Consider the following 261,835-nt stretch of genomic DNA (forward strand, 5'->3'; position numbering starts at 1 on the left):
AGTTCCACAGGGTTCAGTGCTAGGACCAATTCATGCTTCCCTTAAGCAGCATCATTAGAAAACATAGCATAAATTTTCACTGCTATGCAGATGACACCCAGCTCTATCTGTCCATGAAGCCAGATAACACACACCAATTAGTTAAACTGCAGGAATGTCTTAAAGACATAAAGACCTGGATGGCCGCTAACTTTCTGCTTCTTAATTCAGATAAAACTGAGGTTATTGTACTCGGCCCTGAAAATCTTAGAAATATGGTATCTAACCAGATTCTTACTCTGGATGGCATTACCTTGGCCTCCAGTAACGCTGTGAGGAACCTTGGAGTCATTTTTGACCAGGACATGCATGTCCTTCAATGCACATATTAAACAAATATGTATGACTGCTTTCTTCCATTTGCGCAACATCTCTAAAATTAGAAATATCCTGTCTCAGAGTGACGCTGAAAAACTAGTTCATGCATTTATTACTTCCAGGCTGGACTACTGTAATTCATTATTATCAGGATGTCCAAAAAACTCGCTGAAAAGCCTTCAGCTAATCCTAAATGCTGCAGCAAGAGTGCTGACAGGGACTAGAAAGAGAGAGCATATTTCTCCTGTTTTGGCTTCCCTTCATTGGCTTCCTGTTAAATCCAGAATTGAATTCAAAATCCTGCTCCTCACATACAAGGTCTTAAATAATCAGGCCCCATCTTATCTCAATGACCTTGTAGTACCATATCACCCTATCAGAGAACTTCGCTCTTGCTCTGCAGGCCTACTTGTTGTTCCTAGAGTATTTAAAAGTAGAATGGGAGGGAGAGCCTTCAGTTTTCAGGCCCCTCTTCTGTGGAACCAGCTTCCAGTTTGGATTCGGGAGACAGACACTATCTCTACTTTTAAGATTAGGCTTAAAACTTTCCTTTTTGCTAAAGCATATAGTTAGGGCTGGACCAGGTGACCCTGAATCCTCCCTTAGTTATGCTGCAATAGACGTAGGCTGCCGGGGGATTCCCATGATGCATTGAGTTTTTCCTTTCCAGTCACCTTTCTCACTCACTATGTGTTAATAGACCTCTCTGCATTGAATCATATCTGTTATTAACCTCTGTCTCTCTTCCACAGCATGTCTTTATCCTGTCTTCCTTCTCTCACCCCAACCGGTCGCAGCAGATGGCCGCCCCTCCCTGAGCCTGGTTCTGCCGGAGGTTTCTTCCTGTTAAAAGGGAGTTTTTCCTTCCCACTGTCGCCAAAGTGCTTGCTCATAGGGGGTCATATGATTGTTGGGTTTTTCTCTGTATCTATGAAGCACCTTGAGGCGACTTTTGTTGTGATTTGGCGCTATATAAATAAAATTGAATTGAATCGAATTGATAATCTCATCAAATCAGAATTTTTTTTTGTCAAACACAATTACCAAATCATATACTTAAAAAGGAAAGACTACACACACACACACACACACACACACACACACACACACACACACACACACACACACACACACACACACACACAATCTTGACAACTGTGACTGATGGCTCCATAAATGTGAACTGTAAGGCCACAGTGTCCCCTGGTACTGATACTGAGACCCAAACACAGTAACTTTGATTTTAAATTTATTTTTTAATTATTTTTTTCACTACAGTCTGGCAGTCTTAAGAAAAGTTAGTGAGCAAAAATGATTATAAAAAAGACATTTTATTATACAATAACTGTTGGTAATGCTTGATTCCGTGTTAAGTTTCTGCTATGCATCATTAACGGAGGCATTTAGTAAACTGAGGCACTGACATCGTCCTTTTACTCGTCTCTCGCTTTTCCTTCAGCCAAAGATTCCACTCTTCTTTGCTGTCAAAGACAAACAAACAAGTTATCACCAACACAGCATCCTCATTTTTATTTGCCTGAATTTTTCTGCTCAGACTGGTTCCTTACGTTTTTCAGTAACAGTGTACATGGCTTCCATGCCAGCTTTAATGTGGTCTGTGACGTGACAGTGGAGCAGCCAGGTACCAGGATACTGAGGACGCATCTTTACTGTCTGAAAAGAAAGTAGATAGAAAATCACATGACTCAATAGCTGCACAATTAGAGTTCAATTTCCTAATTCTGTTGGATGAATTGCTTAGAATTTGTGTTTTAAGGCGGTTGTCATGGTTCTGGGTGCTTTTGACCCAGCTTTTTGTGTCTCTTGTGTTTTTATGACTTGTTGTGTGATGGTTTATTATTCTCAGAATAACCTCAGGATTACCACCATGTTTACCGTTGTACATTTAGGCTCCCCTCATGTCTTTGCCCCCATTCTGTGTTTGTGCTTATGTGTGTTGTGTCTTGTTTCTCCTCCTTGTGGTTTATCCATGTTTCCCCGGTCCAACATGTCTCTCTCGTCTGCCTATTCTTCACTCCTGTGTCATGTTCCCCAGTTTCCTGTTTTATTGTGTAGGTCTTGTGTTTCCATGTTTCACATATCTGGTTTTGCTTCCCCGTTGCCTTGTCTAATTAGGTTCAGCTGTGTCTCCATCCTGTGTGCCATTTCCTTGTTACCTTATGTGTATATTTAGTGCATTTCAGCCGTGTCTCTCTAACTTTCACTCATCTCCGCCCACTCCTCCCTGCTTGCACTCTCTTCATAACCTCTCTTCTCTCTTCCTTTGGATGGTTGACCACATGCAATTAAAGTCATCCACCTTCATGCTAGTGTTAAAGTGAAACACACCAGACCTTAACGTCAAAGAGGAAAGACTCAGCTCTTAAAAGAAGCCATTCCTTTGAAATCTCACCTGAAAGGTGGCTGGAAACAGCTCATACACATCAACACGGTGAGCACCTCCACCCAGCTGCAGAGAAAAGAGCATTTGTGAACTGTGTTTATATACTGTGTGATTGTGTGAGAGGGTATTTTTGAATCATTTCTATATACCTTGTATTCCACACTATGGCCATGCCAGTGTGCTGTGTGTATGTCCACTTCATTGCCCATTCCCATTAGGTACCAGTACACCTTATCGCCCACCTCCATGTTCAGACCATTCAGGTTAGCATACACATATCCATTGATGGCTGCACACAAACATGCACACATTGTAAAGAAAAAATTTATTTATGTGTAGATGAAAAAACAAAAAGTTCAAAAATCCTTTTGTACGTGTCTGCTTGTCTCACCGTGCATTTTGTTGCTCTCTATAAAGTCTTCATCATCCTTTAAGTTTGAGCGAGGGTTCCTGATCTGCGCTCTGATGTTTTCATCCAGATACCTGTAGTTTAAGCAGCAGTCATAAATATACAGCCCTTCCTGTTTCAGGCGGCGCTGCAGGAAAATTCAGCTAAACATCATATCCTGCTGTCCTCGCCCTCAGAGTGGATCTCTGCTTCTGTTTTAGAATTCTGTTTGTGTATTTAGTGCTGGATCGCTGTTTTTATTTCCTCTTTTGTGACTGAGGCTCTGGTTTTTCTTTAATAATGGATTGCATTTATATGGGCACCCAAAGCGCTTTACAATTCCGCTATTCATTCACTCTCACATTCACACACTGGTGCAGGAAAACCACAGTTGTAGCCACAGCTGCCCTGGGGCAGACTGACAGAAGCGAGGCTGCCATATCGTGCCATCGGCCCCTCTGGCCATCACCAGTAGGCGGTAGGTGAAGTGTCTTGCCCAAGGACACAGCGACCAGGACAGAGAGAGCTGGGGGATTGAACCGGCAACCTTCCGGTTACAGATGAGCTTCCCAACCACACATGAACTACGGTCGCACCATCACCTTGTGATTTTCTAGGAGTGGGTTCCATTCTTTTTGTTTTTTGGGGTTTGGTTCATGAATTTGCAGTTGTAGTCACTGTCCTCCTGAGGACTTTCCTACAAAGTGAGATTAATGGCTTAGTGAGCTGTGTTGAGTTTAAAGTCAGAGTTTTCTGTTTCATAAAAAAGAAATAACTAATAATTACTTATCATACTGATATACTTCTTATGATTACTTATTAACAAACAAACAGAGGCACTTATCGGTGATAAAATAGTTAATTTGAACTAAAATGTTTATTTTACAGCTCTGTGCAGGTTAAAGTTGTTTTTTTTTTTTTCTTTAAATGTCGATGTTTTCTCTGCACAATCAATCTCCATAAATTTGTAATTTATTGTAATGTTATTTTTTTGTTCAGCATTTTATCACCTGATAACATCTCTAGTTATCAGGAGGAGACACTCATGGGAATCGTTTTGTGTGGACTCCTTTGAGAAGTCACATGACTTGTGAAACGCCCCTTTAAATGTGAGTGCATACAGAGCCTGAAGCGGAAATCACTGCTTAACAGGGTAAGCTGATGACCACCATCATAATACTGGTTATCTCTTACTGGAATTTTAGGTTTTGTCGAGCCAGCTAAGGCAAAGAAAATGGCTGTATTAACCTTTGTTCTGTTGATTCATGTGTCAGTCTTCACGTGTTTCAGTTATGGTGTTCATGTCCCACTCTACTTTTGTAGTTACCTTGCTTTGTGTTTTACTTTCAAGTGTCTTCTCCTGATTGATGTCACCTGTCTCTCATAACTCAGCTGTGTCCATTCCATCTGATTTACCCTCAGTGAGTTTGCAAGCATGTGAATTTAAGGAGGAAATCTTAAATTGGGTTGGATCCTTTTACTTCAAATTTGTGTCATTTTAGCATGTATTGCCCGCTGAATAGAGGAAGCAGAGGTTTCAAAGGGAATCTATCTGCTACTTACCAACTCTCATTCTCGTCAAAAACCAGGAAAAGCAGTGCAAACTCTTCCACTTCCTTCTTCAGTCCTAAAGTCCTGGAAGACGCAAATATTTTATCATACTTTATTATGTGGTACTGCATAAACAGAATGTGTGCTGTGCTGTACATCAAGCAGGTGAACATGTAGACACTCACCTGCCCCAACTACGGCGGCAGACGACTAATGGACCAATCAGTCCGCTGTAAAGGTCCTGGAGGGGCAGGGGGACAACATGTAAGTCTGTGAGTACTTGTTGTTGCCTGTGCTGTGTTTGATCTTGCCTACATCATCGTACCTTTGCAACATCAACAGTAGAGTAGTACGCTGACACAGAGCACTCCTCTTGCTCTGTTGTTGGTCCAGTGTTCTTGTTGACATACCAGTAGTAGGTGTGAATTTCACCTGAGAAACACATTGTAGTTTTCAATGTTTTGGACACCATTTATACATTAAGAACATGGCATGATCCATTAGAGAAAAGAAGAGTAGAGGGAATACTGTATGCCCTTTCTATGTTCTCAAAAAAACACATTTATTCTGCTGAAGTCATAAAAAAGTTCCACAGTGACTGAAATTGTTTATTGATTGTGTCCTTTTGTTCCATCCGCTTCTATTGTTTCTAGGCATTTCTGTACCTGGTTGGGTTTGGTGGACGCTGGGGTTTTCTGTTTTGACTCCATGTGCATGAATAGAATAAGGTCTGGTTGCCATGTTCTTGAAAACCACCTTAACTTTGTCTCCAACATTAACGTGAATCATTGAACCTAAAGAGAAGGCAAATGGTTTAAGTACCAACTGGAGCTTAAGACGTTACATCATGTGTTATTTACAATATGTAGCACAATCAGTGGCTTTTACTGCACCAACAATGTATTCTCGTCAGAGCTTCAAAAACTTTATGGAAAAATATGAATATGTACAGTATGTGTCAGTGGTCTCTTCGATATACTCACCCATAATGCCAAGATGCTCCATGTCAGCGGTTCTTTCGACCTGTTTGGTAAACTTGTCACTGGTGAACTGTCGGTAGACGACCTTCTTGTAACGAGAGCCTATGAATCCACCCTGCTTGTCCAGAAAGACGGGGGCAGGACTGCAGCGAGAGAGTCACCAACACGTTTTGATTTACTAAAACAGCTGCAGTTCCACTATAACAAGTTTTCACTGTTATATAAGAGGCAACCAAAGGCAACTCGATTTGCCAGCATTACTATTTAATTCTTTCTCAGCGCTCCTACCACAATCTACGACAGTTTCATATCCTAAAAATAGTATAGTGCTCTGCTATATACAGAATAAACTTTATAATATAATACTGACATCTGTTTGGTTGGTCACTGTTATTTTTGTGTTCCTATTGTAATGTCCAAAAGCAGTTTATTACCATAAAAGGCATTAAGATACTCAGAGTCTGCATGTTTAGGGTAATGAGCATTCTCATGTAACAATGGGACACTTTTTTTCCCTAAACTTTACTAAATTTGTTATTGTTTTCTGTGATGTTTCATAAGCTTCATAACGTAAACATGTAATACATAATGTATACTGTATAAAGGTATACGCACAAGAGTTACATATATGTGCTGCTGGTATACTGTATTTGTTTCTACGGCAGCTCTCAGGCTCGTGCCCTACTGCTGATACCTCTCCATGCCGCGGAACATCTCCACCTCCCAGGTGCGGTTTGGAGCGTAGTCCCAGTCTATTTCCATGGCAGCGATGTAGTAGGTTTTTGAATGTAACATCATCTCACTCTGACGATGAAGTATGCTGCACTTCTCTACCGTGTAGTTGGCCCTCATCCCATTACGGTAATGGTTCACTGTAGCAGACACCACCTCAAACTGACCTAAAACACATACACACACGCAGATACGATAACACACAATGTGACTGTTGGATTTACATAGAACACAAATGTGCTCTTTTGACTAAATTCTCTGGTTTTGTTGTTTTGTCCAAATGTTGTTGATTTTTTAACACTTAAACCACTTTTTTTTTACCTTCCTAGCTCAGTCTGCAATGCACCAAATCATGACACTTGTCCTTTTTTTGGAATTAGCTCTCAAGTCTTCTCACTCAACACTTCTTGAAGATTTAATGGCCAAGGTCATAGTAAGGGTAATTGTATTTCATGTTTACTGAAATCATTCCCATTTACTGAACTATCCAACAAAACAAATGATGAACAGTCTGTGATGCCTTAAAAATATGTAACATTTCAACAGTACCTTTTAGCTTTTGTGCACTGAGTCAGTCTACTAAGAACTGCAACCTACTGTCACAAATCAATGTGTGCATGTTTGTGTGCAGCCATCAATGGATATGTGTGTGCTAATCTGTCACAAATCAAAGAAATGCACCAGCATAGCTCCCTGACTTAAGCACATTTCCTCAGGGTAATGTCTTTGAGTAAGAAGGCTGTAAATGTAAATTCAGCAATGATTCAGACTTATGTATCAGAGTGACTCATGCTGATGGATGTTAAGATTCCTAATCATGCTTCGGTAGGAAACCTACTTATATTCATGGCATGATGCACACATAGTAATATGATATGTTGTAAACTGTTTGCATTTGCTTGGGAAAAGACAGAACCTCAGTAGAACTGGGGGTTAAATTGCATGAAGGTCATTCGACTGATTTTAGTTTTAGTCTTGTTTTCCACTGAATTATCAGTTCTGTCACTACTGTAGTTAGCTAATAAATTAATGTAAGACTATTAGCAACAGCCAACTAGACCAACCCAGTGATGTCACATTCTTTACTCAGACAAAACAGCGCTACACATGCTCTAGAAACTGTAACTTCAAGCACTTATTTATTAAACCCAGCTTCACAGACATGGCACTACTCCATGGGATAAATTAACCTTAATACATTTAGTGTTTCATGTCCACTTCAATGGTTCTTACAACTGCTATCATGGCAACTTCAATTCAATTCAGTTTTATTTATATAGCGCCAAATCAAAACAACCGCCCCCTCAAGGTGCTTTATATCATAAGGCAGACCCTACAATAATGCGTACAGAGAAAAACCCAACAATCAGATGACCACCTATGAGCAAGAACTTTGGCAACAGTGGGAAGGAAAAACTCCCTTTTAACAGGAAGAACACTCCAGCAGAACCAGGCTCACTGAGGGGCGGCCATCTGCCACAAGGATGAGAGAAGGAAGACAGACAAACAGTTCTTTAAGGTGACATTAAGGTAAAAGTACAAATTTATTCTGCACTGTTGTGGAGTTTCCACATCTTTCAAAAAGTATCCAGTGGACCTTTGATTAGACCAGTTCTGGCCCACAGGGTGCATCTTTGACATCACCCATCTAGGTAAATCCATGTGTCTGCTAGGTCAGACCAGCAGATAGTCGGACATTTTTAATTAAGTTTAATCTGTTTTGTTGTGATGCCATTCTGTTTAAAATAAAAGACAGAGTAGTGTCAATCATTTTCAAATGATTAATGTAAGTTTCCTATTGACAGCTGCTGTAGCTGCCAATAAATCAATTCAACCCATTTACCTCTATATTTCATTTGAACTTGAACTTTGGGCTTTTACTTTTTTGTATGCATGGGCCACACTTAAAGTGTAACTAAACAGAACAACATAAATAAGGGTTCAAAGCTCCATACCCATGCTGTCCGGCTCCATAGTGACAGTGTGTGAGATGTGAGGGAATACGCTGATGGTGTCCCGTCTGTTCTGCTCATAGATGAAACGGTTGCCCTGGAAGTAAAGACTGATGATGTCTGTCTCTGACCCCAGTCCTGACAGGTGCCATGATACTTTATCGCCCTTACACATGGTCAGCCCTGGGAGATTGTTATACACGAACCCATTGATGGCTAAAAAGAAATTCACAGAAATATTACACACAGAGATTAGGTACGTTATGGTGAATTGCTGAGCCAGTAAAGGGACATTAGTTGATAATAATAGCTGTCCCCAATTTAACTATTACATGGTGACTAAAATGAAACTTCACGCTGTACCCACCATGCATTTTGTTGCTCTCGATGAAGCCCTCGTCCTCCTTGTTGACAGTGTTGGGAGCAGTAGTGAAAGTCCTAATGTTGTCATCAAGATACCAGCTCAGGTTCTCATCAAATACAGTAGCCATGAGGTGAAACTCTTTATTATAGTTTTTCTGCATGAAAAGAGAGAGAGGTGAAGAGGTGATGCGTCAGATTTTGCTTCATTAATCCAGTAAGGCCACAAAACATTGTTTTTTTTTTCTTTTCTGTGATGTTAGAGTGGGACTGAACACTCAGGTTAGGAAGAGATTTTCCAGGCTGGAGACAGGAGCCGTGGATAGTCGATGACTAAAGCCAAAAGCACATTTTATTAATTTTAAGACGATCCGCCTCTTTGGATGCCACTGTCAGGAATATCAGGATGTCAGGAAGATTCATTCTTTTTGTTATGAGTAACTGCAACATTTTTTCAGTTTAACACAAGACACTTGTTTCAGGCCAGCAGAACGAGTCCTGTTTCATCAATATTTTCTGTGTAATTTACTGATAATTCTATTTGAATTTAAAAAAACATTTATATGTCCACTGCACAGCCTGGTGTGAATCGTTTTATTCCAAATATATCTACTTTCATAATACCAAATTCAGGAGGATGTAACTTGCTCTGTAACCTGAACCACACAATATGTTGACTTGCTGGGGGGGGTTTTGTCTTTCCTCTCACCTGTACTCCCTTCTTCAGTGATTTAGGTCGACAAATGAGAAGTGGCCCCACCAGTCCAGAGCTGGTATCTTTGACAGGGTCCACAGCAGAGTAGTACAGATAGGTCAGACAGTCAGCCTCCCCTTCTACGGGTCCAGCACCTATAGGCACCATCCACTCATAGATGTGCACCATCCCAGGTCTGACCAGAGCAGCAGGGGGAGGAGTCACCACCCCTACTCACGCATTTCCACAGAGAAATGGAGAATTCTCATTAGCAATAATAACAGCATCAACAAAATGCTAAATGGTACTCCAACTGCAGACTTCCACTTACTTGGCAGCCTCTTCAGCTCCCGCAGTTTCTTATCTGTATAAGACTCTGAAGAGAGGAAAAGAAGAGGAGTTCAGATGGATGAAACAGATATTAACACTGATAGCATTACTTATGAATGTACATGCATTAACCTTCCAACTCATTGTGATACAGTGTGCCATCCTGTTCCACGCTGTACTGTACTCCATGAGGTTGTATTGTGTAAGGCCGACTGGCTTTGTTCTTGAACACCACCCTGATAGTGTCTTTCTCTTCAGCCTTCAACACAGGACCTGGAAACATTAACGTGCAACATGCATAAGATGCTGTTAGGGTGCAATATAGTTTTTAATAATAACAGCTCATAAAATTAGAGGGATTATCAACATGGTTTAAGACACTAAACCAAATGAGTTTGTTCAAATATGAGTTAAGGCAGTTTTTGGAAATGTTCCACAACTCTGCTGTGCTTTTGAATTGCAATAACTGTATTTCTGACAAGCAATTCATTCAAAAAACCTGTAATTAACTGAGGCAGTTATGGTTTTGTTAGCGTTTGTGCGCTTGTGTCATTCTGTCTGCAAACGCAATAGCTCGAAAGGTATTGTAACGATGGTTAAATGTTATTTTACAGTGACAGGTTGACACTGTTGTTATTTCTTTAAGATACATGTTTGGTTGTGCTGCAGGAAAAAAGGGAGTTAATGTGTGCAGGAAGGGGAGGGGGGGTCCATGTTGTTGTGTGACTGTGCGGGGCAGAAGTGAGGTGTTGTACGAGAGCACTCTCCCCGGAGTTGCCTGTGTTACCGAATAAACGGACAAACTGAGATCAAAACGTCAGGTTCTTGAGAACATATGGGAACGTTACAGTATGAATGAACTCTGAAATTTGATGTAATCTTTGCTTAGAGCGAACTGTCAAACTGATTAAATAAAGCGAGGCCGTAACTTACTGATCAATGACAGAACCGAGCCACGGTAATTACTAATTAAGAAACAACTGGATTTTTTTGTGTTTTTATTTTTAACATTGGCACTTGGCTGCTCTAATTATTGTCTCACTTTAATAAAATCAAAAAATGATTTCATTACTTGTTCCAGAGAAGCTCTGTTGTGTGTGTGTGTGTGTGTGTGTGTGTGTGTGTGTGTGTGTGTGTGTGTGTGTGTGTGTGTGTGTGTGTGGGTTTCATTTCTGGGTTTTGGGTTTGGTTTTTTTGTTGTTGTTTTTTTCAGATTTTAGCAACATCAAACTTTCCAAAACCTCTCAAGCTTGAATTACCCAGAATTCCAAGGTGCTGGTCCTCTGGGCTGCGGAGCATCTTTGTCATGAAGGTGTTGTCAGTGTACTCCACATAGCGAACCTTCTTATAGCGGCTTCCAATGCGGTTTCGACCTCGGGTTACAAACGTTTCTGCCGCACTGCTCACACAAAAGCAAAGTTCAAATTAAGAAAGATCTCTACAGACCAGCAGTCCTCTACATTCCTGTCAGTTTGTACAGTAACTAACCCATCTGTAGGCACTGTAGGAGCATAGTCCCAAACTTCTTCTTCAGCGGCAATGAAGTACTGTCGCTGCTCTCCATAAGGCCGGGGCTTGTGGACATTGGGGAAGCACTTCTTTATCTCAAACAACGCTTGCATCCCAGCTAGACAAAAGCACAAAAAAACAATGTTGAATATATTATTAATCGGTGTGCAGAAATGTATCCTTCCCTGAATTGTAATTCATAATCTCACCCATCAGATGGTCATTGACACTACATGCCAGCAGCCAGTGTCCCAGGTTGTCAGCTACCATTTCAGCTGTGGTGCTCAAAGCAGGAAAAAGACTGATTGTGTCTGTATGATGGTTCATAGTGGTCAGGATCTGACCATGGAAATGAACTGAATGCATGTCCACCTGTAGATAAATAATATTTAAATAATGTTACACAAGGAGGTGAATGTACTAGAAATCCTTTTTGCAATTCTGAAACTAACAATAATAATAATGAAAGCAATCTGTACCACAGAAAGTAACACATGCTCACATTTTTATTAAACTTGAACCTTATCTGATTAAAGACTATCAGTAGAAAACTTCTGCAACAGTCTCAGCAACGCAAACTTAAATCCTTAAAAAAGCTGAACCTTTGAAAGCACTCGATTGGAACAACCACTGTGAGACTGACTGTATTTGCAGGTGTCTCATGGTTTAGTTAGCAACAATTAGGATAATGCCCACAGCCCCTTCTGTCTTTGAAAAACTGTCTCCTGAGAGTTGAAAGTAGGTGGAAGAGAGCCTGGAGAGGTGGAGAGAAGAGGAATGTCAGCAGAAACATGTGTGTTAATGAGAGTGAGGCAGGTGGAAAGGTGAACATGCAAGGAGTAGAGGGAGGGAAGATGGACAAGTTTAATTAAATACCTGAAGCCAACCATCCAAAACAACAGACAGCACACAAGAAAGGTGAAGAAGCGAGTGTAGACAGGGTGGAGTGTGCTTGGAGATGAGTGTCAGGGTGATTTGTGACAGAAGGATAGCAGCAAGAGTGAAAGGGAAGGTTTCCAAGATAGTAGTGAAACCTGCTGTGATGGATGGTTTGGAGACTGTGGCACTAATGAAAAGACAGGAGGCCAAGCTGGAGGTGTTGAGATTTTTGTGGGGAGTGGCCAGAATGGACCGTATTTGAAATGAGTTCATCAGAAGGACAGCTCAGGTTAAGCTGTTTGGAGGCAAAGTTCAAGAGACAAGATGGAGATATTATGGACATGTGCAGAGGAAGGAAAGGCAGGAGAGAAAGAGGAAGACAACAGAGAAGATTCATGTATACAGTGAAAGAGGAGGGTCAGTGTGAGCAGGGAACAGGGTGAGATAAAGGCAAATGATCCACTTTGGAACCCCCTAAAAGAACCAACCTGTTCTTCTAAATGTTTGTAAACATTATAAATTGAACTAAATGTTTAGATTAAATGCTCAGTTGAATATTTTGAAAATATTCTCTGTAACAGTAATATTAAGAATAGAGATGTGATAATATAACATAGATTACCTCATTGCCTAATGCAAACAAATGCCACTGGATCTTGTTGCCTTGGCACATGCTCAGTCCACGAAGATTACCATACAGCAAACCATTAATACCTGTAATACATAGCGAGGGTAAAATGGTGCAGGGATGCAAATGCAAGCTTGTAAGTGTGCATGCTGGTGATATGCTAATTGTTAGCATGATATGTTAATTGGGATAAATAAAGTCTTTCTGATTCTGATGCTTCCACTCACCATGCATCTTGTTGCTCTCAATGAAGTCTTCGTCCTCTTTCAGGTTTCTGGCAGGATTTGTGATGTATGTCCTGATGTTTTCATCCAGGTACCAGCTGAAGTTCTCATCTGACACCATGAACAGCAGAGCATACTGGTAGTCTGCTGACCTATCGCCATGTAAGTCCAGAGTTCCTGCAGAGGAGAGGACATTTAGAAAGACAGGCAGTGCTTTCCAAAACAAAAGAAAAGTTGGATGAAAAATAGATATAAATATAAAAATAAACACGTTTTTAAAAACTGTCTATTGTGTTCTATTATGAATCTATAATGTAAACATAGTTATATAATGTTAACAAGAGTAAAAGGTAGAATGTTTGGCTCTGAAAGACACTGGACTATAAATAAAATATATTAAAGTTGTACTTAAGTAAATTTAGTGGAGTAAATGTACCTCTCTTACAGACGATGAGGGGCCCTATCAGCCCTGAGTTGATGTCTTTTGGCGGGCTGACGTGGGAATGGTAGAATCTGGTCATGCAGTTGCTGTCATGTGATGTTGGGCCGTGGGATTCTGCGAGGGTCCACTCATAGGTCACTGTTTGACCAGGAGGTACCGAATCATCTCGCTTCAGCTCTGGACCCGTGCCATCTGGGTAGAGTGCTCCTGAGGAGTGAACCCACAAACACAGTCACAGTCACACGCAGGTGTTAACCTTTCCACTCCACTCTAGTAGTACATCCGTTTGTGCATTTCTCACCCTCATTTCCTTTAGTATAGTTCAGACCATGTGGGTGGGCGCTGTAAGGTCTGGACGCTGTGTTCTTCAGGTGGACAATCAGTGTGTCACCCTCCTCAGCCATCAACAGAGGTCCGAGGTAACCCAGCCATTCTGCTTTTGTCAACTCCGTCCTGTAGGTGGCGTCGCTGTACTGCTTATAAACAGCCTTCTTGTAGGTTGAGCCGATACGCTGCGGACCGCTCTTTAAAAAGACGGAGGCTTCTCTGTTGAGGGATTCAGGCAGAGATGCATGAGAGTGGTTTTGTGTATGTGTCCTTATGTAAGTTAAAACACGTAAAGCTTCTAGAGAGACTGAGTGTCTCTAACACTCTTTTTTCCACAAATGACATCATGGGTCAGATTTACTAAAAGGTTAAGGTCCCAATGGCAAAAATGCGCAGGATCTTTCTTCCTGAAATAGCACCGCAAATGAGATAAGAGAGGGGAAGCTGGAAAAGAATCTATATGTTTGATATATGCTTATGCTTTGATATATATGAATAAAATAAAATATATGATGTAAAAGGCAGGTTGAGACTGGAGCGCGATTTATCCAAGAGAAAGGCTGCAGTTTGGCGAACACTTCCCAAATACACCGAAATCTGTAATAAGATATATGATGTGTAGAAGAACATAAAACATAAAACACAGCTGAGTGCTAATGATGATACTGTTACTAAGTGCTCAACTGCGTGACTGTGCGCATCGAGTAACGAGACCGTTCTCACTCCCACAGCGTAACGTACCAACGCGTCGGGAATGACAACGTGTTGAGTAACACCGTTACGCGCGCTGTGTGAGGCTGTGCGTAGAGATGCATATGAAAAGCCTGCTATGTAGGCTATTGCAAGATGTAGACATTAATCCAACACACTCATACATTCCCCGACAGACATTTCAATATGTGATATAACAGCGGTGACATAGAGAAGTAAAGAAAGACAGAAAAAAATACAGAGTGACTGTCGAGGAAAGACATGCAGAGATGTTTTATTGGGTAAAAATGTCAGACTTCAAACTTATCAGCTCACTATAAAAAGTAACTTGGCTACCAGTAAAACAACGGGTACAATCTTTTGTATACGTGTGAAGTTCAGATCAGCTCGATTCTCATCATTTCGTAACAAGCCCAGTAGGTTTTCATAGAGGAGCACAACTGAGATTCTGCCACAGGAATAAGAAAGGGTTACAGGACAGAATAAAAATTTTCACACTGCTCTAACAGCTCCGAGCCTTCCTCTCGCTCCAAATGAATAACACTTAATGAATCAATTTTGCATGATTCGTTTAAATATTACATAAAGAAAAACTCCTACAAATACACGTGCAAAAGGCCAGCTGCAAAAGCACCGGGCAAAGTTTACGCTCCACCTCTATAATAAATAATAAGTAGTTTTTTATCACCAAAAACTGATTTTATGCTGATAAGTCTGGTCCTGTGACTACAAGATGAAGCACGTGTACCAACACTGTGATGGTACACGTGTAAATAACCAATAACCCATGACAGTGATTCAGCACCAGGATACCAAATTATCCAAGAAGTACATTTATAAATATATAGTTGCCATTTTTTCATCTCACCGTCTTCATATTAACTTATATATTGTCATATGCAGTGCAATGCGTTCAGTAGGCTATAACTGTGTTCTTATATTAGTATCTGCTGCCCATAAGTGATCATTCCTGTTTGTCAATTGCTGTTGAAGCAAATATTAACATGTCGTGTTGGGGGGGGGGGGGGGGGGGGGGTGTTAATTGTACCCATTTTGATTCTTTATTTCATATTGATTTATGACTCTGTGATAAAATGGAAAATGTATCGTGCGCACTTACTCATCGTCCTGGATTGAGCGGTTTTGGATGATGTTCATCCCAGTTGGAGCATAGTTCCACGATACCTCTTCTATCTTTAGAAAGTACTCTCGTCTCATCCCAGAAACACATGTTACCACACAAAACAACAGCAAAACAGCCCTTAAATCCAGCCTCAGCATTTTTGTCCAAAATAAAAGCTGACAGTGGTGATAATGATAATGATGACTCTTAGTTTTTTTTTAATTATTATTAATACTCTCGCAGAACTTGAAGATAAAGACCCACGGCGCAGAGAATTAAAAGTCTTGGATGTTTGTCAACCAGTGTGTCTCAGCGACGTTTAAAGCTCTGTGTCTTTATACTGCGTCAGATGACTCGCAGGCTGAGGTCAGCCAAGCAGGACCGAGGGGTCACTGACCATCAGACTGCCAGGTGTTCGATCAGCAGGCGAGACTTGCATAAGAACACAAACAGTTTTGTTCTCCTAAATCCAAACACCAAGAGATTAGTCTTAACCTTCATCATTTACTCCCTTGTAGATTTTCACTACAGCTCAAAATAAAGTTTTTAAAAATCAACATCGTTCGTTTAAGAATCCAAAGATTCTTATCTGTGTCAAATCGGAGTTTTTTTTCTGTTCAGCAAAAAAATCCAGTGACATTATATTTAGCCAATTACGTAAAAGTGGACTTTTGAGTAAATGTTTGATTTTAAATGCAAGGGGTTAAATGTTGAAAACGACCTTGTGTCACAACCAGATTCATTTCACTGAGCCAATAAAGATGTTTCTGTGTTTGGATTCATTACTTGTGCGTTTACTTTGCCAAAAGTCAGTTTATGATAATTAATTAATACTATTCCTAATTTATCTTTGTGTAAAGGTTCTCAGAACAAGGAGAAAACGGTCGCTGTGCACACAGTTTAGGGAGGGGACACTGCTAAAAAATGAGCACCAATTTGCATGGCTCTCAGGGTTAAAGGCAACAATTACTCAATCTCATAAATATCAGTATCAGTCAACTCTGGAAACTCTAGTACTCAGTACTCACTAGTATTGATTACAACACACCACAGGAGCTGCACACAAAAAAATCCACATTTTGACCTCAAAGGACATGATTGCATTTGCGTCTGGAATATTTCCCCTCTACAGAAGCAACAGTTTGATTTTTTGTTTTGTTTTTAAATAATAAAAAAACTCTGGATGCATACATATAAAACAGAAATTGTTCGTTTTTATTCAAGGCAGCACAAACAAACCATACATTATAAAAATATGCCACTAAAATATATATGTGTGTGTGTGTGTGTGTATAGATATATATATATAATGTTTGTTAACACTGGACTAGCATCTGAGAAACATTAAGACAACAATTTACAACAAAGTATACTGAAAATTAAAATAGATGTAAAAACATACACACACACACACACACACAAACACACACATGCACAAAAAGAAAATCGGCTTGTGTTGCATGTGTGATCCAACACACTGCAAGTCCTGGGACCATAAAAATAAAATTAGACATAAAGGGCACATCACTGTGCTTCATTTTAGCCTAGACGGCACATTCAAAGACTATAATCATGGCAACACGCACTGTTTCTTGCAAAAACACCATTAACCAGGGAAAGGAAATACCCAAAAGAAGGTAATGTTCACATTATCAAACAATATCAGGCAGTTGATTTGATACTGATTGCTCTGTTATTAACGTAGTTCTCTTCAGGCCTTAAAAATGTTAACACAGCTGTGTAGCATACAACATAAAATAACAGTGAAGAAACTGAGCAAGCCTGTGCACCACGTTTGACAGACTTTACTTCAGTAAACCTAATACTCCCATCCTCTCTTACTATCTGTACATGTTGGCTTGCTATGCCTGCTTTTAAAGTAAGTTACAATGTCCTACTTATGGAATAAAAAAAAGTCATACAGAGCTACATTGTTGCAGACACATATCCTGGCACCACTGGTGACTTTGACTGAACTTGAAAATAAACTGATTACAAATCTAACCTGGCTGACTGGAGATGTGGTGCTGTAATCAAACACACACACGCACACACGTTGCAGTGAGGTTATGTGTGGAGACTTCCTTTTGTGCTTGTGTCCATTACTGTAATGTACATGTACGATATGGTTGTATCTGTATGCATCTGTGGTATGTCTGTGCAGGTGAATCTAAGCATTAAGACTGTACTCCTGCTTGTAGCAGCAGGGCCGGCAGACAGCGTTGACTAGGCCATTTCCCAGCTGTAGGAGACAGATGATGAACTCCAGCACTGCCAGGCCCAGTAAGACACACAGCAGAGTGATGTTCCACTCTATGATGTTAACCGGCTGAAGGCACCGTGTCCACGTTTCTGGCTGCAGAAGATACCTGGGACAGAGAGTAAGTGTGATTATCAAAGAGCAAGTCACAAACTGGTGAAGGCATAACTCATAGGTGTCAAACTCTGGCCCGCAGCTTAATTACATTTGGCCCGTGAAGCCATACCAAATTACTATTAGAGCTGGCCTACTGGTATTATACAGCTACTATATATATATTGTTTAGTATTAAGCTTTGCTTGTTCCATATTCAGTTTTCCAGCAAAACTTATTTGAGTCCATAAGAAAAGATTCATTCTTATATCTGGAGAAAGATTTTTTTTTTCAATAAATATTAATGTTAGCCCACGACTTTGTTCCAGTTTTGAATTTTGGCCCACTGTGTTTTTGAGTTTGACACCCCTGGCATAACTGATCCAGAAAATTAGAGCAAGTGCTGTTGTGCTACATTCTCTCCAGAAAGGCAGCAAAGACTCAAATGCAGAAATCACCCCGACCTGGTCACGGCAGATGGCTGCCCCTCCCTGAACCTGGTTCTGCCTGACTTTTTCCTTCCTACTGTTGCATATTTTTCTTAGGTGCCGTATTTTCTGCACTATAAGGCACACTTAAAATCCTTTAATTTATTTCTAGTTTTCACCTAAACACAATATACCATGTTCTGACTGAAATTTAAACGACCAGTGGGCAGCAGGCTATAGTATGGAGTGACATATCAGTGTCCAATGTGGGGGTTTATGTGCAAGTAAACCATCAACACTGACACAAATACAAGAAAACTGCCTCTGAATAGCTGTCCATTATGGATGAAAGGGTTAAGCACTTTAAGGAGACTATTGTTGTGATTTGGTGCTACATAAATAAAACTGAAGCGAACTGATAAATGAAGCAGACAAAATGTGATGAGTTGATTCAAAGTGTTAAATTAAAAGCTTTCCTACTCTAATTTTAAAGATGAGGCCTTAAGGGAGGACAGTGCAAGTGAGGGAGGTCACGTGTAGACTGAAGAATCATAATAAACTATCAGAGACAGAGCAAAAGCTTTAGGAGTGGTCAAATCAACAATCTGGTGCTTTTTTAGAATAAATGAATGCACAAATCATTTCAGCCTGAAAGGCCACAGACAATAACCAAAGTGTATGATACAATTATTGACAACATTATTTATACTCCAGAAAAACATCAACTTTGCAACATCTAACCAAGTCTATAGTCAAGACCTTAATATATAGAAATATAGGGTTTACAGCCATGTACAAACCGCTGGTTATGGAGCAAAAATGCCAGACTATACCAGTAAATGGCTATACTCTCTGCTCAGCTTCAGCTAAATGCTGCAAAACTAATCGAACAGCACAAATGCACAGTGCAAATTTTCTCAAGATAACCAAACGGGATATTCTTCAACGGTCAAGTTAACCGATCTCATCCCAGCATGCTTTTCAGTTAATGGAGAAAAACGTGAAGGCAGAGACCCACAACTGAAGGTGACTGATCTTCTGTATTTTAATTACCTGATATAATACACAGTAATAATGCGTAAATAATAATGCATGTGATATAATCTCTTTTCACAGTTTCTGTGTAAAAGTGTGCTTTTAATAATCGTTCTTTTATTACTCAGTGTTGCAGCAATATAAGTTAGAGTTACAACTTTTTCATCTGTACTAGAAAGATCAGTAAAAATTACAGTTGGTTTTCTGTTTGTTTTGTTTTTATACAGGTATTTATATTAAAAAATTACCTTTATATTCAAAATACTGATAATCTTTCAGAAGACGTAAGAGAGCTGAAATAATAAACTGAATACGAAAGTGAAAAGCACGAAAGACTGCACAAGTCATTTCAAAATCTTACCTGAATACTTACTTTATGACATTTCATAGACAACATTAACTGATAACGAAACAATTTTTACACAACGCCGCACAAAACACGCACCTATGCAGGCATCTACATCTTCATACACAAAGCGCTAGGATGTATCCTTACCTGCCCTTTTGGTCTGCAAAGGGGTACGACCATCCATACGAGGTGAAGCATTGGGGGCCCTGCAGGAGTGCATACCCTGATACGATGAAACAGTAGGCAGACCCCACCAGACCGACCACAGCTGCCAACACTGACCCACACATCTACAGAGGAACAGCAGCACACAAAGGGATTTTTAAACACGTGCTTTCGTGTTTTTGTGCAGCTTTATTTCTGCCTGAATGAAAGCTGCTTCACTTATGCATTTCATAAATGAGATACGGAGGCAGCTGCTACACACACACACACACACACACACACACACACACACACACACACACACACACACACACACACACACACACACACACACACACACACACACGTGTATCTGCAGCTGTGCCTGTGGCCTGAAGGGTGTGAGCCAAGCTTACTTTGTTGAGTGTTACCTAACAATGGGGGCCTTGTTGAGTTATCATAGCTGGCTTAGAATTAGCATTCAGTTCATAAGGACACAGTGTTGGGCTGCTTAAAAACTTTACCCTTGTAATCAAGCAAGTAGTGAGAAAAAAAAAGGAAAACATTTATATGTAAGAAAATGAAAATGGCAGCCGGCAGTTTGGAAATAACAGCCTGCATGTTGTGAACACAATTTTCTGTGCAGCACAGCGTCTCCTTTGTAGATTTTTAAGCATTATTTACAGCTTAACACGTCTCTTACCATTAAACTCTCATTCCAGCAGCAACTACATTTCCCCAGCGTGGTGAAGGCAACAGCTGGAACCAGCATCTAAAAGTACAGAAAGTATTTGTTATTTGTTTTATTGACCATTAATAACACCCAATGACAGCAATCTTTGCATTTGGTTACTAGGAGCTTCCAGAGTAATTCAGTGCTCTATACCAGCATCTCTACTGCCACCTACTGTTGATCACCGCTTACAAATCAAATCCTGTGTTTCATTCATACAGCATATACCACAACGTTTTCTCAAAGAGCTTTGCAATCTAGCCAACATGTGGCACACTCTATCCTCAAATGTCATGTTGCCGCACTAAATACTGTACAAAAGTCACCTAACAACGAATCACATATATTCAACACAATCAGCGTGAAGCTGTAATGTTCATTCAGCTGTTAGTTTTTTAATGGGACTTAGTCTTAGAGCTATTCTTGGCTTCATGTAGGTGGTGAAAAATGTGACTATTCTCCCTGAGATCCAAATTCAAAGTGATTTTAATGATACATATCATACATTGTTTGACTTTGGTCCAAAACAAAATGGCCAACCTCCACATGAATAAGCCTGCTTTCTCTTCATTGCCCTAACAAAGAGAAACAGTTTGCTATAGCTGGAGTTAATTAATAGTGCACATTAAACATAACTTTATGACAGACCCTTCTGCGTCCCAATGGTACGAGTAATTTGAGATGGGCAAACATGAGCACAGGCCATATAAAGTGCAGTGTGAATTGCGGCAGCTGCCACATAGTGTACTTGTGTGTACAACTCAAGAACTAAAGGCAATCCAACATCTGTTTGTTTCAGGAATTGACTTTTTATCTTCTTCATCCCTTGTTTTCTGTCCTCCTCTTCCCTGTGTTGGTATCTTTTGCTCTCCTACTACATCGTAAAAGAGGAAAGGCGGTTCCCTTGGTTTAACACATTAACGTATGAACAGAAACAAAGAGAGGGATCAGAGTGTTGTTCCACATCCTGGACATCCCTCTTAAAGCCCCATCCTATAACAGAGGCAGCAGGGGAGGCTGATGACAAACAGCGGCGGGAGGTGCACAGTGAGAAAGGAAGAGAAGGAAAAAGGAAGCCAGAAGAGCAAAGGAGAGGAAGGGAGTAACCCAAAAATAGATTATGCCCTGATTGGTTCAGTTTGCTCTTTGACTCTCAGCATTTGGTCATTTCCACAGAGAAAGATAAAGCCCAGAGAGGGAAAGACTGACACAAACTCAGACTAAAAATCATTCCTTTCTCAGACAAAGAGGCCCAAGATGGATTTTAGTCAGACTGCCCTTTATAAGTATTTTATCAGGCTTGTTTAAAAGTAATTACACTGAGAACCTTTTAGCAGTTAAAGACGTGACATATTACAAAGAAAGAGCAGGAAAGTGAGAATATACAGTGTAAGTCAGTATGGTTTTCAGGCTTCTTTCCTTTATCCTATGCAGGCCTTCATACCAACAGCTATCAATGCCGCCGTACAGACTCATCACACTCAGAATTTTTCTTTAAAAAAAAGGTTCAAAACCTGCCATAAGTGGTGCCTGTTTTTGAAAGCTTGAACATTTCAATTAAGACCAAACTGAAAAACCAGAAACATAGGCAAGGGCGATAGTGGAATGCACAACATCCAGTCTTTATCGTGTTGTTCTTCACAAAGTCTTGATGCTACAACTTGTACAAACCCTGAGCACTTTCACAGACACTCTGAGCATATTTTTTTTACTCAAAATGTGCACGTGTTCTGCTGATTAACACACTTGGTCTTGTCTGGGGGGGGATTACAGTCTCTCCTCTGTTCCTCCACAAAACCAAATTAAAAGAACAGCTCCGTTCTGCTCAGTCCGAGCATAAACCCATCAGATCAGCGGCATGCAGAGCAGACGGATTAACTGTGGATGCACACAAAACTCCATTGTTCTCACTGAGCAACTGCAAACACTCTGTCCTAAAGGTGCTGATGGGAAAACGACCAGAATTTAACAAACTTTTGACGTAAAATCAAAACTCAACCAAAATCCTCTCAACTACAACTGAACTAATTTAATAGAAGTTAAAAGCAAGTTGGAAGCATAAATGAGTATTGACTAGTATCAACTTATCAACAAAAGCGAGGCTTTCTTACACACAGTGGCACTGCCATTGACTACATGTGCCAGCACCTGCTGCACTTACTGCTGAATGAGGGAGGCAGGAAGGTGACATAAGCATCCAGCAATTGTAATCACGCTTTTAAAGGATTTCATCTGCTAACTGGGTAGTGTTTCAGAGTCACATGGTCACGGGTGAGAGAATGCTTCTTGCACACGGCAGTGAAAATGACTCATGATAAACAATGGCTGGCTACAAATGAAAAGGAAATCTCACTACACTGAGAATCACTGAATTTCACCCTTTCACCTCATCTAAAGGAGATAGATACACCACTGGCATCTGTCCCAAATCACATTGCTGCCACATATTTTAAATTTTCCAGAGTACGAAAAAAAATGCTTATTATATAGCATCCAAGCTGAACTTTTAGTAAAAGGACATTGAACTCTATACCATGTGATGTCACGTTTTCAGTAACAGCTCATCAAATGGAACACAAATAAACCTTCAGACGCACAAGCTTCTAGTTTCTTCTTCTTCTCCACTACAGCTGCCAACCGTTCAAACAGCAAAAAATGAAAAAACAAACGCTATTACGATCAATTATTTTGGAGCATTTGGACAGGGTGTTGTCTAAAGCCTCAAACCTCAAAATGTCGTACATACAAAAAATATAGATAAATAACCAGCTAATTTTTCTATTATTGATTGGCAATTCTCCATGTAATACAAAGTATAAAATAAATGAATCTTTGAGCACAGTCACCATCATGACCGGAAGTTAAAAACAGATTCAACCTCCAGATAACTGATGATCCAATCAGACTTAAACCCTAAACTATAATGTTACAAATTAAAAATGACAGAAGATGATCAAAGAGGGTTTTTTTTTTTTTGTACTCACCAACAGCCCCCCACCTCCTAGGCCACCAAAGTACCAGATGTAGCTGGCCAGGCGGTCCTGCTTAATGTAGGTGATTTCTCCCATGGGAAACAGCAGCAGCAGGTTTGCCACAATACAGCAAAGGGCCAGAGGCAACAGAGCCAGGCCCAGAGACCTGGCAAAACCCACCGAACAACACATCGCTCACCCCCCAGAAAATCCACGCTCACAACCACAGGGTGGAGAGGAGAGAGCTCGAATGGGCTGAGGAAGGCAGAGACCGAGTGAAAGAGGGGAGGGAAGGGTCCGAGCAGCTGGGGAGGCAGGAAACGAAAATAAGTGACAAGACCCTGGTGTTTGTGTGTGTGTGTGTGTGCTTGTGTGTGTGTGTGTAACTGCTAGTGTGTTAGATTTTCCTTCCTTTGCTGAGAAGGTTCTGCCATGACACGCGTATGAGGTAGTACACACTCACAGAAAGCTGGAGGGTGACCCAATAGAACTCTGGCACAAATATAACGAAGAAACCCACAAATGTGTGTGTGCGTGTGTGTGTGTTTCCCACAGCCTCTTAGATAGCAGGGTCTTTTAGAGCACTCTTATACTCACACAGCAAGGAGCCACTTTCCCTCACAGTGACTTAATCATAAGAGCAGATCCATAATCTGGGATAGTCTATAATATTTAGTTTTAGTGTGAAGTGGGAAGTTTAAGTGGGAATCCAGATCGCTTTCTAAAAACCTGCAGGACTGCAAAGCACCAGCCTTAGCTGAGAATGGACTTTTTGAGTTTCCTACCACATCTATTTTGGTATTAGTTGGTATGTAAGGTGCTGCTCGAATTTTTTTATTTATTGGTTAAAACTGCACGGTGGTGTAGATTTTTAGTATATCAGGGGAGTGGAAATTCCAGTCTTCCCATAATGAGAAAAAAATCCAGTTGAAAGTCTAAAAGAGGTGAAAACATATTCAAATCTGTGAACAAGTAAACTAGTTTTGTCATCGGACAACAACAGCAGTGTTTGTGTGATCGGTGGATGCAAAATGTGTATTAAAGGTTTCCACGCTATAGAGTAGGCAGTCGTGGCTTTAAAGCGTTTGATACAATTTACCTGTTTGTTTCAGGTAATGATGCCGTAGGTCAGCAGGTGTAGGTCAATAAAGCATAATGTGACCTTTGTATGGATACATGTGTGTGTTTCAGATGCCCTCAACACTGTGAGCTGTTTTATAATCCAGCTGGAATTCAGCACATCCAGATCAACTGCAGGGTAAGCTGGTACTGACCGCTAACAACCTGGACTAAAGAGCTGCGTCGATTCAGGCAGATTTTGTAAGACCAGAGTGTATGTTTGAGAGCAAACGCGTGGTACCAGGGTGGCTCCAGGGGCTCTAAGGAGATCAACACTGAAACAAAGTCCAACATCGTTATTCTACAAAGAGAAATCTGTGCGGTGGATATGTGTGAACTGACAGCTAAGTGGTTCTCAAGCTGTTTACCAACTTGCTGAGAGTTTTTCACGGATTTGAAGCCACAGCATGCACTGTAATTTATTCTGTCACTGTGCCTCTGTCTTTATGTGTTCTGTTTGTGTGTTAGACTGGGAGGCAGCAGGGCGTTTCCCAGGGGCTAAAAATTCACTAAAAGATAAAGCTCATACACAAATGTAAATCACTTCACCCTTCCTGCTTGAAACCAGGCACTGAAAACATACAGAAATGGCTCACACTCTGAAATGCCTTTGAGATTCTGATAATTATGTTTATATATTTTGTTGCCTCGGACCAAAAAGGTCAGGCAATAAGCAAGTTCAGCTTCCAGGCAGGAAGAGATTTGTTGTGATTTTTGTCACAACGTCTTACAAGAACAATGATTAAGAATCACCCCGAGCATCTCTACATCCAAGCCCTTTTTGAAACGTTTTCTTCTAGTTTATTAGGCTCTGCAGCTTCATGTTTTTACTCTCACGCTCTACAAAAGTAGGTTTGAAAATAAGCTAATATATTGATTAAGCATAACATTATGACCACCTGACTAATAAATGAGTTGGTCCCTCTTTTCCTGCCAAAACAGCCCTAAACCATTGAGGCATGGACTCTACTAAACCCCTGAAGGTGTGCTGCGGTATCTGGCACCAAGATGTTAGCTGGAGATCTTTGCAGTCCTCTAAGTTGTGATGCGTGGCCTCCATGGATCTGAGTTGTTTGTCCAGCACATCCCACAGATGCTCGATTGGACTGAGATCTCGGGCACTGGGAATTTCAGCAATTTGAACTACAGCAGGTCGTCTTTTGGATCGGACCACACAGACCAGCCTTCGTACGTCACGTGCATCAATGAGCGTTGGCCACTGATGACTCTGCTGCCGATTCACCACTCATCCTTCCTTGGACCACTTTTGATAGATACTGACCACTGCAGACCAGGAACAGCCCACAAGTGCTGTAGTTTTGGAGATCACAGTTAGTCAAACTGGCTCAAATCCTTACACTTGCCCATTTTTCTGGTTCTAACACATTAATTTCAAGCACAAAATATTCACTTTCTTCCTAATATGTCCCACTCACTAACAGATGCCATGATGAAGAGATAATCAGTGTTATTTACGTCACCTCTCAGTGCTCATAATGTTATGCCTGATCGGTGTACTTCTACTCTAACAGTGTAAAAGCACAATTCATAAAATATGTTTTGTACTGCTGTTTGATTCTGACATCAGGGGCTAAAGCTGCAAGCAATTCAGAAACAACTATAAAATTAGAACCAAAGATTCAAACAGCAACATAAAATAAATGCACACCTATATGTATTTGGCAGATTTAAGTTAATGCGAACTGATGAAGCATATTTCACTGACAGAAAATCTGAAATACTGATGTTTTAATTGATGAGATGTTAACAATAACAGAAAATGATTCACAGAAAAAAAGGAACAGCAACATTATGCTAAATAGAATTTTTAACGATGACACTATAATACTGATGTACATAATTCAGAGCAGAGTAAAAATGGAATGATAACTTATTGTGGACGGAGGATTCTGTATGGAACAACACTGCATTTCTAGCAAACTTCAAATCAGCACCAGCTAATTAAAGAGACTGAAACAGATAATTATCTCTGCCAAAACACACAGTTGAGGAAGGACATCTTTGGCATCAATGCAGCAAAGATAAAGATCTTCCTGTTTGTCACTTTTCACATTATAAATAATCTGAGGTTGTGCTGATTTATACTAAACTCTACATTCAGCAAATGTGCTTTAACTCAACATCTAATGAACACAGGCATAAAAACATGATTCCACAAGGCACTTCTTGAAGGTACAATGGTTTTTGAAAGAGTTATAAAGCTCACTGTCAAATATCAGCTGACAAATAACAACCTGTGTACTGCACAACATTTGTAGGCATTTCTTTTCAAGTAGTTCTATGATGAAATCTTCTGATTACAACATTAACAAGGCAAGAGCATTTTCTAGTACCCCTGAGCACATCCATCTGCTCTGGGATCCGATCCTGCCCAAAGCACCCTGGAAGGACGATCCCCTTGGGTGACAGACGGATTCCACCAATCCCCCACTGCGATGATCTGCCCCCGCCCAAACTGAGACCTCTTGTGGCCTGTGTGTGTGAATGAAAAGGAAGATGCAAAAACCCGCTGAGCTGTATGGACTGTAGGTACAACAAATGAAAATACATTCTAAGTCTAATTAGCATGCTAGCATCATGAAATCAAGGTTTTTGGAGTGTTAGTCAGAGTCTGAAAATAGGTAGAACATGTAAACCAGAGGATATGAAGATGAGCAGTAGGAAGATGCGTGCACTGTTCTTTTCTTCACTGACATGTTTTGAACAGTTAGATATTTTAGATTTGTAAATCATTAATCACAAAAACTTAAAACAAAAAGTTCAAAGGTTAAAACCGGCTTCACTGGTTAGCATTTTGTAGAAAATACAGTCAAACACAAGGACAGTGGGGAGGATTGTTTTTATTTGACTTTTTATTCCTCTAGCTAAAACCTTTTATTATCAAATAATACTTCATTAAAATTATCCTGAACTGAGTCTTTTATGATAAATTTTGTTAATGGTTTTAAATTAACATTAAACCACAACATGGAATTTGATACAAAATTAACTTCAAAATGCAGAAATGTGAACTCTTCAGCATATTTTATATTCTGTGCTGCTAGTTGTACAAGAAGCTGATCGCACTATGATCCGACTATCACAGTGGGAAAATCTTGGATAGGCAAAAGTTGATGCACGCATCATATTCACACTCAGAAAAACCAGAGAGCCATCGTAAGCAGCACGTAAGAGGAACAAGTACAAACATCCTGTTAACAACAGGAAGCAAAAGGGTTTATGAGAACTGCGGTCTAATGCCGCTGGTTTGAACCTCATGGTTATTCTAAGAAATGGTCTCATTTGTTTACTGCCGTTAGTGTATTGCACATCAATATAATAATTAATGTCACACATTAACTTTTAATGACATAAGTCGTGACTAAAGAACTGAAACGTATTACCTTGACTTACGACTGAGAGCAAAGGCCTTCGAAAGTAACTGTTTTGGTGACATTTTGCACTACAAAGGTGTTTTTCCTGCTTTTCTTCAATCGCTTTCATTAATGAGCAAGAGAATGATCCCAAAAAGTTGATTCTGTTCATCGGGATGTAGCGTTTTCAAGAGAATGATCAGTTTTTTAGAAGTATGACATAAATTACACAGAAAAATTGAATGGAACTATTAATAGTGAGCAAACAGTTAATTATGTGCGTAAAGTACCTGACACTGGCCAGTTGACACGGTGTCCTCGTCTTTTCAGTTCCTCAGCTACCTTCTGGTCGATCCCCTCCTCCAGGTTAACCAACCACTGACCAGCTGGGAAAAATGTGACCACATACAACATAATTTAGAGGAGTTTTCTTCTCAAGTGTTTCCAAAAGTAAAAAACAAAAGAAAAAAATGAGAGATGACATCAGCATTTTTAAGGAAAGTCTCATCTACTTAACAAATGATGTTACATCACGCTGAACAGCTGATTTGACTACCAGCCAATGACTTAATAAAATGCATGGCAACATATTTTATGGCAAAGTTAGTTGCTATGTTTACATGTGTTTCAATGGCACATTAACTACCAAACAGCATATGACAAAAATAAAAAATACACAAGCACATGAGCCAATTATACACTTGAACACACTTGATTGTACAGCATACATCTTTAATGGCTAAAAGCAAGAATTGGGTCCACAAGTTTGAATTTATTTTGGATTTTCTCCACACATGATAAAAAGGTTCAAATATAAATGCAGTTAAATCTTGTGGTGCTGAAGAATCTTTTAGCATAACATGACAAAGAGCCATTTAATCATTTAACTTAATGATCATGATTGATTACAACTAGTGGTTTCTCTTTGCCACTATAAAAAGATTGGTCTGACCAATACTGGGAACAAAGAGAAAGGCCAAGAACTCAGTGAAGCTCTCAAAAGAAGAATTGTTGGAAAGGTCCAATTGAGCCATTTCCACACAAGTACAGTTCATCAGATCATCATTTCAAACGACTGTACGTAAGTGCAATTTATTCTGATGTGTCACCACTTTGCCAAATGTCACCCTCAGATCAGAAGAAATCAGTCAGCATGTTCAAGAACAACCCAGGAAGCACTAGGGCTCAACACCAGCATAACTGTCCACAATGAAGCGAGTTCCACATCGCCGTGTAGCAGGCAGCACTGATCCAAAGCGATAGTGCTTCACTTCATGCAAACAATCTGTTATAGTGGTATAAATGAATGTCCGAATGACTTATCTAATCAATATTTTGACTAAACACACAATGTTACTGATCATTAATCAAGACATAATGTTCTTCTGCTCTTTAAGCTTGTGAATGATTCTAACATTTGCTATAACGGCGCGTGTTTGTGTGTGTGTTTTTGTGCAGACCTACTTTTGTGGTCATACTCTACATAGACTCTAGGTGCATCCAGGGCTTGCTGAGGATTCATCCCAAACTCCATCATGTTTAACAGCACCTAACGCAAGAGCAGCATTGGTCACAAGATTGAACGACACATATCTGATGACACTGAAGTCAAGTTGGATATAAGTGTAGTGACATTAAATTAACACTAGCTCTGCCAATGACAAAATATTCGTGTTAAAAATCAAACCTTCTGCTCTGTCTTTTGATATATATGTATATATATATGTGTGTGTGTCTATTATTAGAATAAAAATATTCAGGGAAGTCTGGATGTGATTCTGGTTAGTTAAAGGCAATACTCTGGCAGAAAAAGTGTTAAGAAACAAATGTCTTCTGCACTTTATGCCCCACATTGTTGCTCTGTGACGCTTGCTGACTCTGTACCTGTACGTGTCCTTGTGGTTGCATAAAAGCTCCCATCACGCCGAGAGCAGCAAGGAGCCGGGGTTTTTGTGATGTGGTTGTTGAATCGGTGAGTAGTGCAGGTATAATGGTGTGATACACCCGCTTCCTCCCAGCGACGCAGTTTATGTGATTACGGCACAGGGAAAAGTTAGCGCCACGATTCTGCAGAGATAGAACAAAGAAATCAGAATTCAACCCTTTTAGTTTAAACGCTTATGTTTTATGCTTCAGTCTATGTGGTTCCAGTTTAGGAGGCTAAAATGTCTTCATGGCTTCATCAATACATTTACATGCACAACAAAAATGAGCTTGTAAGGTAATGTGAGCATGCAAATTAAGGTAATGAAATATGAAGATCTACAACTTTTTCCACCCAGGCTTCATTTTATATGTCTTTTTTCCCTTAGTTTCACACGGCAGCATTCAAGTTCATGTAAAATTCTCTTACATATGTGCTGCTGTGTTACTGGGAAGTTTATTGTAATTATAAAAACCTATAGAGCTTTATTAATGCAGTATATAAGAGGCAAGCTGAGAATTCAGCTGCAAGTGGTAATGCAGGATCTTGTTTTATGCTGATCATTTAAAAAATGACCCTAATTATTTGAAGCATAATCTCATATTACACTAAATTCTTAGCATTTTTCCATGATTTAGAAGAATTCCTAGTCTTTCAGTAAATCAAACAGATAAACGCCATTGCTACCTTACATGCGCACAAATAAAGACATTCTCTTTCTGACTCTTCAGACCTGTAGTGAGAATCCACAGTCTTTAGGGACCAGCCCCGTCCCAAAGCCCATATAGTTGCTGTTGACAAAGGAGCATGCATTCCTCTCACTGTCTATCACACAGAAATACACCGTGTCACTTCCTGTCATCAGGCCGGGCTCCACTCGCTCCATGGCCCTGCAGAGTCACACAAACATACAAGAACAATCATATTCATTAATAAGTTCACCTGACAGGTCTTTTTTTACTATTTATTTATTAAAATATTTGGAAAATTAAAGAAAAATTAAGACTCGAGTAGACTGAAAAGAAAACTTGTGTTGGTTTAAGAACAAAACCAAACTACCAAGTTTGCAAAGATAATTGAAAGGTTTCATACTTATGCAATAAATGTTGCCATAAACACAATATTACAGGTATGAACGAGGGTTGAGGAGTTTTCCTGCCTTAAAGTACCTTTATCTGTAGATTTCTATTTCTTTTACAATAACCAGATTATTGCAGTGCAGTAAAAAATATTTATAATTTCCTGTTTTTATATGACTTCCCATTATTGCCTAGTTTATTAGAAGCATCTAAACATTAAAAGTGTGAAGAGGTTGTGAGGATAACAAGACATCAGAATCAAATTGACGCCTCATTTGGACCTGGTTGACTCATTTAGGTTAAGTTGACAACCAATGGATTAGTGTGTGGATTTGTGTGTGTTGGATGGTGCAGTGACACTGAAATGAACTCGGCAATTTCAAAAAAGCAGGATTTAATACCCGGTATACATCAATATATGTTAATACAATTATTGTGTTGTTGTTAACTTTTATAGTCTGTTTGTCTTTCCCCTGATAAAGACCAGATCAAGTTCAAAGTCCTCAACAATATAACACATTGTTTCTAAAATATACACTCACACAACGACACACACCCTGGGTGAATGTGAGGGAAGAGACGTGAAGGGATGGGCGCTCAGGTCAGGGGAAGTATAAGTCTACAGACCTATCTAAAGTCAACAGAGGACGACTGGTGCACACTGGTACTAACAGATATACACACGCAGAAACACACACCTGTCCGTGCTGATGAGCTGTGCTCGCTGGTGACTGTAGCACTTGTCCAGCAAGGTTTCCAAAGGGATAATCACATGACTTGAGTCACCCAGGTAACGCAGAGCATCTGTTAGAGCCAATCGCACAGCCTCAACCAGTACATGGATATAGTCAGAGCTGTTATGGCCTTTAGCTACACACACACACATACGCATACACACAAACACAAACACATAGAAATGTATTATAGGGCCCAGGAAAAGCCAAGTATGCAGGTTCATGAACTCTGACTGCACAAAAACAAAAACAGTTACTTATTTTACAATTTACTTTCTGTCAGTGTAAAGAAGTAGTACATATTTAATCCATAAGATAACATAAGTTACGTGATAAAGAAGTGGTGCTGTAGTGAAAGAAATGAATTAATTAGGACTCTTTGGACTTAAATTAGAAGAAATTAATGTGTAAAACTATAGAAAAAAAGTTGCTATAGCTCATTGTCCAGTCTCTCCTGTAAATATAAAATGGTAATTCACAAAAAAAATCCCTTTTTATAAATGTGGAGCCCATGGGGGAAAAAATCTGTAGTAAATAGCGTAAAAAACAGAAACATTTCTAGCATTTCATTGTATATCTATCACATAATTACTTTGGTGCAGTATAAATGGTCACGGGGAAGGTCCTTATCAATTACAGTTACAGATAAAGCTTTCTTCATATTTTCCAAAGCGGTCCAGGGGGCCGGTTTAGAGTCTTTGCTGGACAGATTCTGGCCCCCGGGACCTCATGTTTGGCATCCCTGCTATTTGGAAAAAAATTAACCTCACGGAGGTTAGTTTTTGTGGACAAGCATATCCTTTTCCCTTTTTGGTCAAAGGTAGATCAGAACACACTGCGATGTGTTCCAGCGCAGGGACGGCAGGTCGGGCCAGTGAAATCCCCAGCGAGCTGACTTCCATAATGCAGGAAAATCCATTTTAATTTTCCTGTTTTATTAATGTTTTGAATGTCTCTTTAGTTTTTCTACTGAGCAGCTTTTTATTTCCCCCGTGCTGGGCTGGGACAAACAGGCAGAACACTGTAACTAACTGGGTTGGGTTATAAAATGTGATTTATGGAAATGTAGGAGATATATGGTTTTTATTTTTATGACTCAGCCACTTCTCCAGACTCATATTTACTGTATACTTAAGATTTTACAACAGGCAATAATGCACCTGGCAGGGACTTCTTCACTGTCCCTGTGGTTACCTTTGAGTTGAGGAAAGTTCTCCAGGATGTTGAGCATGAGCAGGGCAGCCAGTCCCTGACTGTTAGGAGGAAGCTCCCACAGACGTACACCCTAAACACACAGTGAAGTCAAGTTCATTCTGCTGACCGTGTTATTAAAATACACACATGACCGGCATCTTTGGTTTCTGACCTTGTACTCTGTGCTTATGGGGGTGATGACCTCGCTGTCATGGCTGCTCAGGTCACCCAAGGTCATGACTCCCCCATTTTGGTTGATGACGTCAACAATGGCCTGGGCCACTCTGCCCTGGTAGAAAGCTGGCTTGCCACGCTCACCGAGCTCCTGTCGATACATGAGCTCATGTACTGCTCACTCAGCCACAGTACAAAACGTTTTACAGATGGTGGTTAACATGATATCGAGGAACACTTGTCCAGCGTTTAAAAGTTCATTCCAGTCAATGTGTGTGTGTGTGTGTTTGTGTGCTTGTGACTTTGCCCCACAGTGAAGTCACGCACAACTATCGAAGAACAATCGAAGAATCTAATCATCAGTGAGGCTGAGGTCATCGCTGTTCTTTCCACTGCCTCATGGTCATGAGTGTAGGTGTGTGCGTGTGTCTGTGGGTGTTGAGATAGGGCACATTTGGCCATCTTCCTGCATTATGGTATTATAAACGCTTGATTGTTTGAATTGATTTCAATCAATGCATATTTTAGTGGTGACTCACAAGCAGGCAACCACACACTCAGATAAACGCACAATGACATAAGCCATGGTTTTCTTTAGTCTGACTGACTCCGGAATCTATGAAATGACAATAGTTGTATAAATGTGCCATTACATATACAAAATTAGACACAGAGTCATGGCTGGACATTCACATGAAGGTGGAGTACTTACAGTACTGACACATGGCACTAAAAAAAGCAGCATTCGCATTTCAGTAGCTGAATAAAGCTTAAGTTCAGCTTTATTGGCTTCAGGTCATAACAAATTACTCACAGTAACTTTTAAAACTACACTTAAAACATAATCACCATTTTATTTGTCAGAAGCAATACATCACACAAATCCTTTTTTCCCTCTACTGACTATCTTGTTACACACTGTACCCTGTCGAATTTTGCCAGGTCTTGCCAAGCTGTACAGCCAGAATGCTGACACCACATGAGCCATTTTGCTGCCCTTATATCCTCAGATGGGGCTTTTCTGCCCAAAGACAAGCTTTTAAAAGTATCACATACATCCATCCATTTCTATCTAATCCCCATTATCTATTGTTGTTCTGCTTTCACTACTTCCTCTCCACTGTTCCATTACTCTTCTCTTAGAGATTTAACTTCCTATGATACCTCTGGGTTTATCCAAGGCCTTGTAGTATAAAAGGCTAAGTTAAATTTAGAAAAATCCTATAATGACACAGAACAAACAGGGGTTTCTCACAGCTTCTACATTGTTGTGTTTCCTTCTTGTGTGAATAACACAAGTTATTAGAAATAAATGACCTTCTGCTCCTCAAGTGACCTGTGAATTTACCTTCAAAGTTCGAGCCAGGCCAGTGTTTCGGAATACTTGTCCACATTTGGGCGCATGACCGTCAATCATCAATTCTACACCCAGTTCCTTTCCAGCATCCCTCAAAGCAGACACCCATTTCGCCCAGTGGTGAGCTGTTAACTCAGCCACAGGAAACCCCACCTCTGCTAGTTCCACAGCCCCACTCAGGACCTCCTGTAAGGACAGCTAGCAAAGTAGGCAGAGGAAACACATGTATGTAACAGGAAACTGAACTGAACAGGAAGAGTGAGATACTGCTCCGTGACAAAATAAGCAAAGGATACAACTAATTTACAATTTTCTGAGGGAATTCCACTAATTTGAATGTTAGTCATCAAGCAATGTGTTTGATTTTCCTTCACCGCCATTATACTGTGATATTTACATTGCACGTCATTTAACCTACATATAAGGTGAGAAGTAATGAACAAGTCATATTGATCTCTGTTGCTTCCAATATAATGGGAGTCTTTGAATATAATGGGAGTCTCTTGATTCAAAGCTTTTTTGTTTGTTTTTTTAGATAGACTTTGTCTCCACTTTCAAGGACCTGCATCAATTTTAACCTTAGATGGACAAGTTATTGCAGCTGTGACCAAATAAAGGAAATCTCTACAGAGGCAATGATAAGCTTTTCCATTCTTTGTTGATGTCTCTTTGGTTCAAAGTCAAGTCCTATTTCCAGGCATGTTTGTGCATGCTGGTCACTTCTGCAGGGTTTATAGGTATTTACCTCAGTCAAATGATTTATCTCAGACGGGCTGCCAGAGTGTTCTATAAAACACTCCCATGTCACAGATATAGAAGACAAACATAAGTAAACCTTGTGACTTCCTAGCAGCTGCACAGTATCACACCAACATGCTGGTGCCCCAGGGACTGTAACATTCAGAGCATCAAACACTGAAGGAGGCCTCTCTGCGGTGTAACCTTGTCCTTCCAGGAAGTCCAGGGTCAGTGCCCGGGGAGAATGACCACTGAGGACACAGAGAGAGGTTCGGTTTATTTTTGCACACATAGGGAAAAACAAGGAAAGCACCAAAGGATTCTCAACCTGCCGTTAATCCCTCTGATCTCTCCAGTGTTTCCGTTGTAGAACAAGCAGAAGGCGTCTCCACCAGGGCCGGTGCTGCACGGCTCTGTTACTGCCAGGGCTGCTGCTATGGCAACTGCAGCATCTGCCGCATTGCCACCACGCTTCAGGACATCTGGACACAAATATGTACCCATGACTGATGGATGTGACTGGTTTGTGCAACACATTAGATCACAACAGCATTCCTAGCATGAAATTGTCATGGTCCGGGGTCTTGGACCCTGGGTTTTGCGTTTTCTTGGGCTTTTAATTCTTCACTATTTATTTTGGTGTTCTGAGGCCTGTACAACAAAGCTGGATTTGGTTTTGTCCACATAACCTAACCCAGGGCTTTCTATACTGTGATAGTGGTTCTTTTCTTACCAGGGTACATCACCATAGTAACTTATGCTGCAAACCAAACCTGGTCCAAAGCATGTTATGTTATGTAAACTCACCTCCTAATGATGAGTCAAGTCACAGTGTCACCATTCCTGGAACAACCCCTCTGACCTCTGTGCTCAGATAGTAGGGGGGTTTAAAATATTTTTAATAGCATCTAATGTCTTTGTTTATCCCCGATGAGCATCAGTAATAATGCTCATCTTTGGGGTTTTTGTATGTTTGGTTTTTTTTCTTCCTGTTGGCTGCATGCAATTTTACGACAATTTTGTTGTTCTAAAAGTATTCATATAGAAATCACTGCGCCTATTTGTACTTGTGGATCTCTCTTGTTAGTTTTGATTAGTTTCACCTGTTTCTTGTTACCGAGCTGTTTCCACTTTCCACTTTTTTATTACAACAGCTTACAAATAAACAGCTTTTGATATTTAACGCTCAGCGTCTTTGCATTTAGGTCCTTACCTCCATACACTCCAGCATAATTTGACAAAAAGAACACTCCCACATCATGTTTTAGCTGAATTCTTTTCTCACAGCCCAATTTAGCTTTTTAGATTTACAAATGAGCTTATATATTTATTGTAGATGTCACAAAACACCAACAAACCAGATTTATGCTCACTTCTATAAGCAAATGTGTAATTACTGTTTAGCCTTTTTTGGCCCACATTAATAACTGGTTATATAATCAATATACAATTAAGTGAATATGTGTGACTGAACACTTTTCTCTTATAAGTTAATTTGACACTCCTTTTTTAAAATGGTAATGCTGAAATGTGTTTAGAATTTTCTACTGTTCACAACTTTTTTTTAAATAAATTTAAATACCATCTCATTTATGTCATGCAAACCATTTTTGCTTTAGACTTCAACCACCAGCTCCCTTTCCCTGTTCTTGATTAAGTACTGCTAGAGCTTAATCATGCAGATATTATTCTCTGAATCTCCAAGCACGATATCCCAGTACACTTCAGACCCAGCCACACCCTCAGACAAAAACTGGTTACCCATTGGAGTGCTCAGACCTCTACACTGAAGAAACCAAACAGCCCCCACCTCGACAGGATAAGACATTTAAAGGATAAAGGTCACTCTTTTGAGGATTCACATTTTGGACAGAGAAGACAGATGGCTTAAAAGAGGAGTAAAAGAGGCCATCTATGTCCACTGTGAACGACCATCTTGGACAGATCAGAGGAGGTGGCTTACCTAAAATGCAGTTTTGAGATCCCCTCCTAGTCACCTTCACCTCAACCCCAAATCACATCTTGTGTCAGGTGTTGTCAATAGGTCACATGGCAGGGTGAGGCAAAGTTTTACAATGGTTTCACCCGAAACCTCTGCTGATAATGACCTACGCCTATTTTCATACCTTGGCTCATGTGATGAGGCACATGATCAATAGTGGCTCAAAAGATCCACGATCCATATCCAATGGCTGAGGACTCCACAGATATTGTCAGTTTCGGGGCTCTGCAAACTATATTCCACTTATATTTGTATCTCAGAAGCACCAGAATATATTAAACAGAAATGAAAGCATAGATAGCTCCGTGAGGGGATCATATACATGCAAATAGGAATACTACTCTAACTGGAATACTAATCAATATTGTGAGATGTATTGATTTTTTTTTAAACAAATCAGCCAATCACAATCAAGCTAGGTAAAACAAGACATTACGAGAAATGATCGACACAATAACAATTTTATACCTATAATCGGGATTCTGACCTATATGCTCTGTTGTATCTATTTTAACTAATGCATTGTCAAGTCCCACAAGGAAGCCTGACATAAGGTTCTGGTATCCAGCTGCAAGGGTTTACAAAGTGATCCATCGGTGAACTGAATATCTTTCAGTCTTAAATTGCTGGTTGGACCAAACCAGTATCTAAGACTTTCTAACATCTTATAGACAAAACATAAACACTGAGGTGGCTTCAAACATATAGCTTATAGGTGGAGAAGGATTTTGACTGGAATACAGGTGCATCCAATTTTAGTGGCCAATATAAATATATATACATTTTCACCTGTGTTTTCATCTAGCTTAAGGTCGAATTATTTTTCTTCTTTTAAGTATTCACAGCACATATATATACGATTAAGAAAAGTATCTTTATGACTCTTTATGACCAATACTATAATAAATCCAGTCCTTTTTGGCCGCCGCCCTCTTGGCCAGATCTCTTATTTGTGGCTCAAAATTACTTGATATCTTTCATGAGAGATACGTTTGACATATGTTTAACAGATTATTGGCAAGTAAGTCATTTATGACGGTTTAAATACGGGCAATGATGTTTTGGCACATACCGGAAATCCCTTTTTGGCTCAGCACAGTCTTCATAGCAGTTGCTGAGATTTGATGGTTTAATAGCATCAGATTAGCGCTTACGATACCAACTGAATCTTTACTGTCACCCTTTATTTTTTGTCTTTTGGGTTACAAACATGTTGGTAAATTTTGCGTCACGCAGTCAAATTCTTTGTGCTCATACTTCGAAATAAGAATATAAAAGTTTTTGGCCGTCTTTTCGTTTCAATTCTCCACGGCACTCCACCCACTTACCCAGTCCTATACTGGAAGCTAAAGGTTGGCTGGAGGCCACGCAGCCGTGTAAACACACAACAGGGGACCGACGAGAGGAAAAAGTCAAGTCGGTTCCCATTCTGGTTTCAAATATCAGCGACTGAGGCAGAAACTACGTGAAAATGACGGACGAGTAAAAGAGAGAACTGGACTTTACTCCTCTGATCGATTGCTCTGATGTCGACAAGGCAGACAAGATAAGCGTATCGCAGACAACATCGATCATGCCGTTGATCGGCGGGATAATCACTATTATTGTTGTTTTTGTTGTTACTGCTGCGTTTATGTGCCACTTTATGAATTGCTTTAAGGTTAAGTTTTCACTCGGAAAACTGAGAACTGGCACAATCTCAACACTAACAGAAAAAACTACAACGGAATCTCATAATGGAATATCTAATGGAAATTGTTTTTCCGTTAGATATGTGGGTTCTTTCAAAGGTGGAACAAAGGTTAAATCGGACTATTAAAACAATAAATAAATAACAAAATGCACTTTTGTACTTGAATGGGATTTTAATAATTCAATTTAATTTAATAATTCACTAAATACAAAATAACAGCCAGAAAATACAATTCACAATCCAAGTGTTTAAAGTTTTATAGTTATCTAACAGCTACTCACATTTGTTAGCCTTTTATTGGGAGTTCACTTAAAGCTTACAGTAATGGATAATTGTCTCTATCAATAGTAACAGGTATATTTAAAAATGTGTAAAGAGACTGACCAAATACTGTTGATCCACCTGAGGAAGCCAAATATAGTTTACTGTATTTGTTTACTTCTGCCAAACAAGGAATGCTTTTTATGTGATACTAAATGTCTTTTGTCAACATGTTTTCTTCTTATTCACTATATTAAAAGCCAGAATCATTCCAGAAGCAAGTCTGATTGCTCAGCAGCCATCTTGAAACATCTCCAGGAATTTAATTGAACAGTTACTGCGAAGTAGTCTTTAATTTCACTGGTTGTCTTGATATGAAAACTGGAAGTTATAGTGTGGTATCCACAATCATATGATGTTGTGGAAGGGTTTTCAGGCCAGCTTAAGATCCAATAGTTGATGCTTCTCTGTAATGTCTCTATCATAACTAAAATCACAGGGACAGGTTCACACAAAAATAGATATCAGAGACCAATGTCTAATCCAGATCCTTGTTGTTAAGTAGTTCACCCAGATTACCTTGAAAAGACCAAATTAAATTGAACCAATCAACATCAATAGATGCCTTCATTTACAATGAGAGTTGATTAAAGACAGAATTCACATGTTATTCACCCGACAAGTTTTCGTATTTAATCGATAGATAATTTATTACGAGAAAGGCTGTGGTCCACTGTACTTCTACTGGGTGTTTCTGACACTTCTACAGTGATTAATGATGAACATTGCTCATAATAATGTTCCACTCCAAGATTACTCACTGTGTCAGGTGACTAACAGCTAAGAGGGCCTCACTGTAGACCAACTGTCTGTCACTTCCTCTTCTGTCTCCATGTGAACTCAATGTAGAACATTAACTAGTGTGACCGCTGTGTCTTCACTGCTGTGTCTGTGTGCACACACAGGTATGTAATTCAGCATTAATGGCTCTCGGTGTGTTTGCATGCAGCCATGAGCATGTGCATGTATGTTTGCACATTGCGTGCACGACTGGGAGAGATCCTGCCATATTACAGCTGCCTAATGTAAAATTGAAGCAATGAGATCACACAGAGATAGGCGGGGATGGGGTGAAGGGAGGGTGAGGGGAAGGCGTGGGTGGGGGGTGGGGAGAGGGGAGAGGGGGATTCTATAAAGGCTCATTCAATTATTAACTATTCTCACATATCTGGGACAGGTGAAGCAGACGCATCATTCAAAAGGTCTGAGATTTGGTGAGAAACTTTTAGGGTGTGTTGGGGACACTGCGCTTAATACAGGTCGAATGTAATAGGTGCAGTGATATTCTTCAGTGCCACAATCTCAACATTTTATCGTTTGAGCCCCTTGAAGTGGATAAAGACTGGGCTTAATTTAAGTCTAAATCATTTCGCTGAGATAATTCAACGGAAACAGCATCCCAGGTGGAGTTTTAAAGTTCCCTTCTCTAACTTCAGGTGTTGTTGGTGTCGTCGGGAGCTGTCGAAACATCAGCGTCAGAATGTGTTCGGGTGGCTTTGCTAGATGTCTGGGGTTCACTCTGATACCCTTGTGCATTGTGTGTGTGCTCTGCAACATCCTGCTCTTCTTTCCCGGAGGAAAGTCGGTGGACAGTAAAAACATCACAGACCAGGTCTGGTACTTTGGAGGCATTCTGGGATCTGGAGTGCTGGTGAGTGCATTAGTGAACAATACAATGAAATTATGTTTTTAAAATATGAATTAAATATTCATCTTCAGCTCATGATGTCATGATTGTTAGCCATTAATGTTGTAATTATCAGTAATTATTGGTATAGCTAAACTTATTCTCAGTAAATAATCTAACAGTCAGTTTGGAATTAAATGGTTAATACCTGCAGAATATCAGAAAGTTGCAAAGTATGTGTTATACTGCATTTAACCAGTTAATTAGACCAGCGCGTTTATGTCACAACTCCCCTAAATTAACAGTATTAGTAACTACCAAAATAATTTTCATGCTTCTGTAATAGTGAATCCATCTGTACATGCAAACTCATTAATCAGTATTTTTTCATGTTAAAATATAATTATTGTTGTTATCCATGAATTCTCTAATTTATTGTTTTACAAAAAAGAGAGAAATTACAAAAGTATAGAATTACACCTAATTATGGTGAACCGAAAAATATGTTTTACTGATTGAATGTTATGCCAGTCCAAATTTAGGTATAACAGTTTAAGTCTTAAACAAGTTTTTGGCACATTTCTAAAATATTTGTGTTTTCTTGTTTTTTATACATTTGTTAAGCACTGCATGTCAAACGGTGTTGTGAATAAATTGTACGCTTCTTCTTTGTTATTGTTGTTATTATTATGTGTATATGAAAACTGTACAAAGGAAAGTGTATCATTAGATACACAGTCAGTTTCAGACTGTAAATCCCAAACGTAAATGACATGAAAAAAATGAATAAGAGGAATTAGTTGCACGTCTTAAAATATATATATATATATATATATATATATATATATATATATATATATATATATATATTTTTTTTTTTTTTTTTTTTTTTTTTTTTTTTTCTCTTTTAAATAATTAGTTTAGGGGGAAAAAATAAAGAATTTATGAGTCAACTTATGAATTCACAAAGATTAATATATTAATATTATATATGTAATTGTTGATATCAATATTTTATTAACAATTTTGTTACAGCTTTAATGAATGACCGGTTCATTAATGATCTGTGTGTGAACTGTGTGTGTTTTTGGGTGGCAGATGATCTTCCCTGCTCTGGTCTTCCTGGGTCTGAAGAACAATGACTGCTGCGGTTGCTGTGGCAATGAAAGCTGTGGTCGGAGATTCGCGGTGAGAAGATTTTTCACGTTCAATTTTGATCTGTTTTTCTGAAACAAGTCTCTCCTTTAAATGAGATGTTGAGTTTCAATTGGACTACACATAAACAGCAAGTGTAACTAGTGACATCAACAATGGCAGTAATCAACTGGCCCTTTAAACTACAAAAGTGCAAAAAGATGCTTAAAAGGAGGCAGCTACATATAATAAGGTGAATATGCGGTGCGTTTAAAAAAAGGTGTGACCATTAGGCCAAACCTGGCCTTTTTGCTTGGACAAGTAAACCTCAGTGATGTTCCGTGGAGGCAAAAACACACACACATTTAACAAGACTGAAAAGGCACTCAGATATATATACAGCATACAGCTGCATTAGATAATTGCTACCTAGAGCATGACCCAGTGCACAAATGTGATCAGAAATGTCTTCAAATATTACTGTAAGTTCATGCAATTAATTGGCATTAATCTAAATTAAAAGGAATGTGAAAATTAGATTTTTAAAAATTCCATCCTAGGCAGAAATGTTAGACCTCTGTTCTCTGAGGACAAGGGTCTTCAGGGAATCTTCAGAAAATCGAAGTTTTCTTTGTCATTTGGGTTTTTTTTCCTCCTAACAGTTTTAAAACTATTAAAAACAACATTTATATTAGAGGTATTATGCTTGAGGGTCTACCAGTCACCTGTTAACTTCAGCGTTGAGATACTCTGAGCGTGTAATGGAAAACAAACACAGATGAACTATGTACACACATCCCCTCATGATTTACACAGCAATAAATTGGGAAAACACACACCCTCCCATAAAGTACTACAAATTCGATCATGGTAACACACCCCGCACAGCTGTGTAGCACAGAGCCTGCGTTGTACAGTTAGGGTCACGCAATTGATCGATACTTCAGGAATGTGTGCAAGTGTTACTTTGTGCACCTGGCCTTGAGCACGGCCTCTGGATACTAACACAATAACTTCATTGATGTCTTATTTTAAGAAGCTTAAAGGGGCATTGTTAAATGTTTTGATTCTCAGTATGAGTAACTGACCATGCTTCTCCCCACTCTCTCTCTCTCTCTCTCTGCAGATGTTGAGTTCGATGCTGTTTGCAGGTATTGGTGTTGTTGGTGCCGGTTACTCAGTTATAGTCTCAGCGGTGGCCATCAACCGTGGACCTAAGTGTTCCTTTTTTTTAAACGGCACCACACTCGACTGGGGCTATCCCTTCTCCAATGGGTGAGACATAGAGAATAATCAAGTGTTAAAATGCGTTCAGTAGTTTGTTTTTTTATCACTCTGTCCATAGCAATGGAATGATCAGCATGTCCTTTCTTTCAGCTGGGTACACATGAAAGCATTTGGAATACATACAGGCTAAATTTGTAGCACCTCCAATTCTCAGTGCTCAGTGAAGGCTTGGTTTCAGATAGTGTGGGGCCTGTTTGGGGATTCTGTTTGCAGTACAGATGCATGACACAACCAGAGAGACATACAATTACTGTCTTGTAAAAAGGCTTCACGCTAAATCTGGCAACTGATTTGCTAAGAGCCAAACACCGAGAATTCTGTGCCAATGACAGTGTAGGGACTGCTGTTTATTTTAAGCACAACTAAATGTAAACTTAAATTGAACATTTAAGAGTTGAAGTGTATTAGTGCTACCTTTGCTGCACTTGTCTCTTGTATCTTAAGGTAAACTGTGGCTCACGACACATCTTACATATTTGCTCTTTTCTTTTTAACCCTTCCTCTACAGAGACTACCTAGGCAACGCAACTTTGAGGGATACTGTGTGTCAAGAGCCAGCGGGTGTGGTGCCCTGGCATCTGTCTCTCTTCTCTGTGCTGCTGGTCATGGGTCTGATCCAGGTGGCGCTGTGTGCTTTTCAGGTGATAAACGGCCTGCTGGGAGCTCTGTGCGGGGACTGCTGTGGAGGGGTCAGTATCTACTCTGCTATGAGTTTCTCCTTAGTTGAGCACAGTTTTCTATTTTCTTTTATGACAAGAATAAAGATCTTACATTAGCTTCATAGAGCTGGAGGATATCATGTAATTGCTTATAGGTTGAGGATAAGTGTTAATAAACAGAGATTTAAACACACACACACACACACAAAAATAATAATAATTTTTGTCTTTCAGGGTGATGAGCACTGAGCACTGCATGTGGCTGAAGGTTGCTGACTTTCCTGGTTCCAGATGATCCGACTCTTGCTTAAGACTAAGTAATATAGCAGTGATATTTTGTCAAAAAGCTCATTGATTCCAATGTGGGATTTATCAGAAAACACTGGAAATGACACGAGCTCTTTAAGAGTTTCCTATTTCTTTTTTAATGAACACAGATGAGTCTGTCTTCGTAATATGAAATCTGAATCTGCTATGCTGCAAATAATTTCCAAAACTAGCCACTGTAGTCCCTGATTTCCTGCTATGTAGGTTAGTTTTGTAGAATTAAACTTGCTTTAATTCAATAAGAAAATATATATTTAATGTAATATTTTATGTCATATTTTATTTTTTTCAATTTTCTTTCTTGTGTAGTCAAACAAATGTAACTCCTAAAAGTGGCTTCTTTTATAGAGAAGGAGTTTTATCTGTTGCTTGACTGTCTCCTGCTGGGAAAGATGTAAATTTACCCACACCATTAAAAAATAACGTCTTACAGAGAGTGGCCTTATTAAAAGACTGGTTCATTTCTTAAATCAATTAATTTTTTTATGTGTATTACATTTACTGCTTTCAACCCAAACTAATCACTGCGGATATTTTCCCCTTTCTCATAAAACTTTTAATTCTATGGCATGTTAATAAAGTTTATCTTTCACTGGTTCACTAGACAATAAGTGGTTTATATTGATATCATCCAGCATCAGTTTCAGTATCACACACTTAAAGTTACACATCTCCAGAAAAATGCTATTATAATTAACTAAAACTAGAATAAAATCTAAAGGTAGGTGTGGGGGGAAACATTTCAGTTAAATAAAATTTAAAAAAACAACAACAACTAGATTTTCAAAAATTAAAACAAAAACTACCTGAAATGATATTGTGAGCTTGGAGAACTAACTAAACTAAACATGTGGAGTAAATGTCCTTAGCTTTATTACAGATTACCTGATGAGGTATTGATCAATGTGCTTGTTGAGACATATGAAACTTGAAAAGGTTCTGTATTTTTATTTTATTTTTTTTATTTTTTTGTAATGCCAGTGCTGATTTTCCTAAATCTTGGCTCTGGTATTTTAATAATAATTAAAACTGTAATGCCAAGTGTATTGTATTTGATACACGAGTATTTGTGAGTGTTTAAAACCTTTACATCATCTTTTTTTTTTTTTACTGAAAAAACAGAATAAATTGCGCAAGAAATTTTAACCAATAAATTGTAGTAAAAGTTATTTTTTAATGATAACTTGAACTACTATATTCATCCTCCTATATTCACCCATCCATTCTCTTCCACTTATCCTGATCAAGGTTGTAGGAGGGCTCGGGCTTACCATAGGGTGAGATCTTTTATATGCCAATTCATTCTTATTTATTTATTCATATTTGTTTTTAATAGAATGTTCTCGCAATTATTTCATGGTTACAAATAAAAAGACTAAAACTAATGCAGAAACTAAAAAAACTAAACTAAACCTTTTTAAACAAGTCAAACTTTTTTTGAAAGAAGAAAATCCACTCTGGAAATTAACTGAAACGAAACTGAATTAAAAGCAAAAATGAGTCAAAATGAAATAAAAAATAAAGCCTAAGTAGAAAATACAAAACTATAATAACTACTACTGTCTGTCTTGATTGCTCACTGGAAATTATAAAATTCTAACAGCATTCATGTAAACATCAAAATAAGGACAAAATATAATTCTGACTGCATGTTTATCACTAATGTAACAAAATGGTAAATGCAATTTAAATGCTGTTTTCAGTCAACGTAAAGTTCGCTAAATAAAAACAACATAAAATTTACACAAACTGTACCTAAGCGCAATACTTTTTCTTTCTGAGTTTACTTTTTTTCCACTTTTTAATCACATTTATACCTAAAAGATATTCAGACAGATTCAGACACATTCATTGAGCTCTGCACAGTCATCCATAAGGAGGAAGCAAAAACTGGGACTTGAAGAAAATGCACGCTGGTAAGAGCTTTACTCGGTTCCATTTTATTTCAAATTCGGTTATTAATAAGTTGTTTGTTTGTTTTTGTTTTTTTAAAGTTGAATTATTAAAGAGTTTAAACACCACAAAATTACAGACTATGCCCAAATGAAATAAATTCAAACCACAAAATCTACCAATGATGGCTGGAAGTTCACAAAGGAATCCTGTGTATCTTCTAAACAGCCGAAGGACCAGTTTTCATGTTCACACTGAAGAATAATCACGTGCATATCAAGGACACGAAATCTGCTCTTTGAAAAGTCCACTGCCGTCCAGCTGCAGATCTTAATGACTGTATGCACAAGAATGCTGACTTAACTGTGTTGGAAATAAGACCAACATTCTTAGATTTAAATAAGATGCATGAGGATGGAAAGCACTGTATCAAGCACAAGAGCTGTGTTTCATCTTCATAGTATAGTTTAGACTGTTTTGCTTTGTAGTTTCTAGTTCATGTCAGGTGGCCAGGTTGGGTTTTTTTATGTGCTAAAGTTCCTACAAACTACAGTGCAGGACTGATCAGCTATTGCCACACAATGCAGTCACGCCAAATTCTTTTCACAAATGTGAAATAATTTCATATTAAGCAACCTCATTGTGTAAATAACCAAGTCTAATATTTTTTCCCGTTTGTTTAAGTTTACATTTAGTTTTCTTTATGTGTCCTAGTTATGTTTAGGCCTTCCGTTACGTCTAAGACGTATTGTTTTTACGTCAAATTGTTAAACAAAAAAAGAAAGAAAAAACGAACAAAACAGAATTTGCCGCTGTTTGTTGTACTATAAATCCTTACTTAAAGAACTGAAAATTGTTTTCCAAGTGTAAATGTTGATGACTTCAGAATAAAGCACAAAGTCATCAGTTAAACCTCATAACCACGGTTTTAAGGTTATTTAACCCGCTCCGTGGACAGTTTTGAAATACTTCTGTTTTATTTGAATGATACCTCATTGAATTTAAGAGACAAATGCAAATTGAACGACAACTCTTTTCTGTCAACGCCACTGTAGCGGAACTGAAATTGCAGAAGCCAAGGTTCAAACACGGAAGTAAATAGCTGTGTACCAGAGCTGGGTAGGCTGGGTGCTCGCTGACCCTGGGGAGAAACAGCTTTAAAAGTATGAAGTTTACCTGCTGAAATAAAGGTAATGTTGTCATCTCCCTGAACCGCAGATGTTGGCGCTTTAGCCGTGTAACGTTTGTTTGACGTATCAGCCGGTGTTATCAACAGAGACACACATGTAGGTCCTTCTAGGAGGACTCCGCTACAAAGCGACAGGGGTGCCAAATCCTCGAATTTACGTCTAATTATTCATTTATGTGATATAATGTATTATTATGTGTAACTGAACTGTATAATTGTCGTACCGGAGACACTTCACCTAGCAGCGTAAGCGAGAGGCAAAGGTAAAGACTGATTAGTTTGACACCACCACCTGTACCCTTGAACAGACGATTTTCTCTGTCCTCAGTCTGAAGTTATTGCTACAATTGATACATTTATTATTATCATTCCTTTATTTATTCTGATTCATATTCCTTTAAAAACGCTTGATAGACAAGGTTGAAATTTACAGATGTTTTAAAATCAGAAGATTTGTCAACATTAAAAATCCCTCCCTGTGTTTTTATGTGACCTTTATTGTGTGCTCATCTTAACCATTCCTTTGTCCCATTTTTCATTAGATGCTTTCTGTTATATTCAGAAAAGGCAGCTTTGCAGCCCAGAAGGTAACATACACATGATTTTACCTTTTCATTGCTTTTTGTAGTTTTATAACTTAAAAAATATATATATATATCGTGAATATCTTTCCAGGTATTACGCTGGGCAGGTCCTATGCAAAAATGCTGGCCGTCAGCTGGGACTGGGGCTTCTGTTTGTGGATCTGTATCTTCCAGCTGGGCTTCACCAGCTTGTCTCTGGTTTGCAGGGAGAGGAACAGGACAAGCAAAAGCTCTTGCTGTGTTTAGTTTTAATAAGACTGACCTCTTCCAGAGAAACCAGAATCATGATGCTTCTTTTTGGATGAGGAGCCAACACTTCCACACTTCTGTTGCGAGGTTGAAAAAGCGAGCACTGCCTGAACCTCCCCCTAGAGAACTCGATCTGTTGCGCTATGACATGAAGGACTTGTTGAAAAGTCCCAAACCTGCCCTCTACCTGGGGTTTGCGGGGCTTGTCCCCTTCGTCTCACCCACCTTGTTTATGGCTGTGACTGAGAGTTACTACCCAGAGTTGGCTTATGCCCAGCTAGCCTATGCTGCCTCCATCATTTCTTTCCTTGGTGGAGCGAGATGGGGATTCGCTCTTCCCGAGAGCAGCCCAGCAAAACCTGACTGGATAAACCTGGCCAACAGCGTCGTCCCCTCCCTCTTGGCCTGGGTGGCCATGCTGATGAGTGACAGCATTGTTCCTGCTGCCACCATGGTCATCATGGGACTCGGAATCTCACTCCATTACGATCTGTCTCTCCTTCCCACTTACCCCAGTTGGTTCAAAGCCCTGCGCGCCATCCTGACCACTGTTGCGTTTTTTTCTCTCTTAGGCACCCTTATAATGAACGGTTCATACCCAGAGAAGAGCATTTTCAGGGATTGATGACATTTGGCTGGACAAGGCATCCCTGGGTTGTGCTAAATTTTTATTTGGGTGATCTGACTTCAAAGTTTTTCTTGATATTGATGATCTCTGAACCTGTTGGGTTGATCTCTGTTTCTAGAAGTTGCCTTTGTTAAATATCATGTTACAAACTGAACTCTGTTAAAGCAAACCAGAGATAAAAAAAATAAAATAAAATTCAAGTCTGTCTGTCCAACTTTTAGTAACATGTGTTCCACTTGTTCATGGTAATGTGGACAAAATTTGTTCCATACTGTTTTGTCTTCCACATAAAGCCATTACATTAAACTTGAACCCAGTCTTTCATATTATAGAGAAGAAGCATGTGTCAGTGATTTTTAAAACCACTAGGAGATGCCAAAGTCAACGATGTTCATATTGTATGAAGCAAGAAGGAAAATAAAAGACACTGAAATTGTAATCTTCTTACTGAGTTAATATTTAACACACACTGGGGAAGATAATTGTTCTATCTCCTACAAAATTTGTAAGTTTGCTCACTTCGAAAATATTAAAAAAGAAACAAACAGTTGCTCTGAACCCCATAGCAGAAAAACATGCCTGACTTTTGTGATGCTGGTGTTTGGGTCATACTCAGCATTTCTCTTCTTCATTTGATGCCAAAGAGCTCCGATTATGGTTTCATTTGATCACAACACTTTCTCCCAATTCATCGCAGAATCATTTAGACTGGCCTGAACATGTGTTGCAAGATCTCAGCCTATTACAGCGTGTTGTGTTGAATGAATGATGTCCTTGATGCCTGTGGTCCTAACTGCCTTTAGGTCATTAACAGGCTCCTCCTGTGCGGTTTGAGCTGATCTACCTCTTATCTCATGATCATCCTCATCCAGTGAGGTAAGATCTTGCATGGATCTCCACACTGGGGACGATTGATGGTCATTTTATATTTCTTCCATTTCCAAATAATTGGATTCCTGCTGATGGTCTTATAGCCCATTTTTCTTACCTGATTCAAAGAATTTGCCCATATTACGTTTTGAGTTGTTAAATGAAAATTGCATATTTTTTAGGCAACATTTGCACTTCAAATTAGCAGCTCCACTGTTACACTGTAGTATTGACATCACCAGGGAAAGCGGTTATTACATAAGCCCTGAAGTGGACTAATCTCTACTTAAAGCCTCAGCGATCGAGTGTCACACGAGGCCAGAGACGTGAACACAGTGTAGAATAAAAACCTGGGCTCACTGTACACTAATTGTCTCAGCTGGACAACAAATAATTTTATTATTGTTTGAAAAGAAATGCACGCACATCTTTTAACATTTGTATCCAGATTTATTCACATAAACACCAGCGCCTAATAAAGACATATTTGAAAGAAAGGCAAGAGAAAACAGGGGTGTTGAAGTCCACAGATATCTGAGAATAAAAAAACATATAAGGCACAGTTCTACTTCTGTCCCGTATAAAAAGACCCTTTTAATGAACCAATGACCCTCAGATGAAATCCCTTATTAAAAAGTCAAACCTCTCTCAGATGTCACACAATGTGTAAATACAGTATTGCACTTGTTTGTTTTAGTTTCTTTGGATTTCTTTGTGAAACAGTTTTCCCACCACACGTGGGACTTGGTCAAATTATTTTTGATGATAAGAAGATAAACAAAAAACAGAAGATTGCAGCAGGTGACTTCTTGGACTTTTTGATTAAATATTAGAGTAACGTTTCTATTCAACAATTAAACCAAAAAGAAATTACCCTGATAAGTGTTCTTGGTTTTCAAAGCCAGAGATGAACTGATCTGAAGTAGATCATGAGGCTTGTTGGAGTACATAAAGCTAGGAGTGCACAATAGACACAACCAACATTTGGAAACTTTGTAGAGATCTTCCTACTCACTGTCAGCCCTGCGTTAGCGCTGCAGGTTTTCTTTGTATGAGCAAAGGCCTGCGGTCTCAGTGGACTGCAGGTAAACAAGGGCAAACAACATATGTAAAAAAGGAGGGAGTGTTTTGAAATTTTAAAAAAAAAGTTGGGTGCACCTTTTCTTGCACTCGTAAACACATGCGGTCACTGAGAACTCTGCTGCCTACTTCTGAATACCCAGACCAGACCGCATGTACTCGTACACCACGTAGCTAATGCTGACGGCTGGTATGACCTTCATGAAATTGGGCAGGATGCCGCGGTAAAGTCCAAAGAAGCCCTCCTTTTTCATAATCTTCTTCACCATCAGATTCATCGGCAGCTGCTCTGAGCCCTCAACAGAAGCTGAGAAAAGAAAGGTAAAGCCAGATGAGTGAAGAAAAAGATCTCCTCATGTTTAAAATCTCTAGATTTTAGAAGTATTGGCTGCTTATAAGCAGCATATGTTTGAAATTAGCTTAGATTAAAGAACTGAAAATTGTTTTCCAAAACGTAAATGTTGATGACTTCAGAATAAAGCACAAAGTCCTCAGTTAAACCTCATAACCACGGTTTTAAGGTTATTTAACCCCCTCTGTGGACAGTTTTGAAGTATTTCTTTTATTTGAATGATACCTCATTGAATTTAAGAGACGAATGCAAAATAAAACCTATTCCAGTATATTTATGTGGATACTTTTTGGTGGCCCACCATGTTTCAGGTGTTTTATATATCATCATTTGGAAGTCTTAAATTATTTAAACACAACTTCTAAAGAAACAATAATACTTGACATATTTTACAGTGCTACTTTTTTAAATTTTAAAATGCAGAACCAGTTGGTAAAAAACAAAGTAGCCGATACTGCTAATCAAATGCACTTGATTACTAATCATCATCCAGTACGAGCACCTGTATTAAAGCAGAAGTTTTGGCAGTTAACACAACGCCAAGGAGGAAAAACATCAGCAATGATCTTAGAGATGCAACTGTTGCTGCTCATCAGTCTGAGAAGGGTTATAATCATCCTGCAGTGAAAAAGATTATCCACAGAATGTATGATGCTCAGAGAAATTGCAAAAAAAAAAAAAGCAAAACCTTACGAGAGCTGTGCACAAATGCAGCAAAGCTTAATGACGAGAGACTAATGAAATCAAACGGAAAACCTCAAGCACTTAAGACCTGTTAAGAATCAGGTGATGTTTTTTAAATCAAGTTTTTAAATTATGTCCTATAAAAACTTGGGGCTTTTTTCACATTACTGCAAGTAAAATTTAGATAAAGGGCTTGTTTATGATATTTTGTACTCTTGTAGTTTTACTTTAAATGGTCTCAGCACTCATTCAGGTCCTTTACCTTTTCCTCTCTTGAATACTGAAGCACATGCATGGCTCAAATGTCTAATAAACAGAGTAGTTATAAAGAACTCACATAGATTTATTAATTTTCCATTTGAGCAGAGATTTCATGAAAAAATCTTGAATTTCCTCGTAAAACACTTTATAATCTCTGAACAACTCAGTGGCATTATGGTACTACAAGTTAAATGCAAGCATTAATAAAGGGGGCTATTTCTTTAATAAGGTTTGGTTCACCGTACCTTGTGCTTGCATGCGGGTTCGGATCAGAGCCAGGGGATAGCTGGCCAGCTGGCCGCAGGTGCTGGAAATGGTACCACAGCCCAGCAGCACCAGAACCCCTGGATTGGCTGTGTCTTTGGCATAGTGGGACAACCAGAAGTTCTTCAAGCTCTGGTATGGAATACACAGGAATGAATGACAGATGAGAGTGAGGGTTGATGCATAATATTTTGCAAAATCAGCACACAAGCGATGCTTAAACAGATTAAAATGGAGTTTTCTATGGAAGCATAGTGTTGTAGGTGATTCTGAACCTTCCAAACATTTTTCCAGACAGGAATGATTCATCAGGATTTACCTCATACACTGCCAGATCTATCCCAGCGTAGGGGATAATGCCCAGAATATTGGGAATGTAGCCCTTGTAAAACGCCTTCACTCCCTCATTCTTCAGGACTTTCTTGGCACAGTCAAACATTCCCGAGTACTGTCCGGTTTTCCTCAGGGTCATACGGGTTTTCATCACCTGAAGAGACAAAGATGATTAGTGTGGCTGTTTCACATCAGGCTGCACGTTTGACTTAACGTGTTACTGCATCTTTTATGCTACTGGATTGGTTAAGACATCTAAAATTTGTTTGGACACTAAGATATGATCAAACAAGACACATGAGGTAATTAACAAACCAGTAAAACTGCACCATGTATAATGTGGGTGTATGCGTTAGTCCCCGTAGAGAAATTACTCCTCTGCATTCACTCAGTGAAGAAGTGGGCAGCCACCAATGGAGCGCCCAGGGAGCAGTGCGTGGGGACGGTAAATTGCTCAGGGGTACCTCAGTGTAGCCGTTCAGTCGATTCAAACCCCCGACCTTCCGATCATGAGGCAACCACTTTACCTACTGAGCTATCCCTGCCCCCATGTGTCTCCATATTTGATATGGAAACTTGCTTGCCCCTCCTGTGGTGCCTCCTCCTGTTACTATCATCCACACGTGCACTCTTTATGCATCTGTGCTGTAAAGACTACACTTCCACTCACCTCCATGGGGTAGATGGCAGTTTGTGCGGTGGCTCCAGCCAACGATCCTGCCATGAACCTCTCGTGGGACTTCACCTTACCCGGTTCACTGGACAGCAGCTTCTTATACTGGTGACACGGGAACATGAAAACCGAACGGCTCAGCAGGATCACACATCAGTGACAAAAGTGAGTGCTAGTGTTAGTAGTTCTCAACATGTAACAATTAACGTGACCATAAGCTGCGATTTATACTGGAGTCTGTAAAGAGGAGGAGAACTTACCTGTTCATAAGCCATGAATTTAATAGCTGTCTCGGGGGCGATCTTCATGACATTGATACCATTTCCTCTCCACAAAGAAGCCACCCCTCCTTCTTTTAGCATTTGCTTAAAGCCGCTGACCAGGCTGATTTTGTTGGTTGTAGAAGCGTGCACCTGGGGGGAAAAGCACTTTTAAGTTATAACTAAGCAGCAAGGGCTCGGAATTCAATTGCTGAAATTCAAAGTGAGCATCAGAATGGAGAAGAAGGGTGATTTAAGTGAGTTTGAATATAGTACAGTGGTTAGCATATAAGCATGGATCCACCCTGCCATGAATCATTGGGTCAGGCTGGTGGTGATGGTGTAATGGTGTGGGGGATATTTACTTTGGTATACTTTGGACCCATTGCTACCAATAGAGCTTACCTGAGTGCTAATGGTGGCCATTTTCATCCCTTTATAACCACTGTGTACCCACCTTCTGATGGCTGCTTCCAGTAGCATAATGCATCATGTCACTAAGCTTAAATCAACTGGTTTCTTGAACATGATAGCAAGTTTACTGTACTGATCACAATCCATTAGAGAGCCTTTTGGGATGTGGTGGAATGGGAGATTTGTATCATGATGTGCAGCCGACAAATCTGCAGCAACTATGTGATGACGTCATGTCAATATGGAGCAAAATCTCTAAGGAATGTTTCCAACACCGTGCTGAATCTTTTCCATGAAGAATGAAAGCAGTTCTGAAGGGAAAAGTGAATCCAACCCAGTACTAGCAAGATGTACCTAATAAAGTGTCTGCTTAGTGTATTTATATGGTATTTTTAAAAAACAGGATAACCCAAACTAACACAAGACCAGCATTTTGAAGCACACTTATCACCACATGGACCAATGCACACATTTAGTAAAAATCCAATCCCTGGAGAAAAGGACCGATGAACAACCCAACAGGCATTTTATAAAATCTAAAAGAAATCTTGACCCACCTGCATGAAGACCTTCATTCTGTCCAGAGGGGCGGTTCCTGTACGGGACACAGCACCCGCCACTGCTCCTGCAGACAGCTGCTTCCACCACAGACCTGTGGTCTTCTCCTCCTCTGTGAACTCATCTGGGATGGTGAGGCTGTCACCAATGTCCAAAACCTACACCCAATACAGTACAATCAAGTCACAGTCAAAGAGACTGACGGCTGAGAATAGACTGTCTATAAAAGATGCACATAGCCTCTGGGACAGTCTTAATCCTGTAACCTCCGTAATTATTAGTAGAATTATTTATTATTTACAAAATAAATAAAATATTCACTCTTTAAAAAAATAGAATACATTTATCAAATAATAAATCCAACATATATTTATTAATAATAAAAAATTAAAAAAAAAATACCCCCATTGCAGTTCCACCTTTAAGGTCCAGTAAGACCATAAGTTGCTTCTGCACTTTTCTTTTCCCAAGCTAACTACTCAGTTATAAGGGTTTCTTTGTTTGTTTTTTCACAGTGAACAAGTACCAGTAATGCTCTTTGATAATTGGGTTCGCTTGCTAGCACTGGCTAATTAGCGCTACCCCCTTTTCCAAAATATACAGAAAAAAAAAATCACGGAAATGGCCAAAATGTAAAATAAATAAAGGCTTTAACACAATCTAATGACATGTTGGCTAGGTCAATCATTTGGATACTATGCTGTTACAGTAAGTTTGTCAAAGAAAGCTAAATAGTCCCTGAAAGCTGGTGAAAGCTGGTGAAATTGCAGATTTGCGTGTGATACTACTGTCAAAACATAAGAGCTTTATTCTATATTCTGATTTTGTCTCTTACACTACCATTTTGAATCCTTTTAAATGCAGTTTAAAAGGAAGGAAGAACCCTTAAAGGCCCTTTCTGAACTGAGCGGTTTCTGTCACACTTCAAGCCTTATTATAGAACAAAATGGTTTGCATCAGACGTTAGTGAGGGTGGTTTCTGCCTATGCAGCCACCCTTTGGAAAACCCAGGAACTATTTTAGCAATCATTAAACCACGTCTTTATTAATAAATGTAAAGGTGTCAAAACTCATCATTAAAAGTTAAAACCCACTAGACTGCTCTGCAGATGAACTTTTAGCTAAGCTGGGCAGCCTCATAACCACACATTCCCAGCTTCACCTTAAACGTAATGCCTAGAAGGATGGGACACATGCCATATCCTTATCCAAAACTTGCATAACTACAGGTCCATGCTGCGAGATCAGTTACATCACCGCACGTCACTGACGTAAAGTTGCCGTTTTGAGATCACAGATGCAGCAGGGGGGGTTGGTTTTTTTTTTTTTTACTTTTACCACTGCAGTAATGTATCAGCCTTTTTTTAAACAAACCACAAATAACAAATCTGCCCCCTTAAGACATTTTTAAGGCAGGAGTTGACGGCTAACATTAGTTTTAGTTTTATCTGCAAATAGAACACTGTGTTATAAAATTATAGGTGAGGATTTGGCTAGAAATTTGCCTTGGCACCCTTGAAGCTTATATTACCTGTGCATTACGTCAGGTATGATGTGTTTTTAAGGAATGCTAGTCAGCAGATGGGCCTCTTCATACCTGACATGATGTAAAGGTGAAAATATTAACTTGTGTTTTCCGGTGGACATAATTGCTACACTATTTCTAAACTACCTCAACCATGCCTCAGCTAAAGATAATAATACTTTTACCCATGACCACATGACAACCAAAACTCAACATCTGAATACAAGAACCTACCATGTCCACATCCACCTCATACAGCCAATCATCTTCCAAGTCGAGGAAAAACCAGCTTTCCTGACGTTGCTGTTGCTGCTGGTGAGGCTGCAGCAGAGCCAAGGCCATCTCAAGCCTTTGATAAGGCAGCTAGCTCTAGCAGTTCTAACAAAGGACAAAGTCCCTCCTATAAACACCAGTTCTCAGACCCGTCAGGATCCTTCACACGATTCTGATCAATGGCCCAGACAGAGGTCGACAGTCCGCAGAGCAACGCACTAAATCCAAAGAGCTTCGGCTTGAACGCTGGAAATAACGAGACCTTTTCATTGCCATAGATGCTCCCAACAAGTCATCAAGTCTCACAGACGCATCATCTCGGATTCTTCTCTCCTGTTCCTTTCTAGACTAAATAGTCTTCCTCTCACCTCCTCCAGTCCTCCTAAATGATACACTAATCCACCCACAGCTCAGGCTGAAATTAGCTCATCTCTGCCAAGCTTAGAAACCAAAGGTTAATTAGACTTCCGAGCTTATGGCAGTGAATGAACTCAGCGAACGCTAGAGATTAACCACTGACTGAAAGTGGACGCTCCTCTAGCACGCAACTGTACTTAAATATAGGCAGCAGCCCTTCAGGGTTTGATTATTCCCTGATAATCTAATAAAATGTCAGAGTTTCATGTTTGCTCCATTCAAGAAGATTTCTTTTACCATTCAGAGTTCATTTCATTCACAAGTGACAAATTCTTCAGACTCCTCCCCCCTTTCATCTGCTCTGGTCATGAACGAATCACACTACTCATCTGTTGCCAAAAGTCCCCCAAATCCGTTATTGTGTGTCACCTCTCTGTGGCAGAAGCCTGCACTGCAACTAAAATATTAACAGTATGCAGAGTTTAAACTTCAATATATATGTTGTGTTTTGTTTTTTATTTTATTTTTTACCTAAAACACACACCAACCCATGTCCAATAATAATAAGAAATACGGCATCTTCTGCAACAAAACCAGCCATTGAAGTAGTGCAAAACAACACCTGGAATTGCCTGCACCAGCCACTGCAACCACACCAACTACTCAAACATCAGCAACAACTGCAACCATCTGAAACTAATGCCAACTACTGCAAACAAAGCAAACGCTAAAACAACAGCGACACATACAGCATAATGTAGAGATAGTGAGTAGCACTCCTTACCGTGGTGTGCTTCCAGTAGCGGACGATCTCCTGCAGGTTGGTGGCTGGGTTAAACAGGAAGTGCTCTCGCCATTCATTCCAGTCCACAGTCATGGTGCCATCCACATCAATACTGTAGGTTAGATGCTTTTTTATTTATTTAAAAACGAAACCATTAAGGCTGTATACTTAATATGCCACTGCTCTACTTTCATGTTCTGCTACTGTCCTCACTGGCCCCTCCAGCCCCACTTCCCTCATCAGTTACTGCATTTTGTGTTTACTTTAGTTCCACTGTTATGTGTACTCCTGCACATGTGCAGCTTCAAGCTTTGCTTATGCAAATCCTGTGCATTACAGTTCAGTCCGTGCTGCAGCATGAACCACAACTGACAACTGACTGTATTTATATGTATTTACTGTTCTTTGTGTGTGTGTGTGTGTGTGTGTGTGTGTGTGTGTGTGTGTGTGTGTGTGTGTGTGTGTGTGTGTGTGTGTGTTGATATTTTGAATATAAAATAATGATAAGATAAATATAATTAATATTTTAAAAATAACATAATAAATTAACACACATGCTATAATACATGAGTGAAGTGAGCAAGCGTGCAGGCCTGGCCAAAACCACCAGTAACGTGGTTTATTTCCTAGTTTCTGTAAATAATGAAGGATTTATGGAACAAACTGTAATTCTGATAAACACACAGGAGTTTTCAGAGTTGTAATCAATACCAGTTCTCACTAAACTGCTACTGTGTGTTAAAACCATGTGTTACTCTTTCTTTACATCCAAATGTGTAGTGAGTTTGAGTATCAGCATGACATTAAACACACCAATAAACATATTCTGACTGACAAGACGTGGCTTGGTCCAAAGTCAGCAACCAGCTGTGCACTTGCAATTCGAAAATATTATTTTCTGGTGTCGACACGCCGCGTCAGGAGTGTAAAACATCTTGCCAGCTCTTTATCATGTGCACTCACTCCTCTTTTCAGCCAAACCACACACTGAGCCAGTTATCAGTCGCTCACACGGGTTCCCACCTTTAACTTGCGGCGCGTCAGGCTGCTTTCTTTCTCGTCTTGCTCGGGACATTGCTGTAAGTTCACAGTTTACTTGTGGAGTAACAGCTATAAAAAATAAATAAATAAGCTGAAATACCTTTGAAGGATTTTCTCTGCATGCTCTTTGCTGATTTCCAGCCCCAGATCAGCAAGTGACTGCCTTATCTCCGTAATGTCTATACGACCTGTAGAAAGTAAGCATTTATTTCTACTTTTTCTCTTTTTGTGCATTTTCAATATTAAAATGTGCTACATAATAAAATGGCACCGTACCATCTTTATTTTTGTCCAAGCTCTTGAAGGTCAGTTGTAATTTCTTCTCATGTTCTTTCAGGTACTTGGAGAACTCGCTGAAGTCGAGCCCCTCATCTTTGTTTCTGTCTCCAGAAGAAATGATTTTCTAAAGGGGGAAAAAAACACACCCACACACAGAATATTAGCAATCATTCTGCTTCGTGTTGCCGTACCTCATTTGTTTGCTGCAGCCGGGTGTTTGACCTCCTCATTAGGCGGAGGGAGAGGTCTGGGTTCTGCTGAGCCATAAGGGGAGTCTTCCATCTCCTGCTCAAACAGCAGCTGGCTGATTGTGGCGGTTGGTGGCAGAATAACGCAGCAAAATGCTCCTTTACTTTATCTCAACTCACTCTCTGTGTTTTTAGCCTTCTGTCTGCCCGAGTTACTGCCATTGCTTTCACAAGTGTTGACGATGTCCCAAGATCAAGACAAAAAAAATCCATTGTTCTCCAGGCTGAAGCGAATTAATGGAAACAAAAATAACGCCTGGTACCAAATCTGCTATGAGCATTGTATCTTTGTTAAGAAGTAAACCAGCAACTGAGAACTGTCAGTATGTTTGTATGAGAGCACAAAGGAGGAGAGCATTATAGTTTTGACAGATGTATTTTTGCTCTGAATGAGGGCACTGACCAAATTAGGTTATCTGTCTTACTACCCATTTATTACACAGTTATGTGCGGGGAATGTGCAGTTGTTTGATTAGTAAAGGTGGGACCTTCCACTTACAGTCTCAGCCCACAGTAAAAGTTCACCTTTGAGACAGCTTTAAAAATTCTAGAGCAGTTTTTTTTTCCAATCCCTTCAGCTCTTTACAGACGCCTGGGTGTCCTGAGTGCAATTCCAGAGAATTCAGAGTTTGTCTTCACTACTCAATCTTTTTTCAAGAAACTGAAGAAAAGACTTTTAAGCCATGACAACAAAGCATGCACGTGGGAATAACCTCTCACAGATACTGCACTTTCAGAGTAAGAGCATTTTCAGCAGCTACACAAAAGTGACTGTTTGTGACTGTGGAGGAGAGCTTTAGTGTTAGTTTAAGGACAAGACTGCTGTCAGATCTTTTGGAGCCTGTTGTGCAGGTATATGGACTTAATTGCCTTGCTCAAAGAAAGGAAGGGCATGCAACAATATTTAGAATCTAGATGGCTTAAGAAATGCTTTTAACCCTAACTAGGCATGGATAAACTTGAAAAACAAGTACTTAATAGTATGTCTGTGAAGGTTCTCAGTCATCCAGGTCATCGTATTCTAAGGAGAAGAAAAGCGTCTGGACTTTTTTAAGTTTCTTGAAGATGTTTCACCTCTCATCTGAGAAGATTCTTCAGTTCTAAGAGCAAGAGCAAGTCCTTAAAAGCTCCCAAAGCTTCCTGGGAATTTGAACTTCTGCTGATGAGGTGCCGTGAGAACTTTTACTTTTTCCAACTTGTGAAAATATTACTGAGGCAGCACTACACAGCTCTCGCTTTTTATCTCTGGCTGAACTGCAAATCTTAGGTGTCTAGAGGTCCAAAATAACCTGGGGTGTAACAATCAGCTGATGAGACGATTATGTTATAATTGCACTATTTTGTCAGTCAAAAAATTGGTACCACGTGCATCCTCTCAAAGACAGACCTTTGCCTGCGAAAATCGGACACTTGGTTAAAAGTCAGTGTAATGCGCACAAAAAATAAGAATCCAGTCATCATAAAGATCAGTAACGAAAACAAATAAATAACCTTCTAAGAGTCAATCTGACTGCACTTGGCTGCTCTGGCGGCTGTAATTTCACTTCTTTTAAGGTTAACGCTGCCGCTACCAGAAATATTTGTTGTGGTTTTCTCTCCGTATTTGGGATTTCTGCGCACTCCTGTTTGGATCCGTTACTCTACCTGAGCTGCCCCTTTCTCAGCCTTGATGCCCATAGCATCCAGGCCTGCCTTCAGCTCGGACACATCCACTTTTCCATCCTTGTTAGTGTCCAGCTTGGCGAACAGCTCTTCGTATGCTTTCGACGCATTGTCAGCGCATCGACAGTCCGTAAAAAAGAGCTTCCTCGCCACCTGATACATCTTAAAACTATAAATGAAAAACGTCGCAGGCCTGTAGAGCTCCACGCACACACACACACTAACAAAAACTGGGTAAGCAATCTGATGTGGCAACTGATTCCTGTGGCTTGCGCTTCTGGTTTCAGGACTTCCGCGGTGTAGCCTAGGGAAGTGATAGAAAAGTCCTTATGGGTCGGCGTCGGTGTAAAGTCCAGCGGGCACACGATAATGTGCAGATTTGGCCAACAGAGAGCTTTTTTGCGGATGAGGTAGGAGCGCTGTACAGATCGGTGGAGGGACTCGGTTGACTTCGCCTTGGGAGACCTCCTCTTTTTAGTGCCCACACGCACACGCTCACGGAGACACACCCTTCAACAACAACACACGCGCACTGCTCTGTTACTACTACTCATGGGCGGCATTTCAACATTTCCTCACAAGTCAACTATAGCTTTTTCTCATCCTCTCAAGTCTTGTCCACCTTTAGGCGTTTTTACTTGGTTTGCTGTGGTGGAAACGTCCCCACGCGAACGCACGCACGCGTTCAGACTGTACAGTAGCCTAGTGTGCAAGGATCATCATCCTGTACCCATCGGTCTGCAGTACAAAGTCGGTATAACTTATCTTTGTCTATCCGGTGAGTCATACTCAAAAGAATCCGGCAGCTGCTCTGGGCAAAACTAACCCCATAAGCTTGTAATTGCCTCAAAGCACGGGAGGGGTGCTCTTCAAGGCCACTTTGACATATTTTGTTTAAATCTTTCAGAGAAATTGTACATCTTCATGTTTAATTGGACCTTCCTTTTCTCTCATCCTGCTTGGGAACAGCTTTTTAACCGCTACTAGGGATGGGAAAAGTTTCTAGAATAACACATATGCTGTTAAATTGTGCAAGTTGTGCAACAGAGTTTATTGGCTGTACAGTTCCTACGATGTACCACCAGATGGAGACAAACGTCAAATAACTAAACAGCAGCTGGTTTTGCTTTCTTGTAGTAATCTGTCCAATCAGTGCTGCCGAGAGAGGAGGCGGGCTTCGGTTTGCAACAAACATAAAGCTGTTATCCTTTCACATCCGGTTAGTCATCAATCGCTTCAAAGTAAAATAACCAAGAAACAAAACGGCAACAGAGAAAAGGCTGACATATTAAAAAAAAAGGCAAATGTTTGTGTGCTCCTGGGAATGAGAAAAGAGGATTGCTTAAATAAAGTGTTAGCTCTTAAAAACAAAAACAGGTCTTGGAATTGAAGCAACACATTTATTTGAATTTTAAAATCCCAGCGGATCATCAGAATCGCAAACACACACACATCCACATATAAGCTACAAGATCTACAAAGCACTGTTTTACTGTTTTACTTATTATTGCTTTCTTTTAGTCGTGTGAAGGGAACCTGCAAAGTAAGAATGCCATTGCTCTACTTAACGATTTGTGTTTTGCGGTGTACATGACAATAAACTTCTTGAATCTTGAATCTTATTTATTTATATTTTTGTTTCCAAGGACCCAAACTTGTAATTTAAAAAAAAAATCTGATAAACAAATACGTTTTACAAAGCACTACCCATCATGGATTGGCCTCCTCAAAGCCCAGGCCTCAACATTATTGAATCAGCGTGGGATCATTTTTATCTGAGAACAAAACAAAAGGTAGCCAACATTCAAAGAAGACCTTTGAACTTTTTCACACCAATTCCTTCTTTCAGGACAAGCCATGCTGCACATGAAACGTGCGCTTTTATTTTGAAAGATCAAGATAGGATAGAGCTCTGCCAGTACTCTGAGCCGATGACGGACTTTTGTCACCAGTAGCTTCACCATCCTCCCACAAACACCAAGCTGGTTCTGTCTGTGCTTCACAACAATGGGGCAGTAATGTCAGCGACGGGCGACACCGGAGCATCTTTTCAAAGGCACTGAAGCGGTGTATGGATTTAATGATGATGAAAAAGAAGAAATTCAAGTTCAAGGTGGATTTTGACCTGGACGAGCTGTCGTCGGTCCCCTTTGTCAACGGTGTCCTCTTCTGTAAAGTCAGGCTGCTGGACGGCGGCTTCTCCGAGGAGTCTTCTCGGTGAGGGTGCTTGGTTTTGATTCAGCCACTCAAACGTTGACTGACGGCGTGCTGTTCAGTCCGCAGGGTGAACTAACTCATGCCTTTAGGAAATGTTAACAGCTAACTAAGCTAATGGGCTACAAGAACATAGTTAACGTCCATTAGTTGTGTGCCAATGTAACGTTAATGGTGTAGGGCTAATTAGTTTCTTCTGGTCGGTGCTAGTTTGCAGCATCGCGTTGCTTAGTTTTAGTAGCTTTGGGTGTTTGGTGGTAACGTTCATTTAAACAAGTGTCCATTTGGAATTCCCTGGTTAAATTTTAGGCCCACTTCCTCGCTTAGTTGTGGAATTAAGTACTGAGGGCAGCTCACTCGTCACATAGCTGTCACAAAGCTGAATATTACTCCTTAAGCTTTTCGGTGCTGACTCAATGGTGTCAGTTCCATATTTTGTCATGATGTATTCACTGTAGTGGGATGTGTTTCAGTGTGTTTAATCAGCCTCCCGTTAATCAACATATGAACCCGAGTCCTAATGCAAGGACTGTGTATATTGTCATATCCCCATTTCGTCAGAAAATTGTTTCACTTCTTGTGTATAGTTGTATGTATAGCTGACCAGTCTTCACCTACCAGGCCAGCAACTTAAACTTTAAGTGTGAAGTTTTCTTCCTAAAGTTTATAAGATCATGCCAATGTAGTTAACATCAGTGTTATCAAATTGAGACGAGCAAAGATAATCATCTCATCTGATTATCTTTATTTTCATTAACTCTCAGATTGAGTAATTAGACGATTACTGGCTTATACACTATTACATTTCAGTTTTTTTATACTCAGACTGTTAAATGCCTTTCCTGCAATACATACATACTAGAGCTGGGAGAAAAATTGAGGATAGTGTTGCGGTGTTGTATGGATACAGGGGTATCAAATCTCGATATTTTATTATCTCTGGAAATACTCTGAACAAGAGGGCTCATCTTATGGACCACCATCATGAGGTAATGTTATCCGAGCAAACTTACATTATATCCACTCAACCGAAAAACCATCCAACACTGGATACACTTAGCTTGGCAAGGCTGCTTGATGGTTGTATTGAATTTTTTGCAACTTGTGGTGACTAAATGGTTGTCCAGAGCACTCAGGACCACTTTTGATTGCAAGATGATTGCACAGGTCGCATGATAGGAATCAGCTTTTCTGCAAACAGTCGCAGCTTTGGTAATCTGTGAGCCGCACTAGGGCTTCATGCTGAGCGCTGTCAATATGTTTGTTCAGTGTTCATGGAGAAGTATAGAGAAGGTCACTGTGTCCTTTTGGGTTTAGAGACAGGATCTGATAGTGTGCCAAGAGAGAGGAACTGTGGTACTGCATGAGGAAGTCAGGAGTGCCAGAGAGGTATGTGAGGGTGGTATAGGAAAGTGAGACAGTGGTGAAGCGTGCGTTAGGACTGACTGGTGGAAGTGGGATTAGATCAGACATCAGCTCTGAGTCTTCTCTTGTGTGCAGTGGTGATGGACAGGCTGACAGATGTGGTCAGGCAGGAGTCTCTGTGGAATATGTTGTTTGTAGATGACATTGTGATCTGCAGCGAGAGACCTGGAGAGGGGGAGGTATGCACTGGAGAGAAGAGCAATGAAAGTTATAAAGAAACAAGAGAATACATGTGTTACTGAGAGGAGACAGGTATGGCTGTGAACATGCAAGGAGAAGGGACGGTGAAGGTAGATGAGTTTAAATACCTGGGGTCAACCATCCAAAGCAACAGACACTGCACAAGAGAGGTGAAGAAGTGAGTGCAGGCAGGGTGAGGAAGAGTGTCAGGGTAATTTGTGACAGAGGGATAGTAACACGAGTGAAACAGAGATGGTAGTGAGACCTGCTATGATGGATGGTTTGGACACTGTGACACTAACAGAAAGACAAAAGGCTAAGTTGAAGATGTTAAGATTTTCAATTGGAGTGACCAGAATGGACAAGATTAGAGTTGGGGTTAGATGGAGGCCAATGAGCCGCTCTGGTGACCCTAAAAGGGAAAGAAGTATCAATAAGAGCCTGAAATTTATATTTCACAGTTAGCTATGTCGCTGTTTGTTATTTCGCTGTCAGTAAGCAGTACCATTTAACTTAAGTATGTGTTTGGATTTTAGTTATAAAAACACACAGAGCTGCCCAGTGTTGCTCAGATATGTGAAGCTTCCCATAACATTAAGACAGTGATGGACAGCAGCGCTAAGGAGAAGAGACTCTGAGCCAAATGACTCATTTGCAGCTCTCGTGTCAATTCAGAGTGACAGGACAAGTTGTTCAAGTGATGGAGTAATACCTTTACTTTCTGCATTTTACAGCAGAGCTTCAGAATTGAAATATTAATTTTAAGCGTTATATTGTAGCATTGGGCTCAACGTAAGATGCACATTTTTCATTTTTTAAATGAAAAAAATCGAAGGCTCCTGCAACATAAACTCATTTGCAGCATCACTCTAAAAACCAAACCACGGGAAAATCAATTGAAAATTCAGAGTTCTAAGTATGCACATTAAAAGGCCCACCTACTCCTGAGCGTGTGTTGGCCACATTGATACATCCTTCCCATAAACAGAATTGACATGTGCAGTATCTCTGTTTGTACATCTACAATTAACATCCAGGAAATGACAACCCAGCTGCACAGGGTTTGTGTCTTTTTCTTATTGGCTAATAGGTGGTCTTGTGACACATGAGCTTTGCAGCTTACCTCAGCCAGTTGTAGTGGTTTGTGTGGAAACACAATTTGCAAGCCAAAAAAGTCATTTAAAACTAATAAATAACAGAGGCTGAGAAAAAGCTGCTTGGACAGCTTAAAAGGGGTTGCTTAAATCTCAGACTTGAATAAACCTAAACATGCACATCTCTGAGAGAAATGTTTCATACTCAAACAGCACCCTGTGACAGCTCCACTTGTCTAAAATAAATTCAGGTTGCCACATTTCAAACAGAAGAAAGAATGTAAAGGAGGAGTTACTCGACTTTTAGCTTATAAGGTGGCAGAGGTGTGACATATATAAACTGGTAAACTCTGCAAACCAAAAGTGTCAAAATATTTGACCACATACACATTAAAATAGTTGTTATAAGGAACTGCATCATGAAGTACCAGCTTTTGGCCATGACAAGAAGTGACCTTTTGCAGAGTTGTCCCCCTAAGTATGTTAACTGTGTCAACCTAACGCTGTTCCTACAGACATGCCCATTAATGCCTTTCACTCATAAATTAGACGGGTCTTTAACACTGGATAAAAGCAGCAGCACACATTGTTTTGTAGTTTTTGTAGGCTTTAGGGATTACATGGGCTTCACTCTGATTATATAACAGGCTTCTGTTAGCTAAAAAGGTCCAGTCTGTGCTTGACAGTGTGAATTAGGATGTTTTCAGATGTCATGTCAATGTCGTCCTTTTATTATTTTTATGAAATCTGCGGTCTTTTCCACGTGTAAGTAACCACTTTAAGAAAAGAAGGAAAATAAAGATGAAGCCAAACAGCAAAGTTCTGTCCCTAATTAATCCCTAATTGGCTCGACAGTGTTTTATACTCGACCCATTGCTGATTTAATAGGATTTTTTTTCTTTCTTTCTTTTTTTAACATCAGTTTGGTTTATGTTAGACCGCCTCAAAAATTAGATTTCCTCTCAGACTCTTTTAATCTTCCAAACTGGAAGTGGAGGGGAAGTTTTCCCTTGGTGTAGCTTTTCATCTGATCTGCACGGCCATTTCTGGAAAAAACAGTTTGTTCTATTTCTATAAAGATGCATCTTTGAAAACATGACAGTGAAAACATCCAGAGTGATCTAATCGAGGTCTGAAAGCTTTGCCTCCAAACAGTCGAAAAGATTTGTATTTGTGGAAGCATTCCCGTGTGAAGTCTGCCTGCAGTCGCCTTTTAAAGAGCATGTGTTGTTTAACAAGAGACCCGAGCCGTGTAGAGGGATGACAGAGATGACCTCTGCTTGTGCTTAAAACCAGACTTAGTCATAACGCACGCTAATAGGATTTTGATGCGCTGAGAAGTGCAGTGAACCACAGCACATAAACTCGAGTCAGAATTCCCGAAGCACACGGTGTGTCCAGCTGGCTGGGAGTTCCCTCTCGACTCGGGGAGTTCGCTGTCTGAGATTTATCAACCTCAGGATGGAGTCAGCGTTTGTGAAACATTAGTCATGCATCTGCTGCTTTTTATTTATAGTAATGCAGGGATACAGGGCAAAACGCAGCCCTGTATGTTCATTTGGTTTTGCCCATCTTAAAAAGGATCTGCACACCCTGCTAATTGTTGTAGTCTTAACGCTCCTTTCCGATTTCAGGCTTGTTACATCATTTTTATTTATACTGTATTAAAAAGTCTTTGTGTGTGTTGAAATCCAGCTGAAGCCAAACCAAATGAATGGTGTGTAAGCTACCAGATGGAAGCTGGTTAGGTGAGTGGGAGAGGAGAAGATGCCAGTGAAAGTGAGGCCATCTGCGGTATCGTAATTCTGCCCACGCTCAGTCTTTCTCTTTCACTTCGTCTCATCCTTTCACTGACAGCAGGCTGCACCTCACAGTCGTTTTAACCTCTAGACGGTGGAGGATTTGCCGCTCTCTTTTTACTTTCGTGCCAGTAAACACCACACCTGCTACCAAAGCCCCTGGATTTGTCAGTTAAATGAATCAATAGGAGAAATTAAGGCTGTAATTAAATAGCTTGCTTATTAGGTGCTGAGAATGAGCACATGGGCTCGTATTGGCAGCTTGAACGGATGCCCTTAAGCAGGGAAGAGATGCGGGAAATGTTAATCCAGCAGTCTTTCAGCTGAAGTCACTTCATTTGTTACGTAACAGAGATTGAAATTTATGAAATGAAGTTTCTGAGGGCGGGTTGCATGGCTGTATACATGATTTGGGCTGGCTTTCACTTAAAATGTCGCGATACATTTGCGTGTTTGTTTTGGTAGCAAATCAAATAATTACAATAGATTAGAACTGATGTTTGTTGGTTTGTTTGCTCTTTAGAATACAAATATTTATTTCCCAAATCCCTTCTGTATACAGCATACAATGTAAGTAGAGTCTAAAACAATAAAAAATACTCAAATGATTTTATCAATCATGCCAGTGTTTGCACCAGCCTCTACTCGTTTAAATCTAGAGGCCAAGTTGTGAATTAGCTTTTCAGGCTCCAGCATACGAATCAAACAAACATGTGACCTTACTGGGTGCTTAAAGCTGGTGTCTGTGTGTCCATACAGGGAACCTGTGCAGGCAAACTGTGTCCGATGGAAGAAACGGTTCTCTTTCCCGTGCAAGATGAGCGCCAACGCAGGCACAGGTGTTCTGGACCCCTGTGTGTGTCGTGTGTCTGTCAGAAAGGTAAAGTATTATGATTTAGCCTTTTTCCCACCACTCTCATCTCACCCCAACCGGTCACGGTAGATAGCTGCCCACCCTAAGCCTGGTCAGTCCTTCTGGACAAAGTTTCCCTGTCCTGAGTTGATGCCTCCTGACGTTGTGATAATGAACAGAGACTTATCCATTACTTGAGTCATAGTGGAAATCAGGACATAAAAAACTGGATGTATAAATCATCTGTTATGTCTGAAAAAAGCTGCTTCAGGAGTTTGGTTTGGAGTTTTTTGGCTTTTCCTCAAAATAAGCTATTTTTCTGGCCCCACACAACTTACACTGTCTACACTAAGTTTGTGCAACGTTACAAGGCACTACAGCTTCATTAACAACCCAATGTCTCTGGCTCTTTGGCTCAGAGTACTACACAAAAGTTGTGCAAACTCCTGTAACGGACACAGTAAGCTAAGGAAAATAATTTACTTTAGCTTTACTAGAGTAACTAGTACATGTACATATACTCCCTATCACACAGTGTACACTGTCAGTGATCTCTACTCTAGTTTGTTTATTATTATGTATACCTGCCCAAAGACTGCAGATAGAAATCGGCTAGTATCTAAATCTGGTCAAAATCCAATTTTTTTTTTTCTTATGAGATCGGTATTTTTGTGCATTGTCCCTGACAAATAAAGAATAAAACACAAAAAAAGTGTTTTCCCCAGTTCAGCTGGTGAATGGCTGTTTTCTTGCAGGACAATCACAATCTCCTAGATAACCATCTCCAATAGATCTAGTCTCTGGCTGTGAGCATGCATGTTTTCATGCTCACTATTGCACAAAGAGGAATTGTTGGCTTAGTTTCTATATTTGTAATATTTTGAGTTTACCATGTGACGTTCCCTGAGGTGACATATGATCTCATGCAATATAAACTAAAATCCAATTAAACTGAATCTGAAAGCTATTTCTGATGTGTTTCTCCCTTTGTTTTAGGAGACTCACAATGTTAAGTAGTCAGATAATCCCTATGTTTCCTGCATGGGTGCTTCCTTTTTACCAATGTAATTGTTTTTCTTTTCATGTTGTTGAAAATTTCCCATCACAGCTATTTGGATGCAACTTTGAAAGTTTTCTGGTGATAAGAACATTGTGTTTAACAACTGTAAAGTTTTACCTTACCTTACCTTTATCCCCTCAGCCTTTTACTTTAGCTTTTAATTATTATACCTTTTTTAAATTACAGTATCATGAATGTAGAGAATAAACTGATGTTTTTAATTTAGTGTTTCCCCCACAAAAAAATTCAAGGATCAGTTCAATATAAAACATTAGCATGACAGCTGGAGATAACTTATGGAACCTTTTTTTTAACAGTATCAAGTCATTTTATTAATGTTATGTTTTTGTTTTTGCTTGTCTTATGCAGGAGCTGAAGGGTGGAAAGGCATACGCAAAGGTAACTCATTACAGGCTTACAATGCGCTACCCCTGTCCTCTGAGCTGAACCTCCAGGTCACCCAGATTTTACAGTAATCAGCCATATTGAAGTAGCTAGCCTTGTGAGCATGTAGCAAACAGATGGCCTTCACTGCCTGCAGGTTGGCTCATTATGTTATGCCTTTTCTATTTAGTTGAAAGTAATTATTTAATGAGCAAACTAAACCCTATTATTATACATACTTAAGTAGGTATCCCTTTCCTAGCTTATCATTTGAAGAAAAAGTGAACTGTAAGCTTTGCTGATATTGTTTTATTCAAGTTTGTCTCCTGTCCTTCTTGATGTCATTTTCCACCCAGAGTTTGTCATATTGCTGACTGGGAAAAAGATCCGTCTCCTCAGGGGCAAATAACAAAACACAAAGGTTACCCTGTGTCATTCTTTCTTTCTCCTTCAGCTTGGTTTTGCAGATCTGAATTTAGCAGAGTTTGCCGGCTCAGGGAATACAACCCGCAGATGTCTGCTGGAAGGCTACGATACCAAAAATACTCGTCAGGATAACTCCATTCTCAAGGTAACACAGTCTGATGTGACTTCAGTGACACAAGTGCGGTGTTTTTCCTCAACTCAGAGAATCACACTGGAAAGGTTTTTGCATAAATGTTGCTAGCAAAGATGAGTCGTTCAGTGGAGCCAGAAATAATCCATGGCCATAGATGAGAGGTGTCACCTGTGGGAAATAAAAAGGATCGTGCAGATTCGTGCAGGCCCACAGTCGTTATTTGCTGTTTTTCATGACCCCTCAATCAGTGAGCACATTTTTGCTGACTCCAAAGCTAAAGTGGGCAACGTTTCTGAAGTTGGCCAAGTTGAATGGAAGTAAAACCTAAGCTAACTTTTTTTTTTCTTTCTCTCCACAGGTTATCATCAGTACACAGCTCATGTCGGGCGATCCCTGTTTTAAAACGTGAGTTAAGGCAATTTTTTGTACGTCTCTGCAGAGTCTATGAGCAGAGATTGTTGACTGAAAAATGTTTAAACTGGAAAGTCATTTAAATCCAATCGTTTTCGGACTAAAACACTAATCATGCTCTTTTGTGAGCTGTGCTTATCTGGATTTGTGGATAATACAGCTAGGACAACAAAACCGACCCAATGACCTTTCCTGCACCGTAACTTAAAACCTCTTTGTTCTCTCAAAACGGTTACATTTGATGCACCGGCGCTGTTGCTTGTGCTCTGTCTTTACAGGGATTATTATTTCCTCAGTTATTCAGTGTCATATGACTAAATTAAATTATTACCACAGCTCTAGCTGTGTGCGTACTACTTACAGGTTTAAACATTGAGACTTAAAGGTTTCTCTGGATACAGGATTTTGCTACTCTGAAGTGACTGTGAGCTTAAGCTGTCATTATTTAAAGCATTGAGTAATAGCTTGTACATAATGTGTTATATTGTATTTTCTAATCCTTTAGCAGTTTTGTCTTTTTGTCTTTGCTTAGGGTTTAGTTGATGCATTTAAGTATAGGAGTAGAACATAAAGGCCAGTTGTTTTGCCTCTGTCATCAGGCCTCCCTGCACAGCAACAATGATCGCGATCCAGGGTGATACAGAGAGCCTCCTGGAAGAGAGGAAGGGAGGGGATTCACAGAAAGGCTGTTCCGGTGAGGCCAATCACGCTACATTACACTCCTCTTCTCTGCTTCATCTTCTCATTGGCTTTGCCAAACATTTGCTGGCACCTGACAGATCGTACTTCATCACAAGCTGAGAATTTCTTCTTTCAGAGTTTAGCTCCACTTCTATGTTTCAGTTATTATTATCTAAGATCGTGCAGCCACTCCTGTCTGCTCTGTCAGCAGGGATTTAAGTTCTCAGTTAGTACAACCGATTTCCATCAGTTGGAGTCGTGAACGATCACTCGTGAGATTAGCACTGATCTGGAGGAGGAAAAGTTGTTATCAACAGACTGACAAAAATGAGCATTGACAACCTGGTTTTCTCAGCAAAAACAAAACTAAGAATGAATGTATGAATAAGTAAATGTAATATTTAATCAACTAAAGTAAACAACTAATACAAATAAAAGAAGAGTATTCGAGATGGACAAATGAAAGTGTTTTAAAGCAAAGTGATGAAAGTTTTATTCAGTAAAGGTTTTCCTCCACTGCTCAGAATTTATTTTCTTCAGCAGATTTATCTGCTTGGCTTGATGTACCACCATTAAAGGCTCCTTTTATTTGATTTTCACCCATTCTGGGTTCAAACTGATCAAAACGTAATACAGTGCGCTACAAATAATAGTCTCCATGCCAGCAGAGGCAAACGTTTCTAAAGATATTGAATCACTTCCAGGATAAATAATCTTGCTTCATTTTGATGTATTCCTGGGAAATTGTGTCAAATTAATATATTAATGTTTTTCAGTCATTTAGTGTCGTCTCTCGAGCTGAACCCAGACAGGAAACATGATTATGAAGGAATGAATAGGTGACAAATTCATGTTCTGAATGAGTCGCTGCTTTATAGTTGAGAAAACAGGAAGCTATGCAAATGATAAAACCAGGTCAGGAGTAGAGACAGAGCAGCTCTGTTTGATCTAATAAAATTTGGAAATGAAAATGTCAAACAGAGTTACTGTAGAGAGCCCATCTGTGTTACCACAGAGCAGAACAACCTGCAGACCCAGCTTTCTTTTATAAACCACCATAGAATGACACCTGTAACAAAAGTAACACACAAACCTTTACTAGCTTTGACCTGTGAGTTACCTGTGATCTAGTGAAGTGTTTGATAACTTAATTCACTTTAATATGCTTTTGTCTGGCTCTTTGTCTTTTAATGCTGCTGTCACACCAACAAAAACAGTAACACAAGCAAAATGATTGTGACTGTCTGCAATATACTTGCAATCGTGTTGCCTTTAGAATAGCTGCTGTGAAGATGAGGGTTGGGTCACTTACCAGTTGTTGCAACTTTGGTACATCAATCTGCAATCAGTCTGCTATAAGTTTGCAATAGAATCGGGTCAAGTTGTCAATTATGTGGAACCTGTTTGTGATAATATAGCAAATAACTGTGATAATATCGTGTCATATTACAAATCTGTTGCTGTCTACATACACAGTCCAGCCAGAACCTCATAGGTCTAAAACAGAAATTCCTTCGCAACTGCTGACTTTGCTGCAGGACAGCAATTAGCCTGCAGAATCACATTTGTTTTATAGAAAACAACCAGTTGACGGTACAGACGAGTTGCTCTGATCAGTGCAGACAGACTCGGATTGATTGCAACATGTTGGAAATCTGTCTGCATTTATAAATGAGACTATGATTATTTGCAAACATTTGACAGGCTGTCTGAGCATTATTGCAGTCAGTTCAAGTCAAACTGTAGTTGTTGGAGACAAGTCGGCTCCCACCAAATGACCTAGTTGAAAATGGATGCCCTGACCGCTTGCAATCAGTTGTCAAAAAGTAAAAGAATCCAGTGCAGTCACAAGGCAACGGTGGATTCTAGTCACAAGAAGGTTGCTGGCCTATTTTTAGTCTTTTTATTTATCTATTTAAAATATAACCTTTTATTTATGAGGAAGTCTCTTGAGATTAAAGTCTTTTTCTCAGGGGAGACCTGGCAGAGCAGGCACTCAGCGCTAGTGTGACACAGCCTGAAGTGCAAAATAACATTATTTCTATTGAGATTTCTTATCTTTCAACTAACATTAATCTACATTTGAATGCTACAGATTTTTTTTTTTTTTTTAAAGAGAGACCTTCATCTGTGATGAGTTTTCATCCCTTGTAGATGGTGAATGTGACCGGGCCTTTTGGAGGGGGCTGTAATTGATGTGTCAAGTTCCTGCTAATCTGGTTTAGATTTATACAGGAAGATCATGGAGAGCTTCCAGGAGCTTCCCAGCATTGTAGCTTGTAAGATAAAGGCAGAAGCTAAAATTTATTTCAGTTAGGGGCAATCTGTAGCCCACGCTGTACTGTTCTGTGTAGCTGACAAAGCTAAAAGATAATAAAAACAAAGTGTTCATGAGTAGGTCATCATAATCTTAACAGTTATGTTTTTAGCTGTCATTAGTGTCACGCGTCGCTGCTGATATTCATTTGTCAAACTGCAGACTGTGCTGTCTGATTTTTCCTGTATTATAGACGCCATAACTCCTACTGTACTTTGCTCCCATCCCCTACTACAAAAACCATTTCTCTTGAAGATTTCTCTTTCAGCGCCTTCTTCACTCTCTTATTCAGTATGTGTGTTCATGTGTGAACGCATTGCTGTGTTTAATGCTTGTTCTTCCTGGAAGCTTCAGAGAGTAGCAGAGCTCTTTCATGTATAATTTAAACTAGCTTTCTTTTAGATGAACCACAATCTGCTCTAACCCAGGGGGCTTTTACATGCTTAAAAATAGGACTTTTGTGCTAGTCTTTCTGGTACGGGTTGTGTGTTTGCATGTGCAATGCACTTGGTGTCATTCCCAACATGCCTTAGCGGTGCATCCCCATGTTTCGTATATGTGCAAGATGCACCAGTTCAAGTCCTGTATGAGAGTCTTTGATCATGTTTTGTTGGTGGATATTTGTCCAGCAGAGATAATCTACACAAACCTGTTGTTGTGTCATTTAAAAAAAATTTAGGAGAGGTGTAAGAAGTCTGTATGTTTTGGACAAGCTGCTGTTTCTGGCTGTGATCACTGTGGATTGGTGCAGTGCAGAAGGGAATTCTTTCTCTAAATTAGAGGAATGCCTGGAGTTAAAAGAAAAGAAGAAGAAGAAAGAAAAACTAGCTGTGAGGTCATTGTGACCACCTCCCCTTATGTGTCTCTGGTTGTTATCCCCCTCTATGTAGTCTATTTTCTGCTGTGTTGCTGAGGCTGCTGAGACCTTCCCACAGACATTTGAACTCTGAAATGTTATTGCTTTTTGGCAGCTCCCACTTTTTGCCCATTTGACATTAAAACTGTGGCACGTGTTTTTCTTTCTTTTCTTTTTTTTCTTTAAAGGCTTAAATTCAAAGAATTGTTATCCAAGCTGTCAACTAGCATCCAGCTTTGCCCTTCTGATGATATATTTTCAGAGATTTTATGCATTGCAGACCATCTTTTTGGTCGCAGAACTAACTTGAGCTCTTTTCAGATGGAAATATGTTTGTTTTCGTCTGAGCAGAAGTGACTCTGTCCCTGCACATGCCAACTGTGGCCACTGGCTCATTAACTCAGAGATAGTGAATTATTTCACTCTAGATACGCATGAATATCTTTCCAGCTTCCACTACCTACTTTCACTTTGAATACTATACATAAATGTTAGTGATGATGTTAAACGAGTCCACAGCATGGGCTTATCTGAAGGCAGTTTCTTTATTTTATTTTATTTTTTTACAGGATGCTTCATAGAAGCTGTACGTGCATGTTTTTCACTCAAATCCACATCCAACATCTGGGTCTGTACTTTTTTTTTTTTTTTTTTAATCCAGCAGAGAATCGGGAAGGGAAGTGCCCTGTTGTGTCAGATGACCCTGGTGGCTGCTGCCACTCCCGAACTTCCAGCTACGCCAGCCAACAGTCAAAACTCTCAGGTAAGGGTATAAAATGTAAACAGTTTGTTTTTGTCGTTATTATCTACCGTTGTTCATATTTTGCTTTAAAGATAGTCTATGTATGTATCCAAGCTAGCAGCGAGTAGTAGAAATAAAACATAATGCTTTTTTTTTTTTTGTTCGCCTGCAATCAATTGTACTTTAAATAATAGGAGTGCAAGGTCAAAATGAGAAAACAAGGCCTTTGGATTGAGGAGGAGGGAAAGAATAAAATCATATTCCAGTGACACTCCAGCAGCGCAGTTCAGAGCCAGGGCTCGAGTTTCCATTGCAGGCAGATCGGATAACAGTAATAAAAGATCAGAGGAAGTGAAGAGATGCACTGAGCTCAGCTCTAATGACCCGCTCATATAGAATTTAAAAATGTATTTCCTTCCATGTGAAATGGTTGATAGATTTATTCAAACCTCTCATTAGTGTGTGGGAAGTGACCTGATGCCCGAGATCTCTTCTTGCTTTAGCTGGCTTTCCGCAGACATGAACAGCATGAGTGTGGGTGTCACGTGAACGGCTATATCATTTAGTACAGAGCAAGTTACAAATCTGCTGCACAGTGCATTCAAAAGAACAAAAACTCTGTATGCACTTGATATGGATTGATTCATTTATGAGCTTAAATAAGTCATTTGTCTCCAGTTAGTAATGAAAATATTGGACTTGTGTGGGTACGTATCAATTGATCTTTATTAGTGTTGCAATGCAGATTTAACCCATGTGCTATATTAGGAATATATATCTGCAGCAGGTCTTTGCAGTGCTACAAAACACTGGTGCAGGATTTGTATCCATATGATGCATTTAAGGGGAATTGTAAACAGAAAATTGTACCTGTTACAATCTCTGAGCTTATCAAGTAAAATACTGGTGCTGTATGTTAATACAGTCACTGCCCATGTCTCTCAGGCTATAGCACCGGTCACTCCCGCTCCTCCAGCATGTCAGAGTTCAGCCACCGGAGAAATCATTCAGTAGGCAGCGCTTCAACAGGTATTGGTAGCATCCCAGAGCCCAGTGAAGACAGAGAATCCAGAACCTGTCCAGCTTTGCCTGAGCACCCAACCTCCTCAGCAGCTTCTGGCAATGCTCCGGGCACACCAGTGCGGAGTGCATCCTCCTGTGAACGACTCAACAGGTAAACCGGTTAAAGCTGCAGACTGAAATTATTTATTTATGCAGTGTGTACTAAAAGTATACACAAATGTTTCTTTATCATATTTGATGAGAGAATCCAGTTAGCATGCCAACCGTGGTAGGCTTTTATGGTAGGAGTTATACTTAATACCCCTGAGACCAGTGTCACGTTTCAGGAAGCAGCTGTCAGAGTAGAAGAGCTTTGGAGGAAGTGTATTTGTGGTTTCATTATGTGAGCTTTTATTCTTTGAAAGACTCTCATTGTGTTTATGGGATCTAAAAATGTCCAACCATGAGCAGAGGAGTATTCCTGGGGGCTAGTTTTACATGCAGCTTAGGATGCATTTTGTAGGAATAGTTAAGCATTTATGGGAATTTACTTATCAGTTTTCTTGCAGAGACTTGATAAGGAGAATATCATATCTGCACCTCTAAATAAACTACCATTCTGCCCTGTTGCTAAGATACCTCACTGTGACAAGAAAAAGACAGGAAGTATTGTCATGCTTCTGTCCTCTGCAAAATGGCACGTTTAGTCTTTTTTTTTTTTTTTTTTTTGCAAGGATGAAATGAATGATAATTGATGTGTGAATTGTTGTTAACAAAGGGTGCTCCAAGTGCATGTGGTGACAGGATTGCTTTTTCCTGTTACGTTGTTGCTAACCTAACCACATATTTACTTTTCTGACATGCAGCTGTAAGTATCAAACTCAGGAAGCAGGAAATGATTGAGCTTCCTACACTTACGAATCGAGTGATTAGAAACTCAAACCTTTTGCCAGAAAACAGTCAATACAGATAAGATGTCCACAAAATTACAATGCATACGTGGCTACCATGCTAACCTTGATAATAATCTTAATAAGCAGTGTTCACCTAGTTGATCACAGATGTTTTCAGTATTAACCACATTGCCAGCAAGTTACATTAACAGATGAGCAGAGAGGGGTAGTCAGAAGGCACACTGCACTAGCAGCAGCAGTTCTAGTGCTCTTCACTGTACGTTCAGGCACAGTCATGACCTTTTAGATCAGTTGAGTTCTAAATATTTGCCTCGTCACTGTATTTACAGGTAATATTTTAAAACCTTTTATTATAATGCGTAAAAAATGTACTTCACTTTACATTTATGGTGATTAAAACACACGCCACTAGTGTTGAAAACTGGATTAATTACAATGGACGTAATGTAAGTGATTGAAACAGTAGTTGAAACACTGTACAGTTTTGACTGGGTAAGCAGAAGTAAGCAGGTTGATCACTCCACTTCATTAGCACAAAATGAAATGTGAAGTACAGGAAGCAAAGCTTCAGTTTGACTCTGCAGTAAAAGCAGCTGTCCTCAAACACTCCAGACGCTCTTGTGTATTCTCCCCTTCAGACACCCAGTGAAACAGGACTCCATGGAGTCTCAGCTGAAGAGAATGGACGACACTCGGGTGGATGCTGACGATGTTGTGGAAAAGATTCTCCAGAGTCAGGACTTTACACCCAGCCTACTGGACTCAAGTGCTGAGGGTATGACATGTCCACTTTTTTGTTTTTTGTTTGCAGTTGTTGTTTTTCTTTTCTTTTCCTTACACTAAAATGACATAAACATGAGCTATGGGACCTTTCCTTTTAAACTGGTCTCTTAGATAAAGAGTAAATTGTCAGTTTCAAAACTTGCATCTCTGTGAAATATATAAATGAAGAAAATCTTCACAGGCAGAAGCAGGTAGTATCTGATGGATCTACAGAGACTTCAGCTTAATGAATAACTAAAATAGATGAATCAATACAAAACAAAACAATGGGATTCATCCCAATTCTAGGTTACTACTGCATGTGTTTAATGCACGGCACATTTGCATATTCATTTCCCATGAGTCAGTGTGTGTGTGTGTACTTTAAGGAGTGAGGCATTGTTTTCCCTTCCAAGGTCTCATCCAGCTCAAAGCTACAAATGGAAAGCTGCTGTCAATAGATGATTATTTTTAGGTTGCCTAGCAACTGGCTGCTCGTCATGACAAGAATTATACAGGAGGATGTGGGTTCTCCGTGTACTGACCAAATGTTATGAACACCGTTTCAGAGGAAGGCCTGCGGCTGTTTGTTGGACCCGGGGGAAGTACAGCGCTTGGAAGTCATCACCTTCCCACCAGGTGAGCATCACAATTACCTGAAGAAAGCAAGAAAACTAGTGTAGGGATTTCTGAGGGTATGATTCCAGAGAGATGAGTGTACACCGCGTTCCAAATTATTATGCAAATAAGATTTTAGTGTCGTAAACATTCAATCTTTTGTTTTCAGTTAAACTCATGGATGGTATTGTGTCTCTGGGCTCTTTGGATCACTGATAACAATCTCAGACAGCTGTCATAATTAGTTTGCCAGGTGAGCCCAATAAAATGAAAACTACTTAAGATGTTCCACATCATTGAGCATGCCACAGGTTTCAAGCAATATGGGAAAGTAAAAGGATCTCTGCTGCAGAAATGTGTTGGTGCAATACCTTACACAAGGTCTGAGAACATTAGATGTAATATGAAAACTTAAGCATAACCATTGTACTGTGAAGAAACCTGTGGCTGAGTCAGAGCACAGACGGGTTTGTGCAGACTAAGGCATAGAGATGAAGGTTTCTGCCAGACAAATTCATCAGATTCACAGAACAGCTGCTAAAATGCCATTACAAAGCAGCAAGCAGGTAATTGAAGCTGCTGGTAGTCCCGAAAACCTCCAGAGGCTTGCAGTTACGCATAAACCTACCATTTTGGCCACCACCTAACCAATACTCACAAGCAGGAATGGTTACAGTAGGCCCAGAAATACATCAAGAGTAATTTTCAAGCAGTCTTACTGAGGGGTGCAGTCCCACTCTCTGGCATTGGCAGCTATGGGAATAAAAGAAGAGAAACACATGGTGTGTGGCCCGCATCCTCCCCTGACATCAACCCTGTGGAGAACCTTTGGAACATCCTCAGGCAAAAGATCTGAGGGTGATGAGGCAGTTCACATCAAAACAGCAGCTGTGGGAGGTTATTCTGACATCTTACAAAGAAATTCAGGCAGAAACTCTCCAAAAACCTGGAAGTTCAATGGATGCAAGAATGTGAAACTTATATCAAAGAAGGGTTCCTGAGTTAACATGGAGTTTGGCCTGTTATGGTTTCAGTAAATATGACCTTATGCTGCAAATTGATCAATTTTCAGTTGTTTACAACCAATAAAATGTTTTGAAACTGTTGTGCTTAATAATTTGGATCAGTGCATTTTCAGGGGTTTTTTTGTTTGTTTGTTTGTTTTAAATTTGCAAAACCACAGCTGTCATTGGGAGGTTTGTTCAATAAAATCTGAATTGTGCTCTGACGGTTGACTTGAAAAGTACACTGACTGTCATTGAATCGACTATGAAGGAAAGTAAGCGACAAATATCATTTGCATAATAATTTGGAATGCAGTGTAGTGACTTCACAACAGCACAGTTGTCTCAATGTTAATACAGACAAAAAGCTGATAGTGGTTCTTCCTAAAGTTTACAGGTTTGGTGCAGAGCAAAGGAAAGTTCTGATGACCAAAGACTTTGCAATGAAGCACTACCTGAGAGATAGAGGGGGACTGTTTTGTTTTCAATTAAACTCAATGTAACAAAACTTCTAACAACTGTTTACCAGACCAGCCTTGGAGCTCAGATGATATTTTGTACCTCCCACCCCATCTTGGTTTTATATAACACGATTTCAGTTTGGTACCTTTTGTGATAACTAATAAAGATTTAAACAAGTGTGTGATTGCCAATTCTGCCTCCTCATGTCCTCTTAGGGTTGGTGGTGGAGCGTACGAGCAGGTGGTGATTAAGCGTTAGACGTGCAGCATCTCTGATTACACCTGAAACAACTGGAAATGAGACAGTTTCCATTTCAACCTTCATTCCTACTCGATCAGCATGTGTCTAAGCTGATCACTCAGTGATCCGTCGACATTACACCAGTGCCCTTCCTGTGTTTATATCGGTTAAGATATCATTAGGAGAAAGAAGTGGACGGGTTTTATCTTAAAGAATCAATGAAAGGAGGAAACACAGTGACCAATTGTTCTAAAACACTTGTGCATCTAAATTCTGGCTCCCTGCTATCCAAACTCCAAACATCCAAAGTAAAACCAACTGAAACTTTTATGAAGTGAAAAATCTACCTTTCCTCTCCAGACGGCATAAGGATGGGAAGATCAGAACGGACTGAAAACACATCACATCCTATCAGGACATTCCTTTGGTGTTTGTTTTGGACTTCCTTTATCAAATAGGATTTAATCTCTGCTGATAAGCTGCTCAAAAAGTAGTCGTTGGCACTCCGGTGAGAATATTTTGCTATGAAAAATTGAGCTATTTGATGTGTGAATGTGTGTGAGTGTATGTGGTTATTCCTTTGTTGTGCTGGTACACCGGCCACTTTTATTAGCAGTAACAGTAACGCTGTTATCTCAGTGAAGGGACACATAATCTCTTGTGAGGAATGCCACATTGGTACCCACACAGAGAAAAGAGGACAATTTCCCCAAATGTAATCACAGAGGCCCCTGTTGTCTAAATGCAGAGCTGTCAAAAATATTTAGTCAATGGTGACTTGGCTATTTAATATTTGTTTTGCTATATAAACACTGTAGAGAATTAAGACTGTGCTTTTTAACAGCTTTAACCATGTTACAATTAGGAGATGGAAACTAAACCAAAAATCACAGCAGCATCAATACTGCAGCTAAATAGAAGCTGAAGCAAAAGAGCATCAAGAAAACCCCTGAAGTGAAGCTGAAACTAAATTAAAATCGGATCATTTCCCTAATTGGCAACGTCATTCTCTAGTTTCTTCCTCTGTATAACAAAATAAGACTAAATAGTTCTTAGGGTGGAGAACTCCTAATGGTAACTGGCTACAAGCAACAATCGCAAACTAAATTTCACAGAGGAGTTGTTTTTGTTAAGTGTCTCCACACAAAAATAAAATGAGTCATATCTTCAATATCGTCAAAAAAATATCAAACTTATCTGTTTTTCTGGATCCAGGTGTATTAATCATAACAGTGTGGCAGAAGTATGTAGTCCCAGACTGCCCTATTTTATCTTGTTACTGCTCTTTGCATTTACATGGCAGTGAATGCAAAAAATAACAGTGGCCTCTGATGAATACTGACATGGAAGGGTATATATATATTAAAATATTCACTGTTGCAGATGTATATCTATTTGTAGCTCTATCACTATGAACTGTCTGGTGGATCAGGATGCTTGCACAAGAAAGATCCTCTGACACATTAACTGTTTGACTGGTGCAGCTGTTGTACACTATGGGTTTTTTTCTTTAGTTTTAAAATATAGGACAGAAAAGGATTAGTTAAGTAATTCACTGCCATGAAGGAAATCCTCAATAGCACCTGTACTTCAAAGAAAAGACCCAGAGTATTACAGTAATTGGGTGTAACGTGTATATCTGCTAGCTTCATATCAGGAGACAGTCTTGAGCACTCAGATGCACCAGAGTTTTAAAATCGTTAGTGCCATGCATGTAGACTTTCCATCTCTAGCCTCTTAGGAGAGTGAGTGCACAGTTTAGTTGAACAAGTTAGCCAAAGTACACAACAACCGTTATTACCTGGGAGCCTGTAGGTCTATGCACATTGAGAGCATTAGACACAACAGACTGTACAGCATCTAATCTTGTCTCCTGTCGTAAGCCATAGTAGAAGTAGGATCAATGCCTCTTCTAGATTAACTCTTATACATCTTGTATCAATATCTGCACAAAGTGTCATCAGTGTATGGTGTTTTAACTATACGTCAGTGTTCTGTCTTTACGTTCCCGTGCTCTGCATGACTATGGTGTCGTTTTTAGCTGTGACAAGCTTTGCAGAGCCTGACACATTGTAATGTTTTCTCCTCATTTGAGCTGTACCATCTTCTAATCCATTTCCACGCTGAAGGAGGGATGTTGCTTGCCATTTACTATGTAGGACTTAATTTCATTTGTTCGAAGAAGAGATGTCTGCATAAGCATCAGTGTATATGATATAAATGTAAATCAGTGTTATTTTGGTTTGATGTTGATCACATGTAATGAACGCAGCTGTTTTTGAATCTTTCATTGCTGATATTGTGCCATATTTTTGTTAAGATTTTTGTTTCTAAAAGTCTTTCACTACATATGACTGTTATGTGTATGATTTATGGTGACCGGTTGTTTTGTTTTGTAAAATAAAAATCCCTTGTTTTACCTGTGTAAGACAGGTATGTTCATCTCGGTACCTAACATGTTGTTACAAACATGGTTGCTTCTTCTCTTCTGTGAAGCTGTTGTCTACAAAACTAAGGTGTATTCTTCTGTATAGTGATGTTCCGACACTGTCCAGTGTGTTCCCTGTTAAAGACTTGTTCTTTTGACCAACATTTGCTTCTTTAACAAGTGTACTGGATGCTTAAAATGTCTACAGTAGAATAAAATGATTTAATGTTCACTAGCCTGTGCTTTTGTCCTTTTGATGTGTGTAGACGGTGCAGTAATGACAATCTGAAGTTTTTCTCATATTTATTATGAGCTCAGTAATCACACTGACATATACCTGGAAAACATCCTCCACATCAATCATTTTCCTCCCAGTCTTCCTCTTGCTCAGCACTGTGGCTGTGCAGACTGGCCTCTGGATACCCACTGTCATCCAAATTGTAGTCATCTTCCTGGTCTGAGAATCCCAATGAAGCGTCACAGTCACAAACACAGAAACATTCAGTTAAACATTCGTGCAATGAACACAAGAACTGCAATGACAAGCTGCATGGTTAGCTGACGATGCATGTGAGCTGTGAAGGGAAGTGAGCAAAGCACTCTGTGGTCAATGTGGCTAAAATGATTCTTGTGAGCAGTGGGTACAAGTTGATGATCTCTGCTGCACAACCTCTTAGTACTGCATTTGTGTGGAAGGCTGCAATACCCTTCCACACAAATACACTTAATACTGTCACTGCTGACACTATTGAAGTTTTAGTCAGTATGAGTTATGCAAAGGGGTGGAGAACAGTTTCTGGCCATCCATAGGATTATTTCATCGAGGCTTGACATGCGTGTTCTGACTTAATTGAGTAAGTGTAAAAGTTTTGAGCCACCCTCCTTTCTCTATATTATGCTAGGAAGATGGGAAATATGTAGAAACATACATGGAAATACAGTAAATACAGTTTGTGGACTTCTACTGAGCTTTAAAATCAATATTTGGCACCTTTATTCTTCAACTTGTGTTATCTTTGGCATTTTTCATAGATTTAACTACAGAAAATGAGAGGAGGGCATGTTTTTGTGACTGACTGCTAATAATAAAGTGCCTAGAGAAACAATAAATTTAATTACAAAAATTATTAATTTAACTTAAGTTTTTTTATCAAGCTGTCTTGTTATGCCTTTTTATTAGACAACACTGGTTCATCCCTTGAGTTAGGTGCCTTTTTGATGCTTGAATGATTCACAGTTCAGAACTTGAATGAGTGGGGGGAAAAGGAGCCAATGTCCGAAGAATAACTTTGAAAGACCTTCAGAAAGCTTGGAGAACTATTCCTCAAGACCACTTTAAAAATGTAAAAGAAAGTCTGGCTCCTTGGAAGTAAAATATAAAGAAATACGGTGTGGCTCTGGATTTTCACACAGTACGGTACATAACACGCATTTGCTTGAGACAGCAGATTCATTTACAGAGGGTTGTTTGTCAGCACAAGACCTGAGGCTCTATTTGTGCCACATCAACTTGAGCCTCCATTAGCCTTGCTAATTGTCTGATATGCACCAGTGCATATGAGACAGGTCAATGATGAAAAACATCAGATTTTAATTTTGGACTTAAGCCAGACTCTTTTACATTCATTATTATGCAGCACGAGATGATTAGAGTCAAACTTGCATCAACGAATGAAGAAAATATTCATATTCACAGAAAAATTAACACAATCTAAAAACCACTTCAAACATTTAGTGAAGCACAAAGAAAATGAATCAAACAATACCTTGTTCCCAGTGATTTATTAGCACAGCAGAGCTATCCTGGCTCAGTTTAATGTTCGGCTCATCCATCAGCAGATGTTTGAGATTACCAAGGCTTCCACTTAGAACACTGACTTTAGGACAGCAGGACCACAGCACATCCAGTGGTACAGCCACAATCCTATTAGTACACACAAAAAGGTCAATAAAGAAAAACTCATAAAATAAAACGCTGGGAGATGCTGCCTCTCCTTAATACCACATACTGGCATCCTCCTGAGGAAGCTCACCTGCATGATGTACAGGACCCCTGTTTTTCAGCACTGTCTGATGCACCACTCCATTCCATTAAATCTTTCATCTCCTCTGCACATGCTGTAGGTATACAGTTTGGTGCATTTTAAACAAACGTGTATTCTATTTGTGTTTAAATAAGATGATAAAACAATGCTTTTCACCCTGTCTGCTTCATCTGACAGGAATTCCTCACCTGCTCCCTCAGTTTGACACAGTGCAACTGCATCACATATCCCGTCGGCCTGTTCCTCCATCCATCTATTCTTTAGTTTTTCTGCCCCATACAGCACTTCACTCACCAGAACCCTGCGCAAGATGTTGTTGTCACACAGGCTGGGGTAGTTTACTCTGTAAAGCTGAGAGCAGAGGAAAAAGCACAGGTCAAAAGTCAAAGGAGGCAGGCAGCATCACAGAAACCTGCATGAAACAGAAACCTGGGGAAGCATATATTCAGGATAAAAGCTCTAATGCTGTTGACTAATACCACAAAGTTATTATTAGAGAGGTATAGAAATGTAATTTTTGCTTAATCACTATTAATCACGCTGGTGTTACAGGTATTTCCAGCTGTTTGCAATTTTAAGCAGCCACCAGCAGAGGGCGGTAAATACTGTCATTTCATACCAGTTTAAAAGCAATCTACTGCACTCAAATGTTGCTGCTACTGCATCATCAAATATTGCTTTTACCTCTGGTTTGCTAGGTGTATTCAAATCACTGGAATGACTAATTAAAAACTGATGAGGAAGTAACTAATGTGCATTCATCAAATATTTTCACATGTACATTTTCATCAAAAATGCAAATTAAAAAAAAAAGATCTATATATCTATCCATCCATCCATCCCTCCCTTCTGGCATGACCCAGAAAACACAGAGGATGTTTCAGTAGACAAATAAGTTAGAGGACAATGGGAGACAAGGCTTAAAAGACTTGACAGGACTGAAGACATGGGTTACAGCTGTTTCCTGTTTACCAGATGGCAGTATGAATCGATGATCACATAAATCAAAAAGACCAGCTGCAGCAGCTAATAATATTAATAGTGCATAATTCCAATAGTAGCAGCTCAGGAAATGCTAGTGAAAACACAAATACCACAGCACTAACACTAACGCTTTTTGTTTGTACTACAGAAATAATTAGCTTTTTCATTTGTACTAATATTGAAATATACTTACCAATGTATATGGAAACAAATCCTCCGCATCGTTGACGAGCAACGTCTTGCAGCAATCTCTCCCCCCGAGCTGGTAAAACACACCGATCTGGGTACAGAACCCAACTGCCTCCTGTTGGCCCTGTGGGGCTTTTCCAACACCAGTGAACTCCACCTCATAGCCGTAGTCCAAACACACCTTCATAGCCCTGAGAAGGGATGCAGTTTAAATTTGCGTTGTATGCTCAGTAGGGGATAGGTTCCTACAGTGTTTCAGGATGAATTTATTTGCATGACTAAAAAAAGTTAATGTACCAGGATCTAAACTCTGCTCTGGTCCATTCAAATTTGTGGTCGCTGTGCCTGTAACAGGACACTCCAGGCATGAAGATGTTGAACTCAGAGTTTGGGGTGCTGATGATGACCATCTTTGGGGTCATGTAACCAAATACCACCTCAGAGAAGAGCTCCACATCAGCAGGAGTGAGGTGCTCAATGCTGCACACACAGCCAGATAGAAAACACAGTTACAAGAAGCAGCACAGAGTGACGAGCATAAAAGCAAAGAAAGAAAAAACATTTGTAATGATGAACAGAACGCAAAAGAGTGAGGAGAATGCAGCAGCTTACAGCTCTATACTGGTGACCAGATCAAATCCTTTGAGGCGGGTGTCTTTTTGGGTCACTGAGCCCTGGTACAGCTCAACGCACAGCTGATCGTAACTTGGCTCCAGGTAGTCAGTTGATATAGGAGCTAATCCATGCCTAAAGAAACATTCAAGCAGAGCCTGCACATTACTGTGCTGCCTGGTGCTTTCATCTTTATTAAAGACAATAATCACAGCAAGACTTTAAGATCATTTTAAATCACTAAATTTTAACCAGTTTTTAAAGTTAAACTTAACTGGTCTCCCGTCTCAGAGGCGGGGTTTTTTTGTTGTTTTTTGATCACTCCAATCTTTATGACCGTCACTTGATTTGTTCTCACTGATGTCACACTGTTTTCCATTTCTGCTTTAATTAGTGTTTTTTAAATGTTCTGAGGTCCCAGAGGACTCAGTCAAAAGGAAGCAGATGGAAGCAGACAATGTCAGCGAATGCTGAATGTTGACTGGGCCAGAATAGAGAAAATTTTCTTATACGAGTCGAGTTTTTAATCATTTAAAAATGTTTAGCTTTTGTTTGGTTTTTATTAGTTTCAGTGTTAGTTTTACACTATGTACTTATCATTTTATTTAAGACAAATGCAAGAGGTGGGGATTTGTGAAAATCAGCAATGTTACAATATAAACAACAGGACTCTTTGAAAGCAGCTTACTCACAGGCCTGAAGACATCCAAAGCCTCAAAAACGTCGATCAAACCTTCATCTTGTAGTTTGTGATAACAAATTTTACCAAATTAAATACCCACTCTAAGGATATTTACTCTACAGAAATATTTTAGTGATCTCATAAAGTCGTTTCAGTCAATTTTTTTCCAAAGGTCTAGGCTACGTCCACACGTACCCGGGTATTTTTGAAAACGCAGATTTTTCTATGCGTTTGCACCTTTCGTCCACACGTAAACGGCGTTTTCGGTCACTGAAAACGGAGATTTTTAAAAACTCCGGCCAGGGTGGATATTTTTGAAAACTCCGTTTTTGCATTTACATGTGGACAAGAAAAACGGAGAAAACGCAGTGTCAAAGGTGTGCGCCTTTTTTGACGTCACACTGTGCGCCACGTTATTGTTTCGGTGAAATGAATTTCTACAATACTGTTAATTATACTCTCTGCAGTGGTTAAATGCTTATACATACACACACAGTTACTGTCCCTCCACACATACCACTCGGTTCTGCTTCTATGCCCCATCCTTGTTTACTATTTCCCATCGAGGCTTCTAGACTTCTGATTGGCCAACATTTCTACACGGTTAGGAATATATCGCCACCTGTTGCTTTGGCATGTTCATAGCAGCGTTTTCCTTCATTTTTGTGTTTAAGTGTGGACAGGATTATTTTATAAAACCAAACGAAAAATCTCTGACATAGCCTAGACAGACCTGTTGTCTCCGTTAACATGTTAAGAGGAACATATGTTGGTGCACTGATGCACAAGATTCGCCAAAGAATACACTTTAAATTACTTTAACCCCGCAGTCTAATCTTAACTCTCACCATTTGCGTGAACAGACAGACAGACATACATACATACATACATACATACATCCTTTTCTTGACTTTGGCACCGTTCACGTCCACTCCAACCAGAAGCTCAATTTCGTGGTGAAACTTGAGCATTTTCAGGAGGGTACACTCACCGCAGCCCAAGTCCACCACCTGGACAAAGGCACAGCGCAGACTCTCGGTTAAAGAAATTTAATAAGAAATTGTAAATACAGTGAACCCAAAGCGTTAAGAAAAGCCAAGGCAACGTAGTTTATTATGCACTATAGTAGCTAACTTAATTGGTTTGGTGAAAATGTTTGCTAACATAATTAGCTTTGGTGTGGTCAAACGTTGCTAAAACAAATTCTTGCTTTTAAGCTAAAGTTTTAAAACAATGTATTTTTCACGAAGACATCAGCGACCTTTTTAGGTTTGTTCCTCTTGACAAAATCGACGACAAATTGATGTCTCTGCTTGTGAAGCGGCGGACTGAACGTCAGATCCATCTTTGTCTCGTCTTAGAGTCCTGTAACCCCGCCCGCCAGCCACCAGAGGGCGCTGTTGTTATCGAGTCTGGAGCGTTTTTGGGGGGAGGGGAGGGTGAGCAAAGATGGTTCTGTTCTTACATTATTTAAAATATATCGGCAACACATGGCTTCAAAAGTGGTAGAGTTGTGGAAGTGCATCCAACTGGTCAAAATTTATTTTTTTTATATTAAATTAATAATTGTTGGCTTAGGAAAAATCCCTTAAAGCTTAATCGAGGCTTCAGCAGGCTTGAGCATGTCTTTGAAAGTAAAATATATGACTTATTTTTAAATATTTTTGCTTCTACTCCACATAATATAAGCAAAGCAATTATGTAGTAATACAAATGTCCATTTTCCACCACAAATATATCCCGTATTGCGCAAAAGCCTTGAGCCAACCTGCATTTCTTTACATTTTGCTATGGAAAATAGAAAAAACATACACACATACATGCTAATACAGTCTAAGGCATAAATTGAGTTTGTACAAGTCTAACAAGCCAGAATGTCAATATTTGGATGGATATGACCACTTTTTTTCTGCCTGAACTCTCTTAGGCAGTCTTGTTTTGTAATTTCTATAAGCTGTTGTCATTAACAGTTCTCCAGGCTTCTCAAAGGAAATTCAAAGCTCTTCTTTGGCTGTTGACAACCTTTTGCAAAGCTCCAGTTAAATATATAACAATAAAAGGTTAAAAAGTACTGCAGGGTCGCATTGAGCCATAGCTAAGCAGAGCAGTGTGTGGTGGAACGGGTGGAGAACCAAATGGGTTGCAGAGTGAAGAAGAGTGTGGAGCACCTTATTAATCCGAGCAAATGAATTGCAAATGGGATTCCAACACCAGAAGGGGGCCCCAAAGAGCACTTGAAATGTCACACAAACCAGTTTGTGTAACATTTGTGTGAGAGGTTAACATTTTATGGAAATATGAAAATAACCATGCTTCCATATGCCCATTAAAAACAAAACGATACTTAAATATCCAGTAAGAGACATACAGCATGTGTATAAAAAATATTTGTGTTATGGTGTATTCCTGTGTGAAAATGGATTGTGCTATGGACAATGGACTGCTGCATGGGCTGTACTGCAGAGGGTGCTTTTCTCTTACTGACTTGAGGTCTTGTGGACTTGCAAAATCCAAACAAGAAGACCATTTTATTTCTATCTTTCTCTTAAAACACTGCTTGCAGCATCACTCACTGCAGCCACGAAAACCCCTAAACACATATAGTGAATGCAACTTTCCCACAGAGACAAGAATTCGTAATACAGTGTTTGAATACTTTCAGGTAACATACTGTTGTTCATATGATAAAACTTGACTGTCCTTAATTATCAGTTAGTTCTGATCCGTCAGGATCACCTCAGACAACTGAGGCGTCACACAGTCCCAGTTTTACACTGAAATAATTTATTTAAACAGAAACTGTTTTATCACAGCATTCAGAACATTTCATTTTGAAAGTTTTGAAACCCAAAAATAGACCTGTGAGGTTTATTATGTGCTCATTGTGCTGTGGGGCTTTACATAATACACAGTGGTCTGTCCCTCTAGGCCAGTTTATCCAAATGACCAAAGCTTCATATATACCAGATGCTGCCAGGCTTCAGTTGCATCATTTCCTTTCACAGTATATCACTGCGCTCTACCACATTTGGGAAAAACGGAACAGCTGTGAGGCACATGAACAGGAATCATACATTGTCTTGATTTCCTTCCAGCACACTAGTAAGTTATGATAATAGTTGTGTTTGATGTTTAACGCACAAATGATAAAGCATGAACAAACTATAGATAATACTAGTGGTGCTGAGGTGGGCAGGACTGGTGCTGGCGGGGGGCCCAAATCAAATTCTACTTAAGGTCAAAATGACCCTCCTGGCTGTTCTAAGTGTTAAAGCTATCCATGTATCTGCCTGTCAGTGCATAAATCCCAGTGAAGACCTCTGATTTTGAGTATGAGAAAATACACATTACTTCTGTAATTTGGATTAGCATTTTTTGAATAAATAGTGACATAATGTAATGTCTTCTGTTGTTTATCTGAAGTTGTTCTAAAATAATCTTCAGACCTGCACAGGCCCAGATGATGCTTCATTGTCCTGATATGTAAAGCTTCAGAGTTAAAAGATGGTGTGCTTTCCAAGTTGGAAAAAATGAAACTCCAGATTAGATTTGTTTTGTGTTTTCAACCTTTTTTTTATTCTTTAATTTCTGGGATTGTTCAAAAGCATCTGTCGGCGTGTTTACAATCTGAGAAGTCACATGGTACATCAAAAAGATCAGATACTGCATGGCTTTACAAATATAGCTTTATAAATTACCATTTTATTTGTTTACACTACATTTTTCATCAATCATGCAGAGAATCGAATAACCTACCCCAAAAATATAAGCATGTTTTTGATAAATACTGTATAATTTCAGCAGAGCTACATTTATGCAAATATACAAACTACTCCCACAGAAAATTCAGAAGCATTTAAATCTATAAGTGGTTGTTAGGTTTGATCATCATCTCTTTGTGACATTTAAGAAACATAATTTTATCATGACTTTGTATGCGTGATTACTTCCCTTTTCACAATTATCTTCCTAAAGTATGTGTACGATCAAACCAGCATGAGTTGTGTTATGGATGCTACAAAGTGGCATATGATAGTATTTCTCTTTAGTCCAGTGTCTATTTAAGTGAATTTGTGTGTATGCGTGCACGTGTGTGTGTGTCACTAAGAGCCCACTAGAGCATCAGTGTTTCTGCACTTGGACTGGGAGTAGCTGCTTTGGTTGATGGCATTTTTGGCTGCCACCCTGACGCAGTAGGTGGTCTGGGGTTTGAGATCAGTCTCTGTGTAAGAGTCACCTTCCACTCTTCGAACTCTCGCCGGCTTGCTGGCTTTTCCCTCTATCTGCTCCTCCTCAATCATAAGTGTGTACTCGGTGGCACCCGTCACTGTCGTCCAACTCACATGCAAAGAAACTCCACTTACTGTTAATGTCAGCACCTCTGGGATTTCAAGATCTAACAGAGACAGAGGGAAGTGAGTGACAGCTGATTGATTACATGAGCAACACTATCTTGATGCTGTTTTACACCAATACAAACACACTAACCCTCTTCTAAACTGGCATAGAACTGAACAAATTCCAGGTCTCTTCTTCTGCGAGTTGTCACTGGACCTGAGGAAGATGCGGAAAGCACTCGTAAGAAAATGTCTCAAAGAGGGTTGTGTTAAATAGCAATATATAGAAAAAGAACCAACCACATTTAATTTTTAGTGGCATTATACAAAGTTATAAAGAATTACATAAAACACAAAGGAGTGTAGAAACATTTAAATCTGTTTTCCTAAGTTGCGTGCAGGCTGCAGACCACTGCTGTCTGTCTGACCTGTAATGTTTTGGCTGGGATTGCTCTCCCCTACAGCATTGCTAGCTGTCACTATAGTTGCATTAGGATCGAAGTCGGTCAGCTGGCAGGAAAGTTCGGTGGTGTTGCATAGTTTTACACGGGTTCCTCTCGATACGTTGTAGACCGTGTAACTGGTAGCAAACACTGAAGCATTCCAGAACAGGACAGCAGACTGCCTGTTGCCAGTGTACATCACACTCTGTGGAGCACACGGGGCTGGGAAGGAAACAGTGAAAATGCTGTTAACCGAAGGAAAGGGTAATGCTACAGTTAAAATTTTATCTATACTGTAATGTCAGGCTTTTGTTATTATTGCATTTGATGTATAAATCGCTATAACTTGAGGCTGACATTATGGTATTAGTTTAGTTTAATTCAAAATAAATCAGTTAAATTTAATTTATATAGCGCCAAGTCACAAATAATTGCCTCAAAGTGCATTATATTATAAAGACCTTACAATAACACAGAAAACCCCCAACAATCAAACAATCCCCCTATGAACATGCACTTTGGCAACAGTGGGAAGGAAAAACTCCCTTTTAATAGGAAGAGACCTCCAGCGGAACCAGGGAACTGCAGCCATCTGCTGTGAACACATAAACATCCATGCAAAAACACATCCTGTTCCATTTAAAGTCTACAAATGAGAACAGAAAGTTACCTGTTAGTGCAGTAATGGGACTCGATGGCTTGCCGATACCAGCTGAGTTCTTGGCACGCACTGTGATGTTAAAAGCAGTGCTACAAGGCACTGGAAATTCAAAGTATGGCCTGGGTAGCCAATAAGAAGAGACAGTCATCAAGGCTTGTGGGTTGTTTTCAATCTGACCGCTGATTTCCGCCAAATAATCAACATCAGGACATGTAACTTTGCTCCATGATATCATGGCCCAGTATAGCCTGTCTATCCTCTGCATACGGACATTCACACGAGAAGGAGGGCACGGGACTGAAGAAGAAGGAAGAAGCATTTTATCAATAACACTGCTAATTGACCATAAATGTAGGAGTAGAAACACATTTAAAAAATTCTTTTTTTCCCCAAACTTGTGGTTAAATATAAATGTTTGAATTACCTGCTCCGGCCTGCAGAGGTGAGCTGAACGAGCTGTTGCAGATGCTGTTAGAGGCTGTCACAGAGAAATTGTAAACACCACCGCACTCCAGCCCTTTGAAGGTGCAGGAGGGATTGCTGCTGTTACAGAACAGGGCGACTCCATTCGTGGATTGTGCAAAGCTAAAATACTCCACAGCACCCGTGCTTTTGTTCCACGACATGGCAGCCGAGTTGGTCTGACAGTCAATATCCACCGCGATATCAGAGGGCGCACAGGGCACTGATAGGAAGGAGAGAGAGAGGATTCCTGTTAGGGGAACGTAGCATGCAGCCCAATTTCTAAACGCAGTTTTTTAGAAATGTTGAATCTAAAAAACAGGATACCCTTTTCAGTAACACAAACTAATCAAAAGACTTGAAGAAGTAAAGCTCAATAAGATGACAGAAAATAACTGGTCAGTTATTTGTACCTGTTTTAAAGGATGAACTGCTGGGATAGCTGGTACAGTTCTCCCCTCTGGCAGTGATGCTTAAATTGTACAGCTGACCACAGTGAAGATCAACCAAAGAGCAGTTGTTCACTGAGGTGTTGCAGGTTGCCACGTGTCCATCTCGAGTTGTGGCTATCAGCTGGTATGATGTGGGCACCAGAGAGTCCGCCCATCTCACTTTGGCCCCAGCGTCCTTGCACGATGGCACCACTGTTACATTGGCTGGGACGCAAGGTGCTAAAGAAGACAGAGTTATCTGATTCAAATCTCTGTGGGTGTTTGTACTGAAACTCTACTGTAGTTTAGCAGACAAATCTGGGAAGCTGAAGAATACCTGTTTGGATCTTCTTTGGAGGGCTTCTGAGGCTGCTGCACTTATCAGAGGAAGTTGCTACTATGACGCTGTAGTGCATGCCGCAGTGAACATTCTGGAGTACACATGAAGTGGAGGTACTGTTACAGGTAACAACAGAGTTGTCATCACCTTCAGCTGTGACCACATAGACTGGCGTCCCTGCAGTCACCTTCCATTCAACTAGGATGGTGTCACTGTTGCATTGGCTCATTGCACTGATGGATGTTAGAGTGCAAGGACCTACAGAAAAGAATTTAAACCAATAATTAGAAAAAGGAAAAATCCTTTCCAATGTCTAATCTGTCACAAATGATAAAACAGCTGAAAACAAGCTGAAAAGATATAGATAGCAGGCCTCACCCAGAGATGTCAGTGGTCAAAATACTTTGCAGAAACCTCACCAAAACACACAAAACACCACACACTTAACAGAGAGGGATCCAGAGTGCAGAGATTCCTGCTAAATACCTGTCTCAAGCTCAAAGGTGGCATTGTCAATACTGCTGCAGTGCTTGTTGATAGCCTTGAGCTTAAAGGTGTAAAGTGTCCCACAGTTCAAATCCTGGACTTTACAGGGAGATGAGGTGGTAGTGCAGCTGGAGTTGTGACCATTGGCTGCTCGGGCCAGCACAAAGTAACTGGTTGCTCCCATCGAGTCGTCCCACGTCACCCAGGCACTGTTTGATATGCAGTCCAGACTACCCTTAATGTTCCTGGGTATGCATGGAGCTATTAAAGGTGAAAGGCAACATAATGAGCAAGTTGCTCCAGAGGAGATCCACATTTAATTCAACATAAAAGAAAAAAAGATGGAAAGCATATCTATTTCTATACTGCCAGTAGCACCCACCGGTTAACATCCTGTGAAAAATCTGTGGCTTAAGCCGAAGATCAGGCAAAACGTTAATGCGCATGGTAAATGTAATATATATATATTTAATCATCTACAGATGTTCACTGGCACCATAAGCTCAGCTTCTTATTTCAACATGTTGAACTGCAGTTATGCGCCGGGACTCCTCCCACTTCCCACATCTGGAAACTCTATAACACCATCTCTAAAGAAATGTTACATACATGGTTTGCTGGCTTTTGCACCTGTTGGTGCAGCTGTTGTCATAATTCAGATCTTAAGCCTTGATTTTAAAGATGAAATAAACTAACAAATATTTATTATCAGATTGATATTTGCAGATGTTTTGCTTTCCAGATTAATACACCGTCTCATATTTGGGGTCTTATTTATGGAACAAAGACATGAAGAAAGTGTATCACGTCTCCAGCACATCAGTACATTTTGTATTTATAAGAAAAGTTTACCTGAAGAAGACTCCACCACAGCGCTCGGTTTGCTCTGGCAACCATCTTTTATAGACAGCACAGTGATGTTGTAGCTCTGTCCACAGGGTAGATTATTTAGAGTGCAGCTATTTCCAGTAGAGTTACAGTAGAGTCTCGCCCCAGTGTTGCTCACTGCAGCCACGTGGAAGTACTGGGCATCAGGGTTGGGGGACCAGGACACAACCATGGAACCTGCTCCGCATTGTGCACCAACAACCACATTCTGTGGTGGACAAGGCGCTGAGGGTGGCAGAGACACAAGTTGTTTGAGTATTTTTAAACTACTCAGATAAATTATTAAGCCTGCCATCTGTATGTAGATTGTATAAAGTCACAAGCTGTTACAGTGAGTTCATATCCGAGCCTCCGCTGCTTTTGATACCTGTTCGTACGTAAGCTTTGTTGCCCTCCAAACTGGAACAGGACTCATCCTGGCTGAACACGCTAACATTGTAGGTCTGCCCACACTGCAGCTCACTCAGATCACAGAAGGTCATAGTGTTGTTACACTCAGCCCTGTAACGGCCATCTGCTGTAACACCCACTGCAGTATATAGGAGAGCTCCGCTGGCCCCCTCCCATGTCACTGCAGCAGAGTTTGAGTGGCATCGTAGAGAAGCTTTCACGCTGGTTGGCTTACATGGCACTGTGAAAGAAAAAGATGAATTAAGCATTGCTGAGGTATGAGGTATGATATGAGCAGTAAGACAACTGACATGTCAACAACATACAATCATTTTTTTCATCATTACTATCATTGGCTAAGCTTTAAAGACATCTTAAAACACAGATCACACACACAGTAGTTCCCACCTACCTGACTGCAGGCTGAGGTAGGCTCGGCTGTTATCACAGCGTCCATCCTGAGCTGTAACTGTCAGGTTGTAGAGCTGGCCACAGTGCATGTTGGGTAGCTTGCAACTGCTTTCAGTTGTGCCGCACTCTGACTTGTGACCATCAGGTCCAAAAGCCTGGACCTTGTAGATGGACACACCCTCCCCTTCTTCCCATGATACCACTCCTGTGTCATTCCTGCACACCATCTCAGCTCTTACTTTCTGAGGCACACATGGCACTAAAGACAAATGTGAATACAGAAGAATATTAATTGCACTCTAATATACTATATATTCACGATTTCTTTTAAAAAATCCATCATATTTTGATAAATGAAATCTTCTAACCTGTGTTGATCTCCACAGCAGAGCTTTCAGTGCTGTTACATGTGTCATCTGAAGCAGTAACAGTGATCGAGTAGTTGAGGCCGCACAGCACGTCACCGAGCAGGCAGGTTGAGTCGTTGCTGTTGCAAACTGAAGCGTAGCCACCGTGGCCCTGGGCAACTACCATGTAGGATAATGCTCCTTTACTTGGCTCCCAAGACACTGCCACAGCACCAGACTCACAAACAACCCCGGCCTCCACTAGCTGTGGTATGCAGGGCACTGCAAAAACACAGGGAAAGAACGATTAGTACAGATGCAATGATCACATACAGACCTTTTCAATGATAATAACTAGTAGTAACAACATCTGTGTGTAAATATTAGATTGTTCAGTAGTATATTTAAACAATCACAAAAAATATTATGTATTTTTATTTTCCTATTTAAGAAAATTATGGACTTAGCATGTCGTAACTGGCTGTCAGACGTGAACATTCCCTATTGTACCTGCTTGCATCTGCTGTGTGTCACTCTTTGACACATTGCACACATCATTAACAGCAATCACGCTGATGTTGTAGGTGAAGCCACATAAGAGGTCTGCGAGGATGCAGGACTGTGACATTGTCTCGCAACTCGTTTCATCTTCTTCCACGCCGACGGCTTGGACAATGTAGTAGTCCGCCCCTCTGCTGGCCTGCCATTCCACCACAGCTGTGTTAGTAGAGCAATCCAGTACATGCACAACATCCTCGGGAGGACAAGGCACTGGTGGTTGAAGGACAAAGTGAAATAGCTCAATGAGGAGGTAGTAAGTGATAGTTTGAAATTACTGTGAAACTACCAAATAAGTGGTACACTACAGCAAATCATTGCCTCACAATTTTAACTTATTTTTATTGCATATAGATTTTTTTTTTTACCTGATTCCACCTGGAGTGTGGAGCTGGGAGGGCTGCTGCACTCATAATTTGAGGCCACAGTGATCACGTCATAGATCTGACCACACTGTAAGCCTGGCAGCTCACAGTTGGTGATGTTGGAGCTGCAGGTGGAAACATGGCCACTGGATGAGTGTGCTGTTGCATTGTAATACAAGGCACCCTCAGCGTAGGCCCAGTCCAAGAGGGCCGAGTTGGTGAAGCAGTCCAGAATCACTGTGCCAATGTTGGGTGTGCAGGGAACTGACAAAAGAAGGGAGTAACACTTTGAGTACATGCACATGTTAAGAGCAATAAATCTATGACACACTGACATCATGAACATCACACAGTCCAAAGGAGATTCATTTAAAATCTCACTGTTTTACCTGAATGGAAAGTTATAGCTGGGCTGGGCAGACTTGAGCAGGTTTCATCCTCTGCCACCACCTGGACAGAATAGTCATGTCCGCACGTCAGATTGGTCAAAGTGCACCTTAGGCCTGCAGTCTGGCAGATGGACATGGACCCCACTGTGCTCTGTGCTGTCACTTTGTAAGAAAGAGCCCCGTTGCTAGCACTCCAGGACACAACAGCCTGATTTTTGGAGCAAACCATCTTCACTTCCACATTAGTCGGAACACAAGGAACTAGATAAAAGTGTGAAGAATAGGAAATTGAAACTCATATAAGTATACATTTTAAATGAACACAGAACTACATTTAAAAAAGACTTAAATTAGATCTGTTTTTGAATTATTTACACACTTTCTATTTTCAGAGTAAAAATAACAACAGCATAGCAAAAATACTGATTTGTCCTCACCTGATCGCAGTGGGTCACCTTTACTGGGATCAGAGTTACACTTCCTGTTTGAGGCCACCACAGTCACTGTGTAGTTCTGTCCACAGAGGACATTGGGCATGGCACATTGCTCGCTGTCAGACCAGCAGCTCGAGGACTGTCCATCTTCCGTCCTAACTTTGGCAATGTAGTACTCTGCACCAGCCGAGCCAGTCCACGACACCACAGCAATGTTGGAGATGCAGTTCATGAAGCTGGAGATACCGGTGGGTGAACAGGGCTCTTTGGGACGAAAGGAGAAAAGACTGGATTATAAAAAAAGGGTCTCAAGTATGGTGCACAGTTCCATTTTAACAGCACATATTTCAATGACTCCAGGTCTGCCTGTAAAAATCACGTTTAACTGACCGGCAATAAAAAAATTTTACCACTCGTTGTCAATTACAGTTCCTTAGTATATGTAAGAAATGATGCATTTTACAACATAAAATCCTTTATGTACAATTGTTTTTACGGTTATCATGCATTTTTGCAAAGAAATATAATATATACATTGCCCTTTTACTTACTGGCTTGAAAACAAATTTTTCCAAGTATAAACCGGATTTTACCTGATGTAAGATTTAAAGGTGGGCTGGGGCGGCTTGTGCACACTGAATCTGCCGCCTGAACAGACAGGAAGTATTCCTGACCACAGTGGAACTCAGAAATGTAAGTCCAGGTATCATTGGTACTGAGCTGCACTTTGTGGCCAATGTTGTTCTCTGCAGTCACGATGTAAAACTCTGCAGTTTCACTGGCATTCCAGGCCAGTGATCCCACCTTAGAAAATATTACAGTACAATTCAATCATACAATTCAATCCTCATCAGAAATCAAGATAGCATTCTTACTTTGAATGTCTTTCAAGAAGGTTTGACACTTTTCCTGAAGACTACTCAATAAAATCACACGAAGGTTTGCTTAAGAGAGTTCAAGCTATATAAGCAATGAACCAGGGAGTAAGATCTATGAGTTTATCTTTACCCAGGTGAACTGGGTATGTCTTTAATTTACTGAGCAGAAACCTTTTTAAAGAGTTAAAAGATAATCCAGATAAATAATATTCACCTTTGTAGTGCAATTAAGAGATGATGTCAGATTCTGAGGTATGCATGGTGCTAAAAAGAGAAGACACAAGTTTAGACATTTATTAGTGTTGATTAATTTGATTATTATTTCTTTATTTAATTGTATTGATTTGTTTAGAGCGACAAAATGAAAGTGCTAGGAAATGGTATAAAATGTCAGCAATTTAAAACTAAGATATTCAGCTCTGTACTGCTACTGTTCTGCATGCAGTGCGTTCATTTTCATGTGCTCTAAAAAAATCCCCATTAAAACAATTCCAGAAATATTACTGCTGTTTAAAAGCTTGTTTACCCATCCGAATTGAAGTGCTGTTGCTCGGCATGCTGGTGCATACGTAGTTCATGGCAACGACATAAACTGTGTACGTTTCACCACAGTGTAGATCATTCCAGGTGCAGATGGTGGTGTTTGTGGTGCACGTGTGGATGTGGCGATCCTGTCCTGTTGCAATGGCCATGTAGGACTCTGCGCCATCGCTCGCGGCCCAGCTGACTGAGCCCAGGCTCTGCTCACAGCGTGTAAAGCTCTGTACATGTGCTGGGATGCAGGGGGCTGACGAGAAGGTTAACAGTTTAATCATCACGCATTATGCATGTTATCGTGTGTGAAAAAATCTAAATGAGACACATACTTGTCATGTATTTTTCAGGCCGGCTTGTAGGACTGTCACACCAGTCATCTTGAGCTTTTACAGTGAATGTGAACAGCTGTCCACAGGGCAGGTTGGTCTCTATCATTGTGTTATTAGTTTTTAAAGACGTGCTGTATCCCAGGTTTCCGTCTGCTTTCACAATATATGCCGATGCTCCTTTAGCCTTAAACCAGTACAGCAGCACCGTCTCGTTGTTACATGACCCATGGACCCTCAAACCATCTGGCTTACAGGGTTCTGACAAAAGAAGAGTCACATTGGTATTCTGAGGGATGTTGCTCTCTAGCAACTGTTAAATTTAGGGAAATTAATAGTAATTAATTACTTAATAGAGTAAATCTAAACAGTCTTTGTAGATGAAAATTCCCTACCTATCTTTATGTACAGAATAATTAATAATTAAGGTTAGGCCACTTAATAGGAAATAAAGCATGTTATTAATTCAATCAGGCAGTAATTAAAGTACAAATCACTCATTCAGTCAATCAGTACTAACGAGTTACTGTACCTGTCTGAATCTCCACAGTGCTACTGATTTCACTGTAGCACCTGTTGCTGTATGCAATGACAGAGAGTTTATAGGTGTCCCCACAGGTCAAGTTAGAGAACTGACAGGTGGAATTGGTGGAGTTGCACTTCAGTGTTGTTCCCATGTTGGTGGCAGTAGCCATGTAGAGCTCCACTCCCGCGCTTTCCTCCCAATACATGTTGGCTGTACTTGTCCCACACTGTAGATCCACTCCCACACGTGACGGTTTACAGGGGCCTAGGCCGTAATTCAAAGAGTGAAAATAGTTTTAATGATTTTATTTTAGACTGTAGAATAAATTTAAGATCGTGATTGAGACGCGGCTCAACTCACGTGTGCTAAAGGAGATATTAGTGCTTTTCTCAGTCCGGCAGTGGTCGCTGATGGTTACGAGAGTGACGTTGTACACCTGTCCACACTCCAGCTCTGTCAGATTACACTGATGTTCAGTACTCTCACAGGAAGTGCGGGAACCATCTGCTGAAACAGCAGTCACCATGTAGGAGTTTGCTCCACTGACTGGACTCCAGGAGACTGTGGCTGTGTCATTGTAGCAGTCCAGCTTAGCTGTGCACTTTCCAACTGCGCAGGGAGCTATTGGCAAAAAAACAACAACATCAGTACTGCCATGCAGGACATCGACTTTAAAGCTGCAATGATCTCCATGAATGCACGGCTCCAAATCATATTTATTATTCAAGTTTCCACTTCAGAAAATAGATGTTATACAATTTGGCAGACGAGTACACATTCACTGAGAAGCACAGGTTCTCTGCATGGGCATGTAGTTGATGTAGCTCAAAATACCCGATTTTTATGCCCTGTTTAAAAAATAAAATAAGTCCCTGATTTTTTAAAACAGCAAGCAAGACGCTGTTTGTTGCCTAGGCTGCCTGCTATGATGCTGTTATAAAAGTAAACACTTAAATGAGGTTCAAAGAAGCAAAAGAAAACTTTTTAAGGGGGTTGGCTGTCTTCAGACCAAGAGATGGCACGTGATATTTTCTGTTTATTACGTGTGTCTTACTTTTAGTTCATTTCTTCTATCATTTTAGCTTTTTTTCAATCAAGTTCTCGCAGTTTACATTATTTTCATTAAAACACATCTTTAAACCGTTCAGCTATAAGTGAAAACTGCAGTTATAAAGTTTGGGAAAGAGAGAAGGGGGTCTCAGCATACAATGTCAATAAAATTAGGCTGGTAGGGTACCTGAATACAGCAGGACAGTGTTGGAACTGCTGCTATTGACTTTCTCCCCAATAGCAATGACATTAGTGTGGTAGATGACTCCGCAGTGAAGTCCTTCCACGCTGCAGGAAGTGGCATTAGTATGACAGGACAGCGAGTGTCCGTCACGGCCAGCGAAGCGAGCCTCGTAACCCACTGCACCAAAACTTGTCTCCCAGGAGACCATCCCCTGGTTATTCTGACAGTTAACGTTTGTCTGCACGTTATTGGGCGGGCACGGCTCTGAGTGCGGAAAGAAAGACACAACATGCAGAATGATTTAGTGTGGATGTTGATATATATTCTGTCCAATTGTTGAAGCTAGAGGCTGCCCAAAGTGACTTAATAAACTATCAGCGGGGTTCTGCAAATTTAAAGAGCCCATCAGTAGTCATGGAGGAAAACATGAAGATATTTTGATACCAAAATAAATCAGGGAACAAAAAATTGTTTAGCACGTGTTCTCACCTGTCACAATTAAAACTTGTTCAGTAGAGGCAGACACATCTTGGCACACAAAGTTGTTTGCTGTGACAACGATGCTGTACATTTGGCCACAGTTCATGTTGTACAATGCACAGTAAGTGTCATTGGTAACACAGGAGGTGGTGAGTCCCTGGTCTGTTTGCCCCGTGACTGTGTAGTAATTAGCACCCTTGGTTATGTCCCACTGCACCTGGCCGATTGTCACGCTGTACTGGGTGGTGATTTGGATTGGGATGCAAGGCCCTAAAAGAGAGGATGGAGGAAAACTGAGACAAAAATGTAGCTTTGTGTGTTCGAACTGCAGCTTCAAATTAAATGCAAGAAGGTAGCGTAGATTTGGTCCACTGTAGTAAAGTTATGTAATGTAAGTAATGTTAGAAAAAAGCAGAAACTTTATTGTTTCAAGAATTTTAGTGCATTTAGGGTCATTTTGGTTAATTGTGTTTTATCACTTTTACTGATACTTTGGTTGTTTTTAAGTGGGAAAGGTCAACATAATTATACAATTTCAATAAATTAGCAGTTTGTTTCACTTTTTTTAAAGGTGGAAAAACTCGGCAAGACGAAAGATGTGCTATATAGGTTCGTGAAGCCTCTGTGGTGCTGCTCACCAGTGACCAGCTGTCCTGTCATTTTAGCGATGCTGCTGCAGGTCTTTCCTATAGCTTTGACAGACACAGAGTAGCTCTGTCCACAGAGCAGCTCTGTCAGGTCACAGGAGGTCCTGTTGGTCTCACAGGTGACGTTGTGACCTGACTTTGTAGTGGCCATCGCGATGTATGACAAGGCTCCATCACTCGGCCACCATGAAACCACAGCTGTCTTAATCGCACAGTCCATATATGCCCTGATATTTATTGCATTACAGGGCACTGAGGGAAAGACAGATAAGACAGGAAACTTTATATGAATAGTAAAAATGTAAAAGCCAGGGACGGAGCATTTTACTAAAATGTAAAATTGAACATCATCCATCACTGTATCACAACTGACAAATATGAAAAAGAAAAGCAGATTTTAACTACACAAAACTACAACTCAGTTTTCCAAAGCAGTTTTATGCTGGGTAAAATCATTTGCAGACCTCACAAACTCATATTTTATTCACAATAGAACACAGAAAGACAGAATATAAAATGTTTGAAATGAGAAAATGTTAATTTTTAAGAAAAATATGAGCTCATTTTAATTTTATGGCAGCAATACTTCTCAAATAAGTTAAGTAGCGGGAACAAAAGGGTGAAAATGTTTCCAGGAATAATGAGGAACATTTTCCAACTAATTGGGTTAAATGGCAGTCAGTAAACAACTGACTGGGTATACAAAGATAATAAGTCAGGCTTAAAATGCACTTTGCATAAAAGAAGAAACAGGACTGTTGAGCAGCAAGAATCCTGTATCAGACAAGGACGGGACTCTCCCAAAAGTCACGGCAATGTTTTTATTAAAATGGTACATTTTCTCAGTTTACACATGTGACGCGTTTTTCATGTTGTACCGCAGATAATTCTCTATAATTAAAATGCATTGAATTCCCTCTCTGTCCTACCTGACGGTGTGTCAACAACAGGAGTGGGCGGGCTGTTGCAGTACCCATCAGAAGACACTACGGAAACATGGTAGATCTGTCCACAGCCGAGTCCTGTCACATTGCAGGAGCCCTCTGTTGTGGCCTGGCATGTTGTGCCCTGATTGGTGCTGTCGTGCAGTGTGGCGATGTAGGAATCGGCTCCTGAGCTTTTCGACCAGGAAACGATGAGAGAATTGGCCTGACAGTCGACCACAGAGGAGACGTTTGCTGGAGTGCACGGCACTGATGAGAAGAGACAATTGTCAATGTTTAGAGCAGAGCTGTGATGCCTGAAAGTTCATGATTAATATCACAGAAAGATTTGAAAAAATGTTGCCTGGTGTGATGTATTGGTATTGGGAGTATTGGGATTTGGCAGAAACAACATGAAAGCATGGATCCATCCTGTTTTGTTTCAACTGTTCAGGCTGATGGTGACGTAATGGTGTGTTCGATATTTTCGTGGCACGCTTTGGGCCTCATAGTACCAACTAAGCACATTTATACACACTATAGCCTACTCAAATATTGCTGTTGTCCATCCCTTTATGACCACAGTGTAGTCATCCTCTGATTCTTGCTTACAACAGGATCCTGCACCATGTCACAAAGTCAAATCATCTCTTTAAATTAACTGTACTTAAAAAGCCTCCACAGACACCAGATCTCAGAAATGTTTCAGCACCTTGTTGAATCTAAGCCAGGAAGAAAAAAGGAAGCCCAAACTGGTACAAGTAAGGTGTACCTAATAAAGTGACCAGTAGGTGAATGTATAATTACCTCTTCTGCATGAAAAAAAGAATTCTTTGAGAAAAATAAACTGGCATCACCTTTTTAAAAACAAGTAGAATTTGAATTTAATGTCCCGTAAGTAGATGCAAAGTTCTAAACTTTCAATGACAGTTTCAAAATCACTGGTAACTGGTGTTCCTGTCAAAATAAAACCACAGCAATAAAACGGTTCAGCAGTCGGAGTGCATACCTGTCTTGATCGTCACATTCTCACTCGGTTTGCTCTTGCACGTCATGTCCTCTGCAGACACAGTGGCTGTGTAGTACTGTCCACAGTGCAGATTGGTCAGTTCACACTGCTTGTCAGGAACTCTGCACTCGTCCACATGCCCGTCAGTACCCACTGCCTTTACACTGAAAAGCTGTCCTTCCTTTATAGAGCTCCATGACATGGAAGCCACATTGTTGCTGCAGCTCAGGCTGGCTTTGAGATTCTCAGGAACGCATGGCACTGAGTGGGACAGAAATATACGTCTGCTTTCTTTTTCCCCCCCAGTTATGTTAATGAATATTTTATGTAATTTACTGTGTGCACTGTACCTGTCCTAAACATCAGCTGTTCGCTCTCTGAGCTGTTGCAGGTTCGTCCCTCAGCCATGACGTGCACGATGTAAATTTCGCCGCATGGCAGATGTGTGACATCACAGCTAGTGTTTGATGTAGTGCAACACGTGGTACTGTCTCCGTACACGTCTTCCAGCGTGGCCGTGTACGTTAAAGCACCTGAGACAGTCGACCAGGTAATCGTGACTGTTCCGTTGTTGCAGTTCACTAATTCCTTTACGCCATTAGGAGGGCAGGGAGCTGTAGAAAGAGGAATACTCTGAGGTACAGACTTGAACTTCTGTTTCTGTCCTTTCTTGAATATTATTGAGATTACACAACACAACAACACATTACACATGAAAAACCCAGCGTGGGCTACATTTCCAAGAAAATTAACTCATAACTTGGACACATTGACACTCAGAGTCAAGTTAGACATATTTAACCCATAAAACAGTGACTTTCAGCTGTTTTAAAAACAGAGTATTTTAACTGTAAATATTTCATGCCTGTGAAGCTGTATCCACATTATCAATTTTCACCTCACAGATGTGGTGAAGATGGACATGCAGAGGGTGGGTGTGATAGGATGAGATGGAAGCAGCCAAACGAAAAAGAGGAAGAAGCAGCAGTTTATAACAAAACCAGAACATCAGTTATGTAGTAGCTCATTTACCGCTTACTGCTTGTAAAATGACAAATGTGGCGCTGACCTCGAGCACAATTTGTCCCCCCCATTAGGTGATCACTGAGTGCATTTCACACATCCTTTAAATTGAGGACAGAGCAATGGGTAAACAGCTGTATGAGCCAAAAACCAAAGATTCAGAGGAGCAGAACCATTTTCATGCCTCATATTACTGGCCTTTTAAATGGTTTCTTTTTAATAATTTTAACATATATTATGATATAATTGATATTATCAGTTTAAGTCTATTTAAATCCACAGTGCATCAGAGCACTGGTGATATTCTAGTTAAAGTGACTTCCCTTTTATCCTGGTTATACAGTTTCGGTGTTTGCTTTTACATTCGTTATAATTTTCCCTTACCTGTCTCGGTTTTGACAGAGTTGCTGGGTGCACTGGTGCACTGCTGGTCCTTGGCCTTCAGGGTAATGGTGAGATTCTGGCTGCATGTAAGCGGTGGCAGAGAACACATCCCATCTGACGTGGAGTTACAATCAAATGTCTGAACAGCACCCCTGGTGTCTGTTGCCACCACAACATATTCTTTGGCCCCGGCAGACTCGTTATACATCACCCACGCTGAGTTCGTCAAGCAGTCGATCTCCACGTCTGACAGCTGGGGTACGCAAGGAACTGGAGGCAACCAGGGACAGGAAATTAGGTGCTTACAGTATTCATGTTCATAGATTACACAGACCACCGGATTTACAATTATATTCTGTAGATATCATCAACAGATGCTCAAATCTGCAGTCCAGAAATTATCTCAGCTGCTGAAATATGTCGTAATATTTTATTATCTGTGCATTTTTGTAACAAGTCTGTTAAACTAATGACTTGGCTGGTTGTGTTTCTGTCGTCACTATCACTATACATGAGTTAGAACTGTGATCTAAAATTATGACAGATTTTTTGGTTAACCTTAAATGCACAAAGCCATCTTTTGCGCTTTGTTTGGATTTTCTACAAGAGAAGAATTAAAGCCAACTTGCAAGATAATAAAACTGGCATCCCAAAAGAGGCATTAACAAGCATCATCTAAAGACCACAGGCTTACCAGAAATAAGCAGCGAATAGGGTTTCTAACAACAGCCTGTACAAGTGAGAGGATGATATGGGATGGAAGTGAGGAATATACGATCAAAAACAGAAGAACAGCTGATACTTGCCTGTTTTGACCATTTTAGTTTGGCTGTCTTTGCCCACACATTCATTCCTGGATGGTGTGATTGTGACATTGTATTGCATCCCGCACGCCAGTGTGCTGAGATTACAGCCGTTGTCTGTGCTACTGCAGTTGTGTCTGGCACCTTTGGCATCTGCAGCAGACACTGTATACATCACCCCTGCCACACTATTGTTCCAGGTGACAGATACGATGCCAGTGCCACAGTTCACATTAGAAAGGAAGGATGAGGGAGGGCAGGGAGCTGAGTGGAACGGCAGAAAAAGAGGAGAAGTTGAGGTAAAGACTGAAGGTAAATAACAAGAAGGTAAAACTTTATTATGTGATGTATGAACCAAAAAAATCACTTTAATCAAAGACAAGAAAACAGCTATTAAAAGATAAATAGATATAGATAAGAGGTGCTGATATCAGATCTGAATAGCTGAACACTGAATACTAGAGCAGGTGCACTAGAACTGCCAACAGGAGCTGCACCGACCTGTAGAGACCTGCTCTGTGGGGCTATGGGAACTGTTGCAAGCTTCATCTTGGGCCACCACTGTAACATTGTAGGTCTGCCCACACTGCATGTTCTGTACAACGCAGTAATGCGTAGGAGTTGTGCAAACGCTCTTTTGACCTTTGCTGTTCACCACAGAGGCGCGGAAGTTCAAAAAGTAACCTGTCGACTGCCAGGTAATGTTCAGGACACCAGACAGGCAGTCCAGATGGTTCTGTATGTTCTGTGGCACACACGGAGCTGGAAACAAAGCAAACACAATACTTTCTGTATGGTAACAGAAATCATTAACAGAGACACAGAACTGCTAATTTTTTATGTTTATTAAGAATATATTTTGTCTAATTTAAGGGTATGGTTGCTACAACAAATAACAACAAAGACAAAAAACACCCTAGACATATGAATTTAGCTCATAAATTCAATTGAATGTTTATAAGTGTTAACCAATGTCACAATTACACCATGTCATGTCTTTATAGCCACATTTAAATGATTCATATGTCATAAATGGAGTAAGATCAAGTGTGTGGCAGCTGTCTGTTTCTGTTTTGGCTAGTGCTCAGTAACAGCAAAGAATTGTTAAAGTATACAAAGTAAATGTGAAATCCCTTTTTCTGAAACTGATGAATAAATCAGTGAATATAGTGCAAAGCTTTGAATAACAATAGACAAATTACCAGTGCGAATCTTCTTCATGTCACTCTTGGCTCCAGTACACTTGTCATCAATACCGACAACGTAGACATTGTACTGTTGCCCACAGAGCAGACCAGATATTTGGCAGCTGGTGCTGCTGGTGTTACACGACCACCGGCGGCCCTGTTCATTTTCAGCCACTGCCATGTAGGAGACTGAGCCTTGAGAGGCCTGCCAGGACACTGAGATGTTGTTTGATTTGCATGAAGAGTTCACCATCAGCTGAATGGGAGGGCAGGGAGCTGGAGGAAAAACAAGCAGTGAGTGAGATTATTTTTCACGGTTCTTTGATAGAGGTTTCTGTTTAGAGCTAGATCCTGAGATTTTAAAAAAGATGTCAGAATGAATCAGGAATAATTCGTATTTGCATTTCATACAGTTACATGTTATAACTAATATTAACACTAGTTAGTGAGATGCTTGGGCAGAAATGGTTTCCATAGTATGTTAAAACAGATAAAGAGAACAATTAGCTGATAAGCAGTAAAACATTTTGGATAGTGTATGCAAATGTGCACAGAACAGTTTATCCATTATCTTCCAGTTAGGTGTCAGCTTGTTTTGTAAGGATGTAATTGACCCCACCTGTGTTCACTCTCTGCCAGTACTGAGCAGGACTGCTGCAGTATAGTCCCTGCCCACTGACGCTCACTTTGTAGCTTTCCCCACACTGCAGAGAACTGATATTACAGGAGGAGCCATTTGTAGAGCAGGTCTGCTTGTCTATGGAGCCGAAGGCTTGAGCTGTGGCATTGTAGTAGAGGATGCCAATTCCTGTAGTCCAAGATACCACAGCTGTGTTGGTGTTGCAGTCCAGGGATGTTCTCAGACCACTGTGGGGACAAGGACCTAACAGACAGGGAAGAAAAAAAGAACAGCAGGTGTAGTTTTAAAAAAAAAAAAAAATTTTTTACATTTTAAGTTTCAGGGATTCGTTTTCACAGGAACAGGAGTTATTTCTATAGAAATGTTCTTTAACTTTAAAAGCTCTGACATAGTAAATGGTTTTCTTGTTAGGATAACTGCAGGTTAGCAGTTAACTAGGGACACAGATGTAACTTTGAAAAGTTAATACTTTTAACATGTAGCAGATGTTATTAACACAATTTATGTATTTAATCTTCAAAAAAGATGTTCAGCTGATCTTTTGGGGGGGGGGGTTATTTAATTGCTGTTACCTTTTTTTTTTTTTTATAACATTAACATTTAGCTTAGCCGCTAATAATAAAAAAGCTAATGCTATGTTCATTAAAGTAAATTACAAGTAACTGCAACACAAAGAAACACTAAAAGTAGGTGTGAAAAATTGATGCACTGTTGTTTCATGTTGCATTAGCAACATTACAGCTGTGCACAATTTACTTTTAGTGAGCAGCTTGTTGTGTGGGTATGACAGGTTGTATTTTATTACCAGTGGTGGCCTTGACAGTCTCGCTGGCCATGCCGACACAGGTGTTATGGAGAGCCACCACTGTGATGTTGTAGTCTTGTCCACAGGCCAGGTTAAGGAAGTCACAGTTGGTGTCGGTGTTGTTACACTGAGCATTGTAGCCCAGACTGCCCCGAGCATAGACAGTGTAAGATGTGGCACCCAGCGCAGGATCCCATGTGACTGCAGTGATGCCGGTGTTGCAGTCCACCCTTGCTATGACGTGTGTGGGAATGCATGGAGCTGATGGAGGACAGAAACAGGTAAGTGTATGGATCAGTGTGATATTGTTTATTCCTGCAGTGCTCAGGCTTGTAATATTCTACACTAATGGCATGTACTTGTCCAGGTTCAGTGATGGATGACTATGATGTCAGAAGTCAAATCAGCTTCGCCTAAATCTAATACCATTTCAAAATGCTGCTTCAGCTTCATTGCATAAGTAAAAAAAAATAATGCAGTTAAAATATTCTTCAGTTTTTAGTAGTTTTATAGAAACATTTTTACATTTTTAAAAATATTTTTACATTACATTATAGGGTTTGGGGGTATTTATTCTTTCATATAGCCTTGATAATTATGTCAATACTGGGGAGTGTTTGGCTATGTTTGGCTATATTTTCTGCCTTTATTTTAACAATCATTCACAACAGCTTGTGTGCAGATCACAAATAATAGCTCTTCTAAGCAAATTAATTTAGAAAAATGAAAGTTATTTTTTTATTTTTGATCATAATTCATTACAGAAGTCTGTATTATTATTATTCTGCTGTGCTGTAACTTAATAGAGGTTTCAATTATGCCATGAGACAGGCCATTATGTCTTGTGCTTCTAAATGTGATTGAGTCTAAACAACCTGTTGCATTTGTTATAAACAAGCTTGATGAATTGTCACAGTGATACAGTGCATCAATCTGTTCATTATTATTTGCTAAATTACCCGTGTTGAGTCTTTGGGCAAAAGCCAGTTCACTGCTGCAGTTGCTTGTGAGACCGACCACACTGATGGCATATATCTCCCCGCACTTAAGTTGACTGAAGGTGCAGTTGGAGCTGGTGGAGTTGCAGGTGGTGACTGTTCCTCTGCTGTCCCTCGCTGACACCACCTGCAGTTGGTCTGGGCCTGAGTTTGCCCAGCTGACAGTCGCCATGTTTGTTCTGCACTGCAAATTCACCATCACGCTGTTTGGCTTACAGGGGGCTGGAGACAAAGCAAGGAAGATTAACTTGCAGATGTGGGTGGTTTTAAAAGTTATTAAATGGGGTGAAAGTAGGTTAGATAAAGGTTATAATGAAAAATTTGAAGGGATAGAAGTATACTGTATGAATGTTGCTGCACAAAACCTAAAAATAAATATTAAATGAATGCTGTTTATAGACTTCAGTTCAGCATTCAATACAATCCACCCCTCACAACTCATCATGAAACTAGACGACCTGGGAATCAGTTCCCTCATCTGCAAATGGTTAATGGACTTCCTGACCAACCGCCCTCCAACATTTCCGGCTGGATAACCACTGTTTTTCGTCTACAATCACAAGGAACACAGGTTACCACAAGTCTGTGTGATTAGGCCATTTCCAACTCCTCTCTTCACCCCGACTGCAGACCTGCTTATGGTTCCAAACACCATCATTAGTTTTTCAAAATAGATTACACCACGTGGATTGGCCTCATCAGGACAAGATGAGGCAGCCTACAGGGAATAGGTGATCGTTCTGCTGAGTGGTGCGACACAAACAACCTGCTGCTTAACACCGAGAAGACCAAGGAGCTCATCGTGGACTACAGGAGGAATGCTGACCCACATCCACCCATCCACATTAAGGGGACGGCTGTGGAGCGTGTGAGCAGCTTCAAGTTCCTGGGAGTCCACATCTCCGAGGATCTCACCTGGACGACCAACTGCTCCAAGCTGGTCAAGAAGGCTCACCAGCGCCTCTTCTTCTTGAGGACTCTGAGGAAGAACCACCTGTCCTCAGACATCCTGGTGAACTTCTACCGCTGCACCATCGAGAGCATCCTGACCAACTGTATAACAGTCTGGTACGGGAACTGCTCTGCCTCGGACCGGAAGGCGTTGCAGAGGGTCGTGAAAACTGCCCAGCGCATCGCCGGAGCACCACTTCCTGCCATAAAAGACATCTACAGGAAGCGGTGTCTGAAAGGGCTGGGAAAATCATCAAAGACCCCAGTCACCCATCACATGGACTCTTCACCCTCCTGCCCTCTGGGAGGCGCCACAGGAGCCTCCGGACTAAGACCACCAGGTACCGGAACAGCTTCTTCCCCACAGCTGTCAGACTCCTGAACTCTGCCTCCTGACATCTGACCCACGTTAAACTCATGGACTGAACATACACACACCCACAACCACCTACACACACACACAATGGACAACTGTACCCTCAAACACACAATAATAACATGGACTGAACCACCACTCACAACCACTAGCACTAGCACCTCTGTAGAAACTATCTACACCCTCACTTATCTTAACTGCACTACTGTATAGCTCTGTGTAAATAATCATTCTGTACATTCGATAATCTTCAATCCTACAACTGTTTACAACTTGCATAGTTCCCATTTCTGTATAGCTGTATATCTCAGATTCTGTAAAGTTATTTATTTCATATTCTGTATAGTTTTTCATATTTATATCCTGTTCATAGCCTGTACATAGCTTGTACTCACTACAGCCTGTACATACTTATAGTTATAGAATATTCACAACATACTTCATACCGTGTACATTATAACATACCATAATAGACCCATTTCTGTAATATACTCACATATCTATATTATTGCTAATATATATTGTAATATATCTATATCACTAAAGCACTTCTGGATGGATGCAAACTGCATTTCGTTGCCCTGTACCTGTGCATGTGCAATGACAATAAAGTTGAATTCTTCTATTCTATTCTAAATATTAAATGACTCAGGACGTTCAGGAATCTTGCTCCTTCTCAAAATGTGTGAATTGTAATATGTTTTATAACGTTGTTATGGATTTTGTTTAGTGACTTCAAAACATTTGCCCCAATTTTAATGTTGGTCAAAGAATATTTGCTACCTGACTGTATCTCATAGTTGGAGCCTTCAATGAAGCCGCAGTCGATTGACGAGGTAGTGACGACAATGCTGTAAATGAGGCCACAAGTTAGGTTCTGGATAACGCAGTTGGTGCTACTAGAGTTGCAAGTTCTCCGTGTCTTGTCGCTGCCGATGGCGATTGCAGTGTAATCAATGTCCCCAAGGCTTCCCCTCCACTCCACTGCAAAGGTGTTAGCATTGCAGTCCAGCTCTGCTTGTACCCTGTCAGGCAGACAAGGGGCTTTTGGAAGAGAAAAGAAGGGAAGATTATCAGTTGACTGTTTAATAGTTTTGAGATTTAAAAGAAAATCTAACCCTAAAAGCAGATGTCATGTACCTGAGACAAAAGTTAGATTAACTGATTTACTGCTGTTGCATGTTGCACTGGAAGCAACCACAAAAGCTGAGTACTGCTTTGAACAATCCACCTTCAATGAGCAGGTTGTTTTGTTGGTACGACAGGAAACTAAGTGGCCGTGGGTACCAGTTAATGTGGCTGTGTAAGAGATGGCATGTGTACTCGGTGCCCACTTCAGAATCGCTAAGTTGGTGGCACATTCAGTTTTGACAGTCAGGTTGGTTGGAGGACATGGAACTGGAAGTAAGGAGATTAACAACAAGTCATTATGTGAGAAATGAACAAAATCATCTGCATTAAAAAAAAGACCAAACTGGGGTTAATTATTTGCAAAGGATGTCAAACCAGTACTTTGTTGGTGAACAAACCCAGAAATATCCAGATATTAACCTGTCTCAGTTTCTATCTGCTTGCTCAAGAGACTGGTGCAGTCAGGGTCCTGGGCAGCCACTGAGAGCATATATGCTTGTCCACACTGCAGCCCATTCATCACATAGAAAGTCTGAGTTGTGGAGTAGTTATAAGCGATCCCACTGTTTCCTTGGGAGTAGATGAAGTAGGTCACTCCGCTTTCTGGACTTGGGTCCCAGCTTACTGTGATGTCATTGTTTCTGCAATTTGTCACTCCAGTCACACCAGTGGGTGGGCAGATGACTAAGAAGGGGGAGAGACAGGTAGAGAGACAATTTGATAATTAGTGTCCCAGTGATTTTTTTAACACTATTTTAGAAATAGAATATGAGCAACAACAGATCCTGTCTTTGGATTTGATTTTACCTGAAAAACCTCCCTAATTCGTCTCCCACTGGAAACTTTACGTCCAGATGAACAGAATCAACTTATTGGTATGGCATTAATTAGTGTTAAGATCACTGTGCGTTCAACTGTCTTGCTTATCTTATGTGTTAACAAGCGATTTTTTTATGTCCGTGAGTGTGAATGGTTGTCTGCCTTTCTGTGTTAGCCCTGGTGACCTGTCCAGGGTGTACCCTGCCTCTTGCCCTATGGGGGAAAGAGCATGTCCCAGCCTATCGTAGGGTTTTGCCCCTTGACAAGGATAAGCGAAAGAGAATGGATGGATGGGTAAGACAAAATCTGCGTAAGTTCTATTTTATTTCCTGAAAGTTGGTTATATCTGACAGGACAACTGTCTATATGATTGTTTATCATTTTTTTCTGGTTCTTTCTTGCAAGTTCTTTAGTTCCTAGTTCTGTTGCATTGTTTAGGTTTTGGTTTAGGTTTTGTACCCTTTGAATTTAGTAACCTTACCCTTTGTCGACTTTTGTTATATCTTTTCAAAAATAAGTTCACTTTCTGCTCTGTGTTATGGTCTGCATATGGGTGAACTGAAACGTGGCAGATGTGAGCCATTATAACATATTAATAAAATGTTGATGCACAAAAGTACCAGGCAAACAGATTTGTACATTGTATCTGACGTTTAGTTCTATGGTAGCTGTATTTGTTGAACACTACAAAAGTTGGATGGATGGATGGTTCAATTCTCTGACCTGTTTGTAAGGTGAATGGTACGCTGGGTTGGCTCGTGCAGCCTCTCTCTATGGTGACAACAGTGACAACGACTGTTTCTCCGCAGTGGAGGTCTGTAAGGGAGCAGCTTGTTCCATTGGATGAGCAGTTGTGGATGTGTTTGTCCGTGAGAGAAGGTGCGGTTGTGGCCAAGTAGAGATCTGCTCGAAGGGCAGGGTCCCAGGTCACACGGCCCACATTTCCATCGCACTGCAGAGACATGTGGACGTTGGTGGGAGGGCAGGAACCTGCGAAAAAGATGGTGAGATAAAGTTGGACAGGTTATAAATCTAAATATAATTAAAAATATTAAAAGCGAAATCTTTGTTTTGAATTAATAAAAGATAGATATAATAATTATTAAATAAATATTGTTAGTGGTTATTTTAAAGAATGCATAAAGTTGATTAAAGCCAAGTTTATCCAGTTTATTTTTTTATTTGGCATTATCTCACCTGCATTGTAGGTGTATGGGAAACTTTCTCTGCCTTCGCAGCGCATAGAGAAGGGAGTGACGGTGATAATGTAGGTTTGAGAGCAGTGCATGTTGGGTAGCAGGCAACTTGTGCTGTTTGTGGCACACCTTTTGAGGTCGCCATCTCTGCCAACTGCCTTCACACTGTAGGACACTGCACTAGGACTGTGTTGCCAGCTTACTGCCGCAGTGTTGTTGTCACACAGCAGGGAAGCACTGACGTTCACTGGAGCACAAGGGGCTGACAGGAAAACAAAAGGAAAAACCACTGAGTCTTTAAAGCAGAGTACAAACACCACCTAATTAACCCTCATTTTCATTTTTTAGGAAGTTACACCTGGTATCTCTTAAGCCAGCAGTCCCCAACCTTTTTTGCGCCACGGACCGGTTTATGTCGACAATATTTTCATGGACCGGCCTTTAAGGTGTCGCGGATAAATACAACAAAATAAAACCAGTACTGGTAACAAAAAAAGAAGAGTTATTCATGACACACAGGAAAAGACCCAGAGAAAACAAGTTAACGATAATAACGATAAAAAAATAAGGATAGAAACCGATAAAAACCCTGAAAACCATAGATTTCACACCCGCCTCAACTCTCGAGGCCCGGTACCAAACGTCTCACGGACCAGTAGCAGTCCGTGGCCCGGGGGTTGGGGACTGCTATCTTAAGCCATGTATTTGCTAAAAGTTATATTTATATATATTTTTTTAAAATAAATGTGTTAAATAATTTTTAATCCAATGCATTACTCGGCATTTCAACTAAGTGTTTTAAAAGAAATACAGAATTTACTGTATTATATACAGTTTACTACACTTGGATACTTACGATAGTAGAAAAGGGAACATGGGGAAATTGGAAATTGTATTCATGGTAATCAGAAATAGTATTTTTGAATTTCCCACAGAACTTTCCCAGCTGTATATACATCACCTGCATCCACATCCTCTCCGTCTTACCTGTCTGTATAGTCGTTACGCCGGGCATGCTGCTGTTGCAGGAGTCAGCCAGAGCTACTACTTTTACACTGTATGTGCGACTACAAAGCAGCGTGGGCAGGGAGCAGTCAGTCTGGCTGGTGCTGCAGGAGGCTGTGAAATTTCCAGACTGAGCATGCACATAGAATCTCTTCCTGCCCAAAGTCTCATCCCAACTCACAAAAGCAATGCCAGTGTCACAGGAGTATTGGTACTCCACGTTTGCAGGGGTACAGGGTGCTGTGTGAGAGAAGACAAGTTCAGTTCCTGAATACCTTCATCCTTTTTTTTAACCCATCCCTAAACTTTATGATAGGGTTGTTAAACATTAGGTCTGGGGGCCAGAATTGGCCCAGCAAAGACGATGGGCAATGGGCTACAAGATTTTTTTTTTTAACAAAACTATTTTTTTTTTATATATAAGACCCAATAGTTGTGCTGACAGATTTCTTTCTTTTGCTATAAAAACTGTACTGTTTTAAAGTATAAAAACCACCACTATTGAATTTTTTTCAAAAGAAAATCAGAGAAAGACATCAAAAAGAAACAGCAATTGTTAAGTCAAATTTTTTTTCTTATATTCTTTACCTGTAACAATCTGAAAAGCAGAGCTGGGTTTGCTCTGACACTGAGGTCCTTTTGCGACAGCCTTTACAGTGTAAGTGTTTCCACACAGCAGATCCAGGACACAGCTGTTGTTGGAAGATGAGCTGCACGACTGCATATATCCCATACTGGAGGTTGCATTGACCATGACAGTCATGGCATCCTCATCCTTAACCCAGGTGACCAAAGCTTGGTTGGAGCTACAGTTCAGTGAGTGGTCTTGGATTACTGGAGCACAGGGAGCTGCACACAAAACACATTACAGATGTGCTGATTAAAGGAATCTTTCTGGTTAAGTAATCTATAATTGTAGGCAGTTTTAGGAAGTTTAAGATTTCATTCTTTTTTTGCATGAGGATAATTTGAGCTACTCAGTTTATCCTGACGTCATTCTTTGTGCCAAAACTGAAAGTACCTGTTGTAATGTTGGTTTTAGCAAATATGGAGCTGTTGCACTTTGTGTCCTCTGCCAGAACAGTCACAGTGTAGTCATTCCCACACTGCATCTTGGTTAGCTCACAGGAAGTACCAGTGGAATTACAGGAGTTGACATGTCCACTGGCCTCAGCCAGGATTGTGTAATAATTTGCGCCGGCGCTGGCCCTCCAAGTAACCGTCACCACATCAGAGAGGCAGTTCAGAGAAGCAGCCACGTTTGTAGGGTCACAGGGTGCTGGAAGTCAAAGTGGAGAAAATGAACGCTGAGATAATCTTCTTTTGCCCAACTTGAAGAATCACACAAATCTAATTTGTAAGCTGTGCTTTCACACCCTACAAAAAATATTTTAGTCCATATTTTACCAGTTGTTGCTGTGTCCATGGCGCTGTTTGAGCTGTTACACCTGTTGTTGGAGGCCATCACACTGAACATGTATGTCTGAGCACACTGCAAACCAGACAAGAGGCATCTTTGGTTAGCTGTTTGACAGGATGTAGAGAAACCTCCTGCTCCTTTCAGTGTGGAGATGTAGTACATTGCCCCAGGAGCTGCATCCCAGGATCCCCACACTCTGTTAGTGGAACATTCCACCAGGGTTTGGATGTTCACAGGAACACAAGGAACTGTGAGAGAAATGATGTGACAAAGAGGAAAAGGAAGACAAGGAAGACGGAAAAAAAACATTTTAATGTCGAGTGAGATCATGGCTCGTAGAGTCATAAACTTTAACAAGTCAACTAAAATACCTGAATTTACAATCTCCGGGACACTGCTGGGTCCTTCACATGTGCTGCTGATGGGCTTGACTCTCACACTGTACTGCTGTCCACACTGTAACTCAGGCATCGTACAGCTAGAACTCTGCGTGACGCAGCGAAGTGTAGTGCCATTTGTCATCACCGCTGTGGTGCTGTAGTTCACTGGCATGGATCCCGGTGTCCAGCTGATGGTCAGTATGTTGGTGGTACAGTTAAGAGTGGTCAGCATATTCTGCACAGTACATGGGGCTGAGATGACAGAAAAACAGTTAGACTTACTCGTCTGCAATATCTCAACTGCTGTTTGGGATTCGATAAGTACGAGAGGGTTATTAGGACGTAGAATAAAAGCAGAGGTGCTACTGCTTCTTACCAGTTGTATGGATGACTGGCTTGCTGTCTGGACTCTGACAGTAATAATCTGAAGCTGACACAGTGAAGTTATACATCTTTCCACACTGCAGACCCTCCAAATTACAACTGAGTTCTGTCGTTGTGGAACAGGTCACATTGTGACCGTCTGCGGTTATGGCTTTGCCAGTATAAGACACTGCATTGGCGCTGCTCTGCCAGGCTAACTTGGCAGAGTTACTGCTACAGTTCACTGAGACGGTCAGCTGAGAGGGTGAGCAGGGCTCTGCAGAGGAACGACACAGAACACATGCATGGTGTAAGTTTGACAGTGATTGCACATAAGCAGTGTTAACTTATATTTTTGTCAGCGTGTACCTATCTGTAGTTGCAATGTGCGGCTCTTCATGCTGGTGCACGTGTTGTCCACAGCAACCACACTGATATTATACACATGTCCACACATTACATCGACCAGCCTGCACGATGTCTCATTGGATGTACACTTTAAGTAACTGCCATCTGCATCCAGAGCAGTAGCAGTGTAGTTTATGGCACCCCGACTTGCTTGCCACATGACGTCCACAAAATTCTGGCTGCAGCTTCTCCTTGTTTCAACGTTAGTGGGTACACATGGAACTGGGAGTGAAATTTTCTGATTAGCTCAGCTGTTATTTAATGAAGAAACTATCTTAGTAGGTAGCAAAGTAGAACCACTGATGTCAATGAAATAAAAAAACTTTATAGGGTTAACTTCTCTTACCTTCCCTGAAATATAACTCTGAAGGACGACTGACGCAGCTGCCATTGAAGGACATCAAATTCACTGTGTACTCCTGGCCACACTCCAGTGTGTGGACTGCCAGGTTTGTCTGTGTGGTGTTATACGTCAACGGCATGGTGCCGTTTGAGATTTTGACGATATAACGTTCTGCATTTTGGGATGCATTCCAGCTTATTGTCACATTGCCTGATGCACAGTCCACCCTGGCACTTGCGCTGGCTGGCCCACAAGGAACTGAACGAAAAATAAGAAGGTTGGGTGAAGGCAGGCAGCTAAGAAATGAATTGGTGAATCAATAACTTTCATTTAATTTTATATTCAAAACGAATACTTCTGTCAAACTTAATATCGAAAGTATGTTTAGGGAAAGGCAAAGATCCACTATATTAGAGCCTCACTGTCTGTCTTAGTAGAAAAGAGATCATTTGTATCTGGGTGTGAAAACTAAGCCAACGCTAAAGCGCCTGTAACCTACATTCTTTCTAGTGGCCAGCAGGGGGTGACTCTTCAAGATCTATGACCTCTGTAAATACTTTCCTAGTATTGCTAGTATAGGGCTCAGTGTTGTAGCATTAGTGAATATAACATGTTGATCACTTTAATTAATGTCATTCATTAGAGTTAAGAAGCTAAATTTGGCAGGTCTACCATGCGATTGACAGTCTACTGTACAAGTGTGTAGTCTCCCTCAGTTTCTCAGTCAGTTCTCTGTCTAGTGTCAAAATCAGTTGGCTCCAAACTGCTAAGCTCTAGACTTCATAAATGGATGTATCCCCTGGTTAGTGATTACTGGTCAGGTGCTGGTGGAGCAAAATGACTCTTGTGGTCTCAGGATAGTCCGAGGGAACACACCTTTTTGTTACAATAAATCAAAACTGTTTTTTCTGTGTACAAAAAGCATTTTAGGCCTTTTCAGACTATCAGCACTACGCTAGATCTGACAAATTGACATGTGGTCAGTTTTTAATGTATTTTGAAAATTTTCCTACCAGACTCCATGTAGATGTGCGTAGAGGGCATGCTGGAGCAGTTGCCGTCATGCTGGCTGACAGTCACAGTGTAGAGCTCGCCACATTTCAGGTTAGGTATTTTGCAGTTGGTTGCAGTGGAACTGCAGCTTAAAAGTCGCTGACTTGAATCTATAATGGTAGCAGTGTAGGAACTCACACTTCCATGCCACGAAATCAGAGCCTCATTGGCTGCACAGTCCAGGTTGGCAGTGAGGTTATTTGGTGGGCAGGGAACTGAAATGACACAAGTGGGCCATTATCAATCAGAAAGAAACAAAACTGTATTTAACTTTTAATAAAATAAAAGAAATGTGCAAATATGACTGTGACATTTTAGTCATTAATGCTCACTCAGAAAAAAGATGCACATCTTGGCAACTTTTACATAAAGTAACTAAATGAGCATCTTCACTAGAGGTTACCTGTCTCTATGGTAAACATGTCACTCTCAGAGCTGTTGCACATGAAGTTGGAGGCAATAACATAGACTTTGTAGCTGGTGCTACACTTCAAGCCACTGATCGTACACAACATATCCACGGAGTTGCAGCTATGAATGACCCCATTGCTGTCCTTTGCCATTGCAACATAGAAAAGTGCTGCTTTGCTCATCTCCCACTTCACAGAGATGGAGTCTTTTGCACAATTTCTCTCTGCTGAGATGTTCTGGGGAGTGCATGGGGCTGAGGTAGAAAGCAAGCAAGTTAATAATAATACCAGCCTGGAACACTTTCACAGTACTAGAATTAAGTAAACGATCTATTTTTAGTTTTTAGTTTTCTTTTAATTACTCTTCAACTTTATAAAAGGCTTGAAAATTCTAGTCAAAATTTCCTACAGTTTCAGGTCATGTCTTTTACAGGTTTTTTTTTTTTAACAAACCAACAGTCCAAAACTTTTAAGATAATCAATTAAATTATGCAGCAAGACATTAAAAAACATTGTTCTTTGGAAATAGAATTAGTACTTGCTTGTTTATTGGCTATGTTCTATATGTATCCAGTGGTAAAATGTAACAAAGACATGTAATATAATATATTCATAATGTTTTCACTTGCAGTTAATAATTTGTCAAGCTTAGAATGAATCTTGCATAGCTGTGTAGGAATGGGTCATCCACCATAGACTGCATCATGTTGTGCTGCCATGTTTTACTATAACCAAACACTGAGCCTAGATTGAACCACCTGTGTAAACATTACTACCACCATAGGTTCTTTTACATGCTTGGTAAGGTTCAGGTATTCAGTTAGCTGCAATCTGCAACCTCAACGCAAGATACCACTAAATACTACACACTGATTCTTTAGTAAGTAAATTGTGAGCCATCTTTTTTTTTTTAATTATTATTATCATACTTTAATATGTAAACAGCTGAATTTGCAGTAATGCAACTTAGAGTAATGTAGATACAATACAGATTATCCTGTTGCATATAAAATATTGGCTCAATTAATCCAATGCTATTAAAAATAAACATTTAATTAATCGAAATATGCAAATATGTAAATATAACACTGAGATTGGTTTGGTTGGCATACTAAATATGTTTTACTGATAAAATCTTATCTTATCATTAATCTTATCATTAAGATTTGTATAAACTAATTAACCCATAAGAACCTGTGTCACTGCCCCTTTACACACTGAGGAAAGTCATGTTAAAGTTTTAACATCGGCTCTATTATAGTTTTCCTGGCAGTAAAAATGGGTCTGTGCTCTTTTGGGTTAATGGAGTGAATGCAAATGCAGATGTCTGAGGTGCTAACACAGGGGTGGGCAATCTCAGTCCACGAGGGCCGGTGTCCCTGCAGGTTTTAGGTGTGTCCTCGAACCAACACAGCTGATTTAAATGGCTAAATTAGCTCCTCAACATGTGCTGAAGTTCTCCAGAGGCCTGGTAACGAACTAATCTTGTGATTCAGGTGTGTTGACCCAAGGTGACATCTAAAACCTGCAGGAACACCGGCCCTCGTGTACTGAGATTGCCCACCCCTGCTCTAACATGTGTTCCTCACTTGTCTCAGCCGGTGGCCCCAGCACTGTTGGACTGGGACAGTCATTGTCAAAAGATCTGATGGTGACGGACAGATGGTCTCCACACTTGACGCCCTTCATAACACAGCTGTTGGACACTGAGCTGCAGTTGTAGCTGTTGTTGTTTCTGTAGTTGCCCATAGCTGTCACGGTGTAGTACAGTGCCCCCTCAGCATTGTCCCACTTGCTGAGCAAACTATCAACGCTGCAGTCGGCTACTGTTTCCAGATTCTGCGGACTGCAGGGTGCTGGAAAGAGTGGAAATAAAGAATTGCATAAATGTACTAAAATGTTTGCATTTATATAAACGAGAAGCTGAACACAACTGATATTGAATTGTAAATTGGATTCATCACATTCATCACAGAGAGCTGATATGAGAACGCACTTCAGTTTCTCTCAGAACCAGGAATACGTTAAATTTCCTGTTCAAAAACTGTTACAATTTGGAATGTTAACAATGTAATCATTTGCAGATAAAAGACTATTTAAATAGTTAGCCCCAGTGAGATAAATTTGTCAAATCATTCACTAGAAAATGGGACATTAGTTACCCAAAATTATGTTGCAGATTTATTGAAATCATACCTGTGCGAACGCCAACAGGAGAGCTGAAGCCACTTGAGCAACTCCCAGACACAGATTGAACTGTGAAGGAGTAGTACCGTCCACAGAATGTATTTGTGAAATAACAATTGTTTCCTTGAGTCATGCATTGCCTGACCATTCCCTGGGTGCAAAGAAGAATATTTAATATTTAGCCAGTGCTAATTTACATGTTCTAGTTTATCACAAAGGTCAACATTTGAGGGAAAATTTTTAGGTTTCTGTTGATCTGACCACTTTAAGATCATGTGTATGCCAAGACTCTCATAAACTTTCTTTTTGAAATCCAACTTCTATGATTCTGTTTTCTACTTAGGTAGATAAAGTCTTGGGAATTTGAAGAGATGAGAAAAACAGTGTTAAACAAGCAAAGATTAAGGAGCTAGTTTAAGAAACTGGCTGGAAATGTTCATACAGACTATCTAGTTCTGCATGAAATCTGCCTACCAGATTTTCTAAAGCTTAATAAATTAATCTTCTCATTCAGTTCTCAGCAAGATGTTTTTATTGGCGGAAAAAAGGTTGTGCAATTATTATTTGACAAAAATAAGCAATTGTAAATCTAAAATATAATACCTTGGAGTCGACTGCCCTGGCTAAGTAGTGGTTTACTTCGTTTGTCTGATTCCATGAAAAAATGATGACATCAGTGTCGCAGTCCCGCAACAACATCGGGTTGGCTGGAGGACAAGGGGCTTGATGGGAAGACATAGAGTCATTTAAAAAATAGCACATCACAGACATGACGTATATGCTGTATATAAAGGATGGATGGTAGAGCTATCTATGGATGGATAGCAGGAGAGCTAAAAACAAACAAACAAAACTGGTTGGATTAAATATCCTCATCAAAGGTGAACTTCTCAAATCTCTGTTCAGGTTAAAACGCCCTGATACTAAAGATTGCGCTCCAGTGTTGCTTTTCACTGTATAATGTTTCAGGTTTCACTTAAACACAGGCTCATTCTTAACTGGCTGAACACAACACAATATGATATAGACAGCAAATCTCAAAAGGAGACCCAGTTTTCAAAGGAGACGCCTAGTGATCACTAAAACAAGTGTGTGAACTTGGAATGAAAAACTTGTAAACAAGTATTCCCATTAGGCGCAAGACCAATGTGACACCAGTAATCGCTATCCTGAGGTAAAAACAAGTGGGTGTAATATACTTGTAAAAAGCCCTCTTCTTAAATTTGACATCAATCCTTGTCTTAAAATTAATTTGTAGCTGATTAGTGGAGGTTGTTATTGTTATTATAAAAAATAGAGTTTTTCTTTGCCCTTTCCAGGGATTTGCTCTTTTTAAAAAGGTGTTTTATCACTTGATTGACTTAAAGATTCATTGTCCCGTATTAAATACGTGGGTGGTTGACATGTTAGAGCTGCTTGTCATGAAATTATATTCAGCAGCATCCAAGTCACGACAACTTAGCCAAGCACAATGTGACCCATTGGGTGGGGCTGAACACGCACTCTCAGCCCCGAGATCCCCGACTGAATGGAGGGATATGTGAGATGAAAAGATTAACTGCCTGCCCAAAATAGACAATAAAGTCCTGACATCCAGTTGACTATTGCTGGAGGGCCAAATATTTACCAATAGAAATCATGCAATAGGTAAAAATACTGCTAGTTATGAATCGTCTCTCCCGATAAAGATGTTCAGTGTTTCAACGTCTAATCTAAAGGAGCATTAAAAACATTTTACACATGCTTGTGTAACAGGATGAGGCCTTCTGCTGATCTTATGAAAAAAGTTGTATATTGTCTCCAGTAGTTCACTTTCTGACTTTCTGGTTCTATAAATGTCAGACTTTCTGAAAGTCTGACATTTATAGAAGTTCCCTTACAAGGTAGAAGCTTGAAATACGTGACCACTTACTAGACCACCTTATGCCCCTTATGCTTGATTTGTGGACAATTATACCTAATTGTGGGACATCAATAGAGAATCACTGCTTTACATTTCTTTGTTAAAACAAACTCCTTTATATTTCTTCTTCATTCTTTTTAGCCCCTCTTCAGATTGGCTTCTTTATTTTAAAACTTAAAAGTAAAATGCCAGATTTTTCAATACCAAACCTATACGTGTATTTGGAATATGAGCTCTCAGATTCTTCCTCATTTAAAACAAAATGGATTATTTCAGCTTTTACAGCTGAAGAAGGAAACAATCCCGCTGTGAACAAAGGCTCAGCTGGTTGGGTATGCTGCTTATACACTTCACAAAAACCCTGATAAAAACAGACTTTAAAGGGAACCCCATTGCTTTATTTTCTTTGTGTGTGTGTGTTTATTCGGTCTCACCAGTATTAAAAGAAGTTGAGGTGTTGTGGATGAAGTTCTTGCATTTGTCTGACATGGGCGTTACATACACCTTGTATTCCTGGCCACAGCTCAGTTCTTTAATCGGACAGTTGGTGCTTTGGCTGGTGCATTCCAGCTGTGTGCCATTACTGCCAACTGCCACGGCCCTGTAGGACGTGGCCCCCGAAGCAGCCGGCCAAGACACGGTGACAGAGTTAGTGGTACAGCTGTAGTCCACTGATACCGATGAAACAGGTGTCAGCTCTGCAAGCAACGCATTAATATAATTTTATTTCAGAAAATTATATCATTTCACTGATGTTTGATGCTACATTGCCTCTAATCTGTATTTGAAGGGAAACCTCATATCTAATAGTAGAGTGCTATAAAACCCAAATAATCTTCTCACATGTCTCTTTTCCCATCAGCCTCCACCTAACCTAACAAATAGGTTTTCAGAACATCTGAATTGTCCTTGAGGATCATATTCTAAGTGTCTGAAAGGGACGCTTCAGAGAGAATGGCTGACCTAGATCCTAATCATCAAGTTATTGATATTGTGTGGCTCTGCAGACTCACTGTTGGTGGTGTATGTGTAGTTCGTGGGCTCGCTCGGCACCAAGAACGTGCTGTATGAGGACACTGATATCAGATAGGTGGAGCATGGGAGGATGCCTTGAACATCCAGCTTGGTGTCTGAGACATTGTATGGAGAGGGTTGGCTGCTGGGATCATCTAGGTTGTGAATCCTGACATGGTATAAAAGGACCGTATTCACAGGCTCCCACGTTATTCTTGCCGTAACCTGGTCAGTCTGTGTTGCAGTAATACCCACTGGAGGCTGCACCACTGAAAGAGAGTGGGATTTATTCAGATATGAATACTCTTAAATAGTTGACACAAATCAGTGAAATACTTTTTCTACACAAGTTTCTAATTCTTAGAGACCTTTGGTTAAAAAGGGTCAAGCTACCATTTATAAATGCATACAGCCACGTTTAAAGGATCAGTTCGTGTGTTTTCTAGTTCACTTAAAGAAAGGTGCATAGCTTTAATGTAAGTTTTCACTTTCTATGCATTTATTTTGGAATATCTGCTCCTGTCCCCCTGAAAAAGTCATGAGATTTCTTTGAACGTTCTCTTTTTTAAATTTACCAAACATTTGCAAGAGTTACCTGTTTTTCAGAGAGCGACTATAAAATACCCATCCACCCTAAAACACTTCTACATTCTAATTGAAGTTGGTCACTTACAGGTTGTGATGGTCTTCACTTTGCTTCTGCTTCCCAGGCCTGCCTGGTTAACTGTGTAGACATAGCAGTCATAGATGGAGGAATGCTGCAGGTTTGTTACCACAGCTGTGGTGTTGGTGTATGTAAAGTTCATCACGGTTCCAGTGGTCCGAGAGTACACCTGTAGATCGTATTTCTGTGCTGAAGGCACTGTTGTCCATGTTACTTTGATTGAAGTACTTGATAGTGCTCGCCCTTCAACTATCTGTGATGTGTCAGGGACTGGTGGGAAAGAGCAGGCGAGACTATTTCACATAAACTGCTAAAGGAAGTCAACATAAAAAATGACAGTATTCTCAATCATGATCAATCAGTGTTGTTGTAGAAATGTTGGACTTACCTGTGGAAGCCAGAGTGGAATTAACACACGCCACACTGAAGAAGACAAAAGCTTTGACAGTCACATTATACTCAGTTCCTGGTTTTAGACCAAAGATGTTCCTCTCAGTCTGGGATCCGGATATGGACGTTATAATTGGTGCAAACTGTGGAGAGTTTTTCTCCCGAAGGTCCAAAACATAGTTTGTTGTTCCAGGATATTCCTTCCATTTTACCAAAATTGATGAGGCACTTGATGGACTTGCTAACACGATGTTGCATCCTGAAAGAAATGGAAATGCACTGCAATAAACTTTGACATTAAAGGTTACACAGCAACAAATAATACAGCCACATATATGTCACACTGAACAGAAGCCAGTGTGACATCTTGAGCTTTAATGATATTTTCTATTCTATTATAGTCTAGTCATTATCATGGTCATAAGTTTAAAAATGACCAAATTATGCTAATACATAGCTCTTTAGACCTGCATAGTCACGCAAATGTCTCCATTTTCTTACCTTCTGCAATGTGAAGTATCTGTAAATAAAAACAATGAAAAATCATACAACTGTTTCAGTTTTATAGATTTTAACGTAAAAAGTTATATTTAGCCGAGTTAGACTTACCAAAGCTAAAGAAAAGCATATGGCTCCCAACAATCCCATCTTTGACAATGAGAGCGGGATTAAAATTACTTTACTATACAAGGGAGTCAAATGCAAAAGGTGTGCTGGATTCTTTTGAGCTTTAACTCAGTATGCCTGAGAACCAATCAGTATTCCTCAAATAGAGGGCAGGCTGTCCCTCCAACAGCCCCAGGCAGCATAAGCTGCCCTGGGAACACAGCATGAGGGAGGGATGGAGGGCGGGATGGATAAATGGATGAGAGTTTACCTGAAATGAGGATGACAGGAAGGTCATCACCCTCTCTCACTTCCTCTCTCTTTTTTCCCTCTTATTCAGTCTATCAGCAGCCATAACCTCGATCCAGGCATTTTCCTTGCTGTCTATTTGTAGTATCTATTATGTTGTGTTTATTATTTGCAATATCAAACAGTCTTTTTGTTGTTCAAAGTCATTGATAAGAATTCATTTATTGTATGACATTGTGGCAAGTCTTCTGTTTTTTAAACTACAGAAAACAAAAGATTAGTTTTAGGATCTCTCAGTTCAGCCGTGTTTATTAAATCACAAGAGAAAAAATATTAATTCATCCACATAAGTCATATGTCACATGTTAACACAGCATTGTCGTACCTAATATTTGGAGCCGTAGTTTACGACATAATGTTACTGACCTATTAAGCCTTACTGCTCATTAACCCAAGCATGATTGATTCATTTGTTCAGTTGTTTTTTTTTTCTTTTCTGTCGAAGTAACTGAATGTTTACACATCGTTATTCATTTAGTGGTTTCTTTTTCTTCAAGAAACAATACACGAGAGCGCGGTAAATGACCTGAACTTGGGAGGGGCTGCTTAAGCAAAGAAAAGAAATGCACCTGAAACTAAAGTCAGGAATGTAAACTTGTAAACTGGGACTTCATCTAGATGGGATGAACTTCCTAACGCATAGAGATTTACTAACTTGAGTAATTCATAAACTGAATTTTTGCAGGTGTTTAGTACAAACAAAAAGTGAAGCTGATTTCTTCCTAGATATCTTAATCCCAGAGCTGACATTATGTAGGCTACATGCTGGGCTGAAAAAGATCTTTGTCACACTTGAATAAAGGCCTATGGTTCCTCCTCGTGTATTACAAAAAAGGAAGTCAGTGTGAAAATGGATATGGGCTAGAATACTGTGAGGAAACTTTAGATGTTCTTAGGCAAAAGAGCAATTATGAACAAATGATGTGAACATCTTGATATTTTAGCTGTGATATTGTCCTGAGGTAGACAATATTACAGGTCGGTGTTAAGGATCCTGTGTTGCAACTTCCCAAAAATCGGCCTCCATAAAATGACATTACAACACAGAAGGGTTGGGTTGTTTCTGCCTCTGGCTTCTCACCAAGCGGTGATCTCCAGTGGTTAAAAATGAATCCATTGACCAGATAACAAAAACTGCAGATCCTTGAATGGCCACTTGAGTTTAAAAGCAAGTCAATGCTAATTCACGCCCATGTTAAAATGCACAACTTTAGAACAGAAATAAACATGTTTACAGCCTGATGCTGGAAATGTCTTTTCTCTTCGCTCCAAAACAGTAGCCCACAAAGCAACTTCTGACATCACAACAGCTACGCTCATCTTTATATAAAGTTGGCTTTACACTGTAAGGAACCTAGAGGTGAATTAATGACAGCTGCATTCAAATCAGCGACAATATTATGCATGAAAGCTGCTTGGTAGGATACATATATTCAATCTCTGATTTCCCTAGGGCGTCTCAAAGTTAGGTGCTTGCTCTTGTGGTGTCACGGTTCTGGGTCCGTTGGACCCAGTATTTTGAGTTTATTATGTTTTGGTTTAATTTTGCATCATGGATTGTTTTCTTGTTCTCTTGTTGTGGTCGTGATGATTATTATTAGAGTTTCATGTTTCTGTTATCCATGTTTTAGGAATTGTGGTTTCATGTATAGTTCAGTTCCATGTGTCATTTTCTGTCTCTCTGTGTTGAGTCTGTGTCTCTGAGTTGTAATTCATGTTTCCTGTTTTATTGTGAAAGTCTTTGTCTTATGTTAGTGTGTGCAGCTTTGTTCCCCCTGTCTCGTTAGCCCTGATCACTCCCAGCTGTGTCTCCCTCCCGTTGCCGATTCCCCCGTTACTACCCTGTGTATATAAGCCCTGTGTTTTCCCATGCTCGGTGTCGTGTTGTACCCTTGGATCCTGCCTGTGTGGTCCAGTTAGTCTGTTCATATTTGGGTTCTGTTTTATTGGTGCCAGCAATAAAGCTGTGGTTTGGAGTTTCAAGTTAGTGTTTGAGTTCTGCACTTGGATCCACATTCTCCACCTGCCCGCACACAGAGCCCTGACATTTGGTGGGCATAGGTCTCCTGCAGGGGAGGGTGAATGACCAGAGTAAAAACATGAAATGGTAAATGGTAAACCCCAACATTTTATTGCAGTTTAGCTAACATTTTTAAAACACACATTATGTGAAAAATGGAAAACTTTTTTCAGACAGACATTTTATTTTCTCTGTTTCTACAAATATGAAGGCCTTCTGTCAGAACTGGCATCGGGCACTGCTTCTTCTGCAGAAAATAACAGTATTTCTTTACAATATAAAACACTTTCATGAGCAGTAGTGTATAAAACACTGTAGTTTTACTGTGAATGTAATGGTTTATAGGAGCACTTTGCAGTTTTCCAACCTCACTTTTTATGGTTACACAAATAAGCAGCCACCTATCTGGTGAAGTGAGTCATATTAAAATGAGACATTGCTTTATTGAAAGAAGTATAAGTGAAAATGGTGCAGATGATGTTGAAGGAAATGCTGCTTTTAATCAAGTAATATTAGAGTTTAAGGTAGTCATCATCATCTATTCAGTATAACATACAGTGTACCCTAGACAATATAATAGTGGTTATGTTAGTGATGTTATGCACATACGAAAATAAAAATATATAGAAAAAATTCACACTGATTTCAGTTAGTGCATAATTGCATTTTTTCATAATTTATCGTGTTATATCTGTATGATGGTGATAACAATAATAATAATGAATTATTATGTTAATCAATAACTAGGGGTGCAACGATACACAAAATTCACGGTTCGGTTCGGTTCGATACTTTGGTGTCACGGTTCGATATTTTTTCGATACAAAAAAAATGTTCATGCCTTTTTAATTTGTCATTTATTAAAATTATAAATATATATTTTTAACTCAAAAGTACAGTTTTTAAATTTAATGTTGCTGAAACAAAAGTAATTAAAAAAATAAATATATCACTGTGATTGAGGAATCGCTCATCTTTGGAAAAGAGAGTTTATTACAGAGAAATGGCTCTTTCCAAAATAAAAGCTATACTATACGCTTCTTCTGGGCTATATTCTCAGCAGCATATTGTAGCGGGTCAGGGCTGTTCGGGGTTCTGTTTGTATAGTTATGTTTTGTTTATGTTGCCATAGTGACGGGTGACGCCCTCTCGCTGCGACGTCGTGTCCTTCCGGGGTCAGAGGGCGCCCTGTGTGTTGTTGTTGTTGCTGTGCGGTTGCCACGCTGAGCAGTTAGCTAGCGGCAGTGTTCTTCTGCAGATGTCAATAAACGGCTGTGCTCCCTGGCTAGCTCACGGGAAGCAAGACCAAACGACACCTCCGTCTCCTCGTTGTCTGAGCTCGCCACATTGGTGTCAGAGGTGGGATGATGGTGGCACCCCATGTTCTGACCCGAGTGACTTTTCCCCCGCCGGTCATGACCGGCCGGTGCGCCAAAAGAAGGCACCTGGACATTTGCAAAGTGAAAGCAAAAAACAAGCGCAAATTCAAACGCGATTTCAATATGTCACATATTGACAGTGGCTCACCGATGCCAATGACATAATTACCCAGCTACATTTCCGAAAGAATGCAAAAGCATTGACATATATTTTTCCTTCCTATGATAGCCCGACGGGCAGGGCAGAGATAGATTTTGGTAGCCCTGTGTTACAGGCATGGCCCTTTAAGGATGAAGCCTGATGGGAAATGTATTCGGGATGTGTGTTAGCGGGACTGCCTGGTGTGTGTGTGTGTGTGAAGAGAGAGAGCGGAGAAGGGGGAAAAGTAACGGTTAGCTACAGAAGAGACGGAAAGAAAATAAATAAAAGGAATATAATAACTCCCTCGACAGCCAGAGTTGTGTCGGCGATGCTCGCTGTGAGTAAACTGTTTCAGCCCACTGTATGCGGTGTTCGTGCCTTAGAGAAGAAATAAAGTTCGGTGAAGCAGTTTCCTACGCCTCCTTCGATCTTTTTGCTAGCGGAGTTGACCTGTATAGTAAGCTGTTGCCGGCTACGAGTCAGTTACGGAACCTTCAAGTAACTGCCAGAGGTTTCCTTACTACGGTTCGGGGCCGCGGATCTGGCGCGGTAACACCTGTATCTGATTGAGGAATCACTCATCTTTGGAAAAGAGAGTTTATTACAGAGAAATGGCTCTTTCCAAAATAAAAGCTATACTATACGCTTCTTCTGGGCTATATTCTCAGCAGCATATTGTAGCGGGACAGGGCTGTTCGGGGTTCTGTTTGTACAGTCATGTTTTGTTTATGTTGCCATAGTGACGGGTGACGCCCTCTCGCTGCGACGGTGTGTCCTTCCGGGGTCAGAGGGCGCCCTGTGTGTTGTTGTTGCTGTGCGGTTGCCGCGCTGAGCAGTTAGCTAGCGGCAGTGTTCTTCTGCAGATGTCAATAAACGGCTGTGCTCCCTGGCTAGCTCACGGGAAGCAAGACCAAACGACACCTCTGTCTCCTCCTTGTCTGAGCTCGCCACTTTGGTGTCAGAAGTGGGATGATGGTGGCAGCCCATGTTCTGACCCGCGTGACTTTTCCCCCGCCGGTCGTGACCGGCCGGTGCGCCAAAAGAAGGCACCTGGACATTTGCAGGACTTTGTGTGGGGTAATGGGGTCGTCGGGGACGACTGACCCCTTAGGTGGGGGCTATGTAGCGGGTCAGGGCTGTTCGGGGTTCTGTTTGTACAGTTATGTTTTGTTTATGTTGCCATAGTGACGGGTGACGCCTTCTCGGTGCGACGGTGTGTCCTTCCGGGGTCAGAGGGCGCTCTGTGTGTTGTTGCTGTGCGGTTGCTGTGCTGAGCAGTTAGCTAGCGGCAGTGTTCTTCTGCAGATGTCAATAAACGGCTGTGCTCCCTGGCTAGGGAAGCAAGACCAAACGACACCTCCGTCTCCTCCTTGTCTGAGCTCGCCACAATATTAAACATATCAGGTCCCCATAAGGAGAATCATGTGCTAACGGCTGTCTAAATGACCCGGGTAAAGTTTGTAGCATGCATGCTTGTTGTTTTTGTCTGCTTCCACTTGTCTTTGCACTAGGATGATGTCGGCGTAAATGTGCAGTCATATTCGTTGTGTTCCCACTAGTGCTGTCAGCGTTAATCTCGTTGAAATGACGTTAACGCCACAACACGGCAAATCTCCGTTAACCAGCTACCCCTGCATGGGGCTAGATGGCTAACATGTCAACGAGCTAACTGCGCGCTAACACACTAGTTCCCACCCATGTAATTGAGCATTGCGTGGCACATCCAACATACTGTTTTACTTTAGTCCATGACCAAAATAATTCCAAACGCCAGATCTGAATGAGGGTGGGGGAGGTTCAATTTGCCATGTTGGAAGGAGAGCTTAACTTCTGTCTCGCTAGCTTGCCCTGCTCTCTTCCTTCTGATGATGCTGTCTGTGTTGAGCGCTCAGTGGATCTGCGCTCGACAGTGCAGCCTAAGCGGAGTAGTCGAACGCAGATTCACTGAGCGCTCAACACAGACAGCATCGTCAGAAGGAAAGTTGATAAAATAAATTGCAAATTTTGTATTGTTCGATACATATGGTACCGAACCGAAAGCACTGTATCGAACGGTTCGATATCGATACGAGTATCGTTGCACCCCTATCAATAACAGTTCATTTTTCTTTCACGTCAGGTTCTTATGCTCACTGCTAGGTGTTAACATGTCATCCCAGCACCTTAACCAACTCATGTTTAAATAATAATCACATTTCTCTACATTTTTGTCAAACATAATGTCTAAAACAAGAACATAAGAACATGTTGACAAGAAATTAACCATAACTATGTGCATACTGGAGAAATGCTGTGAATCAAAAGAAGAAACTTAGAATAATGCATTTAAAATTCTCATCACTGAAGGATTTGAGATCATTATAGTAGAGTTAGAGTAGAGTTCAAGTATTTTCTGCAAAATAAGTGATCAAAGCTGTTGACTTTTTGTAATAAATAAAGAAATAAACTTGATAAATACAACCTGTAAGGATTCATCCACAGTTTAATTACACTGCACCTAATACAGGAAATGGCACAGTTTGGCACAAAGTAAGACACAAAGGCATACTTTAATGAACAATATAGAAGAGAGAGGCATACTTTTCCACACTCAAAATGTAGTTCTTTCTGATGTGGAAGTTAGATGAAAAGTTGTTGTAATCATTGACACCACTTTTACTTTACTAACAGAATAAACTCAAATGTTAAGTACATCCATACGTGAAAATAAAAGAAGTTCCTAAATAGGTTCTGGGATGCTTTTTAAGAAGGTTGCCACGTGGCAGGATTTGTTTCTAGAAAGACTTTGGTTGCAGTTGAGCAGAATTGAAAGTGAAGATGGTCTTTAGCAACAGTTGCCAAGTTCTAGCTTTATACTGACAAAGGGTTGGAAAACTGCCACGGTGGCTCATGTAACAACTGCTTCCATACATCGTGGAAAACTGCTTGTTAAATTCACAAAGAGCAGTAAATGTCAAAGCCACAGAAGCAGCACAGGTCAGCTGAGCAACGCCTATAAACGGAGAAGAATCTACAGGAGCTCCCAAATGTAATGATTACTTGAATGATTCCTGAGTAATTTCCTGTTTGCAGCCCTGCACTGGAACTCAGGGTTCCCCTGACTACTAAATGTCTCTTTAACCTCATGAGACATAATCTGATGAAATGTTATACTGTGACAAAATATGGTTTCACGGTCACCATCACGGCATGAAGTTAGCCTAGGTTGAGAAAGCCTCAACAGGTTTGAGGACACACAGAAAAAAATTTCCCTTCATGTTTTGAGTGCTTTGAGAAATGAATGTTAATGTGGTGGGTTTTTTTTATTATGTGCGTGCTTTTTGCAAGGAAATTATACATCTCAATTTGGTGTTTGTTACACAAGCTGCGAAGATCTAGGTGTCTCGACAAAATGCCTTTTGCCAGAGTCATGGCTCATGTTTTACTATTCAATGCCAACTATTCCCTACAGAGAGTTACAGTTTCCTTACTGATAACCAGCACTGTTCACAGTACGCTGAACATAATACCAGAGCCATTTGTGATTTCAAAGACTTCAGCCAAGTGAAACTTGCACTACGAAAAAGTCCATGGCAACCAATGTTTCTGGGAGGAGCGCCGTGCAAAGCTGCAGAGGTGCAGCTCCCATATGGAAAAGATATATATAAATCTTATAAAGTTTGTATCTGTCTTGTGTGAAACTTGTATGAAAAGCATAAAGGGTGAAAACAGATATAAGATCCCTTGAAAAATTATATAATGAAACTTGTATGTTTTGGATACTTACTAAAACAATATATGAAAGTAATGAGAAAGTGGCCACTTTCATGAGTAAATGATATAAGTTTTTACTATTTCTTTTCCATATGGGCTGTCTCATGTAAAGGCACGTTGTAGGGTGTTTAATTAATCTGAGCTCTCTTCTCTGTGTGTTCTTCTGCGATACTGGTGATTAAAAATATGTGAACACCATAATATTGAACTGCAGCAATGAATTTCTTCTAACTCACTGTAATTGTGGGTTTAACATCAAATATAGCTTCCCTCATTGTTAAGGTCAGTCTGCATACTGATGACGTTCAGCTTTACATTTCAGGTAATTGCATCTCTGCTGGAAACAAAAATCTTTAACAGAAATAAGAGATGTTCTAATAATGAGTAATTTTCCAATCATTGGTATTTGGTAGAAAGAAGGAATGATGTGTATTAACAAATGAGAGGTAATCATTTTGGCTTCCAGTTTGAGTGAATATGGTACTGAGTAAAGGTGTTTTGCATTGATAACCAACAGCATGAATATCAGTTTTGTTAAAGAACTTTAATTCAGTTTTATTAGAACTAGATTCACTATTGACATGGAATAAATAGAATACAACATGTTGTCACTGAGAAGATATTTCTTGCATAATTATTACCATAGAATTACACACGAACTAATTATTTACTCTCAAATGCAAATTGATGCTGGAAACCATTTTTACACACATGCTGCACAAAATTAAAATTTAATTCTCATAATCATAAATAGCACAAAGAGAATTTAAAGCAAACAGGCAGATCAGGAAAAGATTCACAGAGCGGTGTCTTCATTAGCACTTCATCACCAACATGCCTCCTGCCTGGGTTTAAACTTTAAAAAAGAGAAGAGGTCTCTCCCATGTTCACAAGCAGCTGCTACAGCAGGTAGCTACACCTGTGTGGTTACGCAGATTTTTCCACCACATGCCCTTTCTGATATATTTTGAGCAGAACACACAGAAAGAACTGCTGTTACACTTGTTTTTTCATTCAACACATGAAAATCATTTAACAAAACCATTTCTCATTTTCTTGCTCCATGACTGATTCCTGGTTGACATTTGTTCCTTTAGGAGCACGACTTTCTTCCTGTGGTGTATTAGCGTATGATGAATATGTTGTGTAATATCTTCTGTGGAAGCAAAACATCAAGACACATCAACATTGTATTCAGTTTGCGGTATTTTTAGTTTTTTTGTTTCTTTATTGCACATATAGGTACACATGTCAGTGTGGCCAACACAGAATTACAAACTGTGTTTCATCGTTGTGCAAAGAAAAATTACAAAATTACAAAACAAAACAGCAGAAATTTGCAGATACTAGCTAAAATCATTTGCCATATTTTTAAAACTTAAATTTAAAAAAGCACAAAGGAATTACAGTCTCTATCTTCACCAAATGGTTTTTTTTTTCTGTTTATTCAAGCACAAAGCTACATGTCAGATATAATACATTCACTTACCATGTGCTTTTCTCTTCTTTAAATCACTGCGGAGGAGAAGAGTGAAGTGATTTAGAAAATAATACCATAATGCTATTAAAGTGTGATTTTAATAATTTCCCTTAAGGGTGCTAAGTAGTGTTGATCTGTATTAAGTCTGTGCATAATAGCACCGTTTTAGCATAAAGAGACGACTGGCTTTTCTTTTATGAATAGCTTTTTAGTCACTCAAGTTCTTTATCAGCTCATTGTGGATGTATTTGATGTGTTTATAAATACTGCAGTTTTACGTGAATTTATGCATGTGGGCACTGACCCCTGATAAAAATGTTGAACTTACCTGTGGAAGCCAGGGTTGAATTCACACACGCCACACTGAAGAAGACAAAAGCTTTGACAGTCACATTATACTCAGTTCCTGGTTTTAGACCAAAGACGTTCCTTTCAGTCTGGTGTCCGAATATGGGCGCTGTAATCGGTGCAGACTGCGGAGAGTTTTTCTCTCGAAGCTCCAAAATATAACTGGTCGCTCCAGCATGCTTTTCCCATTTTACTAGAATTGATGATGCATTTGAGGCACTTGCTGACAAGATTTTGCACCCTGGAATAAATGGAAGCACATGCAGTAAGCTTTGTTATTAAAGGTTGTACAGGAGCAAATAATGCAGCTACACACACAAAAAAAGTTTGCTATTATTTGAATCCATCTGTAGTGCTTTTTTATTCACAATCATGCCTTTGTATTTAAAAAATGGATAGATTATTTAAATGACATTTTTTTCATTTTCTTACCTTCTGCACCTTCATGTGTCTGCAAATAAAAACAATAGAACATTATTTTTCTTTTGTTATTGATAAATATTGATCATTTGATAAATTTCAACAAGTTTAAAAGTTGTATTTACCTGAGTTAGAATTATCAAAGCTAAAGAAAAGCCTATGGCTCCCAACAACCCCATCTTTAACAATGAGAGCGGGATTAAAATTAGTTTACTATATAAGGGAGTCAAATACAAAACGTTTGCTGGATTCTTTTAAGCTTTGGTCCACTCAACCTGAGAACCAATCAGTATTCCCTAAATGGGGGCAGGCTGCCCCTCCAGCAGCCCCAGGCAACCAGAGATGCCCTGAATCAACAAAAAGAGGGATGGAGGGAAGTTTTCTCTGTTTTCAATGTAAAACATGGCAGCAGTTTTTCAGCAGGAATAATGTCTGGTGTTTGGGAACTATTTTTGTAATTTGAGACTTTGAAAACTTTTTTCAATGCATTATATAAAGCCAGTGTATCTTTCCCGGTATTACTGAGCTTGACCTAATAAAAAACCTCAAGGTTTGACATTTGAAACAGGTGGCAACTGGCAGAGCTGAAAAATGAAGCCAATGTGGGAGTGACACAAACTCTAGTTGTCTAGTTGAGGCTGGTTGCAAAAAAGGAAAGACCACAAACTCCTACATCACAAGGACATTCTGATTAATGTCTTTTATACTCTGAAGTTAAAAAACAATCCCTATATTTACAGCTACTGTATGTTATGTATGATTGTCCATTTATGTTTGACACTGGAGATAGGGGAGTGTGAAAACCAAAAGATGTTACAGGCCAAATTTCTGATTTTAGAGACCTCTGTTTACAGGAGAGCTGGAGGCAGTGGCACAGAGCTCTGGGACCTCTTCTTAAATTGCTTTCTCTGCAACTTGGTTATCTGATTTTCTGGTTTACTTACAGTGTCAGAACTGTATAAATGTATTGATAAATATATCTATAACTTGTAACATTTTAGTCCAGTCTAACATATTACCTGCATGTAAGTCCAGACTTCAAACACGTCACCCAACTTGATCAGATTTGATTAAATTTCAAATGTAACACAAAGATGAAGATGATGCTGTTTGCCTTACCAAATATAACATTCTCATCAGAGAGCCAAGTGTGTAATCAGTTTGAAGAAAATACAGTTGATCTTGAAGAAGGGAAAGTTTCAGACACAACAAAACAGCTTGTAACAGAATTAACCATTTAAAGCCAAATGTATCGTTGATACATGAGGTTATGAGTGGTTGAGACTTCTACATCATCAGTTTAATGTATTGAAATTCACTTAAACAAGCTTTCTTGCCCATTCTCATGCTTGGTTTGAATGTCAGCAGGACAGGCTGAATATAGTAACTGCTGCCATGTGACTGTTAAACAGATTTAACTAACAAAGCATTATCAGCATCCTGATTTACAGATCACATATCTACATCCAAAACAAAACACTATATGATGATGATGCTGGGAGTTCTTTATTACCAGGAATTTCCATCACTTTGAGACAATGACACGTACTGAAAGCAGTTCATTACATCCTAACAATATAAAACAGAGAACTGTTGTTTTAAAAGGATAAAAATCATGTATTTAAAGATGAATATATCAGTTCGTGTTCCTTGATTGTCAGGAGGACAATGAGCTACACATTTATTGTGCTTCAGTCATCTCTATGACAAATTTCTTGAACTGAAGAAGAAAAATCCATCATATGTAGTTTGAATTAGCTATTCAAGCATGGTAAATGTTTTACTATCAACTATCAATTGCAATTTTTACCAGTTTTAAAAAAAAAAAAATCTTTTTCCTATTAAATCCAGTAATTTGTGGTTAAAATTAATTTAGAATTTCCCCAATTTAATATAACTTTAGTTACTTTAACTTTAATGTGTGATTTTCACAGATCACAGATTTGAATCTTAAATGTTGGAGCTGACTGTGGGTTTGCTTTCCTATGCCACATAAAAATCATCAAACATTATACCAACATGTTTCATGGCTAAACATTTGTGGTTGTTTCTCTATATATTTATGAGGCTGGGATCATTCCGGTGAGGATGGGGGTGATGGATGAGGAAGAGGAGGATGAACATGTTTTCTGTCGAGGAAAAAGATCAAAACCCATGAAAACTGAATACTGACCTGCAATATTTGTGCTTTTATTTTCACTCATTGGTTTAATGTGCTCAAATCTGATGACAAGAATGTCAAGTGTTGCTGTGTTTTTTGTAGCCAGAAGATAGACATTAATATACACAAGACGGTAGAGACAAAAGATGGTCAATTATTTTAACTGTCATTAAAAATGTTATCATAGATTCAAGACATAGACCGTTCCACAGTTTAGCACCATAAAAACAGAAAGTGAACTCTGATACTTGTATGTGGCATTTATGGTACTTTTTTTTTTAAAAAGGAGTGGTGCTGACAAAGTTTCAGATGGAAGACTTTTGAATCTTATCTTAATAATTTTCATCTTTTTATATTTCATACCTTTTGTGTAGTTTTTTTTCTGCATGATACATGTGTAAAATTACAGAAAAGGTTCTGGGAACTCAAACATTAAATTTTCATTAATTCACAGAAAATGTCCTTTTTTTATTTTATTGTTTTACCCATATCTTGATCTATAACAGGTAGACTTTAGTGTAGTATAAATGTCTGTGGGTATCAGGGATCTTTATCACCAGCAAAAGCTAAAAATTCCTCCTTCAAATTTTCCAAAGCTGTCCAGTGCACCAGATTGAAGTCTTTACTGATTCGAGCCCTCAGGTTTTATTTTTGACACCACTGCTATAGCTTATATGCGCTCTCTTTAGCCAGCTGCTTACCATTTGTTGCTAAACATGCTAGTCCACGCTTCTCTTCCCTCTGTAAATAACTGATGGAGAAGAGATTGAAGCATATTTAGAAAAATATGCATGCATTTTTTTTTTTACAATCTAATGCAATCCAAAATAACATTTTTTGAATCCAAATTCAAAAAAATCTTGAAAGATGGCAAACTTACCTGTGCCAATGTTGTCTCCTAAACAGGTGACTAAAAGAGCAGAAACAGAAAAGTCTAAATCTGAGGTACTTTTTTTTCTAATCACAGTTACTGATTCATGTTTATATAAAACTTTACCCTGACGAAACATGGAAGTAATGAGAAAAATGTGTGAAAGGGATCGCTATAATAATATAATCAATGGAAAATAAAATACACACAAAGTCTAATTTTATACAATTTCACTTTGAATTACCCGAGTACAGTCTCTCCGGGCAGAATTGGACTTTGCTGCCCTCTTGTGTGAGTGGAGCGACCACTACATGATAGACGTCCCCGCACTGGACGCTGCCGAAGTCACAGCTGTTGTCTCCAGGAGCTGCGGTGCAGTTGTAGTTGCTGTTGCTCCCCACCATCTCTGCGATGGAGCTGTGGTTGCTCCCAGTGCTGCGCCAGTAAACCCGCAGAGAGTTACTGGACGTGCTGTATAATTTGACACCAGACTGACAGCAGGGACCTGCGACAAAGACATGCTAATGAAGTGATGCATGTCTTCTGACTAGAATACGACTTTGCAATTAAAGGCTGAAGAAAAACAGATTACCATGACTGTAACAGCTTTGGTTTTGCTCTTTTATCGGTAGGCATATCTTCTGTTTGTATACACTTATCTTGATACTTCTAAAAAAAATCCACAATTCCTCGTAAGTTTTTACTTCAATACATAAAATAAAGGCCTTTAAGTCATAAATTAGTTTTTTTACGTGACTTACTACGCTCCTTTGCACCTCCATATTTTTAGTCTTATACTCTGTTTTAGTAATTTTGCATGATTCACATGATTGCCAGAGCTCCTCAGTTCATCCTCTCTCTAAAAGAGTTGTTTTAACTTTTCTCCTTTGAAGGCAACCCTCTTTTTAAGCCAGCCTTCTTTGGATTGGCTGTCCTTGGCAAACAGAAGGTTTGATCAGCAGGTGGCTGGGGGTTGTGACCAAAGCCGTTAGAGGAGTCTGATGCCTTATCTTTTGGGTCATTGCATGATATGCACGTCAATTGCCATGATTATTTGAAACTATGTACATATTTCAAAAGAGTAACCAAAGTAAAACCACAATAGATGTGTGCATGTTTTAATAAACTTGTCAGAGCTCTCTGACAGATCATTTTAGCCTTTAAATTTGTCCACACCTCTTCTGTTTTATGTCTTCTTTTATCTTTCACTGACCACTCTTTGTTACTTATTGTCACGGTTTATTAGAAGACATCACTCACTTGATGAGAAACCCTGATAGGTGCAGTTGGACCTGCGTCCGTTATGGCTGATTGCCTCCATGGTGACAGTGTAGTTGGTGCTGCAGGTGATGCATCCCATGAGGCAGTGGGAGTCCTGGGTATGGCAGCGGGCATGACCGCGTGATGATGTCAGAGTGGCGATGAACAAGCGTGCCCCTTTGGCGTGAGACCACGACACGTTGGTGATTGCCTGGGTCACCTGATCCACCGTCAGATTCACTGGGCAACACGGTTCTGCGATAGAAGATGAGGTGTGGGAAATAGTTATAACATATCAATTAATGTACAGTTCAGTATATTTTTATATTGCAGCTAGGCAAAAGTGTCTAAATATGAGTCTTGTAAACTAGAAAAATTGATGTAAAGATGGGCAAAGTGTTTAATTGAACATAAACTCTTTTAGGTCCCGTATAATTACCTGGAATAAAGTCACATATGAAGTTATGCAAAGTTGTAAAGTTAAGCAAGAAAGGTCAGGAAGCAGCACTGACCGTTCGTGAGCGACAGCATTCGACTGCTCACCTGTTTCTAGAAACTCAGAGTAGCTGGGTAAACTCGGACCAGCTGTGCTGGTTGCTTCGACGCTTACTTCATAGGTGGAGCCACAGGAAAGGTCAGTGATGTCACAGCTGCTTTTATTGGTGCTACAGATGTGTTTGTCATCATCTCCATTTGCGCTTACAGTGTAATTAGCAGCCTTGTTATTTGCTGTCCAGCTGACTGTGACGCAGGAGGAGTTCTTTGGATTGAGCATCACATTGTTTGGCATGCAGGGAGCTTCGAGAATGGAGAGAAGGCTGAGTTAATGGTGTCCACGTTGTTTAAGGACCCCTCAAAAATATGAGGAGACATCTTTTTTTTAGATATTGTGGACTTTTTCTCCTTGGATATGTTTTTATACCCTTATTTATATACACAAGTTTTCTACCTGTGTCTTTGGTGTGAGCTTTACAAGCAAGGTTGCAACCGCTCACATCATTGCAGGGAATCACCACCACACTGTAGGCAGTGTCACAGCTGAGGCCAGAGAGGACGCACACCGGTGCGGTGTCATTACAGAGGATGACCTCTGAACTGTGTGTAGCCCGGGTCTCGTACAGCACTGCCCCCCGTGAGGGCATCCATCTGATGTCCAGAGTGTCAGTGCTCACCGCTGACACTGACACATCCTCTGGGCAACACACCACTAAAAGAAGTTTATGAATGATCAGAGAGTGAAGAAAATGCATCTCATCGTGACTAAAAAGTGTAATTTTCTGCTGCTACTTACAAGTGGTGTAGTTGAGAACTTGTCCTTGAGGACTGCTGCCAGCGTGGTTGAAGGCCAGCACAGACAGGAGGTATGTTTGCCCACACGGGCAGTGAAAGGTACAGTTGTTGCTGGTGGTGTTGCAGGTTTCCACACTGCTGCCAGCTGTCTCGATAAGGGCCATGTAGCTGTCAGCATGAGCCACGGTTTTCCACGTTAGAGTGCAGTTGCCTTCTGAAGACTCCACTAGTGCCAAAGACTCAGGTGGGCAGGGGACTGCAGCACAAGACGGCAGGGAATTTAGTCACAGTCACACACTCATAGAGTCAGGTAGGGGTTCGGTGTAGAACACAAAAAACTTGTGTGTCATATTTTATAGCATGTAAAATATGTAAAATATTTTATAGCATGTAAAATATGCATGCTATAAACTTTTAACATTGTAGTTGTTAAAAGTTTGAAGATTTTTAATGAATAAATTGTTTTCTTTAAGATATATAAACAGTGTGATATAAAAAAAAATGTTGAAATTGTTTTATCTGCTTATGAGTTTTAAAATGTTGTGGTTTTAAAGGGTCAGAGTTCAGTATTGCTACCATTGGTCCATAGTTACCCTTAGTGGTCATTAATTTTACAGGATACATTCAACTTTTGTAATGTGGAATTAAATTTGGGTGTTTTTCATGTCATATGGAATATAAATCTTAATTTAAATCAATGCATTAGAAACAATACAAGTTTCTGCATTCGGCTTCATACCCGGAAGGTAATTCCAATATTTTTAAAAAACATTATGTGGATGACACATTCATATCTCTTCTACTCACAGGTGATGAAGACTGCAGGGCTAGATGGATAGCTGGGCCCAGCTTCATTTGAGGCAGTGACTTGGATGGTGTGTACCTCTCCACACCCCACTACTGAGAGGGTGCAGGAGCTGGATGTGGTCTTACACATTAAGTTTAGGTCACTCATCACATTGTACTCAATGGGTCCATAGACCTCCTGGTCTGGCTCCCAAGACACCAAGAGTCCAGCCACACTGCCATTCATCACCACAGACACATTGACAGACGCTGGGGTCCGAGGTCCTGTTAAATGACAAAAAATAAAAACAAAACCAGCGAAGGACTAAACTGGAGTAGACACGGGAACCAGTGTGATATAACTGCATTTGGTTATTTTTGAATGCATGCTTTTATTTGTTGTAATTAAGTGGAAAATTTTGCTTTTTTTACTTCATTGTATTTTTCAAATGTCTACTAAAACAGGAAGTTTTCAAGGTTCTAAGTTTAGAAAGCAAGTATTTCATACTTGTTGTGCTCCTATATTTTAAGCAGCGTGTTCATTAAACCTTATGGATAATTTGCCACAGTAAGACTCAGAATTATAATACTGTGTGTGTTTTTGGTGGCTTTACTGCTTTGCAGCATTGACCCTAGATCATGGTTAAGCATTCTTCATGCTGTCCAGGGCTCTTACTGAATAACACTCTGTATGCTAGAGTAAACACAAAGTGTACAGTCACAAACAGACAACTGTCTCAGTGCCTGCTTACGTGTAGCCTGTTTAATGTTCGAGCTGTCTCCCTTTCGACGTTCAAGATCCCAAGCAAAACAAGTTATGACGTAGAGTGAGCCAGCATCCAAGCCGGAGAAGGTCAAACTGGTGTTGGAGGTGTTGTACACGCCCATGCTTGTGTTTGAATCAAGCTTGCATATGGACACGGTGTATTGGACGGCATGAGCAACTGGATCCCAGGATACAACGATGCTGCTGTTGCTCGTAGAGGAGGACGAAAGCTGAGGAGGAGCCAAAACTGTGAAAGACAAGATTAGACTGTTTTATATGTAGTAACTGGTGTGGGAGATGAATACTGTAGCACATTACTGAAAGTCCAAAAGTTTAATCCAAGACTATGTGAAGGAAGTCAGTGTAACGTCAACTTAATAGTGGGTGCAACATTTAGAGCTCTTGCCAGTTGTTACATATTCAGACTGTGCGCTTATGTTATTTTCTTTGATCATTTTAGGTGAAGCGGAGCTTCAGAGTTTGATTGTGTTCACGTTCAAGAATCAGTTTGAAAGTTGCTTAGTATTAAAGCGCGAAAGGTTCAAGTAATTGTATGTTATCGATGAAAACTGTACTAATACTAATATATTAAGCAAGTAATCAGTATTATTAATAGATAAACTCTGTATTACTTTGGTAATAGTCACATAACTTTGTCTTCATTTCTGTTTCAAGTTAATCAAGTTTGCATGAATGAAAAAGTTTAGAGGACATTTCTCTGAATTATTAAAAAATGATTGTCACAAAGTGACTGGATTAGTTGAACAGGTGCAATCTCAAGAAATTTTTAAACAAGACCTGTTGACTGGTGCAAGATCAGTAAACTCATTGCACTGCTGAGAGGCTACAGCTGCAAGTTCATGTTTCATGTTCGTGAAAATCGAATGTTGCCCCCCGTAAAGATGAGATTGGAGCTGGTAACCCTTTACTCAGGAAGAGTTCAGCTCTTTATGTTTGACATAGAGGGGTCAGGTATGGTTACCACCGATGCCAGGGAGGCCCGTAGGGTTGAAGATGAGTGTGTATACTGTACCTTTCACTTGAACAATTGAATATAGTGGTTGTGCTGTTTAGACAATAAAACAGATCAAGTGACTTCTGCAGGGCATGGGGTGTGAGACCCATTTCACACGAGTAATTTGAAAATCCCACCTGTCTTTCCAGTTACAGGAATTGAGGGCTGGCTGCGGCCTGCGGTGTTCACAGCCATGATGCTGAGCGAGTACTCAGTGTACGGCGCAAGGGACTCAATCTCAGCTGGAGAGGAGGATGCTGCAACCTCTCTGAAGAAGCCATTGCTGTTCTCGACACGTATGATGTAATGAGACACCCCGTTTCTCAAGTTAAACTCCACTGTCAAGGTTGTGCTATCCAGTGACTTCACTGTCAGAATGGGCTCCATCATATCAGGGGCTGAAAGAGGCACAAACAATTCACAACAGGGATGGTATCAAGTCCACTCTTAAGTTAATTTTTACTGTATGTGTCTGCGTGCTGAACTTTAGATTTAAGTGGTTTAATTAAGTGGTTTTTTAATTAAAAAAGCAACCAAAACTACCCCATACTTTATCGTCTGTGAATCTCCCCTGGTACATTTACTGAACATAACTATAAATCACATGTTTATTACTAGTGATGTCTCAAGTGATACTAGTGATGCTAGCCTGAAAAATGGCAGTAATACTAGCAGTAAAACTGCCAACAGATCTAGATAGCTATATTTGCATTGCAAAATTACTTATTTTTATGGTTCCGGCATAGCTTTTTGCCTACATAATTTTATTTAGATCAGTGATCAGTGTGCCTAAACATGGCAGCTTTACAAACATTCTAATCCAGAGGTGGGCAATCTCAGTCCACGAGGGCCGGTGTCCCTGCAGGTTTTAGATGTGTCCTCGAACCAACACAGCTGATTTAAATGGCTAAATTAGCTCCTCAACATGTGCTGAAGTTCTCCAGAGGCCTGGTAACGAACTAATCATGTGATTCGGGTGTGTTGACCCAAGGTGAGATCTAAAACCTGCAGGGACACCGGCCCTCGTGGACTGAGATTGCCCACCCCTGTTCTAACCCATTGAGCTTCACAGGCTATTCTTTGAAATTTACAACTCAAATAACATTAATTGGGAAACTGTAAGTTCAAAATTAACAACATTGAACTCTATGGAGAACGGACACTTAAAGACACTGTGTAATAAAAGTCTAATAATAGGTATTACCAGTCCAGTGTGAAGTTTGAAAAACTTGAGAAACACTGGAAAGTTTACTTCCTAAATGACATCCTTTTCATAATGAATCAGTTCTATTTTTTCCATTCAAATTATAAGCTACAATCTTAACACTCTTATGTGATGCAACAGAAATGAAGCTTGCTACAAATACTGTAGGATTTCATTGTGGTATACAGTGGGTTCATCAGCTGCTGTAGCGTGTTCTCCAAACTTTAAAAAGGTACTGGTTGCATTTCTGTGCAACAGCTACACAGCCTGGACCCTCTAGAAATGAACAACTTATTAGGACAAAGTCATGTTCAATAAAATTAATTTAAAAACTGTTTGTTTTAGAAATAAATAGTGAAGGACAACACAAGACTGTATACTTCATATCTTAAACAGCATGAGCATGGACTGAAGTGCATGAAGTCTCACCTGTTGATGATTCAACTGATGCAGTGCTGAGTTTTTGGGAACCACTCATTGCTTCAACTACGAAGTTATACATGACGTTTGGAGGCAGCGAGGTAACAGAGCCCATCACTGTGTTTGGACCAAATGATGCAAAAGCGACATGTTCGCTCTGTGATTTTACAGTGATCTGGTATGAAGTGGCTCCAGAGTACCTGGTCCATCTGAGAGTCACAGTCTTTGATGTTGCAGAGAACACAGACACTTTAAAATCTAATGAAGGTAGAGCAAAAATCATTATAAGACACATCTGGCACCCTGAGAAAAAGATTCTTTCAGAAAAGTCAAGTTTTTTTTCTTGTTCTGTGATAAACCGCCAACAGTTGAATATAGTAAAAGACAACATACAGTACCTGATTGGGCTGCAGCCTGCAAATTAAGATAAAATATATGTATTAAGTGTTCTGATGATCAATTTCCTATAACAGTTATCTCCTCACTATTTATTACAATACCTGTGAGCACATGCCCAGTAATACAAAAATCTCCAGCCACTTCATAGCACCAGTTTTTCTGGTTTGTGTCTTCTCTCCTTCTCTTGATAGCTTCTCTTTGATTCTTAAAAACACTTCTCTCTAGTGGTTTGATCTTTTCTTAAACATCTATCAGCTGAAATACCTGCAGCAAGCCCCTCCCACTGGGGGGTTAAATATCTTTTTATAATGAAGCAGTGAGATGGGGCCGGTGTAGGTTGAATGCCATGTAAAAAACCTACCTTTGAAAGCATCATGTTCTGCACTCAAGGATATATCCACTAAATGTGACATGGACATAATTACTGTCTGGAGGCCTCAGAGCCACCTCTTTGACAGTAACAGAGACAGGCCGTTAGGTAGGTAGATAGATAGATAGATAGATAGATAGATAGATAGATAGATAGATAGATAGATAGATAGATAGATAGATAGATGTCTTGTGCGCTTCATCACTAAAAAACTACAGCTCACTGTCGCACACTTGGTGACGCGAATGACGTCAGAGTTTGTCTTCGTGAATTTCTCGAAGGGAAGCGGCGCAGTGGGGAAAAAAAACAAGATGGCAACGGCCTCAGATCACGGGCTGAAAAGAATAGTTTGGAAAAGTAAGTTTACTCCAACAGGAGAGTATTTCCTGCTCTTGAAAAATAGCACAACGGCGTTTGTTTAGCACGTGAACTGTGAGCTGTTTTAGCTAACCTCTTCCTGCGCGACTTTAGCTTTTGGAATAACAGCGAACATTTTCATTCAGCTGTTCCCTTTGAGCGGAAAATTACAAATTTACGAAACGCAGTAGAACCGATAGAGGAAAAAGCCGCAGACGCAACTTGACCTAACACTTGGCCCGGTCAGAACATAACGACTTTTTTAGGCTACTTGTTTGTAGGAGTAGCCATGGGTGAGGTCACTGTACGTCTGCAACCGCACCTCGTTTATGCAGCGGGATTGCTACAAGCCTGGCGTATTATTTGTATCCTTATCCTGATGTCTTGCCTTCCTCTTGTTGGCTGTGGTTAGGTTATGACACCAAGAAGGCTGGTTTGTGTTGCCGTTAAAATGAGGGCCAAACAAGCAGCTAAGACTAATGCAGCCCAGTAGAACAGCGGTAATGAAGTTTTGTTGCTGCTGACATGTGTTAAAACTCTGTCAGACTGGTGACTTGTACCCCACCTTTCGCCCTGTGACAGCTGGGATAGATGTATGGATGATTCAAGTTTACGCACTACAGGCTACAAAATGACCATAAAGTCGCTGAACAGTTGTCCCTAAATTAATGAGAGTGCTATCACTCAGGTTTGCCCAATAGCAGGCTAATAATCAAGTAACAGAGTTAGACAGAAATAGTCTTTGTTCTTAATACTCCACTCATGAAAGCTGACATTAACCTTGGCAGTACGTAAATACTTTAGTTGGTTCAAAGGTTATTCCTTCTTAATTAATCATTTTTTTTAAACTGCCGAAAACCCCCAACTAAGTTTAAGTTTACTACTTAAGATAAAATATGTAAAACTCCAGGACCTCACTGTTATCTCACAAAAAAAAATAAAAAGTGACGGGATCTGAGTTTTTCTGGCACTTTTTTTTGAGGAGCTGTTTTAAAATTCCATTATCTAGAAAACTACTAGTACCACACCCTTTCACACTCACGTGGTATGACCCAAACACATATGAAAAATCAATTGTACCAAGACTGAAATATTACGAAACACAGCTGCATAACTTTTATACATTAGGCTATAAACGTTCTAATATGTTTTAATTTTATGCATAAGTAGCGAGATAATGGATATTTGCAGTTCTGATTACATCACTTTCTGTTTTGCACACTTGAACTAAGAGGTAGCTTAAACAGTGACATCATGAACGATAATTTGTTTTCAGATTATTGTTGTGTTTACATGTTGTCATGTTATGTGCTCCTTACAGGAATACAGGAAACAATTATTACAGACTGCAGAAACTCTGAAGTATGGAAGGTAAGAAACCCACCATGTGCTCAGTACAGAGTCCCAGGATTGTACTTGGATAAATGGACAAGCTCCGAGTTACAGATTCAGCTTTGATATGATTGATTCTCACTCATACGCTTTGTCTCGATATGTGGTGCTGCATAGCATGGGAGTATATTACTGTTTAACGCATAATTAAAGGAGCATTTTCACGTTGTCTTCTTCACAGATATTGATTCTGGATCCTTTCACCACCAAGCTCCTCTCGTCATGCTGCAAAATGTCCGACCTGATGTCAGAGAAGATAACAAGTAGGTGGAATGATGTCCTTTTATTTATTTTTACATCACGAAGCTATTTGATCAAAGATCATTTGTGCGTGTATGTCTTTAGCTACTTTTGACTACTAGTATTCTGTTTCTAGTTGTGGAGGACCTGTTCAAAAGCAGAGAGCCTGTTCTCGAAATGAAGGCCATTTACTTTATGACACCTACTGCTAAGGTTTGCTGTTAAAACTTTTTCATTTTCATTTTTTTAACATATCACTGCCAAACTCTGTGAGTTCTTAAATCTATTTTTCTTTTATAGTGTGTGGATGCCTTTATAAAGGATTTCAAGCCCAAACCCAAATACAAAGCTGCGTACGTCTATTTCACTGACTGTAGGTAACTCCTGTGTTGGTGCTTAAATCTGCTTCATCAGCCAAATAGCAGATATACCTTTTACGATCAAAGTGGGCACTGAAAGCTTTTTTGATCTGCAGACTGCCCTGATGACCTGTTCAACAAAATGAGGCAAGCCTGTGGAAAACACATAAGGGTCTGCAAGGAAATAAACATCTCTTTCATGCCTCAGGAAGCACAAGTAAGTGTTTAAAATTTAGCCAAGTGTTCTTTTTTTTAGTTTATTTTGTAATAGTCCATTTCCTCTTTTTGTCAAAATTTCCCTCAGTTGACAGGCACGCACGCAGGCTGTGCACTTGCCTGTTGTTGAAGGAAGGGAATTTGCCTCGTGTAGGGTGTTTCTTGAAGTCCTAAAGAGAGTAAATCCCGTAGCTTCACATTTTTCCTTGCTATAGCATTTCAGCGGCTTCGTTGTCAACCTTTCCCGTTTATAATTCACTGTGTGTTCTCAATGGGTTTTGACTGCAGGTGGGATAGTTGCAGAAACAGAAAACTACTGTTGTATACGCGTTACTGGCATTGTCTTGCTGCATTGAGCGAAAGAAAACACTGGTGAATTCAGCTTTTGCAGATATGAGTTGTTACTTTCACCAGGTGTTGTAGGTTCACAAAGGCTTAAAACGGGGTTTGTTTGTTTATTAGCCGCTTGCTTCGTGTTTGGCAGGCAACATGCTGCCATCGTATCATGTGTAATTCATCATATGTTGATGTGAATTAGATGTTGTCATTGAAGTCAAAGGTGGTATATGTGCATATATTCTGAAAATGGGTCACTTTAGCCTGTTACTAGGCAGATGTTAGGAAACACAATGGTGTCATAATTTCTGATATAGATGAGAACCTTTACGATATACCTGTGTACCAGGTTTGATTGCTCATCTGCTGATTATCTAGGAGATGTGATCAGACAAAGAAACACACAAGCAGGTGCTTAATGTATTATAGCCTCGAGTTCGGGAAACAATGAGAAATTAAAAATGATCCTTGTGCTCAATTTGTATCTTCTGGAACTTTAATGATGACAGCTGTGGTTTACACTGTGGTGTTAAATACTTTGAAGGTTTTCACCTGCGATAATCCCGGGGCTTTCCGAAGCATCTACAGCCCCAAGAGTCAGGACAAAACGAAGACACTGGAGACACTGGCAGACCAGCTCGTTACGCTCTGTGCCACATTAGACGAGTACCCAGGGATCCGATACAAGAAGTAAGTCAGACAACATGTAGTGTCTTAGGTTACAATACACCCGAGCCCCCAAGCAGAGTGAAACTTTTTACGAGAAAAAGTCAGAATAGGTTCCGTATTAATGGCAGGAATAATGTTGGGCTTGAAAACAAAGCGTTGGTATCACTTGTTTCTTTGAACAGACTGGTTTTAGAATGTGTTTGTTCCGAGTGAATATAGTAGACATATATCTTATAACGTTCACTGTTCAAAGAAATAGCTTTGTGTAGAAAGAATCACATGGTAGTTGAGCAAGTGAGGTTACTCGCTCACAGCAGCGCTGATCCTATTCAGCCTGATGAAAGTAAGAGTGTAAAGATATGTAAAGAGCAGAGTGCAGCTGTTATTTACAGAAAATACAGTTTTGTGTTTTATAACTACTGGATTAACCTTGACCTCAATGTTCACTTGACTGACGGAAACAACATTTATATCATAACTAGAGACGGCAACATGGAGAATGCCAAACTCCTTGCAGAGCTGGTGGACCGGAAGCTGGCCACACACTACCAGCTGGATGACAGTGGCAAGAAAAAGGTGAGAGGCCTGCCGAACAAAGGATGGTTTCAGGATAAACAAGGTCGTAGCCCTGGGAGTAAATGGGAATTTGAAAATACTGTATTGTTTATCACATGAAAGAATAAAATAATCCCTCCTTTGCCTCAAGCACATTAAACAGTTCCCTTTACTATAAATTTGAAAAGGCAAAAGTTTGGACAGCTTGCTCCGTGGCAGTGAATTATCCCCGTTTTTATATATAATTTAATAATATATAACTTTTTTTTTTTCCCCCTACATCACCAGGAGAAGACCCAAGCCCAGTTGCTGATAGTCGACAGAGGCTTTGATCCTGTGACCCCCATCCTGCACGAGCTGACCTACCAGGCCATGGCCTACGATCTCATTGATATAGAAAACGATACCTATAAGTAATGCAGTCTACTTCCTGTATTTTATATAGAGAGATAGATATAGAGATATATGTGTACAATCTGCTTACTGCTTCATACTTTTGTGCTCATGAGAAACTAGATACTGATATTCTGGGTCATTTTGTGTCCAGGTACAAGGCTAGAGACGGCTTAGAGAAGCAGGCCCTGCTGAATGAGGATGACATGCTCTGGGTGAAGCTGAGGCACCAGCACATCGCAGAGGTTTCAGCGTAAGTGTGCGAAACCAGAAGTATGGCAATATCTTCTTCTTGTTGTCAGAACACTCATCTTAACATTATTGTTTTCCCTACAACAGGCAAATTCCCAAGATGGTGAAGGAGATATCTGCTAGCAAGAAACAGCCAGATGGGAAGGTACAGTGCAGTGGTTTCTGCTTGTGTGATCGTTTCATTTTGAAAAGCATATCTTGAGCAAACATTTAATGTGTTCATATATATTAATATATATGTATGTTTTTTGTTTCCCCAGATCACAATTAGCAATTTGGCTCAAATGATGAAGAAGATGCCTGCGTTCCGTAAACAGATGACAGAGGTATGCAGTAAAACTTATGTAGGGATAACTGAACTTACTTCGAAGTTATGTGTTCATCTGAAGTGTGAGATTAAAGCAGATTTTCTCCAGGATCTTGTTGTTGGTTTTAAGACAGATACAACTCTTACAACAATTATTATTATTGTAAGGGCTACGCAAACCTTATAATGTGGTCGGGTGTGGCACCTCTGCAGCCTGTTATTACATAGGGTTGACCTGATGTTTTTAACAGTTTTCTGCCTGGATTCTAGAAAACGATTCATCTGCAGCTGGCTGAGGACTGCATGAAACATTTCGCAAACAATGTGGAGAAACTCTGCAAAGCTGAACAGGTCTGTTTATGCTCTGTTATCAAGATCTAGCAGTCACACTCTTCCTGACCTGCAGAGTACCGTTACTGTATGCGGCCAAGTGTGACCTTCTAATCAAAGCTTTAGGGAAGTGTGTCATGTGTACTATGTGTAATATGCTGTATGTTTCTGTGCAGGACCTTGCAGTAGGCGCCGATGTGGATGGGTTAAAGGTGAAAGATCCCATGAGGACTCTGCTGCCTGTGCTGCTGAACCCATACAGTAAACATGACAAGATCAGAGCTGTGCTGCTCTACATCTTCAGCCTGAACGGTACATCAGCCTTCTCGTGAATAAAGTAGTGCTGTCAGCATTAATCTCATTAAAATGACGTTAGCGCCATAACTGCATTAACACAGCAAATCTCCATTAGCGAGCTAACGCAGATCTCCCCACACAAGGCCTGCACAGCGGTAGCGGGGTTAGCTCGTTAACGCATTAGCACCGTGCAGCCCCTCACACGGGGCGATCCGCGTTAACTCGCTAACGGAGATTTGCAGCGTTAATGCGGTTATGGCGTTAACGTCATTTTAACGAGATTAACGCTGACAGCGATAGAATAAACTTTTTTTGACTAAAAGGTAGAGGTGCTAATTTGTCCATCTGTCTTTTTTGCTTTTTGGTTGTTTGGTGTTTGTAAACAGGGACAACCGAGGAAAACTTAAACAAACTTATTGAGCATGTAAAGATCGAGGGAGAACCGGAGTATATCCAGAACTGGAAAGAGCTGGGTGTGCCCATCATCATAACGGTAGGTTGAGAAAAGGAAAACGTTTCAGTGTTTTGATTTATCCATTTTTTTAAGTTTTCATTGATGTACTTTTATTTCCAGCCCAGTTTCTTCTCTCGTAAACCCAACCGACGAGACCATTCCCAAGAGGAGAGATACAGCCTTTCCAGATGGATCCCCACCATAAAAGATGTGATGGAGGTCAGTGACATCATCATGTAGTATCCTGGCTTGTCTTTGCACCCATTGTCTCTACATTAGTAAGCATCCATAAACTGTACCTTTGCAATTCACCGATTCTGCTAGCTGCTAATGATTGCTAAGTGATGGATTTTATCAATCTATCTAAAACTAAATTCAACGAAACTAAAGTAGAAACTTGCAGGCTTTGTTGTAGCTCACTTGAGTCCATATTATGCTTTAGACAGTGAAAGTAAAACTGCTCTACAGACACCAACACACAGACGGGGTGTAGAGGTTTCAGTTCAGTTGGTGGAATGAACTTTTTCGACACCTGTCAATCAAAGCTTTGAGCAAGTACAAATGTGTGAGTTATAAATAAAAAGTTACCCTGGCGCACAGTTGTTATAAAGGATGAATTTATCCATTGCCAAAAGCAGTTTTTATTTCAGGCTGTAAACATTTGTTCATTTCATTGCTGATTTGGGGCATTTGAACATGTGTGAGCTGACTCTGTTGTGTACCCAGCCTTGGGCGGTCATTAGAGTAGTTGATGCCAAACTGAACATGTAACTGTATCTGTTTCATTGTGCTACCCCAGTCCTCGTCTAAGGGGCATTCATGAGCACAACTATGGAAGCAGAACAAAAGGAGGTTATCAGATTCGGGTCATCTGATAAGCTGTGTCACACAAGTTTGTGTTGTTCTGTACCGTTTTCTGCATCCTAGCAAGTGTAAACCACAATAAGGCACTAGTTGTTGCCTTGTTGTTTTTCTTCAGAGGATGGTCCTTCTGTTTCTGTCTCAGTCCCTCAGAACTAGTGTTTTTATTGTCTTATAAGTATGTTGGGTGAAAATCTTTGTCCTTTGTTTGTGTGAAATTCGCTGTGCTGCCAGTTTTTGGTTTTCTTTTCTAAATGTACCTTTTCACTGTGCTTTGTTTTCACTTTGGTAAGTCATGTGACCTGTCAACCACAAATCATGAAAAGAAAATATATACTTGCTCTTAAAACTCAGCTGCCGAAGCCGTTTCTCTGAAATGGGTGTGGAACTGAGAGGTGGAAATACCCCCGTTAGCAGTTTTCCCCCAAACTCTTCTCTTCACTCAGTCTCAGTTCTGTAAATCCATGTTGTTAATCAGATGGAGTGTATCCAATGAAGAGGAGGCTCCTAATAGCAAACAAAACTGAGAGGAGTCTTTTAGTAATCATCTTACAGGTTACTGTGAAAATAAGTTTATATTAGATTAGAATCTAACTCCATGTTATAGGATCTGTAACATGAGCTCGTTTCTTCTCATCTTCACTTGCATTTCCTGTTATTACATGGAAAAAAAAGAAAGAAAAACATCAGTGGTCTTCACCTGAGCACCTGGTTTCCTGTCAAATGCGGTTAAAATGTTTCCTCTTGCAGCAGAAGACAAATTTATTTGATGTGTGGGAGCTGAATATCTGCTGCAGATAACTCGTCTGCTAGTCTCAAGTATTTCTAAGCATAAAGGTGCATGATGCAAAAAAACAGTGAGACTTTGAGTTTGAGGAAAGCAAATTGTTTGTCAAGCAGTAGCCTGTGTTTTGACATCTACTAATGCATGATGTAGTTACGTTATTATCACACCTTCCCTTGGCACCAAAATTACTCATCATGTGTTCTTCTGTTAATTAGCTCTGTTAATGGCACGACTTCTGCTTTTAAGTTGTGACGTCACCCACAAAATAAATCGTTTTACAGAGTGACTGAAACTTGTGTTCCAAATATAAAGAAAACTGAAGTATGCGCATGATGGTCAAAGAGATACACGTTGCGTAACATTTAGAAGATGACCACTGGACCATGTGGATATAAATTTAATGTAGGTAGGACCCCTCAGCGAGTGAAGGTTACTGCACTTTAAAATTGTTACTGGCTTGCAAAACAGATTTGCTCTCCATGTCACATGATCTCTAAAACATGCGTTACTTCCAGGATGTCGTGGAGAACAAACTGGACACCAAAGAGTGGCCGCACCAGTCCGAGTGTCCTGCTGCCTGGAATGGCTCCGGGGCTGTGAGGTGGGTTTTTGTGAGTGACCAGGCTGTGGAACTGGGCTGCTGTTTTGGTTTCTTTCTAACTGAAGAATATACAGTTTAACAACCCTACAGTTTTGTGTTGTTGTGTCACTTAGTTATGCTTATACAGTTAGTCTGTGTGATTTATCTCTCCACATCCACTTTCTGTTTCTTAGAGGGTTGATTGAGGTGAATGAGGTCGATTTTCCAGTTTCAACAGTAAGAAGCAGCGTCTGCTTTTTCTTCTTTAAGGCTCTGTCAGTTAATATTTCCGATGCCCCTCCTTCTTCTCCACAGCGCACGGCAGAAGCACAGAGCCAGCACTCAGGATGACCGCCGGACTGGCTCACGTCTCATCATCTTTGTTATAGGAGGGATCAGCTTCTCTGAGATGCGCTGCGCCTACGAGGTCACCAGGGCAATGAAAACCTGCGAGGTCATCATTGGTAAGACTCAGTGCAAGGAAACAGCTGGACAATGCTTCGTACCAAACAGGCGCGCAGAAAGTCAGAATGCTGGGAAATATTAGCTTGCAGCACATGAACTAAGGAGAGCTATGATTGTGACGATTATCGGGAAGGTTCCACTGAGTTTTAAGATTACACTTATTATACGTTATTTCCTGCTGTTTTACACCCCCTACTGGAGCAGAGCGGAATTATGACAGGACTTTTCTTTTGTTTGTTTGTTTGTTTTTTAATGCAATTTATTTATCTTTATCCTATACAGGGTCTTCCCACATTTTGACCCCCACCGTTCTCCTGGATGACATCAAGGCCCTGAGCAAAGGACCCATGGAAAGCTTCACACTAGAGGTCGAGACCAAAGCTTGAGAAGTTCGGCCTCCACCCCGCTTGTTTCTCTACATCCCTTATCACTCAGCACAGCACACTTATCTTAACTTCCTCAGTGGAATTGTGAAGGGAATTTCCTTACAGTCATTTAAATAGCTTTTCAATCCAAGCCCATGTTTATAGTGCAAGGTATGAGACGCAGATTTTCCACATGAAGACCTAAGAACATGGTGTGATTATGATATTGTGATTTGAACATTTGGATAGTATTTAAATACTAACTGATCTCATCCTACTCTAACCCGTCTGTTTGTTTGTCTTAAAAAATTATGATAATGTTACAAGTTGAAAGGCTTCTAAGAGAAACCTTGAGAAACAGAAAAGTGGTGCAAAGTCACACATCACTGATGTATATATGTATGTAAGCACTGAGTCCCTGCTATGCCATTTTGACTTTTTCACCTCTGTTCATAAACACTTTAATGACTTTTGAAGACTATTTTTAACATTGAGTATTTACGTTTTCCTTGAACAGCTGACTAATAAATGGATGAAGTGGTTCAAGTCTTAAGAGTTCATTTTGCCTCATTTGTAGACTGCGCATGGAGCTAAAACATCAGAATAGCCAGTAAATGTCCACAAGAGAAAACCAACACAAATTTCCTAAATTCCTGGCTAAGCTGGGTAAACAGCATTAACAGGTCTTTGCATCAGGGGACATGTAAACACTCACAGGAAAGTCCTGCTTCACTGATCCTACATACGCAACCACTTACACGTATGGAACTGTATGGTGGATGAAAATCTGACGGTGCTTTTCTGAATATGCAACTCCATCGGTTTTGACAAGATCTCAAACGGCACTGGCTTAAATGCAAACCCAAACCATCACAGAGCCTCCACCCTGTTTTACAGATGGCTGTAGACACTCACTGCTGTACCTCTCTCCTGACCTCCTCCGTACATACCAATTCAAACCAAAAATGTCATTTTTAGAGTCATTACTCAGACCCGTTGCCACTGATTTTCAGTATAGTTCTTGTGTGATTTGGCAAGCCCCAGACATTTCTCCCTGCTTCCCTTCCTTGACTTCCTTGACAGTCACTGAGACCATTTTTGCTGAGGATGGATCAACATCTACAGGGCCGGAAATGAGGAGTGGTGCAAGACGTTAGCACAGTGCTATATGCTACTGCTAAGGACTCCCGCTAACACTTGCTTTCATTGTTGAAAATGGCTTTAAATTATAAGTGTGTTTGTGTGTGTCCCTCTCAAAAGTTAAAGCCTCCCAGAGGAAGCAGGAGACCACAGGTACGCATACACTCACATTCATCTACAGTAAGGTGCTGCTCTTGTTCCTATTTTTCTGCTCTCTGTTACCTAATCTAAACACAGCTTTCAGGAACTTCTCTTTCTTTATGTGTAAACCTGTTCTCGTGAAACCAGTGTTAAAGTTCTGCTTTCACTGCGGTCGGCCCGTGTCCATGAATCTGACCCCGGGCAGGCGCTGCAACAAGGTCTCCTACTGCTCCAGGACCTGCAAGCTCAACTCCTGGGAATAAAGACACAAGAAAGAGTGCATCCGGGTGTCAGGTGGGAGTCAGAGCCTCTCCACCCAACAGTTACAGCCAAACATCAGCAGCCTTAAAATATTTGATGACAGTTTGTCACAAGTGCTTTGAATATATGAATCACTTATCTGAATTATAAAATGATGTTTACAGAACAATTGATGATACAGAGAATTTGTGAAATGCTAATTTAGTTTTGGAGGAATAGACCATGTAAATACTGTATTTCTTTCTTTCCAGCATCTGTTAACAGTGCCCAGAAAAATGATGTATCAAAGAAGTCCCAGGGCTTTGTCTGCCATCTTGAAATCCAAAAAAAGCCCCCAGAGTGTCCAGTTCGAATCCCAGAGAGAACTAAAGCTGTTGAGCAAGGCAGAGAAAAAGTTCTAGAGCCAAAGCCAAGTCAATGTGATGGGAAATTAGAGCCACAACTGATGGATATTAAAATTTCTGTTTCATTATGTCTAATATTGACTTAGCTAATTTAACAAAGCACTCTTAGATCACTGTATGTGGTTGAATGGTGGCAGCATTCGTGCCATAATATTTCTATTTATAGCTGTCAGATTATAGTATCAGATAACATAACAGTCTGTTATTATTTTTTCACATTCCTATGATATTCCTACGCTGACTGTGTGAGAAATGTAAATTATGAAAAGTTGTTATATTGTCCTTTTCAGAGCTTTCATTGCATTTGTGGCCTTCATCAAAAAATTGAGACTTTATTATTATGCTTTTTCTGTCCATACTTAGAAAAAACGTTTCCCCAATGAGTCTATTCTGTTCATCTGGCTGTAGTGTTCCAGATAAATATAGTGCCAAATCACAACAACAGCTGCCCCAAAGTGCTTTATATTGTAAGGTAAAGACCCCACAATAATATACTGTAATTATTCATGTCGGTGAAGCTTTGTGAGGAACTTAAAGGAGAAACGTTCACAGAGGAGCAGGGAGTATTCTTCTGTAATGTGTTCCAGTAAATTAAAGGAGAGAGGAGTTTAATAGTGTACTGTATTGTTGGGTTCTTAGAGACCTGGATTGCAAATAAAAGTGCAAAATGGACTATTAAGGAGTATTGCTGATTGGCCTGTTAGACTGGTTTGCATTAGCAGCAGGGTTACAGTAGGCTGAGGTTGCTGCCTGTACTTTGTTTCTTACATCATACGCTGATGAGTCAGAGGGACGGACGAACAAGGACCAGGAACAGGCTGGTGTGACCCAGAGTCACCTCAGCCTCAACAAGAAGCAGGAAAACGTATTCAGAGAAGGAAGGCTTCTCACAAAACCAGACCGAGGAGAAAGAGATGACTGAGGACTTGGAGGAGCAGGAAGACGAGCTGCTCGCTCTCCAGAGTATTTTCGATGCGGACGAGTTTGTTCGGGACGAGTCGAAGTCTGCCGGAGAAATCCGAGTATGTGTCGAGCTTCCTGTCGGCTTCAGCGTGGCTCTCAGAGAGGGTAAATCAGAGGGTTGTCAAACACGCGACTGTTGGACCGAAAAGGTCCAATCTGGATGTTTTTGGAAAGATGTTGGTTTGGAATATTAGGAAGCACCTTTACTGGTACAGCCCTAATCATCTACTTAAGATAAAAATGGGTTTTATGTAGCCAATGATGTAAAATGAGTTAAACACTTGTTCTGCATTAGGCGAGCCAGTAACAATGTAATGAGCATGTTTTTGTTGGCCTTAAATGGGAAGTATGATGTATGAATTAAATATATCTATATTAAATATACCTTTGAACAGCTTAATGTCATCAAGCATCATTTATAGCTTTTGCTATTTGAGTTCATGTGACAGAATATATCAAATATTTTCTGTCGAATACACCCAAATAATTTAAAAACAAATAAACAAACATTACAAAAAGAGAATAGTTCATCTGATGAGCTCGTATTTTTCTTTCTAAGGTGAAAGTCTGCGTCAGTATGATATTTCCTTCCTTCCACCGCTGCTTTTGAACTTTGGACTTCCTGAAGACTACCCCTCCTCGTCCCCTCCCTCCTTCAGCCTCACCTGCAGCTGGTTGACTCGCACACAGGTAATCAGCAGTCAAGTCATTGTTGGTCACATGTTCATCCTGCCAGTGTGTGAGAGGTTCACAGGACATTGTAGAGGCTCAGTAAAGATGACAACAATCTATTCTCCCTCTCCCTCCACAGTTGGCTGCACTGCGTGCTCATCTCGCTGATCTCTATGAGGCCACTGGGGGAGCTGTGGTGCTCTTCTCCTGGGTGCAGTTTCTCAGAGAAGACGCTCTGAGGTTCCTGAACATCCACAGTAAGCTGGATCTTCCTCCTGATGAACGCAGCACCCTGCATTATAACCAGGACCAACACGATGCTGAACTCTCAGAACCAAAGAACAATTCAGAGCCAGAGTTCTCTGTACCATCCTCGGAAGTTCAGGAGAATCCTTCAGAGGGGAGCAGCGCAGACTCTCAGGGAGCTTCGGCTTTAGACTCCTGCAAGCATGACCAGAATGATCTGAACTCTCACCAGAGCCACAGTGATCTAACCTCAGATTATCAAAGAGCTCTTTCTCCAGAGCCTGCACTCCAAAACCAAACTGCACACACTCCAGATGTGACAATCCTCCAAGCCTCAGAGTTTAATGCTGATCTCCAGGATGATCTTTCTTCATCTGCAGAGAAATCCAAGCATCATCAAAGTGTCCGGGAAGATTTCTTAAATGAAGGAGATGTTTCTCTCTCATCGCTGCTTCCCTCCACCTCCTCAGGCACGTTAGATCCAAGTGAACTTGGAGCTGCTTCTCTGCCGGTCCAGCCCACAGATTCTCCTCAGAGTGAAGAGCAAACCCTCTCTGGTCTCTTTTTAACTCCATCACAGACTCTGCTGTCGCACATTTTGATCTATGATGCGGCCCAGAAACACAAAGTGTTTGCCACCACTTTCTTTGACTGCGGGGTTTGTTTTATGGGCCGGCTCGGGTCCGAGTGCGTGAAGCTGTCACCGTGTGGCCACGTCTTCTGCCGGGCCTGTCTCTGCGAGTTCTGTACGGTTCAGATCACAGAGGGGAACATCCGGGGTGTCACCTGTCCTCAGGCAGACTGCGCTGGTGCCCCTACACCTGCACAGGTAGAAGCTACACGCAGCCTTCAACCTGCAGAATGGTTTCAACAACTGTAGTGTTTGGTCCTTTCATCTAATATCAAAACACATTTTAAAAGCTGTTAAAAATAGCTACAGGTAGAAGGATCAAGGACAGAGGAGACAAGGAGAACTGAGGACTGTCCTTTCTTGTCAAATAGAATAGAATAGAATAGAATAGAATAGAATAGAATAATCCTTTAATTGTCCCACAAGGGGAAATTTGGTTTTAACAGCAGCCAGAAAGACACATATACAAACAAACAGTACACAGAACAGAAACATACACAATCTTTCTTACATATTTACATTAAGGACAATGGTTACTATAAACAGAGTACTGTACAGTTATTAAATTAAATAAAAATAACTACAGATAAGAGGCAAACCAGGTTGCAGTGTGAATCGGTTGATTAACTTATTGCAGTTACAGCGCAGATGTAAACATCTATGTTTGTTGGGAGCAGTTCTGATTGTACAGTCTGACAGCTGCAGGGAGGAAGGACCTGCAGAAACGCTCCTTCATGCATCTAGGATGCAGCAGTCTGTCACTGAAGGAGCTCTGCAGTTCAGCAACATGCATGGAGTGGGAGACTCTGTCCATCAGAGATGCTATTTTGGCCAGAGTCCTTCTGTCTCCCACCACCTGCACTTGGTCCAGGGTGCATCCCAGAACAGAGCTGGCCTTCCTGATGACTTTATCCAACCTCTTCCTCTCAGCTGCCGATAAACTGCTGCTCCAACATACAACACTGTAAAAAATGACGGATGCCACCACAGAGTCATAGAAGGTCTTTAAAAGCGCTCCCTGGACTCCAAATGACCTCAGCCGCCTCAGCAGGTAGAGTCTGCTCTGACCCTTCCTGTAAAGAGCATCGGTGTTGTGGCTCCAGTCCAGTTTATTATTCAGGTGAACACCCAGGTACCTATAAGAGTCCACTATCTCAATGTCCACTCCCTGGATGTTCACCGGTGTCAGTGTGGTGGGTCTGCGTCTCCGGAAGTCCACCACCAACTCCTTGGTTTTCCCGGCGTTGATCAGCAGGTGGCTCTGCTGACACCAGTCTACAAAGTCCAGAGTCCACCGTCTGTACTCTGAGTCGTCCTCACCTGTGATGAGGCCGACTATGGCAGAGTCGTCAGAGAACTCCTGTAGGTGGCAGCGTGGGGAGTTGATGGAGAAGTCTGCAGTGTAGAGGGTGAAGAGGAACGGTGACAGCACCCTGTGGGGCCCCCCTACTGCAGACCAGCGTGTCAGAGACACAGCCCTGTGACCTCACATACTGTGGGCGTCCTGTGAGGTAGTCCAGTATCCACTGGGACATGTGTTGGTCCACTCCCGATAGCTCCAGCTTGTCTCTCAGAAGTCGTGGCTGGATGGTGTTGAAAGCACTGGAGAAACAGTGCTTCCAGGCTTCTCCAGGTGAGTCAGAGCTCGGTGCAGGAGGTAGATGATGGCGTCCTCCACCCCGATGCCAGGCTGGTAAGCAAACTGTAGCGGATCCAATGAAGACCTCACCAGGGGGCGCAGATGGTAGAGAACCAACCTCTCGAGGGTCTTCATCAGATGCGATGTCAGGGCTACCGGCCTGTAGCTGCTGAGGTCCTTGGGATGGGAGGTCTTTGGTACCGGTATCACACAGGATGTCTTCCACAGCTGTGATACTTTCCCCAGTGACAGGCTCAGGTTGAACAGATAACCTAGGATGCCACACAGTTCATCTGTGCAGCATCTCAGGAGCCTGGAGCTGACGCCATCTGGACCTGCAGCCTTCCGCACCTTGATCTTGCGAAGCTCGTTCCTCACTTGAAGTGCTGAGATAGAAAGAATGGATTTTGGGGGAGGATGGTGTATGTTGGAGTCCACAGAAGCCGGGGGTGGGTGTAATGACTGGGAGCTGGGAGGCGTGAAGCTGAGAGGTGTGAAGTCCTGAGATGAAGGACAGGCAGTCCCTGAAGGAGATTGCAGCAGGGGGGACGATGCTGTGGGAGGGGTGGGTGGTTGATCAAACCTATTAAAATATTATTTAGGTCATTCACCCACCCCAAGTCTCCTGCAGCCTGAGGGGTTGGTTTTTGTCCTGAGATTGTCTTCAGGCTGTTCCAAACCCCTCTGATGTTGTGCTCTTCCATCTTCCTCCTGTAGTTTTCCTTTCCTTGCCTTATCTTCCATTTCAGCTTCTTCTGGACAACTCTCAGCTCCTGTTCGTGTCCAGATCTAAAGACTCTCTTCTTCTCCTTGAGGAGAGCCTTAATTTCAGGATTTATCCATGGCTTGTTGTTAGAAAAACACCGTACCTTTTTGATGGCTACGGTGTTCATGTAATCTGTAATGCAGTCTGTGATGCTGTTGAGGTCATCCTCCAGGGGGCTGCAGAGGTTGTCCCACACAGTAGAACGGAAACAGTCCCTCAGGGCCTCTTCAGTCTCTGCTGACCATTTCCTTACTGTGCATTTCAAACACAGAGGTTTCATTTGAAACCTCTGTGTTTGAATTTCGATCAGCTGACCTCAGTCTCACTTTGTGTCTCTGCTTTTTCATCTCTGTTGTGTTTGTAGGTGCAGAGTCTGGTAGGAGAGAAGCTGTTTGACCGCTATGACCGTCTCCTGCTGCAGAGGACTCTGGACAGCATGTCTGGTCTGTTTTCTTTCTGTTGCTGTTGTGTGATGAAGGCTTTCATAGACTGATCAGAAACTTTTTATTACATTTCTGGGTTAGACCTGGTAAAAAGAACATCTTTAGCTCTTTTTCATAAATATCTAATTTCTTTTGGCATCTTTTTGTCTCGCAGATGTGACGTACTGTCCTCGAACATCCTGCGGCTCTGCTGTGATTTTGGAGAAATCCAGCAAGGCAGCGCTTTGCTCTGAGTGCGGCTTTGCCTTCTGCGTCATATGCAGAAAAACATACCATGGAACGGGGAAGTGTGAGACCAAGAAAAAATATGCTGAAAGATATATAATAGACCTGCCACAGTCACAAGGTACACAGATATATGCTGTGTGACCACAAGAAAAAAGTTTCAAAGAATAATAAAAATGACAACATCCAGTCACAGTAAATGTAAAACTGTTTCACAAATGAGACTTTGGAGGTTTGAAAGTACAGGAGGTAACTGGATGATTGCTTTGAGTCGATGCAGATGTGTGTTTAGTCCAAGTATAGATGCTGGTGTCCTTTATGTGTCTCTTAGAGGGGGTGAAGGCTCTCTGGGAGGACTATGCCAGTGGCAGCAGGGAGAGGAAGCGCCTGCTGGAAAATAGATATGGCTGCAATTTACTGGTGTCCATTACAGAAAAAAAACTAAGCGACAACTGGATTGCCAACAATACCAAGAGTTGTCCTGAATGCTTCACTAGAATAGAGGTTTGCACTCACCTGAGCACATTCGTACAAACTTGCGAGCACAGAGCAGTTCAGAGAGAGTTTCTGATTGAATTTGCTCATACGTGTGCTGTGCTTTACGTTACAGAAGGATGGAGGGTGTGACCAGATGTTGTGCACTCGCTGTAAGAAGATTTTCTGGTGGGACAGACTGACTCCAGAAAACACAACCTAACAGTTTTATGGGGGTCAATGTTCTTCCAACTAATTCTAATAATCAGCACCACATACTGTCTCATAATCAGCAGAGGGCAACAAAAACAACAATGACAGGAAGGAATAACCAAACCTTTGGTTCCTTAGAAAACCCAAAGTGCTATAAATTAACAAAAATTGCCCTCTTTGGCTGTTTTATTTGCCTTAGGCTGCAATGAAGCATTTACACCAAAAGTGTATGTTCTAATCAATTATCAATTATTCTTTCAGTTAATGGACAAATTATGTGGTCAGAAAACAGACACATTTGCCAGAACCCTGTTTTTTCAAACCAACAGTTCAAAAACACAAATTTCTTTTTCTCCTGATGAACCAAATTAACTGAGCAAGTATTTCCCAGACTGATGAATTCCTCTGCTTTTACATGTGTGCTGCTGTTAAGTACTGTTATGGCACAAAAATGCTCTGTGCAGTCATTATCACTATAATGTTTGAACTCTGAGGGAAAAGACAGGTTCACACTGCCACAGATATATGCAGCTGCAACAGCTACAGGTAAAGCTTCTGACCTTGACGTGCATGTTTCATTTCAATTCCAGCAGCTGCCTACAGGTAGATCCTGAACATGTGGCTTCTTTCCCCTTCCTCCACTGCCCTGTTATGACAGTGCAACAAAGACGCCAGCATGTTTGATTTTCTTGTCTGTCAAGGGAAAATCCTACTTCCTCATCACTTCCTCATAAATGTCTAAACAGCAGTTTGCCTTTATAACCCACTGAAGGAGACTGCAAGAATAGTTTTTAATTGTATCAGTTACACCTTTATTTTTCCTGCTGGCACAAACAAAATACATGCTTCATTTATTTATTTATTTTTTTAAAAAGGCACATTTACTTCCTCTTCAGACTCTAGCCACTGTAGCTCCACAAATGCAGGCTCATGCTTTAGTTAGAACACCTTGAAACATGGCTCCATCACCTCCCCCTCAACCCCAACTGGTCACAGCAGATGACTTATTCTTCAGAACCTGGTTCTGCTGGAGGATTCTTCCTGCTTGTCAAAAGGGAGTTCTTCCTTCCCACTGTTGCCAAGTGCATGCTCATGGGCGTTCATCTGATTGTTGGGATTTTCTCTGTAGGATCTTTAACTTATGATATAATACACCTTGAGGTGAGTGTTGTAGTGGTTTGGTACAATATAAATAAAACTGAGTAAGTTGGAAATGACTTTGAAATTTCCAGTAAATTTATTCCGACACATACAATTCTTAGATAGAATTCTCAGATAAATAAGCATGAATTCACAGAAAATAAAAACTACTGATAATGGTAGTAATAACCGTCAACCTTACTTCTTGGCTATACTCAATATATTTTTTCTAAGTTTTCACTGCAAGATTTGACTGAAGAAAACACCTGCGATGCATTTTCTAAAGGTGTTGGCGGGTTTTGTTGGCAAAACACTTTCCTTTATACTGGTTCTCAAGTCAAAAACATAGATTTTCTACTTTGCTCTCAAAGCTTGCACAGATTTGCTTGGTACCTAAAATGTGAAATACACAATCACTTGATTGTGTATTTCACAAACATAATTTTACAATTAAACAAACCAGATATTTAATTTCATAAGTGTTTCAGGGTGACCTTTAGAAAGTACAGTGGGGCAAAAAAGTATTTAGTCAGCCACCGATTGTGCAAGTTCCCCCACCTAAAATGATGACAGAGGTCAGTAATTTGCACCAGAGGTACACTTCAACTGTGAGAGACAGAATGTGAAAAAAAAATCCATGAATCCACATGGTAGGATTTGTAAAGAATTTATTCGTAAATCAGGGTGGAAAATAAGTATTTGGTCAATAACAAAAATACAACTCAATACTTTGTAACATAACCTTTGTTGGCAATAACAGAGGTCAAACGTTTACTATAGGTCTTTACCAGGTTTGCACACACAGTAGCTGGTATTTTGGCCCATTCCTCCATGCAGATCTTCTCGAGAGCAGTGATGTTTTGGGGCTGTCGCCGAGCAACACGGACTTTCAACTCCCGCCACAGATTTTCTATGGGGTTGAGGTCTGGAGACTGGCTAGGCCACTCCAGGACTTTCAAATGCTTCTTACGGAGCCACTCCTTTGTTGCCCGGGTGGTGTGTTTTGGATCATTGTCATGTTGGAAGACCCAGCCTCGTTTCATCTTCAAAGTTCTCACTGATGGAAGGAGGTTTTGGCTCAAAATCTCACGATACATGGCCCCATTCATTCTGTCCTTAACACGGATCAGTCGTCCTGTCCCCTTGGCAGAAAAACAGCCCCATAGCATGATGTTTCCACCCCCATGCTTCACAGTAGGTATGGTGTTCTTGGGATGCAACTCAGTATTCTTCTTCCTCCAAACACGACGAGTTGAGTTTATACCAAAAAGTTCTACTTTGGTTTCATCTGACCACATGACATTCTCCCAATCCTCTGCTGTATCATCCATGTGCTCTCTGGCAAACTTCAGACGGGCCTGGACATGCACTGGCTTCAGCAGCGGAACACGTCTGACACTGCGGGATGTGATTCCCTGCCGTCGTAGTGTGTCACTGATGGTGACCTTTGTTACTTTGGTCCCAGCTCTCTGCAGGTCATTCACCAGGTCCCCCCGTGTGGTTCTGGGATCTTTGCTCACCGTTCTCATGATCATTTTGACCCCACGGGGTGAGATCTTGCGTGGAGCCCCAGATCGAGGGAGATTATCAGTGGTCTTGTATGTCTTCCATTTTCTGATGATTGCTCCCACAGTTGATTTTTTCACACCAAGCTGCTTGCCTATTGTAGATTCACTCTTCCCAGTCTGGTGCAGGTCTACAATACTTTTCCTGGTGTCCTTCGAAAGCTCTTTGGTCTTGACCATGGCGGCGTTTGGAGTCTGACTGTTTGAGGCTGTGGACAGGTGTCTTTTATACAGATGATGAGTTCAAACAGGTGCCATTCATACAGGTAATGAGTGGGGGACAGAAAAGCTTCTTACAGAAGACGTTACAGGTCTGTGAGAGCCAGAGATTTTCCTTGTTTGAGGTGACCAAATACTTATTTTCCACCCTGATTTACGAATAAATTCTTTACAAATCCTACCATGTGAATTCATGGATTTTTTTTTTCACATTCTGTCTCTCACAGTTGACGTGTACCTCTGGTGCGAATTACTGACCTCTGTCATCATTTTAAGTGGGGGAACTTGCACAATCGGTGGCTGACTAAATACTTTTTTGCCCCACTGTAGATCGCCACAGTGGACCAGGTGGTAACCTATGAAAAGGCAAAAACTGCAGTTCCTCTAATGATCACTTGAGGCTGGTCCCAAAAGCGAGTCAGTCCTCACAGACACTGATATTAAAAATGTCCAACTTAAAAAAACAAAAACAAAACCCAAAGCAAAACAAACTTAACATTTACAAAAAATGTTAGTCTCTGCAGCCAGTCTTTTATTTGTAAGACAGCTGGATATCTGCTTAATTTATTTATAACTCAGCTGTTAATGTTTCATTTTTTTAAGTGATGTATTTTCTAAGATGTGGTCACTTTAATTGACAGATGCACAAACACAGGGATGTGTAGCCAATTATTTGGTAGGCCTTGCTTATGGTGATTAGGCCAGTCTACTAAATCCATCACATGATGGCACAGACCACCCAAGAAGCATCATTTTCAGTTCTAATAGCTGTTATAGCTTAGCACTAATTAGCAGGTGTGTGTGTGTCTTGCAAAGTCCACAGACAGTGGGCCTCAACTATGTGTCATCTTTAATGTACAGTCTATGTAGTATTTCCCCCTGATTTCATGTAGCTACTAAGCTAAGATACCCTTTGGTCAGGCTATTTTCTAAGTACTTTGATAATCTGTCTCCAGCACACGTGCAGCTGTAATTTTGACTCATAACCACAAGAGGGCAGGTTTGCGCTCTTATAAATCTGCTGTACACTTTCACACTATTAATTAATTTCCATGTTTTTAGCAGTCTTTAAAATCTGTGACACGATAATATGTTACTTGCTATCCTTACGTGAGTGGTTCATGCAGAACAGATGAGCAGCCGGAGAGAGGACATGAACTCTCGGATGCTGTCATCTGTCGTCAGGTAAGCTGATTCTTAATGCACTTGGTGAACTTATTGTGCCCCTGCAAACCTCCCAAAGAGAAATGAAACACTGACTGTAGGATACAGAGTGCACACATCTCAGCTTGTTTCACAGATGAGCAGTGGGGAAATCGGTGCGGCTCAGGATAAAGGTCGACGGGGGCAAAGTACCAGTTAAAAACACACACAACACACACACACACTCACAAAGTACTGACCACACACAAAGGGGTCCCTAAACACTAAAATTTCCTTCTTCCTACAGTCAGTGCCAGTCAGCTCTACTTTATGTGGCTTAATGTGTGTTAATGGTTGCAATGTCACAGTCACTAAGCCTAATGTGAGGAGTTATATCATCAGTTTTCTCTCTGCCTTTATCTCTCAGACAGTGACTGTTACATTTGCTCGATAGGTAGGAGGGCAAACAAATGAGCAAACATTTACTTTCCTTTTACTGACTGAGCTTTCTGAGCATTATTCTGTGTGTGTGTGTGTGTCCCTCCTGTCCGTTGTGCCCTCCTGTCCCCTGTGCATGTGTCCATGTGTGCGTCAATGTCTTTCTGACGATTCCCACCCACAGTTTCAGGAGATCTTCACTCAGCCTTCCATCCCAGTGTGGAGAGGAGTGGAATTTTTCCTCTGCGAGCTCAGCGGGATCGACAGCAGGCCTATACCTTCAGAAACTGTAAGAGGACATTTTTTATAGCAAATAATTTGAAGTGAGCAAATTGTGCACAGGAGTGCATTTTTAGATTGATCCGGTGAAAGTTATCAGTGTTCGGAGGTTATTTGGAGGTCATTTCAGCCTCGCTGTGGTTACCTGAGGCTTACAGTGTTTGGTGGTGTGTGATATTTGTCTCTTCTGTGTCTCACAGCAGAACAGAGTCAAACATCCAGCAGGATCTGAAGATGAGGAGTGGAGTGGGGTTGTGTGTGCTGGGCCTGCTGGGCCTGCTGTGCTCAGTTTTTGGGCAGGTAAGGAGGAAACACCAGATTTCCTGCTCTTAAACCTAGAATATACGAATAAGGCTGCTTGGGGGTGATCAGATTGTTTTGTCAAATAAAAGAGGATGTTTTTAAACACCACAGCAAAGATCTTGCATTAAAATCTTTAAATACTTTTAATAAATATAAGCTAAAAGTACTAAAAACAGAACTGCTAAATTTGTCGGATGCCTCACGTCAAAGCAAGAGCATCACTTACTTTGGGAATTGGAGGATATGTGCTTCATCTTTTTATATTTTCTGGTAGATTCCCTTACTAGTTTGGTAATCTGGACACTCAGTACATAAGTAGGATGTCTTAAAACCACAAAAAGCAAATAACGATCAACTCTTACTCCCTTATTCCGATCCTGGAGTGCAAATCCACTGCAGTACAAACCTGCAGGGTCACTGACTTTGCCTTGTTTGTGCTGTACTTTATTTCAGTTCTTGTGACCCTTTGAAATGACGCAATTTCATTTTGCAGATAATCTGAGGATGAAGAAACATTTACATCTTTTACTTTAGCACAAGCTGCAGTGCAATGCCACAATTTAGAAGCCTTTCAAATGTGGTGCAGCACCTTTTTAAGTGCTCTGCTGTTTTCTGATATCAGGGTATTGACCTGAAAAGTCCTGCATGCAGAGTATTAGTTAAAGGATAACTTGCGAATATACGCAAATAAGGAAAGTAAGTCACCTCAACGTTTTTGAAAGCTGAACACATGAAGTTTTACAGCCTTATTTACTTCTGAGTAAATTGCAGAAAAATGTAGAAACAGAAGCTAAAAATAAATCAGACAAATCACAACACTTTTGGAAAACACTACATTTTTGTCAATTTTAAAAGAAATGAGCCTATTGGTATTTACAAAAACATTTTGGCTTTATTCTAAAAAAAAATCATTCTGTGCATCATCTTCCTTCTTTTCATCCAGGAGGCAGCGGAGGTCCAGTCTGGTGTCCTGATCTTTTGTGATGACCCGTCTGTGGAGAAGGCTGTCCACAGCGCTGTGGACAAATTCAACGAGAGGCTGAGCACCGGCCATAAGCTGGCCCTCTTTCAGATACTGAAAGCCAGCAAGGTACAGTGACTGCAGACACATGTGTTACCATGAAGAACAACACTGTGAGATTTTATGAGCTTTTTTGTTACGTAAGTTACATAAGTGGGAATCAAGCTTGTTGGATTCAACTAAAACTGAGCTTGTGGCTGTTTTTCCTTACAAAGCTAAAAAACAAGAGGATTCAATGCTCTGGGACGATTACCAAGAAATTCAAAGAAAACATGCTGTGACACTTTGACTTCTGGTGCACACTGATTACATATATTTGTGTGTGTGTGTGTGTCTCCAGTCAGAGAATGGCTCAGACTCAGTGTACTCACTGAAGTTCACTACCTGGAAGAGCGAGTGCACAGCTGACAGCAGCAAACCCTGGACAGACTGTGACTATTTGCAGTCTGGAAGCAAGGTAACAATAATCAGCTCCTCCTCCCATTTAACAACTCGTGGTATGAAAATATTAAAGTTCTTGTTAAATGCTTTAGTAAAAACAAAGCCGTCGCACGGTCTGTCGTGTCCCTCCAGGGGCCGATTTCTTGCAACGCCACCGTCCTCATGTCAGAGACAGAGGCTGAGACAAAGCAGGTGGACTGCCAGATTGGTGAGTGAGGGTGAATAAACTCAGCATCAGATTAAAGTTTTTAACAGTCCTTTCAAAGCTTGTTTTTTTCTTTGGGTTTTTTTGTTGTCTTGCTGCAGAACATGGTCTATTGAATCCATTTTGACTGGGACCTCATTTTAACACAGAACCAGTTGCTTTTAGAGACAAAATTCCCACATAAGGAACTTAAATCATTATTAAAACCAAAAATATCCACAGTTCTTACACCATGAATGTGTTTACCAGAGTACAGCCACCTAACAGTGAGTCACTGAGGGAAATGGGCACTGGCGGGCTGCTGGGGAAACAGAAGGGGGCTGATTGGGTAACATGCCAACACCATCTGCAAGCACAATATTAACTTATAACACCATAAAAGGCAGTGACACAGTCTAGACTTTAATCAGTCAAATATAGGCGCTCGGTATATCGATCCTGTGTTTTTCTGTCCCACTCACAGGATATTTTGCAGGTTTTTAAGGCTCAGCTTGCAAACTGTATTTGTACATTAAAGTAGTATTTGATTGTTTCATGTGCGATTTGGTTGTAAAGAAATAAAGTAAGCTAGGTTAAGTAAATAGGTGGCATCAGCACATTTACTAGATTTTAATGATAAATGAAAAGGGCTTGAAATGAAGGCTGGTGGACTTTTTGATTCAGTTCTTCTTCAGTTTAATCACCTAAGGACAGTCCCTGGTATTTAACCCCTGGTGGGAGTGTCTCCTTGGAGGTGGTCCTGATCATTTTTGACCCACCTGGTGCTGATGTGAGTCAATGAAGGTCATATGAACCGAGGTGTGAATCAAGGCCTGCGGTCATTTCTGTCACAGATCCTTTATGAGGCACTGCCCCGACCCACCATTATGTGAAGTATAAGGTCACATGTGTCAAGGTGTGTATGGGGGATAAAGCACCTGGGAAGGGATCTCAGGACTGGGTTTTAGGAGATACCCACTGGTGTCTTAACCATTAGGCAGCTGGGTTGCTTTCTAGAGGCTTTGCTTTCCTCCCAATGCACCATGACCGCCAGATTCCAAAAACAAACAAAAAGTATGTTTCTCTCACTGGCCTGTTTGTATTACAGACTATTTGGGACTGTTTTGTGTTCCATCATGCACACTGAGATCATGTCGTGTTGATCTAAACACATCCAGAGGGAGCCTGAATTCGGGGCATTCTTTAAATAATTAACTAGATTAAAAACATCATAAATAAATAACATTAGACACTTTTTGAAAAGCTTTAACCAACTCTGTTTGCCTGAACCTTGAGCAGTTATTGGAATATGAGCTTATGCTTTTCCATGACTCAGATTTTTCTCCACTGTAGAAGGGCACATCGTTTCCGAGAAAGCACCTTGCATGGGCTGCCCAGAGCTCATCGATGTAGACTCCGAGGACCTTAAGGTTCCCCTTTCTGTCTCCATCTCCAAGTACAACTCCATGTCTGACTCTACCCACCTGTTCAGTCTGCACAATATTGACCACGCCACCAGACAGGTACAGCAGGTGGCATGGAAGTGAAGGGAAAATGGGGAGGACAGGCATCTCTTTTTCTTTCCTTTTTTGTCTTTACGCACCACGTGTATTTGTGTAGGTGGTTGCCGGCTTCAGATTTAAGCTGATTTTTGACATGAAGAAGACCGTCTGTTCCAAGGCTGAATACACAGACCTGAACGAGATATGCATCCCAGACGAAAATAATCTGGTAAACCAAAACTAATGCACAAATCACCCCAGCCAAGATGTGCTTCTCACTGTGTGTTCTGTGCATCTGCAGGAATATGCCAACTGCAACTCTACAGTGGATGTAGCACCTTGGAGACTTGAGCCACCACAGGCCCACATAGAGTGTGCACCGGGTCAATTGCCACCCTCTGTAAGTCCCTCTTTTCACAGGATGATCAAACATGAGCGAGTAGACAAGAATGCAGGAAATAAATGAAAACCATTCACATAGTAACTGCACTGGCTAATATTCACTCTCCCACTCCACTGGATGTACCAGCGGGCTTACCATCTGGGTTGCTTTGGGATATTTTGAACTGGAAGGGCTGGGAATCTAACCACCAACCTTCCAATTTGTGCACCTCAAATTATTCCATCTTAGTCTTTCATCTAAGTTATTGGAAATTAATTTTATAATTATGAAAATTAAATGTGAGCACATTTCTTTAATGGAAAAGTTTAACTAGGTTCTGAATTCTCATTTCAGTCGTTTGTCGTATTAGACACTCTGTTTTAATCACTCCGCAGAAATCACTGTCAACGTACAGAAAATAAATAAGTTTTAAAAAGAAAACAGAATTATTTGTCACATTACAGTTGATCCCAAATTATTGCAAAGTACGGATATATGAAGAAAATCATCTTGGTTTTGTGGCTGGAAATGGTGAAGAGAACTCAGCCTTTAAAGCCAGGATAGAATTTAAAATGGGTTCTTTGCTAAGTTCTTTGTTATGTGTTAACACTCGCTCATTCCTTTTTATGTTAGGTTAGTGTGAAGTGGCTTAACAAATGAAAGAATATTCTTCTGAAATGATCAGGTAGAAGGACTGGACTGAATATGAGTGAAAAAGCAGCCAATGTCCAAAGTAAATATTTGACCTTAAGAAAGCCTGGAGAAATACTTGCAGTTCAAGAGCATTTCAACAACTTACAAGAAAGTCAGGCTACTTGGAATTAAATGATAAACAAATGAGGTATGGCTTGAGACTTTTGCACAGAGGTCACTGATTAGGAAGGTCCATTAGCGAGTCCATCTTCTTATAAATCCTTTGCTTTTTCTTCAGACGTTCGCCAGGCGTCGTCCTCCTGGCTGGTCTCCTCTCAGGCACTTCCTGTATGGCAATGGTAATGGCCATAGGACCCCACAGCGCTTTACACTACATTCAGTCATTCACCCATTCACACCCCATGCCACAGCTACATCTTCACCCTCACAACCCCCCACCACAGCTAAAACTAAAGAATCATCTGAGGAGGACACCACATCTGCCACACCGTCAGTTTCGCGTGACGCAGATGCGAAAGACCACCTCTTCCACTGCCCATCCAAGCCCTGGAAAGCTTTGAAGCCTCACCACTCTGCAGCTCCTACCAAGGCTACCGTAGAAGCGGCTTCTCCACAGCCCCCAGCAGATGGAACCTTAACCGATACAGACCTGCAGTCATAATTTCTATCCTCAAGGGAGCCAGATTCATAACAGAAAATTTCCACTTGTTGCGCTCTTCCAGCAGATTGTTTTTTTGTTTTTGTTGCAGACTAGTTCTCTAGTTGCTGCAGGGAGTTTTGGGAGATGATGATCGTCTTGTAAGATGCCAGGTTTCAAATGATACAACAGATGGGTTCAGTTAACATTTTTTTTAAGGTCTTGTAAGTCTTAAGAAAACTGAGGAAAAGAAACTGAAATTAAGACAGAACTCTAATTTTACGGCTCTCAAGAAAGTGATGTCTGTTTGGAATCAAAGAGTTGAGTTCATCAAAGGATAGAGCAGTTTGTGTGCTGGTTTATGTGTGAATATAAAATGCTTACACATTGAAGCTTAAAATAAAATTTAAAATTTGGTGGAAAATGTTCATGTTTTGCAAGGTTTGTAGTGCCAGAGCAAACACAGCTGGGTCAATCTTTAACAAATTTATTTGTACATCTTCACAGAACACTCAGATGATGAGTCAGTCAGTCGGTCAGTCAGTAAGTCAGTCAGTCGGGGTACAAACCTTTACTCTTCGACCAGTGACCCAAAAACAAAACACAACATACATTTATAAATAAAAAAGCAGGTTACTGTGAGGGCAAACTTGTCCTAGAAACTAGCAAACTTAAGGCATTCATTTATAAATGTCTGTATGGCTGCCTATTAGACTACAATATAAAAAAAAAGGAAAACAAAATGCAGCAGGAAGAGTATTCAGCTTCACCCAATATCATGCAGGTAGGCTGTGAGTAACAATACATTGGCCCGGCGTACATTCATTCATAGTATAGGCTAGAGTTCTGACAACATGGTATGTTATGGAAATATATTAGTACTGCATACCAAAAAACAAAGAAAAAAGTATTAAAATGAAACCACAGAGCATGTAGCCATGTGTGAGAGTCTGAGACACTTCCGAACCTCCAAATTGAATATAAATGATCAATATTTCACATATTTTGTCCATATTTTTATTCCCTGCAAGTCTAAGTGTTCAAACCCTTCCACATCTGTTCAATTCACTGAGAGAGAGAGGGACCGTCGTTGCTTCATTTCTAAATATCGGGTTCCATACAATTAAAAAGATGGTGGACACAATAACATGAACACCAGGTAAACAAATAGGAACAGTAACAGAGACACCTCAGACTAGAGGCAGTACACTATAGTCTTCACAGAGGCTGCAGACTTTTACATTTGCTTGGTGTTTGTGTTGTTATGGTCACAGTGAACCATTTTCCCTCCGCTCTCGGTTCTTTGGACACAGGGGGTTTAAAGACAACCAACAGTCATCTCTGACGTCAGCTGAGTCTGCAAGATTGCAAAACAACAGCGACGTATCTTTGTGATACTCTGTCCCCTGCACATAACCCAATCATACAGTTAAACTGCAACAAATGGAGAGAAATCAGATCTTGTGATGGCATGATTTGTAAATCTGAACCTGTGCTGAGCCATGTGATGGTTAAAAGGATAGAAAAAAAAAAAAATCGGTTCAGGGAGAAAATGGTAGTGCAACAGTTACTGCAGAGGTACTTCACCACTTCAGCACCAAAGCTGAGGGATTAGAAGACGTTTTAAACGAGCATGCTCTAAAGAAGACGCCCACATTTCCTCCTACGTTTTCCCCTGTGACGTCAAAGCTGCCACCTGATCTCAGAAAATTTGAACTCAAGCGCAACTTTAGTTCTTCATTAGCTGAAAATGCATTTCTGCGGCATCACTAACATTTACTGAGGGTGTCAAACAGGCAACCTGTACACAATGCTTCAGCAATCGGTACAACACACACAAACCCCTTACACCTCAAATCTAAACTGACAAAATACAGCTGTGGTTTCGATTCATGGTGCTTCAAGTAAAACGACTGATTTATGAAAAAGAAAAAAAAAGCTCCTAAGTTTACCCTCATTTATGTTTCCTTGCAAATGATGCAAAAAACAGCATTTTTGTGTGTCTGTTTGTTTTTCTTCTCTGGCACAAACCAGCCAGGAGAGAAAATGATTTATAAAACATTTAAAGACACCTTTGCTGCTAGTGTCATCACACAGACGCAGAACATGTACATACACACAGTGTGTAGGGTTTTCATTGGAGCCCGCCAATGAAGCTCTGCAACCTGTACAGAACGGAGCACGCACACGCTCGCACACTTTGTTTGGAGAGTACATGGATATTAAAGAGAACACTACACATGAAGCCTACCATAGAAAAAAGGCTAGACTGTAACTGTACATACATACTGCTTAATGCTGCTTCAAAATGTACATCTTACATACATACATACTGGTTATGCTGCATGCATACTAGGCTAACTTTCTTCTTATAGAGTCCTTCTGGACAAAAAGGCATTGAGAACTAGAGTTTTTCTTTAAGTGCATACCACAATATTTTTTGTATTTTTGTTTGTTTGTTTGTTTTAAATTGTAAAAGTCTGTAATATGCCTCACTGCATGACACTGTTCAAGCATTAGCTTTTGCAGACATCAGCGATGCTGTCCGATTTGGCACGCAGAGAAAACAAAGGAATGCGTTCTGTGCTGATGACCTGCTGTGTAGGGATAGAAACACGTTACTGATGCAAAAAGATGAGTCATCAATGTTAGCGACTGAATACATTCTAGCCATTAATGCTGCAATGATGTGACGCACGTGCGCGCGCCGCATCGCGACAGAACACAACTTTGGCTTTTCTATACAATCAGCAGTTGAAGCGGCAAAGTGCAGACTGTTTCCCCACAGACACGCCGGGTCTCATGCTGTAGTGTCCTAGTGTCTTTCCTACATGCACCGTGAGAGGCTCCATTTCTTGTAAAATACTACATTCTCTCCTTAGCAGAGCACACCGTGAGTTCCACCAACTACGGCCTGCCCAAAAGACACTATGGAACAAGAGTTTCCAAGCTGCTTCATGTAACACTGCTAACTCTTCTTCGTATCTCATAGGCCCCCCACCCAAACCCCCCCAACCCAAAACGGTTTTATACCTTTTTTTCACGTCTTGGGTTGTACACACAAACTGAGCATTAATATGAATATTCATTGTGCCAATCACATGACCCCAAGCTGCCCCAAAGTGCAAACAATCTGTTTAAATTTTTCATCTTTCAATACATTTTCTGCCACCTGGACAAACGATCCGATATCTGCTGAGCCAGCGCCCACTTTCAGAGGCTTCCAGCTGAATTTCTGAGGACTTCATCTCGTAACTAACTAACCTCCCCCTCGAGACACTCATGCTACTATTTCAATGTGATTTTCAAATGTAAAAAACACAAAACAATCCCCAAACAACCAAAAAACAAAAACAAAAATACAAGACCAACATAATTCAGTGTCTCCACTTGGCAAAAGACTGCAAGCCTCAAATCAAATGTTTCAAAAACACAATTTAAAATATACTTCAACATTTTAGCAACTTTCTAATGAGAGATGTGTCAAGACCCGCCAGTCTAACAAGGTCAAAAGGACTGCTAAGGCGGTCAAATCATTCGCTAAGCCTGCCATGCTTTTTGACTTAGTGCTGTCAGGGTTTGCTTAGGCAGAGTTTGTAGGGCTCAACAGTGTGCAGTGTTGTGCTGTGATGCCAAGGCATTTAATCAAGAGGAAGACTTGACATTCCCCAGGGCCTCTGCTTGCCAAAAAACAAAACAAAACAAAACAAAACAAAACAAACAAACAAACAAAAAAAAACCAAAAAAACAAACAAACAAAAAAAAAAACACAGCCAGTGGCTTAATATAGGTCCCATTATTCAAATGTGAGATTGGCACTTTAACGCTTTCCATTTTGCATCATTTACAAATTATCCCAAGTAGGGCTGTAAACTAGCCACAACGAATCGGGTAAGGCCAAATTAGATGTTAAATATAAGGAAAAAAAAGCTTAAAAACCCCCCAAAACAACAACATCAGTCTTACTTTGTGAATATAAAAAAATTGAAAAATTGAGGGGTAAAGTAACAGGGATAAGCGGTAGCACTGGTGGTAGTGTGAAGCTGCAAACATGTAACACAGATGCTTCAACCTCAATTATATTTACAGATACACGCACACACACGCACACACACACAATGAAAAAAAAAAAAAATACCGTGTTTCTGAAGAGTCAAGCTCAGGTTTTGCCTTTTGCTGAAACTGAAAGAAACTAGATACATAAATAAATTTAAAAAGTCATAATAAATCTGTATATTATTCTCTAAGTGCTGTTTTTTTGATGGAGAGGCATCATCACCCTGAAGTTTATGCAAGAGTCTAAAGCTGCACCACCATCTCTGGGGTGAAGTGCTGACTCAATGAGGCTGTTTGGAGTGGAGGGTGGAGGCCCGCAGGTCCGTGCAAAACAACTCAAAGACTCTCCTGCAGATTTGCAACCTTGACGTTTCCACACAAGGAGTTCAAAGGAAGGAGAGACAACTCCAAATCATCTGCGAAGGGACGACTTCACCACAAAGATGGGGGAAGACATCATAAAGGCTCCCGTGCACCAGTTATCCCGTACTGTACAACAAACCGCAGCTAATTTAGACTATTTCTTGTGCCAACTAGCTCCTCAGGGGTGACAAGATTAAAAATAAACAACCTCCATTCTAGGTGGAGAAAGTGTGCAGCACTAATACAGCAGAGGGGGCAGCAGGTTGAACTGTGTGGCTACATTTATACCTTGGCAAAAATGTCATCTTTACACTGAGTTTTCCGGGTTTTGGTTTTTATCACTGAGCAATGGAGTAAAAGGATAAGATTTTCCTTGGTTGCCCAGTTTGTTCCTGTTGTGGTTTAAAAAAAACAATACAGAGGAAGCATAATAGCCATGGTGGGTACACCTCCACAGCAACAGGAAAATGCTCCCATGTAGACCCTGAAACAGGCAGCGGATACTCGGACGGCATCATCAAGACCAAACAAAAAACAAAACCCCAAAAAAAACCCACAGAAACACAAGAACCTCGTTTAGAAAAAGAAAAATGCTGTAAAGAAAAAACAGATCAAGCTGCAAGCATCCATCCTCAGGGAGCCATTTGTGATATCTGCTGTAAACGAGAAGAGCCTTGAAAGACTCGTCTGCGTGAAGTACTCCATGCTGGGACTGGTGGATTGGGTTTGTCTGCAGCATCAGTTTAGTGCATGCTGTCTAATTGTGTGGAATATCCAGTCCATCTTGGTGGTCCACCCTCCATGGTGAGCATCATTCATCTGCTTCATGAAATAGTCCAGTGCCTCCTGCAGCGTGAAGAAAAACAATACAAGTTAAAAGATTAGAAAACAAACCATCCAAAACACATATTCAGAAGTTTAAGAAAGCCAAATGTGGGGCTGAAAAGATTTTAAAAGAACAAAACACGGTTAGAGAATGGCCACGTTTACCTGCTCGGTTTTCTCCAGTGCCAGCGTCTTTCTAATGTAGGCAATGTCGTCAAATGACTGCAGCTCAGGCATGCCAGAGCCGAGCATCATGGAGAACAGGTTGATGAAGAGGTTGGCGTGCTGCCTGATGGCTAGGTAGGCTTTATAACACATCTCCTGAAACCTAAAGTGATTGTAGACTTTGATTAACAAAAGTGAATCTTCTTATACAATCGTGTGGTACTGAGGAAGTGACCAGACAACATACACACAAACACATTACTGGAGTACCTTTCAAACTCTTTGGTCTTTGCGCACTCCTGGGATCCTTTGCTGATGACGATGAGAAAGTCTTGTGTCAGAACAAAGGGCACTCGCTCTCTTTTGTAGCCAAACTTCTTTTTCTTATGATCCAGGAAATGGCCAAAATCTATATGAAATAACTGAAGAAGAACAAATAAAGACCAACAGAGAAAGTCAGTAACTAACAAGTAAACTTCCTCTGAGGTTAAATCCAGCACCAAGTTAGCGATTTTTACGATTTATCACAGGCTGTATTAACTGTTAATGGTCTGATACCATCATATTGCTGGTTTATGACCAGCTTGATGCACCAAAGTCGCTTTGACTGACAGTGGCAAGTTCATTGCTCACAGACCAATAACTCTGATTGTTCCACTGTTTCCAACAACTGTTTGTCTCCAGTGTAACTCTAGCATTAAGGAAAGTGGCCATGCCAGCCCCTGTTCTGGAAAATGAGGAACTCTTTGTTGAGTTTGTGAGAGTTACCAGAGAGCCACACAGCAGCTGCACAAAGCTGCAGCCACTGTTAAAACAGATGCCAAGTTACTGAAATCAGACTTAAAGTGTTGTGTCCCCAAAAAGGAAAGAAAGACCTGGTTCAAATAACATTAAAACCACGTCTCTCTTCCCCTCCAGACAAGGAATGCTAGACAAGACCCGCTTAATATGGATATTAAAACATACCAGGATGCCTTTCCTGACATATTTGCCTCTCTCGACATATATATTGTTAAAATATTTCGCCCAGCCCTGCTGCGTATGTGTGCAAATTCAAGTCACCTGTCCATCATCTTTGACCATAATGTTGCTGTTGTGCCTGTCTCCTATCCCAAGGATAAATGTAGCTACACAGTAGCCAGCACAAGACCTTGTGAACAGATCTACAGCCATGTCATACCTGCAAAAGCACACAAACACACAATTAACTTGGATTTTTAAAAGAGAAATTACAAATTAGTACATGGCTAAAATCAAATCAAAGAATGTCCATCCACAAACTAAAAGTTCTCTATCTGACACTGCTCACTAGTGCCAAACGGAGACGTTGCACAAAGTATCAGGACAAAACTCACATCTCGCCCTTGTTCTTGTCCTTGAGCCACTGATGCAGAGTATTCGAGTTGAACTGCAGTGCCCCTTTCAAGCCTCCTTTACACTGAATCTGCATGATGGTGTGGGAGTTGCGAACCACCTCAATGAGACCCACGCAATCTCCTAATGACAAGCAGCCATAGGGCAACATCCTGAAGACAAAACACGTTTTCTTCTTAGCCAAATGCATGGTCACAAGGATAACACACACACACACACACACACACACACACAGCAATAACAGGAGAGAAAGAAAGTAGTACCGTAGGTCCAGTCCCTGATTCTGCCAAATGTTCTCCATGATCTTAATAATCTGCAATGTCAGCATGTCCTGGCGCAAGTCTACAACACAGATGCACACACACACACACGCGCACACACACACACAATAGACAGTTAATTGCATCCGTGGATACCTACAAATGAAACAAGTACACAATATAAGGATCAATTATTCCAATTATAATAGACAAAGCTCGCCAAGAAACTCTGCATGCTCTAATCAGCAACATTAAGGAGAGGGTCGTCCAAACATGCTGCAGCCTTCATATAACAGACCACAAAGTGTGAGCAGTTCTCACAAAGCTATCACAAAAGGAGGAGGACCGAGAGACAGCTAAAAATGTAGGCAGTCATTAAAAGCTTTCCACTAATTTTCTCAAAATATATTAATGGAAATTTGGTAGTGTTGCTCAAAGTGTCGTCAGTGTAAATGACTTTTTCTGTGTGTCAGCGTTACCATCTCCATTTTTGAAGATGATTTCATTGTTCTGAAAGAGCATCTCAGACATGATGTCGGGATTTTCCCAGTTCAGCCACAAAGGCCTCTTTGCTGACGACATAATCCTGCATTCATCTAACCTGTAAACAAATTCAAAAAGATTCAAGTTACTGAACAGATACACACACACAGACACACACACAAAATAATCTCTTGCTTCTGACCTCAAGTTTCCCAGTTGATGCGCAGGGTTTAGAGGAGACGTAAAGTTCTGCAGGGCATCCATGTAGTCTGGCCTCTTCATCTGTTCCACAAGAAACCGCATCTGGACCTGCAAGAGAGACACGTAGACAACCACAAAAAAGCCAAAATGCACACAGATGAGGAACCAGTTCCACAGCATGTTCCTTATACTGTAAGCAGCAGTTCTGACATGTGTTGTCCTAATCAGTACCTTCTGCGTCTCATCCTTCTTCTCCTGTTTGAGGATGTCGGTGAGGTTTATGAGCTTCTCCATGGCCTCTACTTGCCTGCTGAGGTGTTTTAGGTACATGCCACAAGCACGGCAGTAAGCCTCTAACAGCAGCCCAAACCTCTGGCTCACTGTTTTATTGTGCATTTCTGACCTGCAACAAAGCCACATCGATAAAAATGAGAGAGAAGCAGAGAGGAAAGATTAGTTTTTAAGCCTTCTGGAGGGATACAGTGAAAGGAAGGTACATGTAACAAAAACAAACAGTAGTCTGAATGCTGACTCACTTGAGATGCCAGAAGAAGAAATGTCCTATTCTCTGATTGGTCAGGGCCTTTTTGAGGAGAAAACGGGCCAGGGGATTGTCAAGATACTGCTCGTATTTTAAAACCTAGAAGAGAGGAAAGATTGAAAGAAAAGAATAAGAAGCAGTCCTTGATGCCTTCCCACCACGGGGTCTCTGTACACTGAACACCAAATACAACCCGAGGCATTACAGACCAGAAAGTCTTTAGCAAAGAAGAACAGGACGAACAAAAACACACAGGCTGAAAGGAGGAACTCCAGTAATGAGATTCCAAACATACTTGGTGTCTTCCTTTTTAACCCAGTTTTTCCATTTATCAGTTCTTAAAATTCAACAGATCCAACACTTGACTGGACCTACCTGTACAAGCTGGATCAAGTACTGGGACAATTTGTCATCAGTCAGGTATTTGTCAAGGCAACGTACAGCAAAGTGCCTGACCATGGGGTCTGGATAGTTACAGTCCAGCAACTCCATGGCCTGCTCAGGACGGATAGACGGCCACTCCTTCAACAGACAGTACATCTGGAAACAGACAAACCAAGAATGATGAAGATGTGTTCATTAGTAACACACTTACTTAAATGAAAAGCTTTTTGTTTTTTAACAGGTTGGTGATTATGCAAAGAAATGCTTTGTACAAAGTAACTGACAAGTTTCAAAAGCAGTTTCAATCTAACTGTGTACATAAACTAAACATCCTTGAATATTCTATGTCTGAGATGGAATAGACAATTATGTGGCAGGAAATTACCTGTGCTACTTCATCTCTGGAGTTCCACTTGACCGCGAGAAGGATCTTGGGAAGGATCTCTGGGATGTTCATGCAGTAGTGCCTGTTTAAAAAAAGGATTGACATTGTGCTTTGGACTGGAGTTTCATTCTTAACCAGCTTTGTTTTACATTTAAGCCCCTTTTCCATTAGTACCTGCTCAGAAGGACTCACCATGGCTGCGACAACTCGCCTTGGATCAACTTGTTTTCCAATGCAATTGAGTACCAGCTAATGTGTGTGGTTGTCGTTATAGCAACATTGAAGAGAGTCCTGTGACGAATGCTACAACAAAGGTGGACATCGAGGCAAAAATATACCTGCTGCTCGGTCTGTGGTTTTTTCTCAGACTCGGGGACCACAGTGTTGTTTTTTTGTAGCCATTTCCCTCGTTGCTGGGTTTCAAAAATGACTGTTTTGATTTTCATGAATCAGACACTCTCATGACTCATCGAGTGACACCACTGACCAGCTAATTGGTTGCACGCAGTGTGACAACAACACATTTTAGTACCTGGTACCAACTGACCTAATGGAAAATCTGTAAAAATTGTGGCAAACCATGGTGAGTCGATCCCAGTTGGGGCTTTAGAGTACTCTACATTTAAATATAGCAATGGAAGCATTGGCCCTAAATAAAGTATGCAGTAACACAGCGTAGTGCCATGTTTGCTGGTTGAGAGGGTACCTGTGTCTCCAGAGAAAGTCTTTCTCCTGCTCAGTGATTTCTGACAGAGGGTCTCTGTTACTCAGCTGTCTCAACTGCTCGGTGTCACTCTCTGTGAGGGCGTGATCTCTGGCCACTCGATTGCTCTAAAACATACCAGAAATAAAACACATTCAAACACTACATTTTTACATTAGACTCAACACGGTAGCAGCAATTAACAAGCTATTAACGCGGTTATAAAATACCTTCACAACAACACCAGCAAACAAGATAATGCTTTGATCACATAAAAGTTAGGAAGCAACAAAAATGTATCATATTCACTGGGGCTCCATGTGTAAATGAACCATGATTGTGTTTTTATGCTTGTAAAACAAGAAAAAGTCTGAAAAGTAACAGAATATTTTAGAGGCACAGCTGCAAAATGACAGATTAGCTGTGAAATGTTTCTACTAAACACTGAGACAGAGTTGGAGTGCAGCTGGAACACAGCACAACCACATACAGTGTAAATTCATCTTGAGACTCAGACTTTTATACGACCCCAACAATGAACTGTAATCCTGAATTAAAGCTTTCCCTTCGTTCCTTCATCACATTCATAAGACAAGCATAAAATCTGTTGGAAACTGGCTTTGCCCTTCGTCCAGTCATTAACAAACATCCTTAATAAATACTGCAGACAACTTTTTCTGGATGAGCGATATTAACGTCACATCACATAGCACCATACGGGCGCTATTACACTTGACACGCATATCATGAATAATACATGAGCTCACACTGTTCACATCTTCTCACATGGCACAGTAACTCCAATAACCTGTCACTTTAACACATCAGTCACGGTTTTCTCTCACATAGAAATCAAATAAGACACGCCATCATAATAAATAAAGACATTAACTTATACTGTGCCTTGCAAAGTACTGGAAATAACTGAATTAATTAAGTTTAATCTAGTCAGCAGTGATATTTTTTTTCCATAAATGTCCAAAATAAACTGAAGGGGGGGGGGGGAGTGGACTGTGGGTTTTTTGTCGCATGTTTCTGTGTGTGTTTGGAGTTCAGTGGGTTTACAGTTTAGTGGGGCTTCATTAGCACTTTGTGACTACAGCTGTTCACAGCACAGCTCGACATGACCAACCCCTCACACAGTGGAAAACTCTAACTGACGTCAAAATAATTTGTGCTAATTGCGTCTGTGCTGCCAATAATGTTAAATGCATGCAAATGTTTTGCTAGAGGCAGCACTATTTTGTGGAGACAAACTGCATTTTTACACACCAACATAACATAGACATGAATAACGCCCAACTATATTTAGAGCTGACCTTGCACAACGTACATATCTGTGCTTGCACTGTGGCATGTGAGCGGACGTGAATAGTGTGAGGTGATGTGCTAAGTTATTCATGATGTGCGTATCAAATGTGAGGAATGCTCAACTCATACTACATGGTGTGAGGATCATGTGATCATAACAAAGGCTCTGTTCATACCTGGAATTAACAGGGTTCTTTGGAGAGCCAATCATAAACAGACACCTCCTGGAGTGTCAATTCACACCCAGTATTAGAAAAAAAAAAAAATGTCCACATCCATGTTATTGGATCTCATTTCAACATTTTACTTGAACATTTAAAGGCACATGCTAAAGTCAGGCCTGTATGAGGCAGCGGTGGTCTTTCCATGCCTGGTCTGTTGAGCAGGCTTCACTCCATTTTAACCTAAGGCACATTTGGATATACTGTGCTACAACACTGCAGCCAACCTCCAAATGTGGCCTGAGACATTGGATCTCAGTACAATAAAGCACACACCTTTGACCTTTTAAACAAATGACTCAATATCTCAATCTAAATACAAGTATTATGTATAAGCCATATGAAAAGAAAGCAAATATTTGAACTCTGCCAACTGCAAAATAAATGTTTTGCCAGTGTGTATCTGAAAGTGAATATTTTATTGTATTTAATATTAATTTATCTAAAGTATATGTCTGTTTTGCAAATTCACAACTGCCTGTAACAAGTACAATGGGGTTAATAGTTCTTATATTCCTGACCTGCTTTACAGAGTTCACACCTGCAAGACTCATGCTGGTCACAGAGATAAGTTTGGAAGACATTTTCTTATATAAAGGCTGTGGGGACCCTATCTGCAACCAAGTGTGTTGGCTTAAAGTTAGCTAAACACATTTTTTACAGTCTTATATTACCTGCCCTGAGAGGTTGTAGTTGAACCCTAGTTCCCTTGAGATGGTCCAGTTTGCGTGATCTTCCACTGCATTCATGTCTGGGTATTTGACAGGACTACTAAAGTGGTCAAACTCCAGCTCTAGACATGGTGTTTCCTGGAAAAATAAAGATTAAAAAAATATTTTTTATAAAACGAAATACATTCGTATTCCTCATTTTGTGGTTACAGCTTGGTTATTTGTTTTGTTTGTTACATTTATTGACAAGATGTTATACGCAAATACCTTATTTGGGTTCGACCCAGTGACTCCGATGGGGTTCAGGAGGTCTTCAAGACCATGGGGGACAGGCCAGAGATTCAGAGCCATCTTGTTGGCCACCAGCGTGTGTGTATAATCAAACAAGTTGACATTACCCCATGCTAGTGGACAATGCTCCTGGGAAACAAGACAAACACAAATACCATGCATATTATTTCAAATCACAGATATTTTTAACACGTGACAACTCTGACTAAAGTTTACCTCACATAAAACTAAATATAATTATGATACAGTAAGAGAACTTGGCCCACAAAGGGGTTCAGACAAGAGACAGGATACTAAGACACTTGGTCCAGTGAGCCTTAAAACTGGTAATTTATCATCCATGCTGTCGAAACTCTGTACGGGCTCGGCAGGCTCCTTGGCACCCAGACCAAAGGTTAGGTTTCATTCTTGGTTAGAGAGACAAAAGTGATGCTCTTTGGTGGATGCTGTTAAATTGCCTTCTTAACTATAATGAAATAATGGCCACAGTTGCAAACTCTGAAAGGTTAAGTATATGTAAGTGAATGTGGTTGATACTTATTTTAATGGAACTGTGGTTAAATTATCTTTGTTATTCAGTAACAATGTATTTAACCATTCCATTCCCATCAAAGCTGCCTTTTAAAGGCCTGACAAAGGTTAGTAAAACGTTTCTGATAACATCTTGATCTTCACAGTGAATTTTCACTACAGGGCAGCATTTGAGCCAGATGACAAAGAGAGTGACAGATAGAGTTACAACATGCAAGCAGCCAGTCAAAATGCACCTATTTATAGTAAGCTGTGGAACAATGGGCTGCTGTAAAAGGAGTGTTTATCTTTAATTCAGGTGGGGCATGAAAAAGCATCCACTAACCTGACCTCAACTTAACTTGGCACAACAAGAGACGGGACTCACCCCAGGCGTGTGTTACATTATCCACCATTGGGACACACTTCAAACACACTCATACACACATCTAGCTCTTCCCTCAATTTTTCCATCAGAAGGAGACGGAAAGATGAAAGAAAAATCAGCAAGTATGGTATATTGGCCACATCCACAAAAACAGACCCATGCCAGTTTTATACCACACAGTAAACATAGACACCATGTGGTGTAAACAACATGTAGAAAGACTTTTAATGCCACTTTGCAAGTATCAAGAAGAGGTCATTCTGCAGCTTGGAAAAACACCACAAATGATTTTCTGATCAAAAATTTGAAAAAACTAATTTGGAATCCACCACTTCCTGTTATTATGTTACTCTGATGTGAGTGAAGTGAGAATAACTAGCACTTTTCACCACATGCCTACACCTATTATATGAATGGAAAAGTCCCTCCAGCCGATTGTGTTTCTGTTGATGTTTTTTGCCACCACAGTGCCCACGGCTGATTAGTAATTAAACAGAGCCAAAAATGATACCACAGCGTCCATTTACTGTGGACACATATACTCAGACAAACTGACACACAGGGCACAGCAGGTTCATTCATGATGCACAAGCACACACACACGTCGGGTATTTATATCTTGTGGGGACATCTAATTGAGAGAATGCTTTCTCTAGCCACTTACTCTAAACATATTATAACCCTGACAGTAAAACCAAATTTTGAGTCTCAAAAGTGCCTTCAAACTTGTGGGATTTTGGTCCCCACAAATACAGTATAGTAAACTTTGGTCCCCACAAAAGATATGAACACACACACACACACACACACAAATACATTTACATAGGTGCCTATTGACATTTACCATTTTAAAAATGAATACACATATCCTTTATTTGGGGCTTGCAAGAGATTTGCTGTCTATTTTAAATCATTTGTAATCATCAAAAATACCTTAAACTACCCAGGTTATTAAAGTTTCACTAAAAATGGAATTTTACAATTTTACCAATACCAACTAAAAGACGTAACAATGACAACCAACTGACACTTTCTATTTATGCAAGCCAATTTCCTTTCAATGATGAACTCAAGCAGAGCTTTGGAGCTCTTTCCTACCTCCTTGGCTCCCTTTCTGCCCTTCACAGAGCAGATAGAAAGGCAGAGTCTGGCAGCACGGGGGATGTCTGGGATGTACATATCATACGTAAGCCACTCATTCCACCTGTAGCAAGAATGAAAGCAATTAGAAAAGTCCAGATATATATGAACAATAAAATCTCAGGTGCATCTTAAGCTATATTCCAAAAAGGTTCTTAAAAAAAATCTCTAAGATCTACCAAACTATTTCCAGTTTCTATCTCAGAGAAAAATAAAATGCTCACACACATTACAATGGCACACCTCTCACTGAGGTCACAGTATATTTTAAGCAACAAAATTTAATTACACAAACAAATGTCAGATGTCTTTGTTTTAACACACAAAGGCTCCAATATACATTCATCTAAATAATTTTCTTTACTTTGAGAGCGAGTGAGGACCAACACAGCATTCACAGTAATATAATCTGGCAGTTTAATGTTACTATCCTGAGCTAAACTGTTAACTTACCCTCCTGCCTCCAACTGCTTAATGTAAATGAGTAGTGTAGACTGTCTACAGGGAAACTTCAGTAAAACACAAAAGTGAATTAAAGCAGGATTCATTTTCTTTATCTGGCACGAAAATTGACTGTCACCAACTGCTGAGGTTTTCCATCTAAGGTTCATTATAGTGAACTGAGAGGCTGGACAATTACCTGGGATTAGAGCAGGGTACCCGCTGTGTATTTACATTGTCACACATCTGTTCACCTCCATGGTAAATGCCTGTCCTCACATATATCTATAAATAGAGAAGGAAAGCAAAATACATCAAAGAGGAAAGTTAAAGAAGAAAAATAATCTGGCAGTTTAAATAGATTCACAAATGGGATTCCACAAATCCACATGAGAGCTGCTTTCCCCCTTATTGAGAATCACTGTTCACACCAGATCTCAGCAATGACTGCTAACAGGATGTAAGTAATGGTAAGATGTTGCAAACTGTCATATGAAACTACTCACAAGCAGTTCTTAGTTTCAGTTCATGTACTTATGTAACAATTGCTAAGTCAACTGCAAAAATGTAACTTCTGTTCTTTGGTGGCTTGACTGGTAACAAAAAGGTCAGCCCTCACACTTGAGCTGGCCCCACCTTGTCTATGTCCCGTATATTGACGTTAACATAGGTGGCACACAGGATTCGTATTCGTAGAGTCCCGTTGATGGTCCACAGAGACTTGGCAGCTGCCTCCCCATTCATATACGATGTTGCCGTGGAGATGCGTCGGGAATATGATGGCATGACAAAGTTATCTGTAGGCAACTGGGTGTACAGGCTGTCCTTAGCCATTAGCATCAGGTTAGGCATCCTGCCCAGCATGATGCAACTACGGATATACTAGAGGGAGAGACAGAGACGGGGAATGACGCAGAGAAGGACAGTTAGTAGAAAGTCTACACAGAGCTACTGAGCAGATAGAGTTTCACAGTGTCAAGGTGTGATGCTATGATGTCAACTGGTCATTTTCCAGGAACTGCAAAGGAAAAAAGAAAATGGCATGGTATGTTTCTGAAACATGTTTTTATGAGAGTGTTCTCGCAAAATGACATAAAATAGAATTCTTACAAGTAATAGAACAGAATAGAATAGAATTCAACTTTATTGTCATTGCACATGCACAGGTACAGGGCAACGAAATGCAGTTTGCATCCATCCAGAAGTGCTTTAGTGATATAGATATATTACGATATATATTAGCAATAATATAGATATGTGAGTATATTACAGAAATGGGTCTATTATGGTATGTTATAATGTACACGGTATGAAGTATGTTGTGAATATTCTATAACTATAAGTATGTACAGGCTGTAGTGAGTACAAGCTATGTACAGGATATGAACAGGATATAAATATGAAAAACTATACAGAATATGAAATAAATAACTGGACACATTTTACATATCTATAATACTTAGAATAAAAAGATCTTTAATGGATTTACTGATAAATATTGACCCAAAGGACTGCATGACCTTTTTTTCTTTAATTAAAATTACTTTTATTCCTTTAAGGCAGCAGGGCTGATTCAGTGTTAGGGTTTCAGTATGGCTCTGTCAATTACTGTATTCTATTGTGGCTTAGTTACGATGCAAGTAGATCAATACTCACTTGTACCATGTTTGTAAATGATTAAACTTTTGATAAAAACTCCTCTAGGTTTACAAGAAACTGTCGAATGATCACAGTCCACACAGTGTTATCGCTGCAGGATAAAGTTGCCAGCATCCCTATAGGGGCAAATTTCACTGACTGAAAGCCCAGGTTGCACCTCTAGGTGTGTGTGGCTGCAATCAGCCAGGATTTTTCCCCCATAGAAGTTTTCTGAATGAGGATTTGGGTAGGAAAAAAAAAAAACAGAAGTGCAGTTTTTGCATCAGAAACTGCTCAATAAACTGTATTTTTTGGACATAGCTATGAGAGACACAGCAAACAGTGAGTTAAGATTAAAAAAATATTGGACATATCGGAAAGTCCAGCTGTTCATGATTATGTAATTGCATGGCTGTTTGTGTGCACAGCTGTTGTGTCAAATTTATCTGTGCAGTATGCCTCTTTACCTTGTACTGGCTGATGGGGTACTTTTCCAGCAGGTACTCGTCACAGCCGCAGACTTTGAGGATGTATTTACCCTGATATTCCTGAACACACATCTTTAGCTGCTCTGGGGACAGCAGCATGCTTCGTGTCTTCTTACGAATGGCCTCTGCAATCACCTGCAGAGCACCATACATGCAGATATTAAAGGTGGTGAGTATTATTTATTACTGGACTGTTGTGTGGCTGGTATTCACACTGCTCAGGTATCTTACCTGTTCAGGCACACAGTCGTGGTTGATCTTCAGTGTGTACTTTTGCTTGTCATTATTTGGAGAAACAATCACCCATATTACAACAATAATTTGACCTACCAAAAAAAGAGACACAAAAATAGATCAAAACACTTTTCCATTGCACTGACAAAAAAAACAAAACAAAACAAAACAAACAAACAAAAAAAACCACACACACATATAAGCCCTGCATTTTCAAAATGTTTTTCCCTAGAGAAAATAAAAGAAAAAAAATATGGATCACTGACAAAAGTTCTTGCCTACCTTTGTCCAGTTTGCTATAGATGTGTTTGGGAAGTTCCTGTGTTGACTCTACATTAGGTGGGTAAACGTACAGCGCTCTGCTGTGGGGCCCACTGGCATCTCTCAGCTCCACAGAGTCTTTACAAACATTCAGGATGTTTCTCCTGAAGTCCTGAACCTCAGAGTCCTTCACAAGGTCAAACTCACACACAGGCATACCAATCGCGAAACCTAACAGAACAGAAACAAGAAATGGCTTAAAAGTTTTAGCAAAAGTCATCAGACAATCTTTTTAGCTTGCCTCCTAACAATTGCCAATTCTGAGTAATTCACAGATTGTTGCATCTTCACACTCTTTTTGGTTTATCAACAATCAGTAATAAACGGGAAAAAAATACTCACTTAAAATTGACTGTTTTGCTACACTTAGATTTCTTTTAACTTAACAGACACATATAAAGATATTCTATGATATGATATATTATATTATAATATAATATAATATAATTGACTTATCATTTATTTATTTATTTTTAATAACAATGTTGGAGCACAACCACTACTTAACAAATAAAATGAAACTCTCACCAATCTCTCTGTTGAGGATCTTTTCCTCTCTGTTGCCAACTGGTTCAATGACCTTGAGGAAAGGCTGAAAGAGTCGGAGGTCGCACAGCCTCCGGGTTTCATCATAGAACTCCTCCCGCTCTGCTTCCTGTAGGAACGGAAAAAACAAGAGGTTGCGTTCTATGTTCCATTTTCGTTTATTGTTTTTCATGAAAGCTAACAATGAACTGTTGTGGTAGCCAGCAGTCTCTCTATAGGTGTAAAATGGATGGTTCAGAAAAGCACAAATGTGTTTAAAGGTCTTGAATAAAGATGAACGTTTATTTTTTTGTATAACCATCCAATTAAAACAAAGTGGGTTACCCCTGTAATTTTCCACAAAACTGGAACACAGATTTAGAGAGTTTAGATATTCAACTGAGTGAGAGTTCTCACCTGTGTAACGCTGACAAAGATGTAGGATGTCTCTTCCTGTAAGAGGTGATGGAGAGGATATTTTCGGGCCTCCTTAAACAGCTCATGTTTGATGGTGATGAGCGTGGCCTCACGGAGACACTCCAGGGTCAGAATCATCCCATTGGGCAGAAGGCAGTCCACCAGAATCCTGCAGAAGAGCCCATCATCATTACAAAATGTTCATGTTCAGCATTACGATTTACTTTGCGCAACTTACGCTTTCTTTGGGAATTGGATATGGCATTTACAAAACAAACACATACAATTAATTTTTTTATTTCCAGTAAAGGAAATTAAAGAGCTAATAAAGTCCTTCTGTGCACAACAGCGATAGCAACTTCATTTCTTTTCACAGAACAATCCAGCATGTCATACCTGGGGGGCATCAGGTGGATGCCCCATAGCTCCCCTGAGGATGGCCTGGGAGGCATCTTTCTCTCTGTCTCCCAGCTCAGTTACACAGATAAGCTGCAGAGTGCAACCTGAAAAAGAGCAACACTTATTAGTGCAAATAACAGGAAATTCTGTTAAGCTCAAGTTGCAATGGTGACACCAATCAAAACAACTAGAGTGCTTCAATACAGTTTATATGATGTATTTGTTCATGAAATATATCAAGTCAAAAACATGACCAACTGGCAAATCTTGTTCGAATGCGTATGAGCAACATACACAAGGTAACCCATGGCACGTTCATTGTGACTTTAAACACTCCATTAAGCACCTTAATGCATGAAATTTGATGAGTTATGGCCTAACAGGAGCTACATCTGCTTGAATGGTTGCCAGCACTGCTTGCTCAATCTGCTTTACTTCCAAGTCACTGTGGTTTAGGCTCAGCTGTGCTCAGTGAGTTAAAGAAAACAAACATGTTCGATCAACCACATTAAAGCAGGGCTGAAACTAGTTCTGTGAGCGCAGCACACACAGCATGTGCAAAAACTGGAAGAGTTTGTCAGTCGAGAGTATATTACCGGCATAACTGTTTGTTTGTTTTTTTAAAAAGAGATTTACCTTACAGATAACATTACTATAAACAAATGCTTACTAGTTGATCACAAAGACCCATAAAGCATATTATCAAAAATTAATTTCTATATAGCCTTTACCCAAAGCAAGAGTAATCTAAAATATTAAATTATTCAGCTTTAAACATCTGTTGTTATACATGAAGCTAATTTGGAGTAACATTCCTGTCACATTGGTTTTCCACCCTGCCCTCACAAGAAAATACATTTTTACTCAATTACTGTCTGTTTGGTTTAGCAATGTCATAGAGACAACCTTTGTTTGGATTCAGTCACATTTCCTGATCACTGTTCTAGTCTTGCACTCTCCTATATTTAGAGCATCACCTTGTAAAATTTCCAGTCCATTTGTTAGCAAGTCAAACTTCTGCCTGGGTTACCATTTGCTATCCTGAAACCATTAGTAGATTAGATATGTTTTGAAGTGGAGTTATATGAGATATCCCTATAGTCAGTATATTAAGACAATAAAGGGTACGTAATAGACAGAACTACAAGCACAGACACCAAGTAATGTACTACTATGGAAGGGATCAGCAACAATAACCTTACCAGTCCTTTGTGATATCTGTTACAATATAACAGCTTCTTCAAAGCCATCAGACTTCATTGACAAAAAGTTATTTATATTGTATTTAAAAGGTATATAACCTTCTTGATGAGTTCGTTTTTTTTAAGTTCTTGTTTGACTATCCTGTTCTAACAAAGTTATTCAGATTTGAATTAACCCTCTAAAACATGTAGAACCATGAGAAACTGCTGTGTGAGAGCATGTTTAATCTGTGAAAACATTCAAAATTCAGAGCACACTTGAAATGTTTTAGGCAAAAGTCAACCATATCCTTTTGGGAATCCAGGAGGGTTGAGCGTCTATTTGATTCTCTAAGGCAGAGATCAAATCCAGCCAAAGACTTTCTCCACAACCCTAAAAATAACAATGCCTATGTCTTCTATCCCACTTTCACAAATTATCAAATTGTAGCACCCTGTAACAAGATGCCTATACCCTGCATTTCAACACATCCACATCAATACTTACTATAAGATCGGAAATCTGATGACCGCATAGTAACTGTACCCAAGCCACTCAGACACACATTCGCCATGGTCAGCTTAAGGTTTGAATGGTCAATCTGTGCTTAAAACGCTTCGTTTTCTTCAGTCAATGGTTAAGGAAAGCCAGGTGACCCAGTGCTGACCTATTCATTCAGATTCAGTTAAAGCTACCAAAACACAGTTTGACATCCTTGTCTTTCCAAAAGCAAATTAAAAGAAGGTGGAAAAAAGAACAGTGTTTGAGACTCCTCTATGCAAAGGCTCTTCCTTGCCTCGGCAGATACAAGTTGGATGCTGTTCAAATTTTAATTCTAAACTGTCTGCATAAATGTCTCATGCAAATTGATCCATGCAGATTCATCTATATTTTCATACCTGAATTCATTCATAAAGAATAAAAAAAATAGAACTGCGTCAGACTTTGCACAAATTATGAAGATCTGCTGTCTTAGAACAAGTAAAAACTCATCTTTATAATAATAATAATAAAAACAGAATTATTTACACACTTTTACAAAAAATTCAGAATTAAGAATTACAAACAATTCATTTAAAATTACTATATTTGCTGAGTGTCACCACTAACAGTCTAATTTCTTCTTACCATCCCACAGACACTGGAAAATCTGGATTTTATATTTTAAGCATTGCAGTGAGATTTTCATTTTGGGCCAACAGATCAGCTACTCATGTCCTACATCAGTTTCTTATTTTTTTTAAAGTTTTTTTTTTTTAATATCAACACTGATGTCCAAACTTATCTTAATTTACCCGAGCCACAGGGAGTGTCTCAAGGGAAAAGATATTCAGCATCCCTATTAGTTCACCCTGGGTGTCGCATTTAAAATATATATATTTAAATATATATATATATCCAGTAGATTTTCATCTCCTTTCTTGGTTTCTCTATTACTGCACAACACTGCCCCTGCCACTGCTCTCCACTTCACTTAAATGTAAACGTATTTATTTATAAACAGAGAAACACAGCAGCATGTAGATAGTATGCAAATTGCAGGCAGCAGCGTAAGCCTGTGGATTTGGAATGAATCTGATTCACTAACACAAACAGAGTTGTAAGAACAAAGCTGGCGGTGCACACATGTCATGAATCTGATGGTGATTTTGCATGCACCTAATTTTTTGTGCAGGGTAAGAACATTTCCATGCACATATTAGTGAATGAGACCCATTGTGAACTGTAGACAAGTACTACTTATGTCAGCCAACACAAATACTACATCAGGCATAGACAGACCCACTCTGAGCCAGGAAAGAAAGTAGAAGAAGAGAGGAAAAAAACCAACCAAAAAAAAAGAAAAAAAACTATCTGGAAAAAAATTATACTTTTTGAAAATTTTTTAGTAAAACGTTAAGTTAGTTAGTGTTTAGAAAAAGTAGTAAGAGTAACTTTTTTCACTGAGAAAAAAAATAATATATTGGTCAAGCAGGTAGCAGCTGTTACTGTTCATTTTATTCTAAAAGAACAGTTAGTTAAGGAATGTGATGGCACTAAACACTAATAGAGCCTGTGATAGCTACAAAGGGCATCAGACTGGAGTTATCAGGCAATACTTTGATCTAATTTTACAATACCAATGTTGCCATTACATCCCACTGCCCTACACAATAGGCGCCTGGGCCTGCAGCATTTCTCTTGGGGTCTAGATCACATGGTGTGAGTGAGTGAGGGTCTGACTTGTTGGGAGGACACCACAGGAAATATCCATAATATGCAGGTAGAGTTTAATTGTGGAGGTCTTTATCACCACATTCACCCACTACCCCTTGTCTTTTTCAATGTATGATACCAATTGGAAATTTGGAGAGCTAAATGACAGGTTAATGTTTTTGCACCTATTGCAAACCAGCACTGCTGTAAAAAAAACAAAACATATAAGTCACACAATAAAATTAAAAAAAAAAAAAATCCAAATTCTATGAATAAATTCAATTCAATTCAAACAGCAGGGTCTTGTAAGATAAAGAATCCTACAATAATACATTGACAATTGGCAATGGTTGGAAGGAAAAACTCCCTTATAACAGGAAGAAACCTCCAGAAGAACCAGGCTAAGAAAGGGGTAGGCATCTACCATGACTGGTGAGTGGAGGAAGACAAGATAATTTTGATATCAATTTAAAATAGAGCCATGCATGTCCCAAATGCAGTATAATAAATAAATTCCAGTGTGATTAAATTACTAAGAACAAATTAAGACTAACTTAAAAACTGAAAACATACAAGTAAATTTATAACAACACTATACTGATGAAGCAAGCCGGAGTTCCACAGGCAGGCAATTTGACACTTGAGAAGCCCTAACAGCAAACACCCAGTCGCCTTTTGCCCTAGTTTATTCAAGGGACAAAATGATCAAAGTTATAAAATAAGAGGAGCAAGAGTAGAAACAGGGGAAACCCCCTGAATGGAGTAATGCTACAGCTGCTCTAAGTTCTCTGCCCAACTTAAGGTTTGTGACAGAGAGAAAAAATGCCTGCTAGTTACAAGAAAGGAAAACGGCAAACTCTGTTTACAAAGAACTGCACCATGAATATGTACAAAAACAAGCTAAAATAGAAAACCCTCAGTAAGAACAACCCACCCATTGAGCAGTTCTGCGATCTGTAACCCTGATCAGAATGCAGCTAAGCACTTCAGGACAAAAGAGGAAGCTTCTTCACAACACAGGATGTGGGGCAAGGGGAAACACTGGCCTAGACACAAGCTTGCTTTGAATACTGTCACAACTATACAATAGATGTGTGGGCTAGCCACAGCAGGCTGGCAAGATCAAACATATGCTCGGTCTTTACAACAATCAGCTCAATAGCCCTGTGGTTAACACTAGGTTTGGCCAGTTGCACCACACTGCAAAACAAAGGAAGCTATGGGTAAACAGTGATTGACATCTAGTTTCCTCAGTCTACAGAGTGAGCTTTACCGATTCAACTATCAGTTACCGGAGAAATGACTATATTACATATAAAGCGTCTTTGCTGGACAGTGAACAGAAGACTGAGACACCGGGAGACGAATGTGAAACATACCTTAGAAAAACGCCCTCCTATTTGGACGATGGGGAAGTTCCACCCTTCATGTTTCAATCCATCTTCACGTTGTCACTGAAATGTTTGAGGAGAAAATCATAACACAAACAACAACACACAGCCTGCATCAGCAGCAATTCGAGTGATTCACACTGCCTAGCAGCAGGTTAGCTAACACTGTGTTTGGGAATGACAGCTCAGAGATGACAACTACTTTACAACGTTTCACGCTATAGATAAAACAATCACACAGTCTCGACAACAGCGTTTATAACCATTCCGCCTCTGAGGAACTACAAACATTATCATTCGACTAATGTACGCCAGACTGGAAATTGTTAATGTTAGCCCCCTTCTTCTAACGTTAGCTAATAGCTAATAGTGAACCGTGTTGGGGAAAAATATATTCCCAATATAAAGAACGGGTCGTGTGTCTAATGAGGGGTGCAGATATAGCTAATTTAATGGAAGAACCTACCCATATGGCTTGGCGTCGACACGGCGACGTGTTCGTGCGCTAAAAGGCTTCCCCCGGCTAATGCCAGTTAGCCAGCTTTCCTGCTAGCCAACCCCTCCGGTTCCCAACGGTGGCTCCCGGCGCCGGTCAAAGCAGGCTGTTATCCGTCTGTCAGCTTCTGCGCCAGCTATCCGTGACAGCAGCCCCGCACTGACAATCAGCTCGCTTTTGTTTTGAATTATAAGCCACACAGTAAGTAAAGACAGACCTGCCTGTCCGGTCACGGGGACTCCACCTGAGGATGTTATGACCAGCTAAACTGCTGGTCGACTGGACAAGTTGTCTTGCTGCTGCGACAATGCAGCCACGCTGTCTGTCTAGGGCCCTCCTCCCTTCCCATGAAACACACACAAACACGCACACACACAAACACGCACACACACAAACACGCACCGAGAGTGAAACTGCGTGGGATTTATCGGTGTCATATATTTGTGGTATGAGGCGTGTGACTCACTTACATTTCAAACAGCAAAACAGATCCTATTAGAGAATCGCACTACATTGTCGCAGTGAGTTACAAAAATAGGACAAATTAGTGTGTTTGTGGGCGTGCCTCACACTTTTTTGTTTTGTTTTTACAAAGTGGACCATAGGCATAATTTTCATCTACAGGGAGCGGAAGTCAGAGCACTGAAAAATAGCTAGAAAAAAATAGCTAGAAGAAAAAATCTAAAAACAAAACTATATATATATATATATATATATATATATATATATATATATAGGGAGAGAGAGAGAAAGCGATGATAGTATGATTGTTGACATAAAACAAACAACCAAAACACTATTATTTCCATTATAATAATTATTAATAAAACTAATAATTGTTTATGTTTTATTTGTAAATCTTATTCGCATTTTTAATGCCAGAGTTAGTGAGGGGGTGATCTGATTGTATGACAGAGGTGTAACATAGTTATACGATGTGTCTTGATTGCCACCCATGTTAAGGAGCAGAGAAGCAGCAGTGGCATCGGAAATGGACTGTACCAAGAAGGAGAGGGGAGGTTAGGGGAATCCAGGCTGGGTTTATGTCATTAAAATCTAGTTTAGAGAATAAGAACATCGTTGCTGATGTTTAATGTGAAAACACCCGCACATCTGGCATGTAAATCAAGGATTAGCACTTTTTCTCCCTTGGTGTCGCCTTCTGAATTTCCACTCTCCTCTCTCGGGCACCCCTCCGGTGAGAGCCGCGGCGTCTGAGCGTTGGTAGGGACTGTCATCCTGCCTGGCTGCCCGGTTTTTTGGAGAGGAGAAGTTGGCAGAGGGATGTTCCTGCGATGATGGCGCTGCAGCTTAAGAGCGGGGATGCCGCGTACTACCAGAGTGCAGAATACTGCAGAAACTACACTTCGCCGCCTGTCAGCTACGGTGACAGCAGCCATTATCTCGCACGATTGCCAGGTAAGGGGAGGCTGGTCCAGACAGGACCTGCCCTCTGACTGTCAGCAGTTCTCATGCGCATATGTGCGAGGATGGAGAAAAATCTAATCGGAGACATTTGCATATGATAGCGAGGATGTTTAAGCCGGTTGCCCTGATGCTGCTGTCATCATCTTAATGTCATACCGGCGGGTGTGAGGAGGGGGTTCACGAGCCACCATTCTGTTCAGGTTATAGAGCATGGATGCTGCGATGCAAAATCTGAGGTTGTCGATACTCTTGTATCCTCTCGCACTACAGGAGAGCTCCGAATCGCTTCATCCACGAACACTCCAGGTTTGAAATATGCGAAACCTTAATGTAATGCTTAGTTTTCTATCTCGAGCACCGCTGTCTGTGAGAACAAGCGAAATAATCGTTGTGGTCTCCTTTACTTGAGTCGCTGCACAGCTGATGGTGACATGTGGCAATTATACGGAAAGTGTTTCTTCCCTGGACCTGCAAAGTCGCTGTAATAGCGGGCTTTGCTGGCTGGTTTTAGGGGACTCGAGGTCAGTGTCTGTCATAGATGATGAAGATTACCGCATGAGAATGATCAACCCACTTGATAATATCCGTGTCATCAAACAGTGACTTGTCATATTCAGTTAAGGTTCTCAGTCATGGTGAAAATGTCACAGTGAATTCACGTTGCAGTAATGCATGAATGTAGGTGGATCTGGGGGTGTAAAAGTACCCCATCAATGGGACAGCCACAGAAAAAAAAGAATAAGTACCATTTTCATGCATCAGCCCGCTAAGTGATGAAAAATAAGAAGAAATAAAGAAATAGACCTTTTGTGTGCCTTTCTCTGTGAATGGTTTTTCAGTTTAATAATGCTGCCACTTTTAACTTTTAACTTTGGTACTGTTATTATTGTCAATGTTTCTATGTTACTGACTAAATGTTTTATCAGTTACCAAAGCCAATAATAACACTTGCAGCCAGAAATATGCACATGATTCCCAGCAAGATGTTTTGAAATTATGATAGTTATCTTCTGTGAGATAGAATGGACACTAATCAATATAGTAGTAGCAGCTTAATGGATTGGCCATGTGACTGTGAGTCTTTAAAGGCAAATAACACTGACATGTTAGATATTGGACCACTGGATCATTCTATTAACATAAAGTCTTCTCTAGTAGTAGTGATAGCTGAATGATATTCAAATTGTGACTGCGGCTGATATATAAAAATGGACCTGAGGCTTTATTGTAAATGGTACAGTGGGTAAATTGCAAAGTACAGTAAGACGTATCTGGTCTTTGCTGCATATACTCTTGCTTGTCCAGTGCCCAGTGAAGCAGATGGAATAAGTGCAGGAGGCATGCGCTTCTCATTGCTCTATAATTGATGTGACACATCACAGAACGACAAGAGAAACTCTAGAGAAAATGAACACTTGGCCTATTTAGAGATTCTCAGTGGAGGCCATCAGATTCTCAGGCTCTATGACAGGAGATTTCTTTTGTTTTTTTGCTCCTAAACCAAGAACTTTTGAGTCGAGCTCAAAAAAAATCGTAAGTGACTGATTAGTGAGTAACTTCCAACTTAGTTTTAAGTAATTTTTGAAAATTACTTTTCAGACTTTGAGAACAACATTGTTAGAAAATTGTGAGGATTACAACACTTTCACCTTGTATTTTGGCCTTTAGAGTAATGCTATATAAGCTTGGTTTTGAATGTGTCATCTAAAAAGCCTCTAATGCAAAACCACAAATGTTTTTTGACTTTGCAGCAAGGTCCACTGCTGTAGATGTTTGAATATGGTCCGCGGCTCTGAGGACTGCACTATGTGGGTGCAGATCTGGGTCTAAGGAAAGAAGCAAGCTCACCTTGACCTATCTAGCTCACAGGAAACTACAGAAAGACAAAAGAGCCAAAATAAAAGCACAGTTGGACAATGTTTGGGTTTTTGGGTTTTTTTCCTTATAACTCTGTTCATGTGTGCTAAATGAGGAGCAAAAAACAACACTTGAAATGCAGGTTGGTTTTTATGCCATCTTTGTGTGATCATCTTCCTTGCTTGAGCATCATAACTGTGCTCAGTTTCCTTCAAACCAATCAATCATTGCCTACAGTCCATCTGCCTAGGATCATAATAGGACATTAAACTAAGTAGATGCTGATTTAGGCTTCACACTTTGGAACAAAAACAAGCGATCAAGCAAAAACAAAAGCGAAAACAACAACAACAACAACACAGATCAAGGCAAAATATGAACAAATGGATTTAATGTTAGTGTGTGACATACACAGCAGTTGTAGATGGCTCTGTTGGTCATTATGTTCTCTGTACTTTCAGAGAAGGACGCATTAATTGAGCTGAAAATGCCAACAAGCGCAAGGAGTGTGTGGAAAAAATACAAAAATAAAGCTGTTTGATGTTTTTATTTCTCGAGTTCAAGAACAGATTGACTGTAAGTGCTTCGAAACGTGACCGTGTTTTAAGATTTTAATGATGGAGCCTGAGGAGTGAGAGGCTTCAAGTTACAAATGTACAGAGGTGTTAAAGGTCTTTCTGACTAGCAGAGGGACTGAAGTGCAGATGAAGAAAAGACTTGCAATTATGGTGATTGTGTAAAAAGACTGTTTAGACACTGCTCTGTAGCAAACAGATGGAGATTCACCAACAAGCACATAGCCCAGTTACATTAATCTAGAAGAATATGCCGCATAATGAGATCTTACACAAAACTGTCGTGCCAAAAATAGTTTCTTTGCACTGTGTGTGTGTGTGTGTGTGTGGGGGGGGCGGGGGCATGTGATATCAGACCAAACCATCAGAAAACTGTTTTAAAATTTTGGGATCTTTTAATGATTGTAATGTATAATTTGCAGAGATCCACAGAGGAGACCAAAACAGTTTTTCCTCAGTATTTCCTTATATTTTTAACTGGTATACAGTAAATGCAAAGCATGTGGTTAAATGCTCAAACTACTGTGTGGTGGCACACTGTGTTCCCTGAATTGTTTAATGACCCAAGAAAAAAGGTCAGCCGTCCTGTGGTGGGGGTTTCTGGGTTGCTGCTGTTTCACTCGGCGATCCGGGGTTCTCTCGAGGCTGCTGCCGACAAGGCCGATGCTGTCATATGCAATTGGTGCGATTAACGAACATTGCCGGGCATTGGTGTTTCATGTAGTTTAATATACTATACTGCTCTCATCCAACGTCACCAGTGAAAATACGATCGTCTGAAGCATAAACTATCAAGGATGTTTTTGTTTTTCTATGTGAAGGGTTTTGGGACCACTTTTAATCTTTTAATTGGTAAAACATTAATTTTATTATCGTTGTAACATTAATAACAGATTTTCCTGTTGTATTTCTCCGTCTTTGCTCTCAAGGCTCCATTTGCTGTGTTGATCTTTGCAATGCACTTTAAGTATGTGTTGGATTTTTCTGGCAATGAAGCATTATTGTTCTGTTAACTGTCTATTTACTGACTCACATTTGTGTTAACCACCTCTACTCCTGTTTACTACAAATGAATTAGTGTTGATGCTCTCAATGGATGCCTGGGAATACCTCTGCAGGGTGCTCCAAAAACAGCACCGTGAACCTTTCATGAGGTGATAACATGTAAGGTCAATATGTTGTGACTTTATACAAAGCTTAATTACACACAGCTGCAACATGAACTTACTGTATGTTACTGTCCTCTGGCATTTTGCTTGCGAGCTTGCTCGCCTCTCCTTTGCATGGTGAAGATGGTGAGTTCAAATACAGCAAATCCTCACAATCTCAGATGGAAAACTGCAAACATTTTCCTGTTTACAAAATGATTCCACATTGCAGAGGGACAGCATTACTGCAACAAGTTAAATGTCCCTGAACAGGCTGACTGCGTTTTGAATATAAAAACCTGTTACAAACTAGCTGCTATCACAGGTACAACACACTTGTGGCCAGGTGGTTGCAGCAGATGGCCGCCCCTCCCTGAGCCTGGTTTTGATGGAGGTTTCTTACTGTTAAAAGGGAGTTTTTCCTTCCCACTGTTGCCAAAGTGCTTGCTCATAGGGGGTCATATGATTGTTGGGTTTTTCTCTGTATCTATTATTGTAGGATCTACTGTACAATATAAAGCGTCCTGAGGTGACTGTCGTTGTGATTTGGCGCTATATATATATATATAAATTTGAATTGAATTGAATTATTAAAGTAGCAGCCAATGTGCTCATGAGCCATCTCCCTTCAAATCTTTTGGCCAATCCCAGCAACAATCCCACCGCACTTTTTCCAGAAACTGCATGGTCTAGGTTTCCATCTTAATGTGTGGGGCACAACACCCAGTTCTGCTCGCTCTTCCAGAGTCTCATCTTGCAATTGACGACACTATAGTAAGGTCAGTGACTTGTCTAGCATACCTTTCTCCTGAGGTCAGCCAGGCCAGGTGACAGATAGGCAGCTAGACATATTGGACAGACAGACTGACAGTGAGCAGCAGTCGGAAACACAAACAGCCAGGGATGTTATTTTGGGTGCATGATTCACTTCTATCGGGCGTCCGATTGGATGATGAAAGCTTCCAGCACAGTGAATTTTGACACAGCTGTTGGCCTATTACTGACCTGACAATATAGGGAAATGCACTGACACACACACATGCAAACACACACGGATATATTATATTACTAATATTATGATACTGGAGCATCAAAAGAGAACAAACTGAAATTAGTGCCGCACCATTACTAATATCATCCCTTTTTATTATTATTTTTTCATGTAGCACTTACATAGTTGTTCCCAGCCTTCACACACACACTGTATCAGCTTATCCAAGTAGTCGCACTTCGGACTGTATTTTACTGTCGCTGCCTCTGTTTGTGTGTGTGCAAACAGATGTGTATGTAATGTCCTGTTTGCATGACCGCAGGCACTGCAACTCAGACTACTCTTTCTGGTGCCCACTGAAATGTGAAGCTCCTCTGTCCGAGAATGTGTTTCTGTTTGGTAATTTCTCTCCAGCCTTGGGGCTATAGACATATGTACTGTAGTCACTGAGTTCCCTCACAGTGTATGTTTGATGACTGGTCAGTCAACAGTATCTCCTTAAATCTGCATCATGACTCTTCCACATTCATTTACTTAAATAAAATGGAGATCATATTTCCAAATAAGTGGCATTTCGATGATTTTGCTTATGTTTTGTCATTTACAAAGAATTTTCTTTTTAAACATACGGCTCAAAATCATACCAGGTGTAAAAGCTTTCCACTACAGCTCCTGCAAATTAACACGTGCGACAGAAAAAAAAAACCCAAGATGCTTTTCTGAAATATAAGCATTAACATAACATTCTTCAGAGTGTATTTTGATGCAGAACAAGATCACAGCCATCACAGTAGCTCTTTGAGGCTGTACTAAGGCACAGCAGCCTTTTGAGTAAAATGATACCATCAGCAGGCCAACATGCTCACAATGGAATTGTTAAAATGCTGATGTATAGCAAGTACAATTTTCCCTGCGTTTACGGTGTTTGTTTATAGCTGCATTTGGTCATAAACTAAAGAACTGGACAAACAGAAAGCTCAATATAATAATGGTAAAAAGCCAGTAGAATCATAAACTGGTTTACAGTTCACACAAAGAGGAACATGATTATCTGAACCTAGTGTTGTGGAAGGCCTTTTTGTAGTTTTTTCACGCGCTTTACTCACAAGAAAATGTCATGGTGTTGTTCAAAGAAAAGAGAGCAAATTACCATTAGTCAGTCAGTGGGATATATTAGCTGATGACTGAACAGAAAGTTGTGATGATCCATTCATCCATCACAACTTGTCTAACTTGGGGCCTCGGGGCTAGAGCCAATCCCACGGAGACGGAGCACAGCGCAGACAATTTACCAGTCTATCACATATGGAGACACGAGTCATCCATTCAGTCTCAAACACAGTTCCTGCTTGAATATAGTGAAACAGACAAGTGCCTAAAAGCCAATAAGGCTATTAAACATTAATGGAAAGAAGTTGCATAAAATATAGAGTGCATGTAAGTGACTGTATTTTTTCATTAATGTCTGCCTTCGTCATCGCTGATATCCTTATCAAGGATTTGCTTATAGGAGGTGTCTTTGATTTCTAATATCTGTGTTTATGTGTGTAATGCAGACCTGATTGTATTGCTTCTAATGTACCCAGGTCCAGAAACCATGTTGAAGCCTCCCCTGAGTCTCTTCAGTCATCCCCAGCAGCCTTTCCAACACATGGATTCTTTACATCAGTTGGGACCTCCGCCAATGGCACCTGCACACCCTCTTGGTCCACCACCCATTGCCCCCGCTCAATCTATTGGACCTCCAACTATGGCTCATGGCCAGAGTCTAGGCCTGCCTCCCATAAATGCACCTCATACATTAAGGCCTCCTCCCATTACCCCGCCACACACTTTAGGCCCCCCTCCAATGCCTCCAGGTCAGTCATTGGGGCCTCCACCAATGGCACACACCCTGGGTCCCCCACCAGTAGATCACACACAAGCAATAGTGCCTCCAACCATGGACCTTACACAGCAGCTGGGGCCTCCACATATGAACCCTGCACAAGCACTGGTGCCTCCACCTGTAGTGGCACCAACAGCAGGTCGATTTCCCCTCCCTCCCAGCCCCTTGTCCTCACCTCCTGCTCCCGGCCCTGACCCTTCACAGATGCCCCCAAGGCCCCTAGGACCAGCCCTCATCCCAGCTACAGTGTCCAGCCTCATCTGCGGTCCACTCCCAGGCCAGGCAGCCCCAACCAGTGAGCAGCCCCAGGATGAGGGCTCCTCGCTGGGGACAGAGGAGCAGGAGGACTCTCTGGGACTAGAAGAACTGTGTAAACCGCTGTACTGTAAACTCTGCAACGTTACCCTCAACTCTGCTCAGCAGGCACAGGCTCACTACCAGGTCAGCTGAAAGCCAAATTCAGACATGCAGAATAGCACAGAAAAACATGTGAAGAATCAAATAAAATCGACATCTCGTATCTTTCTTTGAAGGGAAAGAACCACAGTAAAAAGCTACGAAATTTCTATGCTGGCAGTCAGCAGCCACCGGCCATCAGGATCCCAGAAGCATTTGAGTCTGCGGGCCAGACGGCCCTGAGCTCAGGGTCCAGCGACAGTGACGCAGGCAGGCAGGTAAGGCCCGTATTTAAGAACTAGTACACAGCCTACCTTAATGCTACAGTGTTAGCTTAGGAGGTGGGTGTGCTGTTGCTGAAGTGGCCTCTCGGATGATGGCGGTCACTTGCTCTGAGGAGGTGGTAGAGAACTGCATAGTCACTCTGTTTCATTTAAACAGCAGACACTCAAAGCATCCACTCACCACTGTACACTCAATCCCTGCTTTTTAAAAGTCTATTTATTCTAAGTAACCAGTGAAATTTTTTTATTATGTTTGCTAATAAAATAACAATCTTTCTGACAAAAAATAGCATAACTCATAGCTTCCATTAAGCTTTACTTTCATTTTAAAGGCAATGAGTTCTTCCTCCTGCTGAAATGGAACATTTCTTTCCTTGTTTTCACAGTGTTTACTCCAAATCTCCTCTCACCACAAACACTGTGCTGCTTTGTCCTGTCTCTGCAGGCGCTGTATAAGGGGGCGCCCAGGGTCATCTTGGCCACAGAGAATGACTATTGTAAATTGTGCGACGCTTCCTTCAGTTCACCAGCAGTTGCGCAGGCCCACTACCAGGGCAAGAACCATGCCAAGAAACTACGGCTGGCTGAGGCCCAACAGAACGCGAGTACCATGTAGGTTTGGGTGAAGACATGTTGGCTTTATTGGACAGAGATTTCATCCTTACTGTGTTTTACGCAGGCATAATGGAGTGGAGGCCCACTACAGACAATACCTTGTTCAGCATTAGCTGAAAAAGAAATATAGCAATTGCAATCAGATATACATTGCATTGCGCAAATATCTTGAGCCATCCATCGTTTCTTTACAATTTGCTAGAAAATTAGTATAATAAAACAGTATATAAGCAAAAGCAGTTTCTATTATTTTATAAAAGCATGCAGCTGAATATTTCGTATGACCACCTTTATTTTGTAACACAGTCTGAACTCTCTTTCTCTCAAACTTCAGGAATAGTTCTCTTGGCTTCTTAAAGGACATTCAAAGCTCTTCTTTGGATGTTGGCTGCCTTTTAGTCTGCTCTCTGTCAACATCATCCCACACTGTTCACTAATGTTGAGGCTCTGGGTAAACTAGTCTATGATTGATAGTCTTCCATTGTGAGTTTCTTTTCAAAGGTGTGCCTTTACTGCATTAACAGTGTGCTTGGGATCATTGTCGTGCTGAAAAATGAAGCCGTTGCCAATCAGATGCTTTCCAGATGGTGCTGTGTGGTGGATCAAGGTCTGACCAAACTTTTCTGTGGTCATCACACTGATGGATGAAAACATCCATTTTGACAAGATCCTGCACCACTGGCTGAATTTCAGCCCCAAACCATGACAGAACCTCCACTGTGTTTTACAGATGGATGTAGACACTTGTTGTTGTACCTCTTTCTTCACCTTCGCTGTAGATATTATCAACATTTGAACCAAACATTTCACATCTGGAATCATAACTCCAACAGGCCTGTTGATAATTACTTTAAGTCCAGTTCTTGTGTAATTTGGTATACCTCAGTCTTTTCTCCCTGTTTCCCTTCTTCAAAACAACTTCAGCCACCCTTCCACTGAGATCATTTCTGATTAGGCCTAAATGGATCAACTGAAGGACCAAATGCATCTCTCAGGTTCTCTGCCAGGTGTTTGCTGGATATTTTTTCTGTTGTGGACAGGACATACTGTTCATCTGCTGTTGATAGCTCTTTTTTATGCCTGCCCATTTTTTTTAGTCCTCCACTTGTTCAGTTTCCTTAGCTGTTTTCTGCTGATCGCACTTTTGAAATCACTGCGTTGCTACAAAATTACTATTTTATTATTTCAAACTGTGTTATCTTTGGCAGTTTTAATAGATTCAACTAAAGAGATAAGAACAAATTATGTGTTTTTACAACAGGCAGCTAGACCAAAGTCCCTAAAGGTACAACTTACGGTACAAAAGACAAATTTGGTAAGTTGTCTGTTATGTATGGACATAACACTGGCTTGTCCCTAGAGTTAGGTCCCTTTTTTATGCTTGAATGATTCATAGGTCAGTGTTAGGTGGCTTACAAAACAAACAAACAAAAAACATTCCGCTGGAAATGGTCAGGTACAAGAATTGGCCTGATAATGAGTGAAAAAGCAGCCTGTGTCCAAAGAAAAGCTTTGCAAGACCAAGCCTGTAGAACACAGGTATGGAACTCCATACCTTGAGGCCTCGAGGGCCGCTGTCCTGCTTGTTTTCCAACTAACCTGCCCTTTTAGCTTCTTATTGGCAAAGCACACCTGATCCAGGTATTCAGCAGCAGTAGGGCAGGGATATCTCAAAAACAAGCAGGATGCTGGCCCTAGAGAAAATAACATGAAACATCTTAGAAAGATGAGGGGTGACTCAGGGGTTTGGCAAAATACGCCATATTTCAAGCTAGCCATGTTGACATTACATGTGATATGGAACCAACAATTGTTGACTCTAGCTTTGCCTGTTACAGGGAAAGCAGCAATGAGACAACTCCGAGAAGGAACAGGAAAGATGGCAGTGAGTACCGGCTAGTGAAAAATCGTCGCAGCCCACAAGTACCCGCTTCCATGCCAGGTAAGATAAAAAAATTAAATGCTAATTAAAAAGCGACATCAGCATAATTTAAAGATAACTATCAAAAGTCATCTGATAAACTCTTCATTTAAGTGGCATTGTTGCAGCTATCTTGGTCAGTAAAATGCAAAGAAATGCAAGCGATTTTGTCTTATTCCACGTCTATTCAAAGGCTGCAAACTAGCAAAGCAAATTCTGAAGTTATTTAATGAATTGACCAATAATGTGTCTGGCTATTGAGGGTCATGTCTGTTATTGTGTTATCTTAAGTGGTGGTTGGAAAATACGTCACTACAAACAAGCTATATTCAGCAGTCCTAGAATAGATGTCACCTGTTCATACACAGCGGCTTGAGGACCAATCAGGAGTAAACTTGGCTGTTTCTTTAATGATCTTATATTCTTTTATTTGAGTTATTGGTTGTGTCTTCAAACAACTCTATTTGATGCACACTAGCCTTTGAAATTGGTCTTTTTATGCGGCATAAAATGTGATAAACACATAATCTTGTCTGTGTATGGTACCTACCCCGAGAGGCCACTGTTCAAAATGCCAATTTATCTTCTAAAAGCTGATTTTGTACTTGCAAACACCCCAACAGTCTTTCTAAAGAGATTTAGCGAATGCTGTAAAATCCTTTTCTTAGGTCTAGACCTGTTCCATATACTGATAATTCATGTTACAGCAGCTTTCATGACCCGTAGTCATTTTCAGCAGCCTTTGAGGGCAGTGTCTGTTTGCTGAGTCAGTGTGGAAACTGTCAAAAAAACCCTAAATGATGTCACAGATAGGAGTTATTCTCCTAAAGCTCTCTCATGTCATTGGATTTTCTACCGTTTTTGGTGCACCCACCTACTTGTGTCCAGTGCATGACCCCTACATGGTCACACATGTTTTCTTTCTTTTTTAAGGCTGAATGTTCTTCTATAATTATTATTTAACTGTGGTTTCTTTGTGTTTGCGTGAGTGTCTGCTTTCACCATCGTGTACATGTGTGAAAACAGATACAGAGTAAGGTAATGTCAGACTTTCTGCTGACGTCAAGCTACCATCTCTTTCTGCACGTGTCTGTTTCCTATTCTGTCTTTCCACAGACATAAGCACCTGCACTTCAGCTCGAGATAAAACAAGATAAATCACAAGTCATACAGTAAAGCAAATCCCTCTTAGTCTCCCGCTGACACGCTCTTCCACAGGCAAAAAAAAAAAAAAATCTGCTGATTCAATCAGTTTTCTTGATGGACAATCCCTAAAATAGCTTCTCTCTCTCTCGTTCTGTCTTTTTTTTATCTCTCTCTCTATCTCTCTATTTTCTTCTCCTTTTTCTGTGTTGTTAAAACACAAGCAACACTCTGTTTCCAGTGTTCTGCCATCATGTAATCACAGACGCCTTTCAGCTTTTCTTTCTGTACACATTTGTGTACATTTGTCACACACACAGCACTCATACACACATGGGTCTGGGATGCATTTTTATCACTGAACAACAGAAAAAAACCAAACACTGCAGATGAATTCATTCAACTACAATATCAGTAGCATTTTATATGAAGTTAAAAGTCTAAAATTTAACAGATAAATTTAAGACAGTAAAATGCTGGCTGCATTTTCCTATGCCCATTTCATTTTTTCAATGTACAATTATAGCAGCATCCAGAGGTGGCAAAGCTACACATGTTCTGCACTTAAGTAGAAGTACAGATATTAATGTTAAAAATACTCCAGTAAAAGTTGAACGAACAGGATTATCTTTCACGTGTTTCGGTTTAGGCTCAAATCGGTTTGATGTTTGAAGGTCCGCAGTGTGATATAATAACTCCACCCAAATCTGTCAGCAATGAGCAATGAGCCTGTTTTGAAAATGTAAGCAGCAGAAAGTGCAGATATTTGTTTCAAAAAGGGCATAAAAGTCAAAAGTAGTCATATAAATAAATACTCAAGTAAAGTATGGATACCTGAAAATTCTACATAAGTACAGTAACAAAGTATTTGTACTTCTGGCAGCATCTACTCTTACCAGTAGTATTTTATAAAAAGATAAGAGTCATAGGCAAGAAATGCTAGCATTTCTTAATAATGAGGGATGGGAATCCTAATAGTTTTGCTGGGCTTTTTGGTTATAAATAAGCAAAAAAAGAAACAAAAAGTGAAGGAATTGTGAGATGTCCTATGTTCAGTCCATCCTTTAACCTGAATCAAAAATGTAAACTTTATTGTGGCGCATCTAACCAGTCACAATTATAGGTAAGTGTACTGTCAACAGAGGGAGTGATTTTACAAAGAAACAAAGAAAATATACTCTGAGAAAAGCTACAGTATTAATAAAGTTTAGCTTATTTGAAGTCTGGTAGGAAAGCCAACACAAATGCTTACTGTGTACTTTTTAATATCACAGCTCTGTCATTAAGAAACAGGAGGATCTGATTAAAGAAAAAATCAACAGAATTCAAATGTAGGCTTAGTCTATGTGCAGGTACAAATAGGTGTCCTGTTTCAGGGTCATATGTTACTGCTTATAAAATAAAAACACAAAATTGTTTGCATCATCTAAAAATGTGTTTTCATTACTGCTCATCGGGGTAATGTAGAGACATTAAAACATTTTAGTACCAGGAATGATGAGGCTGTCTTACAGAGAACTGATTTGTAAGTGTGCAGTGGTTTTTTACCCAGTGAGCTCTAGTATGAAACATACTGTAACCATCACTGGAGCAGGTTAGGCTGAAAGCATAAGTTACCATGCTGGTATGTGCCAGCGAGATGTAAACCCCCTTTGTCCATGTTATTCTAGTGCTAGGATGGGTTTCTTCTGGGAGCTTTAGTATTTCATTAAAGATGTTCTAGTTGATTATCATCTCATTTTGCCACTGTATAAGGCACTAGTTGAAACCTAAAGTTGGAACCTTGGCACTGTATTGTGACTTCCCTCTGCAATAAAACATCTCTTAAAAATAACAGTTAGCAGCCATCCATCTCATCTCTGTAATCTCTCTTTCTCTCCCTCAGGGCCGTACTACAACCCCAGACCGAGGCAGCGCATCCCCCGGGACTTGGCCATGTGCGTGACTCCCAGCGGACAGTTCTACTGCTCCATGTGCAACTGCGGAGCCGAGCAGGAGACGGACTTCAGGCAGCATTTGGAGAGCAAGCAGCACAAAGCAAAAGTGTCGGAGCTAAGATACCGCCATGAGATGGAGAACCTCGGCTACAGCTAAGAGACACAAGAGGGGAAGGGAAGAGAACATGTAAAGAGTACAAGAACGCAGGGCAGGAAACTGAAAATACTGCCATACTTTTGAAGAGCATATTTAGTGGAGTGATTACATCAAGATCTTTTTGCACTTTATTTGGTGTATGGATTAAACACATAATCTTTCAATTTGATAGGAAATATATAAATAGAGGTGGCTGGTTGTGGCTCAGGTGGTAGATCAGATTGTCCACAAAGTGCAGGGTTGACAGTTTGATCCCTATTTCCTGATAGGCCAGCTTTTCGTGTCACATCTGCTCTGATACAGGAGGCTAAAATTGGATTCCATTAATCCTTGTATTGCTCTAGAAAGTGTGTATTTAATCAGCTCATAACATGCAGAGGAAATTGTAGATTTTTAATCTTAAAACTTTGAACAAAAAAAAAAATCTGTTTTCTAGCCACAGAATCAGACTACATTTTTAAGCCATTATCCTTTCTTATACTTTCTGCTCCAGTTCCTCCAAAGCTTTAAGTGGGTTACATTCTGACTCAGGGCACAGGTAAATGCAAAAGAAATGCAAAGAAATCTGAAAGAGGGGAAATCAGGGTTTTGCTTTTTTGGCAGAAAGTCAGGTGGACATGAGAGGAGGCTCAAGAAGCCTCAGCAAAGACAAAGATACGCAGAAAACTTGAAAAGTACAAAAATGCAGACAAGGTTGAGTGAGGGGGCAATTCCTTTATGTTACAAAAACTTGGGAAAACAACTACTAAGTTTTAGTTTGAGATGATTTTTTAAACTCTTACGAGTCATTTAGCCCTGCAGGTATTTTTTATAGGTCCTGCAGCAGGGACTGCAGGGGAAAACTTACAACCACAGAGCCACACGGGACACAAATTCAGCATCTTTACAACCAAACAGATGTAATAAAATCCAAAGCACTACTTGCTAATTTAAAAAAAAGCACAATGAACTTCACCTAATGAAACAGTGTTATATGAAACTGTGAGCCTTAGCTGACTTCCTACTTGTCCTGAGGTGTGTATCAGGCTGAAGGCTCTTGCAAGCCTTGCTGGTGCCTTTGGAGGAAGTTAGGCTAAAGAGTAAGCTTTGGCTAGCCATTTTGGCAATATAGTAAAAAACCAATCTGTCACATTGATTGGATTTTTCTGTATTCACAAATGTTATGTAAATATTCTTAATATTGCATTATAGATGTAAATAGACTATAGTAGACATGAATCCTATTGATTAATTGATCAGTGTTAGCTCACCATCTCTTGTAAACTCTCATAATCTATTTAACAACTATCAGGAATCTTGTAAGTGTGCACTGAGTGAATGTCTTCTTTTTTGAGCACTGTATGTTTGTGTGTGGATTTCACTGTAGGCCCTCCGTACCACTTTGGATGGCGCCTTTGTAAGTAACTCTGGTACCGTCAGTTCTGGTTAAAAAGCTGCTAGTCTCATCGTTTTTACTTTGGAAGGAAGGAGAACAGAGTGCCAGCAGAGGCTGCCCCTAAGGGCGAAACATGCTTTGATGACGAGAACAAGACAAAATTTTCCTCTTGAAAAACGCTCAAACGCGCAAACGCTTTCAAACCGAACGCACTTAACTCTAAACTTCAAATTGACTCGCAAATTGCAGCGCTCCTGGATGTTTCTGCTTGTGAGACATGTCATTTAATACTCCCAGTCTTGATTCCCAGAGGGGACGTAAGCAGGTTTTACTGCAGTGTGTGCAACGACTGCTAAATAGTAACATGGACTGTGCCGCAATGTTTTTTTTTTGTGTCGCTTTGGCCTGTTTGTGTTGCTTTTTCCACATACGAGGAGATCCAGCTGTGTTCCTGTGTTTAGCCCGTTCTGGGAAAAAAAGTTATATAATTGAAGTTAAATTGGATTAACTGTTCCAGTTTAATGGTCCTGAGCCGAACACAGCAAGTTGTCACAAGGCATTCAAAGTCTATAGTCACATTTAAAATTGCTAAAAAAAATAAGTACTAATAAAATGAGTCTTTTATGCTGATCTTCGCTACAGATATCAATGATAGTGAAGGGGTCACAAAATGTACATATTCAAGCAGAAAAGCTTGTCATTCAAAGCCCTTCTTACTAATCCTTTAAAATAGAACGGTGCTTTCCCCCCATTGTAACAGAAAAAGATTATCAGCATACACCTGTTTTTTTTTTGTTTTTTTTCAGTGTTCAAAAATCAATAATTTGTTATTGAAAAGAGAAGAAAAACCTTCCCTTTAAATCTGCTTTTGCGGAAAAAAACCATTCCTCAGTAATTAAATCAGTCTGATCAGTTCATATAATTAGATGAGCTGGAAAGCGGAATTGAAAGCAGCATCCTGGCCTTCTCTTTGCTCGGCTTTGTTTGCTGCAGGGAGAGGCAGCTGCTCACATCTTATATTTGTCTCCAGAGCACAAATACACACACTTGACCACACACTAGGATGCTCGGGAGAATAGCACTGTGAGAACAAAGCGCTGTGGCATTTTTGGGGATTTAAACGCAACAGCAAGGCAGAGCTAGAGGGACGTACAAGCAGAAGGCATTCAAAATAAAGTGCTCGCCTGTTTATTAGCCCACCTTGCCGCACAGTTTAATGAAACAGGAACAAAAAGCCGTGGGTGAGCTAGTCTTGCGCGTTGAGGCAGAGTTGCAGTCTGTTAATAGCTCTCCTCCTCCTAGAAATAACACGCTTTGTCTTACATGAAAGCGCTGGGAGCATTACCTTTTATTACGCTGACAGGCTCTTGGACTCAAAATGAGAGTCACACTCCAGTGCAGCTATTGAAAACCTTCTGCAAGTGCAGGAAATGATAAGCTGGAGAAAACGAGGAGATCACAGGAAGCTAGTGGGCTCCTACAAATACAGCCTAAAGATCCAGACAGAAATGTTCATAGTGGAGCGATTGGACCCCTTTCTGTGATAATTCCACCTGTTTTGTGGCTTTTTACCACTTAACATGAGGCACTGATATTTAATATTTCCTTGTTTGATAGTAAGTTTGTCGCGTAACTTCTGTATAAATGCTGCCCATTTACCATAAATTTAGATGGCAAATGGGCAGCATTATTTGTAACTCACACAACCTATTGATGACATTAAAAAAACATTAAACGCAACCTGTCTTTGTGCCACACACCAGCAAAGTATCACCTGCCATCAAGATGCCCCAGAAATCCCTGGTCTGTGTCAAAACCAACACAAAGTGAAGTACTGGTTGTTTCTGGGGGAATCATGTGGCTCTCACAGGGATGTAGAGGTGAATTCTTTGACGGATAGGGATCGGTATCATGGCGCTATTATGCTTACACATACTGTTGTTATTCTGCATCTTATTCATTAACTTTACATTAACCCATGGTCACACAATCAAGTTAATTTCATGTGGGCTGTAGGCTACCAGCATACGTGACACACGTGGGTCAGTGGCAGGTGAACTAGTGGAAAACTGCATATTCCCGCCAACGTGTGCGAGATCTCTGTCGTTTTCCCCCCACAAAGATGACATTTGATGACCTTCCCTTCCCTTCATGTTGAGTTCTGACACCTCAGTGTACATCAGGAAAGACGTGGTTGATGACCATTAGAACAGTTTGCAGGTTTTTCCAAAGGTAGCTGCACAGGCAGAGACCACCATCACTAACCTCTGATGCACACCCAGTCATTTTGTTCTATAAGCAGTCCTGAAATTTGACAGAAAGAGCTTCAGGTAGGCTTCTAAGGGATAAATAAAATGTCACAACAGTTGTGATTTGGCACTATATAAACAAACTTAAACTGAATTGAATTGAAATCTTGGAGCTAATGTTTAATTTGCTCTGGCAGAATGTGTCTGCCATCCCCCAACTTTCAAATAGATTTCCACCTGATCTTGTCTGTGCCAGTCCAATTACAGCCGGTTATCAACTACAGGGCGAGTTTGATGCACCGACTCACCCCTCTGGACGCTGTAATCACTTTACATTTTTCCCTCAACATGACGCCACACGTTGCTCTGAGTGTTTACAGGTCTAATTGCATCCAGGAGCATTGAAACAGACTAATTTGCATAAGCGCACGTCGTAGGTGATGCCAGGCTAATTATCTAGTATTAAAGAAAGGTTGGCGTTAGCTCCAGGTTCAAAGGGCAGCGTGCACAGGAAATAATAGGAAACAATCTGTGTCAGTGTCCACGCACCGATCGATATGTCACACGAGTCGGGCCTCAAGAGGATTTACAAGGACTTAAAGTGTTTGTAATCAACATTTGATTCTAAAACGTCTGTTTTCTTTTCAAGAGCTTAAAAAATGACAAAATTATTGCGTAGCAGGAAAATCTCAGAAGCAGAAGGGTCTTGCTGAAAATAAACGATTAAGCCTGAAAAAACGTGGCAAACACAATTTGCACTTAATGAGCTGAAACACAACAGCCCACCAGTTAAGTGCTCCTTTTACACAAGACTATTTTTGGAAGGATATTGTAGCGCTGAAACGTTTTTATGTTGTTTTTTTGTTGTTTGCCTTTTGGGGTTTTTGCATCAGAGGATTTCTATTAATTGGACAAATGTTTCACACAGACAAAGGCCAAAAACGTAAATAAATAAAAGCACTGTGGGAAATAAATGTATTTACATCAACATATGTCCATTAACCAGTACAAATGATTTAAATTGGACTGTTTAGTTATTATTTAGTATGTTAATGTGCTGAAACAGTTACTATCTGGGGCACTGTATCCATTTCTATTCTATGTTTACTTGTTAGAAACTATAGAGAATGTGAGTACAATATACTTAATAATTATTGGTTTCACTTATCTATTTGCGGCTCTACTTCAGCAGCACAGGTTAATAAGTTAAACTTCAGTGCTTCGCAGTAAATGACAGAGTGTGTTACGTATCGCACTGTATAAAATGTATCTGGTTTATTTTGTGCATGAGTACAGTCATACCTAATAACTGTTAAGATCTTTCTACCACAGGCTGAGACTATAAGGCTGCTGTTCAGGAGTATTTAATGAAGTTTACACAGCTGGTTGTTTGGAAATGTCTGTGTGCTGTGAGGAATCTGCAAAATGGTACTGGAAAAAAAATCCCACATTTGCAGTGAATATAAAAATACACTGATGTTTATTTAGAAAATGTGTTCTACCATATGTTGTTTAGTCTTTGTTGTCATTATTTGCCTCTAATGAACTCCTATGCTAAAATGTACGAGGTGAGAAGCCGAAGCTGTTGCAAATGTGTGTGATATTTGTCATTTCTGTGTTTTATCCATGCGCTGGACTGTTGGACTGAGCAGATGAGGGTAGATGGGCAACACTGTGCGGTTAGGTAGAAACCCTTGACTCAAATTCTGCTTTTCATGCTGAATTATATGGTGGCCCCCCTATATGGAAAAGTTATATATATATATAAATCTTATTAAGTTTGTATCTGTATTTAAATGAAAAGCATACAAGAGTGAAAACAGATATAAGAGCCCTAGAAAAATTATATAAATGAAACCTGTATGTTTTGGATACTTCCTAAAACAATATATGAAAGTGGCCACTTTTATGTGTAAATCATATAAGCCTTATATGCTTCACTATATGAAGTAGGCCCCATCTGATGCAAGTCTTTTATAAGTTTTTTCTATTCCTTTTCCATATGGGCCAGAAAGGTCAAATGCCCTGCAAGTTAGGAAAACAACAGCAAATAGAAAAAAATGATACAAAAGCACACAAAACACACAAATGTTGAATAAAACACCAATAAAAAAAAACTGTAAAAATTCACAACGGAAGTGTTTTTGGGAAGACAAGAACATGACCGAAGATCTGAAGAAGTGACAGAAATCAGAAACATGTGAAAGACTGCACTGAGACCTGTTTACAAGAAGTGAAGGATTCTTATGAGGGAGAAAAAGATCCAAGTAATGTGTGTTTAATTGAATGACTCATATAACACTGTAGCTGCATGTTGGCTATTAGCTTTTATTGTTAGCTCGTCACTTCTGCGGTTGGTCCATCACGTTATTGTCTCCTCAAAACCCCTTCAAACTGCTTCCCCCTTTTTTGTTAAGGTTTTGCTGCGTTTTTTCTATTTCCATAGTGTTTTCTTTGGTTTTACTGATGCGACTGCAGAATTAGGTGAACTGGAGTGTCTAATTTTAAAGACACCATGTTAATGGGCACAGAAAAGTTTGCTCAGGTCAGGTCAGGTCTGGTGTCTGGATAGAACTAGATCCAAATGGATGGCTTACCATGAAACTGAAACACTGAAACACTTTTTCAGTTTAGCTACACATACAGGCACACAGTCGGGATCAGTTAGCCATGCTCACCAGTGGTACTACGCCATTGATTTTCAAATGAGGGCAACAAACACATAATAAGGATTCTTCACAAAAAATGAGAGACATTTCTACTTGTTTTTACAGCTGGATTTCCAGAGACAGTAAGAGTTTTGTGAGTGCCCTTTTTTTTTTTTTTTTTTTTTAACTTTCATTCTGAGACTTTGATTCAACTCTTGTGTCTGTGCTATAGATCCAAGAGGTAATTAAATTAGCCCAACATACAAACAGCTCCCCAGGCTCTGTTCAAAGCTCTGTAACCCAACACCTCTAAAACTCACTAATTACTACACACACACGCTGCTGTGCACACAGTCTCCTTCATGCTTTTTGTGATTTTAGACTGACTTATGTAGTGGAACTACATTTTTGCCAAACTACTTTTAATCACAGTTTTCTGCAGCTCTCTACTCTGACGGCTTCCTAACAGCTCACGCTGACAGCACTCTGAGTACACATCAGTTCCAGACTGTGGTTACAGCCCATAACTCCCAATGAAACCACACACAGTTAAGGGTCTTTCTTGACCTTTAGCTGTTGTAAGCCTTGGGGAAAACTTATTTTTAAGAAGATCTTTCACACACCCCACACACACACCTTCATTTATAGTGTGGGGTCCCCCAAACCTCCCATAATGCTCCTGTAATCTCCTTGAAAACCTCAGCATACTTTTAGTGCCTCTGAACAGTGTTGCCAATATACCACTGACTGGCTGACTGACTAAATGGATGCCTGAACAACTTGTGTGTGTGTGTGCGTTTGGGGGGGGGGTCTGAATAAATGTGGCGATCACTATAATGGATCTAAGCTAATAATTATTACAGTGAATTCGTGTCTCAAGCTTTCTCTTCCACGACCCAGCTCCTACCGCTCCAGGGGAAATAAATGTTCTGTTAGTTGATGCTGTTATTGACTCACAGGGAGAAGACGCTCCTCCATAGCCTAGTTTCCACTGCACTGATAACCAGGCCTTACTCACTATCCTTGATATTACTTCTGCCAGGAAAGCTGTTTCTGTGCCCCTGGTATTGTTTATCTGTCAGCGGGATATCACGAAAAAAGTATGAACAGATTGCCGGAAATGTGGTGCACAGGCCGTTAGCACAAGTCGTTAGCTTTCATCAAGGATGGGATGGCTCTTTCATCTGTTCGTTCTTTTGTTTTTTGTTATTTTTTTGTTATAATGATTTATAAAATGGCGTTTTTAAAAAAAAAGTTTTACTCTGCATTAAAACAGCGATATTTACAATTCATTATGATAAATGCTAGGCTATGCAGTGCTACTTCACATCATTGCATCAGTGGTCCTAGAAGACTCAAGAGGGATTTGCTTCAAACTGACAGCTCAGCACACGTCTGACAGTCAGCTCAGTGAGACATCAGTATGAATCTGACTGAAACAACAACCATCACTCAGGGCTGTTATTGGTCTTTGGTTCTGATGTGTGCGTGCAGTACTGTGCAAAAGTCTTTAGCAACCCCTCTTTTTAATGTTTTGCTTCCAAGGAGCCAGCCTTTCATGTCAGTTTTAAAGTGGTCTCCAGCAACAGTTCTCCAGGCTTTTTTTCAAAGCTATCCTTTGGACAACTTTGAAACTACTACTACTGAAAAACTGACTAATCACAGCATGGTGTGCAGTGTGTTCTCAAAGAAATTGAGGAAACTGGGCTAATGGAGGACAAAAGAAGATGCAGGAAGCCTAAAAACTGTCTACAGCAGATGATCATTACCTGAAAGTCATGTCCACAACATAAAATAAATCCAGCAAAGACCTGAGAGATATATCTTTTTACCTTTTCTGCACGAATAACAGTAGAAGGTCTGTAATTATAAAGGAAGTAACACAAATCTGGTGCGACTAAAGGTAGGTATCTGCAGAATTACTGGAACTGAATGCGGGCGGGACTAATGAAGTTTACAAAAGACACAGAGGAGTCATTGTCGGTATGAATTCATGATGCTTTATATTATATTTTTATGTAATAATAAAACTATAAATAAATAAATAATATATAAAATCCCCAATGCAAGGGGTTAAAGTTGTCACAGTGACAATTTCTTCTTTGTTTGCAAATGCATAAAGTCAACTGGCAGCTTCTTCCTTGATCTCATATTGTCCCAGAGTTGTAATACATGTCAGTTATAACATCTGCTAATTGTTCTATGTGAAGAAGATTAAAAAATGAAATGAGCCGTGGCCTCACAGCAAGAAGGGGTTAGACTCCACCATCTCACCGGGGCCTTTTTGTATGGAGTTTGCATGTTCTCCTGTGCTTGTGTGGACATGCAGACATGCAGTTAGTCTGTCTCTTTGTGTCATCTGGTGACCTGTCCAGGGTGTCATTTTGAGGTCTGTGTTGCCTCCATTGTCCTCACCTGATTTTTTTTTACCTGTTCAGTTCCAGGAAAGAAGATTTCTGTATTATTTACTCACCATGCAGTCCTTCTCCTCATTTTATTTGAGATTGTTTTGTTAAATGACTGCTCTCCATAGCTCAGTAGAAACATATAACTTGTCTTTTATAGTCCTTGACCTGATTATTTTCTGAGTGCCTCTTCATTTGCTGTTTTTCTCTCAGAAGAACCACCAAGAGGCTTGTCAAGTACAAGTGCAGCAGGAGTTCCAGGCCAGGGCTCCTGCTGCAACAGTTTGCCTTAGAAAAGCAAAGTGTTGTTTAGACATTTATGAGGAAGTGATGACCTCCCCCTGGGGTGGAAGCGGGATTTTCCTGGAAGAGACACAGAAAGTCAAACATGCTGGCCTGATATACGAGACATCTGTAGATCTCCAGTTGTATGCAGCAGTGGTCTTTGTTCCAGTGTTGTGACAGAACAGTGCAAGAATGGAGGGGGACGTTTCAAAACAGGAAGTTGGTGAGTGTGAAGAAGCCAAATGTTCAGGATCTACCTGTAGCCTGCTGCTGCAAGGGAAATGAGACATGCAGTTCAAGGGTTATAAGCTTTTCTCTTCTTCGCCACTATCTGCTACACAGACTGACCTCTGTAGAAATGAAGTATACAGGACCGCTATGAGCCTTTTAACCTGCTTACAGACTACTGTTCTCGACCTGTTTGTTCCTAAGGCACCATTAGAGATTAAACCAGATCATCATGGCGCGCCGTAATGATTGTAAACACATATTAACCAATCTCTATTAGTGTAGCCTTGATATTACACAAAAATTGGAGGTGTCAGACACAATATTCTAATGGTCTGGTATGAACCGGATGATTTAATAATAAAAGAAAATGTGTGCATGAGTCTTGAGACCCACATGTGCCAAAATGAATTAAACAAATACATGAATCAAAAAGTAAGTAAACAAAGTAGCGTCTTTAATTTATTAAAATTTGAAATAAATAATTATCTTTTAAATGAAATGAATTGACATTTAATTGTGTATTCATATATTTGTTTCATTTATCATTTTAATGAATGAATTACACATTTATTTAATTATTTAATGAATCTTAACTTAATCTTTTGGAGTAAAAAAGGCTTTTTCCAGACTGCTGGAACTGTGGCTATCAGTGGCGGCTCCTGAAAAAAATCTCAGGGGGGGCAATTTTTATGATATCGACTAAAATGACCCATTTAATGAGTACATCAAACAACACAATTTTAATTTGTTGCTAGGTGATTAACTCATACAGTGATACCTCATGCCCACTAGATGGCAACACACAACAGAAAGCTTTCCTCTAGCTACATAAGTTACAGGTAGAAAGCGAAAGAAATTAGCATCCAGTAGCCTTTAAGCAAAAATGAATGTGTCCACTTACTCATTACTTAGGCTACATCAATCCAATGTTGTGTGGTGTAATCAAGCAACAATATAAAGCCGGCTGCATCATATAAATCAATATGCACAGCCTGTCAGCCACGACTTGCGCTGGAACCAACTCCGACAAAAAGTCCTGTTGTATGCTTTTGACTTCTCCTTCGTTGCCTGGGTTAGTTGAATTTCGGGCTTGTCAGGTCCCAACTCTTTAACTTGCAGTTTTTCTGCCATTGTCCTTCTGGCAAAAGGGTAGGTTAGAAGCGATCTAACCGAATTTGGGGGAGGCTGTGCCTCAACCGTTAACAATACCGCTGCCATCGTCTCTCTCTGACCTTATAGCTCACTTAGGCTACTGACTGAGGTAAAATTCTAGAACAGCAAATCTTCGCGCGTTTTCTGCAGGGGCGCAATTTTAAGCGCCCCCAAACCATTTAATTCAGCGACGCTGATAGGTCAAATATTTATTATTTTCCCCTGGCAACCATTTAATGATAGGCTATTTCGCTGCATATCAAGGGCGCTTTGACGAGCGCCCCAGAAGAAGAAAAACACCGTTTGTTGGTTGAACTTTAATGAGTCAGCTGGTGAAAATGTTAAAATACGCCTGGCTGTATATGGGCACACACATAGTAAAACTATCATTGATGAATTTTTTAAAAATATATATTTTTACTCCTCCACATTTGGGGGGGCGGAGCCCGAGCGCCCCCTATGGGCCAGCCGCCACTGGTGGCTATAGGTAGTAATTACAACCACACGCTTTATACATTACTTGAAAAACAAAAACAGTGGGTTTACTGACAGTGAAGACAACAATGAGCTACAATTATAACTAGCACATAGTGAGGACCTTATGCTGTGATTTTACATATGCAACAGTGATAAAACATGAGGTTAAGTCAAAAAAGAGTAGACGAAGATTAATAATTAATATGTACACTGTTAGATCTCAGAGAATCTAAGAAACAGCTGCAAGAACGTCTCATATATAAATATGTGTATAAGATATTCTACATTACAGGTTTGCTATTGTATAGTTTTACAGAGGATATTTTCCTGAAGTGTTTTTATAGCATCCAGGTTAAATAAATCAGTTCATCATTTGTTAAATTCATGTATCAATTTATTGAAAAGAACAAACAAACAGATTGTTTTACATATTAGCTTTTCTAAAGTTACCAAAAGGAACTTGTCATGTTACTGCTTTGTCATTCTTGTTGTTTAGCGCCCTCTGCTGACCATGATACAGTATGACATGTCTGGGTCAAAACACTTCACAGGATGTAAATTTCTGTTTTTTGTTTCAATCAGATCTCATTTCTCTTTTAATCTTTTTAAATAAAACTGATTTTAATGTGACAAAATGATGGGCTGCTGGTGAAAGTAGCGGAAGCACTGGGAGGCTATTTTCGGTGGTTCTCACAGACATATTCTTGTAAGTGCGTTTTTCCATTTTTTGTTGTCAGTCTGAGAGCACAGCACCAACTGAAGTCCTGTCCACACTGAGTGCATAACATGTGGTCACATCCTCCATTCTTCTGCAACATGAAACACAACACGTGAGCAGGCAAAGTCACATGACTTCAAAACAGCCAGAAACTCTCCGTGCGCACATGACTAAATACCTCAATTCTGCTGAAGCAGTGAGGACAGCATCTGCTGTTGTTGGCCAACCAGGTGTCATTCAGATTACTTTCCAGCGTTACCAGCATGTTACCATATCTGCTCACCAGCAGGCGTTTCCTCTCCTTACTGCCATGTTTATAGTCATTCAAGAGAGCACTCAACCCCTCTGAGAGACACAGATAGCACAGAGCACAAAACAACATTTGCATCAACACACAAAAGGCCTTCAGTGTAGGGTTAAAGATTAATCAAACAAAGTGCTACTATTAGAATCGGATCAAATAAATATTTTTTTTTCAGTCGCATTCGTGACTTGTAAGTGCAGTAAAGTAATCTTACACCTCTACAGAGGCTGCTGCACTTGGATTGATGCTGTTGAGTCCTGCACTGACACGAGACACAATACTGGGACATCTCTATGTTGATTCTTGTACTTCCTGCTTTGAAATGACTGACTTTATGATTTTTCTTTGAAACAGGACAACATTCACACCACTCGTCCTGTGACTGAATATTTTAACATTAATAACCAGTACACCAAAAAATTATCAGTTTAAAAACCATACTTGGATTTTTAGTAAACATAAGAGATATCCACGTAGTCATTGAAATAGTGTGCCTTTGTGTACCTTGTGACTGTGGCAAGTCTAGGCTTTTTAAAACGGTTTGCAATGCATCTCTTGCATGTTTTTTCTTGGTTTCACACTCTTCTAATCCATGGTAGGTCATTCTGCACGTGACGCAGAAGGCAAAGCCGCACTCAGAGCAAAGCACTGCATTGCTGGACTTCTCCAAAATAACAGCAGAGCCACAGGATGTTCGAGGACAGTACGTCACATCTGCGAGACAAAAACATTTATTGAAAAAGAGCTAAAGATGTTATTTCTGTCTGGTCTAATACAGAAATGTAATAAATACATTCCAATCAGTGTATGAAAACCTTTACGACACACTCAGTTTAACAGCAACAGAAACGGACCAGACATGCTGTCCAGAGTGTTCTGCAGCAGGAGACGGTCATAGCGGCTGAACAGCTTCTCCCCCACCAGACTCTGCACCTACAAACACAACAGAGACGAAAAAGCAGAGACACAAAGTGAGGCCGAGATCAGCTGATCGAAATTCCTCTATCCTTGATCCTTCTACCTGTAGCTATTTTTTAACAGCTTTTAAAATGTGTTTTGATATTAGATAAAAGGACCAAACACTACAGTTGTTGAAACCATTCTGCAGGTTGAAGGCTGCGTGTAGCTTCTACCTGTGCAGGTGTAGGGGCACCAGCGCAGTCTGCCTGAGGACAGGTGACACCCCGGACGTTCCCCTCTGTGATCTGAACCGTACAGAACTCGCAGAGACAGGCCCGGCAGAAGACGTGGCCACACGGTGACAGCTTCACGCACTCGGACCCGAGTCGGCCCATAAAACAAACCCCGCAGTCAAAGAAAGTGGTGGCAAACACTTTGTGTTTCTGGGCCGCATCATAGATCAAAATGTGGGACAGCAGAGTCTGTGATGGAGATAAAAAGAGACCAGAGAGGGTTTGCTCTTCACTCTGAGGAGAATCTGTGGGCTGGACCGGCAGAGAAGCAGCTCCAAGTTCACTTGGATCTAACGTGCCTGAGGAGGTGGAGGGAAGCAGCGATGAGAGAGAAACATCTCCTTCATTTAAGAAATCTTCCCGGACACTTTGATGATGCTTGGATTTCTCTGCAGATGAAGAAAGATCATCCTGGGGATCAACCTTAAATTCTGAGGCTTGGAGGATTGTCACATCTGGAGTGTGTCCAGTTTGGTTTTGGAGTGCAGGCTCTGGAGAAAGAGCTCTTTGATAATCTGAGGTTAGATCACTCTGGCTCTGGTGAGAGTTCAGATCATTCTGGTCATGCTTGCAGGAGTCTAAAGCCGAAGCTCCCTGAGAGTCTGTGCTGCTCCCGTCTGAAGGATTCTCCTGAACTTCCGAGGATGGTACAGAGAACTCTGGCTCTGAATTGTTCTTTGGTTCTGAGAGTTCAGCATCGTGTTGGTCCTGGTTATAATGCAGGGTGCTGCGTTCATCAGGAGGAAGATCCAGCTTACTGTGGATGTTCAGGAACCTCAGAGCGTCTTCTCTGAGAAACTGCACCCAGGAGAAGAGCACCACAGCTCCCCCAGTGGCCTCATAGAGATCAGCGAGATGAGCACGCAGTGCAGCCAACTGTGGAGGGAGAGGGAGAATAGATTGTTGTCATCTTTACTGAGCCTCTACAATGTCCTGTGAACCTCTCACACACTGGCAGGATGAACATGTGACCAACAATGACTTGACTGCTGATTACCTGTGTGCGAGTCAGCCAGCTGCAGGTGAGGCTGAAGGAGGGAGGGGACGAGGAGGGGTAGTCCTCAGGAAGCCCAAAGTTCAAAAGCAGCGGTGGAAGGAAGGAAATATCATACTGACGCAGACTTTCACCTTAGAAAGAAAAATACGAGCTCATCAGATGAACTATTCTCTTTCTGTAATGTTTGTTTATTTGTTTTTAAATAATTTGGGTGTATTCAGTAGAAAATATTTGATATATTCTGTCACATGAACTCAAATAGCAAAAGCTATAAATGATGCTTGATGACATTAAGCTGTTCAAAGGTATATTTAATATAGATATATTTAATTCATACATCATACTTCCCATTTAAGGCCAACAAAAACATGCTCATTACATTGTTACGGGCTCGCCTAATGCAGAACAAGTGTTTAACTCATTTTACATCATTGGCTACATAAAACCCATTTTTATCTTAAGTAGATGATTAGGGCTGTACCAGTAAAGGTGCTTCCTAATATTCCAAACCAACATCTTTCAAAAACATCCAGGTTGGACCTTTTCGGTCCAGCAGTCGCGTGTTTGACAACCCTCTGATTTACCCTCTCTGAGAGCCACGCTGAAGCCGACAGGAAGCTCGACACATACTCGGATTTCTCCGGCAGACTTCGACTCGTCCCGAACAAACTGGTCCGCATCAAAGATACTCTGGAGAGCGAGCAGCTCGTCTTCCTGCTCCTCCAAGTCCTCAGTCATCTCTTTCTCCTCGGTCTGGTTTTGTGAGAAGCCTTCCTTCTCTGAATACGTTTTCCTGCTTCTTGTTGAGGCTGAGGTGACTCTGGGTCACACCAGCCTGTTCCTGGTCCTTGTTCGTCCGTCCCTCTGACTCATCAGCGTATGATGACGTATGAAACAAAGTACAGGCAGCAACCTCAGCCTACTGTAAACCTGCTGCTAATGAAAACCAGTCTAACAGGCAATTCAGCATGTATCATTACGAGCCTTTAATGAGCCTTTCCTTGCACAAATAGTTTGTGTTATGATGTTACTGGGAATGTCTGAATGATGCATCCAAACAGGGATTTTACAAAATGATTTTTTGAGTCTATTTATTTGATGTATCAAATGCAAAATAACCGACATGGAGAGTTATTTTGTGATTAAGATGTGACATAAAATTACCCCCCCAGACACACACACACAGGCAGAAAATCATACAGAAACATTGGCCACGTATTTCAGAGTAGCCACGGGGTGGGTGGGCTGTTGGAAGTATCCAGTGGCTCCGCTGTCTTCCTTTGTGACTTAATTGTTCAAGTGGGCAATGACACTGAGACCTGAGGGATGTGTTTACGAGGAAAGGCCGGGGTAGTGTCCTCATTTTGGATATTTCTGCTTATCAGTTTGTCCATAACAAACACTATGTTTGCCCAAACCTGCACTTGATATCAGGAAACCACAGGTCACAGCTGAATCATCACAATAAGAGGAGCTGAGCTGTCAACTGATCAGCACCTGCGGTTCAGTTGGATCAGGGTGGTGGTGGAGGATGCTGAATAGTCATGTAGTATAATATACAGTGAGGCTGCAGTGGGACTGTCCAGCCAAGACCTTTAACCTTCACCTCAAACAAAACTCCAAACAGCATTGAAAGTGGAATTATGCTCAACACCATCACTGCAGAGACAGATGTACGGAGCTGCAGCAACATTGCATGTAAGTTGGTGACAGCGCTTCTGGACTGGTAGACGGGGTGGTGGTTTCCCTTTATAAAAAAAAGAGGAGGGTCACACTCTTCAGCCTCTCTGTAAAGGTCTATATTCAGATGCTGAAGAGAAGAGTCCATCCATTAGTTGGATCTCAGATTTAGGGATAACAGTGGAGTTTCTGTCCTATTCATGACACAATGGATGGTCTTGAGAGGGGGAAAAAAAGAGCTGCTCCAGCTTTTGTTTTGTTTTTAACCCTCAGGATCATGATGATTTGTGATAGCAACACCTAAATAAAATCTAGTCAGGCTCTAAAGTGAGGAAGACATAACACTTATCTCCCCATTCAGTAGGCATATATTACAACCTAAGGGTGGTGCTAAAGAAAAGTTACTTATAATGAAATATTCAGGGTTTGATTTTTTCCTATAGAAAGTTGTTGCATTAGTGTTGCGGTTCACAATTCAGGCTAATGCGTGAAAGATCCCCAGTTTGAAACCAGGAAGACACAAATCTAATGAGACACGAATTATTTGTGATGCTACTTTCACTGACAGTAAGGCGAGCCTTTAATACTTCATGAATGTATAAGTAACAAGAACTGTGCAGACTGGCTAAGTGAAAAACAGAAGCTATCATCATATTCATTAGAATGACGTTAACTATAAAAATTTAATCTAAGGTCCATTTGCTGTTTTTTAAACTGTCATCTATACCCTTGTTCCTCATCATAGACTGAACTTTGATAGACCACATGTGGCATAACTGTCATGCTTTACCTTTCTCATGAAACACTCAGCCAGATATTATCATGGGAATGAAGAACATGAGCAAAAACATTTATTTTGACAAGACAGTGACCTCATTTTTTATGTTATTTTTTTTTAAATTTTATTTAAACTTTTTCTCTTGAGCCGCAGGGACTGCACTTGACAATGACAAAGGTAATCTGATTCAACAGCACAAGTTAATAATAACACAATTTACAGTTAATGCTATTTTATATTCTAATCTGACAGCTACAAATATGAGAAATATTATGGCACAAATGCTGCCACCACCATTCAACCACATACAGTGATGTGATCTAAGTGCTTTGTTAAATTAGGTAGTCAATATTAGACATAATGAAACAGAAATGTTAATATCCATCAGTTGTGGCTGTAGTTTTCCCTCAGATTGAGTGGATTTTGGCTCTCCAACTTTTTCTCTGCCTTGCTCAACAGCTTTAGTTCTGTTTGGGATTTGAACTGGACACTCAGTGGCCTGGGGGCTGTTTTGGATTTCAAGATGGCAGACAAAGCCCTGGGACTTCGTTGGGTTTTTGACACAGCACTTTTCTGGGCACTGTCAACAGATGCTGGAAAGAAGGAAATACAGTATTTACATGCTCTATTCTTCCAAAACTGAATCAGCATTTCACAAATTCTCTGTATCATTAATTGTTCTCTAAACATCATTTTATTATTCAGATAAGTGATTCATATATTCAAAGCACTTGTGAAAAACTGTCATCAAATATTTTAAGGCTGCTGATGTTTGGCCCTAACTGTTGGAAGGAGGGTCTCTGACTCCTACCTGATACCTGGACGCTCTCTTTCTTGTGTCTTTCTTCCCAGGAGTGGAGCTTGCAGGCCCTGGAGCAGTAGGAGACCTTGTTGCAGCGCCTGCCCGGGGTCAGATTCACAGACACTGAGCGACCGCAGTGAAAGCAGAACTTTAACACTGGTTTCCTGAGAACAGGTTTACACGAAAAGAGTCACAAATAAGTTACTAGAAACTGACATTAGTTGAAGTAAAAGTTTAAATGACAGACAACAGGAAAAAGGAACTAGAGCAGCACCTTACTGTAGATGAATGTGAGTGTATGTGTACCTGTGCTCTTGTGTTTCCTCTGGTAGGCTTTTATTGCTGGCAAGAGCCTTGTTGGAGGAAAGGTCTCCTGCCAATCATGCAGTACACATGCACGCACGCACACACGCACATGCACGGACACACACTCTATGATTTAGAGGCATATTCAATAATAAAAGGACAAGTGCATTACACCAAGTATCCAGTGGAAGCTATTCTCTCTATATTACCAGTTTCCCTCTCAGCAGCAACCTGCCTCATCAAGTCTTCCATCTTGCTCAGCAGCTTTTGCCGTGCTTCGAATATTTTTCTCTCCCGAATGCTCAGAGCGTGGAAAGGAGTATAAGCAATATGTGAGTCCTAAATAGGAGCATAAAGGCAGACAGGAGTATAAATATATATATAAAAATAAAACTCTAAAAAGCCTTCTCACTCAGCCCCCGTGTACACCAGCATGGCCCTCCACGATTAACATAAAATACTGGATGAACCAGTAAGGTGCAGCACTGCCAGTACCTACAGCTGATAGTCACTGGACATTCTTCAGCAATTCACATTAAATTCATTCAATGTAGTATGGCTGGAGTGTTACCTGTTTGAAGGAGTAGCGTGCATAATCGACTGCAGTTCCAACAATGCCACACACTGTAACTGGCATCAAGATATCAGCTCCAGCCTTAGTTAACGTGTCCAACTAAACCAAACAAAAGCCGTACTGATGTTAGGAAAACTTATTTTCTCTGAAAGCTGAACAAAAGTGACTCATTTGAAGTCATTAAGAACACATTTATCTTTGATCGCTGCACAAAAAAAGTACAAATGTTAATAAATTAATTTTTAAAAACGTTTCGTCGTCATTATGTGTTTGTGTGGGTACCAGCTTAATTCTGTGCCCAACTAAGTGGTAGTTGATGTTGGTGAGGGCACAAAGCGCGCTGCCCACCCTCCAGCCCAGGGGTAAGTTGAGATCTGCACCTCCATTCAACAGCTCGTCTACCGCCTAAGCGAGGAACAACGAATAGTGTGGGACAAAGAAAGGTTTGGCTCTCACGTGCATGTGTGAGTGTGCATGCACAGCGAGGTCGTACCATATTATTGCCACTTGCTATAGCCAAGGAGAGAGGTGAGTGGCCGCTCCAGAGAAGGTCTGTACTGGCTCTGTGGGAGAGCAAGATGGCAACCACTTCACTGGCATTCTGGGAAGGAAAATAAAGGTGTTTTTTTTTACCTTAAATATTCATCAGTTCTCCGCATTTTGCTTTGATGCAGCAGTAACGTAATCATTAAATAGTGGTGCTGTGTTTAGCTGTGACTGTATGCATTCCGACCCTGTAGTCACTTTCTCTCTGGCAGGCAAAATGTAGAGCGGTGCGGCCTCCTTCTTTGAGATGTGGGCTGGTAGTTAGTGTTTCTGTGGCCTTTGTGGAAATCTATAACATATATAGGTACATAAAAAAGAAAAAGAAAAAAAAGGTTAACTAACACAAACACATTTACCTCTAAAACCCAGGACTCTAAAACCTACACACCTTGTCTGGTTCGTAGATCTCGTCCTGGTCGCACGCCCGTACGTCTGGGTCGGTGATGGCGTGCAGCAGCAGCTGTGTGATTCTGGGACCTGCTGGACCTGGCAGTGCTGCAGCTACATGCAGGGGATACAAGCCTTTCCTCTATACAAACAAGCAGATTTTCAGGTGAGTTTAATGTAGTTGCTTTTTTTTCTTTCTGTGTTTGTGTATTTTTTTTTCTTTTGTGCCTGTACAAAATATTATTTAAATTTGTTTAAAAGTTGAGCTCCTGCCTCTGGTGGAAGAGGGATGTCAGTGCGAGCTCCGCACAGCAGCAGTTTCCTCACATTCTCGGTGTCAGCTGCCATAATGGCTAAAAAGAGCACGGGCATGGGGATCCTGGCTGCGTTGGGATCAGCTCCACGGTCCAACAACAGTTTCATGGTGCCCAAACGAATGCGGTGCCTGCTCAGACAGAACACACACAGGTTACTTACACTGATCAAACATAACATTATGGCCACCTGCCTAATATTGTCCCGGTCCCCCTTTTACAGGCAAAACAGCTCTGACACATCGAGGCATGGACTCCACTAGACCCCTTAAGGTGTGCGATCTGTACCAAGATGTTAGCAACAGATCCTTTACCTTCTCTGTGTTGCTAGGTGAGGTTCCTATAGATCTGACTTGTTTGTATAGCACACCCCACAGATGCTCGACTGAATTGAGATCTGACCTCCAACTTGTTGTGCTCCTTAAACCTTTCCTGGACCATTTTTGCTTTGTGGCAGGGTGTAGCCATCAGGGCGTACCGTTTCCATGAAAGGGTGTAAATGATCTGCAACAGTGCTTAGGTAGGTGGTACATGTCAAAGTAACATCCACATAAATGGCAGAACCCAAGACTTCCCAGCAGAACACTACTCAAAGCATCAAACTGTCTATGCCAGCTTGCCTTCTTCACATTGTGCAGCCAGGAGTTTTCCAGGTAAGCGACGCACACACAGAATAAATGTTCTTCTCATGCTCATGTGTCCATTGTTGGTATTTTCACCAAGGGTGAGCATGAGCACTCTGACTTATTTGCAACTTACTAGCAATAACTTTTTTGAGTACCTGGTCTGTTGGATCAGCATTTGCTCCCCACATGCATCACTGAACTTTGGCGACCCATGATCCTGATGCTGGTTCACCATGGTTCCTTCCTTAGCCCACTTTTGGTAGATACTGACCACTGTAGACTGGGAACACCCCACAAGAGCCACATCTGACCCCATCCTCTAGCCAACAAACGTTTGTCAAATTGGCTCACTTCTCCTTATGCTTGTCCATTTTTCTGCTGCTAACAGATTAACTTTGAGGACAAAATGCTCTCTTTCTTCCTAAAATATCCCACCAACTAACAGGTATAATTAAAAGATAATCAGTGTTATTCAGTGCACCTTTCAGTAATCATAATGTTATGCCTGATGGATGTATATGCATGGTGAAACAGAACATCAGAGTGATCACTAGAGCCAGCAGCAAATTAAATACAAAATAAAAAGTAAAATGAGGCAGAAAGAAAAAGGACTGACTCTATTTTCATAGCAGCCATTTTGCGTACTGTCTCCTGCGTGCTGCAGTGCATGGAAACCCCTGTGCGACTCAGAGCTTCAGCAGCGAGCTGGATCATTTTGTCTGTGACTTGAATCTCGTAGCTTCTGAGACAACAGGTGGAGTCAAAGCTCTGTTTTGAGGTCAGATCTTTGCCGTGCTGCAAAGACAAACACATTAACAGTTGTGAGTGAACTAAACCAACTCATCAAACCAATCACAGAGAAGCATCACTCCGCATTACTCATGAACCCTTGCTTGCTACCTTAGCTTGAGCTCCCTTCCACTGCACGGTGCCCAGTTTAATGTGACCATCCAGCACTTGAATGGAGCGTTCTACAAAAGACACGTCCTCTTTTCCACTCTCATCGCTACCCTCTATATCCTCCACATCTTTCTCATCCTCCTCGCAACTCTCCTCTTCCAGGTGATCTGTGCTTAACTCGTTGGTCTCAGCAGACTCACCCTGTTTGTCTTTCTTGTCCCCCCTTTTAAATTCTCTTTCTGTATCTTCAACTTCACTTACTCCTCGTTCCCTTCTCTGATCATATCTGCTCTCTGTCTTTCTTTGCTTCCCTTTGCTCCTCATGCTTTCTGTCTCCTCACAGTGTCTGTCCTCTCTTTCCTCTGTCCTCGGCTCCCCCTGTGTGTGTTCAGCTTGTGCGACACAATCATTCAGTCCGACCCTGCGCTCAGAGAGGAGTTCACTGTCACTGGATGCTTTACGGTTGAGAAGTGAAATGTGTTCAGTTGGTTCTTCTATTGATCTGAAAACACAAGAAATAAATACAGCAGTATTTTATCAATAAATTCATAATCAGTTATGTTGTTTGGCTTCATTTAGCAATGTGTGTGAATATAAATCGTTAATAGTGAACAATGTGTGAGTGAAGGGACATTAGCTACAATCCTACTGGTCAGAGAGGTTGTTAATTAACGATGTGTCCATATTGAGGTCGACTTGGCTGATCTGGGAAAATAAATGTCAAGAAAAAGGGAAATTATCTGTGAGAAAACCATAGGTATCTGAGACGAGTTGAACTTTTGATAAAACCCAAAGTCACGGTGCCTCGTGCTGGATCTTACTTGGTTTCTAGCAGGTGGTTCAGCTCCAGTGATGTGCAGAGATTGAAAAGGATAGTAGAGGACATGACACACAGCCAGGGCAGACATGCCTTCACAGTTCATCTTGTCAATATCAACACCCATGTCCAACAACAGGTGGATCACATCATTGTGGCAGTTTACCTGACAGAAACAGAATATGAGACATGAGACTACTTCAGATTTTAACCACGGGCAAAATGTTAAAACCTTTTATTTTGCTGTGTTCAAAAATTAGTAATGTGTTACGGTGGCAGCGATCAGAGCTGTGTGTCCGTGCGAATCTGCTACATCAGGGTAGACTAAACCAGTCCTGAGGATCTGTGATACAGCGTGCAGGTCTCCTTTGGAGGAGTGCTGGATAAGCAATTCTGAACTGACTTCCAAAGGCCCTTTAGGACCAAAACTGTCCCTGTTCATAGAGAGAACAGCTGCCGTGTCCCAGCCCACATTTTCAGCCTGCAGCCTGAGAGACAAACACATAAAGTTCCACGAAGGTCGCAGACTCACAGATCTAATTGTCAGTGTTTGGACCCAGTCTGACCTGTGGTTGTGTATGTGAGCTTGAAGGCGGGTCTGTAATGGCATTGTGGACAGTGGGTCTCTTGCATAGCCTTGGTAAGGATGAGCGTCTGGCTCCCACAGCTCGCCATAAAAATGTCGATCCAGCTCTGTCCTTCGACCAGGGGGGAGTGGCAAGTGGTCCCCATCTGTTGAGTAACTCTCCATGCCAGGTGGATAGATGAAAATCTCATCTAACAGCACATCTCTGTCTTCATCCCCCTGAAGGTGATGAGGCGTTAACTGATCTGCGTCATATTAACTCAGAGAGCTCATCCAGTTATTCATTAAAAGCTGTGACTTACCTCAGAGTGTGTCCTTTTTTGTTGCTGTAGACTACCAGAGATAGACTGAGGTGTGAGAAGGGTACATTTATGGTAAGTTTAGATGTACGCAGTAAAATATTAATCATCAGATTTTCTGATGTAAACACTATCTGTGTTACAGCTGTGAAAGAGCATGACACAGCATTACGGACTGCTCTTATTTCTAGCCTCTTATTTCTTATTCATTATTATTACTGTAGGTGACACAGCATGTACCTGAGTCGGGGATTTTGCAGTGACTGATGGATCCATGTAGGCAGAATATTCAGGAAAATTCTTCAGGCTAAATCCCTCTTCCAAAGGGGTACACAGCCTTAGCAGGTGGTCCTTGAGCCACAGACCCACATCCTCTCGTCCATCTGGATATTTGAGCACACCTGGACCAAACCTCTGATCCATGTGGTACAAGCCCTGAGAGGAGGGGAGAGGTGCGTTGTTTTATGACGTATCTATAATCTAAATAACGGTTCAGCTTACCTGAAAGACAGCTCCATCGGAGAACACTTTGCTGACCATATCCCTCCCTTCTGTTGAGGTAGAACTTGCCAATGAACTTTTGGCCCGTGGGCCAGCAATACAGTCCATCTCCATGCTTGTAGTCTTTGTAGAAAGAGCCCTCATAGTACTACACCAAAGAAAACAACCCACGCATGTATTTGTATCTAAATTACATTTAGCTTGGCTTTAAGGTGTTCACACCCTAAAAGCTAAGGGGTAGCAAATGCTCTAGTGAAATTGTTTAATTCTTTAATATGTCACACACTACCTCTCCATTTGTCCAAGCTGTACCTTCCTTTGCCGTGTTTGAGGCCATTTATAGACTCTCCCTCATATTTGGAGCCGTCGGGCCACTCCTGCACACCGATTCCTTCTGATATCTCCCTTCCGACCCGAGCACCTCCGCGGTCGTTGCTTTGTCTAACTGACCCCGGTGTCGTTACCAGCTCCGCACCTCCTCGCCCCGCAGCCGGTGCCACACCTGTGAAGGTCGTCGACAGCATTTTACCCGCGTTCTCCCGAGTCCGGTTGAGGGCAGCGACAATTCACTTTAGCGACTAACTACAGTGTTTGTTTGGAAGCGACAAATTCAGGTCTCACAAGTCAGATTTGTGTTTTAACTTTGCAGTAAGCAACTGGTTGTCATGACAACAGCAGAGCTCGCGCAGGTGGAGAAGTGGGTTTCTCAATCTCACGCATGCGCAAGAAAGAAGGAAAACAAAACCATTTGCTCTGCTTGGTTGTACTTATGTAAAAATAAAGCAAATAAATACGTAAATAAATACATTTATTCTTATGAATCAATACACTTTTAATTTTTGGTTACAATGTGGACAGTATTATTATCTTTGTTTACCAGGGGCGGTAAACCCACATATGCAGGTGTTACATATGGTTAAAAGGATTCAAGTGCAGTAAGTATACATGTTTCATATAAGTATAGTCTAAAACTTAATTATTTTCCGTAGCCCACCTAATTAACATTTTGGTTACAGAAAACATGTGAATTTTGATTTTATGTACTGTGCAGCTTGTATAATAAATAAATATGTAGACCAAAAAATCCAGAAAGGTAAACAACATGGAACGGTTCATTTACAAACTGAAGTCTAACTTGTGTTTCACACTTTTTTGGTAGAAAAAAAAATCAAATTGTTACATGCTTGAATTTACACAAAATGTCAGAAATCTGCACTGTCACGAAGGAAAATGTATAACTTAATTTTTCATGATTTGTTGGGTTAACCCTCTGAGGTCCAAGCCCGCGGCCGAGGCTCTCCGAGGCAAAAAGTTGAAAATACCCCCCCCGCACACACACACACACACACACACACACACACACACACACACACACAAAACATATTAAGGATTGTACATTAACATAGAGTTGTTGTTGAAACCATAATGAATTTCACCATAATTCGTCATACAATGAGAACAGGACAAATCAACAATTGACAATGACTAAAATCTGTAACATAATGTATTGTTTGGAGTTTAGTCTGTTACTGTTACTATTTTTACAATTTCTTTTTTGGAGCAACTGTAACCCACATTATTTCCTTAGGAATTAATAAAGTATTCTGATTCTGATTGTTTCAGGATGACCTGCCATTATCCAATGACACATCTGCTTACCTGTATCTTTTGCTCGTTTCTCCTCCTCTTCTTTTCTCCTTTTTCTAAAATGAGCACCTGATGGCTTTGAACTTTTCTTGTCCATCTTCCATTGCTTTTAATTTTGCACTCCAGTATGAACACAAATCCCCCAACCCGAGGATCACCACAACATAATCTAATAGACCTACACCTTAGTTCACAGATTCACTTTGTCTAAGGTGTATTTCTAGGATTTCGCACAACCCAGGATTCAAATCATGAATATGATGGGCTTGGATTTACATCATTATGAATGAAATGTGCTCTATTTGGAAGCAGCCGGCCCCCTCCCCTTTCGACAGGTTGTGTGTGAGACTTTAAATCATCAAACTGTAAATTATAAATTTCAAATTGTTATTGATCCCTTTACCCCGAGTCCTAAAGTGTATATTTATTTTCTTACTCTTGTTTGTTTACTTGCACTGCTGTAACTGGAGCCTCATCCTCTCATCTCTCTATATTCTGTACTGTATGTAACAGAGATGACAATAAAGTTTTACTTTCACTTCAGCAGCGAGCAGGCGCACCGAGGGCTCTCGCGCTCACTTTTCGCGTATAGAATTTCGAAAAAGCATCGGTGCAAATTATAAGTCTGTATCATATTATTGTTGGTTATTAGATGCAGCTCCAGCCAGCCAGTGAATCCCCCGCCTTCCTGCCCTCTCCTCCCTGTGCCGCAAGCAGCAGGCGCAAATCGCTAACGGAGGGCGCCATTACTCCCAGCAAATGGGCGATAGAAAACCGATCGGTGCCTATGCCATTCCCAATATGCGCTGGCATGACGTCGAGGCAGCATGAGTACGAGCATTTTTTTTTTTTTTTGCCGATGCCCGTGATGCTGCCCCGGGCAACCACCCATGTCGCCCATATCTAAAACCGCTACTGCGCACTGTGATTTGTTTTCCTTTCATTATACATGTGGTGCAGGAGTGTTTTACTCTTTTACAATATATAAAGAGTAAGACAGCAGGAATAAATAAAAACAGTATTCATTCAAGGGGGATTATAGACAAACAGGAGTATACAGAAAACAAAAGAAAGGTGTTTATTATTGTTCCTTATTATCAGTGCGTTTTCTGGTCTTATTTGGTTCTCTGTGTTTTCCCAGATTATTTTTTCATGTTGATTTAAGTTTTACTTGTTTTCATGTTTTAGTTGTTTACTTGACTACTGTGTTTTGGTTTGTAGATATCATTGTTTTTTAATCCTCTGTATTCCTCCATGTTGACTTTATTCGTGTTCCTGCATTTCTGTTTCAGCCATGATGTTGTTCATTTCCTCTTTTATTTTGATACTTATTTGTAACTTGTGCGTTGTGTTTAATTTTCACTCCCTCCCCTAATTCATTGTCTTGACTATCAACACCTGCTTCTTGTTACCCTTCTGTTTCCACTCCCGTAGTTAGTGGTCTGTATCTCTTTCATTTTTTTTGCCTTTGTGGTGCAATATGTGTACTCTGCCTGCTTAAGCACCATTGTTTAATTCCTGATTATCTCCTAGTTTGTGCTTCCGGCTCCAGTTTAATCACTTTGCTGCTCTAGAGATGTTTTAAGTAATAAATTGCTCAAAAATGGTTCCTTTAATAATAACCTTAGGTTATTTAAGTGCTATGGATGAAAGAAACATGCTACATACATTTTTCCTCCTTTTATCCTCTGTTGCTTCTGGACATCAGATCTTGCTAAATAACAGAAAGTGATGTAATGCAATGATATTTTTTATTTTATTGTGGATTTCTTGTAAAATTTCTATTTTCTGAACATCATTTTAAAAATTAACTTCCCACAGTCGAGCTTTTTGATTAAAAAGGAAGGCGAAAGCTCAGAGAAGGACATCTCAGGTTTTGAGAAACCTGAGCTGGCGCAAAATGACAACACATTAAGTTTATGATTGATAAGAGGTATTATGTGAGCTGTGCTTTGACATTTTCAAAAGTCTAGTGCCTATTTCGTATTTTAATGCAGTCACCAGTCTTGCTGCTTGTGGGCAGTGTTGTTCTGTTTTCATGTTAAAAACAATTTCAGCCAACCACTGTGCAGTACAGTGAGGCGTGCTCAGACCTCTACACTGGAGAAAGACCTCGACAGGACAAGACTCTGTTTACATCTGCATCTAAAGGATAAAGGTCACTCTTTCAAAGATGCCACGGTTCCGATTTTGGAACAAGAAGGCAAATGGATTGATAGAGAAGTAAAAGAAGCCATCACTGAACAGAGAGAGTGGCATACGATACCAACTGTCAGCCATCTACAATGCAGTCCCTTGCCAGGCCCCAAAACCCCAAGTGACATTGTTTATCCGGTGAGTAGGTCACATGATAGGGCGCAACAAGGTTTCATAGTGTTTTCACCTGAAACCTCTAGTGGTAACGACCTTTTTTCACACCTTGGCTCATGTAATGAGGCACATGATTAATAATGGGTTAACAGCCCTTTTAAGGGACAATCCCCACTAGGGATTAAATACCTGGGGCTCTTCACTTTTTAGTTTTAGAACTGAAAAAACTTTCTGGATGAGAAGTGAAACATCATCTGACTCCCAGGCTAAACTTCTGAATATTCCACAGGACATTTATTTTTCCTGCTTTACCAGAGACATCAAGATGATTTATTTATTTGATCGACTCCCAACTCTTTAAGAATTTGTCTCGACTTATTGAATTGGCTTGAACTAGGACCCAGTATATCCAGATCCTATTGCATCTTTGTGATGCCATGTACATAGACATGCTGGATAATGCTCTAAGACAAAATATATGCAAAAACCTGGTTACATAACTAATGTCTGATGAATTTTTTTTTGTCGTTCTGTGTTCTTGTTTAAATAGTCTTTCAACCCCAATCACCTACAGCTGAATCCTATCTCCTTAAAGTAAATTGAGCTATAAGGTATGAGCCTAATGATATAAATATTGGTGGCGCTGTTGAAGCAGTCATTGTTAGAAAGAAAAGTTATACATGTCAAGTGTGATTAAGGGGAGCAGCTCTACCCTGTGAGCATGCTCATGTGTTGCCTGACCCTTTTCCTGTAACTGACACTTTAGTGCCAGCCTGTGCCATGTAAATTAATAGCGGGAAACAGAATGATTATGACATTTAAAAGAGTTTCTGCTCTCTTGGTTCATTTTTTCCCTTTAATATGTGACTGGGAATTGTAATCTTTTTCTTTTTCACTAGACCAGTAATGTTTTCCCTAAAAACTAGGAATTCATTGAACAGAACACTTTCATAGAATTTAAAACCTGATTTCTCTGAACACTAAATACAAAGGTACTTGCATTTAACAGCTGGAAGGCTTTAAAACTTGTCTTTTTAAAACAAAAGTTTCAGATGTGTCAATGCTGAGTGAGGCAGCGGTCTCTGCCCCACCCCCTTTGTCACTTCACTTCCTTTGCACCCTTCATTTAGGTGTTAGGTGTTCAACAGTTTCACAATTAGACATCAAGGCACAGCTGCTGCACTTCTGATCCAGTGGCATGGCTATTCTCTTTTGTGTTCTAACTGCGATGCTAAAAGGCCACCGAGGTGGATGGTATCTTTTCTTCCTGGCTGCTGTCATTCCAGGTAAGTCTAATAGCATTCAAGTGGAGCTCAACCATCCACAGACAGCTGACCTTAAACTCACTTGACAGGATTGTTTTTTATTTACATGTCAAAACCAAAGTTCTTCCATTTTCAATTGTTTTACTCTCACTCTTTTTGATACTGCTGTTTCCACTTCTGTTTAAATGGTAATATTTCGTTGCAAGAGTGTAGTGTGGTAAACGTCATATATGAGACTGCGCTGGTTTCCTCTCCCACACAGTGGTCTTTAGCTGTCCCAAAGATGTCGCGCTTGTCACTCTGTGGTTTTAGCAAAAAAGAGTGGTATGACCTGAGCAGAAGTACTTCTCATGCTGCATGCACTATTATCTGTGTCATTAAATTCTGCACCTTCTGAAATGCTGTTTTTGTTGACTCATTTAAAATTACTTGACTTTTAATTTTTTTTTTTTTTTTTTTTACTGTTGACCACACTCATTAAGACAGCCTCCCCCCCCCCCCCCCCCCCACTTACCTGCATAACACTTCAGAAATTAATGAAGACCAAAAATGCTAAATAATAATATTAAGAATGTTTGGGAGCCAAAGCAACTTGGCTGTAAAGTGACAAACCACAGAGCTGCTGAGCGCTAAGGCATGCAGTGTGTAAAAGGCTCTGCTGACTCAAGAATTACAGAGCTTCAAACCTCCCCTGGCTGTAACATTAAAAAACCCCATCAGCTGATGGGGTTTTTTGTCCATGTAAGACCTACATGGACAGGCTCCTGCATCTGTCACTCCTGCATCTGCCACAGACCTTGTTGGCCTCTCCGATCATTTATTTTAAATACACGGGTGGCCACGCTTTTGCAGTTGTAGCTACTAAACTTTGGAACAGCCATTGTCGGCTAGTCAGTTTTAAATGGCAGCTGAAAACTTATTTTTATAAGTTAGCTTTTCCTTATTATGTGTCCACACCTTTCTATAGAAGTATATGTGCACAGTACAAATGAATGGATGACTGTATGTTTGAAAGCATGTTTGTGTGTATAGTGTATGTTGACTTCTTTAATGTAAGTTTTATCCGAACAGTAAAGCACTTTGCAGCTGTGCTTTTAAAATGAGCCATACTGCTCCACTTATTATCATGACTAACAGTATTCAGACTCATCCAACTTATGCTCCTATACTGGTTCAGACTGTTTCAAATAACTGGAGTGCTCAATCGTTTCTGGTTCTCTGGGTTAATAAAGAAGTAGCTGTGTTGGACTGGAGTTAATGGGTGAAGGGCATTCAAGATAGTGGACCTACTGCACTCCCCCCTTAATGCATTTGACCATAGTTTCTTTCTTTTTTCCCCCTTTTTCAGGTAAGTACTTACTGAAAGAGGGTTCTGTGTTGTATTTTGCGAAGACTTCCACTGGTTATTTATTCATTTCTAAATTATATACAACTTTATGCAAGGGATAAGAAAAAAAACAAAACAAAACAGGGTATGACCAGACAATGAAAATAACAGGTGTGATCTTCTACCAGGTGTCCACTCTCAGAGCACTAATGGCTCCATCCAGCCTGCTTTGGAGTCTGAGCTTCACTCCAAGGGTCAGATCTACCGGCCGGTCCTGCAGCCATCTGAGGCCACTCCTCAAACAGGTACACCTGTTTTATTCCATGTATATGCATGGTCCAAATCCCCTGTTCATTTACAGCAGACGAAGAGATGCTGGTGTAATGGGACAAGAGGTAGAGGGACATAAGGAAGATAAAATAACCTTTAAACCTGACACAAATGATCGTCTGTCATGCTGATTAATTTCATATTTTGAAGGCTAAGAATTGCAAGCAATATTGATTCATAGTTCACTGTGCATACGTGAAGAATTTGGGAAACATGAGTGTGCAAAACAGATGGCCTACAGTACATGTTCATTTGTTGACTACTATTCAGAGAAGGATGCAGATGTGATGGCTTTAAAGGTGACTAACTGAAATATTTGAAAGTGGCATGCATTATAATTTTGCATGCTTGAGTTCAAAACTATGTTGTTGTTTTCTTTTTTTTTTTTTTTAATATATGGGTGCAGGAAACTATGTGAACAAAGACGGAGGGAAACCCTGCATCAGAATTACCATGGGAGCAGAGTTCTTGGTCACTGAAAATAAGGTGTGTGTGTGTGTGTGTGGTGTCAATGGCATGCTTCTTTTTGTGTATTAGTATGAATTTTATTTTGTTGCTTTTCAGCAGTTTTTGCAAAAAGTGTGTGTTTGTATCAGCATGTCTTTGTGAGGTGTCACAAGCTGGTTTCTCACTGCAAAAATTTCCAACTGCCGTCAGCTTATTTATTTTTTTCAGTTACAGTTGGATCGTTTCACATGGGAGTCAATCAGTTTGAAAGTCGTTTCCACCTGACCTCAGTGTAATCATTTTTTTTTTTCCTTCTATGCTATAATAATATAGATTAAAATTGAGACACTGGGCGTGACATTGATTGGGCTACAATATTTAACAGACATCATCTGATTCTAAGTCATTTGTGAGGCGCTCCAATTTTTCACTGACTGATCCAGATGTGACCCAGCACAGAAGGAAAGATTTGCTTGTCTTTTTTTTTTTTTTTTTTTTTTTTCTCAATGTAACGCAGAAATCAAACGAAGTGAGAGGAGATGGTGACTTGTAATGCTGATCCTGAGCCTTTACTTTTCTCCTTTTGAAATCAGAAAACCTGGTATTTTGACCTGGACCCATCCAGAGTTAGGGTCAGTGGTTACTGTGGCAAAGAAGAGGCTCTTCTCTCTCTCACACTGCCAGACAATGGTGCCAGCCTGCAGTTCAAATTCAAAAAGGTACAACACTCATTCACTGCTGGGTGAACTCTGTGTCATCCTCATGCCTGCTGTGGATACCTTTCTTCACATCATAGTCAGTTTTACTCAGTTTAGGTCTGCCTTATCCACGTTCACATCGAGGCTGTAATGTTCTGTTGTTTATGAATCAGCTCAAATGTTTTTGTTTTTGTCCCCAGGAGAAGACTGTTTTCTACGTCATCGAGATGAATGCACATTTGTCTCCCATGCCTGTCTGCAAAGACTGTTCCAGTAAGAGCCAAAGGAAAAGACGCAGCAAACAGCTGGTGTGTGATTCAGATGCCCAGCATAAACTGAAAATTTAACTACTCTTGTGCTTCATCCTCTTCCCAACAGACAAGACTTACAAAGGTGTGTTGACCCATGAAAAGCTGTTCAAAACTGCTAACGGTCAAAGCTTCATGTGCAAGTCTGAGAATCTGCTTTTGATGTCGTCTGAGCTGAAGATCAAGCTGGTTCCTGTGCAGATGCAGGCCTTCAACCTGTCTCAAGGACAGTATGGAAAAGGTGACTACCGGTAGCTTTCACAGCAACAAATGAATGGAAACCAAATATCTCCTGCCCAAAGTTAGGTTTTTAGAGTTGAGGCAGGAAAAAATGAACAAATTGGACAACGTCTTACAACCCTTCAGGTTTACAGCCTTTTTTGTGGTCAGTATAGGTTCCCGTGTTTGAGAATGAGAGCTCTGTTATGATCTGACTGTGTGTAAAGACATCCCATTAGATGTTAAAAGTTTAATATTAGACATTAAATTTCTTATTGAAAAGAAGAATTATTATTATTATTATTATTATTATTATTATATTTTTTTTTTTTTTTTTTTTAAAAGGGTATTTTACTTAAATCCTACACATAATTGCTGCTCTGTTTCTCTCCATGGTTCAGAGGTGGAGTGCTGGGCTGACTATAACAAGAGAATCATTCCCATCATCATCGGGGCAGCCGTCGTGTGTCTCATTCTTATCAGTTTGATGAGCTTCCTTGTGGTCAGAGATCGCCGCAGAGATGGATACGAACGGATTTGAATGGCGAAGAGTTCACTGTGAAACTGGACTGGGGGTGGTGGTGGGGGGTGCTATTGGCTTGTTCATACACTTGCTCTTTCACTTGTTCTTTTCCTAAACCTTCATTTGGCTTGTCACATTCTTCTGTTAACAGCAAAGACAGTTTGTCTGATATTTACAATTTGAATAAATAAAACTTTTTTTTTTTAAATGTTGTCTTTGTCTTTTTTTTTTTTGTTAACTTTTGTTGTTGTTGCTTTCATTAATGTCTTGTGTAATTTTAATTGATTTTTTTTTTTTCACTGCATGTTCAATATTTGTTTAAAACAAATATTGTTCAAAATTTAAGAGTGGAATATTTTTAATCGCACTAGAAAGCTATAAATAATGCTATTAAAAGCAAATGGGAGCGAGAGTGCAGACTAACATCGTTATTAAATAGTCTCTATTCATCATACTTTGTAACCTTAAGAAAGGGGGGCAAACTAATACTCATTGCATTATGTTGTATTTTACTGCACAAATTAAAAATAATACTTGAAATAATTTAAGGGATACATAACAAAAATGCATTCAACGTTCTGAATGCAGTAAAATTTGTACTTCGAGTCCCTGTTAACTTTTAATTCTCAAGCTTTTCGACAGAGAAATGCTGCCATCTGCTGACGACTTTTGATAACTGCAGCTTATTCACCGCCTCCTTATCCTTCCCGTCTAATTGGCTGTCGCCCCTACGAGTCCTTGGAGAGGTCAAAAATAATGATAACGAAATTTACCGGAGAGTCGCTGTGGTTTTGAGATATACAGTTTAGTCGATCACATTTCTCTTGTTGGCTTATCCAGTCCAGCACAGAGACCTTTTTTTTTCCAGGTGTTCATTCACCTAGCTAGCACAGCTAGCCTCAGCAGCTGGTGGCTATGGCTGCAGTTATTTTAAGTTTCCCAACTCTGCAGGGCCTGCGGATATTCACGCAGTGAGTACCTAAGAGCACTGAAGGGCTGTTTTGTCTTATAGAGGGTTCGACAATTAGCGCACTCGTTTTTAACGATAGCTTACAGGTGTTAATTTGGGAGGCTATCTAATGTTATGCTCCGAGCTAAGCACACGGCGCTAGCATTAAGCCTGTGGACACGACTTCTGACCTGCAGAAAATGTTATTTGCATTCAACACCGAGACTCTGTCCTGATATATATATGAGAATGGACCAAGGTTAAATGGCTAGCAAATTGTCTGCTAGCGTTGCTAATGGTGCTAGCACAAACATATTTGTGGGAGCAACCTCGCATGCTGTCTAACTAGCTCAAATTAGCTTGGAGTTTGTTTCTGACTGCAATGTGTTTCTTGAATGCGTATTGTGATGAACTGCCTGTGCCACTGCTGTGTTGCTCTAGCAGCAGCTCAGCCTATGTAGTATCGAGTGGTGCTGAAGTTGTTATTTCTGTCTCTCCACAGGAAGCTGTCATGGAGCACGAGAGGCGTGAGGCTTGTTTCAGGAGGTGAGGAAGCATTAGGGTTGCCAACCGTCCCTTAAAAAACGGAATCGTCCCGTATTTAGAAACAAAAGTACACGTCCCGTATTGAGCTAATAAGGGACGCACTTTGTCCCGTAATACAGTGAGACTCAAAAGTAGTCTATAACTTTTAATGGAATTAACACTTTGTTTGAAAACATAATTCCCAGCCCCTCTCCTGCTTTGTGACCAATGAGCTGACAGCACACTTATCGCACAAACAGTGTGCGATTTTTTTCAGTCGCGCGATTCAGCTCCTGCTCAAACTGTACGATTGACTCGCAGGGGTTAGAAGTTCATAGGTCACGATGCAGGGTCTCACACGCCTGATGGCCCGATGCTCTGATGCGACCTGAGTGCTCACACTGTGCGTACATAAAATGAAGGTTATAACAGAAATTCTGTCGCTCGCTCTCCCTCTCTGTCTTTCACTCACACAGACACGCACACCACCATCAACTTTGCTAAATTGCTAATGAAAAACATTGATCAGGCAGCTGTGATTGAGCAGCAGTGTAAATCCAACTATTTTCAAGGTTGTTGCGTCGTGATAATTTTGTGAGGCCACATCGAAAAGGCTCGGATGAGCTTTCCAAAGTTCTACAAGTTGTGCCTCCATCGCTTGTGTCCAGATCACACGCTGCACAGCTGTGCTGCTCCGTCTTTTTCACCGACGTTTACGTGTTTGCGCGTGAGCAGTGTGAGCGGCTCACGAGCGATCGATGATCGGGAGCTGGTCGTGAGGTGTTGATCGCTTCTCTTTACCCCACGTATACTACACGACGCACGACGAAGGCCAAAATCGGTCCGATCACCAAAACGGTCGCACGACTCAAAAATCGGCTCAAAATGGGCCTAAAACCGCACAGTGTAAGCCCCAGCATTAGAGCAGCAATGTTTGGTCCCCTCAGAGAAAGGGAAGAATGGGAAAAGCAACATGCAGCCATTTCAGGAGCTGATAGTGTTCAGCATGTTTGTTTGATTAATCTCTGAACTGATCGCGTTCCAATTTTACAAATACTGACTTGCACACACTGTACGTCCAAGTCCTTCACCTTGCTGAGGTTGTTTGGAGCAGTGATGTTTGTCTTTTCCAGGGGTGAGAAGGATAGAAAAGGTGCTGATTGCCAATCGAGGAGAGATTGCATGCCGTGTGATGCGTTCAGCCAAGAAGATGGGTGTACGCTCAGTGGCGGTGTACAGTGATGCAGACACACACTCCATGCATGTAGCTATGGTGAGACACTGGATCCTTTTACTTTATAAGAAGTAGTTGTTTATAATTTCCTGAAGCTGCCTTTAATTGATAAAATATGACCTTGTTTTTGTTTTTTAAACCTGTATTTGCTTTGTTATTATTCAAGGCAGATGAAGCCTACCATATTGGCCCTGCACCCTCCCAGCAGAGTTACCTCTCTATGGACAAAGTTTTGGAAGTGGCCAAAAAATCTGGATCACACGTAAGGAATTCTTTTCATTATAGTATTTAGCCGTCTTTAATCACTTATGTCTGATTTCTGTGTTGTAACCGTTTTTTGTGTTTTCTTTTTAAATCTATTTATTTGCTGCTGACATTTTGTATCTGCAGGCGGTCCATCCTGGCTATGGTTTTTTGTCAGAAAACACAGAGTTTGCTGAGGCATGTAAACAGGAAGGAATCATCTTTATTGGGCCTCCCTCATCTGCCATCAGAGATATGGGCATTAAAAGGTTTGGTCTCTTTGCTGTAACCCAAATTTATAGGAAAGATAAATAATAACCATGTGTTTCAACTCATGTGTTTTATTTTACTTCGTTTTTCAGCACATCCAAGCATATCATGTCAGCTGCTGGCGTGCCAATTATAGGTGGCTACCATGGAGAGGACCAATCTAATGAGAAGTTGCAGGCAGAGGCTGTCCAGATTGGATACCCTGTGATGATCAAAGCAGTTCGTGGAGGAGGGGGGAAGGTGAGAGGATGCATCAAGTCAAGCTTTTGTCCAATCCTGGCAGATCAGCTGATCTCAGTGCCAGCCTTTATCAGCTGATACACGTCAACACCGTGACAGATTGACATTAAGTTGGGCCCAGAACAGAGTTATGCTTTGAGTTAGTCAGTGGTCTTTAAACTCTTGCCACCCTAACTCACCTGTCTTTAAAATTTTGCAGGGCATGCGTATTGCACGCTCAGACTCTGACTTCTTGGAGCAGTTGGAGTCAGCACGGCGGGAAGCCAGAAAATCCTTCAATGATGATGTCATGCTGATCGAGAAGTTCGTGGAGGACCCCAGGTAACACATTTAACTGTTAACCAGGCAGTTTTCAGCACCACCGTGTGGCCAAAATGTTGTCTTGTTTTTGTGACGGAGAGGTAGGGCTGTAACTAAAGATGATTTTGGTAGTCGACTAATTTGCCAGTTCTTCTTCGATTAGTCAACAACAGTTTTAATAACTCTGAACTCCACTTCTTGTGGGCAAACCTCCTGTTCTAGGCTCCGCCTGCTCAAGTCTACCCACCTGTAAATATCACTCTGTTGCAAATTAGAATAATGACCCAGGAAACATGAATTTGAAAATAATCAAATGTGTTTTTAAAATTACTCAAAAGGACCATCAGAATAAAAATGAAATAAGTAAAAATATTTGGGAATGCAAATTAAATTGCTAGTAGTATTTAACAAATATGTCTTCCGTCCATAAGTTCGAATAAAGCTTCAAATTAAATCACAATAATTTTTTTACTCAGTCTGAAATCAGAAGTTTTCAGAGTTTAGAGATGATTCAGTTTATGAATTTATGATTGGACATGCTCTCATGTTTGATATGTTGTTCCCAGCTGCAGATGATAACCAGGCTAAACATGACTGTCATGACTGTGCATGAACCTCTTCACAGGACAAACTCATCTATGCACATGTGCTTAATACTAGTAAAACAGAATTAGAAAAGACAGTTACTAATCAAAAATGTGGTTGTATGTCATAGTTTCTTGGTTGATGCACTGTTCAACTGTTTATAGACATAATTAATTATTGATATTGACCCACAGATTAACTACCTAACGTTAGGTGGAAGAGGGGAAAAAAAAGTAGCAGACAGTGAGTTTCCGACAGATAAGCTATTATAGAATAGAAATATCCTTTTTTGTCCCTCATTGGGGATATTCACGATAACATAAAGATTACTGGACAATCATTCACATAAACAAGGTATCAACAAGATGCACTAGTGTAACTCCCCAAAACTGACCCATTCAGAGTTGACGTCACAGCTCCAGGGTGCCATCGTTTTAAATGCTGGTGCTCTGCAGTAGTGCTGTCGTGCTCAGCTGCGCAGTCTGCATTCAACTTTGTTTTCTGTGAAATGCTTTCACATTCTTTTAAACTGTGAAAGCATTTAAAAAAAAAAAAAAAAGTTTTCTTCCGTCCTCCTGTTTTGTCTTCCTGCTATGTTCTTCTTCATTAGTATCAAGTGCCGTCGGCAGAGGCTATATACTGTTCTCATAGATTTCTGTAGTGTATTGCATAGGGATGGGTATTGATAAGATTTTCATGATTCCGATTCCATTTTCGATTCTGTTTAACGATTCGATTCTTTATCGATTCTCTTATCGATTCTTTTTAAAAAGGAGAACACTAAAGATTGATCAGCTTAGAACTTTGTTTTATATCTTCTCTTTGAACAAGATAGAAATTTACGAGTAACATGGCCTTACAAGCCCAACAGTGAGATCTTAAGAGATCTACAGCCTACGGCTCTTCAATGGGGTGTCACGGGGTCCCCAGGAAACAAAAATTGTAAATGTAAAATAATAAAATAAATATTCTTCTGTAGCAACAACAAAGTATAACATCAATTATTCTGTAGCAATTACACAAGAATATCCAGTAATGTCCCTGCCTACAATTAAACACATTCACTTACCTGAAAATCGGGGCATCTGCTGTGGCAAATGGGTGCAAGCCTTTAACCACAAACTTAGTCACTGCTCGGTGACATTCGTCTATCCTGGCCTGAAAGGAGACGCTACCGGTAGACTGCAGCGAGAACTGCCAGCATCTGAGCCAGACTTTGTCTCTCTCATCATGGTCGCCTAAATGCACAGTAATGGCAGGTTTTGTAATAAGGCAGCTCGCGCTAACATAATATGCACTGTTGTTGATTATTTACCTGCCGCATTAACGGGAGAGGACGTGCAAACGTTACCGCTGCTGCTGGGTTGAGATTCACGAGTCCGGATCGGAATTAAAAACACGACATTCATTTAAGGTTATCGTGTGTTTTGTGAGCAAATGCTTTTGCATATTCGTAGTGTTTCCTCCCTTAAATGAAATATCTACTTTGCAAGTATTGCAAGTTGCCCTGTTGTCATCCGTTCTCGTAAAGTATGACCAAACTTTTGAGCGTTTGAGCCGCCATGTTTCCTGCCAGGTGAATGACGCTCGCAACGTGGTGACGTCATTCGGGGCGACTGGAATCGATAAGGGAATCGTTTGCAAAAATGGCAAACAATTCCAAGGAATTGAAACAGTGGGAATCGGTTCTCAACAAGAACAGATTTCGATACCCATCCCTAGTATTGCAGTTTTAAAAACAAATTTACGTGGTTATAGAATATGATGTGTCAACAGTAAAATTCCATGTTGACAAGTTTTTATACTTATCATATTCCTGTGTCCTGAAGACATGTGGAGGTCCAGGTGTTTGGGGACATGCATGGCAATGCCGTCTATCTGTTTGAGAGGGACTGCAGCGTTCAAAGGAGACATCAGAAGATCATAGAGGAAGCACCAGGGGTGAGTGAGTGATACAGTTTGAACAAAGTTAAGGAGAAAGAATACATTTGGATCAACACATCTAACTGAAATGATCTTGGCCTGAGGTTAACCTCGTGATAGGTCCATCGGCTATTTCTGGAAAAATAATTCTTCTTGTTTTTCCATTTAATGAAGTAAATAATAGCTTGTTTCCCACTTAAATGAACATGTTTCTGTGTTTTGTGGCATTTTTTTTCAGCCTGGTATAAGCCCTGAAGTGAGGAGAAAACTCGGAGAAGCAGCGGTTAGAGCAGCCAAGGCTGTCAACTATGTTGGAGCAGGTAAAACACTCACTCTCCTGCATTCATCGCAGCAGAGTGATCCAGACTCACAGTAAAACAGCTTTTGCACAAGCAGGGAGAAAAAGGGCCATCATTCTGTTTGTCTCTCTGTGCAGGTACGGTGGAGTTCATTATGGATGCCCAGCACAACTTTTATTTCATGGAGATGAACACCAGGTTGCAGGTGGAGCATCCTGTCTCTGAGATGATCACTGGAACTGACCTGGTGGAGTGGCAGCTCAGGGTGAGGAAGGAGGGAGGAAGGGGAGAGCAGAATGTTTTTGAGGTGACAAAATGATTTGTGAAATTCTTTTCCAGGTGGCAGCAGGGGAGCGCTTGCCTCTCCTTCAGGAAGACATAATGCTAAGGGGACACTCATTTGAGGCTCGTATCTATGCTGAAGACCCAAATAATGACTTCCTTCCTGGGGCGGGGCCTCTGCTGCATCTCTCCACTCCCCCACCAGACCAACATACACGTATAGAGACTGGCGTCAGAGAAGGTAGGAGTCAACTATATATACAAATGGCGTAAAAAATAAATTTATTTTTCTTTTTTAGGGTATTAGTTTCTATGCTAAGGGTAGATGTTGTCCTAACGATGGTGGATTGCTCAGTTCTCTCAAGTGTGGTGCCAAAGCTTTAGCTCTGTCCTGGAGCTCCTCACTGCTGAGCCCCACATATTACTGGCCCACAACATCAGAAATGGGAATCTGTTGCAGTAAGGCACTAATAAAGTTAAATGGTGGGAGCTTTTTATCTGTGTTTGGTTTCAGGGGACGAGGTCTCGGCACATTATGACCCAATGATTGCCAAGTTGGTGGTGTGGGGAGAGGACCGATCTGCTGCCTTAAAAAAGCTGCGGTATTGTTTACGACAGTACAATGTAAGATACAAATGCACACTCTTAAATGATGCTTTGCATGTCGTGCTGCTGAATTTTTTTATTATTTTTTATTTTTAATGAGCACAGGATTTAAATTTTTTTTCCTATAGCCACTGTATGTGCGAGCTTCAAAAATCGGTGCCGAACACTTGAAAATGATGTTTTTGCGTCCTGTCTGTTCGTCTGTGCCCTCAGATAGTAGGACTAAACACCAACATAGATTTCCTGCTGAATCTTTCGGGCCACCCAGAGTTCGAGGCTGGAAATGTGAGCACCAGCTTCATCCCCCAGCACTACGCTGAGCTCTTCCCCACTCCGAAAGCACCTTCTGGGGCAACAATCTGTCAGGCAGCCCTCGGCCTGATACTACAGGAGAGGAACCACACACTGGGATTCACCCAGAGCTCCACTGGTGAGGAGACGGAGATGATATTGTTTGGATCAGGACAAATTACAGCTGAAAATCTAAGTCTGTGCATCTGTGTTTTCCAGATCCTTTCTCCCCATTTGGCTCTAGCTGTGGTTGGAGAAACAACATCCTGTTTAACAGAAATGTGACACTACAGGTGGGAGATAAAAGTAAGTGACAGCCATACTGTGACTCTGTTGCCAGATATTAAATTGCAATGACTGGCAGGTTAATACAAATGTCTGATAGGGTCAGATTATGAATTTCTGAGATTTTATATGGAAAAGCTCAACCTTACCGTGTGTGTCGGTTCTGCAGAAATTCTTTTCTAAACATTATTTAACATCGTAAGTCAGGAGAAGGTTGTGATTTTACTTTTTATTCAGTGTGAAACTGGTGACAGTAATCTGTGATAGCCCACCTAATGGATTCCTTCAAAGGTCTCACTACATTTATTATGAGTCTAGACTGATAGCTAGCCCCCAGCAGTCTGAGCCTGTAGCAGCATAACTAAGGCAAGCCTTCAGGGTCACCTGATCTAGCCCTAACTGTACGCTTTATTAAAAAACGAATGGATTGAGTCTAATTTTAAAAATAAAGGGTGTCTTCCACAGACTGGGTCCACAGGACAGGTGCCTGCTTCCCTTTGTACTTTTAGAAACTCTAGGAACCGCAAGTGAGCTTGCAGTCTGAGAGCAAAGTGCTCTGTTTGGACACTATGGTACTTGGACTTCGGTTGTTAAGATATGCTGGGGCCTGATTATTGACATGATTTTAAATGTAATTGTGGATTTTTCTTGGAGCCAGTGAAGAAAAGGTAATATGGGGGAAACCTGACCTCTTTCTAATCCCCGTTTGTACTCTTACCTGTTATGTTCTTTTAGAAGAAGCCATCCAGAGTAAAATTCTGGTTGGATATCATGTTTCTAAAATATTTGGGGCCAAATACAGTATCCTCAATTTTATCTGAATATGTCTTTAACATACGCTTGTAATTTAATTATTCTTTTAATAAGGTTTCGCAGATAAAGCTGGGTATCATCTGTGTAGCAATGCAAATGTGTGCAGTGTTTTCTCACTGACTTCTGTGTGTCAGGAGGAGTCCTTGTGTACATGACGTGATGCACACTTAGGTCCATATACTCACTGACAAGTTTAGGGTTTTTTTTCCCCCTTTTACTGAAACATATTTTAATTATAGTTATACAGTAGACATGGACATAATATGTAGACTCTCCGTTTTCATTTGGGGGTATCCACATTCAAACTGGATGAAGTGTAGTTCAGCTCCTTAATATGTGCCTCTTTTTAAAGTAATTGAACACAAGGCTATTTCATGGGCAGGTGTGGGCAATTCCTTCCTTATGTCATCATCAATTAAGCTGCAATGAAAGCTGCTGCAGTAAAGACTTGACAGAGTATTAAAAAGGAGGAAACCAAGCATCTGGTGAAGTCCATGAGTTCAGGACTTATTTTCAGTTATTTAATTTGTTCAGTTACTTTTGAGCCCCTTGAAAGAAAGAAATTATGTTAAAAAATTGCTTTAGTTCCTCAGATTTTTATGCAATCTTTTTGTTTAACCCATTGAATTATTGGTTGCGATGTACAGAACCAAAATTAGTAAATGTTATCTCTGTCCAAATATTTATGAACCTAACTGTAGTTACTGTAGATGCAATTCAAAGCAGTGCAGCATGTTTCCTTTAACACTAACAGCATAGTCTAGACTAGTCTAGTAAAATGTTGTCATCAGAGGTGTCAAGTGCTGCACTGAGGTGTTTCTGCTGTCAGAGGCCACAGGAAGAAGCTGCTTCTGTGCTGTGATGAGCTCTGAAACCTGACTGAAACTCGTTCCTCTGCAGATGATCTGTTAGCTGCTTGACAACTACTCTTTCAAGGATTTTTGAGATAAAGGGAAGGTTGGACATTGGCCTATAATTAGCTAACACAGCTGGATCACGTGATGACTTTTTAAGTAATGGTTTAACTACTACCAGCCTAAAGGCCTGTGGTACATAAAAGGTGAATGTAAATTAGTCACATTTAATTAATGGTGGAATTTCTTTGAGTCTTGTAGGAGTGGGGTCTGAAAGTCAAGGAGTAGTTATTAAAAGTCAACTCGGAAAGATCGACAACAGTTATTAATTAGTTCTTGGCTCAACAGAGATCTGGATTTTATATTTGCAGAAATGCATATATGTGCTCCACATGTGGGCATGGATACACACTGGTTCAGACTGGGGGCATGTAAGCATGAACATCTTTGTCCGGTTTCCCTTATTTAACAGAACTTTTAAGCTTTTCAATTATTTATGATCGTTAGATTAAACAAAGATCTGTGTTTAAATGTGTGTGCAAGTAAATGGAAATCTAATCAACAAAACTGATATAAAAAGAGTGATTTTTTTATTAGTGACGCTTTTTGCTTTTTGCTTCTGATTCGTCTTTATGCAGTTGATACAGATACACGTGTATAAGCATGTGTGTGTGGTGACTTCAGGCTATGGGTTTTAGTCACTGGACTGTTTTTGGAGGTTTTAAATCTAAAGAACGACAGGAATGAATGAAATTGTAGAAATGTGTTAATTTGTAGTCGAGGACAGTTGGGACTGACTCATAATCCGATTTAATGATTGTGTAAAAAATTAAATTAAAGCCTGTCTGGTCTGTGACACATTATTAAGGAACTTGTATTCATTATTCAGTGTTTCTATTGAAAAATGTCACCGAAAAGCTAAAAATAAAGCAGACAGCAGCAGCTGAGGGACGTATTTAACTAAAGACTTTGTGTCAGTCTCTCCCGTCTCTATCTCAAGACTGTTTTTAACACTTTTTTTTTGTTTGTTTTTACCATCTAGAAGTTGATGTGGTCATCATGTACAACCAGGATGGGAGCTACAGTATGCAGGTGAGCTGAGAAAGTTAACTTTTTTTTTGTTGCTACAAATACTTAATTCTGTTTTATAATCTGTATATTTTGGGTATTTATTAAAAGTTTTCTTTTTACAATAAAAGTAAAGTTCTCCAAATTTGTAAATAACAGTAGTACAATGTGGGATGTCGGTGCTTAAACAAACCCAGGTTACTCCCCACAAATGCATCACTTCTGCTTTCTTTTTAGATTGGTGACGAGGTGAATCACGTCACAGGGGAGGTGGAGATAGAAGGCGGGGCATCGTTCCTGCACTGTACTGTCAATGGCGTCGAGTCCCGCCCTAAACTTGTGATCCTGGACAACACGGTGCACCTGTTCTCCACTGTATGTATCTGACATGCACAGTATACAGATTTCTATTTTGCATATTCCTCAAAACCACTGAAATCCAAGTCATCATCTATCATGTTGCTTGCAGTGTCTTCTATGCAAAACTCTTTGATGTTTGGTGACTGATGGCCCAAACAAGGCTTAAATGTTTCCCAAACATAGAAAAGTGACTTAAACAGAAGTGGAGGAAAAAGTGGCCTTTTTAACCTCAGCAGTTTTATTTACAGCTGATTTTTTTTTTTTTTAGCCTATGCAAAAGCTCCTTCTGGAGGTTTAAAGATGTTTTCGTCTCACCTGTCGCCGCGCAAACTGTCTCTGTTTCCACTCTGACATCACTCTGACAGTCTGACATCAGGGGGAATTAAAAACCTGTTTCAGTCCTCTCACCTCAGCTGTCAGCGAGCTGTCACTGCACTTTCTGACGTCTTTACCTCTGCGCTGCAGGAGGGAAGCTCTCAGGTGTCTGTTCCCGTGCCAAAGTATCGGGCTGGTGTTGGCGGTTCAGGAGCTCAGGGTGGAGCCGTGGCCCCCATGACTGGAACTATAGAGAAGGTGACTTTTTCTTTTGCGTAAAGGATATTCGTGTTTTTCTAAAGTTTACTTTTAAGGTTCAATTTGAAGTTTTAATAGTTTTTTGTGGGGGTAAAAAGCTGTCCAGTAAAGTTTCTTTATGCAGTCTTAGTCAATTTCAAGCTGAAGAGCTTATGTATATAATTTTAGACGTTACAGTCAGACAATCCACTCTGAATGTGTCAGTGCTGAACCAGTATGACACGAGATGTCCTAATATGTGGAAATGACACGCACAGTGCAGATGAAAAATTCCATACAACTCTTATTTTGTTCTTCAGCTTTATTTTGTATCTGGACACATAAAAATACATAAATCACAGCCACTATTCTGACATCAGTAACCCAAAGTCCATGACATAATTTCCTTAGGGATAAATAAAGGATTCTGATTGATTAATGGAGCCTAAGGCCACAAACTCCATCCAGTCAGGGTACAAAAGTTTGGCATTTTAGGAAATATGCTGACCTTTTTCTGTTCTTTTTGCTGATAATTAGCTAAAAGATTGATGCCACTGTCATGGCTGTGAGGATAAATGTTGAGCCAGTAAGTGGTTTAGACCTTAGTACTTTCTGGTATTTAAAAAACAGACCCACATCTACTGTACGGGTGCCTTTTAGGCTTATTACTATAATTAGACAGCTGTAAGACATAAAGGTTCAGTCTGTTTATTATTAGCTTTACATGCTTCAGAGGGTGGATATTTCCTAGTCTTGATGGTAAGTAATCCCACTTCTAATCTTTGTATAACAAAGGTTAGAATAGTATCAGTCTGTTTAGCTCAATTTTGATAGGAAAATAATCACATTTCTATTTTGGTATGTTTTTATCTGGGACTCGGCTAGAATATCTTTGCATGATCCATAGTTTGGAGCTCTTATATATCTTTCTGGGCCTTGGTATAGCTCTTTAGTTCATCCACTGTTTGAAAAAGTAGCTTTAGCTTCTTTTGATTGGCTGCTGCTTGAACAGCATCAGCATGTAATCATGTACAGCAGAAAATAAGGACAATCATAGTTGGTGCCCCAGTTTTTCTTCAACTCACAACAAGGTAACAAATAAACTTTGCTTAATGTTGTCAGCTTCTTTTAACACCTGCTGTAAATCAGCAGACAACAAAATGTCTCTGCTTCATGCCTCCAGTTAACTCGCTGCTCAGACAGATGCAAATGCTGCTTAACAACAAGTTAAGCAACTGGTGATGACTGGAGAGTGATAGTAAATCCCTCTGCCTTGTTTATTACATTTATGGGGACATGTCTGGGTGTATCACTGCTTCCCTCAAATCCACTAGCAGCCGGAGCAATGAGACTGTGGAGGAGGCATGAAGGAAGAAGTCATAATACTGTGTGTGTTACTTCTTTTTTTATTATTATAACATTATTGGTTTGGTTTTATTGTATTGGTTTGTGATGAACGTCCCTCGTGAACGAGCTGCTTTTCCCTGTGTCCAGGTGCTGGTGAAGGCCGGAGATAAGGTGACTGTGGGAGACCCACTGATGGTCATGATAGCCATGAAGATGGAGGTGAGGCACTGATGATTCTTGCCTTTTAGCCGGTGTACACACACAGACACACACTGCTGAGTTTCTAATGATGTCACCTCTTGTATTTGCCTCTGCAGCATACGATCCGGGCGCCAAAGTCAGGTGTGATCAAGAAGGTTTTCTTCAGCGAGGGCTCTCAGGCCAACCGCCACGCTCCTCTGGTTGAGCTGGTGGAGGAGGAAGAGCAGACGGAGGGAGGCAGCCAGTAAATGCATCAAAGCCACAGTTACACTATAAGGTAGAAGAGGGCTAGCACGTGTAAGAGCTGGATGGAAAGCTACTCAGTGTGAGCGAGTTTTGGCCTCCCGCAGGATTTAAATCATCTGTTCGACAAAGAGTTTGGGTCAGTCTGAGACAGATGTGGCAGCCGCGTGTTTGCTGGATGTCTTCCTGCTAAAACTTCTATCATGTACAGCGGCTCTTTTTACTCAGCAATTCTTGCCTACGTGTCAGCATTTCTCAAAGTTTCGGGGGGCATGAAACCACCGCAGTGGGGGTGTGGATGACCATCGGGGAAATATACAGTCTGCAGTGCAGCAAGTGTGATTTACGCAGAGAGAACAAACAAGTGTTTTATTCCACTAGAAGCTGATCTGGATTCGTCTTCATCGGCAGATCCATATTCTCTTTCTGCTGTCAGTGAATAATCTCTCCTTTCAGTTTTGGTCGGCATCAGGCTCGTCGGAGGTGCAGTGATGGTTAAACCTGGCGAAATCCTGTCTTTCTGTTAGACTGAGTCCTGCCTTTAGTTTCTTTACTGTTTGTGTATTTAAACAATTTTCAGATGAGAAATGAGACTTTTTTTTCTATCAAGTACTGTCTGAAGGAGTCTTGAAGAAAGTAGGGTTACAACAGAATAATCATCAGTAATTCTAAAAAATGTTGATTTTCAAAATGTATCTGATTATTTACCACAAAAATATCTTTGCTGGGGATTTCTTTTGATCTTTAATTGTAATTAAGATGAAAACTAATGAATGAGGAAGGAAAAAAGGCAGTTTGAACATTAGACACAGGCTAGGGGGTTGATTGCAACGCCACAGAGACCTGAAGGGAATAACCTTCGAACATCAGGCAGATCAGGTGCGATATCCCTGTCTGTGTCTCCATATCACAAACATGGAGACAGCGGCGGTGGCAGGTGAGTGCTGTTGATCGTGTAACATGTTTGCTCACAGGTTGTTCTTCCCTCTACGTCCACAGCTCTCAGTGGCATTTTGGTCACATTTAGGAAAGAAACGCCTTACTGTAGCAACAAGAGAGTGAGGAGCTTTTCTCTTGAATTTCTGCTCTCGTATTCTCACCATCGCAGCAGATTAAACCCTCCTAACTTTGACAAGTTCAGCTCATGTCAGGGCACATTAACAGCTTTCTCATTAATGGCTTAAACTCCTCTGAGGAGGCTTGTTACAAGCGCCGACTTATACAGTTGCTGCTGAGTCATCAAACATGTGTCGGTTCCCTGAATTGGCACCAAAAGCTACCACTCCTCGAGCCAGATTACTCTTTGATCAGAGGCTCTTTGCTTTAGTCTGGGCTTTTCAGGGAGGGGTGAAAGAGCATCGCTGCACAGTAAAGGTTGCGTCAAGTTGTTTTTATTAATTAAAATCTGGCCACTCTGTGCTTCCAGACTGACTCCAAACTCTCCATTATTCACACTCACAATACCTCTCTGTCACAGTTAAAACAAAAAACCACAGGTCTCCTTTAACCCTCCACTCTGCTGCTGCAAGCACTCCAGAGTGCATTCTGTGACGAGTCAGTCTCATGTGCAGCATTTCTGCACGCACTTGTCTCTCGGTTCAGAGTAGCTCCTGAAGGATGAAATGTCGGTCACGGAGAGATTTTGGCGGACAGATGGTTTGCATCCGCGTAAATCCAGTGAGGGAGTGATCTGCCACAGACACGGCGGTGAAGTGGATCGCTCTCTTCTCACTAACCGGTGTGCTTTGAGATCTTGTAGACTAAAACTGTCAGTATGAACACATTTCCTGGATTGTTTGTAGGTGTAAAATAATAAACCAGTCAAATTCTGTAATAAATTTTTTTTAAAGTATAAACTGTCCCGTGTCGTCACTGATGCGCCTGTGTTTTGAGTGTTTGTGGCTGTCGTGTCCTGGCGTCGCCTCCCTCAGAGCTCAGTGTGACTAATGGGAACAGCTGCGCGCCTGTGCTGAGCCCTAAATGCTGTGTGACGGGATGTGAAAATGCCTGCTTCACCGAGGATCTTAACTTCATCCACGCGACTGTGACTCGGGCTTCACGCTCCGTGAGCATCGCTGCCTCACGCTGGAAACAGCTGAGACGGTCCACGTGCACCTGCTTTTACAGGTGCAGCCACTGCAGCACTTCTCACTCGCTGAAACTGTTTGTTCAACACACTCCGTTAAGCTTGTTAAGCCTGTTAAACACAGAACAGCCGGAAACTTAAAGGCGTGTGTTTGTGCTCACAATAAAGGAAATGGGTTGGTGACTACCTCGTGCCAGTTCCTGTTCACACATTGTTTAAATCATGGTGGTCTCACTCAGTGTGGGCCCCTGCATTTTGAAGCTTCAGTGCTGGCGCTTGTTTTTGATGCTAGGATGGTTTGCTACATTCTCAGCTAACCTATTTAGCTTGGTTAGAAGACTGGTATTTATAAACTAAGAACCAATTGGTGTTAAGCAATGAACCAGAGCACTTCTGAAATGATCTGTACTACTAATACACTCCAACAGCATGGATGCACACATATAGGAGGTCCAGTGTAGTGATTCATAGCAGACCAGGTCTAGCAGGCATTATTTGGGACAAACTGTCAGTCAGTAGGACCACACCCCTGTCAGTAAGGGTTAGGGTTGTAGATACCACAGTACGGCTTCAAGGGTCTAGTGGAGTCCATGCCTTAAAGGGTTGGGGATGTTTTGAGAACAAAAGGGGGACCAACACAATAGTAGGGCGTAGAGTGTAGCTTAATAGGATGTGACATGAGGACATGAACACT

The 261,835-nt window shown here is 40.5% G+C and overlaps 20 protein-coding genes and 1 long non-coding RNA gene across 39 annotated transcripts; 9 read left to right on the forward strand and 12 right to left on the reverse strand.

Moving 5' to 3' along the window:
- Positions 1-1,793: 1,793 nt before the first annotated feature.
- LOC120742878 (ceruloplasmin) lies at positions 1,794-15,896 on the reverse strand. Its single transcript, XM_040046358.1, has 24 exons — positions 15,589-15,896; positions 13,732-13,976; positions 13,425-13,637; positions 12,992-13,165; positions 12,759-12,850; positions 11,467-11,629; positions 11,237-11,375; positions 11,008-11,147; positions 9,881-10,021; positions 9,750-9,794; positions 9,434-9,648; positions 8,732-8,882; positions 8,368-8,580; positions 6,375-6,579; positions 5,684-5,823; positions 5,366-5,494; positions 5,026-5,132; positions 4,886-4,941; positions 4,713-4,784; positions 3,153-3,244; positions 2,911-3,050; positions 2,771-2,827; positions 1,926-2,031; positions 1,794-1,838 (listed from the first exon to the last, which is right to left on the reverse strand). The coding sequence occupies exons 1-24, from the start codon at positions 15,747-15,749 to the stop codon at positions 1,813-1,815; spliced, it is 3,222 nt and encodes a 1,073-aa protein (XP_039902292.1). The 5' UTR covers positions 15,750-15,896; the 3' UTR covers positions 1,794-1,812.
- Positions 15,897-17,050: 1,154 nt separating this feature from the next.
- On the reverse strand, positions 17,051-24,257 carry tm4sf18 (transmembrane 4 L six family member 18). The gene is made up of 4 exons (XM_040046362.1): positions 23,618-24,257; positions 20,604-20,672; positions 19,904-20,046; positions 17,051-17,960 (listed from the first exon to the last, which is right to left on the reverse strand). The coding sequence occupies exons 1-4, from the start codon at positions 23,795-23,797 to the stop codon at positions 17,762-17,764; spliced, it is 591 nt and encodes a 196-aa protein (XP_039902296.1). The 5' UTR covers positions 23,798-24,257; the 3' UTR covers positions 17,051-17,761.
- A 2,194-nt stretch (positions 24,258-26,451) lies between these two features.
- On the reverse strand, positions 26,452-38,848 carry LOC120742879 (glutathione hydrolase-like YwrD proenzyme). 2 transcript variants are annotated; one of them, XM_040046359.1, is made up of 12 exons: positions 38,629-38,848; positions 35,627-35,780; positions 35,396-35,549; positions 34,552-34,758; positions 33,202-33,354; positions 33,030-33,120; positions 31,800-31,971; positions 30,756-30,912; positions 29,983-30,165; positions 29,563-29,647; positions 28,389-28,484; positions 26,452-27,217 (listed from the first exon to the last, which is right to left on the reverse strand). In XM_040046359.1, the coding sequence occupies exons 1-12, from the start codon at positions 38,726-38,728 to the stop codon at positions 27,072-27,074; spliced, it is 1,698 nt and encodes a 565-aa protein (XP_039902293.1). In that variant the 5' UTR covers positions 38,729-38,848; the 3' UTR covers positions 26,452-27,071. The 2 variants fall into 2 exon arrangements, with proteins under 2 accessions (XP_039902293.1, XP_039902294.1); XM_040046360.1 differs by having other exon boundaries at positions 38,373-38,756.
- A 1,638-nt stretch (positions 38,849-40,486) lies between these two features.
- Positions 40,487-45,106, forward strand: tm4sf4 (transmembrane 4 L six family member 4). Of its 2 annotated transcripts, none has more exons than XM_040046482.1 (6): positions 40,487-40,528; positions 40,751-40,965; positions 42,040-42,129; positions 43,202-43,350; positions 43,871-44,051; positions 44,256-45,106. In XM_040046482.1, exons 2-6 carry the CDS (start codon positions 40,795-40,797, stop codon positions 44,268-44,270), a joined length of 606 nt encoding a protein of 201 aa, XP_039902416.1. In that variant the 5' UTR covers positions 40,487-40,528; positions 40,751-40,794; the 3' UTR covers positions 44,271-45,106. The 2 variants fall into 2 exon arrangements, with proteins under 2 accessions (XP_039902416.1, XP_039902417.1); XM_040046483.1 differs by having other exon boundaries at positions 40,487-40,516.
- Positions 45,107-47,298: 2,192 nt separating this feature from the next.
- LOC120742840 (transmembrane protein 69-like) lies at positions 47,299-49,220 on the forward strand. Of its 2 annotated transcripts, none has more exons than XM_040046285.1 (3): positions 47,299-47,431; positions 47,973-48,017; positions 48,106-49,220. In XM_040046285.1, exons 2-3 carry the CDS (start codon positions 47,973-47,975, stop codon positions 48,886-48,888), a joined length of 828 nt encoding a protein of 275 aa, XP_039902219.1. In that variant the 5' UTR covers positions 47,299-47,431; the 3' UTR covers positions 48,889-49,220. The 2 variants fall into 2 exon arrangements, with proteins under 2 accessions (XP_039902219.1, XP_039902220.1); XM_040046286.1 differs by lacking the exon at positions 47,299-47,431 and adding an exon at positions 47,438-47,693.
- A 978-nt stretch (positions 49,221-50,198) lies between these two features.
- LOC120742837 (calcium-binding mitochondrial carrier protein SCaMC-1-like) lies at positions 50,199-61,593 on the reverse strand. 2 transcript variants are annotated; one of them, XM_040046278.1, is made up of 10 exons: positions 60,792-61,593; positions 58,897-59,023; positions 58,721-58,808; positions 57,580-57,691; positions 54,640-54,798; positions 53,669-53,821; positions 53,406-53,513; positions 52,722-52,889; positions 52,384-52,534; positions 50,199-51,148 (listed from the first exon to the last, which is right to left on the reverse strand). In XM_040046278.1, exons 1-10 carry the CDS (start codon positions 60,969-60,971, stop codon positions 50,967-50,969), a joined length of 1,428 nt encoding a protein of 475 aa, XP_039902212.1. In that variant the 5' UTR covers positions 60,972-61,593; the 3' UTR covers positions 50,199-50,966. The 2 variants fall into 2 exon arrangements, with proteins under 2 accessions (XP_039902212.1, XP_039902214.1); XM_040046280.1 differs by lacking the exon at positions 60,792-61,593 and adding an exon at positions 59,122-60,785.
- Positions 61,594-62,442: 849 nt separating this feature from the next.
- Positions 62,443-83,046, forward strand: fam102bb (family with sequence similarity 102 member Bb). 3 transcript variants are annotated; one of them, XM_040046283.1, is made up of 11 exons: positions 62,443-63,026; positions 68,281-68,401; positions 69,804-69,833; positions 70,273-70,389; positions 70,736-70,782; positions 71,388-71,482; positions 75,307-75,405; positions 76,330-76,558; positions 77,939-78,075; positions 78,632-78,701; positions 80,075-80,336. In XM_040046283.1, exons 1-11 carry the CDS (start codon positions 62,881-62,883, stop codon positions 80,148-80,150), a joined length of 1,167 nt encoding a protein of 388 aa, XP_039902217.1. In that variant the 5' UTR covers positions 62,443-62,880; the 3' UTR covers positions 80,151-80,336. The 3 variants fall into 3 exon arrangements, with proteins under 3 accessions (XP_039902217.1, XP_039902216.1, XP_039902218.1); XM_040046282.1 differs by having other exon boundaries at positions 62,452-63,026; positions 75,304-75,405; positions 80,075-80,335; XM_040046284.1 differs by lacking the exon at positions 80,075-80,336 and adding an exon at positions 80,362-83,046 and having other exon boundaries at positions 62,476-63,026; positions 75,304-75,405.
- A 58-nt stretch (positions 83,047-83,104) lies between these two features.
- henmt1 (HEN methyltransferase 1) lies at positions 83,105-88,737 on the reverse strand. The gene is made up of 9 exons (XM_040046281.1): positions 88,588-88,737; positions 88,224-88,336; positions 86,645-86,779; positions 86,330-86,512; positions 86,037-86,223; positions 85,048-85,210; positions 84,848-84,932; positions 84,581-84,738; positions 83,105-83,271 (listed from the first exon to the last, which is right to left on the reverse strand). The coding sequence occupies exons 1-9, from the start codon at positions 88,669-88,671 to the stop codon at positions 83,171-83,173; spliced, it is 1,209 nt and encodes a 402-aa protein (XP_039902215.1). The 5' UTR covers positions 88,672-88,737; the 3' UTR covers positions 83,105-83,170.
- Positions 88,738-90,890: 2,153 nt separating this feature from the next.
- Positions 90,891-119,629, reverse strand: LOC120742836. The gene is made up of 48 exons (XM_040046277.1): positions 119,064-119,629; positions 118,679-118,939; positions 118,323-118,586; positions 117,938-118,198; positions 117,554-117,814; positions 117,168-117,425; positions 116,735-116,995; positions 116,129-116,386; positions 115,143-115,403; positions 114,669-114,935; positions 113,547-113,810; positions 113,136-113,393; positions 112,779-113,039; positions 110,630-110,890; positions 109,671-109,931; positions 108,845-109,108; positions 108,241-108,501; positions 107,540-107,800; positions 107,042-107,302; positions 106,236-106,505; positions 105,179-105,442; positions 104,829-105,089; positions 103,826-104,089; positions 102,888-103,148; positions 102,259-102,519; positions 101,773-102,033; positions 100,896-101,156; positions 100,542-100,799; positions 100,013-100,270; positions 99,673-99,933; positions 99,361-99,410; positions 98,862-99,072; positions 98,272-98,532; positions 97,835-98,095; positions 97,449-97,709; positions 97,033-97,293; positions 96,544-96,804; positions 96,177-96,434; positions 95,742-96,005; positions 95,339-95,599; positions 94,487-94,747; positions 93,998-94,258; positions 93,643-93,900; positions 93,192-93,452; positions 92,777-93,064; positions 92,092-92,328; positions 91,815-91,880; positions 90,891-91,722 (listed from the first exon to the last, which is right to left on the reverse strand). Exons 1-48 carry the CDS (start codon positions 119,197-119,199, stop codon positions 91,430-91,432), a joined length of 11,994 nt encoding a protein of 3,997 aa, XP_039902211.1. The 5' UTR covers positions 119,200-119,629; the 3' UTR covers positions 90,891-91,429.
- Positions 119,630-119,651: 22 nt separating this feature from the next.
- LOC120742841 (fibronectin type III domain-containing protein 7-like) lies at positions 119,652-120,944 on the reverse strand. The gene is made up of 2 exons (XM_040046287.1): positions 120,517-120,944; positions 119,652-120,328 (listed from the first exon to the last, which is right to left on the reverse strand). Exons 1-2 carry the CDS (start codon positions 120,704-120,706, stop codon positions 120,048-120,050), a joined length of 471 nt encoding a protein of 156 aa, XP_039902221.1. The 5' UTR covers positions 120,707-120,944; the 3' UTR covers positions 119,652-120,047.
- Positions 120,945-135,415: 14,471 nt separating this feature from the next.
- LOC120742834 lies at positions 135,416-139,978 on the reverse strand. The gene is made up of 5 exons (XR_005697973.1): positions 137,264-139,978; positions 137,151-137,169; positions 136,699-136,959; positions 136,380-136,405; positions 135,416-136,046 (listed from the first exon to the last, which is right to left on the reverse strand). It is a non-coding gene; the product is annotated as an uncharacterized LOC120742834 (long non-coding RNA).
- A 22-nt stretch (positions 139,979-140,000) lies between these two features.
- LOC120742827 (fibronectin type III domain-containing protein 7-like) lies at positions 140,001-147,937 on the reverse strand. 2 transcript variants are annotated; one of them, XM_040046264.1, is made up of 13 exons: positions 147,412-147,937; positions 147,310-147,325; positions 146,921-147,169; positions 145,425-145,685; positions 144,259-144,519; positions 143,528-143,791; positions 142,722-142,976; positions 142,380-142,637; positions 141,974-142,228; positions 141,431-141,685; positions 140,415-140,675; positions 140,180-140,209; positions 140,001-140,050 (listed from the first exon to the last, which is right to left on the reverse strand). In XM_040046264.1, exons 1-13 carry the CDS (start codon positions 147,454-147,456, stop codon positions 140,019-140,021), a joined length of 2,442 nt encoding a protein of 813 aa, XP_039902198.1. In that variant the 5' UTR covers positions 147,457-147,937; the 3' UTR covers positions 140,001-140,018. The 2 variants fall into 2 exon arrangements, with proteins under 2 accessions (XP_039902198.1, XP_039902197.1); XM_040046263.1 differs by having other exon boundaries at positions 146,921-147,937.
- Positions 147,911-157,448, forward strand: stxbp3 (syntaxin binding protein 3). The gene is made up of 19 exons (XM_040046265.1): positions 147,911-148,037; positions 149,359-149,408; positions 149,611-149,692; positions 149,806-149,882; positions 149,970-150,042; positions 150,145-150,245; positions 151,125-151,270; positions 151,732-151,825; positions 152,093-152,217; positions 152,352-152,450; positions 152,537-152,594; positions 152,710-152,775; positions 153,027-153,107; positions 153,263-153,398; positions 153,770-153,876; positions 153,958-154,056; positions 156,001-156,086; positions 156,381-156,529; positions 156,813-157,448. Exons 1-19 carry the CDS (start codon positions 147,926-147,928, stop codon positions 156,914-156,916), a joined length of 1,845 nt encoding a protein of 614 aa, XP_039902199.1. The 5' UTR covers positions 147,911-147,925; the 3' UTR covers positions 156,917-157,448.
- A 2,098-nt stretch (positions 157,449-159,546) lies between these two features.
- LOC120742829 (E3 ubiquitin-protein ligase RNF14-like) lies at positions 159,547-166,330 on the forward strand. The gene is made up of 7 exons (XM_040046267.1): positions 159,547-159,909; positions 160,364-160,494; positions 160,616-161,551; positions 164,123-164,201; positions 164,356-164,547; positions 164,758-164,930; positions 165,037-166,330. The coding sequence occupies exons 1-7, from the start codon at positions 159,756-159,758 to the stop codon at positions 165,121-165,123; spliced, it is 1,752 nt and encodes a 583-aa protein (XP_039902201.1). The 5' UTR covers positions 159,547-159,755; the 3' UTR covers positions 165,124-166,330.
- Positions 163,690-175,449, forward strand: kng1 (kininogen 1). 6 transcript variants are annotated; one of them, XM_040046274.1, is made up of 10 exons: positions 163,690-163,698; positions 169,848-169,907; positions 170,098-170,197; positions 171,144-171,290; positions 171,562-171,678; positions 171,795-171,870; positions 173,200-173,369; positions 173,467-173,577; positions 173,650-173,748; positions 174,662-175,449. In XM_040046274.1, the coding sequence occupies exons 3-10, from the start codon at positions 170,132-170,134 to the stop codon at positions 175,043-175,045; spliced, it is 1,170 nt and encodes a 389-aa protein (XP_039902208.1). In that variant the 5' UTR covers positions 163,690-163,698; positions 169,848-169,907; positions 170,098-170,131; the 3' UTR covers positions 175,046-175,449. The 6 variants fall into 6 exon arrangements, with proteins under 6 accessions (XP_039902208.1, XP_039902209.1, XP_039902206.1 ...); XM_040046275.1 differs by having other exon boundaries at positions 170,101-170,197; XM_040046272.1 differs by lacking the exon at positions 163,690-163,698 and adding an exon at positions 165,004-165,020 and having other exon boundaries at positions 169,824-169,907.
- A 3,834-nt stretch (positions 175,450-179,283) lies between these two features.
- On the reverse strand, positions 179,284-199,383 carry LOC120742826 (phosphatidylinositol 4,5-bisphosphate 3-kinase catalytic subunit alpha isoform-like). The gene is made up of 26 exons (XM_040046262.1): positions 198,992-199,383; positions 198,514-198,588; positions 193,754-193,860; positions 193,358-193,526; positions 192,944-193,070; positions 192,377-192,586; positions 192,092-192,186; positions 191,840-191,995; positions 190,371-190,616; positions 189,934-190,019; positions 189,252-189,357; positions 187,232-187,384; positions 186,968-187,102; positions 184,765-184,889; positions 184,059-184,140; positions 183,665-183,829; positions 183,285-183,388; positions 182,980-183,151; positions 182,750-182,856; positions 182,544-182,665; positions 182,068-182,146; positions 181,786-181,956; positions 181,493-181,610; positions 180,701-180,852; positions 180,431-180,593; positions 179,284-180,286 (listed from the first exon to the last, which is right to left on the reverse strand). The coding sequence occupies exons 3-26, from the start codon at positions 193,807-193,809 to the stop codon at positions 180,179-180,181; spliced, it is 3,207 nt and encodes a 1,068-aa protein (XP_039902196.1). The 5' UTR covers positions 193,810-193,860; positions 198,514-198,588; positions 198,992-199,383; the 3' UTR covers positions 179,284-180,178.
- A 494-nt stretch (positions 199,384-199,877) lies between these two features.
- On the forward strand, positions 199,878-218,833 carry LOC120742831 (zinc finger matrin-type protein 3-like). Of its 2 annotated transcripts, none has more exons than XM_040046268.1 (6): positions 199,878-200,440; positions 206,607-207,349; positions 207,442-207,582; positions 208,034-208,200; positions 210,042-210,145; positions 213,153-218,833. In XM_040046268.1, the coding sequence occupies exons 1-6, from the start codon at positions 200,317-200,319 to the stop codon at positions 213,359-213,361; spliced, it is 1,488 nt and encodes a 495-aa protein (XP_039902202.1). In that variant the 5' UTR covers positions 199,878-200,316; the 3' UTR covers positions 213,362-218,833. The 2 variants fall into 2 exon arrangements, with proteins under 2 accessions (XP_039902202.1, XP_039902203.1); XM_040046269.1 differs by lacking the exon at positions 199,878-200,440 and adding an exon at positions 200,450-200,755.
- A 5,722-nt stretch (positions 218,834-224,555) lies between these two features.
- On the reverse strand, positions 224,556-228,266 carry LOC120742941 (E3 ubiquitin-protein ligase RNF14-like). The gene is made up of 7 exons (XM_040046476.1): positions 227,980-228,266; positions 227,396-227,526; positions 226,339-227,274; positions 226,060-226,138; positions 225,710-225,919; positions 225,080-225,246; positions 224,556-224,992 (listed from the first exon to the last, which is right to left on the reverse strand). Exons 1-7 carry the CDS (start codon positions 228,131-228,133, stop codon positions 224,858-224,860), a joined length of 1,812 nt encoding a protein of 603 aa, XP_039902410.1. The 5' UTR covers positions 228,134-228,266; the 3' UTR covers positions 224,556-224,857.
- Positions 228,267-229,697: 1,431 nt separating this feature from the next.
- Positions 229,698-237,218, reverse strand: ankmy1 (ankyrin repeat and MYND domain containing 1). 4 transcript variants are annotated; one of them, XM_040046471.1, is made up of 20 exons: positions 236,801-237,217; positions 236,512-236,659; positions 236,251-236,445; positions 236,014-236,058; positions 235,692-235,930; positions 235,397-235,613; positions 235,130-235,291; positions 234,958-235,013; positions 234,309-234,810; positions 234,025-234,203; positions 232,742-232,913; positions 232,470-232,610; positions 232,269-232,370; positions 232,029-232,136; positions 231,818-231,940; positions 231,533-231,634; positions 231,171-231,300; positions 230,962-231,028; positions 230,665-230,753; positions 229,701-230,446 (listed from the first exon to the last, which is right to left on the reverse strand). In XM_040046471.1, the coding sequence occupies exons 1-20, from the start codon at positions 236,806-236,808 to the stop codon at positions 230,238-230,240; spliced, it is 2,994 nt and encodes a 997-aa protein (XP_039902405.1). In that variant the 5' UTR covers positions 236,809-237,217; the 3' UTR covers positions 229,701-230,237. The 4 variants fall into 4 exon arrangements, with proteins under 4 accessions (XP_039902406.1, XP_039902405.1, XP_039902407.1 ...); XM_040046473.1 differs by having other exon boundaries at positions 229,702-230,446; positions 230,665-230,819; positions 234,570-234,810; positions 236,801-237,216; XM_040046470.1 differs by having other exon boundaries at positions 229,702-230,446; positions 230,665-230,819; positions 236,801-237,216.
- Positions 237,219-240,674: 3,456 nt separating this feature from the next.
- On the forward strand, positions 240,675-245,997 carry LOC120742942 (lysosome-associated membrane glycoprotein 3). 2 transcript variants are annotated; one of them, XM_040046477.1, is made up of 9 exons: positions 240,675-240,782; positions 241,169-241,183; positions 241,599-241,754; positions 243,249-243,365; positions 243,797-243,876; positions 244,431-244,556; positions 244,736-244,808; positions 244,914-245,084; positions 245,464-245,997. In XM_040046477.1, the coding sequence occupies exons 3-9, from the start codon at positions 241,667-241,669 to the stop codon at positions 245,601-245,603; spliced, it is 795 nt and encodes a 264-aa protein (XP_039902411.1). In that variant the 5' UTR covers positions 240,675-240,782; positions 241,169-241,183; positions 241,599-241,666; the 3' UTR covers positions 245,604-245,997. The 2 variants fall into 2 exon arrangements, with proteins under 2 accessions (XP_039902411.1, XP_039902412.1); XM_040046478.1 differs by lacking the exons at positions 240,675-240,782; positions 241,169-241,183 and adding an exon at positions 241,304-241,460.
- A 176-nt stretch (positions 245,998-246,173) lies between these two features.
- Positions 246,174-260,907, forward strand: mccc1 (methylcrotonoyl-CoA carboxylase 1 (alpha)). Of its 2 annotated transcripts, none has more exons than XM_040046474.1 (19): positions 246,174-246,556; positions 247,037-247,080; positions 248,193-248,332; positions 248,460-248,555; positions 248,684-248,805; positions 248,899-249,046; positions 249,246-249,367; positions 251,761-251,872; positions 252,093-252,174; positions 252,291-252,418; positions 252,493-252,676; positions 252,950-253,059; positions 253,255-253,471; positions 253,552-253,638; positions 256,327-256,376; positions 256,590-256,727; positions 257,178-257,285; positions 258,759-258,830; positions 258,929-260,907. In XM_040046474.1, exons 1-19 carry the CDS (start codon positions 246,501-246,503, stop codon positions 259,058-259,060), a joined length of 2,148 nt encoding a protein of 715 aa, XP_039902408.1. In that variant the 5' UTR covers positions 246,174-246,500; the 3' UTR covers positions 259,061-260,907. The 2 variants fall into 2 exon arrangements, with proteins under 2 accessions (XP_039902408.1, XP_039902409.1); XM_040046475.1 differs by lacking the exon at positions 246,174-246,556 and adding an exon at positions 246,681-246,793.
- Positions 260,908-261,835: the final 928 nt, after the last annotated feature.

This window comes from Simochromis diagramma, unplaced genomic scaffold, assembly GCF_900408965.1.
Source record: "Simochromis diagramma unplaced genomic scaffold, fSimDia1.1 OVJJ01000553.1, whole genome shotgun sequence".
Classification (NCBI taxonomy): domain Eukaryota; kingdom Metazoa; phylum Chordata; class Actinopteri; order Cichliformes; family Cichlidae; genus Simochromis; species Simochromis diagramma.

What these genes read in the sequence shown, in the direction of transcription:
- mccc1 (XM_040046474.1), top strand. Translation starts at nt 246,501, where the DNA reads ATGGCTGCAGTTATTTTAAGTTTCCCAACTCTGCAGGGCCTGCGGATA. An exon ending in TGGTGGAGTGGCAGCTCAGG is followed by an intron (nt 252,419 to 252,492) that starts GTGAGGAAGGAG and finishes ATTCTTTTCCAG; the next exon opens with GTGGCAGCAGGGGAGCGCTT. An exon ending in TGATAGCCATGAAGATGGAG is followed by an intron (nt 258,831 to 258,928) that starts GTGAGGCACTGA and finishes TTGCCTCTGCAG; the next exon opens with CATACGATCCGGGCGCCAAA.
- kng1 (XM_040046270.1), top strand. Translation starts at nt 169,170, where the DNA reads ATGAGCAGCCGGAGAGAGGACATGAACTCTCGGATGCTGTCATCTGTC. An exon ending in ATGCTGTCATCTGTCGTCAG is followed by an intron (nt 169,223 to 169,802) that starts GTAAGCTGATTC and finishes TCCCACCCACAG; the next exon opens with TTTCAGGAGATCTTCACTCA. An exon ending in TGTGCTCAGTTTTTGGGCAG is followed by an intron (nt 170,198 to 171,143) that starts GTAAGGAGGAAA and finishes CTTTTCATCCAG; the next exon opens with GAGGCAGCGGAGGTCCAGTC.
- LOC120742878 (XM_040046358.1), bottom strand. Translation starts at nt 15,749, where the DNA reads ATGCTGAGGCTGGATTTAAGGGCTGTTTTGCTGTTGTTTTGTGTGGTA. An exon ending in CGAGAGCAACAAAATGCATG is followed by an intron (nt 8,581 to 8,731) that starts GTGGGTACAGCG and finishes ATTTCTTTTTAG; the next exon opens with CCATCAATGGGTTCGTGTAT. An exon ending in TTTGACGAGAATGAGAGTTG is followed by an intron (nt 3,245 to 4,712) that starts GTAAGTAGCAGA and finishes CTTAAACTACAG; the next exon opens with GTATCTGGATGAAAACATCA.
- LOC120742831 (XM_040046268.1), top strand. Translation starts at nt 200,317, where the DNA reads ATGATGGCGCTGCAGCTTAAGAGCGGGGATGCCGCGTACTACCAGAGT. An exon ending in AGGCACAGGCTCACTACCAG is followed by an intron (nt 207,350 to 207,441) that starts GTCAGCTGAAAG and finishes CTTTCTTTGAAG; the next exon opens with GGAAAGAACCACAGTAAAAA. An exon ending in ACAGTGACGCAGGCAGGCAG is followed by an intron (nt 207,583 to 208,033) that starts GTAAGGCCCGTA and finishes CTGTCTCTGCAG; the next exon opens with GCGCTGTATAAGGGGGCGCC.
- LOC120742941 (XM_040046476.1), bottom strand. Translation starts at nt 228,133, where the DNA reads ATGACTGAGGACTTGGAGGAGCAGGAAGACGAGCTGCTCGCTCTCCAG. An exon ending in GCTGGCTGACTCGCACACAG is followed by an intron (nt 227,275 to 227,395) that starts GTAATCAGCAGT and finishes CTCCCTCCACAG; the next exon opens with TTGGCTGCACTGCGTGCTCA. An exon ending in GTGCCCCTACACCTGCACAG is followed by an intron (nt 226,139 to 226,338) that starts GTAGAAGCTACA and finishes TTGTGTTTGTAG; the next exon opens with GTGCAGAGTCTGGTGGGGGA.
- LOC120742942 (XM_040046477.1), top strand. Translation starts at nt 241,667, where the DNA reads ATGGCTATTCTCTTTTGTGTTCTAACTGCGATGCTAAAAGGCCACCGA. An exon ending in TGCAGTTCAAATTCAAAAAG is followed by an intron (nt 244,557 to 244,735) that starts GTACAACACTCA and finishes TTTTGTCCCCAG; the next exon opens with GAGAAGACTGTTTTCTACGT. An exon ending in TGTCTGCAAAGACTGTTCCA is followed by an intron (nt 244,809 to 244,913) that starts GTAAGAGCCAAA and finishes TCTTCCCAACAG; the next exon opens with ACAAGACTTACAAAGGTGTG.
- LOC120742879 (XM_040046359.1), bottom strand. Translation starts at nt 38,728, where the DNA reads ATGGGAACCGACTTGACTTTTTCCTCTCGTCGGTCCCCTGTTGTGTGT. An exon ending in GCCTGGCTCGAACTTTGAAG is followed by an intron (nt 33,355 to 34,551) that starts GTAAATTCACAG and finishes ATGTATCGACAG; the next exon opens with GAGCTCGGTGAGCGTGGCAA. An exon ending in TGTAGAGTATGACCACAAAA is followed by an intron (nt 28,485 to 29,562) that starts GTAGGTCTGCAC and finishes CATTTTTCCCAG; the next exon opens with CTGGTCAGTGGTTGGTTAAC.
- fam102bb (XM_040046282.1), top strand. Translation starts at nt 62,881, where the DNA reads ATGGATTTAATGATGATGAAAAAGAAGAAATTCAAGTTCAAGGTGGAT. An exon ending in GTCGTGTGTCTGTCAGAAAG is followed by an intron (nt 68,402 to 69,803) that starts GTAAAGTATTAT and finishes TGTCTTATGCAG; the next exon opens with GAGCTGAAGGGTGGAAAGGC. An exon ending in TCCTGTGAACGACTCAACAG is followed by an intron (nt 76,559 to 77,938) that starts GTAAACCGGTTA and finishes TCTCCCCTTCAG; the next exon opens with ACACCCAGTGAAACAGGACT.
- tm4sf18 (XM_040046362.1), bottom strand. Translation starts at nt 23,797, where the DNA reads ATGTGTTGTTCGGTGGGTTTTGCCAGGTCTCTGGGCCTGGCTCTGTTG. An exon ending in GCTGGAATGAGAGTTTAATG is followed by an intron (nt 20,047 to 20,603) that starts GTAAGAGACGTG and finishes GTTCCTCTGTAG; the next exon opens with ATGTGTGGGTCAGTGTTGGC. An exon ending in TTTGCAGACCAAAAGGGCAG is followed by an intron (nt 17,961 to 19,903) that starts GTAAGGATACAT and finishes TCTCTGTCCCAG; the next exon opens with GTATCTTCTGCAGCCAGAAA.
- LOC120742840 (XM_040046285.1), top strand. Translation starts at nt 47,973, where the DNA reads ATGCTTTCTGTTATATTCAGAAAAGGCAGCTTTGCAGCCCAGAAG. An exon ending in GCAGCTTTGCAGCCCAGAAG is followed by an intron (nt 48,018 to 48,105) that starts GTAACATACACA and finishes ATATCTTTCCAG; the next exon opens with GTATTACGCTGGGCAGGTCC.
- LOC120742829 (XM_040046267.1), top strand. Translation starts at nt 159,756, where the DNA reads ATGACTGAGGACTTGGAGGAGCAGGAAGACGAGCTGCTCGCTCTCCAG. An exon ending in GTGCCCCTACACCTGCACAG is followed by an intron (nt 161,552 to 164,122) that starts GTAGAAGCTACA and finishes TTGTGTTTGTAG; the next exon opens with GTGCAGAGTCTGGTAGGAGA. An exon ending in GACTCTGGACAGCATGTCTG is followed by an intron (nt 164,202 to 164,355) that starts GTCTGTTTTCTT and finishes TTTGTCTCGCAG; the next exon opens with ATGTGACGTACTGTCCTCGA.
- henmt1 (XM_040046281.1), bottom strand. Translation starts at nt 88,671, where the DNA reads ATGGATCTGACGTTCAGTCCGCCGCTTCACAAGCAGAGACATCAATTT. An exon ending in GTGTCAAACTGAGGGAGCAG is followed by an intron (nt 84,933 to 85,047) that starts GTGAGGAATTCC and finishes GTATACCTACAG; the next exon opens with CATGTGCAGAGGAGATGAAA. An exon ending in GGGTCCTGTACATCATGCAG is followed by an intron (nt 84,739 to 84,847) that starts GTGAGCTTCCTC and finishes GTGTACTAATAG; the next exon opens with GATTGTGGCTGTACCACTGG.
- stxbp3 (XM_040046265.1), top strand. Translation starts at nt 147,926, where the DNA reads ATGACGTCAGAGTTTGTCTTCGTGAATTTCTCGAAGGGAAGCGGCGCA. An exon ending in GAAAAGAATAGTTTGGAAAA is followed by an intron (nt 148,038 to 149,358) that starts GTAAGTTTACTC and finishes TGCTCCTTACAG; the next exon opens with GAATACAGGAAACAATTATT. An exon ending in TCATGCCTCAGGAAGCACAA is followed by an intron (nt 150,246 to 151,124) that starts GTAAGTGTTTAA and finishes AATACTTTGAAG; the next exon opens with GTTTTCACCTGCGATAATCC.
- tm4sf4 (XM_040046482.1), top strand. Translation starts at nt 40,795, where the DNA reads ATGTGTTCGGGTGGCTTTGCTAGATGTCTGGGGTTCACTCTGATACCC. An exon ending in GCTGTGGTCGGAGATTCGCG is followed by an intron (nt 42,130 to 43,201) that starts GTGAGAAGATTT and finishes CTCTCTCTGCAG; the next exon opens with ATGTTGAGTTCGATGCTGTT. An exon ending in GGCTATCCCTTCTCCAATGG is followed by an intron (nt 43,351 to 43,870) that starts GTGAGACATAGA and finishes CTTCCTCTACAG; the next exon opens with AGACTACCTAGGCAACGCAA.
- LOC120742836 (XM_040046277.1), bottom strand. Translation starts at nt 119,199, where the DNA reads ATGCCGTTGACGTATAACACCACACAGACAAACCTGGCAGTCCACACA. An exon ending in CCCGGAGATTGTAAATTCAG is followed by an intron (nt 117,815 to 117,937) that starts GTATTTTAGTTG and finishes TTTCTCTCACAG; the next exon opens with TTCCTTGTGTTCCTGTGAAC. An exon ending in AGCTATAACTTTCCATTCAG is followed by an intron (nt 97,710 to 97,834) that starts GTAAAACAGTGA and finishes TTCTTTTGTCAG; the next exon opens with TTCCCTGCACACCCAACATT.
- LOC120742826 (XM_040046262.1), bottom strand. Translation starts at nt 193,809, where the DNA reads ATGCCTCCCAGGCCATCCTCAGGGGAGCTATGGGGCATCCACCTGATG. An exon ending in AGAAGGATGAGACGCAGAAG is followed by an intron (nt 182,857 to 182,979) that starts GTACTGATTAGG and finishes TCTCTCTTGCAG; the next exon opens with GTCCAGATGCGGTTTCTTGT. An exon ending in CATCAACTGGGAAACTTGAG is followed by an intron (nt 182,666 to 182,749) that starts GTCAGAAGCAAG and finishes ATTTGTTTACAG; the next exon opens with GTTAGATGAATGCAGGATTA.
- ankmy1 (XM_040046470.1), bottom strand. An exon ending in GGAAGGGAGCTCAAGCTAAG is followed by an intron (nt 234,204 to 234,308) that starts GTAGCAAGCAAG and finishes TTGTCTTTGCAG; the next exon opens with CACGGCAAAGATCTGACCTC. An exon ending in CACGCTACTCCTTCAAACAG is followed by an intron (nt 231,301 to 231,532) that starts GTAACACTCCAG and finishes GCTCCTATTTAG; the next exon opens with GACTCACATATTGCTTATAC.
- LOC120742827 (XM_040046263.1), bottom strand. Translation starts at nt 147,302, where the DNA reads ATGTTGTCTTTTACTATATTCAACTGTTGGCGGTTTATCACAGAACAA. An exon ending in GAACATTAAACAGGCTACAC is followed by an intron (nt 143,792 to 144,258) that starts GTAAGCAGGCAC and finishes GTCATTTAACAG; the next exon opens with GACCTCGGACCCCAGCGTCT. An exon ending in AGGAGACAACATTGGCACAG is followed by an intron (nt 140,051 to 140,179) that starts GTAAGTTTGCCA and finishes CTTCTCCATCAG; the next exon opens with TTATTTACAGAGGGAAGAGA.
- LOC120742837 (XM_040046278.1), bottom strand. Translation starts at nt 60,971, where the DNA reads ATGTATCAGGTGGCGAGGAAGCTCTTTTTTACGGACTGTCGATGCGCT. An exon ending in CTTGGACAAAAATAAAGATG is followed by an intron (nt 58,809 to 58,896) that starts GTACGGTGCCAT and finishes TACTTTCTACAG; the next exon opens with GTCGTATAGACATTACGGAG. An exon ending in GCAGAGAAAATCCTTCAAAG is followed by an intron (nt 57,692 to 58,720) that starts GTATTTCAGCTT and finishes TCTAACCTACAG; the next exon opens with TATTGATGTGGATGGCACCA.
- LOC120742841 (XM_040046287.1), bottom strand. Translation starts at nt 120,706, where the DNA reads ATGAGCAAAGCAGCACTTTTCTATGTTGCAATGGCAAAGGACAGCAAT. An exon ending in CATGTTTACCATAGAGACAG is followed by an intron (nt 120,329 to 120,516) that starts GTAACCTCTAGT and finishes GTGTCATTTCAG; the next exon opens with TTCCCTGCCCACCAAATAAC.